The sequence below is a fragment of the Dromaius novaehollandiae genome, chromosome 2 (genome assembly GCF_036370855.1).
Source record: "Dromaius novaehollandiae isolate bDroNov1 chromosome 2, bDroNov1.hap1, whole genome shotgun sequence".
In the NCBI taxonomy this organism is placed as follows: domain Eukaryota; kingdom Metazoa; phylum Chordata; class Aves; order Casuariiformes; family Dromaiidae; genus Dromaius; species Dromaius novaehollandiae.
This window is the reverse complement of record NC_088099.1, coordinates 104,580,387-104,807,253: the sequence shown is the minus strand read 5'-3', so window position 1 is coordinate 104,807,253 and position 226,867 is coordinate 104,580,387. Positions and strand designations below refer to the sequence as shown.

The 226,867-nt window shown below is 38.1% G+C and overlaps 1 protein-coding gene and 1 long non-coding RNA gene across 4 annotated transcripts; one reads left to right on the top strand and one right to left on the bottom strand.

Annotated features, from left to right (window-relative positions):
* Positions 1-13,941: 13,941 nt before the first annotated feature.
* Positions 13,942-28,868, bottom strand: LOC112992045 (uncharacterized). Its single transcript, XR_003261436.2, has 3 exons — positions 28,758-28,868; positions 24,907-25,013; positions 13,942-15,888 (listed from the first exon to the last, which is right to left on the bottom strand). It is a non-coding gene; the product is annotated as an uncharacterized LOC112992045 (long non-coding RNA).
* A 40,109-nt stretch (positions 28,869-68,977) lies between these two features.
* Positions 68,978-207,998, top strand: EXOC2 (exocyst complex component 2). 3 transcript variants are annotated; one of them, XM_064507100.1, is made up of 29 exons: positions 68,991-69,127; positions 78,152-78,236; positions 84,250-84,397; positions 88,471-88,647; positions 89,967-90,093; positions 101,393-101,506; positions 106,046-106,170; positions 119,774-119,854; positions 123,757-123,902; positions 123,997-124,078; positions 124,533-124,689; positions 127,647-127,765; positions 138,370-138,495; positions 142,196-142,320; positions 146,388-146,456; positions 146,791-146,948; positions 150,003-150,124; positions 154,435-154,496; positions 158,156-158,236; positions 159,297-159,356; positions 160,227-160,288; positions 161,206-161,272; positions 163,391-163,507; positions 167,544-167,685; positions 196,229-196,284; positions 199,504-199,626; positions 202,017-202,078; positions 203,886-203,945; positions 206,209-207,998. In XM_064507100.1, the coding sequence occupies exons 3-29, from the start codon at positions 84,280-84,282 to the stop codon at positions 206,300-206,302; spliced, it is 2,832 nt and encodes a 943-aa protein (XP_064363170.1). In that variant the 5' UTR covers positions 68,991-69,127; positions 78,152-78,236; positions 84,250-84,279; the 3' UTR covers positions 206,303-207,998. The 3 variants fall into 3 exon arrangements, with proteins under 3 accessions (XP_025970637.2, XP_025970635.2, XP_064363170.1); XM_026114852.2 differs by lacking the exon at positions 78,152-78,236 and having other exon boundaries at positions 68,978-69,127; positions 124,587-124,689; XM_026114850.2 differs by lacking the exon at positions 78,152-78,236 and having other exon boundaries at positions 68,978-69,127.
* The last annotated feature ends 18,869 nt before the right edge of the window (positions 207,999-226,867 follow it).

Genomic DNA, 226,867 nt, shown 5'->3' with positions numbered 1-226,867 from the left:
ACAGTCCAAGAGGAATAATTTATATTCCACTGAGAAAAAAATCCTTTTTGCCCCCAAACAAAATGACCATTTTTTGGAAGTACCTTTATTCCTGATAAGTTAGCAGAAACTTTATAGAGAATTGATAACAGAATGGCAATTCTGTTCTTTAGACGGATGAGTCTAGTATTCCTGTCTAGCACTGACGATGTCTGCCTGGCTCAGTGCAGCCACTGCAGCCTGTCAGTGCCACATGAATAAATACAAAGCAAGAGTTGTGCCCTGGCAGAGAGCACTAGGCTGTGTGGCTCTAGGGAAAGCCCTTGAGACAATCTGGGAATATTTCTTGTGACGTTAAATATATGTTTGAATTCCTGCTTCTGTTAAACTGATACTCATTCCCCTACATTTCATGAAAGTTTTTGTGTATAACTAATCTTAGTTGATCCCATTATTGGATAATAAATGCAGATGATGGAAATGTGCCAGAGGCTGCATTTTCAAAAATATCATCACATGCTGTGGTTTCCGGTTTTGTTCTTAATGACTCTGGCCATAAAGCTATGGTCTTTAGAGGAGCGAAGACTTGGCCCATTTGCTTTTAGAATAGGAGTCGTGCATTTGCTTTTTTTTTTAAGACCTCTAGTGGTCTGTCTGGAAAGAATTGGTACTGGTTAGAGAATACAAGTTTTCCTTAGAGTACAGAAATGAAAATGTTCAAAGAAGGCATAGAGCTAAAACCTTTACATTCTACTGTGTATTCAGAATACTTGTTGCAGGATTGCAGCAACACAGGTAAGGCTGTAAGATAAAGATAGGACCTTGAGGACTTTAAGTTCATTCCCTTTCACCAAGAAAAGCTCATTAAAGTACATTTAGATGCTTTCTAGTACATGTCAGAGAACAATCACTGGAAAAACTCAGAGTTTAGCTGGAAGTGGATAAAGATAACTCAGAACAAAGGTTTCTTATTCTGGAATTGCTATCCTATTGCTGTTGTTCAGGAATTGTTGTAGAATGGCTGTTCTGTGATAACCCTCGCTTGGAGATAAACCCATCAGCAAACAGATTAATATTTTCTTTCAACTTTCATATCATTGGCTAAAAACAGAGGTGATACCATACAGAGCTGTTGTCTAGTCCTTATCATATCTGTGAGTTTCTCATCAAGATCAATGAAAAATATGAGAGGAGATGCCTGCAGGTTGTAAGTGAGGTCAAGCTTTATTAAAGAGGGGTCCAACAGATTCTGTCCTTCACAGTCACAGTGACAGAATTCACACTTATGGCCCTATAGCTGAGGATTTTCAGTTCAAACTCCCACACAGGAAATGTGGTTTAATTTCTTTTTCTGTTCCTTTCTTATTGACCAATTTTTATTCTTTACCTGAAATCACTGTTTATATCTTTCAGTGGTTTATCACCAAGAACACCTGTGTGGGAACTGAAGGTGATAAGGAGATTTTCAGTACATCACTGTTTTCTATTAGCAAGGTGTAAGCTTAAATAGGAGTCACTATCTGTCTCATATTTAAGTAAGATAAGGGAATTATAAAATGGGGTGTGTTCTGCCTACGGTCAATATGTAAAATCCCACCTCAAGAGATAAACACTTGGAAATTGTAAATTAAATGTAAAAACAACCTCTCAAAAATATTCACTCGGGGATTTTATCATTCATTTGTATTCCAGGGCAAATCTTTTTGCTTGTTTGTTTATTTCCCTTTTTCTATAATACTCCTTACTGGCAATGCCACTGTGAGGTATTCAGTCATATCACACTTCCTGTGATCATGTTTGGCTGCTTCTGCTTCTTATACTGGATTGGTGCCTGCAAGGGTATATGGCTGAATAAAAACGTGTGGAGAATCCTAAATCTAATGGAGTGGTTTTGGCCAAACACCTCCTGGGATTGTGTGGTGTTAAAATGAGGGGTCATCCTTGTAACTTCGCTGCAAATAGAGTGGAAACGGGACTTGCCCTTTGAAAGTACTCTTGTTTTAGAAAATGTCCTGCTCTGAGCATAATACAATGAAGAGGGGACATGGCCTCTGGACACAGCACTGGGCTGGGAACCAGGATACCTGTCATGAATTTTCACAGCCTCTCCTGGCTGTAGGTATGAAGTGCCTCTGTAGTGCTGAATTCAGTAGCTCAGCACTTTTGAGAATCTGCCTTCTTACTTTCTGAGCTCCCTGCTAAAATACTAATGCCACTATTACAATCTGTCTGTCTTGTGTATTTAGACTAGAAGCTTTTTAAACTAGCCTGGCTCTGTGAATGTTACTGGGATCATATAAGATCAATCTACTCAACTCGAAATGATGCAGCTGGGTGCCTGTAGTGCATCCTCAACACAAACAACTCAAATATGTTACATGTACAGAAACATTGCTATCTAACCTTAGGCGTTTTTCTCCATCTATATTTTGTATGTAAATAAGTAGCCTGGTTTTTGGAATTGTTGAACAGCTGGGGCATCTTACTACTCTCTAAAGAGTTGGTTCTGTGAATCTTAACTTTCTTGAAACTTCTCAAAAATGTGTTTTTCTCCTGCCCATGAGACAAGACTGCTCCATGGCATAATGCAAACCTACTCCTGGCATGCTAGCCCATCATTAGCTACACTAGTAAGGCCTTGCCAGTCTTGTTTTGCAGTAGTCAAGATTTCTTATTGTAACCATGCTTCTTGACAGAGAATATACAGCAGTCATATTTCCTGGGACACAAGGCAGTGAGGAAACTTTTTTTTCTGGCTCTGAGATCCTAACTCTGCTTCGCTCAGGAGCCCTGTGTTGAGGAGGCTCTGTTGCTCTGCTGCTTTTTGGGGCACTGCTCACAACTCGATGAGTTTCCAGTGTGAGCCATGATTTTCTGATATCAAAGCAGATAAATCTACCTGGGTGAGCTTGGCTCCCTCTGCCCACAGGCTTCAGTGCCTTGTCAGGCAGCCTTCCTTGTTAGCAGCTGGTTTTCTTTATGGAGGGACTTAACCGTTGCTTCCCCTGAACTGAAAAGAGCGGACCTGGCAAGCTCATTGGCTTAATGAGGTCTGCAGACTGTCTTTGAATCCAAGACTCCCGTGATGGTAATTGTTAGCACTTTTCAACACAGCAGTCTCTTCATGGGGTAAAATTTTCAAGAGTGCTTAAGTGAAGGTCAACAAGATCTATGTATTAAAATAAATAAATAAATAAAACCCTGTACCCATAATTAACAGATGTTTGTGGTCCTGCAATAAGCAAAACTATTTTAACAACATTTTGGTAGAAACCAAATGCTGAAGTAACCCTTTGGTTAAAAAGCAGCATAACCGTGTGGCCTGATGGCAAGGACTCCCTCCCGGAGAAAAAGCAACACCTGGGTTCAGGGAACATTTAATTACCTAAATGAAATGACAGGAGGGTGCTTGGGAGCCCTTCCACTCTGCAGCACCGAACCTCGGGGGAGGCTGCCCTTCCCAGCGCTGAGGGCTGCTTTTCTGAAGCTTGCAAGGGCGTGGGACCGATGCCCCGGCCCTCGCATTCCCTGCAGCCCCCTGCTCCACCGCCGCCTTGGCTGCTGCTCTGGCCCCAGGCTGAAGCGTGCATCCTCCCACTGGCCGAGTGCTCACGTGGGGCATGGTGTGGCAGTCCCCCGTGTCCTGGCCGAGGCACAGCGACTTTGCTCCTTGCTTCCCCGCACGTCGCCTCCTTTTTTTGGGGCAGCATGAAACAGGCAGTGGGGAGGAAATCCATGCAGCCGAGAGCACTGCTCAAAAAGGCACGTCACGGCCGTCCGCTGCGGGACGAGGAGCAGCGTTACCGGGCCCTGGGGGGAGAGGGCTGCTGCAAGCACCTCAGGAAGCTGGAAGAATTGTCTCCTGAACCAAGGCTACCGAATAAAAAGGGGGGCAGAACACCACTTCTTGCTCTATGAAATCTGGCCTTTTCATTTCCTTTGCTTTTACTACATGTGTCCAAAAATGAAGTGTTTCATTTTGGGGGTTGGAAGGAGCTTTTCAGTGCAAAATGACATTTTCCAGTTTTTCACTTCATGTAAAAACTGAGCAGATGGGGGAAGATACTTCAGTTTAATCCAAGCTTCCCAAATGTTCCCCATTCAGCAGTGAAACTGAAAAAAATGTAATTATTCATGCAGCCCCACACACTTCACACACAGTAGCAGAGAGTTACACAGATACATATATTAAGGCATTTTAAGGCATTCATTTACACAGCAAAGTAGCAAAGTCTTCAGCAAGATGAACCATGGGCCTGGGTTTGTAAGCATATATGATGGGCAGAGATGATAGAAATTGAGTTTAAGTTCCGCTTAGATTTCTTTGAGTTCTTTCTCCTGTTAAAGCCTGAAGCTTCTGCATTATATCTGATTGCTGCCTGCTTTAATAACAACCCTGTGTGGGTTGGAATGAAAGCTTTCCACATAAGCCTTGGCTCTGCTGGCTTGACTAGCTCTGACCCAAGTACTAGACTGCTTTCCACTGCAGGCAGAGGAGTTGTTGTGGTGTAAAATGAAAGAAGCATCTGTCCCTAGGTAGAGTAAATGAAACAGAATTTATCACAACAAAAACAGTGGAGGCTAACTGTATATCTCATTTATCCTACAAAATGTAAATGAAAATCATACATAAAATATTATTAATAAAACAGCTGGCACCTTTGGTTATTTTAAGCCTGTACTCTGCCAAATGCAAATATAATAAATAATTTTAGAGAGAGAACTGGGTAGGCTAGTCCAAAATCTGTTTTTATATTTTTTTACAGAGATGCCAAGACTGTTTGATCAGCATGGGAGAGCAATTTGTTGACTCACGAAACTAGCTCTCTCTGATTACTGCTTACATAGCACTTTGGAGAGGTTGGCCAAATACCTTCAAGTCAAGTACCTTGTTATTATGAACATGAGTGCCAATAACAAAGAAAAAACAGCCTACATGTCACTGAATAATAAATCATGGAGGCAAATAAATGGTTTTTCTAAGAAATGCTCTATTTACATTTCATCACGTGACATGCCTTGCTTACGCTCATGGATGTGATAACACTTGAAAAAGCATATTTCCCTTTCAGTGCAGCATCTTGGCATCAATCATGTGAGAGCAACTGCGTATTCTGGGATCTGTTTAAAATCAGACAAACAAAGTAGCAAGGGGGACTTAGTGGCAAGACCAATTTTTAGCCTAAATGATGAAGCTTCATAGGTAAACATAGCTGGCCTTATTCAGCGGTCATAAACTACCTCCCTCACATAAGCCTTTGGCATAATTACTCATGCAGAACAGGTATTCATCCTCTTTAAGCACCACATGAATGAGGCCATGGTAAAGTTATGCAAAGAGAATGTTTCCAATCTGATAAGAAGTCCCTAATAATTGCTGGTATTTTCCATAATATTAGTTTAGGGCTAGAGCCACAGAAAAGGTTTAGGCATGTAAGCTCTGCCTAACTGCCTCTAAAGGCATTTGTGGCCAAAATTTAGATACTCAAACCCCCGTTCAGCTACTGCGTAACCCTGGCGGCGTCTGAAATCTGCAAGTGCCTACATTTTTGCCAGTAAAATTCCTGAGGTGCCCAAAAGTGTGCTCCTGGGCATGCCTGGAACTGCCTCCAGTTTTTCTTTCTTTTTTTTCCCCCTTCTTTTACTGTGCTCAGTAAGTAGACACCCAGCTCGCATTTAACCCCTGATGAAATCCACCAATGAGAGCTCTGCCAAGCCTCCTTGGAGAAGCCCCTTCCAACTGTCCCCCTGACATCAAAAAACAGCAGAGCTGGTGAAAATAGTGGTTTAGCCTCATTTAACACCCTGCCATGGCTGCAGCAGACCCACCTTCAGGGCCTGCCTGTGCCAGACAGGGGACAGCTAGCTGCATCGCTGTGGTCCGATGAGAAAGCAGGGGCAATTAGCTTGGCTAGAGCATCGTGTGGGCTCCTGTGTTCCCCGGGCTGGTGCTCTGTTGTGCAGTGCAGCTCGGCCTCTCTCTGCTGGGAGAGGCGGCAGCCCTGGAGCTTGGTTTCCACCCCAGCTCGCATGCATGAGCACCCTAGTCCCCGGCTGGCAGTGCCACTTGCCTGCCACGCTCCCGCCCTGGGGACCAGCCCAGGGTGCCATGCAAAGCCTACCAGCGTCAGCAGGGAAGGTCTGGGAGCACCACGGCCTTGAATCCCCGCCAGCTTGGTGATTAGAGCACTTGGCAGGAGCCTTGCGCTGCCCTTCCAAAGGTAGCTGAACCAACATGATAGCTCCCAGCTGCCAAAAGGGGGAGGCCTTGCTCCCTCTCCTCACACCTCTTGGTCATGAGGCCCTGCCCTTTCTTATGGCACTTCTGGCACTCGTTGGACTCTGTTGAGGCAATTCAATTTCCTAAAATGCCAGAAAGACTTTTTTTTTTCTGTTTTGGCAAGTTTAACTTTCTGCTGGTTTAGTGAGTTATGTCATCCTGGATCCAGCGATACCCAGAGCTGGCTCAAAGAGAGCTGCATGAGCAGCCCTGCTGGCAGTGATGAGCTGTTGTTCAGAGCAGAGAAAGGCTTTCTTTAGACACCAAGCACTCAGATCACCCTTCCTCTCAAGTGTGACAGAAGGTACATCCTTACACAGGCTGGGCAGCAGGCACCTGTTCTAATCCAGTGCACTACAGGAAGTTTTTCTATTGCACATGAGAAAAACTGAAGAGCTCTTCTTTTGGATTAATTTATTTTTTTTCTTTCTTTTTCTCAAAAGCAGTTCAATGGATGAGCTGCAAAATCAGCCTTTGGCCATCTTGTACAGGAGCTGATGTTCATGAGAAGGGACTAACATAGGTACTCTGCTCCAAACGAAGGTGCGGACTGACTGGAGACAGATGCTTCACTGCCAGCAAAGGGAAGAGGGAGTTTGCTTTCTTTCAGAAACACACATTACTTCTTCTAGTACCTTTTAACTGTCTTCAGGTGATTTGCATGAAAATAGGTACTGCAAGTACACTTCAAGGTAATGCATATCACATAAATGTAATGGAGGCATTTTCCCCTTCTTGCTTTTCACTCCTTCAGATGAAACTTTGGAGATGAATAACACAGCAAATGCCAAATATAACATATAGAAGGAGGAGATCCAGCAGAAGGAAAATTAGATGAAGAGTCAGAGCATAGCTAGGACTAGCAGGGAGAAGGAAGAGCGCAAGAGCCTCCCTATGGTCATATTTCCAGAAGTTTCCTGGATTTAACACCCTACTGTTTTGTGGTAAGTGGCCACCTCCAGCCCCTCTAGCAAAAGAACTCAGAGAATCCCACTGAAGTTTTGTTCGTGTCCTTCCTGTTGGACTTCTCGGTAGGAGGCCTCAGCCTGGACCTCATCTAGCCTTCTTGGATATAGCAGGGCAACAGTGTATAGCACACTAGAACTGTGTTCAAATGCCTAGCTGATGCAAACATGGAGCTGAGATTGGCTTTTCTCAGAGCTCCAGGACTGTTTGGATTCCTGTTGTCATACACAGATAGGTGGCAGCACAATTTCAAATCTGTTAGCGATCCACCTTTGATCTCAGTGACAAAGCACCAGGAGAAATCTTGTCTTGTCCATGCTTGGCCAAATTACACACACCTTGTGTCTTATTCAACCCTCAGAAGAAATAATTCATTTTTATAACTCTTCGGTCTGTGGTCCCCTCTGCCAAGACTGCTAATTAAGCCAGGCTTATGGTAATTAAGAATATGCTTTTTTTTTTTTTTTCTAGGAACCAGGCTTAAATACTAAGGAAACTTACTTTCCTCTGGTCCTCAGACCTCACAAACCGAACAGCTAGTGAAGAAGCATGTCAGGGCTCTGAGTGCACTAATAGACCTTAATGGCCCTGAACAGCCTCACCTGGGGCCCCCTGCACCCATGGCATATGGTCTCTGTTTAAGCTCAGCCCTGGGCAACTAGTTCCTGCTTGAGCTATGCTGGTCTCTCTCTATGGCCCTGTCTCTGGAATGGACATCAGACCCACACTGTAGGTAGCTTGTCTTCTGCAAGGACCCCTCCTATTTGGTTGTAGCTTGTCTCTGGCCCTGTCTCATTTCGCTCTTGGCTGAATGGACCCTAGCCATAGTTTGTCAATTGCTGTGGTGGGAGCTGTTGATGGACCCTGTTACCAGCCCCTGTCTCTGCCAGCTGTGTTTAGGCCCTGCGGGACAGTGCTCTGTGGTGAGGGCACTGTCTTTGCTGAGGTCACCCTCAGCTCTCTGGCTCTTTGGGAGCAGCTGGCCCTTGCTGTTCCTTGTCAAACCCTAATATGCTATATGTAGCCCAGCTCTTTTCAAGTAAGTAATGTGAACTTAATTGCTGCTGGACAGAGCTCTTTAATGCCAAGCCTCTGCCTAGAGCAAATATTACAATGGAATTAAAATGCCCTTAGCTGTACTACAATTTACAATGACAGTAAGACCACAGTGTGTTTTTTTGTTGTTGTTGTTTTGGGGGGAGGAGGGTTTTTTTTAGCTTTCAGTGATAACCTAGGTTTTTCACAAAGCTTTATCAGAAGACCCTTATCAGAAAGGCGATGCAGATGCCATAGTAAATGAAAGTTGTATTTGGAAGTTCATCATGAAGCTCTCATGAAATTTCTTCATATAAGTCTCTTTTAATAAGGTGATCTTCCATTTGATGGACAGCTGTTAAACCTTGCTCATAAACATAACCCGTATGCTCAGCTAGGTAGTTGGAGCTGTATCCTAAGGTGGACATCCTAATGGCAAGCAAATACTTCACTGGTGTTGGATAGAGTTTGGCTTCATACAGCACAGCTCATCGGAAGGTTGTTTTGCAGGTGATGTGCTGACCTGCAGCTCCAGGCACTTCAGGTCTGTACCTACCTATTTTCAGTTTGACATTGAATGAATGACATAGCATAGCCAGGCCTCAGCTCCGTACATATAAATAAATACGACATGCCATAATAGATGTGCTACGTAATAGCAGGATAATTAACCTGTATCCTAACTCTTTTCCTGTGCCATGTACGCTGACCTAAAGATTTTTTGTCAGTGGTGAATGATGGACAGCCCAAGTCTATGAACTTGTACAGCACCTGCAAAGGCAGGATCCCAAACACTGGGTGGAGCTTCCAGTGCAAAAGTATTGCAAATGGCTATGAACAAGCAGCAGGTTATATCCTGTAAGAAAACAAACAAAATGCTTCGCTGTCTAAGTGACTACTTCCAGATATCCCAGTATGGTGGGCTAAAAATGTCTGGGATGCCTTATGTTTTTTGTATCTCACCAATTTCATGCATGACATAAACCACAGTTTTTATCAATCAAACAATCGGCTTTAGGATAAATAAATCCTGTTGACAGTTTCTGCCTCTTTATAACAGTATGAATTTCTGAGACATTATAGCAGCTCTCTTGTGTTCTTGCTCTCTTCCTCCCCCTCCTTTGCTCTGCTGTTTGGTCTGTGAGAAAATGTGTCCTCCTGGTAGTGCCATATTAGAAAGGAGGGGTGAGTGTTTCCTGTCTAGTGAAGCTATCATCAAGTTTCAGTCCAAATAAAGCTGAAAGGGTCTGCAGATTGGGAGACTTTTCTGGTGAGACTTGCTCTGTACATTTGTTTTTATAGTACTATAGTTGCCAATCAAAGAAGCAAGTCAATGCTTAATCCAATGCAGACTAAACAGCATGGGGACTGGTTATGGGAATTTGCTTACAAAGAGATTTCCTGTTCTGTTTAGAGGTCAGTCCTAGTAAAAATAAGATAGTTGAGGGATTTACTCAGTCCCTCAACATATAAGTGTGGAAGTGATAATCCCAGTTTAACATCTAAAGAAAATGGGCACAATTCTATATAGTGCCCACAGAGAGAGACTTTTTCTCTATTACGCTCCCAAACAGTGTGTGTGAGGAGGCGGGGGGGGGGGGGGGGGGGCTGTCATTTCAAGCTGATGGACAACCAGCGCTTCTTGGTTGTCTTAGTTTTCAGGCTATACTGAGGATGTGTAAGCCTTGGAGAGACAAATTATGGCAGGTTATTATTTTGCAGTCATGCAGGCAAATACTTTTTGTAATGATGAGCTAAACTGTTAGTACATTTTACAAACTCATTTGCATTTAGTTGTCCTGAATTTCCGTGTAAATGAGGGAATAGTCACTAAAACAAAACAAAAAAATCTCTAGGCACAGTTTTAGGGATTAGCTAGAATGTCTAATTGCTTCATCTGTTGCAATCACACACTTCCAAATGGATAGGATAGAGTAGATTTGTCATTCCTGTTGCCTTGGGAAACTCCAGGGTATGTTTTATGTAATCACATCACCATATTGTGATAGATGGTTAGAATGAAGTTGAGGTCAAGAGTCATAAAAGTAGGATGCTCCTGAGCAGCATTGGTCAGTGCATGAATGAGCACAGCCTGGGAATGTTTTCCATGAGACTGTAGCAGTTTGCTCCTTCTATTGTGCTATGTGGAAGTAGAGCTGGAGCTCTACTTTTTCAAAGTAGATTTGCAAACTAACACCCTCTTCCTTCCTGCTTCGTAATAAAAGACCCACAAGAATAACTGCCAAGAATGGTCAGATTACAGCAATCATTTTTGGTTGGAAATATCCTCTCCTTATTTGCATGCAAATAAGCTGGCGCACTAGGAGGAGGTATTGCTAATGGACAGTGTGGTTAATGAGTGATATAGGTGTTTTGCTTATTACTTGTTCACAGGCCTTCCCATTCGCTCTGAGGAAGGGAGCAAAGATGAGTTTTTGCACTGTCCATTGCTAGATTTGATGATGCGTACGTAGCACAGGTGTGGAAGCAGCAAGGTCAAGAGCCATATATAAAGGACTAGACAAAGGCAAGAACTGCAGTTCTTGATTAAATGGAGGTGTTGGTATCCATCTCCAGAGTTACTCCTTGCTATGAGTTAAGGTAGAGAAGAAATTAGCAACACTTGTCACTAAAGTCATAAGGGGCACAATTACTGCCACAGCCCCATCACCTGTCTTTTACTCTAGTCTTCCTTCCGGAAACAAATGTGCTAACAGAAGAGTTGTGAATTGCTACAGCTTAGTCCAGGAGACCATACCTGATGCTTAACCTTAAGGCCCTGTCTATATTCCAAGGTGAGGATTTCACACATCTTTCCTATTAAATGCGCTACAGGCATGGACAAGCCCTTTGTCATTCCCATCTGTCTCAGGTTGCTCTCTGCACGCCCTCTGTGTTGTGAGGACCAATGCATTTTTTTCTGTGCTGAACAGTGGTTTTGATCTTGCTCCCTTATATATCCGTCTCACAGCAGATGCTCTGTCTTCATTCTTAACACTTCTCATAGAAGTTTCCTCCTACTTTTCTGGATAACTTTTGGTTGTGGAGCTATCAGACTCATCTTGACACTTGTCAGAGGTTTATTCCATTAAATGCCTAACCATTTCCTTCTAGAAGCAGACTGATGTCTGTTTTTATCTCTGGTGGATTTCTGGCCTTCACATACATATGCCAACATGGAAATAATATTCAAGTTAAAAATCTATAGTTTAGGTCTTAAGATATAGTCTTTTGATGAAAAAATCTAGTTTACCTTGGTAAATACAGTTGTTACCTTGACAGTTTGTGACACTAATTCCTTCCATGTTTCTAGATGAATTTCACCCACTCTGTCTTCTTATTTAGACCGGAGTTAGGATCTGTCAAGGTACTTGTTAGATTCCTTTTTGGGGGGTGAGATGTGTGGAGATTTTAGGAGACCACATCTTTCGCAAAAATATGCTTGATTCTTTTTTGCAACTCTGCCGAAATCTTTGTCAGTACTTGCACGTACACTGATTTGTCAAGCACATGATCTATATTGCTATATTACTTCCTTGAGTCTTCTGGTGTAATGTTATCAAATCGCGGAATACTTATGTTGCCTTCATCTGCACTTTATCCTCATAGTGACATTGATGGCAAAGCCAAATTGAAGGAATGAGAAAAGGGGGGTCCTTGTTTGACAGTAGGATCTGTGCTGCGTTTCTTTAATTGCTAAGTTGCATCTTGATACAAAAATAATTAATATGAACAAAATTTTATATGTGTATGTTAACTTGGTCAGTAAGTGCAGATTTCTCTGGTTATTTGTTTTACTGACTCTTCCATTTCTTCATCTGGATGTGAGATTCAGTGGTTCCTAGTTCTGTGTGTTAATCTTGTCTAAATAAATCACTTCTTATGACATTAATCTGTTTGGCATCTCTTCAAAGTGTTCAGCAGACTTCATAGTTCAATTTTTTTTGTTTGTTTGTTTCATTCATCCTCACTTTGGGTTTGCTTATCTGAGAACAATTACAATTTTAGCCAAATACACAATGCTGTCATGTAGAAAGAGCTATGACACTGACTACTGGTGATGAATCTAACTGTAGTATTTCAGATCTGCTAATTTGGTCTATTTGAAATTACTGCTTTAATGTCTTGTGCACTAGCTTTTTGCTATTAATTTTCTCTCTACTTCATGGACTGGTGGCTGTTTTTTTTAAAGTCTGAGCTTCAGTTTTGCCAACTGTAGTCATTTCCAGTTTATATATATAACTCGGATATCCTGGAAAGCTGATTCAAATTTCTTCTAAAGAACAGGTTGGTTAATTTGGCTCTTCGTAACTCTGCTTGGGGAGTTCCATGTTCTCTCATATTGTTGTTTGGGAATATTGTTCTTCTAATTATGAACCAGGGCACTGGCCCAGTTCTCCTAGCTTTCCCAAACTCTGACACAGGGAATCAAGGTTGTGTCTGTCTTTGACTTTCCCTTAATTGCTTCCTTTTGCCCCCAGCTTTAGCACTGGTAAGCAGGATTCCTATTTTGGCTTTGCTAACTAGGTCATAGGTCAGACAGAACAATTTTTTTTTAGGTTTCCTCTTGAACAGTCTCTCTGACCCCATGAGTGCTGACTCTCTCAACACTATTACCGAGTTAACAAAGGGGACTGAAGAGCCCTTCTCACGCTGACAGATGCTGAGCACCCCCACCCAGGACAGCCTGTAGCCTGAGGGGAGGTCAAAGAAGGGAAGTGCAGCCTCCAGCAGCTGCTAGTTCCTTCACCTTCCACAAAGCTGAGAAGTGAAGGAACCACCACATCCTCCTCTTCCCTGAGAGGAGATGACCCCAGGACAGCACATGGGAGGAACGTGCTCTTCTGCAGAATGGGAGAGGTTTCTGAGGAGGGGTCTGATGGTCACAGGGGTTCTGGGCAGATGCCACTTCTGGGCAGATGTTGGTCTGAGGTAGCTCTTTGAACAGAGAGCTAGCAAATGTGCCTAACTTCTCCCCAAGTACTATACAATAATCCTATGAATACCTCCCTGGGTGCCATGCAGCTATACTCTTTCTTGAAACTATCACCGAGTCTTACTCTTCTATTAAAGAAAAGCCATTACCATATGTATTAAATGCTTGGTTTTGCTTATTTCTGCCTGACTGCATACATTAACTTTGTCTTCACACTTTAACTTTGTCTTATGTTTAATACAAATTATGCAAACTACCAATAAAACTGCAACCTCTGAACTCAGTTTCTCCTCCAGTGGATAGTTCATAGGTCTTCCCTTATAGAAATTTTTATTTATCCTTCTATAAAGAACATTTTTACTTTCAACATTCTGTGTGCTTGAAGTGTCTAAATTTTGCATGTAATGTTTGCAAGGAACAGTAGCTATGTACTCTTTTTAAAAATCTCTTTGACAGTCTTTATAAGCTTTCTGATGTATTTTCTTTGAAATGATTTTGGATTCTCTGTTTCTTACAAATCAAAGGCAACACAAATCATATGTTGTACTAAGCACTTGATCTCCACAAAAATTTTTTACTCAATGGCCTGTCCAAACAAAGAATTAGTTTCTTCATTAGCTAGATAACAAAGGCCAGCCACAACATATGTTTTTTTTTTCTTTTGAAGTACTCTCTTAAAAAAACAGCTTATGTTCAGATGTTTAGTAGTTTTAAAAAAGTTTCCTCTGAATGAGAACTATCTAGGGAGTTTTCAAAGATTTTATTGTTATCATTATTGTACATTTAGTAACATACAGAACCAGGAACCTCAGTAAAACTTTGGAATTAAGAAAACTCAAACAACATCATGTTCTTTTGTGTGTAATTCTTCATCATTCCCTGAGCTATATCATAAAAAAGTACCTAAAATAATGACCTTGGCTACTAATGAGTGTTAGTGAATGCACATATTAAAGGTTTGGCTCTTTCAATCGGAATTTCAGTTACGCAGAGAAACATGCAGAAATTTGTACAGAAGTTAATAGAACTAATGTTGTTTCAAACGTGGTTGTAAAAAGTCAGACTCACAGACTTCAATTCTCTATTAATTCTCATAGGTCTATTCATGTACCAAAGTAGGAAGGTTTAAGAAGAGTACAGTGTATGATTTAAATATTGCCTGCTGTCTAAGGGTTAAAAATGTTTCACAAAAGGCACACTGTCAGAACCATAATGCCATAGGTAAGCAGCATGCCAACAAGGGAATACTTCATGTCATTCTGTATACTTAAAAACTATGAAGATGTAAATGAGAAATAGGAGTTGACTGAATGGGAATGTTATTCCAGAATAAAATAGGATGTTAAAGTGCAACAGATTTTTGGGATATCTGACCTGTGACACACAGTTATGAAATGAGATTTTTTTTTTTTCATGTTCTTTCAAAGATTTTCTACTGTATTGTCAGTGTGTGTTCTGCCATATCTCTTCCAGAGAATTTCTTTATGTGGGCAACCCCTGAACACTCTGAAATGTTCTCAGACCTGGTTTAACCTTCCATGTGAAAAGGGATAATGAAAAGATTACCTCTTTTAAGTTGAAAAAGGGAACTCCTAAAGGTATATAAAAAAACAAGTGGTACAAAGAAACAAAAACCAGTGCTTGTGTTTGATCGCTCATGACAGAAGAACAAGAGAACTAGTCACAAGATTGAAAGACAAGAAATTTGAACTGCTAGGAGACTTTGTTTTTAATAAAATACAAAAGCGATATGTTGAAAATACATCCCTAATAATTTGTCTTACCATTGAACTGTGAGACAGATTAGTTATAATGCTTTTGGAGCTGGTCACGCCACTTAAAAGCAAAATTAATGGGCTGGGTAAGTTACGAGTCAGATATTATCTGTTGAGCCGGTTGGACGGTGGCGAAGGGCTTCAGCAGTAATTTCTTAGAAGAAAGCCACTGTCCTCTCTTGATAAACTGGCTGGCTGAAGGGGAACCGTTGCACCATAGCTGGGTCAGAGGCATTGGGTGAGGCGAGGCTCCACGGCCCCACACAGGACAGGGAACAGGCTACAGCATGGCATATCTCAGTGCTTGCCCTACATACGTACGTACGTACGTCCATACCAGCCAGTAATTTGGTAGGGCCAGACCACACTGCACCAAGGGGCAAGCCAAGGGCAGGCAGGGTCATGGTCACAGATATCTTTACAAAACACAGCACTGAGACCGCGCAAAGAGGCCAGTTCAGCTCGTGCAGGCGGAATCTGGGGCATTCAGAAAGCGTCTTTTGGACACTACAGATCGGTGAGGTAGAAAAAAGGGAACAGCTCTGCTGGCAGCTTGTCCTGACTCCACAGACCCTCGAGTCCTCTTTCTGCCCGCACAGCAATCAGTCAAGGTGTGTCTGTATCCCCTTGAAGGACTGCTCTGTGGTGAAAGCTCCCACAAGGTGTGGTTTGCACAATTCATGGTGCCTGCATGGACCTTTCTCCTTCCCCAGAAACAGCTCAGGAAATCCAGCATTTGGAGTCCTAGAAAACTGGAGGTCAAATTGCACTGGACAGACAAGGACCCCCCAAAAATGTAGGGAAGAGGTGCTCCCTAATCCACATTTGGGAGAAAAGGATGTTGTAGCTGTTTTCAGCTCCTTTCAGTTCAGGGATGATAAAATTTCTGAGTCTTCTCTCAGTCTTCTCAAACGTTCCTACAAAAAAGCAGACATGCCAAACAAACCTTTATAACAGACTGGAGTAAAAGCTATTTTAAAATGAAATGAAAAGAAATAATAGTTGCCCGAGATGTACTTTCAACTACTTTCTTTACAGACTATTCTTGGATGACAGCAATATCATTTTTGATTTAGAGGATACTTTTTCAGTATAGCAGTTCCTCTCTTTTTATTTATCTTAAGTTGAAAAGCTACATTTATCAATGGAATAAAGGACTCCTAACATTATACATTTGCAGTGCTAAGTATAATTCAGCTCTGACTTCTTTTAAGAAGCCTCTGCCTTTCTATTTCCTTGTAGGTGTTATTCATTGTGAGGAATTACCCTTAATTTTAGGAAATAACTATGGATTTATCCATAACATACAGAAATTTTATGTTAAATTCTTCCCCTATTTGCAATGGCATAACTCATACTAACCTCAGTTAATGTGGAAAAAATATCAGGACACATATTTTAGAACCTAGATCTGAATTTGGGATCTAAGTTTAGTTGGGTAGAAATTTAGTTAGGTGAAGCAATAGTGGCTTACCAGGTGTTCAAAAATCAAAAACAAGATTTGAATGTTACAAGATTATATATATATAATTAGAAAGTTCACCTTTTCTCTCTCCCCCTCAGGAGATGAAAGGCTACTCCATGTGTGAATACAAAAGCCAAGATGCTCCTCAATTGCAGTGCTTGGGGAGAACAAATTCCCTCTGTTTTAATGCTGTCCCTGATAACAAATTTGCTTTCCATGGTAAAAGAGCTACGGCTTATTTTCCATGTTATTGTTTGGAACATGAAACAGCCAGAATGCAAAGGCCTTTCAGAGTCACAGTGAATCTGGGTTTTTTTTGTTGCCTGGCAGTGGGTATATTCCTGGACACCTGGGCAGAATAGTGGGAAAGAGGTGGCTGGTAAGAATGAAGCAGCAATGCCGCCACAAGCGGGTGCCGGTCCTGGCCTGATAACCGGCTGGCCTTGCTACCCTCCTGAAAACGAGCTGACACTCCATGACTGAGCTGATAATGCCACGAAGGAAAGATTCACAAGATGAATTTGAGAGACACTGTCAAGGGTGTGCATCTGTGTGCAAGGTAGTTTCACACTTTAAAGAGAACCTGTTGCAAACTAACCTGCTAATGTAAACCGACCTGAAGTGTGCAGAGAGGAAGAGACCTGGAGCCCTGGCCTCCGTCTCAGCTGTCACCTGGGACAGGGGTTGCATAGTCCTGGGAGACACTGCCTGAGCCTTCAAGCCCTCTCATGTGCTCGTTGCACTGGTAGTTTTGGGTTCCCCTCCAAGGTATCTAATACTCTTCCCATGTGGGTGTGCAGCCTAGGTCCAGACCCTGCTTTAGGAGTAAGAGCACCTTAAATTAGGTATTGTAACACTCCACATGAGACTGCCTAAAATGCTTCTCAGATTTAGCCCTAATATTTTAAATGTCATGAAGTGATAGCAAGTAATGTCATCTGTGTTTTCTAATTTTAGAACTTCATTTTTGTTTTCCTTGCTTTCTCAGAAACATTCTGTCCAGGTACCAATGACGAAGTAGGTACGGCTTTCTAAGAGAACAGAACACATAAAGCTTCTTCCAGCAGTCTCATTTTTGATTAAATTTTCTCAGAACTCTATCTATAGATGTTAGATATTGGTACAGAGAAGTAAGGGGAAAATATAGGGTTGTTGTGAGCTCTGCCAATACTGTCTTAATGGCACAGGGAAAGAATAGGGCAGAAACCACTTCCAGTTGGGAATATAGGTAAGGCTGAACCAGATTTGGCTCCTTTTTGTCAGAACAGACCTCCAAGGCTCTCCCAGTCAGCTTTGCACCTTCACACATCCCTGTGTCCTCATGCAACATATGCATCCAATTCATACAATGAAAATCCCATTCTGATGGACCCTCACATTATTTCAGGCTCATTGAACTGAAAAAAAAGCACACACAACAAAAAGGATGAGGGTGGGAAGGACCAGGGCCAAGCACAGTGGATGTAGCCACACTTGGCCACTTGGCCAGGAAAGGTGCCTGATCCTGTTTTATTTAGCAATTTTGACAGAGCCTTAGAATCCAGTACAAACAAGTTCTGCTTCCCTTGAAGTTTTACTATAGTAAGAGTAACTGCTCTTCTTTTATTATCTTATTTCTTTAGACATTTAAAATCCCTCTGTGTCATGCCAGCACACCTTTGTAAAATCTGGGGGAAAATGAACCAGAGTTAATGTAAAAAAATAATTAACCCCCCCATCTTTCCACCCATGCAGAGTAATTTGTGTCAGGTTTTCAATTTTAAGTGCTAGTAATATTTTATTCAATATTAAATATTTTATTAATGTTTTGCTAATATTTAAGTAATAACAAAGAGTCAAATTTAATGTCCTGAGCTGGAATGATAAAATATTCAAAGTCTTTTTAAATCTCTTTAAGATTCTCTTTTTTTTTCCCCTTGGCATTAACTCAGTGTCTTTAGGATCTCAGTTCAGAAATACATTAAATATATTTCTGAATATATTAAAACTTCAAGAAAGCCCATAGCAATTTCGCTCTATTAAGATATAATTTAGAAATATCAATCTCCTTTCACTAACCAGGTAAAGAACAGCTTTCATGCCATTGATTTATAGGTTGCACTGGATACATATCTCATAATAGAAAACCAGCAGTGTTACAGATATAAGGTGTCCTTCTATTATCCAGAATGCATCTTGAGAAAAGCTATTTCTATGCTCGCAGAATAGCTGTTGATTCCAAGACACATGCTCAAGTTTACCCTGTACCAAAAGTTAGAATTGCATCCAGCATGTAAATCATCCAGAATATTAGTCTGGTAGTATATTCATAAACATTGCCCTCAGAAACACATTCATAGGCCTGGTACTTATTGAAACCAGTAGGTTATTCATGTGCATCTGTAGGTAATTGAGATTCTTTTCTGTGGGTTAGATCATGGAAGCTAAAAAAGTTGCATGATCTAACAGGATTTTGTAAAATAGGTTCATGTTATAGAATTTCCTCATCCTTTTGCCCAAAATAGCCCCATAGCTTCTTGAAACATGTTTTCACCATTTTGGTTTTAAAGACTGCCTTCTGCTTCACTGCTGTGACAGAACTAATAATACGTTAGGATTAACTTTCTGTTCAATCCTTTGGTGCCCCCCAACATCTGGTTCACGAAGCCCTTAGAGAGCGAGTTGCAGACAAATGCTGAGGACTTCATAGACCCAGGTCCAAAGAAATGTTAAAAAGCTGCCTGATCCAGCTGATTTGGGGTATAGTTAGGGAGTTGGTGTTGCCATAAAGAATGTTCCATAGAAACAAAGAACCTTTAATGGAAAAACTTGGGAAGCCTGAAATATACACTAATCAATTCTAACAATTTATAAGGGAATAAGAGAAGGGAAAGTTTGGGTCTTAACACCAAAGGTTTTAGTTCCACAGAATTCAGCCTTTGCAGCTTGAAATCATGTGAATCTAGTTACTAACGAGACAGACCTGTTTGACCCAATTCAGTGTGTAAATTTCAGTTATATTTTTATTAATTCTATTTATTATTTAATTTTAGTTGTTAATTCTATTTATTGTTATGTTTCAAAATCATTTGAATTTATTCTAATATTAATTGTTATGTTTCAAATATGGATACATTTCAGTTCAACAAAGCACAATGGAAATTTTTTTTTACTGTGAATTAATTTAACATTAATGTCTTTCATATAAAGGGACATACTTTGGTCAAGATTGGTAAAGCACATTAAGGATTAAAAACAATCTCATTTTATAATGAACAATGTTAGTGATCAGAATTTGCCATCTGCAGAAAATATGAATCAAAAAAATTATTTTCCTCTCAGAGAAAATGTGCAGGAGAATTGTCTCCAAAATATCTTAAAGCAATTTTTAAATGAGAAGGAAAATGGCAAAGAATTTCTAGTTCTGTTTTTTCCTTTTCAATATGAACACTTGAGCAGGTAGAAAGAGCTTGCATGTTTCAAAAAGATCTTGCAATGCTGTCTGGTACAATAGGTTTGTTCTCTGTCTATATACGTTTTAATCGGGTCAGTACTAACTGTCATAAATGTGGTGCGTTGGAGAAAGGAGAAAAGAAAGAGCATTTAGGCTCTTTGGATTCAACAGTGCAAAAGTTTTTTTGTTTTGTAGCTGCAGTTCAAGGCAAACATATTTTTTTTACAGTGCAGTTAAGTACTGCAGTATCTTAAACTGTCTACTTCACCATAACGTATTACACTTCCTACAAAAAAGTGTGGAGTGAAATAGGGTTTCTATTTTGCAGCAAGACAGTGTGGTTGATCACAGGGTTGTTTTCTGGCCATGAAGTTTCAAAGTCTTGAAGGGTTTCAGCCTGACAAGTACAATTTAGATGTTTGCACTCATTTCTCTAACCTGGCCTTTTTGTAAATGGTGAATTCACGTGTAGGGAAGGAGCTAGGTTAGATTAGGGGCCATTCTGTGATTGCAATGTTTTAGTCCACTATGATGTACTTTTACATTAAGCTCAGATGTTATGTAGGAGATGTAATATAAATAAAATAAATGTGTTTCAGCTTGTCCAGCATTGGATTGCCTAAACTCTGCAAAGATGCCTCTACATAAAGAGCAAAGTCCTTCTTGTGAAACATGGACACAACAAATGGGATTTTCAGAGTTTAGCCTTAGTTTAGCCTTATTCTGCTGACTCTGAAGTCACTTTGTGATAGGTCTACCTTTTCTGCCTTTGGTCAGAACTGGTTGTCATACTGTGCTGAGTTGCATGCCTGTCAGCAGTCTAAGGGCAGATTATTTGCAGGATATTCTGTGATACTTTGAAATAAAAAGTGCCATATCAACTCCATTGCTTTGCTTCTGTTGTTTTTTAAATAGAAGCTCTAAAAGAATGACTACTGCATATGTGAACAAAGATTTTCCTGGAAGTATTACCCACTTTAATGGTTTGTTTTTATCCATCCACCCATCCATTCATCCTGGTGCCTGTATGGCCATGTTGTTGTAAATTTGGGCACCTCCCAACTGTTTGAAAATAGGAACAAAAGCAGTATTTCTTTAGGTTGTCCCCAAACAGATCCCCAGTCAACAGAGAGCATAGGTGTACATGAAGACCAGCTGTTCAGTTGGTAATGTATATACTCAGTGTTCCCTCTGAATTAGAATGAGTGGAAAAATAAGTCCATGTTTGAATTCAAATATCATGGAATTGTAGTATTAGTGCCACTCCTGACTAACAGATTCCAATAATTGGATTCTTCCCACAGTATTCAGAATCAGACTTTAGTGATGATTCTCCTTCTTCAAAAAGCAAAGCAAAAAATATAAATAAAATAAAAATATTTTAAAATATAAATAAAATATATAGAAGATAGATATATATAGATAGGTAGATATAGATAGATAGATATCTTCTAACTCTACCAGTAGGAATCCCAAAAATCAGGGTTCCATCCTGAATGGAGGTTGAATGCAGTTTTTTTATCAGTGCTGTTGGTGTCTACAAACTGGAATGTGTCAAAATTATTCCTGTTTATATTAGGTTCCCTCTACTTGACTGCATAAGCAGAGTGGCTCTTTTAGCTCCCTGGTGGAGGTTAGTGTTTTGAAAGCTGAAGGCTATTACGAGCTCTGGTTATACACAGCTAGTTTGTAAGTGTGGTGTCTGCTTGTACAATACGTGGCTATGAAGCGAGCCAAATGCATCTTACCCAAAGTGTTTTCCAGGCACAGATTATGGAGGCCAAAACATTTTTAGGTTAAAAAAGAGAAGGCAAGCATACTTTTCAGAGTTTATTATACACCATACTTTGTAGTCACTCTCAAGTCAGATTCTAATCACTCGAAACCTTGTTAAATATTGTGTAGAAACCTGAGGGACCGAAAGGTGTCAAGGTTTTTTTTCTTAAACTCAGTAATATTTTGATGTCTCTGAAAAGCACTGTTTTAAATTCCTTCCTCTTGCCACTCAGGCTTTCCTTGAAACTCCTATGAGTCAGAAAAGTAATTCTGGAAAGTCTGGAAATGTAATCAAAATCTGGAAGAATGGCTATATAAAGCATTCTGCTAGGTTAAGTAAGATACGAGACAGACAATTTTCAGTGTGCCAGTGTGAGGAAAATGTTGAAATAATGAAGGGAAGCTATTCTTGCTTTTTATGATTATTATGTTAGTGTATGAACCTCTGGTTGCTGTTACAAAGGAGGATGCATTCAAGATCTCCACAACATCCAGGCCTATATTGATGAAATATGAATCATGTATGATACTTTCTAGTCCAACACTTTGTCACTTCAGTAAGGGAGCCTTAGCAGAAAAGGCATCTCTTCATGAAACACCAATGTTGTATCCTGAAAAAACATCCTAGAAGCCATGGTGCTTTATAGAAACCTAGCAGTTCAAGAGCTATGACAACAATCTTTAAGGACAGCAGGTCTAAGTATATTTTTACTATTTCCACATGTTACTATGAAATGTTACTACCTCAGCATCCAGCAATTACCTCTCCATGAGCTATGGTGAAGAACGCCTACATCTCATGAACTATGAGGTAGTGACTGTCTAGATATTCATGGGAAATAACATAGTCAATATTTTTAGTACTACTTTCCTGTGTTGTAGTTAAGATAGCTACAACCAAGCACTGCCTTTACTATGCACTTCTAACTCTCTGAAATGATGCTTAACACTTATGTCCCACCTCATTTCAGTTCCTACAAAACAGTTTTTAAAGACCCAGGCCATTTCGATTAATGCAAATTGTTCTGGGTAGAATTAAAATAAAATCCTGACTTTTTTTCCACTCTGACATAATCTTTTATTATATACAATCCTATTTGTTAAAGTAAATACAAAGTTAAACTGTTACAGGGAGAAAAATTTCTGTCTAGTTCTTGTTCTCAAGAACTCCTTGCAATGCCACTGGCAGGGTCTGCTTTCCTATTTCAACAGGGGCTGGGCAGGCAGTTGCATCACAGAGTTTAAAATAAACTTAACTCTGGCTGGTACCACCTGATCAGGGCAGGGGCTCTCGCTACAAACTCTTGTTTTCCTCCTGCTCTTTCCCATTTCCCCAATAAATCTGTGGTTGCTTCTTGTCATCAGACCATTGTTTGCAGGTATATATGTATTTATATATTGGTTCTGTTGATATGAACTGTTGAACTCTGTGTCATAATTTCCTACCTGTACAAAGGCATCTGAAATGCCAGCACATCAGAATTCACTCCTGTTGCTGGTAATAAAGTTTTTCAACCATTTAACACTGTTGCAGGTGGCTATTGAAAGTGCAAAGCAGAGGAGAAGAGGGCTTTCTGCTACATTTTAAATTTGTCTGGGTTCATATAGCTTTTTTTAACTTTTGGATGAAAACAGTAAGTCCTTTTGCTAGTTCAGTGGTCTTTGCAAAGTCCTTCAGCAATCCAGGCTGGGAATCCATACGTGGTACCATGCCTACCTAGGAGAATTCTTGGAGTTCAACTTGGGTTTCCATCATCAAAGCACTGTCACATGTACTTGGCATTAGGTGCATCCAGTTCCCAGTAAAGTATATGCTTCCCATATAAAGTATATCCCAGCATATTCTAAAGTACATGGGGTGAACAGGGAGGAATTATTAAGATTTCAGATGCGGTTAAGAATTTTGTTGAATGAGGTTGTTGATTTCTATGTATTTTTCCTTTTTTAAGGAAGAGCATGTAGATGCCTCCTACTTTGTTCAGTTTAAGACTAAGAGACTTTTAGAGCTACTGAGCGCTCCTCTTTGCAGGTAGATTCAGTAAGAATAGCAAACGCAAAGCACTTTTAGAAATCAGACCTTTCCCAGTGAACAGCAAAAAAAGTTGGCATTTCTGAAAGCATCTGACTTTAATGTATAAAACAGAAAATGGAAAAAAAATCTGACAAACTCCACTCTTAATGTACCAACATAGTATCTCTGATTTCAGCCAGGTACAAATAAGCACAGGAGAATACAAGTTTCCTTGAGGCTGACCCAGCTGACTCAGGGATAGCAAGTGATTTATCACCATCTTCAAACAAAATGGATCTGAATGAATTTCCATCAGCCCACTCATCATTTGGACTTGACTCGAGGCCTGCTTAGCTCAGAGGAAGTCTTACGAACCTTTGCCAGGTCAGGTTCTCCTCCTATTAATGTTAATGGGAGTTTTGCCCAGATTTAACCGGGAGCAGGTTCAGGCACAGCCTTATTACCTATAGAAAAGCTCTCTCTCACACATATATATCATATTGTAAATATAATATCAATATTAGTTATTAGTTTAACTTCAGTGCATATTTTCCTGCTGTCAAACAATGGTCTCATAAGAAATAGAGATAAAAAATCTTAATAAGAGACATATGTTTTTGTAAATATATAAATAACATGCTAAAGTTATTTTTCAGTCATGCTTTAAGACTTGCCCTTTTTAGCCCTCTGACTTTCCAGGAATGTTTCTCAACTAATTGAAGAGAAGGGTGGGGTACAGCTAAGAAAGCCATTTGTCCAGCTAAGAAAGCCATTTGTCCACCATATCCCAGTGCTTTCCTCCATTTCAGTGGTAATCATGGGTCCCAGATGCTGAAGTGCACTGGGTATGTTTCCCCAACAACAACATCTGGCTTCCTGGCAGAACCTCCCAGACTGTTTTGCTGGCAGCTGTTAAGTCCCTTGGAGTTGCTTCATGCTCCAGTAGCAGCAAAGCTTTGCTATTCTTGGTCTGTCTGAGCAACCATGGTCACATGGATGCTGTTTGTCTTTGATCTTCATAACTTAGTTCTTGGTCATATTCTAGTTCTTTGTAGAAATACAGATATCTTGTTGGGATTCTTAGGCAGCAGTTTTAAGGCAAAAATGACCCCATCAGTCATCATGTGCGCATGCCTTACAGTATCCTCTCTGGGGACGCTCACCTCATCCCTACAGCTGGGCTTTTCAGACAGTGCTGCCCCTTCACTTTCTGATGTTCAGATTGCCTGGATAAAGGCACAGTTCCTTACCATATCCATAGATAGAAAGCGCTGGAGGCTGTCACAGAGGGAGGGTCTCTTCGTTTGGATGCCGGGAAGCAGATGTCAGGTCTGGAAAGGGGCTCCTCTGAGGAACACTACCAGGATCATTGACAACAGCAAAGGAGGGGAGGCAAGTGAGTCACCAGCTTTTCTTAAAAAAAAAAAATACATACACATACACATGCATATATGTATATATAAATATATGCATATATGTATGTACATATACATTGCTATCTGCTAACTCTGCACATTTTCTCCCAGAGGTCAGCCATGTTTCGAGATGCTGTTGCCTTGACCAAAAATGGGAGCGTAGAATTTGTTGAAATTTTCAATGTCTCAGGCCTTGACTGAGATTTTTCTTTAACCATTTCAGAGGTACATTTAGAGCTTCTCTTTCCTCACCACCTCCTGGTTGTAAACAGCAGTAGTGGGGGGAGATAACATAGGGAACAGGACAGTTGCTGGGTGTGGAAGAAAGAGTTAATGGAGTTTGGATCTGTGAGAGAGGGTGTAAGAGACTTGGAAGCATAGTGGCAGGGAGAAGAGCCAACTGAGGTCTTCAGTAGAAGAAAAATTTTGTTTTTGCCAGTGATGGCTGACTTCGCTTGTACTGTGTTTAGAAATGTGAGGATATGGTGCGCAGTAGACAGAATGTGCTCTACCCTCATAGCATTGCTGTGACCAAGTAATTAACATAAGAAAAAAACCTGTTCTTCAACCATTTAGCCACCTCTGAACCCTGTTACAAACCCTGCACACAGGAGCCTTGTCGAAATCTTGCTCTGGTGAAAGTTTCTAGTCTGGCTCTAGTCGTCCAAAAGACAGACTCTGCTAGCCAATTTTATTTGAAAAGTTCCTCAATTTTGAGTAATTTCTTATGCAAACTGATTCCCAATAAAGTTCTGAAGCTTCCCATGAAACACATCCTTCTAAATACCCTGGTTGTGTCCCTTGTCTTTGATGGGAAAAAAGTACAATTATATATAAAAAAAATACATGTCTGACTAGGAATATATTTGAACAAAGCCACGTGCTAGGATTAATCGACACAGCTCCACTGAACTGGCCTAGCCTTTCCTAGGAAAATATAACCTAGAACTTCCTTGCCATCAGTCCTAGCAAAGACTTATAGCAGTACTTCAACAATATCAGAGAAATGGAGAGAAGCAGTGTTTCAAAGTTTTGCCTTGTAGGGCATGAGATGCTCACGTTTTCTGCAGGGGTCAAGAAACCTGAAGGCCACATTCTTCTCTTGGGAATTTGAAAGAAATTATTCACTACCTTCATTTTTCTAGCTATGTAGTTTGTGAATGTCCACACATGAAGGTATATAGACAAATAGGCTGTTAAAGAAGTATTTATTTTAAAGAAGTTTAAATTTGCAAATATTACAGTGAGCTGGACATAACTTTTAAAAGTGATGTAGCCCCATTTTTTAATCTTTTAGATTTTTTACTTAATGTCATTAGCTTTGAACTCATGCCCAATTTCAGCAGGTCAGTGTCTGATCCAATTAACCCCCTCTTTACAATGACAATTTCTGTATTGATAGAATTATGACTCTACGAATTTTCTCCAGCCTTCTGCATGTTGAGAAATTCCAGATATAACATGAACTGATTCAGGCTTAGACCACAACCATGACTCTTGGGGAAGAAGCAGGAATGTTTCTGAGTTATAGTCATTTTATAAGCACTCACGAGCAAAGACAGACCCTGATAATAAAAGATGACCTCCAGATTGTCTCCAGCATTGAAGTAAATAGTTCTAAAACAATTACATGGCTGTTTTCCTGCTTGACACAGAATAAAGCTGTAACTGTGTTTTAGATATACAGGATGAAGCAATATCATATCTATATAAGCTGTATAATGAACAATATTATATTCAGAGGTAAGTAGTTATTATAACTGAAAGCAGGGAAGAATGATGAATGCAGAAAAGTTCTGTATGTTGCAGATGTCCTGTAATATTTACTATCCTGCTTGTATTTACTAATAAGAACTGTCTGTGTCAGAGCAGGAGGGAATATATAAATATTCTAAATTATGGTAAAACTTGCATGTAAAATGTTTTTCCAAGCTGTTCTAGAGCTGGTCAGAAAATTAACTCTATTACTGTATTTATTCTTCTGATTAAAAAGATTGTTAGAAATGAATCCCTCCTTAAAAATTGTTTATATAATATATTTAAATATGTATGTGGGTATATGTATATGCATATATTTTCGTCATATGAAAAAGAAAACCAAGAGAATATTAATCAAAATATCCTGATTATTAAAATGCTCTAATTATTACCACAGACACTGGCCCTGATTCAGGAAAGTGCTTAAATACATGTGGGTTTATTTTTTTCAGTCTCAGGGACTTTCCTGGGTTCTAGCATATGCACATACGCATTCTTCCCAATTTCAGATCCTCTCCTTGAATTAGCATTAGAAAAATCTTGTCTCCACATGCCAAGAAACCCAAGATTCATAATGCAGGTTCTGCTACAGTGCACGATTTCTGTGTTCTGATTCTGCAGCTTCTAACTTGGAGAATAAAAGGCCAAGATATTTTCATATTATGCAAAGCTGCACATTTAACTCTCTGTTGTTTTAACCCCCCTGGAAGCTTGAGGCTGAAGTCTGTTTCCTTGCTGCTGCAGAGGCTTTTCTTTTCTATTGTGTGAATGTCCTGGGTTGTTATTGTAGGGTTGTGATCTTGGGCTGTTTGGCTAGCTGTGTTTCTTTTTTATTTTTAAGTTCACTGAAACATTTGATCTGAAACAAAACAAGCTATCTATGAGTTGAATTAAAAGCAAGCTAAAATTTGTAGTCTGGTAGCAAACATTTTGTGATATACTTTATCCATAATTTTTGGATAAATTTTTGGACGTAGAAACACCTCCTGCAAACAATAACATTACTAGCCAATGAGTTGCTTTTCCCCCACTCAAATAGCTCAAGTCTGTGGCTAGAGCTTGAGGGATGAAATAGCCTGAAATGTATCATTCAGGGAAGTCAGAAGAAAGTAAGTAAAATTTGCATAGCTTTCTGGATCAAGTTGTAATTCCTTTGAGCACAAGCTGAAACCCTTGCCCCAGACTTAGATGCACTCAGCTCATTAATTACTACATAAATGTGGAAAGAAATAAAAAGGAGTTGTGCATGCTCTGTTACGGTGTGTCTGTGTACACAAATGTCTGAGAAGTATGTGTTGGAAACATTTATCAAATTTTAAAATTTGGGGGAAGGCTGATTAAAACCATTTCAGCCAGAACGAGCCCTGCGCCTGATCGTGCGCGGGCGGAGAAGAAATTTGCCTGTTCTTCTTTTATAGAGAGTTCTTGTGTGACCCCTGCTGGTTGCGCTGCCGCGGGCCTTGGGGGAGCCACGACGCACGGCCCCTGCCCTTCCTCGCAGGCAAATTACAGGAGACACTTCGGCATGCTTGCGTTCCTGTTATTTTCTATGTTTCATACATCTGCTTTTTATACTGCATTTCACAGTTTCTCTCTCCATTATTTTAAACAATACGAAATCTCACAGTTCGTGAAAGAAGACTTTGGATTCTTGTGCAGCTATTCATTACTCTAATGGAAGTAAAAAAATTTTAATTAGATACTTAAAAAGAAGATTTTTACAAAGTTTTTCTATTTTAAAAGGTAGTTTAAATACATACAAAAATTTTTAACATTAAAAAGGAATTTGTGTCTCTAAACTGTGTTGTAGAGAAGGTAGCAACATAACTTCTGTCTAGTCTCAGTAATTCCATTTATATAAATTCTATTGTTGCCCTTTTTCAGGTTTTCTTTGAAAACAAAGCAAAACTCAACTTCCGCACACCTACCCTTTTTGACTGTCCAAAGCAAGTGCTTTTCAGGTTTTCAACTTCTTCTTCTTCTTCTTCTTCTTTTTTTAACATAAAAACAAAGGAAACATTGTCAGTAGAAGTTATTCAAGACAAAAAAAAAGGATTTTTTGAGAAGCCCAAGTCACTGCAAGTTCCTGGAGTCAAGCAGACGCGGTGCACAGGAAAGGAGGAGGCAGAGAGATATTTAGAGCAAGGAAGAAGAAATAAAAAGTAACTGATATTAAGATTTGCTCTGTAGATGTGTTCTGAGCCTTTCTAAAGAAAGGGTATTTTATGATCTGATTCTGTCCTGTCTTGCCTGTGTGAATCAGGTATGAATGGAATTACCCTGTACACTATATACTGCTACTATTATGCACATGCTTGCAGATCCAGTGCTGTTTCGGTATCCATGACCTGAACACATCTTCTGTATATAAGGCTTGAATTTAGTCTAGCAAACACTAGCTTCAGTGAATTTGCCATATAACTTACATGATGTCTGTATAAATGAAAGGGTAATTAGGTCTTTAGTTTTGTTTTTAATGGAGAAAATCTGGAGAACATAACTGAAACCAGTGGAATAACGGTAGATTTGCATTGGTGAATGCAACAGCAGCATATGGTGTGTGCTGTGAAGAGCATTTCCCCTTTCCTTTTGTGTTTTCCACTCCTGATTGCCAGGATACATATAGTATGTGTTAGGAAGCCTTGCTCATCTGAATGAGCAATATCAAATTTGTGATATCAGTGTCTCCATCTACTTTTGAAGGATCTTGCTGAAAAGGATGTCCCACAGCCCTATCACAGATATGAAGATAAGTAACATTCCTACTGGATTCATGATCAAAGAGCTCAGTGCATTTGCATTCCCACATTCTTATTTCTCCTTTCAATGTATTCCAAACTCTTTCTTTTTTTTTTTAATCTGGAAGTGTTGTATATTTTTCATGGGACCTTTCTGACCAATTCCCAGTAAATCAGGAGGGTCAAGTGAATGTATTTGGCTATGTTACAACCTTCTCCTCACGGGCCATTTGCAAAATCTTTGCATCTTTCATTAGAAAATTCTGACTGTGTTAGAACCAGCACACTGAAGTTACCTGATTTCTAAGCTGATTTTGCATGCTGCCATAGTTGCCTGTCTGGCAGAGAATTGATTATACTAAAGCAGCAATGGGCTCAAGCTGCAGACTGTGATCCAGAACCAAGCTTCCTCATCCTGTGTAAGCCCAGATCAGGTTTCCATTTAAAGTGTTGGGCATGTGTTCCTGTATGAAGTGCTACCCACTTCTTAGGTGCTCTCCTGTTCCCTGGCCAGAAGTGCTCTAGGATGCCTTATATGCACCCTGCAAGCCTCACCAAGTACAGCTGCCTGTTATGGCAGTATAGTTGGCTTGAGGGTGAAACTGCCAGCCTTTGAGAGGGGGTGAAGCAGGACTGTGCATGCATCCCCATGGAGAGGTAACACTGTTCAAGAAAAGAAGCCAAAATATCAGGCAGGGCTTTTTATACATATATATATATATAATTCTTCTGCTCTTTCAGTCATTCTTCACACCTTCTCACTGGTTATCACCAATCTGTGTAGGTGTCTCTTCAGTACTGAGCTAAATCAGTGGTGTTATCTAGATGCAGTTCAGAATTTGGCCTAAAACTACTTGGCTACTACTACTACAAATGGCTAAATTAGGAAAGCTTGTTTATGTGCAACTGTACCTGACTTTGTTGTTATTTATTGTTTGCTTAAGGGATGGAGGCAGGTTCTCAGCTCTCATAAGTTATGGAGTCTTCTCATGATGTAATTTGTACTCAATAAGGATGAAACTGAGACCCTTTGGGTTCCACTCTGCTAGGTCTCCCAGCTGGTGGGTCCCAGCTCAGTCCCTGTACAGTGGGTAGTCTCTTATCTCAGCCATCATTTATGGGACATCGCATTCACATTGCACAGCTATAAATGATAGTGCTGGGCACTAAAATAGTTGTTTCATGGCATCTGCCTGTCCTTTGAGTTTAAAGAATTATAATGTTTGATTTGAATTGTTGTGATTTAACTTTAGTCTTTAAGGTAAACTAAAATCCATGACTCATGCCTTTCATTAGTGTAGACACCATGTCATTTCATGCCTGATGCAGACTAGCCTCTCTCTCCCGAGCAAATCTAGAGCCGCATTAGCAAAGAATTTGAGCAGCAGAGGATGTGACTACATGTAAGTAGGATTGACTTCAGGTCTTGTTAGGTTTTACCAGAAATCATGCCTGCTAAAGCTCTGCATTGAGGAAAGCAGAATGAAGGACAGAACCAGAAATGACCGAGTCCTTTCTTTTTCTTGTTCTAAGCAGTTCTTCAAATAGTAGAAGTGTTTTTCTTGCTTGTAAGTGGCGAAAGTGTTTTGGAACTTTTACAAAAAAAAATCAGATATTATTAGCCAAGGAGCTATGATATACAGTATAAAGAAGGTCAGACTTGGCTGACTAAGGTGATTCCCTCCTGGCCTTAAAAAGTATGAAAAGTTGAGTGCTCATAGCAATCCCTGATGCTGCGGATGAATAAAGTTAGAATTTTTAATAAAAGATACAACCACTGGAGCTGAACCCACCACTATTTTAAAAACATGAAATAGAGACTTAGCTTATAAAGTTAGAAAGTGTTTGGTTGGTAGCCATGGCAATTTACAGGTGTTAAATTAGCCACAATGGGGCTGCTTAGTTCCCTGATGCAACAGAAATATTTTGAGACCTACAATGAAAAAAATTAATAAAGCCCTGCAATATAAAGACTATAAAGTTCAAACAAGAATAGGGAGTGCAAACTTAGATCTGTATTTCTATGAAATTTCATAAAATAGGATTTTATACTGCATAATACAACCTGCTGCTTCAACTGAAATAAAGGATTTGGTTTGATATTTTCATTAAATGCAAAATATTTGTGGATAGTGGTGGCAATTAAGTGTTGCAAATGCAGTCATCAGTTTGAAACTGAACATATAAAAAGGTATTTTAATAAAAGACACAATCACCTTGGTACCTGAATCCCCCCTTACTGTATTGTATGGCAGACACTATCCATTAGACTGCAGTCACAGGTTAACAAGAAGGGGAATTTCAAGGGATAGAATTAGCTGTAGGAAAGCTCTCCTATTATTGAATGAATGCAATAAAGACACAGCAAAATTTACAAGGAAAAATTTAATAAAATATTGACTATAAAGGCTACAGCATTCTACGTCTGTTCCATAGTTTATATCCAAATCTGTGCGTGTTCAAAAGCCCATGCAAATTGGACTTAATTTACTTTGCTTTTTCCTTCTTCAGGACTATAAAGTGAGCTCAATAATTTTCCTTTATTTTATCTATAAATGGTTTCCTAAGTGGGAGCTTATTAAAAAAGAGGCAGGGTTAGGCTGTACAGGATGTTAGCGTGATTATGTCTTGGCAGAACCAAAACAGACGGAGTCCAAGGGCCTGAATGTTTGTTAATGTCTAGCCAACACCCTGGATTCCTAATCAGCTTAAGAATCATATGGACAGTGACAAGCAGACTCTTTTCCAGTTTTATTTTTGCTACTGCTGCAACTGACAGTTTTCGGGAGGTTACTTATCTTTCGCCATGCAGAGGAATATTGGAATTGCCACATCAGACTGTGCCAGTGGCCTCCAAATTTCTCTGTCACGCTTCTACATAAAAAGACTTATTTCCACTGCAAATGTTTCTATTGTAGAATATGAGAGAAAAAAAGTTTCTAAAGGAGACTGTACATTCTTTCCATTTTTCTCAGGAAGAGCTTCTAAGAGCTAGAGGACAAAAATGGCTCTCTGAAGACAGTTCTTAAGAATGTAGAGGTGCAGTCCCCAAACACAAAAAGTAAACCAGTTTCATGTTGTCTCTCATACCCATAATAAATTTATCCAGCTGTAGCTTACAAGTTGGTACCACATTGCTTTTCTAACTGCATGACTATTCATCAGCCACGATTTGGAGTGGAGCTGGTTTTGGAGAAGAGAATTTCTTAGCTCCTACCTGTGTGCATGTGCAGAATGGCTCTCATGAGCGGCTGTAGTGGCATCTCCTCCTCGCAAAGGATAAAACAACACAATAGTTTGTAGGTTACACTATTACAGACACTCAAACCACAACTATTTGTAAAGAGCAATACACATACTCTTGAATGCCTGAGAGAATAACTGTAAAGAGTTGCAGATCCACCCAAGTTGTCCCAGAAAGGTATGGACTATTATTCACTTTCTCACTGAAAACTCAGCTCTTTCAGAGGCTCTGTCCAACAGCTCTCAACAGCACAGCATAAAGTCTTGTGGCATGAACTACTTTGAGGCTGTGCAGGATGAGCCTATATCTTTGGATCTGCAAGCTGTATATACACACCTCTTGGCTTTGAGGACCACAGCCATTTCCACAAGCCCTTGGTTAGACCTTGTGCTGTGATCATATTATTTTCTGGAGGCTTTCTATATCAGGGGACCTGCACCTAGTTCATACCAGCATAGATAGAAATTTGCCAACTCAAGAGGAAGGATATGTGTCATGGATAGCGGCAGCACAGCACCATTCATGCACCCAGGCTTTAATGTCTTCTTCCAGCAAAACCCTGTTGGAAGCCAAAGGGAATTTTTGGCCCAAGGGAGGAACTCAGTATGAAGTGGTTTGGTTGGTTTTGTTTCTATGGTAGTTTACAAATGAATGGGGGAATCAGGATGATGACAGGGCAAGGTATACTACCTTATCTACTGTTTCCTTACTTCCTTGTTATCATGCAACCCATGGTGGTCCACATGGGGTTTGCCTATATCCTCAGCCACTAGAAAAAGTGACTTCTGTTTACTTTAAAACCTGTAGTGTTGGTGTGCCAGCATTGTCAGTGACTCAGGCAGTGATTAAACACAGAAGTATTTTTCCCTGCATTTATGAAACATAAAGATATTTGTTTTGATTTCATCACTGTCACCTCATCAGGCACCAGGAAAGTTAGGTTATATATTGAATCACTTTTGCACTTGGTTTTGTTTACTTTTCATAAATTAACATGGTAATTCACTGTAATAAAATTCTTCATTTACACAAAGGTATCAAAAGGCATCGTCCATTATTCTCCTTAATGTTACAGCTTTAGAATGTGCAGCAAAAAGCTCTGTTTACATTGCAGCTGGATGGAGCACTTACCATGGAGCATCACATCCCAGATATGCGCTGCTTTAAGAAGCAGCAGGGAAATGCCAAAAACGAAAAAGACCAAAACAGAAACCTCACCTCCTCCATTAAAATGTCTCCCATCTTACAGAATTATTTATTCTAAACTCTATCTCGTTCCATCTTCTTTGTCCAGCAAGTAGCAATGAGGTACACTCATGTAGGCAAGAGAGGACTGAGTCCCAGTAACTGCAGTCTACAGAGGCCTGTTCAAAATTGTTAGAGCAGGAAAGATCTGAAGTGAAGGCAATAGAGAATTTGGACCAGCTGTGCACTTTCAGCATTGCAAATAACTGATCTTTTACCGTGGCAAGGCATGAAAAGCCCATCAATCCCATCATGGCTTAGCAGGTTTCAGATTCTGGGTGCTGTTCCCTACTGATCCAAATTACTTGAGTTCCACGGGAGAGAAAATGGTTTGTGCTGCCTCTCATTTCTGATACTACTTGACATTTCCCATTATGCTATTTCATTCTGCTATACAACTGGTGCTGGAGTTGCAGGCTGTAGAAGAAATTTTTCACCTTACCCACTCCCTGCATGTGGAAAAAGGAGCTACTGAGAGCAAAACAAAGTTCAGCTTCAGTTTCTGTCTCTCTCTTTTTTTTCTCTCTCTACCTTTCCTCTTTTAGGGCTGTTCTATGTTTGCATGAGCTGCAGGGGGAATGGAAGTGCAATAGCTGATCTAACAAGGCACAAAAACCCCACAAATATCTACATACTTCATTTGGCCTCCTCTTGACTTTCTTTTGAAAATAAGCAGGCAGAAAAAGGAATGTGTCAAAACCCCACTGCAGCAATTAGCACCTGATAACATTCTGCCAGTACATGTATCAATCCCACATAATTTTAATTAACAGAGAACACAAAAAGGCAGAGAATCTGGCCTCACTTTGCTATGGGGTACAACAAAAGCATCCACCCAAAGGGATCCTCTTCTGTGCAATGAGCCCATGATGATTTTTAACCAAGTATTCCTCTCTGGTCATTAAAAAGAGCTTTCAACACTGATGCTTTAACACCCAGGAGGGATATTTTGAAAGCATTTTTTGTACAGTTTGGAACATTTTGCAGAAGTTTTTTAAGCATGTATGGAATACATTCAGTTAGGGATATGTCAAAAAATCTTGCAGGTTTAACTTTTAGGATTAAAGGCTAAACATTATCACATTTAAAAATAGGCTAATAATTAAACCTCTCATCTATGGAGGACAAAAATCTTGTAATTTCATCTTACTGATGGATGACATGACAATGAACAGTAAATATTATAAACATTAAGATTATCATCCATTCAAGATAAATGGCAAGAAATTAGCTATGTTCTGGAACTCAGCAAGTTGTAGAAAGATTTATAACAGAGTTTCCAACATGTGGTTTGTGGAGAACTGGTTGTACAATCAATCACTTGCTAGTGGTCTTCACTAAATGCACAGGATTACAGTGGCTGCAATGCTAATTCCAGTTTCAAAATATGTGACTAACCTGCTGCCTCTCTGCCTACAGTGGAGGTACCCAATTCAAGTGCCAAGGGGAGGTAGTCACTACAAACAGATTTGAGATCATTGGCCAAATTGGGTAAAATACAGAGCAAGCAGTACTGGGTATTAGGGAAGAACCATACCCCGAAAAAGCGTTCAGCACAGGAGCAGGGTTTGTGTTTTGGTGACCTCCTCAGCAATGCTGTTCATGGAGGGAGTCTCCCTACTGAAGATAAGGATCACATACTTGGGTCAGGCAGAGGCATGTTAGCAGGTGGCTGGGGCCGTCCTCCTCTGCCCACACGGTCCCTTGCTGTACTCCCACTTCCAGAGAGATCCGTCTTGCCATGAAGGCTGAATTTGCTTCTTGTCGGATTTCATCCCAAATCCACAGAGTTTATGGAAAGATTCCTACTAAGGACAATGGTTTTGGTCTGAATCACTGCACGGGGGCACTTGTGGACTGCAGGAGTTCAGAGCTGGACCCTTTGTCTCCATCAGGTGTCAAGTGTGGTGGTCGTGGTGGGGAGGGGGGGCAGTGACAGAAATGGCAATGCCTTTGAACAGCCAGAGTAGCTTGAACTCGTTTTCCACCTTCCCCCTCCTGCCTTTTAGGGATTTTTATGGAAAACACATTTGTAATGTATTCGATTGCATCTATGCAGGGGAGAACTAGATTGGCATAAAGGTAAACAACTGGCAAATTATTCATAACTCAAAATCTGCCCAAAGTTTTCTTGCTCCAAAACTTCAGAAATTAGAGACTGCTCACCAGATGTTATAAAAAAATTACTAATTTAACTGCTAAACTGCTAAAAGGCTCACTCTGGTAATATTTTCCTGCAGAAAATGTCTGTGTCTTGTTAAATGTTTATTGAATACTGTAATTATACTACATTTGCTGTTAAACGATATTGACATTTTTGAATAAAAAGTTTTTTTTTTTTTTAACCCAGGCAGGATCTATAATGTGAACATCTGGTTGTAACCTAATGTGTGGCATTGAAACAAGAAAAAATTCTCCCCACCCTCAAAGAAAAAAGCCTTCTGCCAGTGTTTTTCTCTGTATATTATTTTTTCAAAGTAGCTCAGGCTTTTGTAGCACTAGCTATGATTAAGTATCAGGATTTTCTCACTATCAGCAAATGTTTAAAGGCAAGTAACCAGCAAAGCTTCAGCAAGCTGATGGCTGGTGAAATAAGGATATATTTAGCAATGAAGCAGCTGTTTCTTGAGCAATAACCCAGCTGTTTGGCTTAGAGGATACCTGTTAGAGTTATTAATCATATTAAAAAGCAGAAAAAAACCCTGACCTTGGAAGGCATGAAACAGACTTTTAAAGATTTTTTTTAATAAAAAGGTGGCTTTGTCACTATAAGTAGTGTAAGAAAAAGAAACACAAAAGGTTTTGGGGGGAGCCTTTTAGAAGTACATAGGTCTTTCCTTAGATACACAATATTGCTGCCAGCTACTGATCAAGTTTCCTTTCTTCATTCAGTGGATGTTCCTGTTGTAGAACACTTGCAAAATGCTTTGTATCATAGTGTTTTCCATATCCATTCCCTCCCCTAAATCTTTCTGTTGAATTACTGTAAAGCGTTCAGATGTGATGTTGGCTAACTGCACCACTTAGCATACATTTATTTTTTCCCATTTCCCATTGGGTAATGGAAGACAGAAATTTGGCTTTGTTTGACCTTGGGAATTATCCATAACTCAAGGAATGTGATTTCTACTGGAAGCTGGAATAAGGAATACGTATAAAATTCTACCATTTAGCTGGAATTTTTAAAACAGCCTTTCTTTTATAGGGTTTCCCTGTCACACAGTAGATTCAATCAACAGAACCTGTCAATTATGGTATGTTTGCACTGAACAGGCTTGAGATGGAACTCCAGTTTTTAAACTGTAACTGGTAATATTGATAAAGATGTTTCTGGCTGAGAACATCTTTGAAAGCAAGAATCTTCTTGTATGTAGATAGGACCCAATCCAGACTGCCGTATTTGCACAAAGTAATTATAGTGGCTTCATTGTTATTCCAGGTGGTCCTGCGCTGCACAGCTAGAATCTCCACACGAAAGACCTATATGTGTACAAAATCTATGGTCTTTGGACAATATAATAATCCCCTAAAAAGTAGACAGACCCATTTCTTCTGGCTAGGTTTTGGGGATTTTCTGAGTGAGGGTGTTTGGGTTTTCTTTTTCTTTGTGTCTCTCTAAAGAATAAGAAAGTAGAATAAAACTCAAATAGTTTAAATATCTTGGATCTGAGCTATTTGTTCAGCTGAACATTTTGTTTTTTAATCGGAATATAATATTTTTATCTGTCAAAATGAAATGTTTCATTTAGGAGGATCTGAATCAGAAAATAAAGACAGTCTAGGTAAATCATACTTTTCCATGAATATCATCAATTTTCATAAAAACATCCATATGAACAGAAATGTATCTGTCAGCAATGAAAAAAGATCAGACTCCCGTCAAAGAATAAATTCATGCATTGAAGACTTCATGGAATATCATAGCTAAAATCTGCTCTCATTAATCATGGATTACATTTTTCATACTAGAGTAAACTGCCTGTTGTACTGCAGAATGACTCAAGGGTCTGGCACCACTCCCTCTCAGCCTCATGTGATGTAGTACGAACGCACACACTTTTGCCATAGGACTGGATGTACATCCCTTGCCTGACTGGATATATGCTTACCCTTTTCCATGTGGTCCTGTGACTTGCCCACATTTGAGAAGCTTTTGGGAAGGAGGCAATGAAGACAGTATACTATGAGCCCCTGTTTGGCCATGGCCAGCATAAACCTGTCACTGACTGTATGACATGGCATAGATTTATTGTTTTATCAGCTAAGCATATCAGAAAAATCTGCCTGGGCTTGGTAAGTACTATGCTTAAGTATCACATACACAGCTCACAGTAAGAGAAATCAGCATTAATACTATGAGCATTTTATAGATCAATGGAATCATTCTTAGCTTTTCAAAAAGTATTATTTTTCCCTCAGAACAACATCCATTGCAGGCAATGGAAAGGCCCATGTTAATTCAAGTGCATGTGGGTGGAGGTTAAATCTGGTCCTTAAGTTCAGGATATTAAGGAGTCACTCTAACCTGCAGTGACTTATACACATTTGCGTAACAGTACCTCATGTAAAGCTAACAAAAGTCTGCCACGGAAAAGAGAGCTATAGAAAAGGAAGCAGTCAGTGAGGACCAAACCTTGTCTCCATCACACACTGTGTCAGTCCTCATCCTGTCTGAGAGATATATGGTTTCATCTGAGGTTGCAGGCTCCCCCTGTAGAGAACTGAGCAGGCAAGAAGATGAGCTTTCATGGAAGATACCAGAGTCCTTGCCTGGCCCTGGCAGGCTTACTGTGAGTCTCCCTCTGACTTCTGGAAAGGGCTTCTGCTCCAGGAATAGTAAAATTGGTCTCAAGGTACCACCAATAACAACAAAGCTGACGTGCTGGCTGTTAGTCAGTTTTTTTCTCTCTTACTGAAAAATTAAACACTGGATATAATTCAACACCATATACTGTGGCTCTGGTGCTTTAAACAGATTATGGGAATGTAAGTGGCTTGGAAAGATGCCATGTGTTTCTCCACAGGTAGGTGTCTGTCAGCACTGATGTTACAAAATGTTTTTCCTGGGTCGATATAGGAATTTTAAATGGTGGTTTGCAAACTGAAATTTGTCATGCTGAGTGCTAACCAGAGAGATTTTTGACAGCCACCTAGAACTGAATGCACTTAATAATAAAAGTAACATCTGAGATACACTAAAGCTTCACAGATTATTCAGCAGCACGTTGAACTATGAAGTTCCTATTCATGTGTGATGCCTCCAACAGGGGGTTGGGGTTGTGGTGGGTCTGAAATAAAACCATGCTGACTGGATGGTTGGTAGTGGTATGCCAACTGATAGCTGTGGAGCAGAGCACGTCACACTGCTGATGTAGATTTCTGTCCTCTGCATACTCTGTTTTCATAAAACTAGCAAAAATATCATTGTGAGATTTTGAATTGGGTTAAAATTGGCCTGGGAGTTATGGGAATGGGGGAAAGAATGAAGTCCTACCAGATAGCTCATCCCAGAAGCCTAATTTCCTCGGGATCCCACACTAAAAATACCACTCTGAATTCAATGGCATATATTATGTATGTTCATACATCCGCATGAATGCGTGCACCTAAGTATAACTCACACAGTTCCATAATTTGTTGGTGGATTTGCATATGTATAGGGAAGGATCACATAATTTATATACACATAAATTATTTGCATATATACATATAGATACACACAACATGTACACTATAGAGATATATATACTGTGTATATATTTTGCAGAAAGAAAAATAGAAAAATCTTGCTAATATTGTCTACCTAAAAATGTACCCCCAAAATTAATTCCCTAAGTATAATCCTTAACAAAAATTGTTGCTTGTCGTTTCTGAGCCTTCTTCACCAGTCAAGAGCAAGTGTAGACATCCATTACTTTGTGGAGAGAAAACAAAGTGTAAAAAAGAAGTTCTCAAGAACTTTTTAACCAGCAGAATCTTTGCTGAGCAGCCATCCAAGGAACCAAAGTAGAATTAAGACCTTTGCCAGTATATAAAACAAATCTGAGGAATTTCCAGCCACAGTTTCCAAAGAACCCTTTCCCAAAGGTCCTTCAGTCTTTCTCTGCCATGCCTCCTTGAAACACATCTATCATACACTCAAAGTGCAAGCATATACTCTCAAACAAGTGTGGCTCTTTGCTAGTCTTGTGACAGGTCCGAGAACAAGAGCCGAGTGTGTTCATTGCCCATCCTGCAGCTGGATATTCTGTAATAATCTGCCTACATACTAGTCTAATATGAGATCCATAGTAAAAAATGCTAAAAGTTACTGTTATAACATAATTACTGGGGTTTTTAATCTGTAAAATGTCATCTTTTCTGAATTTTCCATTCCAGCAAATTAGCAATATAGCAGTCCTTGAGAATAATATGAAATGACTGATTCATTTGTAATTTTAACCCTGTTTTTGTCCATAGATTTCCAGGCTGATTATGGTTGGAATGTTTTTTATAGAACTTTATATTTGCACATCATTGATTTCAAATGCACGACATGTTGCTATTCACACTCTGTTTTGCTAGGTGCTGCTGGCCCGTTGAGTGTAGTGTATCTATTGCATTGCTGTATTTGTGTGCAAGAATTCCTGGTGAAATACTTGTGAACACATCTTTAAGCACTGTAGTCTGTTAATTGCATTAGAATAGGAACTGAATAACCTCCAAACTGTGCACGTTTATTTTTAAAAGCCTGTATTTTAGTAGCACTTATTAGATCTCTGCCCCTCATCTAAATTCTAACAACATTTCATTAGTGATTTTATTTATTTATTTACTTTTACTGAGCAAGGATACATAGTTAGGCTTCAGGACCCAAAGCTTTATTTTATGTACAGTTCCTAGAGGCAGCTGAATCCAAGAAAAAATATACTAGCAAGCAGAAGGCGCCAGCTGTTACAACCTTTTTTACTTGGGTATTTTCTGTTCAGATATGTTTTTCTTTTCATGCAGAATTCAAATAAGCTTGTTTGATCAATGCTATCTGCAGGCTTTCCAAAGACAGTGATTTTGTTCTTTGGGGTATTGATTCTTCTTAAATCCATTCTGAATTTTACACATTGGGTTTGGTTCCGTTGACTTTGACGGGACTACCTGTCAGTCAAAGAGGTAAGCTTGTTCATGAGTCTTACAGACTGATGCCTAAGTATTTAAAATGTATTATCAAATACAAATATTCTGGACAAGCAGCTAAAGACCTTCGCAGGTATGCAAACTGTTTCTCAGAATAAGCCAAATAGGATCCATTCAAAAAATAGCTAGCTGCCATATAGAGCTCCAGCACCTAAACCAGAATGCTAGGTGAATACATATACAACAGCAGGAATGGGGTGGCAGTGAAAGAACAAGTCTCTGTTTGCCACCATTTGCAAACAGATCCATTAGGAAAGTACAATTTGCCATACAAATGTGCATTAACCAACAATAAGTCTGCCTGCTTCATATCTTCCAACTGCTGGAGTAAAAATAATGTCAAGAGCAGCCTGCTGAACACAAAACTGGGGAAAGAAAAGAAATTCCTGTCCCCTTTGGATGATATATATCCCTAGGGATAGGAAACCCCAAATTTCTTCAGAATCGAAACATAAATGGGAGCTCCTCTTGTATGGTACAGACGCCAGACAAGTTTCTTGCCTCTTTCTTCCAGTAAACCTGTACAAGTGGGGCTAGAGGTTGTAAATTTGAACTGCAGTTCAACTCTTTCCACCTTTTAGCTTGATGCATATAAGGACATTTTATTCTCTTTACCTGAAGAGGGATTGTGTGCTCTAAACCTTGTCTATTTTTTCAACTACTTTAGTTAGTCTAATAAAAGACAATACCGCTCTCTACAAACCTGGCCTTGCTTATATCTTTAGACCATCATAGCTACAACAGCACTATTTATAAAACATAATGCATCTAAAAAATAACACGTCCATTAGAAGACAGGCATAATTTTCTTATAAAGCTGAAGTGAAATGTCAACATTTTTATAATCCATGAGCAAAACCAGGAGGTAGAAATGCTGGTGGTCTGATCCCTAATTGTTTTAAAAGGCAATAAAGACAGATTGTTTCTTTTAAGATGCTGCAGTGACTTTTTTTTTTCTTAACTGATAGTGGTAATCTCGCCTAGCACTGCTGATAGTTCTGTATGGGTCTGATTCCTTGAAAGGGTCCTTATAAGGCTTCGTACCTCCAGAATGGCTTTCTCTTGGTACCTATTTCTTTCTTCTTGGAAAAATCTCTTTCATCATGTCATGCAAATTAAAAGATTAAAGCCAATTCTGCTTTTCTTCTTAATACTCTCAGCCATTATATCTGTCAGCTAGGAAGATCAAGGCATGTATAAAGTGAGTATTGGTGGCATTAAAAATCATGAATACTCTCTCCCTAATAGTTGCATTAATATTGCACTGTGAGAAAAAACATCAGATACACAGCAAGGAGAGTTAGATACATAACACTTGAAGTCAATGGAAAGACCACTGGAAGGCCAAGAAAGAAGGTCAAGTTGTTTAACCATTTGCAGCTGTTATGTAGGCACTGTGACAGAGGAAGTTTAGAAGAGAACTTCTAACGAGTATATATCTGAAATGAAATGAAGTTTATGGACTAAACATATGCCAGACATGACATGGGAAAACATGATTGGAAGCAATTTTTTCTGCTGCCAAAGCTAGTTCTGGGAGAGTGTCTTACTAAAACGTCACCGTTAAGTTCCTTTAAAATAGAAGTTTCTTTGTTTAACATAGCATTGGCTGGGAAGGCAAAAGCAATTCAGTGATGGAAGTATTAGGATGTAGGTGGAGGACGTTTCTTTGAAGTACAGAATTCCATGAAAATAGGAAGAAGAGATATTGACTGAAAACACTGAGAGCAGGTTAGAAGAGATACTGATCTCTGAAACACTTTCTGTGTGGACCTAAACCAAGCCTATTGGAGTAAAGGGGATGTCATATCCAGAGCCTCTGGTTCAGAATTTTATGCTCTATTTGAAGCACTGAGAGTAACCTGAGGGTAGAATGTTAACCAAATTTTGTCTATGTTGGTTAATGAACTTCAGGCATGAACACTAAATTTGCCCTACCATTAGTCTTCTTTGAGCAGGGATTTGGGCCAGGTGACCTCCAAAGGTCCCTTCCAGCCTAAATCATTCTGTGATTCTAAATATGATCCCCCTATGCTATAATGCCTTCTGCAATAGCAGTGAGTTATAAAAATTTCTAAGTTACAAACATTCTACATGAGGAATTGTTTTGCTTCAGCAGCCTATACGATTGTGGCCTGAGCACTAGCTTCATCAAATCCTATTTTGCTATTTTATTGTGCATGTTCCCTGTTACAGAGTGGTTTTTAAGTCTTGCAACTCAAACAATTTGTTTCTGCTGCTTCTCATCTCCACTTTTCTCTTATTATTTTTACTGCAGATTGTATATACATACACAAAATGAGCACCACTCGCAGTTCTTCATTGCTAACATCCTCTCCAGACACATCTATCTGCCAGTTATGCCCTTTCTCTTTAAAAGCATAATTGTAGTTTAAAAAGCTAATGTTAAGCCTCATTTCTTTCTTTCAAGACTTGGAAGGACTTATAAATCATCATAATGACAGCTAGTAAAGACTGAATAAAACCAGTATCAACCTCATGTAAATATTTCTTTGCTAGATCCATCAACCCTCAAACCATTATGCTCACTGCTAATCCTCTAGCCTTGTAAAGCTGTGCTGTCTAGAATATATGGCAAGATGTAGAAGTGCCTTTCCCCTGATATTCTGAAATCTTCAGGCTCTTATGTAGAAGAGTAGTCTTGTGGTTATAGCACTGGGCAAGAAGACATAAGAGCTGTCTTCATTCCCAGCCCTCACCCAGATTTCCTGCAGGACTTTGAACAAATCATCAGAGCTGGTGGGACTGGACAGACAGTGGAGAGAGGTGCCCAGAACCCAGTATACATAAATTCTTCAAGGGTAAGAAATTACAGAGGCAAGTTTCTCTGCCTAAGGCAGCGACAGTCCTTGCCTTAAAGTAATGTGATGTATTTCTCTGTTTCTCAAGATAGTATTTAACTATCTCATAACTATCTCATATTCTCTAGGTGGGCCGGTATGGGTGGTTTTCTGTGGACTTCTGTAGATAGTTGTTTGTGCTTTTTCCTTGTCTTTTCTCATTCCCCCTCCTCCTTCCACTCCTCCCCCCCCCCCCACACACACACACTTCTTTTTAGGTTATCCAAGAAGTTTTCAAGAATCTTTAGATCTATCTTTTGGACCTAAACAATGCATTTTACTGTCTGGCACCAGAAAAACAAAATGGCTGAATCCATCCAGTTGACACTGAACCACTGACAAAATTAATTGTGCTGATATCAGAAATTCACATGCTTCATTCAGTGCTCATTCTCTCATAAAAATATACGTGCCTTTTTGTCAGTGCTTTTATAAACCTCCAAGTGAGGCTGATTCCTTTCACTGAGATATAATTGTTGATGTATGTTTTCCATGTGAATGATGAAAGCCAGTTAGAATTACTGCTGAGTGGACTAGACCAATCCAGGATTACGATGAATGTGAGCAGTGAATGATCAGTGACTGCTGTAAGTAAAACATTCTTGAGCGTGAAGGGCCTATAATTCCTGGGACATGACACGTCAGCTGAACATTTTCATGTCAAACATGGGACAAATATGATATTCATCTTTATGAATTGAAAGCTTTTGAGTGAGAAACTAGTTAATCACAAAATGGTGTGTGGTTCTTACATAGCAAGCTAATTCACCCATCTTATAGTTTCAATAGAACGGTACTCATTTACATGAGGGCTGAATTTGACAAGTGAGAATGAAAACATTGTGAAATGTTCCTACAGGGCTTCAGTTGACTGTGGTCCCATGAGGTTCCATCCCCTAAAATAGTGTTGACCTTGTTGTTAATCAAGAAGTAACTCCTTTTTTCCTACAGCTTCTCATACCCGTTAGACTCCCGCACTGATAGTACCTCAGGAAACATTACTCTGTGCTCAGGTTGCTGCTTGGAAATAACTTATTTGGCCACTTGATTATAATCGATAGCTTATTTTCAGATTTTTTTGTCCAGTAGAAACCATGGCTCACATCCTATAGCTGTTCACATCAGGATATGTCTGGTGGCAGCCAGAAACCTTGCACTGTACTATTTACAGAGCTGATGGTGATAGTTAAAATGTATGTCACATATATACAGGAAATCATGGAGATAAAGGAACCTTGTTTCTCTAGTAAAACACATTTGTAGTGAAATCTAAGAGTTTCTGAGGCATAACTCAAAACTGAATGTGAGCAGATTCCCACATTCCCACAATAATAAAGCATCCTTTCTGGAGATGAAACTAAGCAGGTCAAAGTAATTGACACTAAAGAAAAGAGATGGAAAGTAGACTGAATATTGGTTTTTGAAGGCAGAGCATCAGGAGTGCAGATCTTTACCTCCTGCACAAAGCAGCATAATCAGAATACCGGTGGCATAGACTGGACCTCAGGTTCACCTCAGCCCTCATTTCCTGAGGTTCTTTTGATGCCACTGAAGTGTATTAAAGACAATCTTCTCTGGCAGTATTTCAAGAGAGAAGGGATATTATAAATGCAGCAAGAGTGGAGAAAAACAAACGATCATCAGTAATGTCCTTTTAACATTTTGTGTATGGAGGAGGAGTGTGTGTGTGTGCACACCTGTAAGTAATCTGAATCTAAACTGATTTTACATTAAATGCTGTCAGATGCACTAAATGAACAGAAAAAAAAGTTTTTCTTCTGTCATGCCCGCATTTGGGTAAGCTTGAGTGTTGCTGGTAACAACTGTAGATAAAGATAAATATTAAAAGAGTGATTTTCATGCTGGTGCTGTTCCTTTAGGAGAGGTAACTGGCAACCAGTTGTGATATTTAAGACAAGTTTTGTTACATTTCCCTTTGTATCTTTAAAGGAAAACAGAATAGGGCCATCACACTGTATATATTAGCAGGTTAACATATTGGGCTACACTTGCACTTTATTATAAATGTTTTTGGTATTTCTTCTAAGTCAGTGTTTACCTTGGGTATTTTCTTAGTTCACAGATGTGAAATAACAGCTGGAACTTGCCAAAATATAGCAGTCAATGCTGTGCATGTAGTAGCTTTAAAACTAACACAGGTGTCCTAGACCCCTCACACAGAGTAAACAGAAGCACACCATCGAGTGTGTCTAACTCCTCTCTTCTGGAAATGACTTGTCTTGAAATGCTTGATCTAACAATTGCTGTGGTCTCTGAAGAAAGACAGATGCATCACATGGGTAAAATACTATTGATTTCTACAGACAAGTGCACCATCTACCTTTTTGTAATAGAAATGTAATATCATAACCTGATTCTACTGACTTCCACCCTTTTTCTTTTTTTTCAAAGGAAAGGCAAGCACATTTAATGAGCTTGGTTCATCCCTGGGTCACACCAGGAGAAGAAGCACAAGACCTCCATCACTGGAAAGACCACCCAGAGGCAAGGAAGTTGTGCCTGCCCAGGCCAGAGGGTAAGACAAGAAGGACTCATGCAATCCCAATGGGTGCCCTCCAGAGCCCAAGCCACGAGTATCAGCTGCCTTTCTGGCTGAAGTCCAGGGGCCCCAGCCTTGCAAAAACAGCCCATTTCTTTTCAGTGTGAGTATGCCTCATTTCCTTTGTGCTGGCAAGGCTGTATGTAAACAAGAAAATACAAATACAATGAGCTGTTTGTTTTTTACGGTGGCTTTTTATTTTGGGGGGAGTTTTTCTTTCCATGATTTTACATTGTTCTGCTGTTTCTATATCTGAAAGAGACATAAAATAGGAAATAGTACAGTAATGACAGCTAATATACATGGTGAAGGAACTTGTCATGGGTTTGCACAGCTGTGGCCAACTGGGATTGAGTAAACATTCAAGAATCCCACTGATAATGCACAGGAGGAATGGGAATTCAGGACCTTGTTCTCAGAGCAGTTTTGGCTCCACAAAGGTAACATACATAAAAATGATTTTATGCCCTTGGGAACACCTGTGCCACCACGTTGCCTGTGTAACTGACTGGAAGTGGATAAACAAGCCCAGAGATGTACAAGAAAGAAGAGTACCTGGTTCCTTCTCCAAGGCAGTATTTCTTTGCAAGGATAACATTCAGAGTAGTATCAAAGTATATACGGAATACACTCACTTGGCAAGTTGGTTCAATAGAAAGATACATTTTGCGTAGTAATTTCATGGATCTACACTTTCTAATGAAAATACTTAATGCATATTACCTGTAAAGATAGAACTAAAGCTATCAGAAATGAAAACTGTCAATTCTCTGGAATCAATGTGCTCAATTTAAGAATTTGAGAGACTGGACAGAGGTTTCTGATACTAAAAGTATAGCTAATTTTGAAAAATGCATTTGCATTATTATGTCTAGCAGATGAGATCCAGAGAAGTATCTGGGGCTTTGCTGTCATCACAAAAATAAAACCTGCGATCATTTTTCTAATTATACCATGAAAACATATTACATAAAGTCCATATAAAATATATCTTAGAAAGGGTTAATTATGTAAATGTACAATGCCAAAAGGCTTGTTTTCACTGCAGGGCTAATCTATATTAAACTTCGGATGTTGTCCATAGCTGCACTGGGTCTCTGTGCCTGAAAGCTGGTCTGCTTTTTCCAGCTGTATCAGTTGATCTGATGAAAGATATTACCTCTCCTTAGAGCTTACCTTGCTGTTTTTGTAGATATCCCAGCTCTGTAAATCTTATTGAGTGAGTGTTTTGTGTTGACCTTTCTGTAGAAGTAAAAGTGTCTTGGATTCAGACCTAGATTCCTGAATACTTTTCTTGTCGATAATGTAATACTTGGTTTTCCACACTGTGCCTGGCCAGGACAGGATTAATAAGGCATTAATCCATTGCATGAGGATCAAGGAAATGGATTAAAGCTGCTTCACAATTGAGAAAATTACTGATCCTGAAGGTAAACTCCCTACTTGGGGACATGAGAGAAAGAAAGCAAGATTTAATGAACTGCCTTGAGAAAAGGGTAAAGTAAGTCTATGTCTTGGTTTGCCAGTATTTCCACTTATTCCTTGGAATAATTATGTTTTAATACAATGTCAGCTTTCTTTTTAATATGATCCTTGAAATTTCTTTTGGGCCACCTAAAATGTCATGGCTTTTTCCTTCATCAATCAAAACATATTTTTTTTAGCTACAGGATGTTTGTTCAGTAGAGCTTGCTGTTTTTCTTTCATTGATTTTCTTTTTAACACACAGTTGTTGAAATCTTAATTTTGAGTTTAGTCAGCTTTGTTCAAGATGCATTGCTATTCTGAGTAGAATTTGTGGTATGTTTTTTACTGTCCAATGTAAGGGACTTACAGCATGATGGATGATGTTTGGAATGAAAAGCTGAATGAGTACAGGCATTACCAAAGCTGCTTTCTTGATCTGAAAAGAGAAATCTCTTTCTTTGTTACTTCTTGATAAGAAATTTACAGCCACATGTTGTTGGAAAAAAATCACTCTGAAAAATAAATGCTACTTTAGACTTAGCAGTAAGATGCTTCTTGGGTTCTGTCTTTTGTACAAATACTTTTTGAATATAAAAACATCTTTCAAGTGTTTTTTATTTTGACTTTATGGTTGCTTGTTTTTCTATGCAAAATTAACACTTTTTCCCCCCGGCAAATTTTGCTCCTATTTATATTTAGTGTTTTCCATCCAATGTTAGTAGTAAGCAATGGTTATTGCTACTTTTTTTTACTCCTGCTAGCCTAGGAGAACACATACAGTCCTCTACAGTTACTGTCAAGTAATCTCCTGAAATTCAGCAGTTTTGGAATGCTCTCTTACTTTCAGATGGGAGAAGAATGACCAATTTTTCCTACAGTAGGGTCTGGGGTCATGTGGTCTGCGAGCAGAAGGGCTCTGTGTTGTGACAAAAACAGATTCTAGATGATACAAGGCTTTCATGGGAATATTGTGCCACTAATTCATCCTCTCTGTCTCATTTGGCTGCTACATTCTTTTTCCTATGGGGATAATTTAGATGAGGGAATACAGCTAATTTCCAGAGCATTCCTTTTAGCAGTGGCAGAAGAGCATATACTCCCAAAGACCACTGAAGTGTCTTACATTTGAGGGCTGTTTTCTATATTTGTGCTGTTGGAAAATAAGCCATCACTGCCTAAACACCATTTCAGTTTGGGTGGGCTTTAAAAAAGAGGAACTGTGGGGCCCAAACTGCCTCTCATACCAGCTGAAGAGAGCAAAGTAAAATATAATTTTAAAACAGTTTTGCATTCTCTGGATACTGTCAGCAACTGGCATGCTTTGGAGAAGATACAGATCATACTCTTTAACCACCTGATTTTGGTCCGTGTTCCTAGATAACTAACAAAGCTAGCCTGGTGTCAGTAGGGCTAATGTCACTGTGTCAGAGTCAGTGCATCCAAAGACATGCCAGTAATGGAAAGAGTTACAATCCACTGATCGGAAGGAATACAGTTCTGTAACAGCCAGATGGTGACACATGGGAATCTGTATGCAGAGGTTATTTGGCCATGAAAAAATATTCTAATGCTTGAAAATGGAAGATATTAATGAAGAGGTATCTTTCAACACCACATTGATTTGCATGCTCAATTTAAGTACTGCAATTGTCTGCCCAATGATTTGATTAGTGCGGCCTGCAATTAGCAGGAAAGGCTGCAAGCCTTGCCAAACAAGCAAGCAAACCATGTAGCTCATAAGCACATTGTGTGTGTGGCCGTGTCCTCAGCTAATATTAATCTGTATAGCCACAACTTTCTAGATGTTGTTTTACACCATCTGAGAATCTGACCCTAATAACTTTCTGCTTCTTGCCCTAATAGACAATGCTGCTTTGTAGAGAAGTGAGAAGAACCTTAAATATAGGCAAAGTTTTGGCCCACAGCATCTCAGAGTTCCTGGAGCAGAAAATGTAGCCTTTCAAGTAGCTTCAAGGTAGTGGGTAGAGAAGTCAAAGCATGCTGGTCCAACTGCACAATTGCTAAAATATGGTGAAAATTATGAGATTTAATTAATAACTTCATTTTAAGTTGGAAATTTAGTTACATATGGGCAGATTTGGCCTGTAGAATAAGTTGCTAGCCCATGTGATTATCTTGCTGATAACACAGAAATCTCCTGGAGAACACATTGGGCCTCAATCACCATTCAAATCTGGATGTGTTTCCCCCCAGCCTCCCTGTCACAAACACATGCTGCTCCCCCTCTTTCTCTCCTCAAGTTCTTTGCCTGACGAAGGGCAGGAGCACATTCATTCTCCATTTCACGCAAGTGCCACAGACAGCCGGGAGCTCCTCACAGACCCAGCTTGGGTGTTTCGTTAGAGCACTGCCCCTCACTGTCAATGATTACACTTTTGTTCTCCAAGTAATATATTTCTAGCTCGCATGGCTGTAGAGAACCTTGTCAAAGAAGGGTCAGGGAAGAGGCCTAGGGCCGCGCTTAGCTGAGCGAGCACCAGCATGATGGAGACCGCACGGACGTGGCCCTGTGCTCCTGACTGAATGTCATCGGACACAAGAACGTGCTCTTTTCCAGAGGCATTTTTGTCAGCAGATAAGTAAGCCGAATGCCCACTTTCAGAAACAGCCTTTAGGCAGGCTCAGTCATACCCCCGAAGAGGAAAAAGGAAGTTTTGAAAGGTGGGATCTGAGGCAAGGAAGTGACTCATGGGCTCAAAGAGAGATGGGCAGGGAGTAACAGCCAAAGAAGGCAGCAGCAGTGATCCCCAACTGTGCGGAGTCGTGGGAATGGGGGTGAGGAGAGAGTCCAAGGCTGGAGGAGCTGTGCTTCAGAAACAGCTACAGCCCCACGTCCGCCTCCGAGATAGAGGCTTTTTAATACATCCCCCCATAGCCTGCTCCGAGGCTTTCCGATGTGCCCGGCTGCACCAGGAGTGTGCATTTGCATGGGCAGGCGGAGGTGGCCCTACCTGCCTTCCAAGACAGCAGGGTCCCCGCTGGCCCCGACTGGAGCCAGCAGCCTGGCCGGGAGCCCAGCATGTGTGGCCCAGCAGCGCTGCTTTCCCAGTGGGGCTGGCGTGCGGCCGGCCAGCCCGGGGAGCAGGGGGAGAGCTCCCTAGGCACACTGTCACCCGCCGCAGCGCTCAGGCACCGGCTGCAACCTCTGCAGGAGAAATGGGTCTGAGGTGGACAAAGGGTGGCTGAGAGGAGAAGTCTGACAGACATCTGGGTGAAGAATGGGAGATTATTGTCCTCGTTTTACGTTTTGGAAACTGCGGTCTTCTGGCACTTCAAAGACGCACACAGGGAAGGCTGAAGTGCAGAAAGCAGACGTGGTTTGGGTTTTATGAGGGTTTGTGAGAGACATGTTTGAGACTTTTGCACTGGCCCCTTGCAGAGCTTCTTTGCAAGGATGGACTTTACCTCACCTATGGGATGCCCTTTGTTATCGGACGGAGGCACGAGCTCTTTTCCTGCCTTGTCTTCTGCACCTAGATACTTGTAAACTGGGAATATAATCTGTGTAGTCCCTGGTAGAATTAGTTTTCTCTCCTAATGAGGAAGTCCTAATGGTCAGGGCTTTGAGAAAACTAAACGAGGAATTTCCTGGCTTTCAAACAATTTCCCCCGTAATTATGATGTTCTAATAATATCATTTTTTAATTAACTGATCTCTACTTGATCCTTCATGTGCAGAATACTCTAATATTAATCTGGCTGCAATTCTGTGCTATGTCTCCTAGAAAGGAAGTGAGGACAGAAATAACACGGTTACCTTTTGTTCTTTTGTTCCTTTTTTTTTTCTTTAATGAGTCGCCCCATGGACCAAATAAGCTAGATCAGATGGGAGTGATGCTGAATTAGACCCTTTTCTGCTGAGGTCAGTAGTCCTGCAGGATTCACTCACTGCTATAGCTGAGATTTGCACTGCAGGAATATTACCAGTTCAAGGACTACAGACTTTTGCTTTGTGGCATTGACTAGGCTGTTTGTAATGTGTGTTGGTGTGTGTATACAGATTTATATATTAGTTAAGCACTTCAGGCATTGTCTAAAGTATCTTCTTCCCCAGAGCACAACAGAGCTAGAACTGGGAAAGAACTATTTCCTCCACTGCTGAGGTCACAGCAGTGGAATTAAAACAAATGGTAAGAGACTGCTGTAAAAGCTGAAAATAAAGCTCTGTGATTACACCCACAAAAGCTGTAGGTAATTACTTTCAGCGTCCACCTCCAGAACCAAAGTGTCACAAAGACACGCAGCTTCTTACAGACAGCCTTAGCCAGTTATAAGTTGAAGCTTGATTTGAATAATGTTGCAATTAACGCCTGTGACTATTCAGGAAGGGAAAGATGCACGCAAGATGTCTTTTCATCTGCACTGAGAAAAAGTACTGTGTTGTAGAGCCTTCCTCAAGAGTTAAACAGGGTCAAGATTCAGTTCTTGGCTACAGCAACTTGGAGCTCATCTAATCTTGATTAACTTTACTTGATTATTTAAAAAGCAGTGTTTTTATGTGCCAAGTTCTGCTATCTAATCTTACCTTTTGTTTGTCTTCCTTTTAGGCTTTTCTTTACCCCAAGCTTTTCAGTTTTGCCCAGATCCATAAAACTAAGACTTGCATCCTAAAGATATTGACCTAAGTGAGAGCAAACAAAATATATGTAGTGTGCTGTATCATCATGACAAACTTCTTGGACTTTTCCTACAATCTGCTTTTGTTCAATGTAAAGGGAGTCATGGCCTTACTAAACTTCTGCAAGAACCTTTATGTCAGGTAACTATGGAAAGGCATCATGACTTATACTTGGTATTTTTAGCCTTTTCTGGTAAAAGTGCCTGTGGTAAGTTCATCCGGGCCATCTGCACAGTTCCTTATTTATCTTCTATTCTGTTTGATATTGGAGTAAATTCATTCACAGTGACGTTTAGTTAGATTAATCAATGATCAACTGAAAGCCAAACTGGTAGCAAGCCATGCAGTATGTCAGTCTAGATTTTGAAGTATTTCTCCATAATAGTCATTGCAATCACTAACATTTAAGGTGTAGACACTCGTAGGATTGCCTCAGTGCTTCATGGCACTGCGCTCCTCATGCTTTCTTTCATCCAAATAATTGGCCTTTCCCCAGTGATTACCATAGTCCAGTGTCAGCACTTAGGAGGGAGCACACACTGGCAGTCATATGAAGCACTCCCTGATGCCATGTCGTAAATGACAGAATCTCTGTGTTTTCATGCACTTTATGGTATTACGCAGGTGCAATAGTGGAGCTCCAAAATATGTTCTTGCATGATTATGTATCAGATGGCATATCGCTGCATATGTCATTTCATCCTCATCTCTGAAGTTTCTTTTCTTGCAAACCAGAACTATTATTAGCTGTATCAATGTACCTCAGGACCAAAATTTCAAAGGTTATTCTAGAATAGTTCTATGTGTTAATGTAAAATATCTAAAGTAATTCACACAGATTTGTTTTCCTATTTGCTTGAATGTCACTTCCTAGATCAAACACCAAACATCAAATATGTATAGAATTTTTAAAGGTGTGCAAAGCAAAACAGCTACAAAGCACAAAAGTTTGTCCTTCTTTCTCTTCTCATTGTTTTAGCTGGATAATGCAAATCAAGTGTCACTGCCCAGAAATTTTGCATCCTTGTGGGTCTTGGTGAATCATCAATTGGTGTATCATTCTTTTGAAACCCAAAGTCAGCTTACTCTGTCTCCATTTTTTCATTGTCAACCTCAACATGCCTTTACTTACATTTATGAGAGGTTATGGGCTCCCTCTGGTGGTTTTTTAAAAGCCAGAAAACTAGCAGAGAGGGAAAGTGTGGCTGCATACACAGATTTATGTACCATAAATTAAAAAAATCCAGTAGTCTTGTGCATAAGAAATTGTTTAAATTTGTGCAGAAGGTTGCATGCTTAATTTCTTCTCTCTCTGTCACCACATTTGCTTTTCAGTTAAGCTAGTTTTTTATCATACCCTGTTACTGTGATGACTTGTCTTGAGAGTGGAGAAATGCATATTGATTATCACAGAGCAGTGAGTAGCTAATTCCACTAAGGGGCTGTGTTTTCATTAACAATTTCACCAGTAAAATCTGCATTTGTCTACCAGTTTTTAATCTCCTTCTTCTAGGAGTTCTTGATCTCCTTAATAATACTGCATCAGATTTGAAATGACTCTGTAGCTATTTACTATAGAAAAATATTGTTGAATTATTTTTTGTGGTAGCTACTATGAAAATTAATGATAATATAAATGGAGAGTCAGATTCCTCTCTTAAATAGCCATTTTTCTCACTGTAGCATTTATACGTGCAGACTAAAGGAAACCAAAAAAGAAAACATTGATGTCAACAATGAGTTTCTCTTTCTCTCCAGAATGAAATATGCCTTTTGCTCAATATGACCCAATATGCCTTTTGCTGGTAAAAATAGAACTTGTATAGGAATGTTCCACATTAATTCACAGCTAAATACAAACATACAGAACATGCAAGGTGAAAATTGCTGTAATCATGTTCTGCTTCTGCAGAAGTCATTGCTGGCAGGCAGACTGGCAGCTGGCTAAAATTTCCGTTGAGGTGTATATGTGGCGAGACTGAAGCCCAAACTTCACAGTCAATGACACTCAGTTGCTGGTGCACGTTTGCTCCATGATGCTGTCAGAGTGCTTGGGCAGCCAGGTGAGGATTCGAGCCCAGAAATGTCTGTGGAACAGTCCCCTCACCCTTTACCAAGATCACATCTTTTTTTTTTTTTTGCAGAGCTGTTGCATGCCAGCCCGGAGAGGAAAATACGGAACTATCTTTCATCTGCAGGAGTCCAGAGACATCGTGATTAAACTTCCTATAGATTTTCTTACCTTCTAAAATAGAAAAGCTTTGTTTCTATTGTATTTGAGATAAACAATATTTGTAGGAGGGAAGGAAGGGGAGGAGATTTAGAGCTGAAAAAGAGTTTTACCTGTGCAGAGAGTATATATGGTCATGCTCAAAATATCTCTGAATTACTGTAGTTTTGTGTCTGATTAATTTGATCCTTCAGTCTCATTTGATTAAAATTCAGGAAACAAATCAGTTGCATTAAAATAACATGACTTCCACCTTTTCTATTTTGATTGTATTAAGCAGATATTATTGGATAATTTGGTCACTGGCCATAGGAAATTGCCATTTAATTTAATATTAGAGTCAAATTTGGAGTTAGAGGAAGCCTCTAGTTCAGGCTATGTTATGCAATAAGGGATGAGCAAAATCCTGGCCCCATTACAAATATGGCAATACTTCTGTTTTGTTCCACAGGACCACAACTTTTACGCTAATGTCTGAACAAAAGTTCTGTTGCTCAATTTTACATGTACAATTTCATTTCTAAAATCTGAGGGTAGATCTCATCAGGTGGCCACTACTTCTGGGGATAAGTATACAGGTGTTATGTACAGACTACAATTGCAGAATGCATGCCCTTTTTTTTTCCAAATAATAATTTTTACTGCACCTAAAAAATTTGTTCAATATTCAAAGTCTGTAACCTGCCAGCAAAGGGCTCAGTCCTGTAGGGTGCTGAACATTCTGGCTGTCATCCAGCAAAGTACTTAGGCATGTCCTTAATCTTAAACACAGGCGTTACTGAATAGAAGCTAAAGCACTCAGCATCTTGCAGATGGGACCCCCAAACCTCTTCTTTGCTGGTCTTCTGCTGAGCCTCCATAGTTTTGTTATAGTAATATGGTAAGAATTAAGCCAATGGCATTGAAGGTATTGTTTTAAAAATATTGCACAAAGATAATACATACTGTATAGTACAGTAGATCAGTTTTCAAACCAGGAAAATGAAGTTTTCTGCGAGCTTCAGCTCCTTTGTTTTATCGTACAATAGGGAAGACTCCTGTAGCAACTTACGTGGTTTTGATTATAGTATTTGTGATTCTTTAAATATTTATTCTTCAGCAGTTAAGAAACTTGGTGAAGGGGAACTTTATAAACATTTATCATGGATCAAGTGTTCACGTGGAAAGGAAATGAGGATTTCTGTTCCTATGAGGAAGAAGTACCTTTTCATAAAAGCTGCGGCCTCAGTTCAGCAGAGTATCTTGATTCAGGACAATGCTTGAGCATGTACCTAGCCTTACACACATGTCCAGGTTCTGTAAAAGTTGTTCAGATTCATCTAAACACATAAATGTTGCCCTGGATTGGTGCCTATTCCACTTCACTGCCCATGGATTAGTTGAATGATACTAGATGCGCCATTCAGAGTTCACAGATTGCAGTTCCCCAGAAGACAGATGAGTAAACTATCCCTTCCCCATCTGAGGGATTTGTTGCTTTGCAGTGATTGGCAGTGGTGTCATGTGAAATACCACCAGGCAAATTCCACTTGATTAAATAATTATCACATATGACCAAAAAATGTATCATTATGTGTGAAAACAAATTAAAACTCCCCCAATTCCCTCCACTTCCTTCCTTGTTCTGTTAATTGCTCTTTCATAGGCAGTGAGACAATTATTGACTCTAAACTTAAAAGGTTCCAGGGTAGGTAAGTTCCTTGAACTAGTGCTGATTAAAATTTTTATTAAGCTTATTTAAAACAGCTTCCCCTAGAAGAGGTGGAAAGTGCATCACTCAGCAGCTGAAGCATTTTGGACCCGAAGTCATTTTCAGTACATTCTATCCCATCGAACTTTTCCTAGGGGAGGGGCTGGAACTGGAAGGAGATTGTTTCTGTCTTGAAATGCATATAATTAGGGTCTCTTTTTGTGGCCCAGTTTTTCCAGGTCCTATCTGGGCAGAATTCCCAGTGACTTTAGTGCAATTAGGACTGTTAAAAAGACTTACAGGAGAGCTTCCAATTATTTGAAGGACAAAAGACAATGAAAATGTTATAAACCTCGTAAAGTAAATATGATTAATCCAGTACAGGCACAGCTGTGATTTAAATGGGAGCTTGGGGGGCCGGGGAAGCACAGCCACACACCACTGATTGCTTACCATGACATGGGATCATGCCCATTCTTTCAGCAGTGAGTAAAAACATTTTTACCACCGCCTGTTAATATTAATGTGGATACACTGAGTGGATTCTTGGCCCCAGAGCGGCTGGTGAAAGCCTCACCATCTCTTCCCTGCCTTCTCCTCATGGTTTACTTGCTTTTCTGTTCCTCCTTGCCTGAATGAGGTAGTGAGTGCACAGGACTGGGCAGTAAGGACAAAAGCCTCCTGTGATGCTGCAGTGCCACCCTGAACTGACAGTCGCAAAATCAGTTGGATAGTGTAAAATAGGGGGAAGTACAACAGAGAAAGACCCGCTGGATCCTTTAGCTAGCTAGTTCTTTCTCTCCCTTTAGCTTCCTTTCCTTTTTCGTTTCATTCTTCTAGTTTTAGCCGCTTCCTTTCAGAATTAAGGTCTGATCCGGCTCCTTCTGTGGGCAACAGGAGCCCTTCCCCTGACTTGCAGAAAAAGATGTAGTGTCTTCTCACGTGCTTTTTCAGTTTCGCAATTTCTGAAGTGCTTTGTCCAACTCAGCCCTTAGATATCTTTAAAAAAATGAGCATGCAGCCTTGTCTCAGGCTGTGCTAAAAGAAAAGTGTTTCATTCCTGATTCTGTGCATGTCTGCTTGTCTGGGCACTGTTTGTGGATTCAGCACAGATTTACTCTGAAAGTGGCATAACTCCATCTTGGTCAATACCTGTTGATGATGGTCTTACTCCAGGCAAGCCCAACCTGTTGAGATGTAATGTCTCCCATAGTAGTTTCCCAAACTAGTGAGGCTGTTGCTATTTCAGGTGGCTTAAAAATATGTGCACAGTTTGTACTTTGAATGTTTAATAAGCTTAAAACATGAAATATATAATGCGGCTTGAATTTTCTAGTGTTATTTCATCACCAAAAAAGCAAAGTCTTGAGGCTCAGCAATTGCCTTTGTCAGAATGTAAATTCCAGCATGTAATACCAGGGCTGTATGTTTCAGGAAATCAGTATTAACCTATTAGCATGCAGTTTTCCTTGGAGAAGAGCCATCCTCACACTGAGCCTGTATTCCTGCTTCAAACCTTCCTGTCACTGTTCCGTATCCACGACCCAGCCTAAGGCTGCCTTTGACGGTTCTCTAGCCATTTCCTGCATACTCCACTAGCACTAATTGAAAATTTGGGTGGCCTTGCTTATTTATTTTCATGGAATGTAGTGGGTTATATTTTCATGGCACTTTCTCAGCAGTGCAACGTTTCAATTTCAAAACCACTGCAATATGAGGAAAAGTACACCCCAAAATTAAAAAAATAACAATAAAAGCCAGCATACCTTTGATTAATTTTTACAGTAGTTCTTTTGTAAAATATATAATGGAAAAAGAATTTAGTGTTGCTTTTGTCTCTCAAGATCAGAGGCAGGAGCAGTAATTTAAATGTATGTACAAGATGATCACATGCAGACACAATGAGGCATAAAAGTTTAAATGTACAGATGCTGTGGGAATGAAAAGATAATATAATGTGTATTCTTTATAAGTCTTGCAGAGTTCAATAGCTACATAATGTGTGTGAAGGGAAGAGAGAAGAAACCCTTCCCCCTGCCCCTGCACCCGCTAGGAAAATCCCAGCTCTCCCCAATATTGGCACTAGCACTGTGCTGTGCCTCTCAGGACTCCTGCTGGAATATTGTTCCACAGCAGCCAGGTTTGGTGTGTCGTTGTTACCTTTGTGCATGTAGGTGCACGGGTGTGTGTGTGGGGGGGGGGGGGTGCCTGTGTCAGACTTCAAGTTTGTTCAGATAATTTCCCCAGTCCCTCCCCAAAATTTTAGATCAGCATCTTTTTTTTAGTTGTTTTGTTTTATTGCATCTTTAACTTTCATGCAAAAATTTAAGGTTGGTTCAATCAAGTTAATGTTAGCTAATAATGTCTTGTTTGCTTTTTTCCTAATACACTAGCTAGAACTATTGAGGTCTTTTGGGAATCACGTTTTCTTTCCTGGAATACAGACATAAATAAATGTTTGATAACAAATACGCCATTAAGCTGCTGATTTATATCTCGGAAATTATTTGGAGAAAGAGTGAAGTGAAGATGGAATCTGTTCATACCTATAGGCACACACCTTAAAGATTACTCAGATCTTTGAATTTCTAGATGATATGTTTCTGAATGGAGACAAAACTGGAGACCAAAAAGAAAAGCAGTTTTGAAAAAGGAAATGTCTGTTCCTGTCTCTGAATTTATGAGATACCATTTTGGAGTTTCATCTATAACTCTGAAATCTGGAGTTTTTTCAGTCAAGCACCAAACATTATTTGTCTGTAATATGAGTAAGAAAAAACAGGACAAGCACTTTTTTTTTTTTAATGGAGACAGTCTTGAACCAAACCTTCAGCTCTAGCATGCCCCCCTATATGCACACTTTGGTCTCCTTCTTTGAAAAATCTAAATCTCCGTACTGGAGAAGTCTGGATCTGGAGTTGACTTCCCCAGGCTATACCAAATGCTATTTCCAAACTGCCTGGCCATCCACTTCCCAGACAGCTGGCTGATTTTGGCACTTAAAAATGCCCCGAGCTAGGGACAGTGAAGCAACCCATCAAAATGCATCTTGGTTTATATTCTTGTATCTCACGTGTGCATATTGTGTCTTGTTACAATTAACAGTGACTTCTGGTTCAGCTGGATGTCACAGATTCCCTAACATATATTAGAAGTGACAAAATAAACACTTCCCTTTGTATTTATGGCTCGCTAACTTTACCTTGTGTAAGCAGTAAAGAATTAGGAAAAAAAGAGTTAAAATGGAAGATGTGTTGCCCCCAGCCCCGTCTCTCCTCACTGACAGTTTCTGTCCCCTCACCGAGGGTGCAGCCATGCTGTCACGCTGGCATTTGGCAGCACACTGGATGGGAGGGAGGTGTGGCAGAGGGCTGATGATGAGCACTTTCAAAAGTGGGTTTGCTGCCCATATAGAAAATTCTTGTTGTACAATCACCAGAGTATAATCTGCTTTAGGGGATCTTTCATCTAGGCTTGCTACTTACCCCAGTGAAGGCAACACCAAGGGGTGCTGGGTTTTGGTGGTTATGCTCTGGAGGAGAGACTAGAAACCCCAGCTGCACGCTGAACTTCTTAAAACCCCAAACAGTAACTAGCTACTGATTATCACCTTCACAAATGATCACCAGAGTACTTATAATTTCATATTTTTCTGTAAATGAGCCTTTAAAGAAAATAACACGACTTCTGATTGATTGTGATTGATGTTGCCTTTAACTGCAGCTAATAGCTTTGGGAAACTATTCTAACAGAAATGATTTTAGCCACTGTTTGCATAACATCTTTCTGCTGTTATTAAGAACACTTGCACAAAACAAAAATACTTTTTCTTGTGATTCATCTAATCCTGCTCTTTGCTCATAACCGAATCACGACACCATTCCTAAGCGACCAATTGAAAAGGTATCAAAGTAAAAGGAGAGGCAGAAAACAGCAAGAGCCTGGTACAAGTCTCACTGAAATTAATAGTTGCACTACGAGGCACCTTACGAACCCACCCAGTGTATTCTGCCTCCCAAAGGAAGGATTGACTATAACATCATTCTTGGTAGGTGTTTACCTAGCCAGTTCTTAAAGGCTTTCCATGAAGCAGGCTTAGTCTGGTCTATGCCAGTGCTTCATGGTCCTTACTGTTATAATTCTTCCTAATGCCTGACTTGAATGCTCTTTGCTGAAGTGCAGGACTCTTACTTGCTGTCTCGTCCCACCTACATATGGAAAACTGACTCTTACTCCCTGCAGTGGGACTTCTGTCAGGCCTTCAGAAGTAGGCAAATATTGCCCGAAAGCTGGATTTGGATTTGCAAAACACAATAAATAATAATAAAGAATAACAAATAGACAGAATATTTTGTTAAAATTGTATTGACCAGAATGTGTGTTTTAAAACATGTATCTCAAATTAGGTTCTGAAAGTGTGTATGATAAGCACTTGCCCCTTTTGAAAAAAACAGCCCTGAAATCTGTAATGTGCTTGAGTGATGTTACTGATGTGAGTACTCCCACTACTACAACAGGACAAGTCATGTGAATAAAGTGAGTCAGGGTCTTAACTGCTGGCAGAATGGGATTGGAGGTTATATAAGGCCTCAATCCAACAGATCACAGAAGTGCATGCTTAATTCTAAGTATCTGAGTTCATTTCTTCTGGTAAAGTGAATAATAGAACTAAATGTATTTTAAAGTCAATGGCAATGTGTAAGTGCTTTCTTGGATCACAGCCAGAGTGCTCAGCACATTGCAGGGCTAAATACAGATTTAACAGTCTAAATTTAGGCCCTGAAGTTTTAAAACACTGACCAACATTCTTTTCACAAATTTCTGTGGAAATTGCTGTAGATCTGAAGTCAAGGCCAAACACTTCTCTCGCATAAATGTACTTCTCTTGATAGTCTTCTATGTCTAAGAATAAATGACAACAAGAAACATTAAAGACCTGAGCTATAATTAATTAAAATCAAATATTGTCGTGTATTTAATGGGCTTCAGAATAAGCTGTCCGATCTGGTACTTTTGATCATACATTTAAAACATAGATCAAAATTCACATTTTAACGTTAATTGCTGCTCTGGTATTTTAAAATAATTTTTGTCTCCAAAAGAAACATAATTATATCTAGCTAATGTAAAATGTAACCTCCTGCCAGTAGTATATAGTTGTAATATTAATTTGAATGTAAATGATCTAAAAAGTTAATTTTTGAAAGAACAATTATACTTGGCCCAGATTGCATACTTTAGCTAACCACTTTTTGCTAATCTTGTTCCCTTTTCTCCAGCTCTATTTTTTCATTCTTCCTCTCTTTTTCACTGTGGGAGAACTGGAGGTCAGGAGGGTGGGAGGAAGGAGAGAGGAAAGAAGAAGGAGGAGAGAGACAGACAGGGAAACTTAGGAGCTAAAAAAAACAATAAAGAAGGGGTTTAGACATAGATGGAATGTGTTTGTTTATACCATTAAGCAAAAAACAAAACAAAAAAAAAACCAAAAAACCCACATATCATTTCCTGTAAAATAAATGTGGTTTTGCAAGTCTGTGTGTGTGTTACATACCTACTGTAATTTGATCAGCCTTGATTATTTATTGTTATACATCAGTTGTCAAAAAACCTGTCCCCATTGTACTTCATATTACACAACAGTAACAGCAAAATGCATCTGGCCCCAAAGTTCTTGAAAAATAAAGCTATGTTCCTGCAAGGAATTGCACATGCACATAGAATTGCTGACTGATAAGCACTCTGGCAAGCAAACACTCGTAGTGGCAAAACCCTCTCCAACCTTGGGCTGCTTGTCACCTCCTCTCTCCGTAGAAATGATGCCACCTCAGATGTGTCCGCAGAGCCATTTAAATGAGGCAAGTGAGGGAAACAAGTACTTCCCAACTTGGTTCCATCAAAACGAGCCCAGTTATTAAATAACAGAGACACATTAGGAAGCTCTGACTGCTATGAGAGCACAGGTATGGTAGCTTCCAGTGGAGGAGCAGCAGGGGCTTGCGAGAGGTACTGAACTGTCCTAAACATACAGTTCAGTTCCATATGGGAGATTTAATCTCTGTCCCAACTCAAAACAATTTCAGAAGTCAGTGAAAAAATCTGATGAGAAGCTTTTGCCTGCTTATTCCTGAAAGCATGGAAATGAAATCAGTTGTACCGGAGTTTGGGACAGAATTTCACCTGAGATTCCAGCAACAGAAAATGTAAAACGGACTATTGAACTGGTATCTTTTCCCTTGGAGAGAGAAATGTGCCAAAATTTTAAGCAGTTTCAGGTTTCAATATTTTTTCTTTGCATTTACTACTTTAAAATACATGCAGTAGATGAAGGTTAGTTCCAAGAAGTATTTAAACTGATGCAACTTACTACTGACACCCTTGACAGAGCTGTAGTATATAGCATCCAGTATTTTTAGCTCCACAAAGTAAATTAATAATTTGTTTCATTGGTGCTGTTTAGAGAAACACTGCCTCTGGGTCAGTAGTGCACAGATTCCTTGGATAGGTCTTGAAAGGGAAGAATTAGGGTGGTGTTAGCCAAGAAAGTAAAACAGTGAGAGAATTTTGTATACTGTTGGAGATAGTTTAAAATGCAAAAGACTATATTTTTTGTTTGATGTGGAAAATCTGACTGTACATGTTCTGGAAGAAAACTCAAAATGTTGTATGCATTAATTTATATTTTGTTTCTCTTAAAGCATACCAGAAATCATCTGGGGGCAAACGCTGATCAGTAAGTTGTTTCTCTCTCTCTCACCTTTCAGCTAAGATAAACACATTTCACTTCATAATGAGGATTTCTGGCTTAAAATCCTAGATAATGGGCAAAATGACGCCAAGGTTAAAATGCGAAAAAGAATTTATTTATGGACCTATTTATTTAAAAAAGAAATAAAAGCATAAAATTCAAGTAGATCACTTCCTGGATGTTGTTTTCAGAACATATATCCAGGTGATTTTCAATTAGGAGGAAGCAGAAAGCAGCTGGTCTTTGGTACAAAACACAACACAGGAAATATGCCTGTACTTTGAAATATTTGTATGAATTTTGCATAAAATATATGACAATTGCTAAAAACCAATATCTGCAAAAACGTTCCATCTGTGGATCAAGGGAAAAAAAAGCAAAGTAGAACCAGTGAAGTGAAGAAGCCTTGTGCAATGATTATAGATTTGTTACAGCAGGCAAGGAAGGATTGGGCTTTTTGGCTGTGCTCCTGGTTCTACTATGACTTTGGCAAGTTACTGATCTCTGATTCAGAAGACACCTCTCATAGGCATGAAAGTGGCCCTGTTGATTTCAATCAGGTTTAAAGCTAAATACACACAGAAAATAAGGAGGAGCTAGAGAATTATAGATCAGATAACCTCACATTGCAGAAATAATCCAGCAAAGAAGATTTTTAGAAGAAAATGAGACAAGTAACAACCAATACAGATTTGTCAAGAACAACTCCTGTCAAACCAATCTGATTTCCTTTTACAATAAGGTAATAGGTGTTGTACACATGGGAGAAGTAGGAAAACATCATGTATCTTCATTTTAGTAAGGCATTTGTGAATGTTTCCCTAGAGTAAGAAAAGACGATATGGCCTGGATTGAAAAACCCATAGGGTTGGAAAAAGAGTGGTTGGGGAAGAGTTAGCAAAATGGTGCACTATCAAAATGGAAAGATGTATTGAAAGAAGTCCCTACAGGGTCTATCCTGAATCTGATACTGCTCAGTACTTATTAAACATCCGAATAATGAAGAAGAGAGCAGCTTATAGTGTGTTAGAGAACAGAATTAGAATTAAGAGTGATTTTGGCAAACTAGACAATTTTTTTAAACAAAGATGCAAAATATAGTACTCAATAGGTGCAAGTGTAGTATATTGTACATATAATCATCCATTCCCCAGGTATAGAAAGGGGAAAAGTAAACAAGGTCACAGGTACATAGACAAAGATGTAGAGTGAATCACAGGCTAAACCTAAGTCAACACTGTTACACTGTTGTAAAAAGGCAAATGCTGTATGAGGGTGTAGGAACAGGAAGATAGCTTGCAAAATGGGCAAAGCAACTGTTTTGCTCTGCTGACCAATGGTGAGACTTCAACTGAAGCTAATTCTCTTTTAAATGTTTTTCACCCGGACCATGCTTGGTTTTGGGCATTGCACTTACAGAATGACATTGAATGATTGGAGAAGAGTCCAGCAGAGGTCAAGCTTGATTACCAATCTACAAAATGTAAAACATGAGGAGGCTAATGGGACTGTTTGGCTTACAGAGGAAAAGAACATAGAGGGCACAGAGTATTTAAACATGTAAAAGGCTGGTTCAGGGAGGAAGTAAACAATCAGTTCTCTGGGTCCAGTGAAGACAGAACTATCAGTAATGGACTGAAATTGCAGTAAGGAATATTCAGATTACACATTAGGAAAAAGACCTTTAATGATAAAGGTAGTAAAGCACTGGAACGTATTGCCTGAGGAGATGGTAAAAGCACTATACTGAGAAGTCTTTAAGAACAAGACTGAAAAAACATTTATGCTGTATCAAAGGAAAAGTTTATCCTATCTTGTGGTAAGGAAATGGACGAGAAAAGATGATTTCTCAAGATCATTTTCAGCTTTATGAGTCTTAGCTTTTTTTCTGTTCCTTAGATTTCACTAGTTATAATATTAAACTCACAAATTCAAATAGAAGTATGGAGAGTTCTGTTTTTGATCTTCCCACATCATGAAAAGAAGGGCAACAGCTGTTAAGTTTGAAAGCATTTGGGAAGGAAAACAATTCTTGGACGGCTGTTACACAGTAAGGAATCAAAGCTTAAGCCATACAGTTTATCAAGAGAAGGTGAAGCAGTGAATCCACTGTATTTTACAAATAACTTCAAAAGCAAGATATTTCCATTAACAAGAAGCAAACTAGGAGCAGGAAAATGCAACAATCAGATGCTAAAGCTAGACAGATTTAGCTTTCAAATAAAATTTATATTTGTGTCAGTTATTTTTTACATGTTAGGGTAGCTAATTGCTATTAAATCTTAGGAAGTGCAGTGATGCATTCTCCATTTCTCCCACTCTATAAAATCAAATGTAGATGTCTTTCTAAGAAACAACCATGCAAAGAGCTTAATGTGGGAATGGCTGGAGGAACGTCTACAACTTTCAATATTCAGGTTAGAGAAGTTGATCACAATAATCCCTCTTGGCTTTCAAAACTGTTTATCCAACCTTGTAAAGAGACGTAATGTTTACAGATCACTGTCAAATCTGCATAAATGGATTAGGAAAAGGCATAGATGAGCAATTACTCTTGTGACCTCTTTGAGGTATAATACTTACTATTTGCCAGGACATTATATTACAACTCGTCATTTCTCTCCTCAATTTTAACAGCACAGATTAATCTCGTTAATGGTGCCTGGAGTTCCATGAACTAATATATTTATATTAACAGCATTATATATGACAGCATATATATATATACATATTATGATCTAATATATATATGAGATATATACATATATGGATGGATAGATGGATATAATAATAGCACTGATTTTCCTCCATTTGTCCTGAAGACATGTGAGGCAGGGTTTCTTCTCTCCAGTGGGTCCAATCTATAGTCAGTTATTGTCAGTTTTGTTCTGGAAGTGGTAGGTGATGGTAACCATATGGTGGTCACTGCACATCAGCTGGAAAAAAACACCCACTGTAGACTCAATGAAGTGCTGCACGCAGGACGTTCCTCACCGACAACCTTATCCAGGGCCCCTGGAGATCATAAAAGTCCTGGATGCCACTCTTGGCAATAGGAGAAATTGAGTATGTGCACACCTATGATGAACCTACATATGCTATATGTAAGGCTTCTGTTGTTGCTGAATTTAGCCTGGTTGTGCTGTTTTGACAGGTTCACTAGGACCAAGATCTGAATAAGAACACGGCTAAGCAGCAGTTTAGAAACAGCTTGTTTAAACCTCTAAAAATGAAGGGAAGAGGGCTACTAAATTCTGGGCTGTTTATTGCAAAATCTCCTGTTCAGACAGGTCCTTTACGGACCCCCACTAAAGTCAACACTCTTTTCTGGGTACAAGTATCCACTCTCAGAGAGCGTTTGGCAGGGCTGGGATCAAAGTATGCAGAGCGCAAGGTGGGGCCCTCTGTATTAACCAAACCTTTCAGTTTAGTGGTTTTATTTGGCACATCTGCTGACAAGCTTTTAACGAGATAATGCTAACAGACTGTCATGAAGGAAAAGCATCGTTTTGAAATGGGTGGCAAATAGTTACTTTTTTTAATGTCATGCCAACTTTACTTTTCGGGCCAATTTTTCCTAATCTCATATTAGCAAAAAAGCTGCTGAGTCATGAGTAACAACTTTGGGGATTATTAGAGAGAGGTACCAAACACTCGCCTTGTTCCCCAGGCAGACACTATGTGCTGACTTAAACTGGCTAGAAGAAAAAGTCAGAAAAGCAGTGTTTGTTCATGTGCTGCGATATTACAGCCTACTAATGTAGCCTAGGCAACTCTCACCTCTGGCAAAAAAAGTCAGGGAAATGACTTTTCTTGGCCATAATGCTTCTTATGGTGCTTAAGTTCTTTGAGGTTCTATGAAAGTTAATTTATTTTCCCACAAAATATATATGTTAGGTCAAGTTTGGTGAAACTGAGCAACTGATTCTTCCTTCTGTGTTTCCTTTCTGTTTTTCCTCTCCTTTCCACTTAGATTCTATCTGAACTGGGTTTTTGCAGCTGAATTTCAAACAATCCCAGCAAAAACAGAAAAAGAGCAATTCTCCTGTCCCTTTCTAAAAAGATAAAGCGCCTCTGTTCAGAGGTGTCTCAAGTAGACAGCAGGTTTGGTAAAAAGCATTCCAAATTTTTTCGTTGGAAAACAAAGATTCATTTGCGTTACTTAGCTCTAACTGACAGCATTGCCTGCCTGCTCGCTTGGCTGCCGGACAGCCCAGGCTTCCCCATCACCCACGGCAGCTGTATCCTGTTTCTGTCCAACTCTGCAGAGAGAGCGGTCATTCCAGAAAGTCGCTGCCTGGGGGGTCAGCCTATTAGAGGAACAACCTGAAAAAAAACTGCCGTAAGTCTCCCAAAGCAGAATTTTACAGGTTTCCCCCCTTCCGCTCTGAGGGTGTGCTTTTTTTTTTTTTTTTTTTTTGGACAGATTGCATGAAAAATCTTGTTATTGCTCCCCACCCCAAAATAAAATTTAATGGGAGGGAAATTCCAGCTTGTTGTCCAGCTCAGGCCATTCAGCGTATTAGAGACTAAGCAACTTAAACTGTACTCAGAAGAACTATGCAGGCAGTGCAGCACTGGTGTAAGCAAGCTCAGGGCTAGATACGCTTTACACTTAGCTATACGCAAAGACCTGCTCTCACAGAGCTGTATGCCTAGCTCTGCCCCTTTGGGGGGCAATGGGGGAACAGTCAGACACAGCCAGGTTAGGCCAGAAATGCCCGCTTCAGGTCTAGCTGTGGCAAATCCTTTTTTTTTTTTTTTTTCATAAATTTAAAAGTGGTTTTCGGAAGAAGAATATTTGCAAAGCAGTAAATCGCACCTTGGCTCTGGACTTGTCCCCAGTGGCAATTCATACACATTTTTGTCTGGAGACAGGTACAAGCAGTCCCCGGGCCTGGACACACCACGGCCATCGCTTTCAGCGCGGCGATCGCACCTGCCTTTAACAGCCAGAGCTCAAACGCGAAGCAACCGTGAGAAGCAAGAAAACCAGCCGCCCTGCCGCGCTGCACTCCATCCCCACATGCGCCCTTTCTTCTTCCCCTTCCGTTTTCTTCTTCCACCCTTGGGGGCGAAACAGCCCCCAAAATCCCAGGCCCCGAATCCCATGCCAAAAGCGTGAAGGTCCCCAAATTTCACACGCTTTCGGATCAATTTCTGCCTGCCGCAACCTAGATACAGCACCCGGGGAAAAACAAATCTTTATTATTATTACTACTAGATACGGTGCTCGGGGAAACCCAAATCTGTATTATTATTACTACTACTATTATGTTTGGTGCTTTTCCTTGCTCTGCTTCACCTCCATTTCCACAAGAGCACCAAGTCTCGGGGCTCGGTGGCACCTTTATTTGCTCGCTGCTCGTTTCGGGGGGAAGTGGGAGGTAGGTGTGGGGCGTGAAGGGATGGGGGGATGTGGGGGGGTAGGTTGGGGCGTGAAGGGATGGGGGGGGTAGGCGGGTGCGGCGTCGCCACCTGCGCCGGACCCGCGGCCGCCGCGGTCTGCGCCTTTAAAGGGGCGGGGCGCGGGAGCACTGCCGCTGCTGGGAGCGGCTGCTCCTCCTCGATTGCTCCGGGTGCCATCGATGCTGTCGGGCAGCGGCTGGGGGTGCCTCAGCCTGCCGGACGCGGAGGCGCTGCCGGGAGTGGAGCTGCCCCAGGTGCCGGATACAAACTCGGCGGCGGCGGCGGCGGCAGCGGCGGCCGGTGAGTGACAGTTTCTGGCTTCCCGCCTCCCTCTTCCTCCGCTGGTCTCTGTGGAGCTGACACTCAGTGGGGCAGCTCCGGCTTCTCCCCCCTCCCGGGGCGGAGACCGCTTCCCGGCTGTCGGCCTCCGCCTCGCCTTCTTCTCCTCCCCCCCTTCCTGGAGGGTTCGGGCTCGCGCCGCCGGGCGGGGTCGCGTGCGGCGCTCCGAGCCCCGCCTCTGCCTTAGCCGCGGGGACCGAGGCGTCGTTAACGGCTGTTGGGGCGGGGCGGGGGGTCGTTTGCTTTCTGCCGTCTCCACTGAGGCACCTGCTGGTCTCGTTCCACCCTGGGGGCTCCGCCGGTACCTGCCCGCCCCTGCCTCTCTGTCCGGGGCCGGGGGAGCGCGGCGGCCCCGCCGAACCGCCTGGCGAGGAAGGGAGGCGGTGACTTCCCGGCTTCAGCAGCCCCGTCCCACCCGCGGCCCCCCACAGGAGACGGGGCAGGGAGATGTGGGCTCGATTGCGGCCCCTCGGGGGTGGGGGGACGGCCCCGTGGTGTCTTGCTCGCAGCTCGGTGTTTGCCGGGGGACGGAGCTTGGGAGAGGTTACGCTCGAGGCAGGTGGCACGTTGTCTCGGCCATGCAGGCCCTCGCGAGGAAGGCCTTTTCAGGGCTTGCGGGGCAGACCCTGAAAGCCAGCGGGTAGAGTGTAATCTGGAGGGTCTTGAGCTTGTTTTGTTGCTGTCACTGGTCTATCGGGAGCACCGTAAGCTGTTCCCGCTTGGTTATATGCTGAAACAAGACTTGTCTGGAACGACCTTAAATCATTATTGTGAGTGTGTTGGCAGGGGGAGTTGAGGAAGTAAGCAAGGGAGGGGCAAGGTGTGACCGTTGAAGAGCTGTTTATTCGAGGGTCTGATTTCTGAACTCCACATTCAGTGGTACTGTAAACTTTGAGAAATTACTCACCAAAATAAACGTGTACTTGGACAAATACAGGAAGAGAGTAAGAAACTTGGAATAAATTAAGATGGCATATAGTGATCAAGAGATGATTACTGTCATTGGTAACTAACTGGTAGGGATACATTTCCTCCATGACTTTATTTAATTTTTTTGTTCCTTTCTGCTCAGGTGTAAATTTCTCCCTCACTTGGACTGCATTGCAGTCCAGAAGGGTCCATGAGCTGGTGACCAAACATGTTCCATCCCTGCCTCTCCAATATTTTAATTCGGAAGCTGAAAAGGATATTTTTTTCAAGGGGAGTGGATGTCTGAGCATAGGAATGATCCTATTTCCAAAGGAGAACATGCCATTCTGTCCAGCTTCACTGCTTTTCAAAATAGTGGTCCTTCTATGCTGTCAGATTTCCCCCCTCTCTTATTTTTCAGCTTTTTCCATTTCCTGCAACTTGCTTGCTTTTTGTTAGATTAACAGCTTTTAGCTGTCTACTAGAAAGCTTTGAATTGAAAGCCAGTGAAGTATTAAGCAATCTTAGCTCTGACAGAGCTTCAGATTAAATCTAAACTATGAATATCCACACTTCAAAATTTAGTTTAAAATAGTAATCTCACTTTAACTTCCCTTGCTTTCTGATCATTCTTAAAATAAGTAAGCATTCTTTTTTTGTTTCTTCACTTAATGATTTGTGTGCGTTTCAGTACTGTAAACTTCTTGCTTTGGATTTGCTTTTGCTAAAGTCATCAAAATAGTTAAGGGGCTTCCTTTCCCTCCCCCCCGCCGTGAAGTGCAGATAAAGAAATTTGTGACTTAGGAAAAACGTCTATTTTCTTGCTCACCCGAAAAAGAAAAGCTGTTTGATTCTTGGTGTCTGTCACAGCTTGCACTGACCCAGCAAGAAGCAGCAAAAGGCATGCCCTGCTGCTGTTTTCTTTCCCATGGATAGCTTAGTTTACAGTTTTTGTGATTTATGCCCACCCTCGAACAATGATGTTTTTACTCAGATGGGATTTTTGTTGTCTTAAAATTCATTTAAAACAGGATGCGATGACTTTCTTTATGCTAGTGTGACTTATCTCAGTGAAAATACCATTAATCTACATTGTAATGTCAAGGGTTTTTTCTTCTGTATGGGAAATTTAGCCTTTTTACTATGTGTCAGAGGTGAAACTATTTAATTAAAGCATGTTACCAGTCAAACTTGCCCTGTCTTTTTTTGGGGGGGTTTTGGTGGTTTTTTTTTTTTTTTTTTTTTTTTTTTTTTTTTTTTTTTTGGTACAATAATGTAGAGTTGTCTTGTGTGTTCATGGTCTTGGTTCAATAAATTACACTTTTTCAGAGACTTGATAATTCTTTTAATTTTATATTTGCTTTATCAGAAATATAGTAGTAAATAGCAGGTTAAGCTAATGGACATTTTTAGAAATCAGTCAAAACCCCCTTTTAAGTTCTAAGTCACTAACTTAAACAACAAGAAATATCTTCAACAAGATATTCAATACCTTGTCCTTTGAGCAGTGTTTTTTTGTATGGAGAAACTGGTTCATTTTCAGTACAAGAGGGAATGTTCACAGAATATTTTTGAATCTATAGCATTCAGATCTTAATGTTTTGAGTAGTAGGATTTCTTGTGATTCTGAAGCAGCATTTTTTTGCTAGCTGTTGAGACTTTTTGAGGCAAAAACAGACAATAAAGATATAACATGTAATCTGCTCATAGTTGCCTGTGGTCCCATCAGAAAGGATCTGTATCCACTGATGATTAATGTAGTTCGTTCTTATGCTACTCCTCCCAGTGAAGCTGGACTAAAGCAATTAGTGGGTAGACTAGAAAGACGGAGGGCATGGCCTCTTTTAGTGAGGAAAATTTTGAGATAATATGTTAAGCCTTACTTAATCAATTCATTTCAATGCGTTTACTCATTTAGCTGTAAATCAAGTAAGTCTTAAGCACTGCACTTGGAACTAAACGTCAATTTTGAGTTACTTCAATTCTTTTCCTTCTGGCCTTTCTCCTTGAATCTACTTAATTAAAAATAAAAAAATATAAATCGCAATAGGATGGTAACAGAAAGTGGGTTGTAAAAGTTGTTCTTAAAAACTTGGATACTGACACCTATTAAAAGAATACATGAAACAGTAAACGGTTTTGTATTCCAGCACAAAACGGGCCTGTGAAACTCAGAGTGATACTACCTGCATGTATTTTGAATGGCTGTGTGTTACTATTTAGTTATGCAAACAAAAGTATATTAAAAAAAATTCCACAGAAGAAATAAGTGGTGCTTCATTTCAAAATGAAGGATTTGAAAATAATGCTTAGAGGAGTGCATGTGTAACAGGGTACTTATTTCTATGAGAGCTTTTCAGTAAGAGTGGAACATGCTGTTGTACTTAAAAGTAAGCTGAAGGTTCAAAATCTTCTGAAAGAACAGCTAAATTAATATATTTTAACAAAGTAAGACATTAGCTCTTCAGCTTTTCTTTAACCTGTCTTAGACTACCTACTTTCTGTGAGTCTGTGATGTGCAACATTGTGTTCCAAATTGCTTTTCCCGGGAAGAAGGAAAGGGCGCTTGGCAATGGGGGAGATCTTGTTTGCAAAGGTGCTTGCAAGAAAAAGGATGATTAGATAGTGCATACATAGGGCAGTCCCCTCAGATATGTATTTCATCTTCCTTCTGCACTGTACACAAAGACAAAGGTCTGTGTTTACAGCTCAGAAAGTATCAATTCAGAGATAAAACTGATCTAAAACTGTACCTTAATCTGAAAATTATTTCTTATTGCATATGTATCTGTATTTCAGTTCAAAAGCAATTGGTTTGCACCTTGTACTCCCAATGTCTATGGAAGAAGAGGAAAAGACAGGAGGGAGAATCTCATTTTTGTGATCTCCTGAGAAAAGGAACCTGAAGCAGGTTTTTGGGTTTTTTTTTGTTTTTTGTTTTTTTAAGTGATTATATAAACATCTGAAAATAAGGATTAACGTGTGATTGGTATGTTGCAATTTTGAACAGAAAGAATAATCGTAAGTATTGTTTTAAGCAAAACTAAATTGAAGATCTCTCTCTCCACTGTATTTTGGATATATGGAGAAATTGTTTTTATGTATACTTTTTATATTATTTAGAAAGTATTTAGTGCTTTTTCTTCAAAAGGAAATTGATCTGTCTAGCCTTTTTTTAAAAAAGGAAGTGTTAACTAATCAGTGCAGACATTATGTTCATCATTTTCATTAGAAAATGCTCTGATTACACTCAGAGATGGGTGTGAAATCCTGTGTTTCCTTTCTATCTTTGTTTATTTTGTTTTTAAGGAAAACAAAAGTTCTGAGACAACAACCCCTTAATGGGTCTGTTTTTCTGTTGACCTTAAGGGAACTACAGATTTTCAGTTTAATTCTTAAAGGCATACCTTAGGCTGTATTCCTCAGAAGCCAGTGGAGGAGGTTCTGGCAATGCAAAAGTCTCTGTGAATCAGATAACAATATGAATTTTGGTATGTTTAGATTTGCATTTTGTATTTTTTTCTTTCAGTTTGTGCATAAGCCTAAAGCAATATACCCTGTATTTGGAAGTTCCCGTTATGCTTTGAAAAGTCTTTAGCCATTATAAATTTAGTGTTATGTTAAGCAAAAGTTCCTTTTAAAATGCCCACTTGTGTATTGAGGACAAACAATTTTTAAAGATAATGCCCAAAATTCTCAATGAAAAAAGCAATAACCTTAAATTTGAGAATTCTGTGAGTCTTGCAACACTTTGAATCACCTTGTGTTTTCAACACGTACACCTTGCTTCTTGTTGGAAAGTGAACAGAAGTTTTTTTTTTGTCAAAAATATAAGGAACTACATAGAAAGATGATGTACTTTTGTCGTGTTTCCTTCTCATCAGTATGGAAGGCAGTGGAACTTCCATTCCTCGAAAGACAATTTCAGTACTCTGGTAACATGGTAATTCCATACAGGAGATGGGATTTTAGGTGAATGATTGCAAATGAAGATTGAGAGTATGCAAGCTAGAAGCAATTTGAAATACGTTAGAAAGATACCTATTAATCCAGGCTGTCAGACGGTGAAAAACTTGCATGTGTTTGATTAGTACAAATAGAAAAAGATGCTGTAGTGTAAGGCTTGAATACTTTCCTGAACTGAGAAAGGGGCATTTAAGAGAGAACATGAAAAATACAAGTCTCAGTAACACAAGTGCATGTCTCATCCTTCTAAATATTGTTGAAACAAAAGAAGCTGCCAAAAAAGTCACTCTGCAGAGGTTAAATTTAGTGTTCCAGTCCTACCTACAAGCACAGAAGTTATAACTCCAACCATGCATACTGTGTAATTACAATGGTTATATAGTGTCTAGTAGTGTTTTTATAAAGAATAATTTGTATAGTTACAATGTTTAGGAAAAATCTGTAGTGTCTTGTTCTGTTTCTTTTTTGTGTAAAAAAATAAATAAATAAATAAAATAAAAAAAAAATAAATGCCACCCCATTGGCATTTACTTAGGGGTTTTGGTTGGTGGGTTTTTTTGTTGTTTTATGGGGTTTTTTTTTTTTTTTTGGAACTTCTGGATCTTTCTGGATGCATTTCCATAAGCATATTTGAAAGCTGTTGAGGCTAGAAATGCTGGTCTCTAATTTCTGCGTATGAATAAGATAAGGAAGAGGGATGATGAAGGTATTAAAGTTCTTTACCATTGCCCTAATAACTAAAAAAAAATGTACAGAAAGTTAAAAATTATTTAGAAGCTCAGAACAGAAGAGAGGTGAATGGTTTAAGTGGATGATAGTGAGGGGAATGGCTTCTAGATGAAGCAAACTTTTACTCTATGTCAGAAGTAGAGATGGATGTAGGAAAGCATTAGCTTTGTGAGAATTTAGAAATTAATGGAAGATTTACAGCCATCTACAGCATGGTTTTGTGTAAAGCTGAGGGGTTTTTTATATATATGCTCATTTGTTTAAGATTTTTCTTCAAAATGCTGTTAGATTATAGTGGTGTGTCAGCTAATAAATGTAAAAGCTCTTAATCAAGTAGGTGACAATTTTTGGAGAGTTACAATGCAACTTATAATCAAAATAGAGGAAATTTTTGGAAGGAACATCTGTGTTCAGACTTTTTGTTTACATTTTCATCTAAGCTACTGCTCTTTACCCAACTCAGTGTGACCAGAACAAAAAACTTAAATTGGTTTGACTTCAGACTTGGTAATCAAAAAGGTGCTGTGACAGTGAGTATGTTAATTAAAGTGTTTGCTAATCCATGAACTGGTATAAAATGGTATGTGGGTTTAGTTAACCAATTGGGGAAATAAATTATTTTCTGTGTAAGGTTATGGAATTTTTAAGCTAACTTTTTGAAAATGTTGTCTTTCATGAGATGAAAGATCTTTTGGAAATTTTTCTTCAGGTTTTCTGCAGCAAAAATATCCTAATCCAAGTTTATAGGGTTAGTATTGACACTTGGATTATTGCAGTATGGATGATCTTGAGTAGTTGGCACATGGAGATTGTTATTTAGGTAAATCAATTTTGAGACATGGTGAAAATGTGACTGTTTGGTTCTGGGCTGTTTGATTGTATAGGTGTATTAGGTTAAATAGGTGTGTGTGCTGGTGAGTTTGATGGAGGAGGTATGTGTGTTGATGGTGACAGAGTGGAGGGAAGGGGATGCTTACTTTAAACTATACCTAAAATAGATTTTATTAAAGTACTCTTACTGGTTACTTCAGCTTTTTCTGTTTGAACAGGTGATAAAATCAGCAGATGAAATGATCTTCCAAACTAAAAGAAACAAAGAAATTGCTCCAAACCTACCCCTTTAAAAGACTCAATCTATGCAATAGATTAATCTCCTTTTTAATCTGTTTTTAGAGTTTGCTATTTCTAGTTCTTGCTGGTGAGTCACAAACTCAGTATTACACATAGCCTCATTAATTTCATCGAACTTGCTTATAGCGTAAAGTACTAATGAACAAAACTTCATTTTACGATAGAATGTTTTTGGAAATATTCAACATTTGAATGTCATAATCTCACCTGTAGTTAATTGTTGTTTGTGGGAATCTTTTTGCTTCCCCAAATAAATAACATATCAAATTTTCTGAATGAGAAACATCAATGTACAAGTCGGTGTGCGTCATATCTGATATGATGCTGTCATTTAATATGTACAATGAAATGGATTTATGCTAGTCTCTCTTTATTTTTGACATGTGATAGAAGGTTAATTATGTTAAATGGGTTTTGTTAGCCCTTCATCAGCTACCAAACTAGTACAGGAGGAGTGCAAATCATTACTACAAAAGGCCAAGACCAGTATGTTTTCTTAGTGAGGTTTATGGGTCTTTTTGTTATCCCTCCCTTCTTTTCCTCCTTCCCAACCATACAAAACATAGCCAGCTGTAGTGATAGGAGGAGAGAGTAAGCAGCTTTTCTCCAGACGTGCATGCACTCACACACACACGCGTGCGCGCACACACACGTGCATGCACATGTCCCCCCTACCCCCCTTTTTCCTCCTCATACCTCAGTAGAGTGACAGCTTCTAGATGTTGCGTGCGAGTGAGTTCAGCTGGTGCTGTGTGGTCTGGGTGTGTGGTCTCCAGCTCAACCGAGAGGCTGCTAACAGGGTGGATGAGAGAGAGCAACACTGTTTACTTAATTTATTTCGGATGCCGGAACTGTGCCCAGAGTTTCTCCTGAGCTTGATTCCACAGTTAGCGGTGTCAATCCCTCACAGCTGCAGTGCAGTCTGAAATATGCACTGAACTCCTCTACCGAGTGCTCTCACAGCATCTGCTTCGGGTCCAGCCTTTTAATCCCTTGTGACTCAGAAATGTTAATGGTATTGCTGAGTGTTGTGAGTGAAAGCAAAATAATATGTCAAGATATATGGCCATGAAGATGTACCTTGAAGGATTAAATAAAGCAGGGCATCTAAGATATTGATGAAATACGCAAGTATAGCCATTGTGAAAGTAGAACTTACTCCTTGTCTACCCTAAAATGAAAATCTCTAGTGTAGACTTCACGGCTGATTGGAATACTCAGTGGCCCTTCTTTTGAATAGAGAAGGGCATCATGTCATTTAATACTCAGTCTTTTTTTTTTTTTTTTTTTCTCCATAGTTTGCCCCTTTCATCTCAAAACTTGTACGCCTTCCCAATTTGAAATTGATTTTGGCATGTAACATTGTTATGTAGGTTAACATGTTTGTCAGTGTTAATATTGGCTTGAATCAACATGCCAGATATGACAGACTAAGACAAATGAGGCTTTGTTTTTTCTGTGCAACAGTGAAATTACCGCCTTTTTTGTGTGTGTTCATCTTTTCATTGTAAGTAGCTTAGTGATGTTTTGAAGAGTTTTTTTTTTTTCCCTAAATGTAAGATTCGTGACCATTTCTTGTTTAAATTGACAAGTCTTCTTTTATTATTTAAATAAACATGCATAGATTCTTAATATCACTTGGAATTTCACCATTGTTTAGCTTATTCACTTCCCAGTCTTTTCTGGCAGGCTTGCAGGAATGGACTTTGTATTATTAATGCAGTGTTGAAGGCTGTGGAAATTCTAGGGCACTGAAGATCTCCAGAGGGGTTAATAAATGTCAGTTATTTTCACGGTGCTGCTTTTTGGATACTTTTAAATCTTAGTTTATGTAGATTGTCTGTCTGAATTTATCTTGTTGGGAAGATGAAGCACAGAAAAGGTTGCAATAGTGTTTTTCATCATTTTTGTAATGGTTTTGAATACAAACATGTAGGAAGTTTTTTGCTTTGTCGTCCTTCTCAGGGTCATTTGCCATGTTGCTTCATTGACTCTGTTGTAGTGTGTTGTACTCAGGGGACTCTCTGGATTTTCTAGTGAAAACAAATTATTAGATTTATTTAGCAGAAGCACAAGTTTGTGTAGTTTAAGGTGAAAAGGCCATCACCTAGGTTCTGGAATCTGAATATTTATTGTTTGTTTAAAAAAGGGTGTTTCATAAATCTGTTCATTCAGAGAACATTTAATGTTCTGATGTTGTGTGATAAGGGTATCTAATGTACTGGTTTCTGGTTTGTTTGCTTTTTAAAGGAAACAATAACAACATCTGAGGCATATTGCTATTTGAACATGGAGGATGCTTTGGTCGTCCCAGTTATACCTGCGTCAAAATTTTGTAAGTCATATGGCATGTCATATGTATCATATATGTCTGATAACAAAAAATTCTTTGGTATCTGAAGACTTTCATTCTATGTATATGTTGTTTTCAGATTGCTTATAGCTTAGATTTTCTCAGAGATGACAAATAGGCTTTTTCTTAACTTCCTTCTTCACAATTTATGATTCCCTCTGCCAGATGACTGTGGCAGTTAGGTTGACCTTGGTTCTCTCTCCTCTGAGTAAATCTTTTAAGTTCAGTGTCTGTGACAAAGTACTGCTGAAAACTAACTTAACTCAGTTTTCAGTCATTGCAACCAACTTACTTTCCTCTTTTGGATGTTAGGAACTCCTTTTTAAAGCATCTCAACTGCTATTTTTTTCATTGATGAAACTTGTGAGATGCGTCTGGTTGTTAATTCTCTTCCAAAGTTCATGATGTTTTACTTTGTGATATGAAATTACTGGTCAGTGTAGTATCCTTAAATCCTGAACTATTATTCTTTATTTATTTCATATTTTGCTATTTCTTCCAGAGTAGTAAGCAGTACTCTGCTTTACAGAACTGATGTAGTAGGTAGTGGTGACTTCCTTTGTGTTTCCTCTCTACTAGTCATTGAAAGTTGAACATGGAAACCTATTTAAAAATTCTCAGTTTAAACCAACTGAAGGTTTACAAAAGTCAGAAGAGCAGCTTGACTAGTATTTTTCCTTATGTTGGGCCCTATTTCGTTTCTTCATAGCTTTTTCTTGAAGTGCCTTTTTTTAGGATAAAGAGTGAAGATGTGCCCTCTTTTGCAACTTTGTAATATTCAGAACTGTCTGTGTGACTTTTTGGAACTGAACCTTTGTGATAGAACAGTTTATTTGAGAAGCTCATGTAAAGACAAGGATTATGTTTATTAAAGACACTTTTCAAGATCACTTTGTCGTAGGTGGTCTTCACGGAGGCTTTCTAAATCCTTGCGCTTCATAACAAGAATTGTGACAGAATAATAGAATAATATGGGCATGATCATGGGAGCAGTCAAACAGATGTCATCCATGTTAAACTATTGAGGAGACACTGTGAGGAAATGAAGTTTTTTTTTTTTAAAAAAAAAAGGGGGGGGGGAGGAGTGAAGAAAGAAAGAGGCGTCTGTTAGTGTAAAGGAAGATTGTCTATTGCGAAAGAGTAGAGTCTTCTGAACACTTCTTCAGTAAGCCTATCTCCTCAGAAAAAATGTCTTGTTTAGAAAGACTGTCTTTATGCAACTTCCCCTACACAATATAAAAACCAGTCTTCAGTGAGAAGAATTTAAGAAAAAAAAATATGTATAAAAGAATAGTAACTCCTGCTAGAAGGAAGCCTCCCAGGACACTTACCATAATACATGTTCTCCAGGACACTGTATTTTTCAGGATTTTAAAATTTGGGGTACTTGCAAAGAGGGAGAAAAAATTGAAGCTCTGAAGACAACATAGGCAGAAAATATTTTCTACTATTGGCACTATTTGGCAGCATAGTTTTGGGAATACTTACTAAAAATACTTTTTTATTTTTTTTTCTTTCAAATAGCATTTATAAAGCTGACGAATAATGAACTGTGTATAATAGGTTTTCAGTTTAGGGCAGTGTGTAGAATTGTAACTAGAGTTCGTAATTAGAATAGTTAGTGTATCTTTTCATAATCTAAATAGCTGTTTTTTTAGAAACTTGATTTTGGGGTCATAGTAATATGCTAGTTTATCTTCTTCTCTTTGCAGTACTTAAACAATTTTATTCTGCTGCTAACCTTAACAAATGCTTGTCTGTGATACAAGTGGATGGTCTCAGTGTAACCTGGGGTGGATGTATTTTCCATGTAGGATACTCAAACCACACTCAGCAGTCTCCACATACAGGATCTGCTTCCAAATGAGCAGTTCAATCATTATGACTATTGACATATTTGTCAAAGAGAAGAAGGAACAGAAATACTATAGATGACTGAAAGGCTGAAAGAAACTGATTGCTATTTAAAAAAAAAATAAAAAAAAAAACAGAGCATCTCAGTGCCATAATGCTTTTGTAATGTGTCGAGATTTACTGTGGTCTCCTCATTCAGTGAGGTATTTTAAAGCAATTCTGCAATAAGTGTGGGAATACTTCAGAAGAAATATTAGACTTGAGGAAGCTCAACATTTTTATTGAGTTTATTCAGCTCATCATGAAGAACAATCCAGTGCCCATTTCTCAAATCCAGAAAAATATGTTGTAATATTACTTCTGAGTTTTGCTATTAATTCAAACCAATTACCTGTGTGCCTCGGTATTTTAAAAGAAACAGTAGTTGCAATGCAAGGGAATCATAACACTGAGGGAGGGAAAGGGGGGGGGGAGAGGGAGATAACCAAATAACAGTAAAATAGCTTCTATTTTACCACTTTTCCTCAAGATTTCTTCCCCTCCATATTACTGATGAGCTCCTGAAGTTTGCTTTTTTCATCTTTGTTACTGATTAATATTCTATCTAAATCTCTGTTAAAATATTGCTAAAAAGTGAAAGTGTTCAACAACATCTTGTTGATACAACATTTGCTGCTTCCTGCAGAGGGTGGCTACGTGTGGATATGGGGGTGTAACCCCACTGGTTCTTTACAGCTGTTGCACATCTTCAAGCTTTGCTGAGGATATGTGAGGAAAGCTGCAAAGACTGTGTGGTTAAGACTGTGAGGGATACATGTGATTTATCCTTCTTTTCTTAGGCAAATTATGCAATTGATGATTCTTTTCTACTGATCTTCTTTGCCCATGACTACAGAGGAGACCTCGAATTCTGGAAGGTCTGAACTTCTGTGTGTATGCACCTGGTAATTGTGTAGGAATAAACAAGACTTCCCCCGCATTTTTGATTGCTCCAGGCAGCATTAGGTTTAGAAAGGGAGCTGGGAAGTTTGTATTGAGCTGCCCGTGTTTTCATCAGGCAAGGTAACGTAGCAAAGGAAACCATATAAATCCAGTACTGGGCAGATGAGCTAGGCAAGCCTTGTGGTTCTGGGAGGGGGAATCTTGAGGGAACATTGGCTCCTTAGGTTTTGCCTAAAGAGAGGAAGCAGAGCAATAGGAGTTCAGGTCATCTGTCTGAACAAGACGACTGGGGGTAAGAAACAGGAGATAAGGAAAAGGAATTACCAAGGTGTCAAGATTAGAAGAGAGAATTGGAATATATTAGAAAACAAAACAACCCCCCTTGACCTTATTGATAAGAAGTCAGGAAAATCTGACAGCGTAGGGGCAGGAAATAGTTCAGCTGCAGAACTGGGACTTGGTCTCAGATTTGAAATGAGGCAGAGGATGCGTCTGTATGAGGAGGAAAATGGTGCTGGGAAAGAAATAGAGCTAGGGATAAGGAAGCCGGAGACAGGGCACTCTGCCTGCCAGAGCACAACCTTCTCTGCTGTGCCTGTATACTACTGCCAGCTCATATCTTTGTAATCTGCTGGTATTGTCCTCCTCTCCTTCAGTGGTGGTCTACAGGGTTATAGATTACATCTGTCACTTACTCCTCCAGCTCTGTGTTAGATGTGAGAAGTTCCAGCATTTTACATACCGACTTAAAAGATTCATGATACTATATTGTGGAATACTTTTTTTTTTTTCCAACAGTTTGTTGTTGTGAAAACCTGGGAAAATAATTTTATACTAAAAACACAATGTACTTTATAACATTGTGAAGTCAAGGGGTTTGGCAGTTAAAAAAAAAAAAAACTTTTATTGGAAAAAAAAACAAAACAAAAATACCCTGAGATCCAAACACACATCATGAGTGTTATCATAGGCTCTTACCAGATTTCCTTCATATACTGGGTATTGCCCACATAGGCTCTTACCAGATTTCCTTCATATACTGGGTATTGCCCACATACTACAACTTTTCCAGTTTCTACTGGTTCAACAGGAATTCACATCTCTTATTAATGGCACACTTTTCAAAGATAATCTCAAAAATGTATCTGGAGAAATTAATAGTTCTATGGTGTTCATAGTATCTGAAGGCCTCCTCTATATTAATGGATTTATCTTCAAAATGCCTTTTGAGATGTGTAGTAGCATTCCTATTTTAAATGTGAATGTGAAAAACAGACTGTTAAGACTGACTGTATTAGTAGATTTGAGATCATTATTTAGAACCAGAGTGTTTTAGAGCATTGTATAGCACTTCCTATGTTCAGAGTACCTTTCCCATTGACTTTAGCTGCGGCATTGAGCTCTCAGCTCCTCTGATCTAAAGTTGGACACCTGGAAACTGAGAAGAAAAAATTGTTACTGGAGAGTTTTCTCTTAAGTGACCTGCTATACGTCAGTGGTATAGACAGAGACGGAATCCTGTTCAGGGGCTGTGTGGAGATCTTCCTTCTTATTCCTGCCTTTTCCATTTCCATCTTCGTTTTCAGTGTGCCTTCTAACTTCAGAAAATGAATTAAGAGTTCTGTTGGTAACAGCCTCTTTTATCCTTGTGGCAGGTCTATAGTACACTGAAAAAGGTGAAGAGGTTCTGTAGAAGCATAGGGTTTGATTCTACAACTGCTGTATTCTAGATGTGCAGAAGATGCTGAAACAAAGATAACTTACTCTCTTAATTCTGTCATTTCCTAATGCAAGTGCTTGGAAACTGCAATTTTACTGTAGCATTTTGTTAGGGATACTTTACAGAGTTTCATGAACTTGGTTATTTGCAAATAGAAATAGAAAATATGCTTTGGTCCACAGGTAAAAGATTAAAATATATTAGACACCTATGGTGCTCGGTTTATATTCAGCGTGTTTTGGACCAACTTTTAAAATGGTATACACTGAAGTGTTCTATTTATGCATCTCTGATTTTTGAATACTGAACTTTTTCATCACAGTTTGTGGGTTTTTTAGAGTTAAGAAACATTTTTTTTCCCATAGGTTATGTTTGATTATTACCTTTCCATGGCAGATAAATTCCTATCAGAAACTGTTTGTAGATCACTTTGCACAGTTCCAAATAAAATATTTTACTTAGAGTTTTAAAGATGCTGTTGTGTCTCAGTAGAAGAATTCAGATGTCATGGAATGGAATAGATGATACAGAATTACCATGGAAGTCCTTGAAAGAAATTTTATTTTGTGCCTGTCTTATGACTTCTGTAATACCTGTGTCCCTACGGGCAGGCTCTATGTGCCAGAGGTATTATAAATATAGAGAAGGTGATGAGAGCTAATGTGCTTCAGGCTGTACTCCTCTGCTTTGTATGCTTGCAGAGCTGTGCAAAGGAGACTGCTAATGCACAGCTGGAATTTGTGATCAGTTGCATAGTGAATTGAACATAGGGCTTCGGGACATGGGTACCATATTGGTGCTTCTATTCTATTGTAGAGATAAACTGGTTTGAATTGCCTTCTAGCTTCATATGCAAAAAGAAACTCTTGGAAATGCTTCTCCAATAATTTTGTGTACATTTATGTTGATCTGTTGGGATATTATTTGTTTTATTAATATTCTTTGTTAGTGTAGCATCTCTAAGTAATGTTTTACTTTTGTCAGCTTATATAAACACCGATGCTTTATACAAATTAGTGCCGGGGGTTCCCTCCCTTGGGAATGTGTGTGCCAGTCAGTCCCCCTTTGGTGCAGAGGTAGCTCAAATGTGTAATCACAGTCTCTTACTTAGCTTAGCAGTTCTAAATTTTCTAAGCAATAGTAACTTTCTAATGGAGGACTGAATAACAGGCCCACTTGAGTTCTGTTATCAGTGATTTAGAATATGTATATTGCTTCATTAAGCATTTTGAAAGTTTAGGATTTGTTTTTTTAATTTTACAGGTCAGAACTAGAGATATATGTATTTTTAAATTAAGTGGAAAGGAAGGTGTAGTTATTATAATGTTTGGTCAATATGTGGGAAAAAGCTTTAAGGGTATTGCTTCATAGTTACATTCATGTTTTTGCTTTATCATTTTATAAGAGCAGCTTAACATTTTTTATAATTTTAACATAAGTATCATTTTTAAACGATTGTATTTATTTCTTGCTGAACAGATCAACTAACAGTAACTGAAGAAAGACACCATGTCTCGAGCACGGCAGCCCCCACTTGTAACTGGCATCTCTCCCAATGAGGGCATCTCATGGACAAAAGTGACGATTAGAGGAGAAAACTTGGGAACTGGGCCTACAGACCTCATAGGTAAATTGGAGGGAGGAGGAAAAAGTGCCTGCTTTTGAGATTGTAGAATGTAACCTTTGGGATGTGGTTACAGTTGTATTTTCTTTGCAAGTAACATTGTAAAATCTAAGTTTCATGGTTTGAAAAATGCCCTTTTTCACAAATATGCACTTGAATCCATAAATTCAAGAACGCTCTCCAAAGCATAACAAATTAGAATGGCTGTACTTTGTTAGAGGGACTTGTCTGATTCAACATCCTGTACTGAATGCTAGCTAAGAACCAATGCCTGTGTGAGCGTACAAGAAAAGGGTAGATGTAGTGATATGTTCCTTCATTACATTTGCAGGCATTGAGAATTTGCAGCTTGGCAACTTTCCAGTCAGAAGTGTTTTCAGTGTGTTGAGAAAGTCACTGAGCATTACTATTACTTGAATTTGTGTAAAATTCAATTAGCATATCTGCAACAGCCTAGGATAAGAAGAGTAACAAAATTTAGTTACACTGTGTGAAGAATGGTTTCCTCACTGTGTAATTTTTAACTGGGTAGCTTAATTTGAATTGTCATAGTTCTTGCATTGGAAGAGGGAACAGGCGGTTCTCCCCTGTTTGTTCTCTCAGTGATTCTCATGACATTACAGATCCTGATCATCACTGCTTTCAGTTGCATCTTTTCCAGGCTGAAGAATCCCAGCTTACTTTTTTGTGTGTGTGTATTTTGTATGCATCTTCGGGGTGGAGGGTTTGTTTGTTGTTCATTGAATATCAACTGCTATTTTTTTAGCACCTATGCTAGTGCAGAACAGATCTTATGAAACTGAGTGCATGGAGTTTTTTCCAGCACTCAGTAGCACTTAAAGAGGTTACAAAGCTTGATGCTATTATTCACCCTCATTTCTAATCATTTATGAATATACTGAATGGTAGAACTCCCAGCACATGCCGTGTGGAAACCTTCCTGTGTGAAAACACACCATCTACTCTACCTCTGTTTCCTATTTTTTAAACAGTTATTTATCTATTTGAGGATTATATCCAATAGCTGCATGATTTTCTTAAGGCATTCAACAAGGACTTTGCAAAACCAAATCCCAGTTAACTGTAACAACTGGAATTTCCCATATTCCTTTTTTAAGTTAAGCATATGTGTATTCATGTTAGAGACAATTTGTCTAATCTGTTGTGGAGTCATGACTCCTCTGGAGAGTCTACTGGAATTTTGTTTGGCTTTGGTAGGAACAACACTTCACCTCATGACTGTAAACCAAGATTCCCGAGTTCCATTCTTAGCCACCACAATGAACTTCATGGCCAAGGACAAGCTGCTGTACTTTTTCCCTTCATTTCAGTTTGCTGCATCTAGAAAGAGGAAATAATATTTTCCTCATCTGCTAGACAAGGCTGCTGTAGACTAATTAACTTTTATTTAGAAATATTTGAAAATCTGATGATATTACAGGTAAGTATATTTCTAAGTATCTGAATGTTTGATGTGCCTTAATATCTTCCTTAGTTCATTGATATGATCCTTCTAAAAGTGGTTAGATAGGTTCTTGGAATGAAGATGTCTCCTGAACTGTCTCAGTGTTACAGCTGGTTGACTACTAATATTTTCTCCTCTCTCTTTTTTTTTTTTTTTTTTTTCTTCCCTCAGAGTATATCTTACACACCTGGCTGCTAATAATCTAGTGTTTTGAGGTAAACATAAATAAATGTAAATACAAATGCATAGCCATATTTTTTTTCCTGAGCTCACTGAGTTCTTGGCTTTCTGTAGTAAGTGAGTAAGGCCTCAGACATGTAAAGATTTCTTTTCATCATTAAATTAGGCACGTAAACAGTTCCTGTTCCTTAAATGGAAATACTTGCAAAAGTAACTCTTTGCAGGCATGAAACCTAAGCAAGCTTGAGCAAGAATTTTATAAAGTTTATAATCTGCTATTGAGATGCATTAGAGTAAAATGAAAAGCAAAAAATTCATTTCTTGCATAAATAGAATATCATTTAATAGAAGAATATACCTTTTCATTTCATCTTGTTAAGAGAGAGTCTTCTTGTAATCTGTGTATGCCTTTGAAATGAAAAGAATTATTTTTATTTGTTACTATAGCTTGTGGTACAAAAAGACAAATCCGGGAGATACATGCAAAATCTATGCTCTCAAGGTTTATTTTGTCTTTTAAGACATCTGCAGCTTTATTTTTCAGGTGTTGTGAAATTGTCAATATATAAGCTCGACAAAAATTATGAAGTTTCATGAGAATGTCTTGTGCCTATTCATTGAAATAGACAGGGGACTAAACCCTCAAAAATACTCTTTAAAAACTAGACCTCCAGTATAGCATTTTCAAAGATCCTTATACCATACAACAGATTAAAATAAATATTTAATTTTAAGGGAAACTTTCTCTTTTTGTGAGGAAAAAATATTGTATCTGTACAATCTGTACAAATTGTACACAATTGTATGTGTACAAGGATCTTTCTCAACATGCCTTTATTTCAGAAATTGGCCTGTGCCATTACTGTAGGTAGTGAGGTATGTAAAATGTTCATCAAGACTTTTTCTTTTGCATTTTTAAGATACAGAGAAAGGCTGTTTCCTTTCATTTAAGAAGTGTCAAATCTTATGAACTTGTTTTCTTGAGAGCTTTAGGAACCTTCTAATAAATAGAAGATGTTTGGTACAAGGTTCTTTAAAATGGTTGTTCAGTAACTTCTTCCCTACAAAATTGCTTGAGCTCAGATCTTGATTTTAAAATATAACTTGATTTAAGCATGAATTCAGACCTCTCAAATTCTAGAGTGAAAATCTGTTTTTATGAATGATTCAGACAATCTCCTTCTTCAGTTAGTCTCAAATTTCTACTGCAATCTTTTTTTCCTTCAGAGAACTTGGTAGCAGAAAACCAAAAGAGACTTGATACTGAAGTCTAAGGTTAAAACCCATGCATCATAAATGCATGTTCTTCCCCCCCCCTCAGATAAATAAAAACTCTTGTTCTGGTTAAAGTGTTGCAAAGAAACAACAACCCAAAAAAGAAACAGGTAAATGTTACACTGCTATTCTTTCACACAGCAAGAGTTTATTCAGCAGAATCAGTCTTGCATGACAGATTTTAATATGGGAGAAGGGGACAGAATGTTTGTGAAGGAGTACTTCTTTGGCCAAAAGTCACTTTTATGGATACAGAAGAATCATTAAACAAGTAAGCTTGAAGAAACATAGTTCCTTGTGAATGTTTTGCAGGTTTTCTTAATTTTTGCTATGTAAAGTCACATGTGGTGAACTTATCAAAGATTTTGCTTGCAGTTTTGACGGAAGTTTCACCTAAATACCTCTTGCAGAGGATCTTTTGTACAACATTACGTAAAATTGGCCAAGAAAGCTGATGGTATCCTGCAGTGCATTAGGAAGAGCATTGCCAGCAGGTCAAGGGAGGTGATCCTCCTCCTCTACTCAGCCCTGGTGAGGCCACATCTGGAGTGCTGCGTCCAATTCTGGGCTCCCCAGTACAAGAGAGACATGGCACTCCTGGAGAGAGTCCAGTGTAGGGCTACAAAGATGATGAAGGGACTGGAGCATCTCCCCTGTGAGGAAAGACTGAGAGAGCTGGGCCTGTTTAGCCTGGAGAAGATAAGACTGAGAGGGGATCTTACCAATATATACAAATATCTAAAGGGAGGGTGTCAAGAGGATGGGGCCAGACTATTTTCAGTGGTGCCCAGGGACAGGATGAGAGGCAGTGGGCACAAACTGAAACAGAGGAAGCTCTGTCTGAACATGAGGAAAAACTTCTTTACTGTGAGAGTGACAGAGCACTGGCACAGGTTGCCCAGAGAGGTTGTGGAGTCTCCTTCTCCAGAGATACTCAAAACCCACCTGGATGCGATCCTGTGCAATGTGCTTCAGGTGACCCAGCTTGAGCAGGGGGGTGGACTAGATGATCTCTAGAGGTCCCTTCCAACCTCAACCATTCTGTGATTCTGTGAAAAGTTTTAGTAGCTGCATGGGAGAGATTAAAATAAACTTCAAGCAACACTGCATACATCTCTTCAAAAATATTTTTGTTCACAGTCATTCTTTTTTTCAGGTTTAACAATCTGTGGGCATAACTGTCTGCTAACTGCTGAATGGATGTCTGCCAGTAAAATTGTGTGTCGAGTGGGACAAGCTAAAAATGATAAGGGGGACATTATTGTCACCACGAAGTCTGGTGGCAAAGGAACTTCAACTGTTTCCTTCAAACTGCTGAAGCCTGAAAAAATAGGTATTTTTCTTGTTCAAACTCATATCTGTTTTTTGCTAGACAAATATATGACTGAGTGCCTCTTTAAATAAAATGTATATTTAAAATTGGCCCACCTGGGGACAATCTTGTTTAAAAAAGTAGAATATATCAATAAAATATATAAATTCATACTAATGTGAATTAAATTCCTCTTTCTCAATATCCTGATAAAACCTCAATGAGTAATGAAAAGTGGCCCTTTTATTGTTAGGCAGAAGCATTAAAATTTTCAAAAAATTGATGACAGATGCAGTAATTATTCATCTTACTTTTAAGTGTACTAGATAAATACAAAATATAAAAAAACCTCTTGAACTTTATACCTGAATCTGGAGCTGACAGTTAATCTTTTCAAGAAAGCTGAGTGCTGAGTGCCATTTCTTATTTGTAATTCGGACCATCCTGTAAGACAAAAAGTCTGAAGTATTTTTCATGTGGTGCTTAATCATTAAAATGATGTTGCCAAGCAGTCTAGGACCTCTGCTTAATCTAGAATCCAGTCTAAATCCCCTCTGGATTTAAAATGCCTCTCTCAGAGTAACTCATTGATACAGTTGGATAGGCATCTTTTTTAACATAAGGGTTCTCACAAAAGGAACTATTTTAGGTTTTTGTTCTCTCTCTGCAGTTCAGTGCCAATTAAATAATGCCTGATTTCTCCTAAGCTATATTAAGATCTTTTGCATAATTTGTCCCAAGGCATAAAATTAAGGATGTTCAAGAATCTGCCTATGATTTCTTCCTGGGGCCCGAGAACCATCGTGCCTCACCTTTGCCTGTTGTTTGTGCTAAGGCTTTGGAAACAAAGCCAGTCCTATGTTCACTGAGATCTTGAAGGCGTCATCCTTTTGGCATGTGGCCAAAGTTGACTTACTTTGTGCTTAGTAAGTGCCATAGAGAAAGGCATCTTTTTTAAAATATGCCCATAGGGAGACTTCCAACTAACTGATGGTTTTGAAAGTAATGGATGACAAAGTGGTGGACAGATATCAAAATATTTGAGGGAATGAAAAATACTGTTATATTGTGATCATAAGAAAGAGGACAATGCTCATTTACATGGAATGGTGTACTCTTTAGGAGGCAGTGTTTGATGCCTAGGCATTAATACCTTTTCAGCAGCTATAATATAATTTAGCATAATTGTATCCAGGTTGTTTTGCCTTGTATCTTCCAAAATATTACCTAGGCATGCATTTTATATTTATCGGGATTTTTCAAATTACTTCAGTATGTTAGAAGTTGATAGTGCTGGACAGCCTTTGTTGTTTTAAGGATATGTCCTTTGTTTTCTCTAGGTATCTTGGATCAGTCTGCTGTCTGGGTGGATGAAATGAACTATTATGACATGCGCACTGATAGGAACAAAGGGATTCCCCCCTTGTCCCTACGTCCAGCTAATCCACTTGGTATTGAGATAGACAAGTGAGTACCAAATGCCTTTAATCCACTTTTTTAGTGGTTTTCTCTATATATCCCTCTGTGAATTCCAGAAAAGTTTAACAGTTTATAGGGCGGGGAAGGATTTGAAAATACATACATATATTAGCTGACGGTATAAAATTTGATGCTTAAAAGAGCCATTGGTGCATGCTCGGTCCTGCTTCATAATCTTTATTTTTGGAGCATCAGTTAGGACTGTAGATAATCTAAAAGCCTGATATATTGAACCCCTATGATGTTTAGATTTTTGAGGAAGGTTTTGGATTTATACTTTGTAGCTATGGAATACTTAAGGTTGCATTTGAGTTTCATGGGGCTTTTAAGGTTGTTTAGATAGCTACTGGTTGCTAAAATTGCACTGTAAAATATGATTTATTATACCACAGCAACTAGTTTACTTTATTGAAGTATAAATACTGTTTTCCAATCCACAGAGTCCTTTACTTTTGTTCATAAATAGGTAGACTTTGTAACATTTTTTCTGAAATAGGAACTTTATAATCAGCAATAAACAGAATTAGAGGGCTTTAGAAGAGATTTTGTTAGGGCTCCAAACTTGACTAACTCCTAGAAATAGTGTCAGAAACAATATTTCTCTTGATCAAGATATTAGCTCTGCCAAAAACAAAAGCTGTTTAAAATTAGACTCTTTCACTAGCAGTCTCATCCTCTGAATACTTGGTTTGTTTGTGAGCAAGAGTACATACATGGTTTCATCTGTCTTTTTTAGAATAGTGGAGGCTGTGAATGATTTCAGTATTATTCTTTTTTCACAAGGATGGGATAATGTGGTTGTGTACTTCTGTAGTAAAACTTCTTGGTCTAATTTTTGATGTCTGAAATTTGCCAATGTCTCTAATTGTTTGGGATTTAATTTAATCATTGTCTCTTATTACTTAGCACAATAGACAAAATCTTCTATTAAATCATTTTTATCTGGGCTTAGTTATCTCCAGTTTTCTGTAATTCCTGAATTATCATCCTTTCAAAACCCGACAATTAACAGCTTGTAGTCTGAATCCTTCTGACAAAACATGACAGGGTTTAAGAAGTTCTTAAAAACATGAAGTTCTTGCTTTCTGTTCATCTACTCATTTGTATCCAGTGGCAAGTCATGTGAAAGGATTCATTGAACTGAAGGCCAGAAGGAGTCATCAGAATATTTGGTCTAAAGTCTTGTCATCTCAGACTGTTAATTATTTTTAAAAAATATAGTTATTTCTGCATTTAATCCAATGATTTGTGATTATTCTTAGTACGTATTTTCCCAGAAGATATCCAGTCTTGATTTGAGGGAATCACATTGTAGAAAATCCGGTGTCCATTGTTAGCTTGTTCTGATGGGTAAATGCACGTTTCCCAAAATCTATGTGGATTTGGCATCAGTTTCCAGCCTCTGGTTATGCATTTCTTTCCTAGTTTGTCTTTTTTTTTTTTTTCTTTTGAAAGTAATTACATTTTTTTTTTTTTTTAATAAGCTGAGATTTTTGGCTGATCTATATCTTTTCTTGTAAGTATTTTTCTCCAGCCCTTGAAATAACTTCTGATACTCTTCCATCATCTCCAGTTTTCAACGTGGACTCTAGAACTGTTGACAATATTCCAGAGTCATAGCAGAAGACTTCCTGTGTCTGCTTTTCTCCCTCCCCTGTTTGTACATTCAAAAAAGACGATAATCCTTTTTACCCCAGCGTTGCATTGGGAGCTAGCAGTGAGTCACTTGTTAGCCGATTCTCATCGGTTGCTACCTCTGCTCCTGATGTGATCATCTATTACTCTGCAGGGATGACCTGGATTCGTTTATCCTAGCTGTGTCATTTTGCATTTGACAGTGTTCAACTGTATGTTGTTTCCCTGACAAATTGGTCTGCTCAGTCCGGATGACAGGAATCTTTCTTGTTTACTTAATATTTTCTCCAACTATTTATAAAAATTATTGGTGATAAAACTAGTAGGTGATTCACTTACTAATTAAATAGTATTGTAGGCTTTAGTAAAACCTTACCTAACAATAATCTCAGGTTTGATTCCCCACTGATCATTTTTTATTTTTTGCAGTTAGTCATCAGCTGTGTGATGTAAACTATCGGCACTGCATAGCACTAAGTTTTTAATCAGTCTCATGTACCAAGTTTTCATTAAAATGACAATATATTAAATTTGTTGGGTTACTTTTTTCAATGAAGCACTTAATCTCAAAGCCAGTATAATAGGTTTTCAAATGTTTTATGAAACTGTTTAAACTGACATTAAAACTGTTTTTCTCAACTCTAATTCTGTATTAGTTGAACCCTGTTAAAGCTTTTCCATTATTTTCTCTGGAATTTAAGTCAGAATAACCACTTAAGCTGCATCAGACATCTGTGTTTTTCTCACAAGGCTTCTTTTAGTAAACATGTTGATTATGACACAGTTACTTTTAAATTGGTCTTATTTTAAGAGAACTTTTAATATAAGATTTTAACTTCATAACCAAAACTAATAGTTCTTACAGTCAAGGCAGCTTGCATTTGATAGATTAAGAATTACCTTTTGCAAGCCTAAACAGTAGGATTATTTTAATTTGATGGCATCTGTTTGGATGTTTTTGTTAAATAGGAAACCAACAAGGTTATCTTTTAAATATTTTATCTTAAAGCATGAGTAAGTAGCACGTTGATGAACTCAGATTTTGTGTGCAAAAGAAGTACAAAGGAAGTCAGAAATATTTAAATACAGTTAGGAAAGAAGAACCCTCTTGTGAGGGGGAAAACAGAAATATTTGGGGAACTGTCGTATCAAGCCTAGGTGTTCAGTACTGTAAACACACAGGTTTGCAAATACTTGAAGTATGGAGTGGATGAGTAAAGAGAAAAATTGTATGAAGTAGTGAACAAAAATGGCAATAATAAATTAAGAAAGGGAGCATACAAGCAAGCATTAACCATTACGAGGTACTGGAGTAATTTTCCACCAGAAGTGATAAAAATTGCTGGAATTCTGGGATGTTTTAAACTAAAAGAAAGTCTGGTCCAATAAAGAACAGTTGTGTGTTACAAGGATGAACTGTGCAGCATAATGGATCTTTCCTTTGTTAACACATTTGACTTGTTTAAACAGTTTTTAAATGTTTACAGATTGGGACATATTTTAGTTCCGAAGCTGAAGAAATGGGCCGTAAGCTTGTGGCGCTGGTCTGACTTGGTGGGATTTCCAGCCTTTGCAGCGTGCCTTGCGGCAGCCTGGTGGCAGCTGAGGAAAGATAACTGGTAGACAGAAGAAGCGTTTAAAGAGGGCTAGCGTGGAGAGGATCAGGGAGAAAATCGGAGGGAAAAAACGATTTGAGGAAAAAAAGGAGTCAGAATAGGAAAAAGCTAGAGGGGAGCACACCATGGAGAAAAAATGGGTAGGCTAGGGATAGAAGGGGAGGAAAAAGTCATCCTTCTAGAAAGTGGTTGTCAGGCATCAACAAATAATACAGAAAAGACAGTCTGGAACGTGGGAAAGGGTTAGTTCACCTCTCCCCTGTGATATTTTTTCTTTTTAATATAGGTTGTTATTAGTTCTAAAAAGCCGCCTTTGTGGGTTTTTAAGATATTTTTTATGATACTTTGTCTAACTAAAACACATTTAAAAATTAATCATAGCTTGTGAATCATTCAGCTGGGTACTTTCAAGATGTTGCAAATGGGATGTTTAAATACTTAAAAACAAACAAACAAACAAAAAACTTTCCATAATGAGTAGAAATGCTTTAGTACAATATTTCATTAAACTGTTGACATTCGTGGAGACTAAATTTTTATCTATCCTGACTCAGTAGATGCAAGATTGGAGTTTAATTAGGAATGACTGGGTGAAGTGAATAAAGTCTTTGAACTATAAATTAAGACAAATAAATAATAGTGGGCCTGATGCATTCTAATAATAATTAGAATACCACATGTAGTTTGACTTATTATAGGAGTAATATATATATACTCAAAATGTGCATTTAGAAACTGGAATTTTCTTTTCATATTCAGATGATGTAAGGATGTAAAAGTAAGAACTATGGATATCCACTCTTCTTCCTGATTGCTTTTTAGTGAGTCAAGACTAGTTAAGTGTTACAGGTATACATAGTGTGCAAGCTGTCATCTATCTGCCTGAAAGTTTAACAAGTAATGGGTATTTGTAACTGCTGGCGGATAAGTCCTTCATGTTTTTCAAGACTTAATTGCTATTCTTGTATCACAGAACTTTTTTTTTTAAAGTAGAATCCCAATTGCGGAAAAAAAATAAAATCAATCATCCTGTAATGAAGGTAGAACATGTTGGCTAAGAATCACTGTTAAAGCACAATAAAGTCACAAATATTTTTATAGAGGAATGTTTGTAAATGTTTTTCTGTCATGCTCCTAGTTGTGTGTTCATAGTTTAGAATAGAACTGCTTCCAATTAGATTAAACTTGTTACATTGTTAAAACTTAGTGCATGTTGTGTGTGTCCTATGAAGTGTTTCATTCACACAGGAAAATAGGATTTTAAAATACCTAATCTGAGTTCCAGTTCTTTAATTTTCAGGAAAGAACAGAGTTTGAGACAGTTTTAGTTTTCTATTGTTGTCTTTATAATGGCTTTGAGTGTAAAGCAAGTCCAGTGCCTCCCCCCACCCCCTCAAACAGGAGGGAGGAGTGGGGAAAAAATATTCCTGGCTGTGGTATTATGGAGATGTAGGCAGAAACCATTACAGGAGGCTTATATAGCTTGCAGGGGAAAAGGATATCCAAATGGTCACCAAATAGAAGAGTGGAAAGTTGATATGAAAATCCTAACAGTAACAATAATGTTATAGTACTTATGTTTATTTTCACATTTTAGAATTATTACAAGAACAGGTTGGTAAGTGATGTAGTGACTAGAATTTTGAACAGTTCAGGGAGATAAAAATGTTGTTATTGTTTCATGAGAGCACTGGGCAGAATCTGTTCATGAAAATTTAGATCCACATAAAACCTGTGAATTAATTACTTGTTCAGATTTTTCACATATACTTTCTCCCTCCCATGCAACAAGTCAGTGTTTACATCAAGTGTGCTCTACCTCCCCTGTCTACTCTGTCACACTAAGAAAATCTATTCTCTGCAAAGCAGTAACTGTAGTCAGACCTAGTGGTAGTTAGAAAGTTTTTTGAATAGTGTTTGTTGTTTTGCATGTAGCAGAGGTCATTATGGTGGATCAATCTCGTACATGAAAGCAAATGCTGACATGCTAAGTACATTCCACATAGTTCTATATCCACCCACTCAATACAGATGCTGGCCTCTTCCCACGCCAGCTTCCAAAACATTTCAGCTGTGAAGATTTAACAGACTGATCTTACACTGCCACCTAATGGTAACTGTCAGCTTGCTACTGTGAGTTGGGGCTTTCGGGGCAGGGGGGTTGATTTTTTATTTATTTATTTATTTATTTATTTATTTATTTTAAATGGCTTGTATGGAAATTCATTGGGTAATTGCATACTTGAATAAGATAAACTCCTGTAGAGTAAGATGAAACTCCTGACAGCAGCAGACGATTTATGGAAACTTATATCATAGCGGCACTGGAGAAAAAATTGTGAAATCTGCAAGAGAGAGATCCAGTATCTCTGTCCCAGTATTATGATTAAAAATGTACTAACACTTACTGCTTGTAAGGCTGATGCATCAGTTCATCTACCTACTTCTGTTTCTTAGTAGATTTCTGTCATCGCATTTTCCCATTTGTCAACGATGGTTAATCATTTTGCTGACATATCTCTCATTAGCCCAATGCTACCAGAGAGTAATTGCCAGAGTGCTTCCTTGTCTCTTTGCTGTTGCAGAGAGCTTTGTTAACACTTTCTGATTTGTCTTGTTTAGTCTACTCCAGTGTCCTTTATGCTGGTCATCTTGCATGCATGATTAACAAAGTACAGCTAGTACAAAGCCTGCTTCTGGGAGTCTGACTGGTACCAGACAGAGGGAGAGTGTACAGCAACTCTAGTTTTAGCTTGTTTATGCTGGTTGCCATTCAGAATCTGTGCTTATTTAAAGTTGCTCCATTTGACCTATAAACTCCTGTGGAATTGAGATTCAAGTTACCTTTTGGTGGCTGTATCCAGTTTTGGGACCTGACTTTCGTCCGTAAATACTGTCATGTATGCTGAAAATCATAGTATGAGATTCTGAAATTAAGAGGGAAAATAATCTTTAAAGAAAAATTATAAATTGCTAAGTTGCTTTCCTAACCAAGCTCTGTTCATTAGTATCTGCTGCATTCTGTTGCTGTTACTCTAGAATTTTGTCTAATATTAAATTGTAACTCCTTCAAGGCTGTGATTTATCCATGGAGATCATGGGCTAATCTTTAACCTTTGGCAAATGTAAACACTCTGTGTATGCACAAATTCTGTAGTAGAATTTGTAAGAGTTGATATATTCTGTAATGTTTAAATTATAATTATTGAGTACTAGGTTATGTTGTACCTAAAGTATGGGGTGGTGGAGTCATGCAGGAAGGACTTGTATTGCTGGACACATGGCACAAGTGAATTGATTGTACATTATGTATTTTGGATCTGAAATAGATACGCATGCCCTTTATGGGAGTGCAAGTACCATTGCGATACTGCACAATTGTATTAGATGTACTTAAAATATGTTAGGTGGAAGTGAAAGTTTGTGGTGGTTTGAAACCAAATTTATTTACAATATGTGAGATCTTAATTATTTTTATATTTATAATTGTTGTGTGATAGTTTTGTTGGATGAATAAGACTACTTTCCGTAGTTAACCAGAGCTCCAGTACTAGATCTGTTTTTGTTTTAATAAAATAGTCTTGCCTGGCAGAAAGTACTACTTTTATCAATCCAGTACATTTACTTTTGCTTAGATTGTAAGGGTGGAGAAACATGCAGAGTCCTCAAAGATGGTAAACTTGTCTCTTTTTCTGAGGCTTTCTGGATTCCATTTCTGGTTCCCAATTTCTTTCACAGTGAGGGCTTTTTACTCAATGATAGAGTTTTAAGAGTACATAACTACTGCATAGTTGAGTACATAACTGCAGTACATAACTACTCTTACATAACTAGCAAAGCAACAGAAGAATGATGATCAGCAATTTCATGATGTGTAAGCCTGATCTCAGCTTTTGCTACTAGTTCATGTTCAGCCTGAAATGTTCAAATGAGGAAAACAGAAATACTTTCTCAAGTCACATATGTGCCTGTTTATAAGTAAACTGTAAGTCAGTTTTCTTTGTAACAACTTCTAAGGACTTATTTATCTAATTTAATAGTGGAGGTTAACAAAACCCAGGCTTGTATGGTTGTGGAGTCAGTCTGTCTTTAGATGCATCTGGCCAGACATTTTAGAAATGTGGTTGCTTTCAGTTTGAGCTTCTCAGTGAGAAGCTTGTTGTGGAGATAGGTGTAGTAAGTCATTTCAAACTACCCTTATCTGTGTTAGTGGAAAAAGTACAGGTAAAACGCATGATAAAAATTATGGTGTAGCATCCTCAAGTACACCATATTCTTAATGTACCATACACATTCACCTTTGTGTTTCTCTTCTGTGTGCCCATGTCTGAAATTTATCCACGCAGATAAGAACACCCCAAATGCATTACTGGCCTCTGGTTCCACACAAATGCATCTGTTTGGGAAAAGTTCCCAAGAAGTTTTCAAAGCAGCCAAACACTGAACTCAAACCCCCCCACCCCCCCTTCATTTCTATGCAACTGTCCATGGGCAAAACTCATTTGCAGGAATTTATTACATCCCTAGATAAATGATTGGTCTTTACCTCAGTATTTTTTCTAGGAGTTATAAAGCTCATACGTCAGCTGAAACAGTCGTGCATATGTCTTACAATCTTGTAGTAGTAAGTAGTGTCTTGGTAACAGTATCTTTGTTGACCATGTGCTTTTCGTGTTTTTCTGTCTGTTGGCTTCTGAGGAAAATATATTGAAGTTCTGACAAATAGGAATAAATCCTGTTTTGTTGTTGTTGTTTGTGTGTGTGTGTACATGCACTTATGTAGTGCTTATACTTAAAGTTTGGGCCACTTTTGAGATAATGGAAAGGGGTTGTTTTTTTGTTTTGTTTTTTAAGAGTTAAATAAGTGTAGTTGACCACAAAGATACCACCACGTGTGGATTTAATGTAAACTTTTCTGGACAGCCATGGTGTGTATCATATGTGAGGTACTATCTGGTAAATTCTTTGTGCCTGCTAGGCGCTTTTGAATACTTTTAAAGAAAAATAAGTTATTATCTTAAAATGTCTTTAAAGAAGGATAAAATGGGACTGCATCTATGCTCTTATAACGGTCAGCGTTTTCTGCTCACTAGGTGGCATTCACAAAATTCAAGGTCACTGGTAACTTTGAGTCTCACTACTGATGTTCATGAACTTTTATATTGCATTATCACTTTTTTCATCAAGCATAAAGAAGTATTGTGACCTTCATTGTTAACATTGCTACATTTGTTTCTTGCACTACTTTCATTGTCTCTCTCCTTTTCATATCTGTCATCGCTTTGCCTAGCATTTCATTTCATTTGTGGGGTTTTTTTTCTTTTCTTTTTTTTTTTCTTTTTTTGCTGGTACTTTTTAAAAGTATTGTTATATACCTCTGCTGTAATTCAGTGCCACTGATGAATGACTTCTGTGCCATGTCATTATGTATGTGGTCCTTTGTACCTGCTTGTGCTAAGGGTCCTTTGAATATGAACAGAAACTTACAGAGGGCAGCTTTTGTTTCTGTATAATTGCTTTTTTCAGTATGCCTGCCTTAAGATTTATCTCATTTAATCTGCTCTTTGCTTTTCAACATTTTATTTAAAAATGTGAAATAAAAACAGCTTTAGCCTCCTTGAAACATTTTTAGATTAAAAAAAATTCTAACAAATTATCACTTTGAAGTCCATTCAAATGGCTTTTTATGCATTTTAAATATAATCTCCATTAGCTGGTTCTGGATTGTCTTCCCCTCCCTCCCAGTTTAATCTTAAATGTAAGGTACTGCAGATTTGCATCTATACATAATGTATTTTGCATAGAAGCAGTTTGTCTAGTCTGTGAGCATCAGAGGGGGATTTTATCTTGAGTTCTGAGTCTGACTTTGTGGTCCAAAAATGAAGAAATCATTTTTTAAATGTCTTTATCAAGATTAGTTTCTGAAAATGAGATACGACTGGGGCTAGAGACCTGAGTGATGAGTGCACCTGGTGATATACTGGGGCAGTGTGGCGGAATGAATATGGCCAAGTGTGAAATGCATGTCTGGACTGAGAGAAGAATGTTATCACGTTTTCTTTAAAAAGTGGATTTAACTGTTTTTAGTACATTGATTTAAAATAAATGGAATACATTTTCTGTATGAGTATGTTAGAAAATACTTTTTAGTTTTAAAGAGTATTATTGCAGACAATCTGCTTGCACAAGCAATTCACTCCCATGCTGTCTTTATGCAGTGAAAGACTGAATAAAAACAAACAGAGCATGCTGTTTCTCACTTGGGATATGCCTACTTTTCCTTTGTGTTTTGTGTCACTATTGACAGACAGGTCAGTGTATTCTGTTTCGCAGGAAGATGATTTTTAACTCAAGATTTTTTTCTGTGTCTGTCCATAATGGAAGTACGCTCTGCATGTCCTCCTCCATGTATCTGCGGGACTTCTGCTGCACGTGGAGCAATAAATAAACAGTGGTGCAGGATGACCTATGATCTATCAACCTGATGATGTCCTGTGGTCTTAAAGTTGGACTGATACTGATTCAAGGATTAAAAAGAATGTTCTCACTTACTTGGCTTAATGTAGTAATTTTCCTTTCTAAAGAGTAGAGTTGACTTTGAGTATATGCAATGTTAGTGGCCCTGCATTTGAATATAAGTGTATGATAGTGAGTCTGTTTAGTCCTATTTTCTGAAGGCAGCACTTCTCTTTATTTAGAAACGTTTTGCACAGGTAGCACTTTCTTCCTTATAAAGTGCTTAAAGCCCCCAGTAATCTAAGGCCATCAAGCAAAGAAATATCAAATCAAATCATTTAGACTCTTTGTTTTTATAGGTCCGTCAGATAAACTGAAACTTCCTTTTTAACCTTTATTTTTCCCTGAATAAAGCTTTGAAACACAAGGCCTGTTTCGTAGTATTTTTTTTAAAGCCTCCCATGTTACTTCTTTAGAATAGAGCATTTCAAACACATTTGCTCTGCTGATGAAATGAGAAGATACTTTGAATAAAACGGTATTGGTGATCTGTGCACACAGATACAGAACTGTTAAGACTTGTAAATTCCAAGTATAGAAGTTTTTAGAAGTCTATTTAGGCTTAAAAAGATATGTCATGGCACTTCTTCTTTATAAAGATATATAAAGATCAGTTCTTGAGAATTTAATTTTAAATATGAATTTTCAGTACTACTGGGAGAGTAAGCTAGAATTTCTGTTTAGAATAGCAGTATGCAGTTATTTTTTCTACCTTCTTTGTGTATGTGAAATGCCGCAGCAACATGTAGCTTGTGCAGTATGTACTCAGTCATAGTTATCTGAGCTCTGTGTAAGTACATATAATGCATGAGAGTGATATGGCAATAGTTCCCCAGTCATCACAGTGAATAGTACCAGACCCTGTGAGAGTGCCTGACAGTGTATATCTAAATGATGGATTTAGCAAAGAAGGCTTAAAGCAAGAGCAACTTTGCTCTTGTTTGTATGGGATCAGCTGTAGGAACTTTAAAACTCTTATGTCTTGTGAGCAACAGAAATAAGAAAGTGAGTGTTTTTGCATGTCTGCCTCTTAGTTATTCAATGAATGTATTAATCACTAGTAAAAATTAAATAACTTAATAGTTTTAAAGACTGTATATTTAATAACGTATTTCAAAGAAAGAGATCCATCTGTATACATCTTATGATGAAGTATTATTAAGCTGAAATTTTACACTTCAAGCACTATATAAAAATTATCGAAAGGTAGTTAACTCTTACAGAAACATTCACAGTGATACTGTTGACTGTTAAAATTAGTGCTAACATGTTTTACCGTTTTATTATATTACTTCACTGTTTACTACTGAAATCAAAATGATACAGTTATTTTTATTTAGATTAGATTTCTTTTCCAGATACACTAGCTGTGTCTGTAATACCAGATTTAGTTTCATGACAAGTTACAAGTTTATATTTACGTTTTGTTGGAACATGAGCTGTTGTGTTATGCAACACTTCTAATTGTAATCCATTTACTAGAATATGTCTCACTGAAGAAATGAATATTCATTTTTCAGAGGCAGATTTCCTCAGAAAGATTTGGAGGCACTGTTTCCTGGGATGAGTGCTGATTTCACTAGTGAAAACTTTTCTGCTGCCTGGTACCTGATTGAGAATCATTCAACAACAAGGTTTGTTGCTGTTATATTGTATAAATAGTTTTAATAACATCAAATATACTTGCATTTTTGTTATACGAGATGTGTCGGTGATGGTTGACATTGTAATAATAGATTTATTTTTCTATGTGAGGAGGCAGTTGTCTTGCTTTAGGAGAAAGCTCTGACTAGGAAGTTAGGCAGCATGGCCTTCAGCAGGAGCTCCAGATATTAACCTAAGTCATGACTATAGCCTCCGGAGAAGGTCACTGAACAGACAAAGAATAAAACTGTTAATGGTAACAGTTAGCTTTTAGCCAGCAGTTGCGGAAGATGTTATAGCAGAAAAAAGTTGGACCTGTGAGTAAGATCTTTGGGGTAAATCTCTTAAAATCTTGACCATCAGCTTCTTCAGTTTTAAGTCTGGTTCGTGATAATGTGTATGTGTATTACATAAATATATTTTTGTGTGTATAATTGAGCACGCTCAGTTCTGAAACTTCTATGTGCTTGTGTTTGGATAATACTTGATATCATTTTAGTGGAGAGAATAAGTCTTCTTTTGGCTGCATATTCTGGTAACAGTTTGAAGAGAAATACCATTTTGCCAATTTATTTAATTTTTTTTTATTATCTAATAGTAGAAGCAGCACTTCTGGGTGTGTGTGGTTTGGTGGTTTTTCGGGGTTTTCGTTTGTTTCTTTTAGAGAGAGAGTTATCCGGAACATAACCCTTAATCTGCCTGGGAAATACTTTGATTTACTCTCAAAGTGATGGTAGATTGAGGAGCCAGAACAACAGCAAATGAACATTATTACCTAATACACACATAATGACAGCATCTTTTGAAATAAAGTAGCTGGGAGAGAAGTTATTTTAAAATAATTCTTTATCACAAGCTGGGAAGTACTTCGGGATCAGTAGGTTTTTAAAAGTCTAGACGATGATAAAGCGAGAAAGAACAGACAACTTTTGATTTTTAAGAAGTTTGTTCTAAGTTTGGCCCTTTGACTATCACCCATTTGTTGCTCATGCACATGGGCATCAGTGAGACTGCCGAGAGATGTGGAATAAATGAAGTGTGACTGCAGAGCCCTGGAGACAAAGGTGAAGAGCATGGGAGCCCAGTTGGCATTCTCTTAGATCTACAGGTGAAGATTCGGGTAGTAGTGGATTCATCCTGTGTGTTCATAGCTGGCTGTATGGCTGATTTCAAGGGCAGCACTTTTTACGACAGTGGATCCTGTATTGAAGAATGAGAACTGCCAGTGAGAAATGGGACCACTGAAAAAGTGGGGCAGGAGCATCTTTGCCAGCAGGCTTGCAACCTTTAAATTAAGAATATCAGAGGGTGGTGATAATGGCTTGTAGTTAAGTGAAAGTAGAGGTCAGAGTGCTAAGTGTATGATCCAGCGATGGGATTGAGAGAGCCCTTAGGAAAACCAAAACCAGTCGAAAGGGGGCTTACCTCAAGCGCTTGTACACACGTGCCGCAGCCTGGGAAACAGATAAGGGGAACATATAATCTGCTGTGCATGTGGATTTACAGTATAGCACCACTGGAATAAACTGCAATGTGGTAGGATAGCTCGTGCGCTGGAATTCTGTGATGAGTGGGAACAGGCTTTTGGGGAAGGACAAGCAGGAAGAGGAGAGGGACTTGCCCTTTGTGCGAAGAAGCAGCTTGAATATATGGAGCTGTCTTGTGGAATGGGTAGCAGGATGGTTGAGAGCTTGTGGGTCTGGATCAGAGGAGGCCAAAAAGGATGACATTGCAGTGAGATGCTTGAAGAAGACTTTGTCCACTTCCTTAACTTGAGGAAGTTTCCAGATCACAGACCTTGGTTCTTGGAGACTTTAACCTCCCTGATAATTGCTGGAAGGGCAACGGAGCAGGATGCAAGCAATCCAGGAGGCTTCCAGAGGGTGTTAGGAATGACTTCTTAACACAGATGCTAGACAGGCAACCAGAGGTGATGCTTTCCCAGGTCTGCTTCTCACAAACAAAATCAGGGATGTGATAATCAGTGGCAGCCTTGACTGTAGCAGTCATGAAATAGCTGAGTGCAAGGTCGTAAGGGGAGTGAGGAAGGCAAGTAGCAGATTATAGACCCTGGATTAGGCAACAGTAGTACAGAGGAGGATCAGGGGTTTGTAACATGCCATAAACTTCAGTTGGCAATCTAATACAAATCATCTTCTGAGGTGTATCACCAGGACTGTGTAAGATATGGGGATAATTATTCTGCTTGGCATTATTAAAGCTGCAGTTGAAGTGCTCTGAGCAGTTTTGGCTACCCTGCTTGAAGAAAGGTATTGAGAGCTGAGCCACTAAAATAGGAATATTTAAATAGCTGGCTCAGTTTGCAACAAGGAAGATTTAGGTTAGATACAGATTAAAAATGATATTAGATTTCTTAAGCCCTGGAACCAACTAACTTGGAAAGCTGCAGAATCACCATCATTGGAGGCTGTTGAGAATTGCTTTGACAGGCACTCATTATAGATGACTTAGGTGTGTTTGACAATGCCTTGGCTCTGAAAAGTAGATTAAATGACTACTTAAAAGTGATGACTCTAACTGGTTTATCAAAATTACAGTGGAATATGAACAACAGCATGATGTGATGATTATCTTATATCTCTAATATGACAAGGTGACAGTAAAAACACTGCTCAGCAGTGCTACCAAGCAATTGATAATCTAAGTAACTCTATTAGCTTGTATGGACCCTTTTAAACTTCCAATGGCATAGCACTGGCATAGTGTGTCTGTGCCTGAAAGTCAGTTCTCATGTACTTTTGAAGCTGTCAACAACAAGGCTCAAAGAATAGGATGGATCTGATCATGTTTGGAATCTAATTATAAGTAGATTTAAAAAAAAAAAGCAAAGTTGATTCCTTTTTCATTTGGAAATGTTTAGTTTTGGAAATACTCTAGAACTGCTGTTAATTGTGGAATTATCTTGGCCATATCATTTGAGCTCTTTTTCTGGAAACATACAGTAACTGTTCAGTTCTTGTCCTCTGTGTAGCCTCAGGTATCAGGAGTGCTAAATATGTGGTGCACTGATGTTTTGGTTAGCTTATGTATGTTTTTTCCTTGAAGGAAATTCTTTTTAAGCAATCAAAATAATGTCTTTTTTTGTCCTGACAACAGCATGACAAATACAAATAAACCATTTAGACATACTATTAGTTTATCAGATAAAATGAAACTACTTTAAAAAGAAGAGTACAGATTTTTGTTATTTTGAAAGTGCTGCTGGTAAGTACTTCTTGTACACCCAAGCAGGCCAGTCCATCCAGTACTTAATGTGAATTCTGACCAGCAGATTGAGAGAAGAAATAAAACAAAATGTTGTGGCATCATGTCTGTAACAAGGGAGCTGTCTGTAAGCGCACTAGTATTTTTGTCTCCCAGCAGATGGTGATAGCCTTCTTACTGCCTGATCTAAAGTTTGGATTGTTTTTGTTTTAAAAAAAAAAAAAAAAAAAAAATCTTTTTCTGCCACTGGTTAAAACTGACAAAGGCTTTTGGCGGAATTGCCTTAACTGTTCTCCCTTGCACTTGGAGATGTGGTGGAATTCTTCATTTGATTTTTTTTGTATTAGGGGGAGGGGGCTTGGCCTGCAGGTAGGATAAAGGACTTTCCTAAGGATAAAAATCATGTATTATATTTGTTATTTCTGAGCTACTTTATAGTGGTGATTTTACAGTGGCTCCAGTAACGTAACTAATGAGGCCATATTCATCATCATCAACAAAAAACGGTATACAAGTAATGAGTCAGTCATGAATGCAGTTAACAGGTCACTTTTAAAGTAATTGCAGCTGCTTGCCAAAAGGGGGGAAAAAAAAAAAAGAAATCGAATATAAACTGGCAGTGATCTAGAAATATTAGGAAACTTAACACAGAAAGAAACCCATAGATATAACAATGGTAAGTTGGACATAAATAGTTTACTTTTTCAAAAATAAAAACAATCCAATGGATTGCATGTGAAAAGACATACTTTCATAAAGTAGGAATCTCTTCAGCTTCTCTTTGTTTTGCTGTAGTACTCTGTTTAATTGTGAAACTTATGTACAAACTAACATAAAAATATTGAAGGAATTCAGAAACTGAAAGTGAAAAAGGGTTGTGGACTAAACTGAAGAATTAGATATTGGAATAGTAGATGTCTCTTTAATACTGACATTTGTTTAATCTAGTGTACTAAATGTAGTGATTTAGCACTGCCTGTTTAATGTAGTACAAGTAGCTAGCTAAGATTAATATTACATATTTAGAATAAATTTCTTGATTGATTTAAACTATAACAAAGTCTCTTCCAACACAAATGATGGGAACTCTCTATATAGGGTTAAAAAAACCACAAAACTTTAGTTCTCTAGACATGTAATACTAAGGGAAAATCATCATCATCAGGAAGCAAACTGGATAGCAATCTCTAATAGTTTCTGTAACAGTAACGAGCTTTATTTAGCAAGTATTTGGGTTCTGTTTATTCATTAGTTGAACCTATTCATTGTAAGAATGTCAGTGGTATTTTTTTGTTTATTTTCAGTTTTGATCAGCTCAAAATGGCAGTTGTGAATCTGAAGAAACAAGCGAATAAGAAAAATGAGGGGAGTCTAGCTTACGTGAAAGGGGGTCTCAGCACTTTTTTTGAAGCACAAGACGCTCTGTCAGGTAAATTGGACTTACTAAATACAGTATAAAAGAAATGTGTCTTCATGTGTGGTTGACTGCAATATTAAAAATATTCTATTGTTGTTCTGTGCAGTATTTTATGGAAGAATGTGATGAACCAGAAATCCATATTATGTTGGTCACAAGCTAGGACTGGCTAGCTGATTGTTGTGGTGTATTTGCAAGAGATGGCACCAAAAGTGTCTGGCAGGAATTGAAGGCATTTGTTGAAACAATATAGCCCACAAATCCATAAAGGAGAGGAAATGTTGAATTGGAGATGATATCAAGATCATCTACAAACCATAACAACATAAAAATTCATATGTTATGGTACTTTATCGCGTAATCAGTCTGTAATATATCTATATTCACTATACTCTTACTTAGGAAATCAGGCAGACCTTTGTATTCTGCTTACCAAAGGGAACAAAGGGAAGTTTGTAGTGAGATTACATTGGTTGTCTGTACCATTTCTACATATACTCAAGGCATAAAAAGTCTCTCAGGTAAAAGCTCATCATGGGCAACCAAGGTTCTATCTGTTCAGAGACTGTGCTAGATAAGAAAGTGACTGTGGGCCATTCCGAATAGCTTTGATATTTACTTCTGTGCTGTACTCAACTGCTGCATGTTGTAGGATTACCACTCCTGATCACTGGTTCTGTGTTATGGGTACCGTGGAATGAAAGAACGTATCTACTCACAGCCTTAGCCAAGCTAGCACTTTCATTGTTTCTAGGAAAACAGCCTTGGATAAGTACCAAATGGCACCAAGTGGTACTCCTAGGTGAATCAAAGGGATGTTTGCTCTTGATCCATTTATAGGCCAATTGCTAACCATCTGCTAGTCCTTTTCATGTGGCAGGAAGAAGAGAAAATAGTGTTGTCTCACCTAGTGCTCCACCTGTACTCCTGCCCCAGGCAGATTAGCCTGGGACCTGCCCTCTGCTGCTGTGACAGCATTTTCAAGTGGTTTTGGCTACCTCATTCACTAATTTCTAGTTTAGAGAACTTCTTTTCCAGAATTGTGGATGTACATGCTTTGATGGGGAAGACCTCTCTTAAAGACCTGAAGTTCATCCCAGAAAGTAATGGAACTTCTAGCTATATTTTCCCACCCAGAGTTGACATATTACTGATCAGTTTTGGAAACCTTGGCCTAAATCTGAATAGGGCTTCAATACTAGAAGATAAGGATTGAAAGATTTAGAAATATTTAGATATCTATATATATATGGAAGTATTCAATATTTAGAAATATTGAAGAAAATGGTTTTAGTCATATGAAAAGATATTATGAAGAATCAGGATCTGACTTTCTTTAACTTTTTTAATTGAGTTTTTATTACATGCCAAGAATGCAAAATGATAGGCTATTTTTCCCCGATAGTCTTAAATATCCTGAAAATCTTGAAATCCTAATTTTATAAATAGTTCGAAATCTTCAATACTTCTGAACAAATACTGAAAATGTGACTTTTTTCACATGCAAATGTGCTTTGCAGGTAGAGCAATTAAGTACTCCCAAAGGTTCATAGTTCTGTTCCCCAGCTGTTACTGTTATGGATAAAAAGTATTGCTGGTGAGCATATGTGTTATCTTGTAAGGTAATTTTTCAGACTAGCAAAGTCTTAGTAGGGTTTATAGAAAGCTAATGCAAATCATAAATGTTGTGGCTTTTTAGAAAGACTAAAGGCTTTCGACACTGTCTCCCAAAGCATCCTTTCAGATAAGCTCAGGAAGTGTGGGCTGGATGGGTGGACAGTGAGGTGGATTGAGAAATGACTGAATGGCAGAGCTCGGAGGGTTGTGATTGGTGGTGCAAAGTCTAGTTGGAGGCCTGTAGATAGCAGTGTCCACCAGGGGCCAGTACTGGGTCCAGTCCTGTTCAACTTATTCATCAGTGGCCTGGAGGAAGGGACAGAGTGCACCCTCGGCAAGTCTGCTGATGATCCAAAGCTGGGAGGGGTGTCTGAGACACCAGAGGGCTGTGCTGCCATTCAGAGGGACCTCAACAGGCTGGAGAGATGGGCAGAGAGGAACCTCATGAAGTTCAATAAAGGGAAGTGCAGGGTCCTGCACCTGGGGAGGAATAACCCTGTGCACAAGTACAGGTTGGGGGCTGACTTACTGGAAAGTGGATCTGCAGGGAAGGACCTGGGAATCCTGGTGGACAACAAGCTGGCCATGAGCCAGCAATGTGCGCTTGTGGCCAAGAAGGCCAATGGTATCCTGGGCTGCATTAGAAAGAGCATTGCCAGCAGGTCAAAGGAAGGAGGTAATCCTCCCCCTCTACTCAACTCTGGTGAGGCCACATCTGGAGTACTGTGTCCAGTTCTGGGTTCCCCAATATGAGAGACATGGACTACTGTAGTGAGTCCAGCAAAGGGCTACTGAGACGATGAGGGGACTGGAGCATCTCATTTGAGGAAAAGCCAAGAGCGCCGAGATTGTTTAGTCTGAAGAAGAGAAGACTGAGGGGGAAATCTGATCAAGGGGTATAAATATCTGAAGGGAGGGTGTCAAGAGGATGGGGCCAGACTCTTTTCAGTGGTGCCCAGTGGCAGGATGAGAGGCAGTGGGCACAAAGTAGAACACAGGAAGTTCTGTCTGAACATGAGGAAAAACTTCTTTATTGTGAGGATGACCGAGCACTGGCACAGGTTGCCCAGAGAGGTTGTGGAGTCTGCATCCTTGGAGATACTCAAAAGCCATCTGGACAGGGTCCTGTGCAACATGCTTCAGGTGACCCTGCTTGAGCAGGGGGGTTGGACTAGATGATCTCTAGAGGTCCCTTCCAACCTCAATCATTCTGTGGAACACCAAGTGGTAGATTTTTCTTGTCCTTTCTTTTGAAGTACAAGCCTCTTGCCTTTAGAGACTGATTTCCTGATAAAGGGAGAGGCCAGAGAACTAGCCAGAATGTAAGAAATATTAATAAAATAATGACAGAAAAAAAATTCATTTACTTTGCTAAATGTTCTGTATATAAAAAAGAGTAATAGCATCAATAGGGTCTTGCATTTCTTATTTGTAACAGTGTTAATCTCTAATTTTATGCAAAATTATGTGTGCTATCCTTTAGCTGAATTATGAACTTAAAATTTGTCCTGAATGATGTGGATCTTAGTGACACTTTATATCTGCAATCAAAATGGCATATTTTTATTTTCGTCCCAGGGATCTCCTCTAAGTATTTTAGAGGAAAAAAAAATGTGTAGCTTGTGTCATTCTAAACAGTGAATTAAAATATTACTAAGAAAGAATGGCCTTGATGTTGTTGTCGAGGAAAATTAGACTTCAAGTCTTAATCTCTTATACATATAAATCAATAATACTGGAGTTCCAGGGACTTGTAAAATCAATACAGTAGTTTACAATATTTAATACAGTATTTATTTTTAACTTCTGAAAGCACACTATTAATGAGGATGTACTGCAGGTCACAGCTGCCTTCTGTAGCATTTTGATTTTCCTTTTTCCTGATGAAATTTTCTATTCATTGCATATACAGAAACATTTTTGGTTCTTTTTCTCTAAAAGAAAGTGTATGTACACATTTCAGCTTTATAATGCAGAACTTCTGGTTGGCCTATCTTCCCATATGTGCAGAATGTTTTTAAGGGAGTCTAGTTGGAAAAAAAATGCTTATTTTTGAAAAATTGTACCTATGATAGTTACAAGGAACAGCTAACTTAGGTGGATATGGAGAGAGTTCCAGTAGCAGCAGCAAAAAACCATATCGAACAAGTCAAGTTTTTTCTCCAAAACATTTGATAACTACAGTTCTGTCCAAAAAAGATGACTAGTATTCAGCATGAGTATTATTAGCATCGTTCTGGAGAAATGGCTCTGTTGTCAAAACTTGAAACAAAACAAAACAAAAAACCTGCACCACCCAACACATGAAATCTAGGCATCCTAGGAAATTTAAACTCTTTTAACAGAAGAACTCTCATTAAATTAAAAATCCCATTACACTCTGGCTATGCTATGTTTGTACAAGGTGGTACAATGCCACTTTCCTATTCATACACAAGTGAAAGGGAACTTGTGAGTCTTATTTTCTCCTTTAGAAAGGTTCAACTAGAATATGTATGCATTTAAACAAAGTCACATCAAGAACAGTTTATATTTGAAAGCTGAAATGTGGTTTCAGCACAAATTCTTAGGGACGTGGGATTGGTTCTGCAAACTGTTTCGTTTATAGTTGCTAAGCACAAGTCGTCACAAGCAAAAAGCAACTTGAGAAAATCATGATGGCTCACATCTAGTTTGTTAGTCTTTCAGCACAGTTTAAATGTTGTGAGCTTGTTGAATTTTTTTTGCCTACTTCATCTGGGAAGGTGTTCCAAAAACTCCAGTCATATTTTGGTTGATGGAGAAAATTTAGGCTGTCAGTCTTTCCCTCCAAATATCCTAGAACACTTCCTCCAATCCTGATGATCATTCTTTGCAAATTGTAGTTGTGTTCCATTTCCATGCTGGTATTTTTTGTTGTTGTAGAGCAGAGCTATCTATGTATGATTATTTCTCTTAGCTCTCTCTAAATTGGTGTGGGATATTCTTTTTTGTAGGAGATTCATCTTAAGAGCTATAGTCCTTTACCAGGTATTTCATAGCTATTTCTTTAACATGTATGTATACCTGCTTTTCTCACTCATAGACTTTTAAAAATGTTTCTTTCAAATACATGAACTTGATCTGGGAAACCCTTAATTGTCATTTTGGTGTAGCTTTTCTCATTAGCAGGGCTCAGTAAGATCAGCCTTATTTTGCGTGTGTTGTCAGACTATCACACAAATTAGTTAGTCTTTTCACAAGTAAGCAACTAAAACCATAAAAAGTTACACCAAGATGCTTATTGTATTATGTGATTTAGAAAGTGTTTACTAAGAAAATAACAGGCCAGATAGGCCAGAACCCCTGCTGCTTGGTTTAATTTCTTGGAAAATAGAATTGCCTTATCAGATCCTCATGTCTCTTTGTCTGTTAGCTTGGCTGACAGTTTTGACGGTGACTTTGCTGCAGAGGAGATGTTCAACAGGAAGTTTGTTTCATCAGCTGAAGGGAGCTGTAAACTGAGCTGAGGGGAACTGGGCTCACCTCAACTTGACCCACTTGTCAACATCAGGGACTTAAGCTGATTTATTTCCCATAATTCTAATTGCAACCTAGAGACTAGCATTCCCAAAAGGGCTGATGTTTATATGATTGTAGAGATGTAATGTTTTATTGTCATGAGCAAATGATGTCCCACCCAGAAGTCTTTGGAAAGCTAGGAAATGAGTTTACTTATACTTTTTCTTTTACTATACTTTTACTATATATTTTTAATATAATTGGTTTTGAAATGTTAGGCTGCAGAGTTTCTTTTTATTTAAGTAAAAGGGGAAAAAAAATAGGGAAATGGCCACTTCCCTTGCTCAATTTTGCGAAAACATGCGAGTATTTGAGAATCATATTGGCCAGGAAGGAAGATACTGCATTGTTTTTTTTGAAACATGGATGTGTTGAACAAATTTGAGGTTTATATTTGATACTCTGGTTTCTTATGGCAACAGTTCTTCTGGTGCAGTGCAGTTAAAAATGCCTTTTAAATGATTTTCAGAAAAACCCTACAGGAAAGAGTCCCTGCTATCATAGCTCTATTCCTTTTCTCCTTTCCACCTGGAAGGCCATATGGTCTTTGGGAAAGCCAGTATGATGGAGTACTTTGACCGTAATTGGCCTTTTGTCCAGTATCTTGCCTAATACATAAGGTGGGATAATGTTTGCCTGGGTGGAATGATCCTCTGTCTGGCTAATGCATGCTGCTGCTTCCTGTAGAATATTTCTGCATGCCATCCCATAAGGCCAGTTCTAGGATGAGCATGTCAGTGATCCAGGGTCTGGTTCAGTATGAGTAAACATGTTGTACTGGCATTATGTGTGTTTAATGCATTTTCTCTAAAACTAAAACAAAAGAAACCACTGCATCTTTATTCAATTCTGAGTCAGATTGGGAATTTGGGAAACTAAAAGCTGATGTTTGTCTGTCATGTAAGTGTTCCTTTGCTTCTGTTTCTTAAGTGTACTTGAAAAGCAGTTTTTCATTAGACTTAATATTTTTCTTGAACTCTGGTGCAGAGAGGAATGAGAAGTTATGTTTGAATTTAAAGAGCATGCATGCAACTAATTTTTCATTGGTGATTCCATTTGTGAATAAATTAGTTAAGCGATAACTAATTTTAAAGTGGGGTTTTTTTTGAATTGTTACTCTTACCTCAGTTCACTGTCTCTTTTATCTTTTCGTCTGTTTGTCCAACAAAATGTTAGTCCATGACTGTTTTTTGCTAGGTACTAAGGTGTCAGACTGTTATGCCAGCTTTTGTTCTTGTCACAGTTTTGGGTTTTTTTAGTATATCTGATTTACGTTTGATTGCTCATTTCATTTTCACTTTACAGTCTCCAATGTATTTTCCCCAATAGTGTGAATTTTCATTAATTGTATTGAGTAAATCAAATTCTGACATATGATTACTACTTACATGTTACACAGCTGACTTCGAATAGCTAGAGTAGTTCTTTGAGTGCTCTCAGTGGTGTGTGTCCGTTAATGTTGTCTTTCTCATCCTGCCTCAAGCAGTAGAAAACAGTCATCTTGGGATAAAGAACTGCACTTTTATTGGTAGAAATTTTCATTACGGTAATTCGGAGAGGTCAGAAACAACAGGGCCATGTGAACAAGTTGCCCCAAGGTATATTAGGATACAGCATGTATCCGACGTATTTTACAGTGTTAGCCAGCTTAAGGTAACAGTTTGTATGCATGTATGTGCCCCACAGTAGATGCAAGGTAGCTTACTTCAATTTATGAATTAAGAACATGCCTCCAAGTAGTCATGAAGGAATATGCTCTAAGCTCACTCTCTAGCTTTCCAAGTGGATGCTCATGTCTGAAGGCTCAAGATATCTTTGTGCTGTATTATACACCGAAGCTGAATAAGAAGCAACTTCCCCTTTGTACCTACATATTTTATCTTTATGTTTATTGGCCTTCTCACATACGCACAGTGACAAAAGAATAGCCATGCTAATTTAAGTTTGCTTATTGAAAGCCTGTGTTCTGATATTGCACTGCTAGATGACAAGGAGAAATATTGCTTGTAGCAAACTCTGTGCTGAAAGAGAGATGACCCAATAAAGAATCACCAGGGAAGTATGTAACTGGGTAGTAGGTAGTATACTCTCAGCTGGATGCTTCCTCTTCATGCAATGCCCATGATCAGTTTCCATAGCAGACCAATCATTACTGTAATACAACTGTGAATAAGTAAAACTTATGCTACCCTGATCGACAAAAGACTCAAACTTGCCTTTCATAGAGGTGCTAGGATAGCAGTTTCTAATGCTTTTTTTTTCCAGTGTCTCAAGCAAGAGATAGCCTAATTTGAAAAAGTGGAAAACATCCCAGTAGAAATTGTCTTGGTCCATGGTAAAATTTCCATGCCCAAGCCTGTACCTGTCCTAATGCTAACTGCTTATATGGTTTCTCCCAGATCAGTAATCATCTTTACAGATGTCAGGTGGTGACTGATTACTAGCAGCTGTTAGCAACCGCATGCCTGTCATGTTTTGTGACATTGTGTTTTTCAGATAAATTTTATTGGTATTTTATTTGAAAAATATTAAAAATTAAAAAGGAAGATTAGTTTTGGATTTAGTTTTCCAATAGCCGATAGTGCAGTTGATGGCAAGTGTGCAGAAAAAGACCTAAGATCAAACTTGACTCAGATTTGACCTACACACCATCTAAACAGCTTAATTTCATGTTGCATCATTCCATTTTGATTTCAATACTGTTTTCAGATTGCATGCAATGTTTAAAAGCTGCTTTTATTCCTACTCTTAGCCTTCATAGATCCAAGAGGTTACCAGTTATACCAGAGGTTATAAGAGAATAGCATTTCCCATTCTCGAGTACCCTGGCACGGCCTCAGTCCGACCATGGAATTTTTAGTGGATCCATAAGCGGATCCACATTTTTATGGTCTATTTCTGAGATTTCCCTAGAAACCTCACACTTGCTTAAATACAGTGCTTTGTGAGAGCAAAGTTTTTAAGGCCTCACAATTTTGTTAGACTATGATGTTTGGTCTCCTATTTCCATAAAACCTTCCCTCCTAGCATCGTATTTTAATTTTTTTATATAATTTTAAGTCTCTCCATTTTATTAGATTTTTGCCACTGTGTTGGGGAAACAAACTTGAAAAAGTAAATGCTAGAGAAATAAAGCATGAAACAGTGGTTAAAGGGAATACATTTACTTCAATATTTTATAGTTTTTGCTTAGCTTGGCAATATTTCACAGAGTAAAGCTGCTTTTACCCTGCAGTTCACAAAAATATCCAGAAATCACTGAAAAATTAATACTTAGCAGTACTGTTTATTGGCCATAGTAACAAACGTTTAGGTCCTTTAGGTTTTTATAGTGTAATGCGTTATCAACTCTGATCATGACGAACTGTCTTTGTGTTGCTTTGCTCATTATATAGTTATGCACTCCTGTGAAATTCAGGAAGAGTTCTTAAATCATTGAGAGGAATTCTCAAATTCAGAAAAATTCCCTTCAAATTACAGAAAATATTTAATCTTTTTCACAAGGAGAACAAAGGTATTTCAATTCATGCATTTGCTGGAATCCTGGAAGCATGTTCACATGTGTTGTTCTTCCTTTTATTACTATGCTTCAGTGCCAAATTCTTTATGGTTACCACATTAACATCTTCAGAACTACTTTGCTGAATCAGTCTTTCCTTTTCGTCATTTTTTTCTCTTGTTTTCTGCATCTGATTAAAAAGGTTTGATATGTTTTGAGTATGTTTTTTTTCGTTAACTATATTTCTGTGCAAATGGACAAGATTTTCGAATATGCTAAATGCATGTTTCTACCATTTTCTAATGAAAAGAGGGATAAAACTCGCATCTGTTTTTCTTTGAGCAGAGTTAGGTGTAGGAAGTTTTGAGAATACCACTTCTTGGTGCTTATCTCAAAATGCATCTAAGAAAAATTCTAATGAGTAAATCAAAAATGAAATTTGCAAGTCAAAAATTGCATGAGCATGACAAGCATGGTTTAATTTGTTACAGACTTACAGTTGCCCAAGTAGCAAAACCATGTCCTTCCTTAGAAGAAATCAAATTGTTTTCTACACAAGCAGCAATAAATTTAACTGCAGTTTATTTTGCTACAGGCCTATACTTTGGTTTATTTGCCAGATTAAACTACTGCTTGTGTTTAGACAAAATTTTGAAGTATTTGGTCACAGTGTAGAGCTAGTGAGCTCTAAGCTCTGTCACTTCACTATTAAAAGTTAGTGTTTCACTGAAGCTGTGAAGTTTGCAAGCCTTCAAATACTCTGACTTAGCTGGGAAGGAAACTGGAACACCTATTGGCAAGGATAGTACAGAAAGCAGTTAATTTTCTGGACATGGTCAAAGCGTGTAGACCCAGACCATCCTCACCTCATTCGTTGTATGCTTGTTACCATAAAGTTTCTTGTAATTGTAAATGGGCTCTGCTAAGTTTGGAAATGCTGAGAAGTGACCTCAACTGCTGTTCCAGCTTGTATAGTTCATATCAAGTAAGTCCAGGTGACTTGCAGTTCAAGAATAAAATCCTGCCCATCCCTCTCTTTTTCAGGCCTTCAAAGGGAACCCTAAAACTTTCTCCTTGCCCTTCTTACCCTCAACTCTTTAGTGGCTGCAGTATGAAGCTGTAGCTGAAGTTAATCTAACTGCTGGCTGCTGACAGAGATGTAGGCTTGGTTTCCACATGCCCTTATCCATATACTCCTTTGTCTTCCCTTGCATTGCAATGGTGCAGCTGTGGCTTTGTTTAAACAACCTCACTGATGAATAAAAAAACCCTCTTTCCTCTTGCCGAGTTAGTTTTCCACCAGAGCAGCTCACTGCTTTTGCCTTGCATTTGTGTGATTGCTAGATCCATCGCAAGGAAGCATGCAGGTTGGAAATGGGGATAAAGGGAATCATCCCAAACTACAACAGCCCACCATTACATGGTTTTAGTCTAAGATGAAAGAATAACATGAATATCTCTAAATTCCTTCCCACGAGATTAGCTCAACAGATATTTTTCTTGACTGCATATAGTTTTGCCTGTCTAAACTTATAAGTCAGAGGGTTCCCTATGGAAGGAACATTTACTTAACTTTCTAAAAATTACTTCATGCAAACAAAGTTTAGACTTTCTAATAAAGCATTTTTCACTCCGAAAAATTAAAATCTTTTTTTTTGTAGCCCAACTTTGTCATACATATCCATGCCTTATTGCTATATCTGAATTTAATGGGTAAAAATAGCCTCAGTACATGAAGAAAGTAAGTAGCTTGTTAAATATGTAGCAAGGAATTCAGCAAGTTCCCTTACGTGTACTGAGAGTAATTTAGGTAGGTCTACACTTCTTCTCTATGTCCTAAGATAGCTCAACTGAGACAGTGGTCCAAAAATCCCTTCTGGTTTACCCTGTCTGTTATGTATGTTTAAGATGCCTTTACTTATACCACACAGTGCTTTCCTCCTTCCTGGAACTTAATACCTTATTGAGAAAAAAAAAAAAAAAAAAAAAGCATAAATATTTTTCCCCTTATAGACATCTTGTTCTCTGCTGGAATACCTGTGCACTGGCTTAATGTGATAACTCTTCCTGGGTTTACAACAACACTGTTTTCAAGCAGAGAATCTCAAATGCTTTATGCTAATCCACTAACTTTAACAGCTACCAGTGTGAAAAATGTAATGTTCCATTTCCTAAAAGGAAGAGGAGGGAATCATATGGCTACTGCATTTTCTTACCTAATGGAGATGATGAAGAGAACTGCTTTGGAGAAGATGCATTTTAAAAATTCCAGGAACTGATTCATGATCATGATACAGTTTCTCAATAAGCTGCTTTCAAAATTAAAAAAAACTGCTGTTCATGGCTTAATGTTATTTAAATTGGTAACATGTTAAATTACAGTCTTTCAGAACTTACTGTTCTGTCCATTAAAGGAAATCTTGACTATATTTTGCATATATTTTACAATAAATACTGTTTCTGACGGAGGTTTAGATACTATGGTTCAGTTGTGGAAATTTTGAGTTGTGTCCCCTTCAAGAGTAACATTTTAATTATTTGGTCAGCAATTAATGCTATGTAATTAATACTTCCAAAGTATTGCATTTTAAAAATCTTTGAGACAATAAATAACTTTTTTTTTATCCACAGCCATGTAGAAAATATGTTTTGAAAATACACTTAAGAACATGATTTGAATATATTTAAATTCAAATCATTACCATCTGACAATGTTCCATTTATATTTACAACACTTGGTTTAAAAATACTTGCTTATGTTTTGGTTGCTGTTCTGATGAACTTACTGTTCAATATGTAACTTAGATTGCAGTTCTGTGACTATTACATATGACCAGAACTCATGCATATAAATGAAATTATATCATTAGAACCTGTAATGTTTTTGTTATAAAGTTACGAATATATATTCTCAAAATTAAACAATGTGCATGTTACCTATAAAATATGTGCTATGATTCAAGAATACATAGTCTTTAAAATAGTTTTCTATTCTCGAACACACGCAAGAATTTAAGTGTGGATTACCTTAAGAAATATGGTGTCCTAAATCAGGTTTTTTTCCTGTAGTGAAATAAATAAAGAGACTCCCTTGCATTTTCAGAAAAACAAAGCTTCCTGAAATTTTGTGTTTAGGCTCCATTTGAAGGGTTGTGTTTGTCTGAGAATAACGTAATTTTCTCTTCTTTTGCCCTCTCTTTTTTGCCATCTTTCTTTTTAAATGAAAACTTCTTCTTTCAAAGAGGCTGGATACTATGATAAAGCACCAGCCTGTTTCAGAATAGCCACCATCTCTCTCTCTTTACAGTAGGACTGAAGCCACAGGCTCGCCTTACTAAAGGAAGCTAGTTTGTCTCTGTTCTCTTGTTCCTCTTAGGCTGGGTCTACGTAGGAATAGATTTGTAGAGGAAGACAGTGATGAGAACCTGATGTACACATTGTTTGCCCTCCAGGGTGCTTCTTCAGACTAGCTTAAGTATCACCCTGTGGACTGAATGCCAAGTATCTGTTGGAGCACATTAAGTATGCTCCTGTGGTGCATCGTCTAGGTTGGTTTCAACTTAAAAGAATACAGCTCAAACATTCCAAGATTGCTTTGTCGTGCAAACCGAAGCAAGATAATTGGGGACAACTGGGAGACTGGTTTCAAGAATGTATTTGTGTTCTGGACTAAAATGTATCACTATTCACTTTCTTAAAAGCACAGAGCACCACTGTCTTCATGGGTAGCTTCACTTCATTCTTCTGAGAACTAGTGGGAAGGAAGTAGCAATTTTTTAGAAGACTTCTCGGCTGAAGCTGATGGGAAACTTTTTTTTTTTTTTTTTTTTTTTTTTTAAGTAACAGGAGCTGATGGCTACTTAATAGAGAATTTTAGGTATGTTAATAGATTAAAAATTTTAAAGGGAAATCATATGATTTTAAAATAATTACTTTATCTATGCAGGATGCATGTATGCAAGATTACTAGAAATCTTCTTTAAAAAAACAAAAACCCAATGATTTTTGCCAGTTGCATTCAGCAGAGAGGAAGAGGAAAGGGAGACTGAGTAAGAGACAGGAAGTAGAAGAAAGCAGTATCTGAACTCCCTTTGCTGCTCATATTTCCAGAGTGGTATAGTGTAGTCAGAGTGCTGGTAAATCTGTCCCTTCCTTACAAAGAAATTAGGATGAAAACAACAAATTAATGCTGATACTAAATTTTTCCACATCCATTAGTAATACCATATGGAAACAAGAATTTGGGCTCTGGGCATTTTAGGACAGGGAAAAATAGCATCTTCTGAAAACACGTCCACACTGCCCCCCCCCCCGCCCCCCCCCCCCCCCCCCCCCCCCATTTTCATGTGGTTTTCAGCAAAAGCACCACAGTGCTTTTGTGTAGTGGTTAATGCAGGGTGTTGCTGCAAGGTACACTGAAATTGCGCGAGTGCTTTGTGATTGTATTCGTACAGACGAAAACAACTTATTTTGGGAGGTTTCTAACACTTGATTTTGAGGTCATTTGGATTCCCTATGACTCTTTTTCTACCCTTTAATTATTGGTGATACCTTTTCTATGAGATCAGTCTAAAAGGCCAATTTTGCCCTACGAAGCAAAAGTGTTTTGTATTTGAATGATGCTTACTTTTCAAAATACTAAATAGAATTAATACATGTACTACAAGATAGCTAATCAGGATTATTCTGCCCAGGTTTTATTTTTTCTTAAGGGTTGTCTTGTTCAGGGGTGTACAGGAAGTCTGTGTTAAAGTAATGGTTAAAATTCTGCAGCGTCTGGCTCTCAGCCCTGTGCTCCACTAGACTATGCTGCCATGAAACATGTTTGTATTTTTTATGTCTAACAAGAAAAATAACACTTTATTTTAAATTTGAAAAAATGCTTAAAAGTGTCACTTTGATGTAATGTATTCCTGCCTATTAAAATGTTCTGCATTTTAACTAGACACTTTATTCCAGCAATCCATCAAAAACTGGAAGCGGATGGAACGGAAAAAGTCGAAGGATCCATGACGCAAAAACTGGAGAATGTACTGAACAGTAAGTTTTGTCCGTCTACCAGCAACTATTTATGGACTTTGGACTTTATAACAAGTTTTAATATATTTCTTGGAATACAGTAGAAAGCAGAAAACAGTACACTCTCTCTTGCCATTTCCCTTTTGATGGTAGTGGTTTTAGGATATGCTACTACACTTTTTGAAAAAAGTGGCAACTTTTGCCCTGAATTTCAGTGGACAAAGGATTGAGTTTGTGATAACAAAGAGAATAAAAACCAAAATAAAAGAAGCCTACAGCGCTTAATTTAAATGAATTTTGGTGGCATCTCAATTTTAAGTGTGCAAAGAAAACAAAAGAGAGAGCTATAGAAGAGTGAGCAAAACTAAGTACCAAGATTGTAAAAACTTTTAGTAAATGAGAAAAATACAAATTCCGTTTGCAATAGCAAGATCTATTAACAGGATATTTTTCACTTAATGTGCTGTCATTCAAACTACTTGAAACTAGTATTCTTTTATAAACTTTTGAAAAGCTCTCAGTACCCTCTTTTCTGTGCTTCTGTGTATTGCTTGTAAGATTTTGTTGAAAAAGATTACTTGAATTTACTGCATTTTGGTATGTGTTTCATCAGATCAAAAAGTTACTTTTTTAATTCTGGGAATTTTGCCAAGACAATTTTGCTTTGTTTCATTGTGATTTTTTTCACAGAGGAAGGGATGTTTCCCTTAGTGCTGTATCAATAAGCAGGAATGACATCCAGATAGCTGACTCTGTGTTGGAAAGTCTGAGTGTATTTTATGAAAAAGGGAAAGTGACATGGAAGTTCACTGTTTTTGTTCTCCTGTATGAATAAAGCGGTGACTGTTCGTGTGTGGAGCAGAAGGAAAGCAGGGTTGTTTGTTTGTTTGTTTGTTTTTTCTGAACAGGCTTAGTTTTGGTCATTACTAATACATTAATGTTCACAGCAAAGGTGTAGTTTTGAACATTGTTCTTCCCCATCCTGTTGTCGCCTGCAATGCAGAACCTGACATACATATATGTGCTATCTGAATGACTTGTGTGCCAAAATCTGCTTGAAACAAATAAGGTAGAGGAAAAAGGCAATTAATGACATTTGTAGATGTAGTCCTCAGTGCTCTGTATCAATACCACGCCATGCACTGAGCACAGATCCTTTGGAGAGCACTTTTCCTTTGACAAAAATACATAACAGATTTTGACATATATGAGTGAAACCATGAAATCTTGCAGGGTTGTGACTTTGTCTTTCACAGACTAGTATGAGACAGACCTACCTGTAATATACAAGCACTTTTTCATTTGATAAATGCTGGCTGAAATCTGTATGCAAATGGTTAGGATCATCTTTTGCAGGCTGGCCCTTTAGAGGAGCTTGTGCCAGCCACTTCGGAGTGGTATTAGGTTTAGCTCGTCTGTGAAAAGAATTGACTCCTTTTCCTTCTGATACTTTGCAAGTCATGACTGGTGGGAGGCAGGGGGGTAGGAATACAGGGATTTAAAAAGAGTAAACAATATTATGCAAAGTAGTTTAGGATGAAAGCCTTGTTTCTTTTCAGGCCGTTCAAAAGTGTCCTTAGTTACTGTTCTGTAAAGAATTGACTTTCAAGTGCTTCTCTAATCCACGAGTTAAAGGGCCTGTTTTCAAAAATATCCTCAAATCGTTAATCAGATGTTGCATTTTATTTACTGTGGGTGCGTATTTTGAGAGATATAGTTTGTGAGCCTGATCAGAGAGTCCTAAGAGTAAGGATGTTTTCTACAGCATCTGAATACATTAAAATAGTTTGCCAAATTGTTGGATTGAAACTGCATAGGATAGTAGAAGCAGAATCTGGTGTTATAGATGTAATTACAAGTGTTTGGAGCTGCAACTAAATATCTTAAGTAAGATATTAAATAGATATATATGTGTATGTATTTATGAAAATATGTGGTGTGGTATAATTAATTTCACAAAGGATGGTATCTTAAAAGAGGTCAATCTAATTCTCTCCATTATGTGGTGTTTCTGTCAGGCTCTATGAAAGACAACTGTTGGATAATTGGAGCTTTATTTTGAGGTAAAAAGAAAATTTCTACGCAGCAGGATGAATCCTCTGTTGTGAAAACACAGTTAATCAACATAGGACTTGCATCTTTATCCATCAACTTTATTATTTATGTTTAGATTATTCATCAGTGATCAAGAGATAAAAATTGTTAATATAGAAGGGATTTGGGAGGGAGGAAGGGAGGACATTTTACAGGTTTTTAAAGCTAAAATGAAAGACCTTTTCTGCAGAGTGATGAATTTGATTAAGACGTTTAGAGATTAAAACAAATTATTAAACAAAGTCCATAGAAAAAAATGTAAAGTCATTTACTTGAATTGAGGATTTCTACAGCAAATTATGTATTAAAGAAATGAGGACATGTTTTGTTTTAAACTAAAGATGGATTATCACTGTGCAATTTCTGTAGTTCTCAATTACCTTTTAAAAAGTTTTGTTTTGTAATGAGTAAAGAAAAATGCTTTGTGAGTACAACTGTAATCACCAAAAATAGTACGTTGCTTGTTATCTGGCTGTTAAAAGAATAGACAAGAAACATATGAATTCAAACAAAACAAATTTTGTTTACTAGGAGGATTTATGAAACACGCATCTATTATAACCTCAAGAAAAAGAAAATCCAACTTTATCTGTGGTCTGCATTTAAATGTCCAGCTAGCTGTTTCATTGTGTATTTCTCCTTAATGGATTAAAGTATTTTACGCTAAATAGTATGTAGTAGAAATAGCAATCCTCACAAAACATTTTTTTACATCAGAGCTTCAAAATTTCAATGAAGTTTAAACATTATTTAGATATAATAATTATTTCACAAAGACTACTTTTAACATGAGTAGGCCACCCACAGTGTTGACTAGAGAAAATGGCATGCACGCCACCCAGTGAGACTGATGTAATTTTTTTCATCTTTGCTTAAAGTATAGTCACTAGACCAGATAATGTAGAAACTTTTACAGACAGCGATCAAAAAGGCTAAAACAGTTCCACTTTTTTGTTTCTTTGGCTAATAAAAAATAAGGCACAAGTTGAAAAATGCAAATATTCGCATGCAATGTAAATCTTCCCTACTATAAATGAAATTCTGTTATACTGTGAAAGGAAATTATGGGGAATCTTTAGTACAAGATAGCAAACTTCATAGTCTGAATAAAAAAGGTTTTAAGAATGTATTTGTTGAAGAATATTCATACATAATGTAGAAACTTTGTTGCATGAAATTGTTGACCAAGGGCTTGATCCTGTATGCAGTGAAGCCAGTAAGAGATTTAAAGTAATATGAAGACAATTTATGTTTATTCTGTTACAATGACCAGCTAGTTATAGTCTCAGTAACGTTATTGTCTGTGATTTAATCATTGGTACTTTGAATAATGACTGATTTAAATATCAAATAGTATTAATCATTCTTTAGATTTAATTTAAAAACACAAAAAAATTATGTTTACAAAACCTACAGTGATAACTCTTGAAGCTATGACGTTAATTAACATAATAAAATTATACTGTTCTAAAAGGAAAACTTTGTATGACTTTTCTATATCCTGAGATGCATAATTTAGTTGTAAAATGTAAATCAGGAGCCAAAGCAAACTATAAAATATCTGAAATGAAGTTAAGCATTTGAAGTAGGGGAGTGTGATTCATTTTAATTGCACAGGGATCTTAGCACATTAAAATGCTAAGTAGTTCACTTTGAAATAGTATTTCATAAATGTTAACACAAAAAAAGAATAAAATGTTAGCAATAATTTTTCACTTGCTCTGAAAAAACTTGAATGAATGTGTCAGTCATTAAAATGAGGAAAATCTGTTTCTAGTTTGTACTGATTACCTACTTTACTTTTCTTGTTTTCATCCTTTTTAAAATAGGAGCCAGTAACACAGCAGATACCTTATTCCAAGAAGTGCTGGGTCGCAAGGACAAAGCTGATTCAACGAGAAATGCACTTAATGTCCTTCAGCGTTTTAAATTTCTTTTCAATCTACCCTTAAATATTGAAAGGAATAGGCAAAAGGTATAATCCTTTAAAAATATTTTTCTCCTTCCTAAAATTAGTCTACATTATCTTTTTCATCATAAATGCAAATTTTGGTTTTTTTTTTTTCAAGGGTGATTATGACGTGGTTATTAACGACTATGAAAAAGCCAAGTCACTCTTTGGAAAGACAGAGGTTCAAGTATTCAAAAAATGTAAGATATGAGATCTATTATTTACTTACAGTATTTTAACTACAAGGCTAAAAACATATAATAGTCTAAGGAGCTTTATGTGAGTTTCAGCTTCTGTTTATATGGAGTTCTCTTTCAATTCTGAACAATTACTCTAAACAATATTTTTGGCAGGTTTCTGACTGAGATATGTACTAGAAAATAACAAGTATAATATGCGATTGCAGCCAATTTTATTTATTTATTATTGAGGCTTTGTATTACCGGACATGTAACAGGTTTCAGTAACTGAAGGATATGACTTAGAGCATCCCTCACTGGCATATTTTGGAAAGACTTCAAAGTCAAATTTTCTGTTTTGTACTATTGTTGTATTCAAAATTTTCAGATGTAACTTGCTGTAAAATGAGTTATATCAATTCCTGCATTAAGTCCAGAAGGATCTGATGCCCTAGAAAAATAACTTAATTTTCAGTTCCCCGTACTGCTGACGGCACACATTGGATTTATTTCCTCTGCCTGCTCCTAGATTACGCTGAAGTTGAAACCAGAATTGAAGCTTTAAGAGAACTTCTGTTGGATAAACTGCTTGAAACTCCATCAACATTGCATGATCAAAAACGTTATATAAGGTAATCATTTGACTAATATCTTCTTCAGACATATGATATTGGATGTATATCTAAATCTGTTTCCTAACAGTGTAGTGAATATTCTTACTATGATTTAAGCACAAATGTTTTAAAGCTATAAATACAGTATTTTAAGATTTTATGAGGATATAAATAGTGGCAATAGATAGTACTTGATGGTTTATTGAATAATAAAGAACACTTCTAGAATGAAAACAATTTAACGAAAGATAACTGGGATTTAATTTAATTTTTTTAGTCTTAAACTCATGTTTAGATTCTGATGCTTCCTGTAAACCATCATATTACAAGTCTAGTCTGAAACAATCACTCACAGTTACAGATCTCAAAATAGATTCTTTATTAATATGTGTTATATTTCATCTTGACTTGGTGTTGAAATGGAGTCATCGTGAGTCCAGTAATATTAGAAAGGTTTTAATCCAGACTTTCATTCAAATTTGGTTTTGGCTCTTTTACTACTCATTCTAAGTAATATAGTTTGTATTTCTGGAGCATGAATCATTTGCCCAGTTTTCATTGAAATTCCCAGTTTTTCTGTCATCCTTAAAGCTGTTGGTGAAGTTTGTTTCAGGCATACTAACATGAGTCGGTTGGATCTCCTTATACCAGTAGACCTTAGTCCGCCTGACAACCCGTGGCACCAGAATTGAAAATGCTTTGGAAGATTTGATGGCTTTACTTTCAAAGCCTTTGAGTCTTAGACATTAGTAGAGATCCTGTTGTGGTTTGGGATTCCCAATGTTTTTTGTTTTTTTTTTTTTCAATTATCTTAAAAATTGTAGACCAAATGCAGTACTATGTGAAGCATTCTTAAAACACTCTGACTCCTGTTTGAAGTCTTTGTTGTTTTGTGTGCTAGCCAGACCCATCCACACAGGACAAACTGCAGTATTGGAGACTCGGGTCGCATTACTTACGAGGCTAGACGATAACCAGCATACATGCACATAGAGTGTCTCTCATTCTTTTAGGTGCCATATAAATATCACATAGTTAATAGAACCGCGTTTTGAGCTGAGTAGTTAAGCATTTTGTGCCTCTTAAGAATGTGTTACTGTTTTGTTCTTTTTCTTCTATATCAATCTTGAAAACCTTAAAGAAAAGTTTCTTTATTTTAGCCAATAATTATGAGCTCTTCCAAGAATTCTTTGGAAGAATTGAAGCTGTATCTGTTTAGGATTCTGAGTTTTTTAGTTTTTCCCCAGCTCCATACCTGGAGAAGCATTGAATCTTTAAGAATATCGCAGCCTGCATTAAAGCAGTTTGTTCGGATGTAACTCCTTAGTGTATTCCACATCTAGAACACTTAACAAAAGAGAGCAAGGCATGCACAAATCTTGAATAATTTGATGCTAATGAATTAACAGAAGCCCTGGATATGAAGTGTATACTACTGTAGCTTTGTTAATAGGATTATACTTCTGTACATTTCCTGGGGGTAAGGTGTGAAGAAAGCTTTCTTCAGAGCACTTTAGTTAAAAACAAATTAACCAAATCCTCCTCATAAAATAACTTCCATAAAAAACTGCTGTATTTATAAGCTCTGGGTTTTTTTTCCTTCCTCAGTATGTTTTGTATGTCTACGGTGTCTAAGACTGAACAAGACCTGAAATACCATGTTTTTCCCTCTCAAAAATCCAGTACATATATTTGATTAGTCTTCAATCCGTTTTCTCCCCTTATTTTATTACACTATTTACACTGGTAATTATATTATACTGTTCAGAAACAGTTTACCATATCACTTAACAGCTAAGGGGATGCATTTTTTCCAAGGCCAGCAGTATTTTTTTTTTTATTTTGTGTCTAAACAAAGACTAAAGTCCTCCTGAACACTCATGAAGGACTTGAGCTCATAATTTATAAATATCACTCTTTCAAAATGGTTGGTTGTGTAATCTCATCCATCCAACTGATCGTACTTTGACAAACAGTTTATTTTGCATGTTCAAGTACTGTAGACAGTTCTCAAGAAAGTTGGAATTTTGCAATACAGTCCTAATTAACGTTAGTCAGTATTGTAGTAATACAGCTTTTTTGAAGGGGTTATACACTCCTTGCACTGCTTAAGATCATAAATCAGCATACTACATCTTGGTCATCTTGAATTTTTGAAAATCTTGTGTCTAATTACTGCAGAATGTATTGGAACACATTAAATAGTAGAACAGCTACTTCTTTCTAAGTATCACTTTGAAAGTACTGTTGTCATGTAGTCTTGAATACCATACATTGGACTATACTACTTCTGTATTCTCTTAGCAGTCACAACAGCTGGCTTCTGAACACACCCCAAAGACAGAGGGTGTTTTGCTTCCACTTGTTAGAAATTCCATTAAAAAGAAAAGCCCCAATCTCTTGCCTTATCCTGTATATATATTCACACTGTGTGTGTACATCCTCATGCAAAAACCAAAGAGGAGCTTCATTTGCATTTGTCTGTGCATGTGTGTGCTAAAATGAATGATCATCCAAAAATTAATTCCTTCTATACTTGCCTGTTACAGTTACATGATGATGCAATAGGGACATATAAAGTGGGAAGAAAAATATCATATTTTACATGCTTGAAATGTTATCACTGATTCCAAGTGAAACATGAAGTGCTGAACTGCAACCTTGGCAGATAAAGAAATTGGTTTCTCAAGTATTTAACTAGAGACATAACTGAAAATCTATATTAACATGATATTAAGTATATATATTTTTGTTTATTTCTGTGAGGTGTTTTTAAATGGAACTTTGCTTCACTAAATTAGGAGAGGAGAATGCAAAGCTTGCATTTGCATTGAGTATGAATGTGTCTTAGCAAGTATTCTAATATTTTTAAAATTATGTAAAAAGGAGGTATTTCTCAGTACATCTTTGGTCTGTTTTAATGAGGCCTTCAGTGTGTCAAGTCAGTGCTGTGATTTTTGGACTGGGTTTTACAGATATCTTTCTGATCTTCATGCACCTGGGGACCCTGCTTGGCAGTGCATTGGTGCTCAACATCAGTGGATTCTGCAGCTCATGCACAACTGTAAGGAGAGCTATGTTAAAGAACAAAAAGGCAAGGATATGTTTTTGTTATATATATATTTGACACTTTGGAATTTGGCATTGCCTTTTATTTGACAAGTTTTAGTGTACAAATGATATTTGGGTTTTTTGCCCCCCTCTCGATTTTGATGGCTTTTTACAAAGTTGAATACTGACTTACATTGTTTTTGACCACTATATTATAAAAAGAAAAGAGTGGTTAGAGTTTTCTTTTTGTTTAATTTATAACTTTTAAGCTCTTTACATGGGAAAAGCATTATATTTCCGTCTTTCATCCAAAGTTTACTCTCCTCTAGAAACATTTCTGTAGGGTCACTTTAAATTCAGATTGTTGTCTGAATCCACCAGTTAGATTTCTTTGTCAGAAGATATGCCAGTAGTACAAGGAAACACAGGACACTGGGGCATTGTGGAATAATGTGTGTTCGTCTCTTGTTATGCAGTGAGTGATAATACAGTCTTGTCGTATTCTTTGTTCATGTGTGGTTTCAAAACTCAGATTATGCTGTTCAGGCACAAACCTGTGAGATTGTCTAAATATCCCATTTGCCCATATTATATTTAGAGCCATTTGAATACATAATTGTGTTCCATATTTGTTTTTGCCAGTGTTGCTCCTGGAAGGAATGCCCTCATAGTACTACTTTTAGGTGTTGTAGCAACTTAGCAACCAATTAACAAAGTCCTTCACATTGATGCATTTTGAAAAGGGAATGGGTGGGAGGGCTACTGGCCTGGCATTTCTGGTAGTAAAATCTGAAAACTCAGTTTTTAAATTAGACCAGTAGTGCCTTGTTTCTCAAGGAGTCTTACTGAATTTGCTGATGTTTCCAAAATGAGTAGGCATAGTGGAGTCTGGCTTCTCTTGGCTTGTGGATAACTCCCATGTTTAGTGTTATTGCATGTGTATCCAAAACCAAATAAGATGATCTCTTTCGAGAAACCACAAGAATTTTACTGAACTGGAGCTGCTGCAGAAATGTGCTAAAAAATTGCTGCAGGATGCTTAGGCTTTTTTCTTTAGCAAAGGTTATGACATCAGGTATAGGGTTCGCTGGGTGCTTAAAATATGACAGTGATGCCAATCCCGCATTTCTAAGTTGTAGCACAAAGGGTGTACAGAATGTGTTTGTTTTACAAAATGTTTTTGAGTGCTATGGGACCAGCTGGAACGCCAGGTTGGATTCTTAGAGTCTTGGTCAAAATTCAGAACAGTTCCAAAACCCTGCCATATCCCTCCCTCAAAAAAACCTAAGTGTCTTCTCCCTCCAACACCAAATAACTGTCATAGAGCAAACCTCACTTATAAAAATGGCCACATTAATAATTCTAAGCTTTCTTTTTCCTCCTTCCACTTGCAAAATGGTATATAGACATCTTACCTTCTTAGCAAGAAAAATAAGAGCATGAAGGTACTAAGTGCTCAAAATTTTTCCTTGTTGTAGTAGTCCATATACTTTTGATAAACATGTTCTGGTAAATTAATGGAAGATGTGTGCTTAAATTCTTCAGCTTGTCTTGAAACTCTCGACCTGTTTGGTGTTTTCCTTGCAACAGTTCTGATTACCTTAGGCTTATTATTAAAAGGACTTTGTTTAGCTCATAGTGAGAGCCAACCTAACTTTACATATTACATAACTTTGCTATCTACAATATGTCTGTTAATGCATATATGAAATAAATGCCAATATAGAGCTATTTTTATTAAAGAGCTCATCTCGTTCATTTAAATAACCTCCTTTCATCCTTTTTTGTTTTTCTGTGGTGCTAACCAGTTTGCGGTTTTTCTACAGATCACAAATTACTCAAAAAGTTGATTCTAGTCGATGGAATTTCTCACTTAGTATCCACCAGAGCAAAGGAAGGCTGCTAAACTCAGTTTCTCCTTTCCAAAGAACCTCAATTTTGGCATACAGCATATGGGAGAAGTAAAAAAGAAAACTTGGAAGAAGTGATATTAACTGCCAAGTAGAACAATGTTGATTGCGATCAGAGACATGGAATGTATTTTAATCTATTTTAGTAGATGTATGCTTTTCAAACAGGAAATGTGTGTTTTTTCACTCATAACTATTGAATCGGTTATGCGTGACTTAGAGAAATCTAACCAACCTAAAGAAGTCAGAAATGTGGTTTATCTATTTATAAATTCAGAGGCCGTTTTTTAAGCAAAGATAGTAACAAATTTTCAAACACTGAACTCCATTTAAAATTTGCTTCTAAAAAAATTCTTTTATGTATCAAGTATTTGGCAGCAAAGGTGGGTCATAAGGTTGATACTTCCTTGAAAAGTGCATTAGATCTTTTTCTGGGTTTCCCTTTTGAACAGGAATAATATACATTGTTTCTAGCAGATGGTAGTCTACATACTGAAAGTGCTGGAATATGCAGCTGGAGATTACTGTTCTACCTTGAACATCGCAGTAATTTCTGGCTAGTCTTAACTGTTTTTCTGCTGACTGTGAGTCTCTAGGTTCAAACTGACTGAGTGAAAACTCTTCAGAATAGTAAATTTAAACCTTTAGCAGAATCTACAGAGAGTGTGTGTCCGCTTTTACATATGTGCACAAGTTTTATTTCTCAACTTTCAACTGAGCTTGTGCCAGAAGCATTTTGCTTCCAATTTATCAGTTTCAAAGCAGACCAGTGCTCTGAGTTTTTACACCTGATGAATTTTAATACCTTAAAATCATATGAAATGGGTTCAGAATTAGACCAAAACCTTTGCTTTTCTTACTTACCTGAAAAAGTCTTTGGTTAGTCCTCTATTGATATTCCTAGACAGGATTTTGTAGCTGAGTGTCAAACAACAAACATTCTCAAAGAATTTATTCACAGGTTGTGACGCAGATGAGATGGGAGGGCAGTTATTTGCTAAACAGTATAAAAAGCAAAACTAAGTGAATTCAAAGGAGAAGTTCCTCCAAATTTAGTCACTGACGACAAGCCAAGAGTATATTCTCAGTGAGACAAAGTTGTTCAAGTTGTGTCTGCACTACTGGAAGGCTGTCTTTTTAGTCATTGCAACTTTTTTCATTTTCTTATATATAAATAGAATCTTCTGTCTTTTTTAAGAGGTTCAGTGCTGTACCATCTCTTCCAGGCCACTAGCGGTTGTAATCAGGACAAATCTCCACTACTGACAAAAAGTAAATCTATTTTTATTCTACAACCTGCTTAGGCTCTTTTGCTTTGCCTGATGATGCCCTCTTGCCCATTCAAAGCTTTGTTAAGCATAGCTGAAAAAGGGAGTGAGCTGCTATACATTTGGAGGTATTTGGAAGTTCTGTAGTAAACTTGCAAATTAGATTTTTTTATATATATATTTATTATTATTATTATTATATCTAAGCATATTTTTGATCTAAATATGAATCCTTCATAAACCTGTCCTAGAACTGTGAAGCATCATAACACGGTACGGTCTCTGATGCATCTCAAAAGAACAGCACAGAGCAAGTTTGCAGCCCTGTAGTGGCCTTGGAGTTCACTCCTGGAATTTGTTTCTGGGACTAGCAGAAGCCCTATGTGCTTCAATGCTATTTTTTTTTCTCAGTTTACTCAGCTTGTGTTAGTATTATTTCCAAAAATTGAAAGGTACCTCAGGCACTACCGAACTGTGTGAAATAATGTGGCAGTCTGAAGTAAAGGCTGAGAACTGCAAAACCAAATTGTTCCATCAGAAGTTTCTTTTGATTTTAATAGATATTAATCATAAAAGATATAGCAATCTGATCGTTAGCTAGTACATTGTGTTTATTGTCAAATGGTGTGAGTAGGATGGGGAATTTTCTGAAGTCCTGTACAACAGTGTTTGCATTTTGGAGTTTATTTCCCTGAAAGGATGATTAAAAATAATGATGAAGGATACAAATTAGTACAAGCTACTGTTATAGGCTTTCATGTTTGACATCGAGATTTATGTGATAGAAGGCATGGAGGATGGGGAAGCAAATTGTGGGAGGATACGTTCTAGCCAGTGTTTTGCCGCTGCCTGTTTATTATGCTGTTAGAAATCAGCACCAGGGACTGTCTTAAAGCGTATTTGAGGAATACTCTTGTGTGTGTATTAATATACTGTGTCTCCTCAGCCTTAAGCAACCCTATTGGTTTGCTGATAAGTCTTGAATTATATAGCATAACTCTTCATGAACAAACTCAGATACTGCTACTGTTACTCAACCATCACTGCTTTTAGCCCATCCATCTCTTAGTCTGTATTGCCATGACAGACCTTCTGATTTCTGAGGCAAAAAGTGCAGGCAGAGCATTTTAATATTATGAAAAACTGTTAGAATCCAAACCCATACATTGCAAGGAATGAGTGAATATTGTATATGACAGTGAATTAAAATTTCTCCTGCTCCATGCCCTCTGAAGTATGGGCAGCCAGGATACAGAGACCAAACAGCATAGTCAGAGATGTAATGGAAGCATTAGACAGTACAGGGGATGCCCAGATCACAAAAATCCTGTGCTAATGCCCATACATTAAGCTATCCTCCCCTTCTCTAATACTAACATTCTTCTATTAAAGGTGGAGCTATGGATATGGGACCCAGGTGCAACTGGCTGGAGCTGTAGCCCTACTGATGTAGTGATGTTTGGAAATATATGGATTTATTAACTTCTTAATATTTTTCTATTTTCTATTTTACCTGCCTTATGGGATAGGCATTCATGCTCTTTCATTGTTTTTGAAACCTTATTTTTACTTCTACGGGTTTGTTGCCTGAAACATTGGAAGATTCATTTTATAAATCTGATTCTGTACTGCTGTTGCTACCTCAGGTCACCCACCGGGAGAACTTAAGGTAGGCAGAGCCACTTTGTTGCTGTTATTTAGTATGTAGATATTTATTTGTTATGGAGAGGGCAGATGCCTGCCACTGAATAGACAAGAAAAAGAACACTTTTTGATGGCTATGAATATAAAGCTTAGCATATGGAAAAGCACTATGCTCACTCAGAAGGGTTATCTCCTAAATCTCTAGCAAGAGATAGCTGAATAATATATTGTGATGATATTTTATACCTTGGATTGTCCATACTCTGAGCTGCTGCTTGCGAACTTTGAACTTAAAATTTTCAAAAGTCTGGGAGCTTGTAAACCTGGTACCTGGATACTAAAGTGTTACCTTCTATTAAAGCTTTATAAATTTGTAATTTTTAACTTTACTTGGCAATTTCCATAGTACATGGGCATCATTTTAGTTTTTCACTATGGTTTAGGTTTCTCAGACTTGTTGGAGTATTGGAAACATGGGGGTTATAGTGACGTAAAATGGCACGAAAATAAATGTAAATAAATGAGGTTTAGTTTAAAATTTGCCTGTGGCACTGGGCAGATAGCCAAAATGAATTAAGCAATGGGATTCTTAACATGAGTATGAGGGAAAGAAGCTACAGAGATTAAGACTGTTTTCTGTGTGGCCAATGGTTATTGTTTAGGCTTAATATTGGCTGTGTAGATTACATAAGGCTGCGAGATAAAATGGAGAGGGCCGCTAGTCAGGTTATCTTTGAAGTGACTGAAAAATATCTTCATTTATTAAGACATCTTTTTGAGATGTTGTGTAATATTAGAGCAAATAAGCAATCTATCAATACCCTTTAGAAGCTAAAAGTGTAAATGGAAACACTAACAAAGTTGTAGCGTGAACTTTCTGCTGCCATTTGGGACACTAAATACATAATATGCAGCCTATTAGTGTTCCTGACACTGAAAAGGTTCTTGAAACAGGACAAGTTTGGTCAGAGTGATTTTTGTTGTAGTTCTAATTGCTGAAAAAAATGCAATTTTTCCAGCACTGAGACTATGATGCACAGCTCTCCAGATATTGTAGAAAGTATGTATTCTTGTGGTGCCAGAGTAACAGCAGCTGTTCATAGTGTGAGAGAAGGAGATGGACGCTTATACCACAGTGCTCTTTCTTCTGTACCACACTAAGATTCTGTTCACCTTGCGATGAATGATCTATCTTTGTTAGATCAGACAGGCCAGCAAGGCTTGTGTCAAAAGGGCCTTTTCAATTTGTTATCCTAGCAGCTGGTTCTCTTCCATTGCCTTTGCTTACTGTACATCTGGAAGAAGACTTCTTGCAGCTGGGAGCCATTTCATGTCTAAACCACATCCCCTGTCCATAGCAGAAATACTCTTTTGACAGCAAATGTCAAGCAAGCCCTTAATGGGTTATTAATTAAGAAAATTAAAATATGAATTAATACAAAATTTGACACTGGATTTGTTTTTCACTTTTATCCCTTGTACCTGTTAACTTTGCTGTTGTTTATATATTTAGTATGATCTGACATCTTGGGAAATGCAAGGAGCATTGTTCTTTATGTAATACTTTAAAAGATATGAACTCATCCTACAGACAGTAAATACTAGTGATTAAAAAGAGAAGCGCAGGTAGCTTAAAACTGGAATTGAAAAACAGGTACCACTGAAGATAAAGTAAAACTCTCTTCTATGGCCACAATTTTACCTTGGTGTCTACTATAGTCTTTTAAATCCTTTTTCAAGTGATTGGGTAGAAGTGGATTGTTTTTCAAAGCTGCTGAAAATGTTAATGTCCACTGAAGCTAGCGGTAGTAAAATGAGGTCATTTTTATTTACAAGCTGAACTCGAAGTATTTGGCTTTTGCTTCAGTATGTTTGGCCTGCAGGACTGACAATAAGATTTATCCTGGTTGTGAAATACTTAGAATACCAGTAGAAATAGTAGTGCACTCATCTTTTTGCTAAAAATATTACCCATTTTCTTATTGATCATTTTAAAATGTCACTTTCTAAATAAATGTGTATATAAAGTTAGCAAGGAAGAGTACTCAAGAAAAAGAATAAAATGCAGCCATTCCTCTGTTCAGCAGGTTAATTTTGAGGTAATTTATTCTACTCCCTTAATTTCTTGCCTAGACAAATTGAAATTCTCTATGCGGTGTCCTTGAAAGGAATCTTATCCCGGTTGTGTCAGTGCAGGCTCCAGGCACTGTGTGTTTGGTCAACAAGCAACCGTGGGTGGTCAGGCTGTAGCACAGGACAAGGGCCCGCTGTGCACAGGAAAAAATGTTCAAAGGTGTTTAAGGGTGGTAAGGAAGTCTGCTGCCCTTCAGAGGGTCCGGAGGCTATAGATCAGTGTTCCCTCACTATTGTAGCCTGTGAGAAAATTCACTGTAAGATACATAACAGATGAAAGAATACAGTAACTGTATTCACGTGGTTTCACATCTGTAGATTCTTTTTTGAATCTTGCTCATATACATGCATATACATTTAGTCTGCGTAATGACTGGTGTTTGACTTACCATGGAAAATCATATTGAAAAGTTACTCAAACTGAAGTTTGTCACTGGTCATTATGATGGGGTTTTGTCCTTCCAAATATGTTGGCACTGTATTATCCCCTGGTCAATCAGTATCTTTTGTAAAGAGCCTTTTCAAGACCTTTAGCTGAATGTTAGGTAAATGATGTGACAGGTTTATGGAACGGAGGTGAGATATGCACGACTCCCAGAAGAAACCTCATTCTCTTAAACTGCGAGGAAAAAAAGAAATAAGCAGAGTGCAGAGTTGTGGAGCGATGGATAGCGCAGAACAATTTGTATGCTCAGTTTCAGAATAGTTTTGAAATACGAAAGTAATGCAAAAAATTTAAATCATTGACTGGTTTGCAGATCATGGAAAAATTTGTTTTAGGCCAATCTCCTGTTAGCTTTATTTTTCATTAAGGCTATAATATGAAGCATGCCTAGAACATATAGATAACATACACAAAAAATAGGATCAAGTAAAAATAAAATCTGCAATTAGGGGCCAACACAGGTGACTTTTTTGAGTTATGTACTAGTAAGTGAATGCACAAACTGAGTAAATGACCTCAAAACCCATTGCTTGAGGGTGGGGGGAGGAGGGCAGAGCTTATTCTGGTGAGATTTTACTGAACTAGAAGAGGAGACCTGAACAAAACCATTGTACTATTTGTATTTCACATGGTATCAGAATGCTTTTTTTTCATTCTACACACCTTTAAAATATCTGTGTGCAAAGGAAGTTGAAATCCAGTAAAATCCTTAAAAATTTTTTTTGAAAGCAATGTTAAAGGCCTTAAAACTGCTGCTTATTTGATCTTCTTGTGGTTTTACAGTTGTAAATGTAATAAAGATTTAATTATATTTCTGGTTTGTCAGGATTATTTGGTAGATGGGGAGAATGTAGTGCATTCATTTTTCCTGAGTTTCTTTGGTTAAATATACACTTGGCCCTAGAGTCACTGAAAGATATGCTCCATGTAAATGCTGTATTTTGGGAAAAAACACTTCTGTAACATCAAAGATGCACTGCATTTTTAAAAAGGAGCATATCAGAATGTATTGTTCATACTGTTTATACACTATCGTAAAGCCTGTAAGCGCAGTAAGAAGTTGAAATTTGAGATTGTTGATATCCTATATTCAGATTAAAAATGTAGAAATAATATGTAAATCAAATCATGAATAAACAGTAAATTATTATTTGTGTTAGTTTATGTAGCTTTATAAATATTAGTACGGGCTGTAGACAGTCATATTTATTCATTATATTACATTATGCTGCTAAATTTAAGTTCTTGGCTCTCAAGAGGGAATGAGTTGGAGATGGGAGAAAACTTGTTTGTAAGTTAACTCTCACTTCCCCTCTCCCCTCAAGATTTATGCTTTAGTGTGCAGTCTTCAAGCGCTATCTTCTGGTCGGTTGAGAGCAAGATCAGCTTTGCTAATGTAGTCCAGATGTTTATTAGTCCTGAGGGTATATGTGCTGTTGTAGTTCCCTGCTGCTGTGTTATACTTGGTTGTAATGCTAGACAACCAATTAAGAAATTAGTTCATGTTAAACTTTCTTTTCCTGGTACGGCTGCAAACTGATGATGTGGTTTTTCTAGTGGAACAAGAGAGTATTCTTTACATGTTTTCAGTTACTGGTGAATATATAAACCATTTGGGCAGCGGGGGGTTAGTATATCATCAGCAATACAGAATTTTCAGGTTTTCAGCTACCTCAGGCAAATGGCTTTAATTGAACTAATTGACATTAAGATGTTTTTGTAAGTATGTCTGTTTTTCTTAATTCTGAGGTTTAATGGGTACTGTCATTTTTAGAGACCATCTGTTTACAAGAAATTCCTCATATTAACAAGGTGTTTGAAGGATGAGGGCATAAATTCCATATGTAGACATCAAAGAGGGAAGTTTTGGTGTATCATGGGGTTTTTCTAAATGTAGTTCATGTGAAAACAGCATTATGATTTTTTAATATATGTTTTAACCAGCAAATGTCTGTCTGTCTTTTCTTTCAAATTCTGATGTCTATCTTTTTTTTTTCCAACCAAAAAAAATGTAGATATGTTGAATCTCAGAAATAATTAAATTTTTATGGAAGCCACAGAGCTGTGCAAAGAACTTAAAATTTCTCAAGGTCTTCTGTACAATCTTCTTTTTATTCTGTGTAGAATCTCTGTAACATATCTAATGCATGCTCTTTTGTGGGCCCTTTTTTTTTTTTTTTTTTTTAATCCTGAGAGGGAAAATTTTGTTTTGTTTTTACTTCATTCTGCAAGATTTCTGGAATGTTTTTACAGATGTCAATTATTGCAAATTGCAGCATTTAAGATGTGTCTTAGAAGCCATAGGCATTTAATTTGTAAATGCAGAAGATGCATGACCTTACACAGATCTCCGTTGAATGGGCAGTTGCATAATTAACTATTTGCACTTGGAGTATGTATGCCTACTTTAAAAACTTTTGAGAGGTTTAGTTTTTCCTTCTTCATTATTCTGTATTTGTTTAGTTCATTCGAAAGGAAAGGTCTTTCCCCAAATTCCTATTCAAACTCATTGTAGAACTTGCCCGTGGTGACAGTGGATAATCTACCTAAATCACTGCAGCACATTCTATATTGCTGAAAACTCGTCAGATTTCAGGGTGTCATAAAGATGTGTTAGGTTTAATAAGTGATGTAGGGATTATATATTCAACAGACTGTTAATATAGACAAAAGGTAGCACAGATGAGCTCACCAAATCAATCAATGTAGTGTTTTGTCACCACTGTTAACTATGTACCAGTTGGATCTATCTACATCAATGTTTTATAGTGTGAACGGTAATACGGTGAATGTAGGAACTAACAATTAGCTCTGTAATGGCAATATCTCAGGGAGGCCACAGTGAAAAGCCACAGGAAATTGCTTAAAAGAAGACATTGAAGGATTATGGGAGGAAGAACTCCTTTAGAAAAGAACCAAACCCCAATACTGTCACCTTTCAGAAGTTTTCACGTATTCCGTGCACTTGTAGAGCATTAAGAAAAATAGTAAAAACTGAGACAGACCAAAGAGTGATGTTTTCCGTATGGTACTAGTGGCTTTGCCTTTGCTACAGGAGTCAGTAGCAGTGTTATTGAATAGCATTGATGTAGATGGACAAATACTCTAATTAACCAGGATTAAAAGTGTTTTTGCTAGGTAACTTGAACTTGAATCACTTCTGTATTAAAATAGAATTCCATATCAATATGCAATTCCGTATCAATTTATATGCAATAACATTATTATTATTTTTTCTGCCCTCTAGGCAATTCATTGCTCCACAGCCCAATGTTAGACCTGGATGGTGATGTGCGTCCATCTACAATTGGCCATCTCAGTCAAACTGCTTCGCTGAAAAGAGGCAGCAGCTTTCAGTCTGGCCACGATGATGGTAGGCACTTGTTTTATTTGGAAAAATACATATGCAATTCCTTATGTCCAGTCCGTGGTGTAATTAAAAAAAACAAAAACAAAAACAAAAAACAGAGAGAAGCCCAGAGTCTCTGTGTGTTTGTTGTTTTGGCTTGTTGGTAGACAGCAAATCTAACTAACATTACTCATTGCTGTAGATTGTCTTAGTCCTCTGTAAAGACAAGTCTTAGAGGTGAATTCTGAAACTTCACTCAGATCTCTTGATAGGATCTTAAATAAAGTTCTAATTTTTTCTCATGCATTGTCATTACTTACCAAAGGGATCCTCTTCGTTTTGGAGGTAAAGAGCAGTTTGTAACTGAAATTTGCTTCTTAAAATATAGTCCAGGTAATAAGAGATATTCCTCCTCCCCGCCCCCCCCCCCCAGAAAAAAACAAAAACAAAACAATTTTTTTTCTCATATATGTAAGCAGCTACTTTTCCTTTGCTGTTATTATATCTTTTGTGTATGCTTGAAAGACACATCTGCTGCTTTGCAGATTCTATAGCCAGCAGTTAGAACGAAATTTCAAAGGAAAGCTATAGGATCAGAGCATCATAATCCCGCAGGAGCCTAATCCACTAGCTCCTTCAGAAGTCACAAAGATCCTAGACTCAGAATGAGCTGCCTCTGCCTTGAGTTCGTTGGACCTTTGGTGCACATACCCACTTAATGCCTAGAAATAGTGAGGGCTCCACCATCTTCGCTTTCTCTGGGTGGAGAACCAAAATCAATCAACCACTCGCAATACCCATGCAGGAGCTGCAATTCCAAATATGCCATGATGTGTTCTCTTTTCAGGCTGCTTGTGCACCAGTTCTTTTCTCAGCAGATTTGAAAACTGAAATCTCTTCCCCCTGTCCCCCTCTCCCCCCACTGTGATTCACCATGATTGTCCGTGAGATCGTTTGAGCAAATTACTTCGAATTCCAAATTGTAGCATTCAGATAACATTCAGCTCTGGCCTGAGCATATGTTCTTGAGGAAATGTGAGCAATAATTTTAGTTTCATCTTCAAGATGTAGGCATTAAGATGTTATAGTACAGATTATCAGAATTTATCATAATGATCTCGGTTATATGGCCTAGCTAGACACTGTAAATATACCTAAAGGACTGATAATCATAATAATAACAAATGTATGGTTAAGGAAAGTTTGATAGTTGTTTAAAGTATCCTAGACTGCAACAGAATTTACTTATTGAAGATTGCTTTTCCTGAAAGATTGATTTTGACTCTTCCAGTTTCTTGACCCTAAAATATGGTTCAGATGGAAAAGTGTAGTATCTCTGGAATCTTAAAAACACAGAGCAGGTTTCACACTTATAAGTATATTTTGTAAGTCAGATACCCCCATTAAATTCTCATAGATTTCATGATGGTCCAGACTATCTTTTTCAAGCGACTGGGTGATTCAACAGGGAAACACCATGGTGATTATCTTTATACCCTCAGTTTACAAGTCAGTGGTCATTTTACCCTGGCTGCTGTTAATTGCTGAAGCAGAACGAGGATTTGTAGATCATTAGATATAAAATAAAGGAAGCTCTGTGCTGACTACCACAACCAGGGATCAGAACAGCTTAAAAGCCTGTTGCCTTTTGCTTTTCCAGCTGTCAGGTTTCTCACCAGCTTTAATATAGATTGGAGCTTGCTGTAGCTACACAGTCAAAATACCCTGAAGTTATGGCCAGAATGTGCTATTGATATGATATGCAACGGCTTACTCCACCAAATAACTGCTATCTGCCGACTCAGGATTTAGGCAATCTCTGAAATAAGTCAAAAGTGTGCTTCCTGCAGAGTAAAAGAATTTCGTAAGTGAAATAAACCTTGGCAGCGTATTTATAGTTAGGAACATATGTCCCTCGTTATAACTTTAGGTGGGTGCTGGAGCATGTGGCAAAGATAAGATGGTTTCTAGAAGAAGCTGAAGTGTTCTGGTTAGAATTTGGGATTTGTTGGCGTTATAGCGCTTCTGTTGCTCTAGCATCCGAGCACAGTCACAACCTATGTTAGCAGGAAGAGCTGTTTTGCTACTGGTTCTAGACTAATTCTTTAACTGTCAGAAACCAAGCTGGCAAAAGTGTTTCTTGGTCATCCTGGCTGTATCCACACCCGGAGTTATGCTGATTGAACTTCAAAGTTTTCATGTCTCCTAACTGATGCATCATTGTCAGGAGAGTTACATTTTCATTATGCCAGAGTCTTTCTTCATATTTTGGGCTTTTATTGTTGGGTTCATGAGTGATGGTTTCTTGAGGGAGGGGTGGTGCACGTGTTGTCCAAAAACTAATCGAGAATTCCCTTACTTTTTTGGTATGAGAAGAAATTATTTTGGTTAGTGGAGATGTTTATCCATCCAGTAAAAATGTGGACCAGTAATTGAGCTGCAGCTCTATAAATAGATGTCACAGAAAGTATGCTATGTTTCAAGGAGATTAAAGACTGTCTGCCAACACAACAAAGACACTGCTGAGGCTCTCTGGTGGAGCAGGCTAACCACCTAATTAATGGTCTATTAAGCAACCACATTTGCCCAGCTGGTGAATTGTGTAGGAATGTCACGTTTTTAATTTTGTCATTTAGAAAAGACCTGGAAAAAAAAAAAAAAAAACCTGGATCCTCTTTACATGTTTTATTAAAAAATCTGTGATTTCTTTTTATCTACATTATAAAGTGGGCTCTAATTTTTTATATGAAATATAACAGTCTTAGACATGGGAATTATTTATATATCCTGTTTTGCTAAAGCTAAATCAAGAAAGGTTTACATGGAGAAGGCAGATGATTATAGAGCAGTATTTCCCAAAGTTGCCTTTACTTTACATACTCATCAGCGCCTTTCCCCTGCCTCTTTTCAGCTTTCGCTTTACTTTTCCCCCCAAGCTCACTTTTACCCTGGATAAGAAATTGAGAGAAGTTACCTACTGTCAAAGTGTAAGCTACTTTCCTGATGTGTTTTGATAACCAATGTACAAGGCATGTAAGCAGGTTGGTGAAGGGAGAAATGCCACAGTTTTGTATGTTAATCCTGATTGTGTTTTTTGTCCAAGAATCTCAGTGTATGTTTGGTGCTAAGTTAATTGAGTTTTAACAACAGTGTTGCAATCTACCCTGTTTCTTGAAGAAAAGACTTTACCAGACAAATGGAGATGAAGATGAAAGATTGGCAACTTGCCCCAGACCACGGTGGAAAGTTCTATATGAGCTGGAAATAAAGCAAATCTTCCAGTTCCCACTGTTTGCCTTAATCACAAACCTATCCTACTAGGCCTGTTTCTTCAGCATCACCACCTCATCATCTCAAACTTTTAATCTCTTAATTGCTTTCATGTTACCTTTCCAGTTAGACTGGCTGGAAGACAGAAGACCGATTGAATGGATTGTTAGGTGGATTGCATTAGATACCCCTACAGAGAAGGCCTGTTGTGTATGCTATCATAGTGCTGGCACCTTGTAAGCATATGAGAAAAGATGAAAGAACTTGTGTGTCTACTAATTGTGTATGTGTATATGGACCAGGCTGTTCAATTTTTCCACTCTTACCTGAAGGGTTTTATGTATATACGGTATAGTCACTCACATGCTACAAAGTGGCAGCAAGCCAGTTGTAGATCTTTTATTATTAATTCAAAGTTATTTACCTTTGCTTCTCCCCCCACCTCTCCTTTTAGCTTGGCGATATAAAGCTCCTCAGCAAGTTGTATTTGTTGAAAAGTTGACAAAACTTGTTGTAAGCCAGCTGCCCAACTTCTGGAAGCTCTGGATTTCTTATGTGAATGGAAGCTTATTCAGTGAGGTATGTGTTCTTGCATATAAACTACTTCTAAATAACAAAACTCTGTAATAATTACCTGTTTGAAGTATTGTGTTTCACTGGAAGAAGTGGCTGGACTTTTTTCGATCAGAGAGGCTTATACAATAATTTGTAGACATTTAGACATTTGAGAGCTGCTAACTTTTGGTTATTACAACATTGACTAGTAACCTATCTGGCAATACTGACCTTTAGAAGTGAATTTTTAATTTTATTTTTTAAAAGAACAAAATCATACACTGGAATTATTTAGAATTCTGCCAGTGGTCTGTGTGTTCCATGTGCTGGAATTAAAATCTGTATAGTTTCACTTCTTACTCATTGCTGGCCAGCTGCCCTTGCTTGGTGATCTGAAGAAATAAAAAACTGCATGAAGGGTAGAGATATGTAAGAGATTGTTGTGGAGAGAAAAATTTTGTTTCATTTCTTTGGAACAAGAATATTCATTTCTTGAGCTTTAAGAATTTGAAAGTGAAGATAAGTTCAGCACCAGAGTTGCAAAATGACCAAGGCTTAGAGTGAGGCATACAGACACACTCTAGGCAGGCCAGTCTGAAAGTAAAACAGATAGTCACCTGTGCTTCTAGTCCTTCTTGTTCAGAGGGTCTGATTTTTACACATTCTGTAAATATAATGCTGATACTCACAGAAGCAGAAGGTATAAAAAAAAGAATTTAATGATTCTTGCCATTATGTGCCATTTTTATGTGCACAGTATTAACAGATTTTAAATGAACATATTTCATAATTAACTCAGTATGGGTAGTATACAGCCTACCGCCATAATCATTATCAGATGAATACAATAGCTTTTGGCTTTCTATTACTGCTAGAATTTGGTCACAAAAATACAGTATGTTTTGCAGGGAGTTTACTTCCAGAATTCAAGCGATTTTGTTTCTTCTCCAGAAGAACTGTAGCTATGAGATATTCCCAAGGAGTCTTCCTAGGAAAAACACATGATTTAAATGTGCAGAAAAGTAGCTGTCCATTCCATCAGCAGATTTAAAGGCATTAGTTAACACACAATCTGCATAGCTATCACTGAAAATTCTTGCTGACTGAAGGTTGGGGTCATTGTACATCCTATAAAACTGTGAAGACAAGGTCTGTAAGGAGAAGTAATGTCAACTGGGATAACAAAACACATAGATAGAAAGTAAGCAAGCTTTTGGACATACGTATTCTTCAGATTGGCTTCTATTTTGAACTGAAAAGTTTGTGCATCTAAAACCTCTCTGTTTAATTGTAGATGTGTCACTTGATCTGTTAAGATAGTCTTTAATTTGCCCTCCTTACTGTATCCAGCTGTGTTTACATCTTTAAGTCATCACAGCTTCACCAGAAAGTTATCCCTAAAGCAAAGCTACAGCCACAACTAACTGCTACTCTTTGCAGCTTTAGTAGAAAATAAAACAAATTTAGAAAATTTAGAAGCTTATTTTGTCATTTTCTGTGTTCTCTGGCTAACTAACAAATTAATTTTTAAGCTATCATTCTATTTATTGCTGCTGTCTGTAAATCAATATAGTGTTTTCATGTAATGATACTGATGAGTACTATAACCCTGTATATGTTGAATGCAATATATAGATCCTTATAGCCCCAGTGAATAGATTCTGTTCATTATCCTCATTTTAGAAACAATAAAATTGAAAGACACAACATTTATGGACAGCATCCAGTGAAGCAAGTAGAATCAAGAATAAAACTTGGTACTGTTGATTTTTCCAACAATCATTCATTTCATAAAGGAAATGACAGCCTTTATGTTTGGTAACAATACTATTGGAAATAAAACTTTACAAATTCACCTGTAGGTTACTGTGATTTTTTTTTTCTCTGCAAGTACAATGAAAAAGAAAGCAATTTCTAGAGAAACTAAAAAAGCATTTTAAAATGTAAACAAAGTTCAGAAGTTCTGCTTGTGAACGTGAGCGCAAGTGGAAAACAGAGTGAATTTATGTAATGTCTGATCAAAACATTGTTTCCATGTAAAAAAGTAGGAGGTGATTTTCCTGTTAGTCTCTAAGATAAATGTACTCTACTTCTGTTGGACTAGATTCTGAGCTTTGAAGAAATTCACCCCCAGCCACTTGATTTCTTCTGTTCCTTTTGTCCCTATGGAAGACCTAGCCAAAATCTTGGGAAAGGAAGGAAGGGCTGTGCCCTCAGGTCCTTTCAAGTGCTCTGCATTCCACAAATCAACTGAGAAAGCGTGGGAGGAGCCAGTGGCATAAGCTAGAAAACCTCTCTAAAAGTATCTAAGAATTTCTTTCATAGCCTCTTATTCAAGACACAAGGTTTATAGGTATTTCTGTAGAAAACCATGCAGATTTTAATTGTCCCTGAAGAAATTCCTTTTAACATTTTTCTTGCTATTTGTTGCCATTCTGGAAGCAAAATAATTGCAACTGTTTTGTGAGAAAAGTCCTGTGAAAATTACTTAGAGGATCATTTCATTTAACTTCAAGTGTCTTGAGGACTTGAATAAAAAAATGCAGAAAGAAAATCCCCAGTTATAAATAATAAACTGTATTTATTTTGTCTTGTTCAGGTTGTAGGGTTTTTTTGTTTTCTGGGGGTTTTCTTTTTACTTCTGAAAGGTTAGTTATATGCCTTAAAATATTGTCAGTTAAAGATTTACGTGATATTTCCAGCAGTTTAAAAAGTTTAGTTCTTTGAATCACTCTAGGTGAAGTAGCATATGTGAATAGTAACCGTTGGTCTTACCACAAAATAGTTTTGGTCTGTCTGTGCAGGAAGGGTTTAAGATTGGTCTTCAACGAAACCACTAAGAGAAAAAAAGGTATCAAAGATCTCTGTACTTTTTGTTGTTCTTTAATCCAACTATAAAACAGTGTGAATTTTAAGTTGACACCATAGGTTTAAAGGAATACAAGCTTTCTATTTTTTGATGTCATTAAAAGAGAGAAGTAGGTATTAGGTGCAGCAGTAATTCTCGAGCATTGTTCTCCTTGCCTGAAACTGTACTGTTCAGAGCTTTAAAGTACAACAGACAGTTTCATTGCTATGTATTTTATGAAACTGTTATGCAGTTGTAGTTTTAATTTTTTTTCCATAATTTATGCTCACTAGAAATTATTAATTTTACCTTTTTAAAAAAAAAGTTTTAGCTGAAGAGGGAATTGAAAAAATACAGCGTTTAGTTAGTGACTTGAAAATATACTGGTTCTCTTTGAGGAAAATGAATTTAACTACAGTTATGCTATTGCACCTCTTGTCCAGTAGATGTTGCTGTACATACATAAAATTAGGAGATATTCTAACTATAAGATTTTACATCTGCATGTAACCCAGTATTTTAAATAACTTTTTCGGTATAATTTGCTTTGTGTTCTCAGTAGACTCCACAAAAGGTTAGAACTACAAACAGGAAGACTATTAGTCAAACCATGTTTTTCTTCAACTGTAACTGTCGTATGCAAAGTTTACTCACGTTCCTCAGTTTTCAAAAATGAGAACTGTCCATCAAGATGCTGATTAGTTTGCAGTCTCTTTTACAGTTAATTGAATTATTTAAAGAGAATTTTCAGCAAAATGCTGTTTCGTAAAAAAACCAAACAACTCTCCCACGTACATGTTGTAACTCCCAATTGCCCTCATTCCAAGGCGTCTTTCGCTTTACATCAATGTCCTTCTCCAGGCAGCTTTCACGCTGACAACCTAATAGTTTCTTCATACAAACTTGATGCACAATTGAATGATACAGTTTAGATCTCATTAACATTCTAATGAGAATAGTTTGCCCTCATGAAGTTCCTACTATTTGCACTGCTGTTATGCTTTTCTCTGCCTTAGATGGATGTTGTTCCTCAGGATTAAACATTAGCAGATTGATGTACTATATGGGAAGTTTGTTGATGTATATTGTCTTTGCTTATTGAAATGTCATGTTAGTTTTTGTAAGTACATCATAAAGTGAGTGATCAGTTTTCACTTCTTCACTTTGAAACTCCTTTTTTCAGAATTATTTTCAACAGTGGTTATGAGATACTTACACTTTTCAATTTTCTCATTTTCACAAGACTGCTGAAAAATCTGGCCAAATGGAAAGATCAAAGAAAAATGCCAGGCAAAGACAAAATGATTTCAAGGTAAGTTATGGGAGGAAAACCTTGCTTTCTTTTAGTGGTCCTTCATAGAAAGATTTCCAACTTGAAGATCAGATTTCTTAAATTGTTTGTTTCAGGCTGGATACCCCAAGTTATGGGTGTTTTCTCAAAAATAATTTTCAACTCTGCCGTGAAAAAGCCACAGCCTTCTCTGTGCAACAAAGCTACTGTTTAGTCAAGTGTATGCCCTTAAACTTCCTTCTCCCCTACTCTCTGTCATGTGGAGCCCCATCTGTTGTGTATAGCAAGTACACAGTTGATCAAGCATATTCATACAGCTTTTACTTGATTTTTTTTCTCCCTTATTCTGTTGCAGAAAATGATTCAGGAAGTGATGCACTCATTGGTAAAACTTATCCGTGGAGCTTTGCTTCCATTTAGCCTCAGAGAAGGAGAATCAAGACAGTATGGTGGCTGGGAGATGAAATCTGAACTTTCCGGCCAGTGGTTAACACATGTTATCCAGACTGTAAGGTAAATGGAGCTGTTTGTTTACAATATGGTGCTATTCCTGGAATGTATATGCTTTAAGTCAAATTGTCTTAATTATTGCATTAAAAAACCTGCTAGTAAGAATATTAATGCTTTCAAAAGTAGGATCAGAAAAGATAGCTTATGGCAGATTTAGGATTTTGTGTGCAAGTTTAATTCACAATGTCTCATATTGTATCCTTACTACATAATGATCTTTTTTTTTTTTCAGAACCTCTCAGGAAAGAGTTTGAATAAATGATTTGCCTGGCACTGTGTAGATACTTCATTAATGAGAGGGGATTTGATTCTTTAGGGTAGAACTTAGCGGTCAGCTTTGCAATTGTCTGCTTCATTTCCTACACATTTTCCCATCTCTGCAATAGTGTCATTCTTGAATTGTAGTTTAGCTTACAGTTGCCTTATGTAAGATGATACCCCTGCTTATAATGTCATTCTACTTATAATTATGTAATTTTGTTCGTGAACTTAGTAATACGTACATCATAAATTGCAAAATATCTTAGTAAATGTACAATATTGGCTTCCATTTGTCTATCAAGGATGTAAAGACTGTCAGTATCTTTCAAAAAATTGTATATGGTGCAGCACTTTTTATCTGCAGGTTTGAAAGCAGATAGCAAGCAAAGCACACAGAGCAAAGAGAAAGGGGTGTAGTCATGTTCAGATAATTCCTATTGCAGATGGAGCTGGCAGTTATACCTGTTAAGTCTGCTTAACATTTTCCTGAAGTCTGTTGTCAGTTGCATTAACTGAACATTAACCATTCAGAAAAAAATTTCAATGTGAAGTTTCTTACTCTGGCTGAGTTTTATGGAAACCTTCCAGTTTAAGAAGGAATGGACTTGTCATTTGATGAAAAGCTGTACGGAGGAGAGGGAAAACACTTTGACATCAGTATTGCCCTTTTATGAAAAGCAATCCAATTTCATTCAGATTACAAAATTCTAAAATTTGCTGATTGCACAGATGTAATGTTGACTTGGAAATTTAACCAACAGATTCTTTGAACATTGGTTCTGCTCTAGAATCTCGCCATCCAAGGTATGAGCCAATTTTAGATGATAAGATATATAAAGGCTCTTTTCTAAAGGTTCCCCACTTGTCTTACGGCCACTGCTCTGGTGACGAATACTAGAACTGAGAGTTGGGGGACTTCTCTCTTCCTTGCACTCTCTTTTCCCACCTCACATTGTTACTGATGACTGTGCTGGCACTTTGCGGGAATGAGCTATAAATCCAAAGTAGTCAAAAGTAGAGAAGAGCAGAGGCAATCTGGAAAGGAGGCACTGAAGACCATGATAGGGTACAGAACAGTGATAACAAGGTCTGCAGGTAATAGAGGTCTCCTTTTCAAGCCCCAGCGTTCTTTGACAAGCTGATAAATTCCTGTGACTCCCACTGTCAAAGAAGGTGGACTGTTCTCATGAATCATCTACATATTGCATAAAAAAACTATTTTTTGCAAAGTTATGTAATAGCTTAGGTCATATTGTTATGGCTTCCAACATATAGTCATTATGAAGCACGTGGTAAGATTTTGCTGTTTTCAGTTATTTCACAAATTAATTAGTATTTTCTACTTGTATTCAAGAATGCTAAACTTTACAAAATCAGATAACAAAAAATTGGAATTAGAGCTATGCAGTATTAATTTCTCTGCTTGTACATATGTATCATACAGCGGTAAGTGGGGTTGCACTTTCACTTGTACCGCACTGTCATTGGTGCAATATGGGTAGGTGCTCGAGGATAAATGATATGTAATAAGGTGAAGATGTTATTTGCAAGACCTTTGCTTCATTGTAGGGATAGAAAGGCATGTATTTGGTAGGGCAAGTGGTATGAGGAAAAAAAAGGTCTGAGGGTTGTGACAGCTGAGTGCTCCCTTGGGAAAGAAATCAACTCTAAGTACAGAACTTTTATGCAGTCTAAAGTCACTTAAACTTCTCACAGATGGCTGCTGCTTACATCCTGTGTTTCTTGGCTGACTGAGATAATGCAAATTTATATAATCTACTAATTCAGTAATTGTACTGGTCAAACAGCAGTTGGGGTCAGAATAACATTTTTTGGAGTAACATTGCAGAGTTGGAATGCAGTTAGGTGGGTTTTATGTATGGTTTATGACCAACACCAAGCGTAAAGAAGTAGAACCTACAGGCGGATGATTGGAAACATTCCTACTCCTGTTCTTAAGCAATTTCTAGTACATGTACCTTGCTTGTGTTAGCAGCAGAAGAAACAGCAAAGGCTGTTAGATTAAAGCAGTAAGCCTCACTTTGTGTGTCTACCTAAACGCTGAGCACAACTGCAGCCTTTTGGTTAAAAGCTTGAATGCTGTTCCTTGTAAGAAATGATTGTGTTACTATTCCTGCATGAAAAATAGAAAAGAATGTTTCCATCCTCTCCTGCAATAGCCGATGATTGGTCTCCCATCAAAGCTGGGAGGAAAAGAGTGAATGGACTCGCTCCTCATTCTGCAGGTGATGCAGGAGCTGTATTTCCTTTTAGCCCCTTAATTCTATACGTTTGTGATGCGATATACCTCCACATCACTATTTATTGCAGACTGTTGATGACTGTTACTGTTCTAAAATAAGTAAACAATACCTTTAAATCCCAGTTGTAGACCTAGCGTATGATCTAGGCATTTATATAAATATAGCAAAAAAGCTGCCTCTGCTCCGGAGGGCTTATTCTTAGATTGTAAGAAAGTAGATGGATGCCAGGCAGGCAGGTGGGGAAGTGCAAGAGGGTAGTGGGAAAAGTTGGCATGTTCCTATGGAGACATTATCGTAATGTTACAGAAAAAACAACTGTATTTGCATGTTTTCAGCATCTGATTTAAGCAAATAATCTATCTTCTCTAATTGGGATAACAAGCTTTCAAAGGCTTTCTGGGGATGCAACTGCTGTATTCACATGCACAGAAGATTTACAAGCAGAACCTCCCCCCAAAACTTTATGAAGTCTTATAAGCTTAAAAAAAACACTGCAGGTTTACACTTTAGCTTCATTTTATTTCCTTTTCAGGCTTAGTTCTGAGTCTCTTACTGCCTTTGAGATACCCAATGATATGCTTCAGATCATCCAGGATCTTATTTTGGATCTACGTGTGCGTTGCATTATAGTGACCTTACAACATACAGCTGAAGGTAATAAAAGGCTGCAAGTCTCTATGTTTACCATTCTGATGGCACTGTGTATTATGAGTCTTTTCTTCCCTTAATCCAATGGATATAATAGTTAGATCCATCTCCTCTGGGTTGAGACAGTTTTAAAATGCAGGTGATTTATCTCCTGATGCAGCTTTTCCATATTGGAAATATTTTCTTTTTTGAGTTCTTCTATAAAATGGAAACAAAAACAAAAAAACACAAGAAGATCATGTAATATTCTAGTTGTGATTTTCCCAGGGCCTTTTACTAATGATTTGGTCCCTGAACTTCCTAATGTTACACAGCTTTTGCCATAAATATCTAGATTTTCAAGGCCAATAACACATTCACTAAATCTAATGCAACCTTGTGTGCAAGAGGCCATACTTCCATTTATTTTATTATATTTTATTGTCCCCCAAAACTTGAACTTGAATGAAGTAAATCTTCCAGAAATAAGCACATGTCTAAAATCAAGGCAGAGTAATCCACTAATTCACCTAGTAGGTTTTGGGGTTCCCCCCCAAAAAAGCTAATTACCCTGACCATGAAAAGTTTATGCCTTTTTTTCATAATTGCATGTCTGCAGACTGAATTTCCAGCTATTCATTTTTTTGCTGGAGCCAGTACTTTCATTACCCAGTGGTTCATTATATATCACAGTCAGGTGTCATTTTACTCTTTGTTTTGACACATCCCAGGGAAGTATTCTTTTCCAGGCTGCAACTTACTTCTGTGTACTGTTCTTCACCTTCCTCAGTTTTTAGTGTGGTATAAAAGTATCTATTACATTGTCCAGTATCTATTTCACCATTTACACCTACAAAGAGAATTTTCTTTTACTCCCTTTTATACATTTAACATTAGCTACCTTGATACTCTAGTATTTTGTGTTTTACTGTATTTTCGGAATGCTCACTAAAACCAGATAGGAAACCTCATTCTTTGTTTCTGAGTGTACCAAGGTTGGATTATAACATTCTTCATCCGACTGGGCCCAGTTTATATCTCTCTGTGCAAATGCCCTGTACTCCTCATTCTCGATCACTGTGGTAGTCTTCGCCTGCTAAATCTAATTGGGAAAAGCTGGAAAATTTTCACTTCAACTGTTAACAAAATATTGAATAATATCAGGCTATTCTAATCCCCGTAGAATCTAGCTGTAAACTCGCATGTTTCTTGTTCATTCTCTATAGACAATTCCTTTTTGGGATCTTTAAATATAATTTTTAATCTGTAACACATGATTTATCATTATATCGAAGGCTGACATATAAAGCGAAGTGCTTTACTCAAGACGTAAGTGTGCGAAGTGCAGGTGGCTACACTAATTAACCAACCTTTCAATGACAAAACCCACAAGACTGCTATGATTTATTTGGTAAAATCAATGCGTGTGGATTTGAGTTGTGTTCTTGGCTCTCTATTTGTCTCTTGTCTCTCCTTCATTAATGTCAAGTTAGCTGGCCATAAAAGTACACAGGTTTTCTTGCCTTTTTAAAACTCTGTAGGGAAAGTGTTACCACTGTCTCAGATTTCACTTGGTGTGAAGACATCTCTTTTGTCCTTGCTCATCAAGCACACTTGTGATTGGCTTTCTGTCTTTGCTTTGGGGGGGGGGGGGGGTTGAAAATAGTTGGTGATGAACATTCATTTTTCATGACATCAGCATGTCCTGTTGGACTGATCTACCCTCTTTCTAGGAACTGTGAATGGTTCCTCAGTTTCAAGACCCTTTCAGAGAAAGGAAGTATCTAGCTGCAGATCAGTTTGCTGACAATCCTGGTGTATCCGATCTCTGGGCGCTATCCACCTAGCTTCTCCAGTTTGGCCCAGAGAGCGCTGATATGTGGCTATGGTGAAGCTCTGTCAGAAAGCCTGTTGCCTTTCTAGTTCTGTCTATCTTTCTGTATCATAACTATAGCCCAATTCCTTATTCAGATCCAGAACTTCGGCATCTTATGTCCTGATTGCTCGTCACATTAGTTTTGTGGAGAAAAAACTCTTGTAGTGTTCTGTACCTTACCTTTTTAATAAAGCAGACTTACCAGTCTGAATGTGAATGATTCTGCATTTGGTCTGCATATCTTTACTCATACTTTTCTTTCTTGAATCCAAAAAGATCAAAGCCCTTAGTATGCTGGTATTTTTTGGCTGGATAATGAATGTCTTTCTCAGCTAACCAATAATACCAGCCTTCCTTAACTGCTTCTTCGATCTCCTGTCAGTGAAGCAGTTCTGTGTATTGGCCACAGCATCAATCAGGAGAAAAGAAAATATGCATGCCTATATGGTGATTCTCATTTCATGTTGTCGCGTTGTGTGTATCTATCTGCAGGTCTCCTTTTTTGTTCTTCACTGACTAAAGCAAAATTGCCTAAGTTGAATGTGTTTAGATTTTTTTTTTTTTTTTTCTGGACAGGACCATATCAACTGGGTCCTTGGAGAAACTGTTATTTTTAGAGAACCAGGGAAAGAACAGTTAATGGATATTTTCATGGAGCTACCTAAATGGATCGCAGATATATTTATACCTCTAATATATTAGTCAAAAAGACTCCTTCTGGGCTTGAATCTCCCTCTATGGTCTCTCTGAAATATAAGCTGCATAGACTGCTGATACAAAGTTCAATCTCATCTCTTACTGCATGTTATAAGTTGGTAGAGGCATTCAGATCAGTTACAATTTTTAATAGAGCACTCTACCATTAGCTGCTGAAATAGGACACATCTGCCCACGCACTGGGTTTTCTTGTTGTCTTATGATAAACACTATATACTCATGCTGGCCCTGAAAAGCTATCTATGTTCTTTCCATCTCGGGTATGATCACTGGTCATAAAGGTCATGAAAGCCAAATTATGTGAATGCTAGATTAGGCAGGGGGTTTACGTGAATGTATTTGACTGGAATTTGGTGAACAATGACATACGAGAAAGAAATGTAGTATGTTTCTTTTGTATTTGTGTTAATTCAGAGAAGGAAGAACAGCAGCAAAAACATGTAAAGGCTGACCAGTGTCTCACAAAAATATCCTCACAAAAAATGCCTCACAAAAATATCAGTTGAATAAGAGGTTTACTAAATAGGAAAATGAGCAGAGTAATTGTTTCATGCAACCCCTTTAATGCGTTTTGTCCTCACTAAGACTATACTTACATGGGAAGTAGAACTGCAAGATATTACACCTTACCCAAGCTATTCTTAATTTAGCTAATTAAAATATCAAGAGCAATGAAAATACCTTTCAGTATGTATTAGTTATCCTCTTTTCTTGGGCTTGGGGAGATGATAATTCATTTGAATTATTTCATTTTTAAAAGGGAATTTCAAGAAGTACATACAGTTCTGATGAGAAATTTGTGTATGATAAACTGTATGTCAAAGTCCGTGTGAATTATGCACGATTCATCACAGTTCTGTTTGGAAGCTGATTGAGCTAAAACAAGTGATGCTGCAAAATAAGTATGTCCACAAAGGAACTCTGTTAAAGAGCATGAGCTTTTAATTCACATCCTGTCTTAACTCCAGCTCGCTTCAGTGTTTAGGTGATCCTATAGAAGTTGGCACCTTTTGAAGAGCAGAAGAGTGCTTTCCGCATATGCTCTTATACCATGACAGTGGCTTTTTAAAAATAAATAAATAAAGCTTCCAGTACAGAATGACCAAGATCCAAGGGTAAATGAGGATATCCTGAAATATATAGTTAGATACAGAGTTTATGTCTTTGATAAGTGCTTCCATCTCACCCTCTTCTTTTATTTTCTTTTCTATTTTAAGCCTTTCAGGACACAGTAGTACATACAGTATGCCTTCATGTATTTTTGAAGAAAGTCTAGCACCATGGACCCCTTGACTCTGAATGGGGACTCTAAGTCTCTTTACAGATATTAAATATTAGTTGTATGCTGTCCTTTTTTTAGTTGCTAAAAGGCTAGGCACTAGTACTTCTATTTTTAATTGAGAGCTGCAATAAAATAGTCTAGGGACCAAAAAACAAAGCCTTTCTCAATAGCCTTCACAATATTCCTTTAACTTTAAGCTTTCCAGTAAAGGTGGGCTTCGTGCAACTCTTGCCCTGATACGCTTCTCTACGTGAAGCAACCAGCATGTCATGTAGATGTTCTGTTCTTAGTCATTTGAGAAGGCTGAAATCTTTGAAGCTTTTTGTGCTGTTTGCTTGTATGCCTAGTCATTGCAGACCCAGTGTCTGTGGTTTATCTTTTCAAGTTCAAGGAGTTTTTAATAATGAAAATGAACATCTCTCTCTATCTCTCTCTCTTTCTCTCTCTCTTTCTCACACACAGATATAAAGAGGCTAGCTGAAAAGGAAGACTGGGTTGTTGACAATGAAGGTTTGACATCTTTGGTGGGTATACTTGCATGTCTTATAGGCACCTTTTTTTTTTCTTTTTTCTTTTCTTTTTTTTTTTTTTTTTTTTTGCAAGTGTTACAAAAATGGTTTGTATGTTTTCCAAAGACTTGCATTATTTTGGACTTTGTTTATGTGTTTTTAGAGGTGACTGTACTTTTATTAAAATATAATGAAAATGTAGAAAGAAAGATGCAGTTGGTTTTGTTTAGATAGTTATACACTTATAGATCCCATCACCAAATGACCAAATGCAAAGTCATTTTTTCTTTCTTACTCTTTCAAGATTTTTATTTGTACTTCTTAAACTGTTATGCCTGAAGTCATTTTAAAATTGCATGACAATGATATTACTATATAGTGATATTTTCTAAAGTGCAAAAAACAAATGTAAAGTTACTGATAAAATAACTCCTTAATTGTGCTGGGATGATCATAGAGAACATTGTTTGAGTTAGATGTGCAGTACTGACATGCTACCAATAAAATGAAAACTCATATCCTGCTGCATTTTTACTTCCACAAATGGCATGAGCAGGAAACAAAGGAAACTTTTGATTTTGGTCTTTGAGATGCATAGTCTCTTGTCTTTCAAAAGCAGCACTGTTTTACTTGGGGAATGGCTCTAACAGAATTGTAAAAAGAGTGCTTTTTAGCACTACTTATTGCAAAGAAATTCTCTGATGTCTATATTCTAACCAGTTCCCATTTATCTGGAGACTTTGCCATTTCACCTCCTGAGTGGTATCTGTATTTCTTTTCACACTGGTGGTACATACTCTGTGTGTACAAGGTTCGTGTTGAAAAACTCCTTGATGAACTCCATTTTCTATGAGTGAAAGTTAGGACCAAAGTAGATGACAATTAGAAGCTCTATGGTTTGTAGGCCAGTGGGACTAATTATTATTTGTAAAACTATCCAAAACAAATAGCGACCACTAACAGAATAAAACAGTCTTTTTAGAAATTGCTTTTTTACATAACAGTTTATTTTCATGCATTTCATATATGATAAAAAATCTCAATAACCCTCACTTTACCAAACCTCACATTTTAATTTTTTTAGACAAATAAGTAGTGTTTTCTCCCTAAATATCAGAAAGATTTGTAAGTGGACTTCCAGAATGAGGTCTGTATTGCAATAATTAATTTTTTAAACAAATTTTATGCAATATATTTCAGTCCATGATGAATTAGTGGATCTAAAATACATTATATAAAAAATAGAAAAAGTCTTTTTTTTCCCTGTCCAAGCTCACCTACTCATTGATTTATAGGGGACTCTATCCATATATAAAAGATACATGCAAAAATAAAAGCTTTGTGGATTTCTGTCACATATTGAGAGACAAAAAATTAAATATGGGCATAAAGATATGTACCATGGCTTTCTGCCTTAAGTGAGGTTATTTAAATATGTCAGAATAATTATTGCTGACCTTTAGTCTGATTTTCCCTGAGATAAACAGTAATAGCTTTCATTGTTAAGCATCTTATTTTAGGGATGGTTTACTGAAGTAAAGAATTTGTTTTTAAGTTCACAATGAGTTCAGTTCACGTCTAAAGGCTCCCTAACTTAGTAGGCACACTACCAAGGAATTGGTTTGTAGCTAAATAAATAGGTCACTTATCTGTTATAATGAGAAATTGAACTGAAAAGCAACTAATTTGGGAGATTTCCTACACACAGACAACAAATGACTTGAAACCAAGTTCAAATAAATTAGTGAGGTGCTTTCTGGAAATAAACAGTAATGAGTAATGGCTAAAACACAGCAAGAACATTGTAGGTGTGACTTAAAAACAATCTGCGAAAGCAGAAAGAGCATGTGGGAGACAACGTAGCATTGTGTATATTATCTTAGAGAATGCTCCACAGGCCTTTTTTTCTTTTTAGTTTTTCTTATTTGCTGCTATAAATATATGTTTGAAGTTGAGTAGGAGGGCATGAAGCAATCACAATATACATATTGTATGAAGGAGTGTTGCTGGGTAATTAGAATATTATAACCAGATTCAAAACTTGCAGTCTTAGTCTCAGTTGCCAGTGACTTGGGCAAGTCCCTTAACCTTTCTGTTTTTCAATTTATTCTTTGGTAAAATGGAAGGCGGGGTGGGGGGGGTGGGGGAGATCTGCCAAGAAAGCTTCTGATTCTTTGTGCTTTTGCTGTATCATAAGCCATGTTTGTAGAAAGGTGCTTAACAGCCTCTTGTGCATTTGGAAATCACCCATGAATTCCTTGTGTACAGTATTTTAATAGATAACTGCTTTTGAGGCACTGCATGGAATTGCTGTGATCAAGGCATGCCAAATTTTACATGGTGGCAGTTGGTTAAGTTTTGTAGTAACAGTTTTGTAGTCACAAGATTATTATGGCCTAGTAGAGCACAGTTGATTGTAGTAATATTGTAGCAAAAATTAACCAATATAAACAAGGATGAGGGAGTCCCTTTAGAGACATTTTAGGCTTAAGATAGAAACTATATTTTAAGATGCTTAGGAAATATTGGCTGCTAACCTGCTTAACATTTATATTGCAGGTAACAGATGCACTAAGACACAACCAACTTTCCAGTAATTCATAATATTCAAAGTCTAATGTATCTGAACTGCTTCCTTCTCTTGAGTGTGATGTTTTATTATGTGAAGACAAAAATAAAAGGAGCAGCACTTTACTGTTGTTTTTTTCGCCTTTTAAGCCAATCCTGAAAGTAATAAATAGAGATTGTCTTAGTGGGTTTTATTCAAGATTTTCAGGTTGCCCTGCAGGCATCCGTCTTGTGTGCCTCCTCCACCCCAGCATTTACCGAAGTGAAAGTTTCTCCTTAGCCTCAGATGGATGACATTCAAACAACATGCCTGAAACTATCTTCTGGATGCAAACCAGGTTGACATCTAGAATGACTTGGAAGCTTTTTGTCCATCTGTCTGACCCAAATCCAATAGAATGATAGGCCTTTTTCCTAGAACTGTGACACCTCTGTGTTTCACATTGCCCTGCTCAACAGCTTCCTGCCTAATACCAACAGACAGTCTCAGAAGAGTGATTTAACAGGGAAGAGAGGAAGGCAAGGAAAAACTGACTAATGAGTCTAATGCTGGGAACTCATTTGCACTTTCGCAGTGAAATTGGTGCATGCATCAAGACATTTGTACTTTAGGTTTGTAATTTGAACATTAAAAAAAAAAAGCCCCCCTTTTCCTCCTCATGAGAGCAATTTCCTTTTGCTTTTCTTAAAAATCTCGTGCTGAAATAAAATGCAGAAATTTCAGATATCCAAGGTGAAATTCTATCCCAACTTAGATTAAGGGGATGTGTCACAGGTATCTATAATGCAATTGTCTATAGATGCTACTAGAAACAAGCTATAAAAATTTTTCACAGCACTTTTAGAAGAGGCTGTTCAGTGGAGAAGTCTCTCAGAGAAAAATGTGCATTGATCTATTGTAATAATTTCGTAGTTGACTTAAGTGTGAAAGTGCATCATTACAGAGGGATCTTCTTGTAGTATATTAATCATGATTTTTCCTTATTTGGGATAAGTTGAAAACAAATAGCTTACTGCATGGGATGGGAATTTTTATATGTTTGCTTGTATAGTATACATTTTACAAGCCATGCTCATCTAGGAGCTAAAAAGTTGTTTTCTTTCAGCCATCCCAGTTTGAACAGTGCATTATCCATTCCTTACAATCTCTTAAAACTGTGCTGGACTGCAAACCTGGAGAGGCCAGCGTAAGTGTTGATTTATACTTTAGTTTTCTTTCTTTTTATGTAAATTATTACTTGTTTCAGAACAAGAACCTTCACAGAACGTTACAGGGTTCCTTCATGTATACTCTTTTCTGTGTTGCTAGCTACCAGAATTATATTTGTATTTCCTTTGCTTGGGAGGGAATTGTGTGTGTATGGGGCAGATGAGACCTGTATTTAAATCTTTAAAGCTCCTCTTATAGGAAAATGCTACTAATGTAATTTTCAGATAGCAGTAGATGTGACTTTATTAGAAAAGTTAACTATTCTCAGGAGCCAGTCTTAACTGAATATTGCATCCAGACTACTTGCAGAACATAAATCCAGATTTTTACTTCTGTAAACTTTGTTCTAAATCGGTATTTTCAGTAGTCTCTATCTACTTAGTACCTTGAGATCCTAATTGTATGTGATACTGACCTTTTCTTTCTGGTTTCAGTGATGTGAGGAAGCTTAACACTTTTCCAAAGTCTGTTGGGCCCCTCTGTATGAGTATCGTTTCTTCCTTATTTTTACCTTTTGTGACTAGCTTATCCAGTTTCCTGATGGACATTTTTCAAAAGAATCTGCAGTGTGCACTTCATGGTGAATCCTTCTTGTCAGGCTCCAAATGTCTTTGAATGCCCTGGGAGCTTTTGCTGTAATTCCATTATCCGACAATGATATGCAGCAGGTGTACTCGGTACTACAGCTTTTTTCCATTCAGCATTTTATCACCTCATGTTTGTCAAACTGGTAATTTGCACATATACTCTCTTTCCTTGTTTTTAGGGTGGGGAAAAATTGAAACCATTCAGCTAGGAGGCATCATGTCCCAGCAGTCATTCCCATAACTGTGTCATCTCTTTAGGAATAGGTTCAGGGCTGCTGTCAGTTGCTTTTGCATGGCTTCTCTGTATGGCTGCTCTCCTGATTCCAGGGATTCTGACAGCAAAATTACAAAAGGAAGTAACTAGCTTTAATAATGCTTTTCTTTCCTCATTTCCTTGGGAAGAAAGCCATGTGAAGCTGTTCCACTGAAATAATGTACTTGCATCATCAGGTTTTCCAGCAACAGAAAACACAGGAGGATGTGTGTCAGCTGAGCATTGGGATCATGCAGGTAACTCAAGTATTTTAAAGTATGGAATTATCAACATAAGTGGGCAACAGAAATGTGTTTTTTGCACCCTACCTACGTCCCAAAAGGTAGCTTAAGGTGATAACAGTATGTTGTTCCTCTGATACACCCTTGGATCCTGAGAAATGTTTAACTCTAAAAGTATGTACAGCTTACTAACTGACTCTGATGATATCACATTGTCAGAGGGGTATAAATCACATGTAAAGAACTTTACTGAACTGCTTGCTGAGCTGATGTGAACTAACACTGATCCCCTGTAGTGAAAGGAACGAAGGCAGTTTTCATCTGCTGAGGATCTGGCTTTTAATTTTTGTATTAGAAACCAATATTGGTTTAAAAAAATTGAAATTATTTATTTAAAAATATTATAAATAAGGTAATAGCATATTTCAGTTTTATGAACCATTATTTTAGTATTGTGAAACTGAGAAGTCATGTTCCAAAACGAAAAATGGGTTTTAGTGATGCTTCTATGATTTTTGCTTAGGATCTGTGTTTAGATTGATCACTTGAAATTTATTAATAAACCATTCTTTGCAAATCAGCAGATATTCACCACGTAATTTTAACCCTGTATGATGGAGATCACTTAGCATGATGAAAGACAGTACCAAAAAAAACACATATTTTTGCCACAAGTGAACGGAGAGTAGCAAAATAAATATATTTGGTATCTAGAGTGTGCATTCAAATGGCATAACTAAAATGTTTCTCTACCAATGTATATAAGCTTTAAGGCAATGAAAGATGGTGATCATTCTGCTTCTGTTGACTGTAATAAAAGTGAATTTGAGATTTTCACAGGGAGGGTCTTGCAGAAAATGTAGAACTTGTTTTATTGTTACCTAGGTTTTTATAGACTGTTTGGAACAACTGAGCACGAAACCTGATGGTGACATAGATACAGCACAGTAAGTAAAATAAATGTGAGCCACTGGTAGTAGTCTGAAATTGTGAATGTCAGTCTCAAATTCTTTTGTTGGTGGTGTTTTCTCCCTTTAGTATTAAATATTTCTTATGAATACTTTTGCCTCTGGCTAGTGATGCTTTGAAATAAGAGTGGATGCTTTTTATGCCAAAATAGAGTGGCATCATGTAATAAATATTGCACAAAATAATGAAATACAGTATACATATAATTACTCCATTTTGTTCAGTGACGGGAGTTGTATTCTTTAGAACTAGGTATGTTGGTTTGGGCATTAGCTTACGTGGAATGAGTTCTCTTTGTCACTAAATAAAGTCTACTCATGGAGGAAGAGCCTCTGCTTTACTCCTCTTCCCTTTTGTTTTGACTGGATCTATCAGTAGTTCTGGTAAATTCTTCAAAGTTTAGCTTTGTTCCATGATTGCACATGAACCACTTATTTCAGAGTCAGAAGCATTCAGAAGAGTCTGAGCTTCCAAGTGCACCAGTCATTTCTTTGTTAAAAGCCAAGGGCTTGGCAAATGCCAGTACCTGCAGCATGCATGAGAGGGGCAAATTAACTGCTCCTCCAAGGCCATTTTTATTTTCTCTTTGGATGACCCTCTATTGGCTGGATAGGTGTAGAAAACAGATCAGAATCTGCAGCAAACCAAAGAAATTAGACAAGGTGAAAATACTTTGAGAAGGGAAGGTCTGCAGCTAAAGTAGTACTGTCTGTCCACAAAGCGCCTGCTGGCTTTCTGGACATCTTAGAAAAATTGAGCAGCTTGTGCTGCTTTGTTAGGTGTGAGAGGGTTTGAAACAAGATTCCAGTCTTCTGTTCCAACTGTTAGTTTGAATCTACTATGTATCACATATTCAAAATCACTATACTACTCACTTTTTAAACAATATTCCTAGTCTTTCAGTTGATGTTTCATCTCCAGATTTGTTTGGAAGCATTCATGAAGACTCAAGTCTTTCTTCAGTAAGTTTGGCTTCTGTTTTTAAAAGCTGATGTGAAACTTCTCAAAGTTCCTAACATGTGTTCCTTGTTTTTATTAGGTGTTTGGGGTTTTTGGTTTCTCTTTTTTAGAAATAAATTGTGTATTCCAGAGGCATTTCCTAGATACACTGTGAAAATGTAAACATATAAGGCTTGAAAATAAGGCTATTTTAAAAAGCATTGTGTATTTATGATATCTTAGTATACTATCTTAAGATAACTAATGAAAATATTTTTTGAAACCAGGTCCCCCTCAGAAACTAAAACACCACGACTCAGTTCAGGAAAATAGCACCGATTTTGAAACATACAAGGATTTGACTTTTGATGTGTCACTTAAGTTTTAAATGATAAGAACTGGTCTGATTATTAGTTATTTTTTTAAAACACTTGAAGATACAGATATTCAGTGTAATGTAGTTTTCCCCCAAAGCTCACTTTACTAATGGAAAGTACTAATTTTCTGCATTTTTAAAGTTATTTTTAGGAAATCGAAAAAAGATTCTTAATAGTCTTAGCACTTTGATTACTAAATGGTGGTTAGTGTACTTTCTTGTAACCCAGCGACTGATGTTAAAAATGCACTTGTTCCCTGCAAGAAACCTAGTGAGAACCTCTTGTGTGGTTACTTTTACAGATTTTAAATCTTGTAAGAAGTCCAGCTTTGCCACATTTACAAAAACAGTTAGCATTTCCACTGCAATGAATAATCACAGATTGCAAAATTAGACCAAGTTTCCGAGTACAAGATTATAATAATTTATACTTGATATCATTTTATTCTTACAACACAGGAACTTTGATATTAATTGCTCACAAAGTAACTTTTTATGGTGTTCCCACCTTTCTCCCTCATTTCTAAAGGTACAACTTTTTTAAAGTAAAAAATATCAGCCAGTTAAGCAGTATTTAGTTTCCACAGTATCATATTAATTTTCTTCTGTAAATGGCAGAGCATTTTATATTGTTTCCCAGTTGACTAATGAGAAGAGAGAAAGTAAGTGACCCATGTAAGATTTTTCACTCTATTTCTAAAATGCTTATTTTTTGAATACTCTGTATACCAATTGATAACAATTTAAAATAGTAGGCAGCTGCACATCTTTATATTACTCATCCAGTTATATTACTGGAAGACAAAGCTGTCAGGAATTCTTCTGGGTGAAAACAACATCATTCCTAATCAGATCTCAACTATGATTATGATTATTTCATTGCCAAATAATTTTGTTTTCATGCTATAGTTGATCCTGAACTGCCATCTGAGGTTAAAAAAAAAAGTTTTCTTCATCAGCAGAAGGAGAGGGAAGAGAGAAGACTGAATCTAAGTAGTTTGTGCAAAGTTTCACAGAAAGTCATTATTAAAATGAAGACTGTAGTTTGGGTAGTTCTATCTTTTTGTTTGGTTGTTTGTCTCCAATTTGGAAACTACGCCTTGCTGCACCAAGCTCAGGGAAAGGCAATTCTGGTATCTCAACTCCAAAACATATTGTGAAATACATTTGATCTTGTGATTAAAAAAGAAAAAAATCAATGAAGAATAAAGATAAGTTAGAGCAACTTAGAATTTTTCAAATTAACTTGCTGGAATTATATCAAGTACTTTTGAACCCTTTAATATTTCAGAATGGGCAAATACATTTGTTCAGTACCTGTTTTGCTTCCCTTGTTTTAGCCAGTTTCATATGAAAGTGAAGATGGTGTTCGGTTTCGTTTTATGATGGTCATAATTCTTAGCATATTTCTAGAAACAAAGTAAAAGCCAGAAACATCTTCCTGGAAAGCTGTCCCAATCTTATTTTTGTAAAGGAGTCTTAACCATGGTTCTGTATTAGTCACAGATATTCCAGTGAATACTCCAGATCTCGTAAGAAAAAACATACAGGTTTAATCATTATATCTGATGTTTGCTCAGTTCTTAGAATTTTATTGACAAAAATATTTGTCAACTCCACTTTATTTATAAGTGTGTTTATCATACAACTGCCCCCTGTCCCTTGCCTGCCACCCCATCAATAAAATTGACACATTTTTGGTATTGGCTATTCTGATATTTTTTCTCATCATTATAATTTTTCCTGTTTTAAAACACACTTTTAGGAACAAAGGCTTTTAATTGCACTCAGCAACTGCCGCTATCTGGAACGTCATACCTTCCTAAATATAGCTGAACATTTTGAGAAACATGGCTTTCAAGGAGTTGAAAAAATAACTCAAGTAAGTGAGAACACTGAAGTAAAGTACCATTGCTTGAATGAAACCATTTTTATTTGTTTTACTTTCTGTGGGAATTAAGTGCAAGTGTTTAAACAGCCAGAATGACTCTTGAGTAAGCCCTCTACAAATGAGTGGGATTCCAAGCATCAGTTGAAGGATGCAACAACAGTGATGGTATGGCTGTGTGCGCTCCGATATGGCTTAAATAGCTAGTACAGAAAATGTGACCTCTTATTCAGGATTTGTATGCTCACTGGCAAAGCTTATCAGATTTCTAAGTAAAGCTGTTTAATGTCACTGTGTTTTCTTAATGCACAGAATTAAAAGATCATTATCTCAAAAATATACTTGATAAATTATTTCATCTGGCAATCTGTATTACTGATAGCTGTTGTTCATAAACCAGATCTTTTTTTTTTTTTTCAAAGAACGAAAATGTCAAAGTGGGCGGCAGTCTCATTTTCCTTCCTTTTTGTAAAGATTAATCATTTTTTATGAGAAATGTTGTGACTTAATCCTTAGGACCAAAAGTTAGTTTATTTTCAGAAGCATTTGTTGTTTGGAAGTAAAATGTTATCTCTTCCAGTATAGAATAAATATTTCACTCCAAACTGATGTTTCTACTTTATAGTGCTTCCTTAGTCTCATTCTTCATGCATACTGTCTGAATTTCTGTGGCTGAAGTAATTTTGAATAACATTCAAGTGGAGTTGATATGACTTGTATTGTTAGTACAGCATTCAAAATTTTTCTGGATATCAGCATTCTTTGCTGCTGGGCAATGAAGAGCCAAGTTGAGCTAGATACAGTTAGGGTGTTGACTATAAAAGCAAATGTTGACTATATAAGCAAATGAGGCATCCATTATGTAATAAGCACTCTCTCTTGTATAGCAACATCAAAGTATTGGCTTTAAAAGTCTAGTAGGTTTAACAATGACAAAATTCAAATGTTGAAGTTGCAGAATAATTTGTGACTGTGTCAGATCTATGTTAACCCTTTGAAAACTGTGACCGATGCAGTACTGCCTGTATGGTACATATCAATCATTGATTCCAGCTGGGAGTATTTGGATAGCTAGATAGTCATCTTAAGATGGCTATTTTTGAATCCTTTGTTAATTTTAAGGGAGGCTAGAACTTCACAGAGATAAATGCAGGGTTTATGGGGGCTGGATGATTGTTTCGTTGCTTGTCCTGTCACATGAATTTCCGTAAGTTTCTTAATTTAGTTAGTTGTTTAGCAGATTAAAAAATTTTGCAAAAAAAGAATTGGCAAAATTTTTGAAAAAAGAGGATTGGCTTTTATATAACAAGACTGACCCAAAACTATCATTTTAATTCGTTAGATGTATAAATTGAATTTTAAGGTGCAACTTTGTAATGTATGTTGTTCAAAACTATCTTTTGGGAGTTTTTTTCCGAAGTTGCATTCGTTAGTAGAGAATTATTCTCTACATATTCTGGAAATAAAATGTAAAATGGTAACTAAGGAGATTTTCCTATGTTCTAAGTATTTGTTATTGCCATCTTTTTCTTAATATGTCCAAATATTAAGTTACATAAAAATGGCCAAATTATGTTACTTATTCAGGATTAGTAATTATGTTTAATGTCTACATTGCTCTTTTTATTGTGTTTTTTTGTGGAGATTCTTTAATAAAACTTTTTATCATGAGTGTCTTTAGTCAATTAGCAAGTAGAAAAATGCAGTTATCCCATACCATTTATCCTAGGTTGTTGATTAAGTTTTTGGATAGAAATGTCTCCAAAGTTCTGATGTTTAGATTAGGCAGATGTAACATACAAAGTTATTGCTAAGATAAAGGCTCAAAATGGCTTTAATGCAAAATTACAGGGAAGTTCACAGCAGAAAGATAACAATGAGACAAGTGAAGTTTTTTTAGAGTATTTACTCCACTTAGGACTCCAGAAACTGAGTATAAATAATGGATGTTGTTGAGGACATTTCCCCCCACCACCCTCCCCAATCCTGGGCTCAGAAGAACATTCAGATGAATTGTTCATTCTTCCTTGTAATCTTTCTGACAGCCGAAAAACAATGTTACCCACCATTGCATAATTGCACATTGGACTCAAAGCAGTTAAAAGAGGACTAACATGCAAAACAACTGTACTGGCTATGCAGATGATCTTTTGTATTGAATGACTGCAAAAGTGGAAGGGAGAATTGATTAATTCTAAAATACTTTGTTCAGGACAGTTGGAGCTGTGGTTTCACAGGTATTCTTCAAACAGCTCTATGTTTGCAGGGACTTCCCCATGGAACTTCCATTTTATTTTTCCCACTAGCTCCAACCTTAAATAGGAATGGTCAAAAGATAGTTATCCTGCCTGATCATAAGCAAATGAACTGCTTAATCTCTTTAAATCCATCCAGGTTTACATTTCTGTGATTCTGTGTAAGGAGAAAATGAGGGTTTCATGAGATTTTTTGTACATTTTTGGTTGTATCCTTCATTTTCAAATGTGATGTTGGCATGCTGTGAGGTGGAAAGGAAAGGAGAAAAATACAGCCATGATCTTTGACCGAGGCAAGTTCTTAATACGTCATGAAAATCCCCTCTTTGGGATATAGATACATCTTTGACAAATCAAAGAAGGCTTATCAAGTAGAAAATCAGGGAAGTGGTAGCATCTCTTGTTTCTAATCACCACCCCAATTTTTCTGATCGTGGCAGCTCCTTTGGCTTCAGTAATATCTCTGCTTTCCCTGGAATTCACATTTTCCTTCCGGAATGACTTTCTGTCTATTCCTTACTCAAGAATTGCAGTTTTCTCTTCAGCCAGCGATATAGGCATGCCAAAAGAGAACAAGCTTTAGAGATGTCCTTGTAATGGATAGGATTCATCCCTTCTTCTGCGGCTTGTAGGATTAAACCTTTTGTCTTTCTTTCACAAGGAAAGCAATGATAAGGAATTGGTATTCTTCTTTTCTTTCCTCCTCCTTCTGAGCTCTGGAGTTGGTCTAGAACACTACCTTCTTCCTCCCATTTAAAGCACTTTGCTTCTGGAAATTGTCCGACCTTATTTATCTGCTTTCTCCCTAGTGGTTGAGAAAAGTGAGCAACAGTTTAAAAACTTTACTTGGCTATCTTTTAGGCTCTTACTTATAAATATAAATACACTTAACCAGAAGTTACTTGACATTTTCAGCATATTTAATTTGCATTTCGAATCCATAACAATATTAAGATACTGACTTTTTACTTGAACATTTTGTGATGTGCATTGTGTCCTGCAATTGCTTTAGAAGCAAAACATAGGTAAGCAACAGAAGTTTAATAAAATAGAACTATATAAAATGTAAAGTTGTTCAGACACAATGATAAAAATGTTCATGTTTCCTCTGGCTTTCAGTGTGTTCAGGTTTTGTGGAGTACTTAAAAACTGTGTTGAGATCTGTTGAATAGACAGAAAAATACTGCTGCTGTTCAGGAGTTGCATCTTCTGTCTCTGTTGTACAGAGAGGCCTTAAAGTAGTGTGGGGAAGTTCACATGGACAGTTTGAGAAATCAGAGGTTATTTAATAAATCTATGTGTTTTCAAGTGTAGAGCAGAAAATGATAAATTGCATTATTAGAGTTGGTGGATTATAATTATTTTAAGTAAACTGTTGTGTTTCATGACAAAATTATTATGGGCATGATCATATTTAAAGCACTGGCAAAATTCAGTTGTTAAGTTAGTGCAAGATCAATACCTCCCTGATAGGCAGAAAAAATCCTGCCATTAGGCAATTATAGAATTATCTGCCTGCTGTGGCATGTCTTGCACCTTTCCAGAAAATACCTGTAGCTAACCACAGTCAGAAAAAGGATTTTGGACTGACTAGCATGGAATGATAATATGGAAATTCCTACATTTTTATATAAGTTAATTATGAATTGAATGTTTAAGTAATTGCTACTTTTTGCTGAAAATCAAAGAAAACAATGTGTAAGTTCTGGGGTGTATGATGTAATTCTTATAATTAATGACTATGTATTCTGTTCTTTCTTTGGGTTTTCTTTTAGGTTAGCATGGAATCTTTGAAGGAGCTGGACCAAAGACTTTTTGAAATGTACATTGAATCCAAGGCAGATCCTATAGTTGGGTCATTAGAACCTGGCATTTACGCAGGATATTTTGATTGGAAAGATTGTCTTGTTCCAGCAGGTAAATATCTGCTTATTAAACTCTGAAACTATTTTAGCAGTGATTGATAGGAGTTAAAATATACGGTACAGTTAAAAACTTTTTTCTAGTCTGTGTTTTTAACTTTTGACAAGTTCTTATTAGAAATTCTTTCTCAATGACTTTACTTAATTCCTAAATCATTTTTCAAATACACCAGATGATTAGAGCAGCTTTTATCATTGATAATCTCTTTAATGCTTGTTTTTTGTGATTATTTTGCTTCGTTGCTTATATATAATAGGAAGAATTATGAAAGACATCTTTGCTATTTTCTTATGAAATTCATTGAGATTGTTTGGATTTTTTTCCAAAGAATCTGGCCACTTTTGTAATATATGTAATTACACTTCTGAAAAGGTAAAATTATGAGAAATTATGCATTATAACAGTAGTTCAGCAACTAATGTTAAACCATCAAAGAAAGGGCAATTATATAAAGTATTTAGAATGACTGAGATGTTTAGTCATTATCTAGTTGCTTTAAGAGCCTCCATTTTAAAGGTGCTAAATGTAAACAAGACTGATTTTTCAGAAGATTATTAACTGTGCACGTTCTTAACTTTTAGGTCTCTTGAACATGTAGTTCATATTTAAAACTAATACTGCTAAATCACTTATATTTTGAATATAGTACTTGGAATTTTGAAAGTGATCTTGTATTCATTTCAACAATCCAGTATTTGACATGACACCTTGTACTTTCTTGGTCTGTTGATAACTTCATAGAATTACTTACGGCAAAGTTAGTAGAAATTAGGCAGTACTTTAAAATTTGTTAGGAAGTATTACTGAATCAAGCGCTCCAATGCTTGCTTTTGGGGCCCTAAAAACACAAAGACCTTAGGGGTTATTATGCTTGAGAAAAGTGTCTCTTCTGTCTTTTGTTACTACTTTTGTGCTCAGAATATATGTTCTAACACAGTTTATATATAGTCTTAATATAATTTGTATAAATATTATATATAATTTTATATAATTTCTCATTATATTTCAAGTGTGTTTGTGCTTGGCATGATTGTATTCCTACCAGCTAATAAAGACACAGAGAAAATTGTTGTTGTGTCAGCATTTTATATGCTCAGTTCTTAATTTAGTGCACAGGGATCTACTTACTAGGCTCACATTGTCTTTAGGATTGTTCTGTAGTATCTTTTCATTTAGAGGGAATGCTAACTTACTATTAGGAGCATGCCTTACTCTGCTTGTTGTCCAGTTTATTGTTGGTTTTACATGCTTTCTCTGCATCTTTTGGACAAAATTCAAAGTGAAGCTGGTGAACATTAAAGATCAGAGTTACATATCATACCGTTGGCCAACAGGTGTCAATTTAAAGTAATAAAAAGTTTTCCTGTTTATCCACAAGCTAGGTGTTAAGGGACATAAAGTCACTTCTTTGCCTCTCCACCATGACGATCTGTCCTTTTGTTGAATAAATCCTATCAAATGTACCATACTGACTATTAGTATAAAAAGTGTAACTGAAAATATTTGGGGCTCTGAAGATAATATTAGTGAGTCACTGGGAAGTTCTCCTTCTTGGAAATAGATGGACTTCATTATTGAAAAGGACTGAAAAAGAAATACTCTTCATAGGACGTGTGAGAATTTGATTTTATCCAGTATTCAACGAGAAAAATCATTTAGCAAGCATATTGTTTTTCAATAAGATAGAATTCACCAACAAAATTAAATTGTACAGCAATAATATGGTTGAGAAAATAATACCCTTAAGTAATCTAAAAGATGCAGTCAATATCTGTAGTGCTGCTACAACATACTATCTTTTCATTTTTCTCTTAAAAAAAAAAAAAAGGTCTGCTTTCCGGATCATCTCTAAGTCTAGCATGAGAAGTGTATACTTTATTAAACTGTAATAGTGTATAGACAACTGGTAATTGGTTACACTGTGTCAAGCATATAGCTAAGCTAGTAGTATTTGTTAAAAAGATCAACTTGTTGATTTGGTGAGAAAAATATATTTGTCCAGTTGAAATTAATACCTTTTCTTGAGTAATATTTACGACTGCAAAATTCAAAGATTTGATCTGAGTCTTTTGACTGATGTAGATATTCAGTTTTGTAGCCTTGATTCTAAAACAGAAAAAAATTTGATGGCATTGGCAAGGCAAAACATTTAGACCTCATATGTGTTCCTCAGTGATACTACCAATGACATATGATGTTGCGGAGTTAAAGTTACTTGATGTTCTTTAATGGAAACTACTTCTGATTGCCAAGCCCTAACAGGCTGAAGCTTTTCATCTGGTGTTTCCACATTAGCTTTCAAATAGTGCTAGTGGTAGTTAAAAGGGAAATTTTGGCAATAATGGTTGCTTCAGAAAAGAAGGCTGAGGGAAAAGACGTTGACTTACCCATATTTAAAAGATTAAAACAAGTAAATAATTTCATAGATAGTCTGATATTTTCAAGCTTCCTATCTCCAGATTAAGAACTCGACCAGAGTGGGGTCGTGTTGATGTCATGGATATATCTTTTACAAAAGATAGTTTGGAAGAATGTTAAGTATGAAAATACCCAGGAATTGGTTAGGAAAAATATTAAGAATTTTCTGATCACTCTGTGCCGCTGCCCAGCCCAGAGCTTCAAGACTGCAACTATTTTGAAAAATAGTATTGTGTGAGGTCAGGCATTAGCAAGTAGACTCCCTCTCCTATTCTTGATGCTCCCCCTGCTGTTTCCAAGCAGAATGAAGAAATTGGAAGCTCAAATAAAATGCAGATAATACCAGATCTAGAGTATCAGGAATATAGTGTTTTTGGATAGATGGAATTGTTCGTGGAAAGGAATAAAATTGTGAGCAGAAAATAAGGAAACTAGAAGAGAAGGAACGGACTGAAACTGAAAGCTTGTGGATGAAGACTGAGATCAAGCAAGGAGCCAAGGTGGGACAAAGCGGGAATCCAGGATTGGCTGAGCAAGGAAGAATGGTAAATTAGGACAGGGTAGGATTTAGAAATAGGATTAACACAGGAATGGATTGAAAGATATGATACAAAAAAGAGACAGGCTTGAGGTGGAAATAAAAAAGGACAGTAAGGGCTGGTACTCACTAGACGATTAAGCTTTCCAGAAGCTGAAGTAGAATCCAACAAAATCCCTCAGTCTCCTGCTTTCAGCAAGTATTTGTGAAGGGCTTTAGCAAAGTGTGTCCCATTCACCCTCTAGGGATAACACCCTATTACTGTTACTCATTACTTTCTTTGCACAGCTCGCAGAAAGTTTTATACATACATACATACATACATACATGCATGCATATACACACATACACACACAGTATTTCTGTATATGTATGTATGTATGTAAAATATAATAAGTAACACTGTGTGTAACACTACCTGCAGCACTCTGTAGCATTGATAGTACCACTGAGGAACACAACCATGGCCTAAATGTTTTGCCGTCAGCATTTTTTCTGTTTTAGAATTAAGGCTACAGAAGTCAAGATCTACAGCACAGCATCAGCCAAATGAGTCAAATAAGTATAAGTCTATTATACAGAAGTTATATATGTTACCACTAATCCAGCTGTTGAACCATATAGACAGATGCAATAGGAGTATTTTCTGGTTTCCATTCTGTATGAGTCAGTCTTTAAATAGTAGATTTTTTCCCCACAAGGCATCACTTCACTTGCTTCACAAAACAGAGCCTGTTTTGGAGATAAAACCGAGTTTTGTAGTAAATCAAGCTGTTACAAGCAAAAATCTACCCTCAGCAGTTAGAGGTTTTGAAAAGTGAGTGAGGCATGATCTGGAGGAAGGATAAAAGGTGAAGGCAGGATTCTACCCCTGCATTTTTTTTTACGTCAGGTGTTAGTAAATCATTGAGCATTTCATTGTCTTCATTTTCAAAGCATCTGCTTAGAATCCTGTCAATTTTAACATTCATATTTAATTTGACTACCCAAAGTCCTATATTACGCAGAATATTTAGAAAAATCTTATGCAAGCACCTTGACTGGCTATACTTCATATCACTGATGCCTTTGCAGTCTGGATGTACTGGAGGGCAGTACTTCCTCATCTCATATTATTGATGGAAAAATAGACAAATGAGAAGTACTGTAATAAATGATCAATTCCGAAGAAGAAATTAGAATGAAATTAAGTCTGTCTTTTGAGCAAGACTTGAAAATCTTATTATACTGAGGTTTGGTACCGTGCTTCTGCCTGTGAGGAAAAAGCAAGTGCCCTACTCACTTAGGCAGTTGTCCTATTATAAGGAGTATTAGATACTTATACATATGTTTTTTGTTACAGTTTTAAATATTAGAAAGGGCAAGCTGTTTGCACTGTGCAAATTTTAATTTAACCTATGTGCTAAAGCTTTTGTTGCTTAGTTTTTCAACTTACATACTCTTTTCAATATGGAAGTTTCGAATGTCATTAAGAACTTGTGCACAATGTAATTATACATTTGCCCTTTTATTTTGATTTAAGGTGTGACTCACTGCTGGTATTTGAAGGCAGTCAGATTTACGTATAGATTTATTGTTAATAAATGACTTTCATTTGAATGGTTAAGTTGACTTTTGCATCTTTACAGCAAAGATTTCAATTTTAACATGCAGCAACAATGAAATCTAGTTTATAGGTTTCTTCTTGTTCAAAACATTATTCTCATTTAATCTACCCTACCAACAGAATTAAAAAAGATGAAAGGGATTACAGGAAAACATGGAGTTAATCAGTTACCACATGTGGTTTCTAAATGTTTTTTTATTTTGTGTATGCTGGTCAATCAGCCAATTCTGCTTAGGAGGTTTTTTTGCCTGTGTTTCATTCTCCTCTTTTGGCAGAGTTGTGTTGTTGTTGTTTTGGCATTTTGTATTTTGAATGCTTACCTTTTATCTTGGCCACCTGACCAGTAAAGTTAGGCTCCATTTCCTCTTTTGGATTCCTAGAGTCTTCTGCAGAGGTACTGAAGTGGTTGTGTTGCTTTGAATTTGGACTGAAAAGGTTCTTGTGTATTGAAGTTTCTGCAATACACACAAAAATAATGGTGGTATGTGGGCCTTCAGTCTTTTAGATGGTTAATGTGAACTTTTCCATTCATATGTCAAATTATTTTTAGTCATGTGGCAAGGTTAATTTATATTTTATTTGTTTAGATATGCTGTAACTATATCAATCTGAGATTATAGTCAATGTGGATTTGTTTGCCTCTTAAAAGGGGGATGTTCGTTTAATTTTTGAAGTATTCGAATATGGCAGTCTCCCTTCATAAGTTATTTTTGAAATGCTGGCTGCTGGGCAGTCTAGCCAACATTCAAAATTCACAGTATACAGTATTGCAGAAGTTAGTCCAACAAACTTTTAAAATATGATTCTTGTGTGTTTTACTGGTATTGTTGTCAGATATTGGGTATTTTTTGTAGTATTTAAAATTTCACATTACAATGAAAGTTTCAGGTGTTTTCACGCTTTCAGTTGGAAGTTGGTTGTTTGTGTTTTTAGATATTCTGTACTTGGCATAAACCGTATATAGTAGAGTTAAATCTGAATTTCTTCTTATTTTGCATGTTAATGGAGCTTTGTTTAAAACATTTCAGATATAAAATGCCAGTCTTACAGTAAAAGATTAAGTGCGTCAGATCTGCTAAATCAGGTTTGATATACTTGTCACATCTCTTATCTGTTATTTGTCTAATTTAAAAATCTAATAAAAAACTTCTAATGTCAATAGCCTGATGAAAAGGTACTCAACAGTTAAGTATGCCTTTTGATATTCCACTTTTAATTTGTAGTTACACAGCGACATACTTGTCAACCCTAACTTTTCTTCTTTTGTTTAATTTGGGGCACCAGCACCCTGCTTACATTTAAGATGACAAGTGCATTTACATCTTAAAAACATTTGGATATAGTAGAAAGATTTTTTTTTTTGAGAAGTCGGCAATTACTTTGACTGAAATGTACAAAATAGTTTGGTTTGAAATCTCTGTAATGCTGTAGACTACTTCTAACTTTTCAAATAGATCATTTTAGAAATCTTACTAGACTTAAAAGATTTTTGAATTCCTGTAGATCAAACTATTGATGTCCTGGGTTTAGGAATTTTCTTTCATTTTATACTTCAGTAAGGCCAAATTCTGCTGTTCTGATTCAAGAGTATAAAGCACCAGTTATACTTCATATTTGTATCTGAAGAGGGAAAAAGTGATGATGCTTTTGCATTTCTATTGCATGTACAGAATAGATGACTGGTAGAGGACATGTCAGTGCCTGTTGTCTAACTGTTTGTGGTCTATTCATGGATATATTCCCCTAGTCAGTTATTTTCATCCAGCTAATGGATTCCCCCAAAGAGAGGGTACAGGCTGAAGCCTTACATGGCTCATAGCCTGCACATTTGTGCATTGTATGCCATTATATTTAATTCTGCTGCAGTCTTTCTCCAGCTGTGGTTGAGAACACATGAGGTACAGAGGCAGTGACAGTATTTACATTAACTACTGAAAAGGGATCTTACCTTTAACTGCTAACAAATGCAGCAGCAGAGTGATTATTTTATTCAGCTGATAGGTATAGCTGGCTCTTTTTTTCTTCGCCCTGGAAGAACTGAGCTGCTGCCAGCTCGTCTGAGAAGTGCGAAGGGGAAAAAAGAGGAGACCGCATAAAGACAGGAATGCACGGAAAGGAATCAGCACTTGAAAAAGCAACTCTGTGTGTGTGTGTGTGTTCATGTGCTGTGTACATGTGTATGTAAAGAACACTGGAGTGTTCGTATGCACAGTACTCCAGTAAGTATGCTCTTTTTCATTCAAAAGAACTGCTTTTGCAAGATATATTAGTGGATTGATACTTTGTAGCAAGGAAATATTAACTGTGTTCTGTATCAACAAGCAAATTTTTATCAGCATGAGCTGAATTCAAGATTCTTAAGTGACCCATTTAACCAGCAAATGTAACAATCCATATGCTGCATAACTGCTGTTCCTGCATTTGGTTTACTGTGTGTAATTCTTCACAGGAGAATCACATACTGAACTTTCCAAGTCAGTGATAATCGTGTGGTAGCTTTTCAATTAATTTTGGGGGGGAAGTAAGAATTTGCTGCTTGAAATATAAGCACAGATTTCACTCCATGTGTCAAAATACCTTCATTTGGGTAACTTCATTTTAATCTCAGGTTTTTTTTTTCAATTTCACTTTCAGACTTTCGGGTTTCCTAATGTCTCTAATTTCCAACAGCAGTGAGATTTCTTCAACATATTATGCCTGTCTTCAGTGTCTGAACTATAAATATAAAGGGTCAGTCCAGCAGGTGTAGTGGAGTGGACGTCCTACCTTCTCATCTGTGAGAACAGACAAGATGAGAACAGGGGAGGGAACTGTTTCTCCACTTTCCTGTAGCTTCTGCCAGGAGGTTATCTTTAGTGTCTGACTGTTACAGAAATCCCAGTGGAAACTGTCCTGGAGAGGCATTGCATTTTCCAGGTCTCTCCCTCCCATGTGTGGTGTTGCACTTGTTTTAGACTGTATTAGGTATCTTCTTGTGGCTCTACAAACATCTTGCACGCAAGATTTTCTGCTGCTAAAGATTTTGAGTTAGATTTCTGGCTGGCTGGTTGTTTCAGTGGACTGCAGGCCTTACATGTGCAGGGATGCAGTAGAAGTTCATCTGCAACTTTATTATTTCTTATTTTGCTGCTTGTTTCACATGTCTGCCTTCACTCAGTTCTGCTTTTTGATGTTTTCTGCTATTAAACCTACCGGTAGTTATGTCATCCATATCTCTCCCAACTTCTCTTTTGCTTTACTCATCAAACCCCTTCCCACAATATCTTATGACATTTCTCTCTGTGCTCTGACAAATACTGTGGAATGGGAATTAGGCTCCAAAAGCATTTTAGTTGTAGCATTTTTCTTTAAAAATTGGAGAACTTGCTTTCTTCTCAGAAAAAATGTGAAATTAAGTAGTCAGCAAATTGTGTAAATCGCATTTTTAAAGCAGGATGTATTTTTAAAAGGAAAATAGTATGGTAAGGAAAAATCTTTCTCATAATAAAACTTTGACGACCTTCTGAGTCTGGCGTCCTTTACTCTACTTACAAGCTTTTGTGTTCCCTCTCACTCTGCATGTCTGAAAAGAAGTCTTGCTGTGTTTCCTTGTTCAGACTGTACCCTAGTCTTCATCGCTGTGGCTTAAGAATTCTTTCTGTTCACATACCCTTTCTATCAGCTGGTGGTATTAGAGGTTATCATCATGCCTAAATAAGATGATTGTTATCACAACTCCAGATGATTAACTTACCAGCACAGTCTGACAATGCAGAAGTCTGTTTTGTTGTCTAGCCAGTTTTAGGAAGTTGTCCCATTTTTGTCTCCTCTTTGGCATTTCAAACGTCAGTTTATTTTTACCTGTGTAACTTTCCTCATCATTTCAGTGTTTTCTAGTTCACACAGTGTTAGTTTACAGTAATCCATCTCAGGTAGTTGTGTGTGTTAATGTCAACAACCTTTTTATTGTTACAGTGAAATCTAAAAATTTTTTTGGATCTCAAGCACTTTCTTTGAGAAACATTTAAGCTATGTTAATATTATTTAATATTTTTGTGGCTGTCTTTGATAATAGCATCTGATCTGTGCATTGCTCAAAGCAGAAAACTAGTTCAGGATTTGAACCTATGATAGTACTACATGCATGCATGAGAGATATCTGCACAAGGTTTATACTGACCCAGACACCTTCAATAGAGTGTAAGTAATATGAAATCTTATCGTCAGTAGAGCAATATTCAGAGTGGTCTAACTTGTTGACATAGTGAATGCTTTCATGTGTGCTTTCTATTTGACAGGCACAAATACTATCTTAATGTTTACTGTAGTTCCCCCTATTCTGCGTCCTTAGCTTACTGTATGCACTAATTGTTGTGTTCTAAGATCTAGTTTAGTCCTTCAATTCTGCAGACACTTTGGTTTTAGTAGAATGTAGGGATAGTTTCATCTCTAAAATTTGGCATGCGCTGTATTGTTTTCGGGATCCAGAGACCAGATTATGATCTCTTTGTATCTATTTTCCTATAATACATCACTGAGTCTTAGAAGTCTACCATTCTGTGAATTATTCCTGTTTATGTAGATCTGCATTTTATCAAACAATGCAAAGGTGTTTTCAGTAAGGTGATCTTATTACAAAACATAGTCAGTTACTTATATTTGTGTAGTGGAAACTCTGGAAGGTCTTACAGATCTTTGGTGGGGAGGTTGCGGGGGTTTCTTTTTCCTTTTAGTAGTATTGCAACTGTTTGCAAATAGAAAGCCAATTTTCCGTTTTTCCTCCAGATTCAAAAGCCTATTTTCATTATTGACTTGCACATTTTCCTTAAAAGCAAGTGTTTGTGATGTAGAGACCAACTAGATTTTCACTCAATTTATACACCTGCTTTCCCACAAGAGTAAGAAGGAAATTTATCTCTGAAAAGCCTTGTCTTTGCATAATATCACACCACGCTGGATCTGACTTGGAACTACTTAGAGCACCAAAACATTTGCTAATGAAAATCCCTCAAGGAACTGTCTTCTCCAAAGAATGAGGGGTTGTGAAATCAGACGGCTTCTTTAACACTCTCCTTAGGATAGTGTGTCTTGCACTTGTTAGACAATTTAAATGATAGTAGGCCAGTATAGGAACTGTGATCTTCAGCATGTAATATATAATCATTTATTTGCCAGAAGACTTTAAATGTAATTTAGCTTCCTGTGTTCGTAAATGCAATATTTGTAAACTTTGTTTTTTAAAGGGATTTTTTGTGAGTTTTTAAAGGTTCCTGTATACTAGGTTGCCATCATAAGAGCATATATTCTTGTCACTTTGAGCTTCTGAAAGTCTGTGAAATACCTATCTAACAACAGAGGAGGGTTGTTTAGATCATCTCCTTTTAGGGACGTTAACCCATAACTGACTCGTATATATTGGTTTTAGAAAAAATTTAAAATAATTAATCTACTAGAAAATATTTCCTGAAGTTGGAGGTGTCTTCAAGGCTTAGAAAGCATTCTGTGAGCATGAGAAAAACCTGCTGGAGATGGAGAAGAGGATCTTTTGTTGGAAAGGATACAGTCCAATTGCAGAATGTTTTCTCCAGCTCCAGATCTTTGTTCAGATCTGCCTTTCCTGGATGCTTCTCCTAGAGATCCTTTGGGTGCCCCAAAGTCACTGGAATGAGGCAGGAAACAATTTTGGGCATGGGCAGGTCGGATTTGCAGGTCTGACAGGTGAGTAGGGAGGGAGGGATGGAGGGGAGGGGGGGAAGAACTCAGTAAGATTTTAGATAGGTTTGGGAGCCAGAACTGAAGAGCTGGAAAGGTGAGGAGGATAAGATGAATGTATGCTTAAAAAGGCAAAAGCTTAGAATCCAATCCAGTAAGCACTATTGCTGTTGTTTTTATTTGCTTACTAGTTCGACTATAAACTAAAAAAATTTAAAACCTTGGTTTTGAATGAGATGTTTGAGTGGGATCAGTATTAGACTGCTCCTTCAATAGTTACCTTTAGACCCTGGCTTTTTTATTTGCTCCTTGAGAATGTTCAAGGTAGTTTTTGCAGCAAACTCTTACAATCTGAGATGTCATGAAACAAGCAGAGTGGGAAAAGAAAGTCATAAGAAAAGTAAAGAAAATGCATATAGTCCCTAGCTGTGGTATCAGAGTTATGCATTTTATCTTGGGCTTCTCTTCCTGCAAAGATTGTTTACATAGGTGTGCTCACTGTGGATGTTTTGCTGTCTCTCGTGTAATATCAAATAGGGTAGTGCTTGCTGCTAAAAGAGCTTGGGGCTGCTCTCTCCTTGTACCCCAGTACAGTTTTAAAGTCCCTTTGGTAGTCTCTATCCACCCTCCATAGACATTCCTCCTTGCACTGCATAGGCAATCCATTGTTGCACAGCCATGAGATAGCGTACATGCCTTTTGTATTGATGGAGCTCATTTTTTACCATATAGAGCTTATCTGTATACCTACTGAAAGTATTACTGAGAGATTAAGTGTTTTCTCAAGGTTATCTTTTTTTATTGCATATTTAAATATATTTGCTCTTTTCAAGCAGCTGCATTTTTCATATTGTATCTGCTAATTCATGCAATTACATTTCCCATTTTGAGGTTGTCACTGCTGCAGGCAAAATCCTATTGAAATCAAGGCATCCATTTTGAAATTTGGGTCTGAGATAGAAGCTGTGCTGCATAAGCTGTGGAACATTAAACAGAGGAGTGGTTTCTTAGGTCATATTGAAGTCATAGTCACAATTTTAGAAGGGTGTACACTGGAATACTGAGATGTCATGAATCATTGAGAAGTCACAAACCATATTTGGGAAACTTCGATGTGGTGTTGTTACCTACTCGTAGGTGGCTGTAGCTCTCATCTCTTGTAATGGTTGGTCTGTAGTAGGGGTTTGTGTCTGCTACTGCTTCTAGCTAAGTCATTGTCCTCTAGCTCAAATTATGAGGCTTCAGAGTTTTGTGTGTTTTGTTTAAATGGTAAGTCCCAAGTTAAAACTTTGCTGTTGGCCTAAGTAAGCTCAGTTTTGTCAAAATTACCAGGCTTCTCTTGCGGAGAGCTGCCAGACAAGTGAATAATGTTTGTCATTATTCTGTCTCCGTATATGGCTCTTGAGCTTCACACTGTTGTGCTGAGAGAATAGCTTTGTCATTTGAACCTTTGGCATGCAGGTACTAGTTAGAAACAATTTATAACACTGTGTGCGTTCTCCCCTGATAAAGATGCTTCGTGTCTTGTAGCAGAGTTTCTTCAAGGGCCTTACAAATGTTAAGCATTACAGTACCTCTTGTACCAACAGTGTAGATGCAGGAAGCCATATATTAAAAAAAGCTGGATTTGCCCCAGACAGCTCTGCGGAGAAGGCCCAAAAGCCTTGTTATCCTTAGTAAGCCCACTCGTCGGTTCACTTCCCTGGTTACAATTTGAAATGATGCATAAGAGGATGATGGTCAAGTATAAAACAATACTGAATTCAGGACAAAAGAGGCATGATAAAAACAAATATTTTCAAATCTCTGAATAAATACAGTAGTTAAGGATGTTGTGATTTTTAAAACTTAAAGCTAATGAAAATGCAATCCCTGAAATGTATCTTACCTCTGCACAGCTAAATAAACTAACAGAGTAGAGTGGGAAAATAACTGTCCACTCAATGGTTGGATAACATTTTCAGATGGGGGAGGTGAAGGAGGAGGTGTGTTGTTTTTTTTTTTTTTAAATTGAAAATTTTAGTGTAAAAGAAGTCTCAGCTTTCTATACAAAATGTGTATACAGAATTCAGCCTGGAGCGTATTTTGTCAATTGCCAAGTTATCTAAGCCCTTAAACTCTTACTTTTTAAGTGGGAAAAAATGATAGACTTCTAAAAGTATAGCAGATCCATTGTAATAACAAGCATTTCATTAACTTAAAATTTCTTTATGCAATGAATAGCAATTTAAATTTAATGAAACACTTGAAAACTTTATTGATGCTTGGATGAAATTATAGTGCTGAACGTGTTCACTAGTTGAGAGTAATTCAAAATTATTAAAATATTCTGCTTTGAACTGTGAAAATTCTTAAGCTTTCCAGTTATGGTAGGTCACTCCTGAGTCCAGATAGTTTCCAAATGTTAAATTTGGACTTGAACAATTTTTAAAGATCTATTGTTCAGGTCATGCAGAGGCATCCTTCATTTCAAATCCATGCCCTTTTCAAAATACAGTGGGGATTCAGTGAAACTTGGAAGTGAAAAATTATGAAACGGTAATATTGTAACCCAGTGCAAATTCTCACCTTCACTTTATTAAATAGGAAATATGCAGTCTCACTGAATATTGTGTGTGCCTAGCAACAATTTGTATCACTTTTTTTCTTTTCCTTGCGTAGTGGAGGGCAATAAGCTATCTTTTTACTGCAGTAACATCTCTAAAAGCCGTAATGGCCCGGTTCCAAGTCCCTGCTTATTTAAACACACAGATAAATAGAATTCTGCAGGAAGTTCAAGTTACGACATTTTTTGCTATAAAATATAAGGTACACTGTTACAAGTAATTATTCCTGATTTGCTGGTCCACATGCATTTGACTGCAGAAGATGCTGCATTTTAAAATACGTACACTGGTAGAAATAAGGGCTGGCTGAAAGTCAAAATGATGGCTACCTCTTCAAGGTCATCACAGGATTTACATGTTTGTGAAAGAGAAACTAGATTTTACGACAGAACTCAAATTTGAGACTTTAGTGAAATGAAGCAAAGCACAATGTGCTACTGTGTCTGCTGAAAAACCCACCATATCCGTGACCAAGGTCCTTTTCTTCCTTCAGATCTTACCCATGATTCAGTACTTCCACAGTGTCTACAGAAAATTTACTACTAATAAATATTTCCATGTAAACTAATACTCCTGGCAGTGATTTGCTTGCTAGTTTGCTGGATTTAGTTAATAAGGACAAATAAAAATTCCGTGCATCTACAAATGGTACACAAAGCCAGTTCAGAAGAGAGTATGTAAAAATATTGAGAGTCAGTTTGGTGGTTTATATAAATGTGTTGATTGGCTGCTTGTATTTTTGGACCTAAGAACATTCACAGACCTGTGCAGAATCAGTGTCCAAAAGTATGATTGCTTTCTGTGTTATAATATATGCAGCAACTTAGAAAAAGTTATTTTGGCCTACTTGTTATGATTGTGCCACTGATATAATTCAATATCAACTCATGAAATAGTTTTAAAAAGTTGCTAATAAAACTATACAGTAAAAGAGAGAGAAAGAAAGCTGTATATCTTATGTCTGCTAGAAATACTTTTGCTTAAAAAGCAACGATTTCTTATTTTAAAAAATCTTTCTTAAAAAGTCCATGCTGTACTTCCTTTTGCAGTGTTTGCCTTTTCTTTTACTGCCTTACATATTGTCTTAAGTCACTGTAATAAACATAGACCATGTTTCAGGTGAGTAAGACTCTTTTTTTTAAAGCTTGAAGGTCAGACAGATACAGTCATAACTGGACACTAAAAATATTAGTCTCTGTATTGTTCCAAATACTTTCTTTGTGACATTGGTTTCTTCTGGATCAATTGGCTTCAGTTTCCTGATTTCTTATAATAATATTAATAATGTTTGAGTGACAACCAAAGTAAATTCATAAACATAGTATATCTCTAAACCCATTCTTCATTTATGAAATTGCTGTCATTTTGCATATGACAGGCTATTATTACAGTAACAGTGACTTCAGGAGTTATGAGAAGAACACAGTTTCCTGAGTGAGTCTGTGTTTTGAAAGGTTTTAATAATTTTAGGTTTTATAAAATCATGAAAGGACACCTTCAGGGTGCCTTAAAAATGATGTTTTTGAAAGAAATGAATAATATTGTAGACTATGCTTGGTTTGTGCTAATGAAAGGAAATACTGCTTGAGATTTTGGGATTCAACTGTTCTCAGTTTTGATAGAGATGTTGATTTTTAGTATACTTTACGAATAAAGAAATGACTTTTTCCATTGAATTGGTCGTCCTGTTTCTTTATGGTAGATATAGCTAGACTCTTTTATCCATGAAATACATTTTTTTTAACAGACACTTCTTCTCATTGTATAAATCTTCCTGTGCTGGGATACTTGGGGGCAGTGTGAAGGGGTTTTACTGTGTTGCTGACTTTGTTTGCTTGTCACTGTCATCACTGGACACGTGACTGTCCTACACAACCTACACTTCTGTAAAGTGTGAGCCATGTCTGTAATTGGCAAGAGCCACCAAATTTGATGAATTTACATGGAGGCTGTTGGAAGCTTGTATCTAAATTGAAGGGAAGGTGTACAACGGTTTCTTATTTTTCTAAATGGATCATTTTTCAAGAACTTAGGAAATGCTGTAGGTAAATGACAAACAGGGTACTGTACTGGAAACTATATTAGTACCATGTTTTTAAAGAATCGAGGTACTAGTTTTACAATATAATACAATATGATAATACACTAATATTGTCCACCACCCACCAGCTACTCTGTTCCACAGTAGCTGATTCTATATTTTTCTGAACTCTAACTAATCCAAAGAGAGCTTTTAAGCAGCAGAACAGTTTCCTGATCAACCAGCTCTAACTTTATTTCATGAGGAAAGTGTTGTTGCAAATTGTGCTTTTGAAAATATGTCCAATATATATCCAATATATATGTACTAACGAGTCTGCCCCCTCTTATGTAGGATACTATATCAGTGTTTTTCTTGCTCACATATACTGGAAACTGCAGAATGTTCTGCAGCCAGAAAATACCCATTGAGTTTCCACTCTCAAATGTTGCTTTCCTGGATACACGTAGGAAGGATCACGGTGCTGCCTTACAAATGTCTACTGAAGTTAGTGGGAACCTAGTCATACCATGGAAGTGCACCCTGTTGATTTTTCAACACCTTACCCATTAACTAATAACACTCCCTGCTTTATCAAAAGAAAATCCTTCAGCATTAACAATTTTTGTTAGAGTGGAGATTCAGTGATAATAGAACTTAAATGCATAATGCTTTGACTATTATATGCTGAAAATGATGGGGGCGAGGGGAAGGAAGAAATTTTAAAAAATTAAGAAGTTCTCGTTGGGGATAATGAAGGTGCATTGGAAGAAGATTAGGAAGCTGTCCTACAGCTTATGGATTGCTAGTAAAAAAAGTTCAGATAATACTGGAGCATGGTCAGATAGAAACATTTTTATGCCAAAAAGGAGGGTTTTTCTATCTAAGAATCTTATACATAGATTTAATTCTTCAAAGGATATGTTTCCCACTTAGGGAGAACAATGGTTTTGTTCTGGGTGGTAAATGTCATGCTGTAGTTGAATGAAATATCTTCTCTCATAGTGCAATTTTTTCATATACCTCAAATCAACTACTTAATGCTGAAGTAGATATAGCAAGATTTTATGTACTGCTAAATCTGTGTGGTAGCAGGCTGTTAGCTGTGAAGTGTTTGTATTCTTACTCTGTATCAAGGTAGTGTTAATGGGTTACAGCCGTATGTTGATGGGACAGCTGTACATGTAGAGCATTGTTTAGTGGCTGTACCTGCACCAGGCAACATTGTTAGTTGTAAAATGACAACAACAACCAAAAAGTCAAGTTTCCATGGGTCATGTATCTCAAGCACTGTGCTAACCTAAGGATTGTTGATGTATGTATAGCTGTAAGTTTCAAATTAAGTAGTTTTTCTTAATCAACGCGTAGGCTCTTTGTTTGATGTAGGGGTTTTTTGGTTATTTTTGTTTTTTGTCTTTTGCCATTTGTACTTCTTGTTACCAGGTTAACAGATTGATATTTGGTTTATTCTACAGTAATTTAAGTAATTTGAGAGTCTGTGGTTCAGTTCTCAATATGGTATGGAAGCATCCTTTACTCATGACCTTCAGGCCTGGATTGTTAAAATGCCCTTTGAACCTTACCACATTTGATGAAAGAGATGAAAGTAAATCCACCTCCTAACAAAACTCCCATAATTAAATCCATGCATATTAAATTGGCCTTTAGCAACCTGCACATCTTTCTATTATTAGATGCTAGCAATCATCTCTTCTTCCCAAGTGACGGCACTAAAGGACTCTTCATTTCATATTGTAGCCTTTGGCTTTTACAAGTTTTTCTCCTCAATTATAAAGCAGATTATGTTCTGTCCCAAGAAGCAGAGGATTCTAATGTGAGTGGTAAGGATCTGTGAGCAGGAAGTGTTCTGCGTTGCAGACTTCTTCAGCTGTCCCTCAGACACTTTTGGCAGGTTTGAGGTAGTAGCTGATAGCTCAGATTAGCAACAGCAGCTTCTTTTTTAAAGACAGCTTGGTATGGGCTATGTACAAGAACAGTGGTGGTGTGTGCTTCCAAAGTTCTCTTTGTGTACCCTTCTTGTAGACTTAAGTTCATGTGTAGACAAAGGTATTAATCACAGTACTGACAAGCTTTAGAGTTCTTGCTACTCCTGGTGAGCTAAAACACAGAAACTTTCAGGTTCTTCTTTGTACACCGTGGCATAATTTCTATTGCTGGAATTAAAATAGTTCAAAAACTACTAGTAACAAGTCTTGAAAGCCTTCATATTTAGTGTTTTTGGAAGATGGTTTTGTGGCTACTTGTGTCAAGTCTTACAATTAACATTCACTGTGTTATGTGAACACAGTGTCGTGGCTGAAAATAAGATCAAGGCAACTAATTCAAAGAAGCAGTGCTCTGGCTGCAGCTCTCAAAACATTTGGCTAGGTTCTGCATTCCTGACTCTCAAAGATTAGGCTCTGTCCTCCCTTTCTTCAGAACTGCACTTCTTAAAAGCATTTTCCCAGATAGACTACCAGTAATTTCTCCCTTGTTAAATTTCAATTATTGGTAGCAACTATTTAGCTCACTGTTAGTTCTTAGAACATTTTCTCTCTGATTCCTAAAGGCCCATATATTTATAATAACCATGAGTTATGCAGAGAGGGATTTAAAGGAAGCACTAATCTGGTTTGTTGTTTAATTAATATGGAGCTAGTGTGAACAATAGATTTTTTTTCAAAACATTTTCAGCTTTACCAAGAAAGAACTGCTAATGTGCTATTTATAGCACATTTTTATATCTATTTTTGTCAGTAGTCTAAGGACTGACTTAGGACAAATGGGTTAAAAACAGGAAATGTGGTTAAAGAAGTGGGTAATCTCTCCAGAGAGTTTCCAGTTTGCCTACACATTCGCATTTTCTTCTGAATGTACTCTCAAAACAACAGTAAGTACAGTACCTTGAAATCCATCTCTGTTTAAAGGAGGGAATGTTTCCAGCAATAGCAGGAAGTGGCCAATAGAAAAGTTTTAAAGTCTTGGTTAAACATAGATAATGTTCTGGAGTCACTGTCTGTAAATGTGTTTTCTGGTTTAATAACACTGGAACATTTGTATGACATTTTACTTAATTCAGGTGTGTGATACAAATTCATGTCTGTGAACACTGTAATTGTATCTTCAGTTCTAGATCAGTTTTAAGCAGCAGCGTTCCTCCAGCTTTGCCCTTCCTTTACACTGGGCTGTCTACTTGTTAATATACTGTGTGCATTTATTTTAAAGTATGTGTTACCATGTTTGTAGGTAGCAAAAGTAGTATTATGAATCAGACTCTATAAATCTTACTGTGAAGTAACAAATTTGTTGAACATGATGATGCTCCTTTAATTCTCTAAAATAGTATTGTCCATGAAAATAATACAGCAACAGAGTTAATCATTGCTTGTTAACTTACTTTGGAGGTAAAATAGTCCTGGACTTGATCATAAATTTAGATTTTGTAAAAAATCAGGTGAGACTTGTAAAAGTGTTTGCCTCCAAAGTGTATAATTTAGAAGCATGAAGTTAAAAGATGTAAATATGTTCATGTCTTCTTTGCCTCGGTAGAAGCAACATTTCCATTTTCTTTTTCGTGAGCATTTGTTCCTTAGAGCTTTTTTTTTCCCTCTGATAATTTATAATGGTATCATATTTGTTCCTTAGCAGAAGTAATACTGTCTAAGTGAAAGTTATTCTTTGCACTGCTCATTATTTGTTGTTTGCTACTAATTGTTGGCTTTTTAAAATCAATTTTAAAATGTTTTGTGAGTCAAAAGGAGCAGGAAATATAGCAAATAAATAAAGCAGCTTTAGTTGTGGTAAAGGTTATGACTTGGTGGAATTCTTGTATTTTTAGAGTTACTGACAGATACAGATGTTCCACTCTTAGGATCCTACGAACAGTTTTCTAGAAATGTTTTTATCCAGAGAAAACAACAAAGTGTGATGACAAATGAGCTTTTAGTAATTAAGATGAAACAGGCTTGTCTAGCCACCTTTATTTAGAAAATAGGCCACTGGTAGTACCGGTACATGAAGCTGATTTCCTATCAGCCGTCTTTGAAGGGAGAAACCTGTATGCTATTGTAAAGAATAGAGGTGAGCTGCTTTGTTATGTCCATGGGGAATTTCCAAGTCACATTTCTACTTTTTTTTTCTTTTTTTTCTTTTTTTTTTTCTTTGACATCTGCAGGGGTGGTTAGATGATATCACTGTGTGGGTGGGGACACTTCAGTAAAATAGCATGACATACTCATATACAGGTGCTATAGTTCATGAGAGGCTCATGCCTATAAACAAGTTTGGTCTCTTTCTATTCCATAGTTAGGAGACTATCTTGAAAGGTATGGGCTTCTTGGAAATTAAAATACTACTTTTCTAAATGAGGTATTACATTCACTATACCAATTGGAAATAGTATCTGCCTTTTAAAATTATTTTCCAGAAGCTTTAAGTAGTTTAGAGCTTCTCTAATGTGGCAGATAGTTTGTTGTTTTAGAAGCATACAAATTTTTCATTTAATAACAGAATATTGATTCTTTCAGTTAATACCTGCACTTGAATTAAACAGACTGTCAGACACATTAAACTTTCCCTGACTTTAAATATTAGTTTTCTAAATAGTTTAGGGGGACAACACCTTCCTTCCCTGTAGCCTAAGATACTGTTCTTAATACTCATTGGTGGCACATGCCACCTTCTTCTTTTACATCATGCTGGGCACTTAATTCTTAACCAAATCGCTTCTGTATTTTTTTCAAATCCAAGACAAGTGCTGTGAAAGTCAATAAATAAACTTAACTATTCCAAATTGTTTCACAAGAACAGCATGGTGTAAAACGGTTTTTGCCATATGTATTTCATAGCTCTGTAGCCTGCATCTCTGAAATACCTTACATGTAAAGGATGTTATAAATCATGTTTATTCAAAATGCTACATATTAAATAAAAAAATGTTTTAGCATTCATTTTTCTTTTCACTTTTAGCATGTTTGACCTCTGGTTCATTTCATGGGATAGCATAGCTAACTACAGTAAGATTTTATTTGCTATTGTAGAGGACACTTATTTACACATGCATATATACATAGGTACATTCGGTTGATTTAAAAGAATAATGTTTAGAACCAAGTGATGTTGGAAAGGATCATTCATGAAACATGATCTGGTAAGAAAAGATACTTCTCACTCTATCTGCATATACATATACGTGTGTGTGTGGAAAAAATACACACAATACACAGGAATATTAATGTAATTTTCAAGAAAGATATACTTAATGTACATTTTATCACTGACAATGAAATGAGTATGTAAGAAGAGCACAGGAAGTAAAAATAAATAAATAAGTGAAGGTGTTACAGACTTTTTTTTTTTTTTTTTTTTTAACAAAAGCCCTCTATTTTAAAAATAAGAAGGGTCACTATAATACATAGCATGAGGAAGCATTATCTCTGCTTCACTGGATTTTATGCTTTTAAGCTAAACATCCTTTGAATTTAATAAAAATGTATATTGGGTGATGAAAAAGATTTATATTTGCATACAGTAAGAGGTATATTAAATACTTTCAGTGGAATCTTAATAAAACCAAAACATAGACATTGTCACTCTAGCAGTTTAAAAGAAATCCAGAAGAGCTACATGTTCTTATGTTGGTTTTGCTGTCTCTGTTGTATAAATTACCATTTTGATGTAGTCAACTGAAATTCTATGGTTTTTAGCTTTCTTTGATTTTCAGTATTGTACCTTTCTTACCCTTATGAAGTCATGATGTCAGTGCCATAAAGCATGCAGTAGGTATACGAGATTGTAAATGATAGGGAATTTATAATGCTGAACAATCTTTTTTAATAACCTCAACCATAAAAGAAAGAAAGAAGAGAAATCTTGATGCCACTAGGTATACTAATAATGGCAGCAGAGTTTTCCTTTCTTCTGTGTGTTTGTGGGCTTTTGCATAACACTGCAGACAATTGTTAAAAATGTATCTTTTTTTCCCCCAACTTTATTTTAACCTATTTTTCTATTTATACATAGTGCTGGATGAGTTACTTGCCTGTTAATTGTAGTGGAGGTCACTTGTATTTAAATGCAAGCTACCACAGTATTAGATTCAAATAGATTTCATACTTCTTTTAAAATGAAGGGGTTTTTTAATTCTTAAACACACGCTCAACTTACGACTATATAAATTGAGCGCATCTGATTTAACTTTTTTTTTTTTTTTTTATCATGGGGGATGGAGAAAGACTAAAAACAAATGATCCTTGATCTCTGCACACTGTATTATCAAAGAGTTGATAGTTAGAGCTTCATTGTGCTCTAGGAGGTGACGGACAAAGTCATCTTTAAGTATGAGAAACTTAGAGTTATTCTGTAGATCTCCTATAATTCATGTACCAGGGTATGTCCACACTGATTGATTTAAAATTCTAGTGGCTTCTGCATGCAGGCAATGCTAACTGCTCTGCTGACCTGCTATGACCTTAGACAATGTTTCACTTTTTGATGCCTCTTCCCCCTCCCACCCACTCTGCATTACCTGTTTATATTTTTAGTTTTCAAAAAGAGATGGCTTGATTTTAGTCGGAAGTTATGGGTTTGATATGAGAACTGGAAAGTGAAATTCCGTGGCACGTGCTGGGCAGCTTGGCTGATCAGAATGGTTCCCTCTAACCTTAAAATTTTTTAGTGGGCTCCACAGGGCAGGTTGATTTTCACTCGGTGTATTGCATGGTACAGTTAGGGTTTCCAAGAACTGCAGAAATAATAATAATAACCTACCATCCTACAGGGCATCCTGCTAGCCCATAGTACTGTTTCTGTAACATGAGTTTCATGAAGGGAAAAATGCCCTAACCACACTGGAATCATGCTAGAATGATTCTAGTAAAAGCAGTTGTTAAAGATTGCTATTGCTTGAACTGTGATGCAGCCAGAATCTAGAGGAAATTCAACAGTTAAAATCAGGCTGTTTAAAGAAGTTGCATGGTTTTGTGGACACCATTCATTAGTTTCTTTTTTAATGTGCACTACACGGCACTGATTAACGACTTGCAATAGATAGGTGCAGTTTTTTCCAGCAGTTTCATATAGCACATTAAAAGCTTAGAGCAGAGCTGCAGGAACTTAACTGACATGCTGTTCAAAACACTTTGTGTGACTTGGTGTGAAGTTAAAATATATATCTGAAATTTGGAGGTGAACATTTCCAATATCGATTCAATTAAATCTGGTAATAGGGCTTAATGTTACTGAAAAGAATATCAAATAATTAAAAAGAACAGATGCTTTCCTTAGAACAGAGCAGATGAAAACGTATTTTTTTTTCCATTTGTCCTGCTTTGTGGGATATTACTCCTAAATATACTCTCAGTGCAGCAAATGAAACATCCAGGAACAGTCGAGTATCAGCACTGTGCAGCTAAGTATGAATAATGTTCATCTCTCTGGATCACCAAACTCTGTTTGTAATTATTCTGGGGGAAAGTTTTTATTGAAAAGTAATCGGGCAAAAAAATTTACAGAGTGCTTGACTGTTACTGGCATAATTCTTTGAACAGAACAATAAGTTGTACAAATATTGCATATAATTGGGTAGGTTTAAATTTTGAAATTTCAGCGTCCCAGGCATCAATTTTCTTAGCTCTACTAAGTCATGTTCAAGCCTCTAGGCCAACAAGTTCAGCGTTCTCTATTCAGAGGCACTAAGAAACATTGCTGCCATCAGCAGCATTGCTTGCCGATGCAAGCAGCAGCCTCCTACAAGGGCCAGAGTGCTCTCTGTTGTTTCCTAAATTGGTGGCTCTGTGCCTACCAAGGCTTGTTTCTCTTTCAGTCCCTCAGAGGTTAGGTTTCTAATAAGCAAGTCAACTCAGTCTTGAAACAGGACTGGTAGCTTGGTCAGCATATAAAGAACTGCTCGTTTCTCTTTGGTGAATCCTTACCTTTTCTTTTCAAAAAGAGCCACAACTGAATGACAGCTATCAAACTGTTGGACTTCCAAAGAATGGCTTTTCTAAGTCCTCCACAGAAGAGCAGCAGCTGTTAGTACTCCCGCCTGTTTTTATTTGACTCTGAATTTGCCTCACAACTTTTCTCTTTCTTCCCCTCATATCCTCCCATCTCCATCACTGGTTTGGTTTATTGCCAGTGAACAGAGATACCACCTACTTTTTCTAAACAGCTGTATGCTTTAACCCCCCCGCTTTTTGCGCAATAGGCAAACTGAAAGGCCGGTTCTGCAAGAAACTACCATGAGGTTAGATTCCCACTGCTGCCAGTGTTGCCCATTTCAAATGAGACTCAAATCTCACAGGAGTTGAAATATGTCAAACCCAAACTGCTTAGGTTAAAATTTCCTGTGCACTTCTGTTGTCCTAGCTGTACTTCAATTTGTTCTTTGAACTTTTGAGTTTTTAAGGCTGCATGAGCGGTAAAAGTGTTTGATGCTCATATCCTTTCTGTGTCAACTTGCTTTTGAATGACTGGGGATGTTTGAAGAACCTTGTTGGCTTCTGGCACAGAAAAAGCATCCTGATGAGTTCAGTTGTACCATATGTGCAACTTCTGCTGTATTTGTGCATACAAGTTTGGGGGGTGGGGGGGAGGAGGTGTCTTAAAATTATGCATATGGTATTGCAGTTCCAAGCTTTTGCATGCTTATTCAGTCACTTTGAAGATTTCATAGTAGAACGCTGTCATCTGAGTACTGGGGAGAAACATAGCTTGTAGGGCTACAGGTGGGACAACTGGTAGCAGTCTGAACCTCTCCTGAATGACCTGCATTGGGAAACTAGAAGTATAGTTTCTGTTTTCTAACAGAAACTCTCTTCTTCCGTAGTTCATACAGTTGTCTTTGCTACAGCTTTACAGTGTTGTTAAAATTGCTTGTAAATATAAACCTTCTGATAGTTTTCATTTGTAAAAATATTAATAGGTGACATAAACTGGAAATTAAATTTAATGGATAATCTTGCTAGATGTTTCATCAGTACAAAGTACAGTGGAGGGCCCAAAATTGGAATGTGCTATCTTAATATTTGTCAGGCATTGTGGTAGTTAATGGATAAAGCTGTCCTTCAGTTTTATATCCTAAGTCTTCCTATCTGCTTTTCTTTAGAGCATTACTGGGGCTTTGTTAGTGGAAGCTAGAATTTCAGCAAGTCAGATTCTTCAGTGTTAAGAATAGAGGGGGAGTGGAATGCATTTATGCTGTAACAGAATAATAACATTTTCCTGAGAGAATTTGCAAGGACTTGTTGGGTTTTTCTTTAACACATTTCTGTCAGAAGCTGTGGAAAGGTATTGTATTTGTGCTTCAATATGCTAAATAAGAGGTATTTTAAACTTAAGAATGTTATGTTTCACTTGATTAGCCTAATAGTTGCAACCTACAGTTATATGGTGCATTAGCTTTCAGTGCTGTATAATAGGACTGGCAGCATGGTGTCCCAAAAACTGTAATTGCGTGGGCTGCTGAACAGTCATAGAGAAAGCTGCACAAAAATTCTATTCTAGACAGTATTTTTTCATTTTGAAATGAATTTCACAACAAATTCACAGTTGGATGCCACTGCTTGTATTTCCAATGAATCCTACTCCAGAAAAGTAATACTTTGCTTCAACAGAGCCCGCCACAAATAGTGCAGCGATATAAATCAGAAATTGGATATCTTTTTAATTGTAATTGTTCAAAATATAGTACAATTATTAAATACACCTGTAGGTCCTGACATTCAGATTTGTTTGGCTTTGTCTTCACATGCAAAAATAAAAAATCCTTCACACATTAGAGAAAAGAGTGGTGGGGGGGAATACCCTGTTTACTTATGCTCAGTTCATGATAGGAAAGTGACTTCTGGACAGCATTGGTTGACACTACAACACATTTAATAGCATAGTGAGAGCAAACCTGTTACATGGGAAAGTAGCCTGAAAGGGAGGGACCTCATGGGTCATCAAATTCAGTCCCCTGCTATCTCAAGCTGTCACATAATACTAGGAAACTGGGAGATTTTCATTTTTAGAAGTTTAGTCTTTTGCCCCACTTCCCCCACTACAATTCTCGAAAGCCTGTTTGGAATCCCCAAAGTAATTTTCTCATGGTTAGAAACCCACTTTTAATTTCCAGCCTAAGTTTACTGATTGTCAGTTCTTTTATACCTTTCTTTCTTGTGCCAATATTGTTCTTAAGCTTAACTAGTTCTCCCTTCTTTCTCAGTCTAGCTCCTCTTACTGGCATTTACAGAGTGCAGTTGCATTCCCTCTCGATCTTTGGTTTGTTTAGCATAGTGAAAGGAAGTCTTTTAGACTATTACATGCTGCCATTAAGGCAACTGCAGTTTCATATACATGGGCTTTCTCCAAACTGCATAACTTGTACCAAAGTTTCTGATCTTAAACTGTAAAACCTGTCTAAGAAACTGGATAAATACTTGAATTTGTACTTACCACCAACCTCGCAGTCATAAGATGCAAGATGAAACATGTCTGTCTATGTCCTTTCACTGAGGTTTAAGTTAATCATTTTACCTGAGAGTTGGGATGGACTAACAATGTACGATACCAAGCTACTCCCACTTGACTTTTACCATAGGTGCCATCTCAACTCCATTCAGTCAATTCACTCTGAATTCTTCAGTTGAAAAATGGTCATTTAAGTCATCTATCTGTAAAAACACTGTAACTTTATTTTGGGTGCTGTCAGCAACAGTAGACAAAACTAGCAGGTACCATACCTGAGCCAAGTTGCATAAAAGCACAAGAAGAGGCATGCTACCTCAGGAGCTTAGATGGTTGGGTGGGAAAAGAGGATTCTTCCTTCAAACAACATCACCCTCTTACACAACCCACCTGATTCAGTGTCTGTAGATTCCAGCTTTTCACTCGTCTCCTTGGTAACACTTCTCAGCTCAGCCAGCTGGCCTCCTCTCTTTAGGACACACACCTGCCCTCCCTGATTTATATAGCAGCCCCCCTCTCTGTACTCCCATAACACCTCCACAGCTGTACAAGAGTTTGAGTTTGTGAGAGTTGCTGTGTTAGAGAAGAATTGGTCTTCGTGAAGAAATGCTGCTTAGTTCACCAGTAAAATTTTGGTTGAATAACATGTAATAAGCATGCTCTGGCAGTGCTCAAGTATCCATACAGAAGGAAGCCTCCCTAAGACCTAATCTTGCCTGGTGTTTGTGCAGCAATAAAAACACAGTTTCCGCAGGAAAGATCCTATGAGGTGAGTAGACAGCTAAGAGCTGAATACCGCATAGATTTGCAGACTGAAATCAACACTTTGCAGCCTGAACTTAACTGCAAACGAGCTCCCAAATCTGCCCTGTACCTCCTTGATTTGATTTGCATACCACTGTTTGGAAAGCTCTGTGCCTTGTCAAGTTGTATTTGACTGGGAGATGATACAAATTTTGTCCTCTGCAGTATGGAACCTGTGGAGGATTTAAATTGCAGCAAAGTGAAACAGAAAAAGGCAAACAAAGGAGACCTGAAGAGGAAAAAGAGAAATGGTGTTGTGATTCCACACACACACCCGTGAACTTTTAACATAGCGCAAGTCCTGGTGTGTAACATCCTTATTTTGCTTTGCAGACTTCAAGGGAGGAAAAAAAATGCCAGTTTCATAAAATTTCTGGTATTGCTCTGTTCCTCCCTCCCTTCTTTCTTGTTGCAAAAAATCACTAAGATAAACATGAAATTATAAAAACATTTGCAACCTAGTGTATTATGCTCTTTGTTTTTGTTGTTGGTTTAGTTTAAATAATAAGAGTGACTGGAGATTTTTCAAGGGAAAGAATAAAGACAGAGAGAAAAAACTTTAGAGACATTTTGGAATGTGTGAGAAAGACTTGTATTTTTCTTCACCTTTTTCAGTTATTTGCATCTCTTCCAAATAGTGAAAATAGAATGTTCTTTCTAAAATGATGTTGATTGCTTCGTATATTCAGAAACCTAACTGTTTTTAGTGAGAGCAATAAAATCTTCTCTGGCACTTCCCTCTTGGCTATGAGTCTTGGGAACGGAGACCATCTTGATGCTCAGGTCTGGGTGTAGACCACAGCTACATGCCGCCTGCATGTTGGACCAAGACTCATTGTTCAACATCTTTCCCTCTGCTTTGCCCCCGAACAGCCCAGTTTTCCAACAGGAGAGCTGTGGTGCATTTCAGTAAGCACCCTTCAATCTGAACTGTAGGCTATATCATGTCACACAGTGTGAAACACAGGCAATGAAAGTGTTTGTACCTCATGGAAGGAGTCTTCCTTTTGTCCTACTCTTATAAAACGTTTGTCCATAATAATTATCTAAGTGAAACAAGTGTCTCCTCTTTAGATCTTGGAGTAAGTTGCAGAACCAGCGATTAGTCGGATTTATATCAGTGAACACAACTGAAATGGCAGTGATGAGACACTGAACTCTGTTCTCTCATAGAGTAATTCATTTTAATGAGCTCAAGTAACTCCTTTTAAAGCTATTTTTCATAGTAGGATTAAGTTGCTGCATCTATGTTGTCCGAGGGAAGGTGGAACAAATAAGATGAACTGATTAAAAGTGCACTGATGTAATTTTTATAACAGCAGCATTAATCACATTGCAATCTCTGAGCTACATGGCCTCACTCGTGTCTCTCCAAGATTCTGATCTCTCACTGTAGACAGAATATACAGAAGGGAGTAGTAGGGTCATTGCACTTTCTCTGATTTATGCTAGAGTAATTGAAATCAGACGTTGAACTGCCATGTGGGTCAGTAACCCTGTCTCATTACTCTGCTTTGCGCTTTAAACATTTATGCATGCTTTAATGAATTAAATGCTTTCTGTATTGCCATCACTCCTGACGTGAGGTCCTCAGAAAAGCAAATGAGGCAATTTTAGATTTTTGCCTGTTTTAGGTTTTACACCACTGGAGTCCAGTCCTGTGAAGTTACTCCAGATTCATAGCAACATAGCTGAAAAAGAGGTTGTTCTAACTGTCAAGATTACACTGCTGAATGTCCTCCTATTTAAAATTTCCTGTTAGTATAAATTGATAAGCATTTTATGTGCTGGGTAAATAGAATGCTTGCTTGACTTTCCCACCCTCCTCAATAGGAAACTTCTACTAAGGCATGACATCTCCTCTAAGTCGTCATGAGTAATACCCTCTAAACCACATTCAGAGAAACAAGAATCCTTGCTATTTCTATTTATAATAATTAACAGAGGGAGAAGCTGATAAAGTAGTGAGATCATCTTCTTGAAGGCTATTGTACTTAAACCCTTTTCTTCTCTGGCTCCCTAGAATTTATCAAGCTGTAGTATATGTTCTGTCCTATGGTACATATATTCTAGCAAGACATCCAGAGTGTTTTGGATTTTTTTTTTTTTAATATGCTAGATTTTTATTAAATTGCAAAGCTGGTGAAATTGGGTTGTCACAGAAGAATACTGAAACAGGAACCTGTTGGCTTTTGCTGTAAGGAAATGTGCCTTTCTCCATTTGATTTGAAAAAGGAAATAGACTGTGGTGGTGTGGCTATGGAACTTTCTCTTTCTGCTTCTGATTGCAAAAGTGCTAGCAAAAGAGATGGAAAGAAAAAGTACAGTATTTAACAGTAGAATATTATGGCTTTGTCAAGATAACAGAATGAAAGTGGTTAATTATCCTTTTTGTTTTGTTTTAGGTGTCAGAAACTATTTGAAAGAAGCATTAGTGAATATCATTGCTGTGCATGCAGAGGTGAGAAAACTCCAGATTGTTTGATGCTTATATTCATATGAATAATTTTAGTGTACTTTTTCTGGTAAATCCTGACTTTCATCACACCTGAAAATTGTGCCTTTTTTGAAATGTCTAATTATGGATGTAATAGCTTTGGATTAGGTTTAGGCAACCAAGTATGAAACTGCTAACTTTTTTAAAGGCAGAAGGAGATTAATGGTTCCTGTTTATCCTCAGTAACACCCCATTACACGTTTTGGAGTGCTTTTTATTCTTTCCACAGTCTGATGAAGAGAAAAGTCAACTTCTAAAGCTCAATTCTTCCCTTTCCATGCAGATTAAAAATATATATATATATAATGATACTCACTCTCTCTGCTTAACTTTGTTTTCCATAGCATGTAAAAATGAGTTTGTGCTTTAGAAGAAATGTTCAACATATGCTACTTGGAGTGAAAAGGCAATATATGTCATATCCTTGTATATAGGATAGAAAGTGGAAACCTAAAAGCTGAAAGCTTTACAGACTATATATAGCACAAAGAGTTTTTGAAATCCTTGGGTAGGTAATGGCTTACAATAGGGCGTGTTTGTTAAAATAAAAGTAACTATAATCAGTTTGCAGAAATACAGTTAGTTGGCCTTTTGTGATGATATGCAGGAATATTCTACAGTGCTTTAGGTTACAGCATCTAGTCTACATATTCTTTCCTCTTAATCACCAAGGGTGTTACCACATTACTATTGCTCATGATATTAGTGTTAGAAATAGTGTCAGTATTACTCTTACTTATCTATTACCAAAGCTACCTTTCAAAATATCACAGATAAAGCTGTTCTACCTCTTGCATTCATTTAAGACTTTAGAAGATTCACTTGAGACCTTTGTTTATTTCACAGCTCCTTAGATTACAATGATTAGTATAAATTAAAATATTTCAAAAACTTCATCAATCACTTGAAATTTTTTGCTCCAATTTCAGTATTTACTTATAGCAGTTTTAACACAAGCATTGCTGCATTTTACACCCACTGCTTCAGACTGAGGAAACAAAAATATATACCATCATGACATTCATCTGTCTAATGTTGTTTTTCAGTGTAGTCGAAATTAATAAAAATGAAAATGAGAGTTTTCGATTTAAAGAAATTCAAAGGCATTTGTGACTTAGTGAGCTAATCCTGTAAATAGGCATACCCATTAAAATTCTGCTACAGAAAGGTGCACAGTCTTGCTGACTTCATTGAGACTGATACTGATTTTGGCCCAAATAGTGTTGTCTCATAAATTTCTACTTGTGAATTATTGCAGAAATATGAAAACATGTGTCAAGATGAAACTCCCATTTCCACTGTTTTCTGGTGAAATTCTGTAAGCTGGGTCACATTTAAATTTAGCTAGCAAGACTGTAAGTTTCTGTAGTTTGAAACAGCAGAAATTAACCATCAGCTGAACGGCCATGGACTGAAGTGGAACGAAAATTGTTTCTCTACCTTAGAATACAAATCTAACTGAAATCAAAATAAGGCTTCTTATTGCAAATTTGTGATGATTCACCATTGCTGAGAATTTTTTTTCCTGGATTCTGTATAGTAACATCAAGAGTATTCGTTGTGGGTACAAACTTTTTCTTCTCAGTAGAAGATTTTTGAGTGTGTTCCTGGTATGTCTGTGTTGAATTGCTCAGTAATATTTGCTGTTGAATAAGATGACCTCTTCGCAGATTTTTACCGTTTTTTTTTTTTTTTTTTTTTTTTTTTTCTTCTTACTGCACAGCTAAGTATGTCAGTTACATAGCTTCTGTGGGTCAGAACAGTTGAAGTAGGCTGCATGGTTGAATTAGCAATGTGAATGACTGATAGCCAGCAAATTATGTGGTCAGTGTACTTAGCTTGTGATGCAAATCTGCCTTTTTTAATGGTCAGCTTTATAGGATCCCTGATACGTAATTCATTTCTCAAATAACTGAAAACTGGATAGGAATCTTGCATTCATATTTGTTTCCCTTAATTCATCTTTACATACCTGTATGAATGTCTTCTGTTGCTACATTTCCTTGTCAAACATAAGAGATCTAAACTTCACATAAAGTAAAGGTCTCCTAGCAAAAAAATCATTCAACTGTTTAATTTTTTAGATCATTTTAAAGTAGAAATCTGAAAAAAAGTGTTTAAAAACACTATCCAGTTTCATTCTGCTTTCACCACTCCAGTCACATCATCTTCAGTTCCTTATGTCATCTTCCCCCTGCCCAACCCCATGCAGTTTTAGTGCAGCTTTATCATCACCTTTAAGTCTTCACACAATTTTGATCTGCCTAACCTATAATCTCACTTCCTCTCTATTCCAACCTCTTAGCCTGCATTTTCCCCAGTTCTGTGCAGAACATCATATATATATCTTTTTTAATTCACCGACCATTTCTCGCTTCCTTAAAGCTTACTTTAAGGAAGATTGGCTACTTCATGCTGTTCTTCAGGCATAGATCTAATGTTTAATTTTGTTTTGTTCTAATGTTGCAGTCACCATTCTGAACCTCTAATGGAAGATCCAAGTACTGCTTTAAAAAGTTTTACAAATAAGTAGTTAAAAAGATGGTCTTGAGGCATAGGAAAAAGTGAGATGTAATCTTTTTGCCCAGGAACCAATAATTAACAGCAGCAGAAGAATCTAAATGTAAATCCTTTACACCATCATACCCTCAAACCCTTTCAAAGGCTTGTCTCTGCCATACAGCATAAAAATACTTGCCATTTGACAGTGGTTTGACAAGTGTGCAGCTGAGTCTTTGCCACATGTAAAGGGCTCTGAAAGAAATTGCAAAATGCTTGAGTAAAAAGTAGTTGAATGTGTAATCAGGGTGGTGTGCCTTACTTCTCTGGATTAAAGGTGCTACTCACAAAACAGCACTCTGTGTGTGACCACCTGACCACCTGTATCCATCAGGAGAGAGCAGATGCTTTGGCATCTAGCTGATTTTATGCATTGCAAGAAAAATGTCATTATCACACATCATTTAAGGCATGTAGCTAACACTGCTATTAACAGAGCTGATTGGTCGAAGTACAGGGCAAGTGTCAAAGACAATCTTCCGATTCTGATTGTTTTGAATTTTTTTTGTTCATTGATCAAAACAAAGCAATCCCTTCAAAGTGTTTAATGCTTTTTACTAAAATGTTAATATATAAAATATTTCTGTTAATAGATGCTCATGGTTCTTACTTTGTAACTATCAGGTATTTACCATTTCCAAAGACTTGGTTCCTCGGGTGATGTCAAGGATTGTAGAAGCAGTCTCTGAAGAATTGAGTCGACTGATGCAATGTGTTTCATCCTTCAGTAAAAATGGAGCTTTACAGGTAGATGCATACTTTGTACTGTCAAAGATCTGAATTTAGAAAAATGACAGTAACAGAGAGAGAAATATAATCTGTATATTTGTTGGATTTATTTTAGCACTGGAAACAAACAAGGAGGCAAAAAGTATTAGGATATGACCTATTGCTCAGGTATATGGATCAGTATCATTTGGGATGCTGGAACTGCATAATAGTAAATACAATTCCATTTTGGGGTTTGATTATATTTTAGTGAAGTCTGCATCTGAGTACATAAAAGATTACCTATATCCCATGAGATAAGAAGCATCATAATGATGTTTGAAATGTTATTAAATGCTGTCTTTGGTTTGTCAGCAAAACATTTATTTTAAAAGAAAAAAACAGTTTTATGATCTTTAGAGAGTTATGACCTTGAAAATGTGATGTGGTAGGATCTTGCAAGTCTTTGCAGAACTTGTTAGTCACTTGTTTAATATGATAATTCTGTATTAGCACTCTGCCATTGCGCAGGTAGGACAGATACTGTTGTACTGCCCTCTCCATTTCTGATTGGTCTGATTGTATTCACTATTGAATAAGTTTTAAAGGAGTCTGTAAGAAAAAAAACATTAAAAAAAAATCCCACTGACTCAATGATTGCTATGACTGTGCTAGGCAGGCAGAACCAGCCACCATTTTTTACTGTCTGTGACAGCATTCTTACATTGTGGTGGGAAACTAAGTATCTAAATGCAAGCCTTATTGGCCAGTTGCTGTTAGTGATTGCACTTGACAGAGAATTAAGGTAAGAAGATCACAGCCATAAGACCACAGCAAGAAGATTGACTGCCATTTTAAACAAACCAATGACCAACAGCAAAGTTGGTGGTATATCATTTTTCTTTGACTAGATGACCCACCTTATAAACTTGCTGCCTAAACCTGTAATTGAAAGGATCTTCCCTCCCTGCTGTAAATTTCTCACTTATGATTCTTTCCTGTTCCTCTGAACATAGAAAACCCTGTATAATTTGAGCTAGACAATAGCAGTGTGAGAGTGGTCTGGACTGGTCAGACTGATCAATTATACATCCCCTATATGGAGAATCGGACTTTGTCAAGAGAAGCCGAAGTCTGTTTTCCTGCATCGGATGATCCATAGTTTTGCAGGCTTTGCTCTTCCACCATGTTTGTTTAAGCTGTGGCACTTGAAAATGTGACATTCCCACTGTACTGTTAACCTGCTAAAACTTAGAGTCCGAAATCTTATATGTTGGACTTTAAGAAATCCTAGACTATTCAGCTTGGAGGGCTATACAGAGAAAGGTGAAACATTCTGCAATGAGAAAAATATTTCTTATGAGTATAAAATGGGTAGTTAGCTACATTCTATTTTGTGCCAGAAAGTTCTGTAGGAGAAAAAGCATAAATCTGCTGGCTTCCTGCCTAGGAGAAAGAGAGGTGATGGGAAGATATAAAAGCCAAAACCTTTGCTTTGGATTGGAATCAAATTTCTGTGTTGCATTATAAAAATTTCTGTTTTAAAAAATTGTTATGGTATGAATTTTGACTAAATTTACATCAGTTGCTGTAATAACTGGCTGGATTAAATTGTATATGGTGAACAAGAGCTGAATCTGAATTGTGGTGAAGTTCACTTAATGTTTGTATGGAATAAGTTATTTAAGTATTGATCAGATTCAGAATGTTCTTGTTTCATATAAAACCTGTCATGATAATGATTATATTTCAAAGACTGGAGAAAGATATATGAACTTTGTGTAGTCCTTGAGTTCATTCTTCATTATAGTTTGCCTGGGTCGAAATCAATACCTAGACACACAGTATAGAGTAAGGAGTAGAATCCCCAAGCTTGTGTGCCCACCAGGTGACAGACAAGAGAAGTAAAGCACTACTTCCTCATCTGATGGGAAAAAAAAAATTCAGCAGCAAAACTAAGAATAAAACGTGTATCGACAGATTTTTGTTTCCTTCCTCCCTGGCCCAAGCCATGCTGTGAGAAGTTAAGCTTACTGGCCTTTAAAAAAAAGGGGGGGGGGGGAAGGGGACAAAAGAAAAATTAGGGTAGTGTCTTTCTATCACAGAACAGAAAAGATGGAACAGAATTCAAGATTTATCACTGCTACTGAGAGACAAACCGATGTTTTTAGACTGCTACATAGTCATAGTGACTGTACAAACAATTTGACTTGAATCAAAAGTATGAAATTGTTCCTCTTAGCACTTTCCTAACTGACATAGCAGCATGGCAACCAAAAATACATGAAACAAACTGTTAAAGCCAAGGCTGCTTAACACTGCAGCATGTAGTATTTTCCTCTAAAAACAGATGAAGCTTTGTGATACTAGTATTCAGTTGACCAAAAGGCATTGTAAGGTTGTTTCAATATTTGTATTTCTGTCTTTAGGCAAGACTTGAGATCTGTGCTTTGAGAGATACAGTGGCCATATACCTAACACCAGAAAGCAAGTAAGATGTGCAGTAATTGATATTGTTTCATTGTAATGAAATCCTTGGTAAACATGCAAAGAACATAATGTAAATTAAGTGTTTTCAAGAAACTGTGCTTCAAATAGAATATGTGGTGTATTAAGCAAATATGTGGGAAACAGGTTACCATTAAGGTTTTATCAGTTTAAAGAAAATTCTTACTTTCATTTAATTTTTTGTTATTAATTTGAGCTTGTTTGCTGATACAAGCTAGATATTTTGTACTCTTACCTTAAAAAAAAAAAAAAAAAAAAAAAAAAAAAAAGAACAGTAGTTAGCTGCTGAGGAAAATAGTGCTAAAACAAGACAAAGGAAGGTGTCACTGAGTTTCATCCAGTTTCTCACAGGGGTCCCATGCAGCATATTGCAAAAAGCGTGGCAGACATTTCAGAGAAAATGTAGAACCAGCCACTGGCAGGATCCCCTCATAGGGATATGGAAAATTAGGGCTTTCCGCAAGCTTGCACAATACACTTCTCGTTTTCCACACACCTGGTCAGGGAAAGTGAGTTCAGCTTCCGTCTCTGTCTTACAAGGAAGGCCTTTAAAAGGCTTTCAGCAATTTAGCATCTTTCAGTGGGGTACAAAATTGAAGATAAATGTTGTGGGGCACATACACACATACAAATATAAAGCAAGAAGGAAAAGCACTAGCAGCATTTGACTGATGCAGTCAAAACATCCAAAAACACAAACTGTGATAGCTGTCAGCAGTTTTGATTGATACTGACTGATTGATTACAAGTTGTTAGTTGATTATCCTTGGGATTGGATATGAACATATTCATCCATTAGTTTAGATTACCTATATTTTTGTTAGGCCTGGCATTACATGTTCCCACTGATTGCAGTTGAGTCATGTTACATCATGAACATTTATTAGGGGAAGTTGTAAGGCCTGAGGCTCTAATATATCTTCGTAATGTCACATGTGATATTCAATGATGTCGCTGCATTCAATTTGGAAACGCTTGCTTCCCTATTCTGAATGTCTGATGGTGATGAAGGCCTAGGTGAAAACTACTTGGCATCAGCTCAAATTGGACAAAAGTAAGTGCTATTGTTTCCAATCAGCATATGAGCAAAACAGAGTGAACCCCAGAAGCTGAATCTTCTTAGATGCCTTTTTATTCCTAGACTTGTCACTAATAGTTGCTACAAATAGCCATATTCGTCTTCTGCTGACAGAAGATTGTACACGTCTGTGCAGGTCTTGCATTGTTCCCTGCACATGTGCTTCAGGTTGCCAAGAAAGGTGTGGAATCTCCATCCTTGGAAATATTCAAACTTGACTGGACAAGGCTCCAAGCAACTCTGTCTAACTTCAAAACTGGCCCTGGTTTGAGGGGGGGGTGGACCTGGTGATCTCTGGAGGTCCCTTCCAACCAAAACTATTCTGTGATTCTATGTTACATCAATGCAAACCTACTGTAATTTTCTCTTTTGTCCTGGACTCTTCAGGTATTACAGTTCTAGGCAGAAGACAGGCTGGCAATTACTGTAATACCTGAAGAGTCCAGGACATCAAGCACTGTCTTAAATAAGCTGCTGATTTAACATTTCCTTTTGGCCTCTGGTGTTTATCAGATTAGGACTGTCAAGAGACCTGCCTAAGCCCATGGCCACTTTATATACAATTTGCACATAAATGTCAAGTGTTGAGTTGATATTTTGTTAATTGATTGAAATAAGAAGAATGGATAAAATATATCATGTCTCTATGAACTATATATAGAGAAACTGTTATTGCTGAGAGGGAAAATAAGTATTTTTGCTTTCCTTATAGCTCAAGCTTTAAGCAAGCTTTGGAAGCCTTGCCTCAGCTCTCAAGTGGAACAGACAAAAAGTGAGTATACTGCACTGTCTCATCTCCTTTCTGGTTTCTAGGGCCATTTCTTTTTACTGCTGTACTGGCACTTTGTTACTAGAGGGTTAACCTTCACTGTATTTTACTCTTCTGAGTCACAGAATGAAAGCTTCTTTGGACAGTGTGGAAAATAAGCTAGGCCCTTGTTCAGTGTGGCCTATTAAATTATACAGGAGAGCTGATGGCTTTGTGGCACATCTCTCTTTCCCATCCTAGGCTTACCAGTTCAATACAGCTTTGTATTTATTTTTTAATTTCAGTCAGTTTTAGCTTTCTATGCTAATCTTAGTTTCAGTGAGCTCCATTGTCTTGTCTTGCTGATTTTAGCAGCAATTAAAAAATGGCCAAGAAGCAAAGTCTGAGTTTTTGCCAGCCGGTATTTGGGGAACTTTCAAAACTGACTTGTTTCATTTTAAAAACAAATAAGAAGGGTCTGTGGTTCTTCCTTAATGTCAAGAGGAGGAGTTCTGGGTTCCTCCTTGCACACCATAGCAGCCTTTGACAAACAAGCTGCTTTTCTGCATCCGACCTAGCATTTGATAGTCTATGTTATAAGCATGGCTTCATAAAGTGTAGCATGGTAAAACCAGGCATGATTTGTAATGAGTATATTAGTATAAATATGGCTGTTTTGAGATTGGTATTATGGTATCTTTAGGAACGGAACTGCATCACATCAGTTTGCACTTAACATTCAGAATATTCTGTAGACACATCTAGATCCTGTTTGTACAGCCCATGGTCTGCAAACTTTGCCTTCTTCCAGAAGTCCTCTGTCTGTTTATTCAAACCCAATGTTCACTAGCCCTCCACAGCAAGTCTCAAGTTATCTTCTTGCTTTATCTCATGCTTTATTAAAGGTAGGATCAGTTTTGAGTAAGGAGAGTTCTTCTTTCAACTCAGACTTTCCAAGACACCTGCTGGATTTTGTTGACTTAGTCACCAGCATCTGAGCTTCATTGGACAGATGAGAATCAAGAACTGCATCATTTTTATGTCTGTCTCAGAGTTCTGAGCCCCAGACAGTGCCAAACTTTGTTCTGTTTCCTGGGTTATTACCACTGCAATTGCCAGCACTCAAAACAGTTCATTATAAACTACACCTATTTGTGTTAAATAACACGTATTTATGCACTGATGTAGAGCTGCTCCTTTCTGTTTAACCAAAGTCATTGCTACGATACTGAATGGTTGTTGTGGCTATAGTCATTTTCCAGAGGGATTCCTGAGGAGGCAGATACTGATTTTGTGGTTCAAATTGTTACTGATTTTTATTTTTATTTTTTACCATACAATATAATTTCCTTTGTTACTGACTGTTGAATAATCACAGCTTGCCAAAAGTTTTAGATAATGCATATCTGCCCCATCGAGCTTGCTTTTGAAATAGAGCAAAAAGTTCTGAGAACACGTTCTTCCTCCAAATACAGATGAAACATAGAGGCAAGAATAAAAAATTTAATAATGCATCTCCACTGTTACAATAAATATCTCTTACAACAAAACCATCAATACCCTTGATCCTATACCTGTATTTTGAGGATTATAATAAACATTATCCACCACACCAGCTACCCTCTGGGCAGCTACATAGATGTAACTGAACAATTTTTATGCTAAAGAATGAACTAATACATAGTTTAGTATCTGTAAAGGACAAAACTACATAGCTGCAAATGAGTGAATACTTCTTCCAGAGCAGTCATTCTACCTCTGATCTCTCAGACATGATCCTAAAGAGAAATCCCTGATATACCTCCCAAAGACAGATTTGAGAACTAAAATTCACAATTCAAATAGACACCAAAAACCATAGCCTTGATAAGGGATACTGGTTTTATGGCACACAGTCTGGCAGTTTCTAGATTTTCTTTACATGATAAGAATCTTATGATCCTTCACCACCAGTCCTTTTGCTATTGTGTTTTGCATGTGTGTTTCTTTCAGGAGATGGTCTTTATGAGGAAGGAAAGGGATATAAAGGTGTACTTTATTACCTTGATAAAATCTCTGTGGCTAAGTCCTCCCCTGGCCATAGATCATCCCTTTATGAGATCATCCCTTTATGAAGAATACTTGCCGTATTTCTAAACGTCTGTAATGTTCAGATATCTCAACTAGATGCAGTTTTAGGCCCTGTATTTGAACAGTGTATTTGAAGTTACATACAGAATAGCCAAAATGTTTGGTAGTTGTTCCCTTTTCAGAATCTGCCGAAGTTGTAAATATTTTCCTTTTACAGGTTACTAGAAGAGCTACTAAATAAATTTAAAAGCAGCATGCACTTGCAGCTGACTTGCTTTCAAGCTTCTTCATCAGCAATGATGAAAACATAGACAGCAGCGCAATGCAGGGAACTCGAAAGGTGAAAATGGATAAGCATCACCCATTTTCCTGTACTGCTTCTATTCCTTTGAGCATTCTGAAGAAAATGAAAGGAATTTCATTGAAAAAGAAATGACAAGATACAACTCAGAATAATGGTATGCAGTATCCTGTTGAGTGCGAGTTCCATTCACAAATACCAGGATAAAATGATTTTCTGTCTATTGCATTCTGTGGCATGGATTAAGCCAGTTTTGTTTACATACACTCTTCTTAGCTGTATGTGTGTGAAGAAATCTTCATTTATGTGCTGCAATGTCAGTTTCATTTGCTAAAGTACATTTAAATATATTTTTAGCAAATGTCACCATAATTTTGTGTAGTTATGCATACTGTTCAGTGCGTTAATTCTTACCTTCCAGATGTAGAGCAATATTGATGTGATTGGAAGAGTCAACTTCTATAAGCTATTGAGAAGCATGCGATAAATATTACCACTTACAGATGACCAATAAATATTCAAATACAATATGCAAAAGGATACTGCTTCTTTTATGTTAAAAAATTATCACTTTTTTCTGCTATCATCTCCAGTTTTAGTGGTCATAAGTCTGATTTCTTGGGAGGCTTTATTTGCTCGCATCTTTCTTAATTAAACAGATCTGTCTATATTATTTTTCCTTCTATCTGAATATTGATGTTAACATTCGTATGTGAAATAAGCTTTCGTTTCACTGGAAATTAACAGAAAAGTGCTCTGAGTTTATAAATGTAAGATTAGTAGATTTTTTTAAAATTGTTTAAGTAAAATATTATTTGGTGTTAAGGAGCAGAATAGCAAATAGCCTGTTGCATAGTCAGAGGTAAGTAAGGAGGAGTACATTGGTTTTACAGCTTTCTTCTCTCTTGTCTCGTCTTATTCTTATATACATACTACCTCTGTCTTCCTCTTCCCTCTTGGTAGTTGTTCCTCTTTTCTCCATCAATTATTGAATTTGTTTGGAGGGGAATAGGTATTCAGGAAGAGAGAAGAAAAATTTTGCTGCCCCTAACATATAACTACAGAAAGGTCAAGAACTGCCTTCCCAGCTAAGCGGTGGGACCGGATTCAACACTGACTTGCATTCTGGGACTTAATATAAATACAGGAAGCTATAATAGAGAGCAACTAATATAAAATTGTTTTGTTTTGGGGAGCTTTTTAATTTTTTACCTGAAATTGTGACTCACACATTAAATAAATTGTGCGGTAACAATGTATTCTTATGTACATTTCAAATGTGACTTTTCAGAAGCTGTGCACTAAATTTGCTTTTTTTTTTTTTTTTTTTTTTTTTTTTTTTTTTACTGTCAGCTTTTTTCTTTAGCTAGTTCATTTGGATGCTTTAAAACATACAGTTTCTTTAAAAAGCGTACAGTTCTACTAATTATGAAATACTGCAAGAAACGTTTTGGTGGACATGTATGTGTTCATGAAAAATCGTGTGCAAGTGGTGATAGCATTTTGAATGAAAGTTTGAAACTTGATATACATGTCATTATTGGCTTAACAGAATCATTAAACACCTGAAGCGATGTTTTGTTCGATGTTACCCATTCTAAGCTGGTTGTAGTCACAGCTTCTGGTATTAACAGAAATCATTGTCCAGTTCAATCTGTAAAGCAGCTAGCTTCGGAATAATAAAGTAATAAGAAAGATGGTCATAAGTTTTTCCCTAATTCCTCATTTTCCAAGAAATGTGATTTCTTTATGACTTTTGTCGGGGCTTACTTTTGTATCAGAAATGTTCATAAGTATTGAAAACTTATTTTACAGTCTCTACTGAATTAATATAGATTCAGGTGCTTCTTTCTCATAACAGCATTCTCTTAGTCGTCTTGCATTACAAAAGCTTGTTGCTTATCTTTTAACACTGAAATAAGTAAGTTGTGTTTAGCTGCATCTCTGAAGTAATGCTTCAGAACACTTCACTGACAGCAAGCAAGTGAATAACATGTAAAGGATCAAAATATTGCTTGAATTCAGCCTGATATGAAATAAATATCCACAATCAAGTCAGAGCACTAAATTTCAAGAAATCAGATGTGGTGGAATTAAGGAAATCGACGAACATCATGCAACAATGGATTTATTAGAATCCCTTTGTGCGAGAAAGAGACTTGGGACTGCTGAGACTTTATAGCCAAAGTACAGCAGGCTGCAGTTCCTCTGAAAAGAAGATTACAAAAAACAAGAAGTGGTCAGTGTGGCTTTGCAAAATACTGTTCAAAGATACAATGAGGTTTAAAAGATACTATTGGAAGTGGGAAAAGATGGGGAGGCCACACCAAAATACACAACCAGTTAGGGCTTGCAGAGAAAAGAGAGACAGCGAGGAAATCAGATCGAAGTAACAGAAGTGAAAGGCTTTGACATTTAAAGCAAAGATAAGAGCCAAAAACAGTACAAGGGAAAATAAACTGAATTATTGCATGAACTTTGAATCTCTAGAAGAACTAAAAGCAATACAGACTGAAGAAAAAAAACAACATCGACACTGAAATAGAAACCTGGAGAGCTTTATTTCTCATTTAGGAGAAAAAATTTAGGAAGTAATAAGGTTATAAAACATGTCTTGCTAAAAATAGCTGAAGGCTTATAGGAAAATTCAACTGTAAATATGCTGTGTTGAGATAATCAGCCTCTGGAGATGTTGAAGCATTTTCCTATTACTGTATTTTCGAATATTTATTTTGAGTCGTCATGGGTAGTTCAGGAGGTAAGCAAAGAAGAAATAAAAAGCAAATACAATATCAGTGTAATAAGATGTTGGGGGGAACCAAGCAAGAGCAACAGAAAAATTAACTTAAATCCACCATTAAAATGATGAAAAAATAGGGGAACATTCATTAAGAATCTGGATGGTAATGTAACAAAATAAATAAAATAAGCAATAAAACTAGCAATAGTACTTGTGTTTATTGTACCACCTAGGCATTTGTATATGTTTAGTAGGACACAAATACATTTTTAAAGAATCAGGCTTCCAGATAGGTTGGAAATATTTGGGGATAGATTTGTTAAATGTGATGGTAGACTTCAAACAGGACTGTGGTCTGGAGTTTCTTGGCATTTCTGGCCTAGCCATGTACGTGAAGGAGTTTTGCATGCTGACCCTTATCCTTAAAAAGAAAATAAAAATCGTTATGACTTGTAAATTTGTTTAAAATATTTTTAGTAGAGAATCAGTTAATTTACAATCCAAGACAAAAACGACAAAATAGAAATACTACTGGAATACCTCTTGTATGCCTTTCTCATGGTGTTCAGAAACCAGTCATTTAAAAAGAAAGATTCAAAGGTGCTGAAAGGCTTAACAGCATTGAGTAATTGGATTTAGACCTTTGAATGTTTGTCACTAACTTACCTTCCAGCCTGTCCATATACTGATAAAGACATCGTTCAGTTTACCTCCTATGTCCTCTTTGGCAGTAATCATATTCCTGTGTATTAGATGTTAGTATTACCAGGATTTTCATAGACTTAAGACTGCTTCTGCAGTGTTAATACATCACATGGTTTCTTTTAACATTGCTTAAGGAAACCATAAAAAATGCTGCCACAGGTCAAAGAGAAGATTCCTGAGATCCAACCCCCTTCCTCTTTGTGCTCTTCGAGCTTCACAGCTCTAAAAGCTCTGTCTTTAATGAAGCTATTAAGAAAACATGTCCTAAAATGGTGTATTTCTTTCAGGACAAGGTGTTTATCATGTAGATTATATACTTCTTTTAATATTACCTGATGGCCTAAGAGGGCTTTCATTTGGAGAGACGCCAGTGCATCCTTGAAGTTCATTAAAACAAGGTGTCTTGGTGAATAACTTAAATGACACTTTGCTCTTCCTTTCATTGCAAGCAGAGAGGAAAACTTGCTGCTTTTGGAGTAGCAACATTAACGGTTCTGTGGTTTATTTTCGAGATCAAACAGTTGTGGGGGGTCATTCATTGCACCTAATCTTTTCTAGTCTGAACATCCAAGGAGAAGTCTCTGTTCCTCTTCTCTCACGCTTTCATTATTTAAAGGCTTCTAATGATTTTGTACAGCTTTTCTGCAAGCAGTCCTCCTTGAGGCCAAGACCAAGTAAGGAAAATCTTCAGCCAAATTCCCTTTGAATTGGAAAATTTAAACAACTTGAGGAAAAAGGAGTAAGACAATGGAAAGTGGAATCCAGCCTTATTTGTAACAGATGCTGTTAGCACATGCTTAGTTTTATAACCTATTTTGGCACCATTTCGTCTCTGTCTTGTGAAATAACTTTAGTGTAAAATATTCCTTGCCAGTCCCAGGCAAAAGCCTAAATAAAATGGAGTGATAGTCTCGGTGCAGTTCATTAAAAATACATTAAACAGAAGGTAAGAATTAAACTGGGAAGAAGAATTATCTTCACTTTCATTCCTGAAGTGGGCCTGGGTGTGCAGGTAGGGAGTGGGACAACTTTGGTTAACACTTCCTGTGCTGTCATCTTTCTGTGCATTGAGGACAAATATGCAGTGAAATTAATGCAGTTCTGATGTGAATGCAGAAAACCAGGAGATTCAAACCCAAAGCACAGCTTACGCAGCTGTTTCTAGATGTGTTGATGATCTAGAAAAACCATGAGTGTCTTCATTTCAGTGGCATGGGAGTTTTTACGTTGCAGTACTAATGTAGAAAAATTTCTGCGGCAAGAGATTCTGCTTCAACCAAGTAGAGTACGTCCTTTGGTTTTCTTGGTTTATAAGCAGATTTTTAGCACAGAATGTCAAATCAGATAATTTATAAAGTAAAATTAGCAAAATGAGACAGTCTTCCTTACTGCTCATTACTCACTTTTTCTGATAAATTTCACTCATTTAACTAGATTGTACTCTTGCTCGCAGAGGGGGTTCCCCTTCCAGCTTATCTTTTTAGATATTCAGTAGATAATTAAAATTCAGAATGTTAACGGTGCTACTTATTTTTAGAACCTGACATAAATATGGGTAGACAGAGATTTGAAAATGAATTAATAAAGACCAGAGAGCTCTGAACCATTGTGGTAAAAACGTTGGTAGACACCTGTTGTAACCTCAAAAGTACAGCCAGCACAGTGAAGAAGATGTCCAACCATTGCTCGTTAGACATTTCAGTCCACCAGTGCTGGGGAGCAAGGGAAGGTGATACCTCTGTACAAAAGGCAAGGTGATTCTCTGAATCAATTAAAATGCTACAAATATATACAAATGCTAAATGTATATATCTATATAGATATAGAGATACACACATGCATGCGCGTGCACACACACGTAATATGTGACAAAATAGAACAAACCCCAGTAAAATTTTGTTTTGCAAAGTTAAACTCTGTCCTACATTTCAAAAGTTACGAAGTTCATTAGATAAATTCTCTGAGGAAGACATCTATTGTAGGCATGTTTTGCAATTGTGTCCTTTACCTGCTGTGTCCAGGTTGTGCTTTTTGAGCACTTATTTAAATGGTATGTCCAAATGGAAAGCTGATTTCTAGCTAATGTAATCAGTGGCCACTTTAAAATGGCCGTATTAGTTCTTGAGAAAACTATAATTTTGCTGAGTCTTGCATGTGTGAATGTCTAATTTCTTTTTAAAGCTCAATGAACTCCACTCTTCCAGGACCCTTTATCTAGGGTCCAGTATAATACATTCTGTCTATTTTTCTTCTCCTAAAAGTGCTACACGGATCCATCTGAATTGTGTCAATCCCATCATATTCCAGTCCAATGTCCAGAATGTGCTTAGGGGCACTATATTCATAGCACATCAGAGTTCATATGTTTACTTTTCCAGGACCTCTTTCACGTCATTTTATATGCCCAGCTTCACAAGCAGATTTTGACACCCAAAATGGGATGCAGGGAGACAACAGCAGTTGAAGAGCAGAAGCGCAACACTGAAGCTCTTTGCCTGTGCCTGTAACTCCTAAACATAGTAGGCAAGTGCTTTGTTACCATCATGTTTGCGGCACGCAACGTGTGTGCTTGCTCACAGCTGCTCACAGCTGAGTAATGCTGATTAGCTACAGACATCTTTCTCACACCTAAAGTGTAATTGCAGTCCTACAGCCAAGCTTTGCCTGTGCTCTCCTACAGCCAGGAGCTCCATATAGATGCAGTCATTGGGATCTTCAAGAGGAGACCCTGGGTAGAATATCATCTCAGGAAGAGGGATCTGGTTTTGTGTGCTCCCTTGCCTTTCTCAACTGTGTCATAGATCCTCTCCTGTAGGCTGTGCTGGGGATGGGGGGTCTCCAACTCCTCTGTTTAGGCTCTGCAGAAAAGAATTCAAGATTCCTTGGGCCAGAAAGAAGGAGCAAAGCAGTATTTGGTTGCCTAAGGTGTTGACTGAGACCAGGGGAAGGCCTAAGTTGTAGCTTTGAAGATTTCTAAAGTGGTGTAGCTAATGAATGTTTAAAGCTGAACCCCTGACTTTTCCTAACAGTTAGTGTAGGTGGCTTTTCATGCAGCCCATGTGCTCTTGAGAAACCTTTTTGAGGTGGTTTGCTCAAGGTGTTAAGTATGAATTCTGCTGCAGGACTGAGATATTGAAAAGTTAGGCACACCATTCCAACACATAGTTCAAAGAAATTTAAATAAGATTGCTGCCTTGCCATCCTAGCCCTGCCCTCCACCGTTGGATCAAATTCATCACTGACTGCTCAAACTGATTGCTCTGATTGATCACTGATTCAGGTTCCTGAGGAGATGGTTGCCAGAATATGAGTGCTGGTGCAAGGAAGATGGTAGGAACACAAGGTGCAGGGCTGGCTGGGACCAGAGCAGCCCCGCCTGAAAGTGGGCGGAGTGCCACAAGACTGCACTTCTTGCAGAAGTTCAGTCTCCATGCCTTGCCTGTCTAGGCAGGGCAGGCAGTCTGTGCCACAGCATAGACTTAAACCTGGAGCCATAAAGTCCATCATTAGTAAAGTAATGATAGTTCTAGACTTAATCTGTGGCAAGCCTATGATGCTTCAGTGAAGTCAGCATTGTGCTAATTCAGCTAATACTCTAATGTGAAATCAATCGGCATATTGCAAACTCAGTTTACAAATCCAGAGAAACTTCTAGTAATGCACTAGGCCTTTGATCTCTGACTCTTAATGCATTTTATATGGGCAAATATCAGAACCTGCGGAAGCCAATGCAAAAGCTCCCATTGGCTTCAGTAGTCTCAAAAATCACATGCTTGGTACTTGCTGAATTAAATAACAGAGCTGTCCCACCAGGTATGTTGCAGTCTCCCTAGCAGCACAAGGTGAGGTACAGAGAGGCTAGGTGAGTCACCCCCAGCCAGCCGGTGAGTCAGTGCCAGCGACAGGCATGGAAGTGAGATATGCAAAAGCTTGAGTCTGTCTTCTACCCATCACACCACGCCCTCCAAAATTTCCTGCCAGAGGTGAATGGTGTCAAATTTTATCTGTGAGGTGTGTTCAAAAGAGGAAAAAAAAAGAAAAAAGAAAAAAGGTTCTCCTGAATGAAAAATAATCCAGACTTCAAAAGCATTCTCAACATCTCTGGAAGTCACATATCACGAAAATAATTGAAGAAACATTGTGGGTTCTATCTTATGACCTCAAGTCAGACTAACTAGCTTCCACCATGGGTAGTAACTGAAAACTGTATTCACTGTTAAAAATGGCTCAGCCTTTTTGGGGAGCCTTTTTAGTCAAGCTGACCACTTTAGGTTGAACAGCTCACAGATTTTGGTCTGAGTATGACAGCTCTGGTGTGTCATACAAACGAACGGCTAGTCAAAAGGCCCCCCATACATGCCTGTATTTAAAGAAAAGTAAAACCAGCACTAGGGCTGCAATAATCAGACTTGTGCACAGTATGGTCAGCCTTAACTGACCACATGGTAGTAAACACTCATCTGGAAATAGATGTTTGAGGCTTGCTGGGAGGTGTTATCAGTATTCATAATGTTACATTCTATGTAACAGTGTTTTTCCCATCAGTGGGGTCCAAGATGAAGTGTGTTTGCAAGATCAGTCTAGCTGCTTTACCAATGTTGTTCCTTTTTTGTTTGAGCTTATACAAGTATGAGTGAATCTCGCTAAATGACTCCCCTTTGAAAGTGGCTGGTGGCCAATCTGCAATCAAACATCCTTCCTGTTCTTTTATCAAGCTGCAGAGAGCGGGGAGGGGAACAAAGCTGCGCAGAGCTGGTTGAGTATCATCTTCAGTGGCTTGCCACACCACAAAATGTTAGGATTTTTGGAATGATGCTCTTGGCATTTCATATCTTCTGTTTTTCATCTTGTTTTTTTTTTTATTTTATTTTTCCCACTCCCCATATTAGAGTTCTGTTTGGGTTTTTATCTACTAAATTCACCACGTTCCAGTGAAATCCAATTTCTCTTCTTTTGTGAGAATTTTGGAGTCAGCTGTTTTTTAGGTTTTTGTGCTTCTTTTGGTTTTCACTTGGTCTGGTTTACTTGGATTTTTATTGGGAAGGGGCTGTGATGTGTTTTATTTATTTGGGGGTTATTATTTGGGGGGAATTTTGCAGTGCCAATGTCTTCTCTTGCTTTCAAATTGCACTTCTCACCAATATATTATTTTAATCTAACCTCTGTGTAGCAAAGATTTTCTCTCTGGCCAGAGAGACTCTGTTATACACAATCTGCTACGTGACGTAAGACAGTGTGCCATTTTGACCCTGAAATAGAAGAGGGCATGCAATGCTAGCACCACGACACTGGGGCCAGCAGGAGATAGGAGCTAACAGAGAAAGGCTCGGTCTCCTCAAGCCTCTCCCTTGGTAGAGCTACCCTTGCTCAAAGACACAAACACACACTCTCTTGCTTTTATATTTGCCCCACAGGGTGAAAACTCAGGGAAGGACTGCTCTGCAGAACATGATCCCACTCTGATTATGAGGAGGAGTAAGTGCTCCAGCTTTAAGTAACATAACCTGTCCTTCTTGTGTACCTGGTGAGTTCAAGGAGGAATATTTCACTGCTGCTTCCTTGCAGTATTTAATGTCTGCACAAGATTGCATCAAGATGGGGTTTTTTTCTCTGCTGCACTGCTATGCCTTTCCCACAAGCCTCATGGAAGAGGGGAAAGGGGGGCTACATTTCCAAGCTTTTAATTTTTCTGTGGAGTTATTGCCTCGGCAATATCTTGTGGCAGTGAGTTCAACAGGTTAATATTTGAGTGAATGGCTAGGAGTTTTTTCTCCTTTGCTTGTTTGTTATTTAGAATATTTATCCTAACACATGCAAACAGCATAACTGCAAATAACACATCACATACAATCACATTACTCTTTGCTCATGCGGGGGGTTTTTGGTGCCTACTCTATGAGCTAAGTGTACTGGGGTGCTATAATTCAGATACCAGAGCCTCCCTCAATGGGCATCAGCTATTCCTTGGTAAAGTCTTGGAGGTTCTGGCCTGTCTCCTACATGTCTCCTACATGTGCCTGAAGGTTCCTGTCTGTGTGACCTGGCCACAGAAGTTGTGCGTGTCAGGCTGTATTTCCACAGACAGTTGTTTTTTCTCACTCCATGGGGAAGAAACTTGTGCTTCCTTACTGCCTTCTAGCCTCACTGGCGGCGTCCCAGGCAGTAGCAACGAACAAGAAAAGAGGGACTGGGCTATAAAGTGAGGTAATTGAAGAGAAAGAGAGAGAGACAAAAAAAAGGCCTGGAGGAAGGTGATGAAGATGAGACCGGTGAGCAGAACAGGGAGACCTTCCCTGCTCGGGCTTATGCAAAGTGAGCCATGTAGTGCAGGATGAAGGGCGGACGACGTTGGAGGCTGCCCCACTGCACAAGTCCATCCCAGGGACATGAGCAGGGTGTGCACAGGACCAGATGCTTCTGCATCACCCAGCTTTTTCCCACCCTCCAGCCAGCACCATCTCTTCCCTAAACACCCCGCAGCCAAGGCCCATGAGCTGATGGTGGTAGCACATTCACTCTGCTGCGTTCACAGATTTGCATCGGCTGTGGGGTTGTTTGCAGCTCCACAGTGCAATGGGGAGGCAATCGTCCCGCAGCCAGCATCTCCCAGTGTGCACACTCTTGCCCTGGAGAAGGACAGGAAAGGTCCTTTCGAGTTTAAAACTAAATGTGGGGCAGGCAACAAAAAGCATGGCAAGCAGTTTTCCTAAGGCTGCCTAGAACTTTCTCAGATGCTCTGCAAAGTTGGTGAAACTCAGCTCTTCTCACTGCTCAGCCTCCAGACCAGTGACTCACTTTGCCAAGCCAATATGGACAGCCGCTTGCTACCCCCCAACAAGTTCAGAGATAAGCACTGGAGGTTCTCAGATGCATTTCAAGGAAGCCAGCTCAGAATAAAAGGCAGCCCTTCATTTCAGGAAACCTCATTTTTCATTTGTAAAACACTTTCATTCAGAAAAGGGGGGCGGGGGGGGGGGGGGAAGATGAGCAGAGTGCTACTTCTCTCCAATCATAGCAAATAAACCTGCAAGGTAGCTTTCATTCTTTGAAAAAATGTAAAAAATGTATTTCAAAGGGACATTGCGAATTCCAGCAGCTGCTTGTTGCTTCCTAATTACAATTGCTTGTAACTTTGTCAAATGACAGCCATTTGGGCTGGAATATTCCAGGCTGGAGTCTGCCTCACTTTATTTTCTCTGCCTGGAAATGCTAAGTGGTTACTGATCATTTAGCTGGAAGAAAATATGTTGTTTTTTTCCCTATGTGTCAAGAAATTTGGTGACCTTTCCTTCATGCCCCCAGGCCTTGGAAAAAAGGACTTGAAATGTGGCAGGATTTTGGCCCGTGTGTCAGGAATGTGCTGCTTGCCTGAAAAAAAAAACTCCATCCAAATTTTGCCAAGTTATAAGCCTCTGAAGAGATAAATCATCTCACTCACAAGCATTTGCTGAAGCTAGACAGCAAAAAAAAAAAAAAAAATCCTCTGTAACTGCATCCTCAGGGCTCCCTGTGTTTGAAAGTCTGTACCTGCAGCCCTCTGCAGTGCAGCTGGGCGGCACAGCCCAGGTGGTCGGGCTTCAGGCTTTGGTAGCATCTTGCCTGGGAGGAAGGTCCTGCTACCATGAGCATGGATGTGGCTGGGCAGCAGGAGCCGGTGGCAAGGGAGAAGGAACTGGAGTTGGAGGGGAGGAAAGGCATGGACTGGGGTGGGACCAGGAATGAAAGATGAAGGGAGAAATTGTGCCTTCGAGTTGGTGGGGATGGGGCAGGGAAACAAAAGTGGAAGCCAGTGAAGGAAATGGCTCCCCATCCCCTCACCAACTGTTTGGGGCTGGGGGTGGGAGGATACAGAGATGGGCAAGAAACCATCTGAGCAAGAAGTGGAGGAGGGAAGGGGGATATGGGCTCAAAGGAGCCGGGGACCAACAGCAAAGAGAGACAAGGGCACAAGGGAAAGGAGAGGAAAGAGGAACCAGGAGGAGCCAAGGAGCAGCTAAGGAGCAAGTGCCTGGCACATATGAGGGACATTCTGGGTGAGGACTAAGTAGAGAGGATGCCAACCTGCAGTAGCGGTATGAGCTGAAGCAGCAGGTGTCTAACACTACAGCCGAAGTGTCCCAGATAACACTATCACATCTTGTTGCTTTACTTTGCCATCTCCCTTCCATTTTTGCCTCAAGCCAAGGAAACTGCACACCCCCAGGCACACAAAAACCGCACAGACAAGGCTACTGCTGATCTTTCTTAACTTCTGACTATGTAGCCTCTATGTGCATAATATTGTACAAGAAGTGCAAAGAAAAACAAAAAACAAAAAACACACACCAACCTAAAGCAAATAAGAGATGTGAAACTTGTGTGATTAAAGAGACTTCCTACGAGAGTTCAAGGCAACATACTTTCAGCAACAGGCTTTGTAAATAAGTGGGCTTGTGAAGTGGATGGGTTTGTAAATAGAGTTCACTTTCTGACACACCTCTTTATTCAGAGCAACAAAGGTGACCGACACCTCTTAGTCATGGGTGGGTCGTGAGGCCGTTCTAAATCCTGAGACCTGTGCTGAAACCATCCCTTATCAAAGCTCTCCTTTCCCAGCTCTACAGCAATGCGTTTCATGTGCTCCAGTTGCATTCTCCAACTCTTTTCAACCCCTTTTGTATCCACCAAGGTATGAGGTACAGGCAGGAGATGGTGGGTAATTCTTCCTGTCCAGTAAACCCTGATCCTAGCCAAGGATTCTGGGATTTCCTTCTTATTTAGGATAATGGACACAATTGCTCCAAAAAAGGAGTTGTTGGGGGATTTGTTTATTTGTCTTACTTTAGATAGGTGCATTTTCACCACCACCACCCTGGTCCCTACCTGTGGCGCCACCTCTCCCAAGTGTGGTGCAGAAACCTTTCTCTCATAGCCCTGAAAGGATACAAGCGAACTAGGTTTAATTCCCAGCCTAGCTACCAGTTTTTCTCTGTGATCATTGGCATGTTGCTCACTCTCTTTAAAAGCAACTTCTAAGGTAACCATAAGCCCAAACCTACTTCTCACTGCCACCACACAGCACAGTGCCTGCTGCCAGGCTCAGTCCCTGCCATCAGTGCATCCACAACACAGGAGCTCACATGAAAGTCCCAGCTTGTAGACTAGGCCCACAGGCTCCCCCATACCACCCCTGCAGCTTCATATGCTGTGCTGAGACCTTGCACGCGTGCTGCAGGGCTGAAAGGCAGTCCAGCAGCCCTGCTGCAGCAGTGCACTCGCGCCTTCCTCCCGCCACCGTCACGGGAAGCAGGACCAGCACCATGAGATGCTCCCTGCTCTGGTGACATGGGTAGCCATGCTCAGGCAAGGGCAATGAGTTCGTGGGGGGAGTTATGGGACCCCCCCCCTGCACTGGTGCTGCCTGAGGCAAAGCACCTGGAGGCGCTGGCTGCAGCGACCCTAGAAACCAGCAGAAGGTGAACTTTGGGTGCCTAAGAGTGCAAAGGGGTCCCCAGTGGGACTTCCAGCCACTTCTAGGCATATGGGTGACTGCATTTGAGGAATGCCATCCACATTTTGAGTTGTTTTCATCTGTTTTTTTAATCTAAAGTTTGATCTTTCTGTTTTCAACACTCTCTTTGTGTATTTTTTTTAAAGGTGGCAGTGGAGGAAGGCTCTGGCTAGTATTACTTCCATTCTCCTGCCACTTGTCTCTTTGACTGAGACAGGAAGCTTCTGAGGACAAGAAATGTCCCTTATTACATGCTACTGCACCGGGTAACCTCATTTTGGTTTGATGTCTAGACAGTAATGCAGAGCAGCGAATTAATAATAAAAACTAAATACCCAAATGTTTGAAAGTTCTGTCTGACTGCCTCAAGCTTACCTTCACTGAAGGTGAAGCCTAGTCTTTGGGTTTTTTGAGGGTTTTTGGTGGTTTTGTTGCATTTGGCTCTAACTTGTAGATGACTTGGTTGATGTGTGTGTGAGTGTCTGTGCGTGCACGTGTGCATGCTGATCATACACTGTTTTTATTAAAATGAAGTAGGAAACTTATCAGAAAGACACGAGCTGTTTTTTCAGAAGTTGCTTGATACCACTGAAGAAAGAAAAATCAGGTCAGTTCTTCAAAGTGACCAGAACGGAAAGAGATCCCTCACTTTTAAATTCCCTAACTCTGAATAGAGCAGCTTAAGTGTCTAAAAAGAACAGTTTTGTTTATCCCTGCTTAAAACAATCTGGGTCCAAGATTTGCGCATATGTGAATCTTCTCTAGGAAGACACTTCTGGCCTCTCTAGTGATCTATGTTGTGGCTGTTATGAGTCTCTATTTAAGTTGCCATAGCTTTGTAAAAATGCCAAGAGAGGAGACTGGCCTCCTATTTATGTGTGCTTTGAATTGCTTTCATAAGCAGAGACCTTGATTCATCAGTCTGGGAATCTCCAAAGTAAATGTAGCTCTAACTTAACATCACTGTGAGGCATATCGAGGAGAGGTGTGGCAGGAACACTGCAGTTCCTCAAGAAGTTTGGTTGGTGTTTCTGGGGTTCTTCTAAGTTACTTGACAAACTGAAAGGAGCCTGTTGCGGCCTCCAAGGTCAAGGTGATTAAAGGTAAGGTCAAACTACCACTGCTCTCTTGCCTTCCTTTTGCTTATAGGTTTTGAGCCAGTTTGGTTCCTGGAGCTGGCCCGGGGGCGCATCCCTTGAAAAGGCTTGAGGCTAATCCAAGCATATATTGCAAAAGCTCTGCATAGTCCTGTGTTGCAGGAAAATAAAGCTCTTGGGTTTGCGGCTTCACTATGCTGCTTAAAAAAAAAAAAAAAAAAAAAAAAAAAAAAAAAACAGGAAGGAAAACAGTAATGAAAATGTTAGTGTTCTATTCCCTGGAGGAAAAAAAAAGAGATTTGGGTTTCATTTCAGATAATATTAACACCCCCTCCATCACTGACAACCAGTATCAGTTGTTTGAGGGATGAAAGCTAGTCTTTAAAAAGGTTTTGCAGAGGGAACTCCCCTGCCATGACCTCCCCGTATCCATTAAATCAGCAACTTCAGCTCAACAAGTGAACATAAGTTTATCCCAGGTCCCCTCCCCACCTCCACACCACTTCTAAGCTTCAATTCATATAGTAACTGCTGAAGTAAAATCAGGAGAAATAGGGACTATATATAAAAGGGCTGGAGTAAAGTCAAGTGGCACCTCTACTCTATTTCTGAGTAAGTGTTCTGTTTTTAGAAAACCAGGTTATGCACATAAACTCTGAACTGTGCTTCGGCCCTCCTGGTGCTGCCGTGCATGCTTGCTGCAGGCTATGAAGAGCCGGGTGCTTGCAAGGCATGTTTTTCCCTGCACGCACAGGGCCTCAAAGCAGTCCAGGCCTTTCAGAGAGTCAACTGAGCACCCAAAACCAAACTCTTGCTGAATAACAAAAGCCAAAGCCCAGCTCCCAGTGGGGATGCCCTGCTTGGCTGTCCTCCAGACAAATATGGGGCAGAGCCCCTTGTCCTGTGTCACCGGGGCTGTGGAGCCGGGCTTTGGATTTGTTCAGCAGGTAGGAACAATGACAGAGGACCCAGACATCTCACGAGCAGGGTGACCAGAGCCAAAAGGCACGTGCCACCAGGAGAGCCTGGCAGCAGGGATTCAGCCCACACGTTTAAGCTTAATAGTAGCAAATCTAGGTGGGTGAAAGGAGGTGACCAGTCTGGGTTTAAGCCTCTTGTCTTTCACCTTCCCTTGGGAAGCTGCTCTGTGCTACTTGGGCCCTGGCAGAGTCGTGTGTGAGGCAACTGGAGCTGGCTTCTGGTGGAGAAGGCAGGGGAGGAGGAGCCGCCCTGCATGGGCAAGGGACGATGCCGATGCTGTGGGCACCGCCGGGGGGCAGCTGAGCGAGCTTGGCCCCGCGGGGTCTCACGAGGCAGGTGGGGAGGTGTTGCAGCCACCTGCGGGGACGATCGCTGGGGACCTTGTCTCACGAGTGTGGGCGATAGCCTTTCTTTCAACCTGCATCTATAGGCAGAGCTGTCAGCGGGGACACTACGCTGCCTCTCCTACGGCCTCCTGCCTCCAGCCTTATTTCCAAAAAAAATTAAAAAAAAAAAATGCAGCTTTGGCACAGAGGTGCATGAGGCAGCCACACAGTGCGTTTCCCCAGCCGCAGCCTCTCTGCTGAGACCCAGGGAAGAGCTTTAACCCCAGCTCCCAGCACACTCGTCCCCGCCAAGGCCGCGGGCTCTCTGCGACTGCCCAGAGATGCCTCGCATGAGCCTCAAATTCGAAGCCTGTTCTGAGCATGGGGGAAAAGTTTTCCCAGTAGACTTTATTTCCCACTTGGCTCACCATCGTCTGCAGCGAAGGGGGCTCCGCATGCCGGGTGCGCTACCACCCGCTGGCTCTGCGGCGCTCACTTTTGGACCTGGCTGCTCATGTCATACCTAAGTCCTTCCTCTGAGGGATGGAGCTCTTTGGCTGCTCAGCTGGTGTCTTCTCCCAGCATCAGTGCTGAACTATTTATACCAACCATAGCAGCTTGAACAGAAGGTATTCCTGCTGGATTAGACAGGTGACCAGGGAGACTAGGTTGAGCTAGGACTTACTTCTTTATTTCCAACTTCCAAATCTATTAGTAATGCTGTGAGGATTAGTTTTTGAGTGGCTGTTTGGTTTTTTTTTCAATTTTTCTATTTTCTTTTTTTTATTTTTGCTTGTTTGTTGGAGTTTTTCCACAGGAAAATTTTAAAGAAATTCTACTCTCCCCTCCCCAAATAAGAAAAACAAAAACAAAAAAATAAACCCCAAATGTCAGAAAACTCATTGCTTTTTCTGCAAAACAGAATTCTTATTGTCCAGCAGCCCCTACTTACTGACAGGCAGAAGCAAAGCAGACAGACCTGTGACGGCAGTGGGGAAAAAAAAAATACAAACACCCTCCCACATGGGATAGAGCAGCTCAATTCCCAAGAACGACGCTGCTGTCATGAGCATAGCTTGAGCAGGGGGGCCAAGACAGCCCCACATCACTGGCCTGCAATGAGCCCACGGCACAAGCGACAGAGGAGGCTGACGGGCAGCTGTAGGTGGTGCTTAGTTTCACCACCTCCCCCCCCAGCAATGCCCCTCTCAACAAAAAAAAAAAAAAGAAAATCTCATCTCCAGCGTGTAATAGCATGCTTTCAGTTTTGCTTCCATCTATTAGTGCCCCTTTGGCAATTTCCTGCCCTCGCGCTCGTGGCAAGCAGAGTGTGAGCGGGGGCTGTGTGGCTGTGCCATGCTGCCCTCACCCCATGCCCCTCCATGCGAGTCTTCCCCTGCCCCACATGCGCTCCCTCGCCGCATCTGCAGCCCCCTCACCCCCTGGGCTGCAGCGGGCTTGCAGCAATACATCACTTTTCGCCATCTCCCTTGTGTTGCCTGCTCTGCCCAGCATTTTGGACCACCCAGAAAATGGGAAGGGGCTGGGAAGGGATGCAAATAAGAAAGAACTAAGAAATGGGTGGTTATTTCTGCCCTCTAGGTGCGAGGATGCCACTGCTCCCATCTGGCCCAGTACGCGCCATGAGGCTTCTGCATGGCGTCACCTGAAAGGTCAAAGCTATATGTCAGCTCCGGTGCTGCCGCTCCGCTCCCTTGGCAGCGGGGCTCACGGCCGCCACGCGCCTCCCACCCTTGCACCCACCACCCACTGCCGCTGCCACCTGCCTCATGCCAGTCACCACGGCCTTGTGTGCTTGAAGGCCACCACGACCTTGCGTGCTTGAAGGCCGCCGGCCACTGCAGCATCGTGCACTCAAGGGCTGCCGGCCATGGCCATCTGCTGAGTCTGGGGGCACTCGCCCTTGCCCGTGGCCACCTGGGGACGGCGCCTTCAGCCACGACAGTGTGTGTGGGGGGGGTCTGGTCATGGTGGCACGGGACAAGCTGTGGGCACCCAGCTTGTCCTTTTGCATGAAACGTGAGCCCAAGCCAAGCCGGTGAAGGCAGTGACAATGCAAATACTTCAAGTGAAAGGCAGCAAGACACCTCCCCTCTCCCTGCCTGAGCCCCCCCCCCCCGCCCCCGGCCAGCATTTCTCAGTTACAAAGAGACAAAACCGTATGTAAGACTACAGAAAAGTAGGGGGTGGAGTGAGGGGAAGCAGGGAGGCTCATTCAAACAGGATAAGAGAAAACAACAACTTAAAAAAAAAAATCACTGGCGTGAAGTTCCTGATGCCAACCACAGAACAAAAGGAACTGCCTTTTTACATAAGCAAATGCAGTCAAGTAGCTGCTGTTATTGTACGACTGACACACATTCAGCACGAGAGTTTTACCTTGAGGTGAAGCGTGACGGTCCCTCCTCAGCAATGCCCAGCTCATATAAACCCTGTCACTGCATTATGGGAGTGGGCAACCATAGAAAACCATTTTAGAGAAAACTGAAGATTTTGCCATCTAATACCACCAGTTGCCACCACAGCTTGAGAGCACAGGACTGAAATGTCCCTGGCCAGCCGGAGCTGTGCAGTGTGCCTGTGTGTTTGCCAATACACACACTGCTTACTTTGCTTTGTCCATATCCCTGGGTTATAATTCTTCTTTTCTGATTTGAAACCAGCTCAGGGGAGCTGGACATGCATTTCAATGGCATTAGGGCACCTCCTAAGGCACAGGAAACTCTGCCTCTTCTCTCATCCCATTTTTGGGGGAGGCTGAAGGCAGCAGAGGCTCTTTCAGGAAACACTTGGAGGAAATCGCTTCCAGGGCACCCAGCAAGCCAGTGAGGATGATGCTTAATGTCATGCCAGCAGGTTTGAGACTGGTAAATTCCAGCAGACCGTGCTGTAACAATGTATTTCTTGACTGCATTTGTTATATATACCCTGCCTCCTCCTCATCGTATGAATGGCCCTTGCAGTGTAGTAGCCTACATAGTTCCCAGCTGAGCCTATCATTTCATGGCACTTGGTAGTATAGAAACACATACACACACTGTGCCAAAGAGTTCACAGGCCAGATTGAACAAAGATGCAAATAACAAACCACTGCAAACAATAGGCGAAGAGTGGGGTGGGCAGCAGGGAGGCTACAAGTAATGTCGGTTCAAGCCTACACTTATATTTACAGGAACCACTAACTGGAGATGTTCTTTGAGTCTTAAAAGCCATTATCCAAAAATCTTTCCCATCTAACCCGAGGAGCCATGAAGGGCCAGTTGTGTTTTCTTGGCAACATGGCAAGGAGCATTCTGAAGGAATACAAAGGGAGGGAGCAACCTTACTTGATTTTCCAGATTTACTGCACTGTATTCATCTTTTAAATGACAGAGGTAAGTTCAGACCTTCTCCCTTCTGTTGAAATTGCCAGAAAACATTAGCTGGGGAGGGGAAATCTATGTAGTTATTTTATTTTTACTGTTACACAGCTGAGGAGAAAAAGACAGAAAAGTAGTACAAGGCTGAGGCTGACCCAAAAAGATGTGTGTTGCGGCAGCAAAAGCAGTGATAGTGTAGGATTAAGCTAAGAGCTGTGAGCAGGAACGCACAGCGGCAGTGCCCCTGCGCTACTGCTAGAGGCATCGCACACTTGTCAGATGATGCCTCACCAAATATAGGCCACATTTCTGGGATGTGAAGCTTCTGTGCCATCCTCTGCACATACGTTCTCAGTTCTCCGCAGATGTGTAGCAGAGGCAGCTGTCTCCCCAAATCCTGTGGGTTATTTCCTCTGTAAAAGCCCACAGAGAAGGGGAGGTTTTGCTAGTTCCCACTTGCACTAGCCCTCCTCGCTGCAGGTACATGAGGAGGAAGGTCCAGTCCTCTAGCAAACAGATCAGGACTGTGTCTAGCCATCCCTCCCGTGCACTTCACACTGCTCCATCATGGTAAACTTTACCGTAACTCCATGCCTCACCAAACCATATCCCTGCCAAACTGAGGTAACCTCCAGAGCTTCCTCCCAGCTCCTGATGGAGGGGGCCAGAGAAACGCCCCACTGAAGGGGCAGGGCTGCTGGCAGCCCTTGCTGCCGCCCTGGGGCTCATGGCGCGCAGAGCCCTTGAAGGGTCCATTTACAGACTGCACTTTAATTCTGTCTTTTTCTCTAGATGCTGACTGAAAGGTTAAGCCCCTGAAATGTTGAAATTGGTTACTTATGATCAATTTTCTTTTAAAGTGAGTATTGCAAATTTTTTTTTTCTCCTCATGCAAGCTCATCTGGTTACTTGGCAAGGTGATCGGAAGGGAATTAACGTCCTATAGATTATTCAGCAGGCTGCCAATCACTATTAGAAATGGCCTTTTTAGCTTGGCTGTAAGGTGAAGCCATGCACACGCATGAACACACACACACAGGAACGTGATATTACACACTGTTCAGTCACAGTGTCTGATACGGCCATCAGGCAAAGAGTCTGATTCACTTCTGGAGTTACGCTGGTCTGATGCCGCAGCCAGACTGCTGAGCCCATCGCTACAACATGGGCCCACAACTGCCGCAAGTCAGGGGTGAATCAGCCATGTCAGGGCTGGCCTTTTCCTAGGTATAATGTGCCACTTGGCATCGCGCAGCACAAGGAGCGCTATGGCACAGAGAACAAGAGCAGGAGCAAGTCAGCACTCCTGGCAGACAAGTTCTCCTCTCCAGCATACTGAGTGCACAACGATTTTTTTTCTGTTTCACCCACAGAGAGCTTGTCTGAGCACCTACAACACAAGCATACACTTGCAGACAAAGTGCTGTCTGTATGCCGGGGCAGCCAGATGTTCAGAGTCGTTCCCAAGGAGGCCACTTGTCTTTTCTTGTAAAAGAACAGATTCAAGTAAAGTCTGACTCTATATTCCCACCTTTACTTGACAAACAGAACAGGGAAATGCCATTAACACGCAAGCGTTCCTCAAACCACTTTGTTTTTGCTAGTCTTTCACTGCCAGTCACAATGGAAACAACACCACTTCCTCCCACATGCTGTCAGTGCCTAGACTGTAACTGTTCGCTTTTAATTGAATTAGCCAGCCCATTGCATTTCTGTTATCCTATACAAAGCAACTACGTTCTGCAAACACCTTGCTGAAGTGACTAAATCAGACAATGAGATAATTATTTCCACTGCATGACTTACTTTGGTTACAAATTGGCCATCGAAACACAAGTGGCTTTGCTCACAAACTG

What these genes read in the sequence shown, in the direction of transcription:
- EXOC2 (XM_026114850.2), top strand. Translation starts at nt 84,280, where the DNA reads ATGTCTCGAGCACGGCAGCCCCCACTTGTAACTGGCATCTCTCCCAAT. An exon ending in CTTGGTATTGAGATAGACAA is followed by an intron (nt 90,094 to 101,392) that starts GTGAGTACCAAA and finishes TTCATTTTTCAG; the next exon opens with AGGCAGATTTCCTCAGAAAG. An exon ending in CATGTTATCCAGACTGTAAG is followed by an intron (nt 146,949 to 150,002) that starts GTAAATGGAGCT and finishes TTTCCTTTTCAG; the next exon opens with GCTTAGTTCTGAGTCTCTTA.